This window comes from Embiotoca jacksoni, unplaced genomic scaffold (genome assembly GCF_022577435.1).
Source record: "Embiotoca jacksoni isolate LCO1_2020_lvr unplaced genomic scaffold, fEmbJac1.0.p SCAF_33, whole genome shotgun sequence".
Classification (NCBI taxonomy): domain Eukaryota; kingdom Metazoa; phylum Chordata; class Actinopteri; family Embiotocidae; genus Embiotoca; species Embiotoca jacksoni.
Window position 1 is genome coordinate 1,826,313 of NW_027185385.1, and position 288,358 is coordinate 2,114,670.

The following is a 288,358-nucleotide window of genomic DNA, read 5'->3' on the forward strand; positions in this document are numbered from 1 at the left end:
AAAAATTCCCAAGAATCATGCCTGTGGCTTTACTTTATAACATTAGCTTGTTAAGCCTCACTCAAGGCTCCACACGGGTTCTAATTAAGCTCCTCGACCTCGTGTGAGAACATGCTGTCATGTTGCTCGCTGACTGCGAGTGAAATCCTCTGTGACTTTAAGAAATGTTCAGTCGAGGCCAGATGAGGCGAGGGGAGTGATCCTGATGTGGTGCAGTGAAAAGGTTACAGCACATCTGAACTTCAGATGAGGCATCACTGAAGTAATAATGTAAAGGGTTGATATGAGATAAGAAGATATCACTTACAGGCATTAGAAATCAGAGCAAATCCAGAGTATAGCTGGACTTAACTGGTAAAGATGAATTACTGTCTTATCACAAAGTGCTCTTTCAGTGCTGAATGTTCCAAGTCCTCATTGGTACATCTCATCTTTAATCAGTCTGCAGTCAGTCCTTATTTTAAAATGCTGTTTGATTTCAGATGGTCAAGCGTTCTTCAAATATAGAACATGGTAAGTCAGTCTATGCTTTATCATGAAAGATTAAATTATGCATCCAAAGATTTCATAGGAAATAGGAAGAAACCGAGAAGCAACTCTGGGATACAATGTTCATTATACAAGAAGAAAGCTGATAATGTGATTGTAATCACGAAATGTTTGTTGTCATCTCCTCACTGTCTTTGGATGCAGTAGTTATAAGAGAAGGCCCACTGATTTACCATCGTAGCCTGCAGCAGAGATGTGAAGTATGATGCACTTGTTGTGGCATTAAACGACACAAAAATCATTCACCAGATACATGTTCTCCGGTACGCAACTGCTTTCACAAAGGAAAGTGGTTGTTGCTACCCAACACTAATGAAATCAAAGGACTAAGTGAGTCTCTAATGTACTATAATACAAGATAATACGTCACCGGATGTTAGAAATAAAAGACAGCAATATGGATGTTTGTCTTGTGTATTATGATTTACATTTGGTGTTATTTGATTCCTTAAACTTGGATAGAAGTGACTCATCCTGTTCAGGGAGTATGTATATATATATATATATATATATATATATATATATATATATATATATATATATATATATATATATATATATATATATATATACTTATTATTACTTTTCACTATAGTAGATGACATTTATTGGTGGACATTTTGTTGAGGACAGAACCATGTTTTCTGAACAGTGGACTCATTGAAAAGAGGCCTCTTTTCCACAGCCTGCTCTCTGCCCAGGTTTGAATTTACATCAGATTTTGTAAAGGGGTACTTGAGTTGTGCACACCCATGTGGATGGCGGGGTTGGGGGGTCTTCTTTTTTTGGAGAAAGGCCCTCCCCTTGAGGGCCCCATTGATTGCAGTGACTTTTGTTGCCGTGTGCCACTTTAGCCTGAAGTTTCTCCATCTGCATATTAAGCAGCAATAATGGAGCTATGAGGACCTTGTCGTTGCAACGGGCCTTTGAGTGTTCCATTCATCTTTTCAGGAGCACCGATCCCCCTCCCTGCTGTTATTCTCCAGCAGCTCCTCTAAGATCAACTGCTCAGCTGTCACAGGCCTCCACTGCTGCAGAGCCGAATGTGGGGCTGATGGAGGCCAACCTCTCCCTCTGGCAGCTGTTCAGACTTATAGGCTTTTTTGCTTGAAGGCTGATTCTCAGCTGCCCAAAATGACAACAAATTCTTTTTTGTCCCTGCGGGTGCTGTCTGCACCGCTTTGGATAACATCCTTGAAGCGGGACGCCTCCTCCAGGTTTGACTTTAAGGGTGGCCACTCTTCAGCTTGCACATTTGGAGGACTGAAGGGAACTTCAGCTCAAACTGTGGCTTAAAAAGTTTTCAAAGGTGCCCTTTTTGAAATGAAAATTGTATCTTTCCTGGCTAGAGGACACATTCTCATTTGAAAGCCATGACTAATTATTTATTAATTATTATTGTTAATTGTTGTCTCAGGGGAGGATGAGGAAAATCTTAATTGCCAAGTCAAAATGCATTATTTCTGGTTTACCTCAAGCTCTGTGTTACTAATGAAGAAAACAAAGATGGTGGTTTATCTGGAAGCTATTGTAGGAAGTGCTTAAATCAAGTAAACATGCAGTTTATTAGAAGCTTCTGTCTCTGTCTTTATTACCGTTCACAATACAGAGTCAGTGGATGGGTAGGTGGTGGATCTGATTTGAATGAAGTGCATGTGTGGCATCGCTGGTGTGAAACTCTTCACACACTCCTTACATTCAAATTTTACTTTTTCTGGACTGAAATATTAATCGTCATCTGCTATGAAATTGCAACTTCCTTGTTTGAAGCTCTTAACAAATTGCGCGCCGCCATGTTGTTCCTCTGCACGACTTCATATTCCAGCGGCAGCGTGTCAGAAATGTTTTGTCTGCCTGTTTTATCATACTTCCTCATTGCTAAATGGCTTCTTTTTTGTCCATTTTGTGTTCATTGTCATTTTCTACTTTGTGCTGCAGACAAAGTTAATACAGCTGCTGAGTTTTAGTCATTAAAAACATCAATCCTCCTGTTTATTGAGTAACTGTTTCACAGTGTCTTTACGGGGAGGAGAACACATTTCTTGTCGAAATTGAAAGACAGCGGGGTCGACGGTGATGTAGTGATGCACATAGATGTTTTATTTTGAAAGTTTACCGGATTTTCTCTAACTGACTTCCTGCCTGGCCGATCTGCTCTGTTGAGCCGCAGAATCGCTATAAAGTGCTATCTTTAGCACCGCTGCGCAAAAGGTGGGATATGAACTCCGCCGCCGCTGCTGCACAGAGCACCGGTTGCCTGTTTAAAAAAGGTTTAGAAGTATTCAATATCTTGGGTGCTGTGGTTGCAGGTGGGGGCAGTATGTGTGTGTGTGTGTGTGTGTGGGGGGGGGGGGGGGTGAAGCAGTTATTTGATGAAAAACTCTATTTTTACTGAAGTTTACACTTCAGCAGGCAGCTGGAGGGATGAGTATGATTCAAATGATCCACACTGTGACTATACAGTCTATGGTTACTACTCTATCCTCCTGCCTAATAACAATCATTACAAAGTAATCTAAACTAAACTCTTCAACCAGACTTTTCTCGGTTTTCTTTTTATGTGCTACCTTCACGCTCGCTCACGTTGTCGCTCTGTCTCTCCCTTTCCATGCACTCAGAAAGGTGTTTTGTGTTCATTGTGCTCAGGTGTTGTGAAAAGCACTCACTCGGGCGCTGCGCCTAAGTGATATAGTTGTAGGACGAACATGTTTCTTGAAGTAGGTGGAGACGCTCGACTACGTCTACTGCTCTGTGGAACAGCAGCAACTCAAGTTCATTTAACTTAATTAAGGGGGGGCTTAATCCAGAAGTGGGTAGGAAGTCAGTAAAAGTTGTGTATTTAAGCCTGAGATTGATATGGGTTGATCAAAACTTGCAAAATGTATTATTCATTAGAAAACTATTTACAGAACAGCCCCCGAATTGAGCCTCTGAGCAATGTTTTTATCACAAGAGGAAGAGAACTATTTACAGAACAAGTTTTTTTTTTTATTAAATAAACTGACAGTGTGAAGCCGCATGATTTATGGACAGTCCACATCAAAATATGCATTCAGCCTTACACTATATTCTTATGAAAGCGCTCAGCTGAATGAAGATATTTTAACGAGGTAGGAGCGAGCCGATGGAAACAAAGGTACCGCGGTGTAGCTGTGTGCACACAGCTAGTGTCTGTTAGAAGCCTTCATCAACACGGATATTGACACATTTACTCAGATGATACTGGTACTCGTCAGAAGAACATTTTCCGTACCGAAAACGTGCTTCTGCCGAGTACTCGTCTCGTCGCTAGTTTTCAGTTTGCTCTTTTTTCAGACATTTATCAGAGTGTGTTACTTTGCTGACATGAGTTAATGTGCTATTTTAAGCCAGATGAAGCTTGTGGTGGCTGATAACACAGTAAATTGCCCTTGTCTTAATGAGCCAATTATGCTGTCATGAACAATCTATTATCTACAGAGGTTTCAGCATCTTCATTAGTGTGTTGTGTCTTTGTGTAGCATAACCCAGACTGAACACACAAAGAGGAATCTGTTTGACGGAACCATTTTCTCGCAGGTTGTGATCAAATAATAGCTCAACAATAAAAGCATCCTCTTAGATGTACCAAAGTATAAGATATAAAGCCACTTTAATTTAACTTCAGCTTTTTAAGTTTGTTTTTTACACTTAAAGACTATAATTGAAGGCCCTCACAGGTCAAAAGAGTCCTCCATGTATTCAAGGTTAAATGCATTTTTACAATCAGAAACTGATCTTGACCCTGTTTGTGAATTCGTTCCTTCATTTTGTTTATTTCAGTCAGGATTTAGGGTTTATATGAGGCTAATTGCCCTCTGAATGTTCACTCTCCAATTCTATGGTAATGTTTCAGCTTTATAATGACCTACCCTGCTTAATTGCTAGTGGACGCATCACGTTGAGCTGTTAGTGTGCAGAGGATGATGTCTGTATCCAGTGTTTACATGTTATCTGTAATTCAGCCATTCTTTCACTCAGCAACTCGTGTGAATTGTCTTTCAGGATCGTTGACCAGCGAGCTTGCTCTTTCTACAAGAAAACACTTTGACATTTCAATAAAATCAAGCAAGCAAAACACATTAGTTCTGCAGCATGTTTACTTTCACCGGCAATTACAGGACAACAGAGGCGGACAGAAAAGTAGGAAAGCAGGAAAGCTTTTCCATTTGAATTGTTGAATTTAGCATGATAGGGATTGCTGAAACTTGACTGTGCAGAGACATGAGAACATGTTGCTTTGTTATTCAGTAAAGTTAAGTAACTTCACCTCAGCAGCATGAATTAGTCGGGACCCAAAGGGTGCTCAACTACCTGAGAACAGAGCAACAAAAAAGATGTGAAGCAACGCGGTGTTTTCTTATTGATGCAACAGGGAGCGCACAGGTGCACTGTAGTTAATGACATGAACAATGGCTGTGTTCCATTTAAATGTCCCAGTAAGCCAGCGTGAACAATAACAGGTCCCTGGAACTGGCACACCGGATTGGAACTCAGCCATTAATCATGTTAAATTGCAGCTGTGTTTGACAAGGTGAGACGTCTGCTGTGAGAAAGATCCATAAACAGACCTTCATGGTGCATTAAGGAAATAAACAACATAATCTGGTTGAGAAACAGATAACCAATCATCATTGGGTTCTAATTTAAATACACATGTAGCTACGTGGAAACACCTGCATAAGAAAAGACATTAAAAACAGTAGAAATTCTGACATGTCACAAAGCACAGCGACAGACAGCAAACTTCATGACGGCTGATTATGTGACACACAAAATGTACGTTCACATTTCTTCTTGTTGTGGATAATTTGTTTGATAATGGTTATTTCTTTCACTTTCAAATGTACTGTTTTAAAAGGACAGTCAAAGAACAGAGAAATCTATATCTTTATGCAGAGGTGTCGAATGCTTCTCATTCAGGTGAGCAGTCAGGTGCAGTGACCCTGAATGAAGCTTGAGGTCTGACTCCTCCCTCAGCCGGCCAATCAGAGCCTCAGGGTATAAAAAGCACCTGCTGTCGTTTCCTCTGTCTCCCCTCCTGTCCTCAACCTGCTGTGGCTGGTTAGGGATGCAGGTATGTAGAGAAGTGATCAGTTTAACATGCTTAGTTAAACCACATGGTGATTTGGCCATCTGGATTTGTACTATTTTGTTCTGGTGCGATTCTGCTTTACTAGTTTGTTTTGCTGTGTTTGGTTCTGTGACTGTTTAGTTTAGCTTGCTGGTTCTTTCAGTTGTCTTTAGTAGTTAATTTAGTTCAGTTTAATTTGAAATACTACGTATTTTAATGCTTATTTTAGATCCAAATGGCCAACTTCCATTCAAACATGGAATAACTGTATGAAATTGGCATAAGTCTTGTGCAAAGTTGCATCAGAAAAGCATTATATTGTATATCATATCCTGGTTGCTGTGGAGGAGGAGTTTGTCAAATATTTTCTAACTGGGGATAAAACAAGCAAGAGAGATCATATTTCTCCAGTTTTAGCTTCTCTTCACTGACTTCCTGTGAAATCAAGAATAGAATTTAAAATTCTCTTGATGACTTACAAAGCTCTACATGACCAGGCTCCATCATATCTTAGAGATCTTATAGAACCATATAATCCTAGCAGAGCACTTCTCTCTCAGTACGCTGGTCTACTTGTGGTTCCTAGAGTTTCCAGAAGTAGAATGGGAGGCGGAGCTTCAGTTTTCAGGCTCCTCCCCTGTGGAACCAGCTCCCAGTTTGTGTTGGAGGGGCAGAAACCCTCTCTAGCTTTAAGATTAGACTCAAAACGTTCCTTCTTGATAAAGCCTATAGTTAGGGCTGGCTCAGGTAGACCTGAACCAACCCTTAGTTATGCTGTTATAGGCCGAGGCTGCTGGAGGACCTCGTTACATGCTGAGCTTCTTTTCTTTCCTCCTACTCTTTAACTGACTCATACCTCACCATCTTCTTCTCTCCCATAGTTTCTTCTTATTATCTGTTGTCTCCATTCAGTTCCTTCACTCATATAGTTTCTGTTCTTTCTTTTCCAGATGTCCCGTCATGGAGCTGCATGTCTCTGCTCTGCGATTGTCGTCTCCACCAACAGTTCTTCTCTTCTATCTCTATGCTGTCCTTTTCTCTCTCTGCTCTCCTCTCACTCCAACCGGTTGAGGCAGATGCTCCGCCCACCTCTGAGTCTGGTTCTGTTAACAGATGCTCCGCCCACCTCTGAGTCTGGTTCTGTTAACAGATGCTCCGCCCACCTCTGATCCTGGTTCTGTTGGAGGTTTCTTCCTGTTAAAGAGAGTTTTTCTTCCCTCTGTTGAAGTTTTTTCTCCCTTAAAGAGGAGTTTTTTTTCCCCTCCTAGCTTATGTGGAAATTGTTGAATTGTTGAATTGATGAATTGTTGAATTGTTGAATTGTTGAATTGATGAATTGTTGAATTGTTGAATTGTTGAATTGATGAATTGTTGAATTGTTGAATTGTTGAATTGTTGAATTGATGAATTGTTGAATTGTTGAATTGTTGAATTGTTGAATTGTTGAATTGTTGAATTGATGAATTGTTGAATTGTTGAATTGTTGAATTGATGAATTGTTGAATTGATGAATTGTTGAATTGTTGAATTGTTGAATTGTTGAATTGCTGAATTGTTGAATTGTTGAATTGATGAATTGTTGAATTGTTGAATTGTTGAATTGTTGAATTGTTGGTTTCTCTGTATAATGTTGTAAAGTTCTGCTTTAAGGACTTTAATGTGTTAAGTGCCATGAAATAACCTGTGTTGTGATTTGGTGCTATAGAAATAGAATTGAATTGAATTGAAAACATCTGAACGGATCATAAGGAGGACTGCACAGTCCAAAAAATACTGAACACAAAATGTGCAGAATTAAACCTCGGTGGCAGAGAGGAAGGTAGAGAGGATTGAGGGTTAGTGCTCTTTAATCCTGTACGAGGAGAAATGTTGGAAGTAGCACACAACACTCTCAGCCTTTTCTGACTAGGTCTTTGGTTTTCTAGATGTCTTAAATACATGCACCGAATCACACAAAGGTGAGACAATAACACATAAAATAATGTTTACCTGTGTGTAAAATGGCATATCACATTATTGTGTGTTTCGTATTGTGCAGCATTTCCACATTCATAACTGTATAATAGTTAAGCTGTGGTTTTGTTTTTCCAACAATGCCAAATGAAAGCAGTGGCAGTGCTGTCTGAGGGATAACCCTGTTAAAATGTAGACTGGTGGGAAACTGTAATTTATGCTTAATTTTTTTCACTGACAACAATTGGAGCATAATTCTAATTATGAGCTGAACGGTGCACTACATAAATGGAGAAACCATAGAAACACTGCAGCTCTGTGCAGCTTGATGAGGCTGCGTGAGCTGAACCATACACGAACAATAACAAGTGAACTGAAGAAAGATGACAATTTATTTTCTCTGAAGCAGGTTCAGTTTTTAGCTCTCCGTGTCTAAAACAGTTTGAGTGAACTACAATTCCACAAATCAACATTTCAGGACATGAGGGAAGTGAGCTTTCTCAAATAAATGTCCTTTTTATGAATATGTGCTGTTTATAAAGAATTACTACAAGTAGTAGTAGTAGTAGTAGTACTAGAAGTAGAACTAGTAGGAGTGGTAGGAGTAGGAGTAGTTGTACTAGTAGTAGTAGCAGTAGTAGTACTAGTCGTAGTAGAAGTAGAAGGAGTAGTTGTACTAGTAGTAGTAGTAGTAGTAGTAGTAGTAGTAGTAGTAGTAGTAGTAGTAGTAGTAGAAGTATTTATTTTATTTGTGAAAAAGCTCCATGAACCTAACGTGTGCAGATATGGTGACTTTGTTTTGGTCCCCTGGTTTTGCTTGTTGTTAATAAAAAGACAACGACAAGAATACTGAAAAAGTCAGAACTTTTTTTGACCCCATCAAAGAGGATGAGAAATGAAAAGGTAGGATACGTAGGACCTTCACTTGTCCCAGATTTTCGCCCGAAGGCAACAAGAATGAACAGAGGTGTGTTGCATTTTAAGAATACATGCTCATTTATGGCTCCAGTGGCACTTCACACAAAATGTATTTATTTTTAAGAACCACACTGAAACGCTAGCCTGGTGAGAACCAGAAGCTAATCTCACTCCATGAATATGGTTTGTCCACCCTCCATGGAGAATCGTTTGCAGACCTCAGGTTAATTTGAACCAATCAGCTTGCACCGAAACCGGCCGACACTGCCACAGCTGCAACTACCTCACCAGTGGTTTTTTTTCCTGAGTACAGCATATTTATTAAATTGTTTTAATGAACGCCAGAAGCAGCTTGATGAGGTGTGAGCAACAGTCAGTGCAGGGAAGCTACTAAAATGCTGAAGTTAGCTTGTTATGAATAGATGCAGTAATGTTCGGAAATAATTCTGAAAATCTCAATAATGTAGTCTTCCTGTAAAGGTACACATATCTTGTCTGTTTTTTATGTGTGTGTTTGTGGTAGATTAAATTCCATGAAGTGGAATTCATTAATTATTGATGACTGATGATGACTTGTTCAAGAAACTGGTTCAAAACAGTTTGAAAGCATGTTATTAAGAATGGGTCACTTACTGATGTTTATCATTAAATTAAAATATTGAATGTATTATGAGACTGTTTGTATTGTTGTCTAAGTGACTACTGTCTTTCTCTACTGTGTGTGCATTTGCATTAGTAGATGATTGAGTTGACCGGTGGCCCCACACAGATGAATTCTCTTTAGAGTGCATGTCAGCTGCACCCTGACGTCATGATGTTTGGGTTTCATTTTCCTTAACCACACAGTAAATATAAAGCCTGTTTGACTCACCTAACTGAACAAAACCAATCCATCTTATTTTGACAGTCAGGGTTCAATTCTTTACCCTTATCATATTTTCTCCTTCAGTAATTGCCTTTTCTCTCTATTTCACAGGCTCAGTAAAGGGAATTGATTAAATTGTGAGTCTCAGCGGCACAGAAGGAAAAAAGAAAACCTCAGTCAAAGAAAAATACAGTAAAGCCCCAGAGGCCAAGTAAGCCTGCCACATAGTGTATCTTTATCTATGACTAATGACACAACTTCTGTGGTATTCTCATTACAGCTGAGCCCTCTGCTATCTCTCCCAGAGGACGCTCATTTGAATGAGGTTGTAGAAACGTGTGAGAGTTGCCCTGGATGATATGAGCTCATGTTTCATCCTCATCTGACCTCAGGATGTTGAAGTTCAATCAGTAATGTTAATTTCCTGTCTTTTACTGTGATGAATTGGTTTCAAACAAATGGCTGGAGGTAGCTTATGGAATACAAGACGCTGTAAAATACAAAATGCTGTAATTGCTTGGAGAGGCTGTTAAAGACACAAACACGAGTTTCATCTTATTTACCACCCAGAGCGTCCTCCTTCACGTCTTCACCGACACTTTTCTTCAAATGCTACACTTTTCTGCTCGCTCTCCATTGGTTTGACTCCGTCCTGACACCTCCTACTTTTATCGTGGTTTTATAAACCAATTTCCCGAAGAAAAAGACAAAATCAATCCATTAGAGGAGGACTCCAAGAAGAGGAGAAAATTAAATAATTATGGGTGCAGCAGTGAAAATAGCTGCTGAAAGGAACCTGTCCAATCACTTAACAAGGTGTCGTTTTATATTCCTGAGAGGTGGCCCTGTGTCAGGATACAGATAACCTTTTAAGAGACCAATTTACTTTTCACAATTATTTAGACCCACTCTATTAACTAAATTACCAACTTGAAGTGATCTAGCCTCTCTGCCCTACTTCAGACTAAGGGCTACAGAGCATGCCAATGAATCCACCCTGAAGTGGAAATATTGGGGAAATGTCTTACCTTTTGCCCCCTTTTGCAACTTAAAAATTGGATGAAAAACATAACAACTTATTCACAAAAATATTCTGAATTAATGTCCTCTGGAAGCAAACTCATCACAGACTGATAGAGCCAAGATTTTTTTTTTCAGTTTAAAGAGACTTCAACACATGAATACAAGATGAAACGATTCACAGAGAAGGTTTTGACAAATGAATGCAAAGATTTTGGTGCAGACTCTGGTGATAGCGGTTGCAGATCCTTGCCAAGCACTCCACAGGGTCTGAGTCTGCAAGGAGTCCCCTGTGGTGGGAGGAGCTGAGGTGGTGGTGGGAGGAGCTGAGGTGGTGGTGGGAGGAGCTGAGGTGGTGGTGGGAGGAGCTGTGGTGGTGGTGGGTGCCTGTGAGACAAGCAAGAGGGACAATGGCTTGTCATTTGAATGGTAGAAGACCTGACGTGTGCTGTGATTGGATAAAGGAGAAGAGTGGGAGGCAAGAGGACAGATGAGAGGAACTGTTGAACTGCAGTAAACCTCCAATTAATTGAGTCAAATTAAAGTATTTTATTGGAAATGCGAGCGACTGACAGCATCTCAACATCTATTCAGTGATGGCTTGTATTTATTGACTTTTGAGTGAATGTGGCAGTGAATTATGGGAAAGCGGCACCGACAGATGTACGAGCTGTGTCTTGAAGTTTGCTTCAGTTTGTTTTGTTATTAAATTCCTTGCAGAGTCTAAAACCTGCTGCACACATACAGTATTTGTGTGTTTGAAACAGAAAGGAACATGAAGCTACATAAATTAAACACTCCTCAAAGGTAGCAAGTATTCTTTAAACAGGACAGATGTCTGACAGATTGCTACGGTGCTCCTGCAGCATGACTGAGGGAACGGGTTGCATCACTGACATCACTCATCTACTCTGGATCCTGAACAATGACGGAGAAACGACATCCATCACGACTTTCTTTCAGGAGAGACAGAAGAAACTGGAAATCTTGTTCTGTTGTGTGTCTTTGTGTTTGTGTGTTATGTGTCTGTAAGCCAAGCAATAATTGTGTACCTGCTACTAATTAATCTAACACACAAAAACAACAATAGTGCAACTGGATCTATAATACTAATAATAATAATCAACATTTTTAAGATTAAAGATATAAAGTTCTGTAAAATAAAGTCAGTCCCAACATTATAGGTCCAGTCATGTAGCTCTGATATTAGAACAACCCGTACTAGATATTTACTTTATGACGTCCAGTCAGAGGCTCAACAGCCTCCTTGTACTGAGTGGAAGTGAAGTTAAGTTAACCGAGCTGGAGCCACCAGGGATGTGTACAAACCAGAGACTAATGAACGGAGCACAGGCCGACGCTGACGAACCACAGCATGATACCAACACTGGAGCTTCAAGTTTCATCGCAGACAAACAAGATTTTCTCATGTTTATTTAACACTTTAATGTTTATTCAGCATTTATATTTTTAGTGGCTCTGACCACAGCGTATCCCAATGAGCCCCAGACATTTATGGATTCAACTTTAGGCCTTTAAGCAAATTACAGCTGTAAAACCTGAACTCTCCACAGACGGCAGCGATTGTCTATAAAAGGTTCAAAAAGTGACTCAAGACGTTTTGGTGAGTTTTATGGAGATGAATGAAATCAAATTAAAAGTAAAATCCTGTTAAAATGATTTCGTTTCTGATGGTAACTGCTGCAGTGAATGCTAATTGGTTTTCAAATGTGTGAAGTAAATGTCATCAGAGTGCATTGAGTTACAAAAGCTAGCAGAACAGATGCTAACCGTCATGACTTCACTGTTTTTCAGAGTACTTCTACGTTGTACTCTGGTACTGTAACTTCCTGCTGGGGCAAAGAGATCAATGCAAAATATTGCAAATACGTGCAAATCCTTTTGTTTAATTAATTTGCTAAAACCTCTCTGTGTGCAGCCTGGAGGGTGTCAGTCACATCGGTCTGAGGTTGTTTTAATGGAGTAAAAATAACTCAACCAAACAAAAAGTACAAAATTCATGTTAATTGAAAAATCTACATTTCAGAATTTTTTTTTATTTATTAAAAACACAACTTAAAATCTTTTTTTTTCCCCAAGCTTTCATTTAATGGTGATGGAGTGCAGTACGCAGTACAAACTGCAGTGATTATCATTCTATAACAAAGTACAAGTAGGTGTTTAGTAGTTTTCTGAACATCCTGTTAATAATTATTTTCCACAGTTTCAGTTTAATTGTTTAAAAATGGTGATTATTGTATTTCACAAATTAACTCCTCAAATAGAAACAACAAACCCAAATACAGAAACTCACTGCAAATGAAAAATACACTGGAAAATAGAGAAAACTTTGTTTCTTTCAAGGAAAAGGAACTAAGTTACAGAACAGAAGATACTTCCAAGGAAGCTACAGTTTTTCAACTTGCTTATAGGCTTCATGTAATTTTTTGTTTTAAATGTTATGCATATGTTGTCATATTGTTTGTTTTCTTCACTTGCATGTTTATGATTTTTTTATTTTCGCGTATTTTTCCGTCACCGTGTCAAGCTGTCGCCGTCCTGTGTGTCAGACTACCGAGTTTTTACGCTGCAGTCAGTTTACTGTTCCCGTTACTGCTGACAGTTATGAATAACACATTTCTTCTCTGTAGTCTGAGCAGTTCAAGCTGTTTCTGCTGAGAGGGCTGAACACAGAGATGTGAGCAGCTCCTGTCCGGACATTTGAAAGCTGCCCCAAATGTTTTCACACCGTTTTTCTGTCAGATTCTCTCTCTGTATTTCTGATGCAGCCTTAATTGGAACAGGTCGTCCTCTGAGCTGAATCTGACGAGGAATCACGGCCGGCCTGAGGGGAGCAACGAAAGATAACCGAGGAAAAGTTGTTTACAAACCATATATATAGTCCCAGGACACACACTCTCCTCTGTGTGAGTGTATGACACTGTAGCAGCCAGAATAGTAAAAATAATGAAATTCTCCAGCCCCTGGTTATTTCCTGCTGCATATCAACAGCAGTACCTCTACTCCATCTCAGATAAAGAACTTGTGCTGCAGCAGCAAATGAGGAGCGGCTGGATTTAATGAAAAGGCTAAGATGCGGGTCGTGGGACTGAGACAAAATTAAGAGTCAGAAACTACATCAGGGATGGCCTTCATTTTTTTAATTCATACTCCAAGACCTCCTCACCTCGATGGTGAATCCAGCTCCTGTAATCCCAGGACGACGACTACCTCCCACTCTGCTCAGCTCATCCCCGTCTCTGTAACCTCAGCGTCTGCTGGACGGGGAGACGTGTCATCCTGTCAGACGGTCACCTTTGTGCTCTCCTGCCACAGTCTGCTGGAGCTCAACAGCACAGTTGTGTTTGAGGCATTACAGGTCGCCTGGGTCATCTGTTCCTTTATTTTTTCTTCCACCTTCTTTTGCTTTTCTAGATGCTGAAGATAGACATGACATGATGACCTCTCACCTTTGATTGCCTGAGCCACAATGTTAGTTAGCATTTACACTGGACACATCCTATATATTCTAAAAGTATGTACATGTACGGTTTTCCCCTTTCTGTTTCCGTTTGGATATCCTGACTCAGTGGGTAAAGGCAAATAAGAGAATAGCTACATTATCTTTTCTGTAATGCAGCCTTTAAAACCAGGAAAACAACACTAATACTGTAACTAAGACGATATCTTTAACCACACCAGTCTGGATAAAGTCCTGCCAACTTTGCACCAGTATGTTAACTGCCCCACCCGGAACAATAAAACTCTGGACCTCCTGTATGCTAATGCCATGGATGCATGCAGTGCTACTGCCCTTCCCCCCCTTGGTAGGTCGGATCACAACCTGGTCCTGCTGACTCCCAGGTATGTTCCTCTGGTACAGAGGAAGCCTGTAACCACCAGGACTGTGAGGAGGTCCATCCCGGACTGTACACTGCTTCCCCAACAATAAACCGTGGATCACCAGTGACCTGAAAGTTCTTCTTAATAAGAAGAAAGCAGCCTTCAGGTCTGGGGACAGGGAGGAGCTCAGGAGAGTGCAGCGCCACCTGAAGGTGGTATATTGTTTATCTATCTATCTATCTATCTATCTATCTATCTATCTATCTATCTATCTATCTATCTATCTATCTATCTATCTATCTATCTATCTATCTATCCATCCATCTATCCATCTATCCATCTATCTATCTATCTATCTATCTATCTATCTATCTATCTATCTATTATCTATTATCTATCTATCTATCTATCTATCTATCTATCTATCTATCTATCTATCTATCTATCTATCTATCTATCTATCTATCTATCTATCTATCTATCTATCTATCTATCTATCTATCCATCCATCCATCTATCTATCTATCTATCTATCTATCTATCTATCTATCTATCTATCTATCTATCTATCTATCTATCTATCTATCTATCTATCTATCTATCTATCTATCTATCTATCTATCTATCTATCTATCTATCTATCTATCTATCTATCTATCTATCTATCTAGTTTCATATCACAGATATTAAAGGGATATATTGTTCAGCACTGTGATGATTAAACAGGATGAATGATGTGAAAACGTCCATTTGCATCATAAATATTTTTCCATCATGTCGACATATACTTTTGACTTTCTATTCAACATATTTCATCCAATCGTCATCAAAGGTGGTGCATAGTATCCCTGGACGACCCTGAACACTGATCATGTGTTTCATTTGAGATATCTTGTCTTCATTGTTTTTCCATAATGGGCTAACAAATGTATGTGGATGTGGTCAAATCAAGCGAACCTCTCATAATTGTTAAATATTATAATATTAATGTATATTAGATTCATACAGTTTCAGCAATAGGGGCACGAATCACTTCTTCCACATACGTGGTTGCACTTTGAAAATGTCAAGCATGACGAGGATGTAAACAGCTTCTCTTATAATTAATGAGTTTTTCATCAATGATGTTTTTAATACCTAAAAAACAATAATATCTCAAAATATCTAAAGGCTACAGAAGTGAAACTTGGAGGAACGAATTGTCGCAATAGCGCCACCATGAGGCCAATTATTGATGTTTTGAAATTTTACCTATCACACCAGGAGTTGTACAAGAGAAAAAAAAAGAGAAAGCTTTCATGTGTGGATTCTTTGTGAAGCTAAAAGATTTTCTGTTATTTTGATTTGTTCTTAAAAACATATTTTTCACTTTATGTTTCATCCTGTCTTTGCTCAACTGGTGACATGTCCTATGTGGTGCTCAGGTGGCACAGATACCGCAAGTTTCACTGAAATTCTCCCTCACATGTTTGGTGTCTCGGGAAACATGAGATCTGTGATCTTCTGGATAGAAAGATGTCTTATTAATGGAGTACTAGTTTACCCATCTTTAATCTAACAAACATGAGATTGATGTGTTGACCTTAAACCCAGATGTGAGGTGTGTTCACTGTTATCACAGATCAAACAATCATATTACTTGTTACAGGGAAGTAAGATTCTCCAACCTGACTGACTGACTGTCATTATCATCATCATCATCATCATCATCATCATCATCATCATCATCATCATCATCATCATCATCATCACCGTAGGAAGATCCCATTAAAACTTCAGAGAACGTGCGGTTTACCAAATCTACACACAACGAAGCTGCTGTGACCAAACTGATATTATTAAAGCATCATTTATTGTTTCATGTTTGCAGGCCATCCATATGCGTTGTACATGTTAAAAGTAGGAGGGCTGTGACTGGTCAGTGAAGTCCTCAGTGGTGATGTGGCCACGTGTTTCTGAGCTAACAGGAGTTAACAGGAGATATGGCCTGAAAAGAAGAAGTGGTCCTAAGACAGGGATTATCCTCGTCAAAACTTCACGTGTTGGTCTGAATTATTATTAATACTAATGCATTAGTTTTGCTAGTGTTACAGTATTTATTTTTCTTGGTGAAACACCGTTCATTTAATTTTTAGAGGTAACTTAAAATACAAGTTTTACAGTATTTTACTGTGTCTGCATGATATGTTCTCATAGTCCAGCCCACACAACAACAACAACAATAATAATAATAATAATAATAATAATAATAATAAGCTTATTTGTAACACAGCTTTCACACAAGAAATGCAGCTCAACGTGTTTCACGGCAAGGAAATGACATGCAGTGTTTCACATAAAAACAGATATAAAGGAGCATTTAAAAATATAGAAAAGAAATGAGATGCATAAGAACAGATCAAATTAAACACAAATAGAGTTAAAAAATGAAATAACCAATATGCATTTTAAAGGTGCAGTAGTTCAAGTGCAAGAGAGCTTCAAGAGCAGCTAGTTAAAGTCTAATAATGATAACAATGATAACACAAACCTAAAATAACTGACACCGAACAGAAACTGCATGATGCTGCAGAGTCTTCATCTGCCCACAAACAGCAGCGTAATGTGACTTTCAGCTCTTGTTTTCTTCACTGGCTCGACATACAGCGGAGCTCCATCATCTTGCCTCCATCTAGTGTTCAGTGGTGAAACTGCTCACTGCTCTGTGAATCCAAACAATTCAATAAGACAAGCTGCAACTTGCAAGGGAGAGATAAGACTTCATGGAGGAGGAGGGCAACAGACTTCTCTGTTTAACAACGGTCATCTGAAAAAGGGATGAAACAAAAGTTTAATTTAGTATTAGTAAGAAAACCTGCTAGAAAATGTGAAGAAGTTTGTCTTACTTATCTAACAGTTTGTCAAACAATCAGAGACATTAAAATGTTCCAGCTTGTGAGCCTCATGTCAGTGGAGTTCAGTAAGATCCGAATATCATGGAAAAAAATCCAACTGTAGTCTGTCAGATAAGTCATGTTGTGATGCTGTGATCTCATTTTGTTGTTTATATTTTACAGTTGACCAAAGAAGATGAGAAATGTCTGGAGAGGGAGGAGAACAACAGGCCCCGCCCCCAATCGAACCTGCTTATATGATATGTGCCTTAACCATTATACTCTTCAGAACGATCTCATTGATTTGATTCGATTTAATTGATTTTGCAAGACAAAAAAAATTCTGTGCCGTGCAGGAAGATCCACCTGGATAATGTTAAAAGTTCACAGTTATGGAAAGTACAAAGTTTCATGCAGAAATAATATTGATACATAAAAACAATAGAAACAAATAACAACAAAATGCATAACAACCACAGTAAAAATATTAATGCCAATATAAAAGCAGAAAATATGAGTATGATGATGGATGATGTCACAGTGTGTGCGTATGTTGCAGTTACAAAACAGCAGTTATATGTTTTTTAAGCACCTTCAGAAGCATTTTATAGAGGGACAACTTTTTTGTCAGATCTCATAATGTCTTAATGGTTAAAGTTTCATTCAAAGGACTGTTTTCAAATTTATTTTTTTATTATTATTATTATGGATGTGAAGAAATTGGTCTTAAAAACCGCAGAGGAACTAAGTTCATTGTAAAAGTGGAATTATTGCATAGATTTGCTAAATTGTGTGTTCAGTTGAGCTCAGGACCGGGCGGTAGCATACATAGAGTACATGTTTTAACAATCCATTTTTTCCTCTTGCACAAAATAAAAATTGCAAAATACAAATAGAAATAGTTTCTGTGGAGTGTCAGACGCTGCTGTACAACTCCAGCACATGTAAACAGTAAAACACAGTTAAAGCAGCCAACAATGAGGAAACGTCGTCATGTGACTGCAGTGATGAGGTGAACGTCCGTAAAACTCAGCACAGAGGAGCGACAGACCTGTGCAGCACCAGAGAGCAGAGCTGCGGTGGGATGGCAGTCATGCGTGTCTCTTGAAGACTCAAAGACTTCCTCCTAACACAGTTCAAAACCAAACAAAAGCTGAGAACACTTTCCAGTTTCATCTGAGACAAGACAGCAATTAACTCAGAGTGACTCTGCAGCTGCTGCTATTTCACTGTCGTCCCACTGCAGCTCAGTGTGTGTTTGTACACCGTTTTATGTGTGTATATATATATATATATATCTATATATAGATATATATATATATGGTCTGGAGTTCTGCCTTCTTATAGTTTACTTTAATGAAAGACAAACAGGATTTTGCTGATTTTTTTTTTTTTTTTTTTTTCCCGTTTTATCCATAACCAAATGTTTAGCTCTGTAAAAAATTAAATATGACGACCATATACTATATATATATATCGATATAGATATAGATATAGATATAGATATAGATATAGATATAGATATATAAAAGGATATTCGATTTACTTGTAGTGCTTTTCTTTTAGTTGCTGGTCTAACATGTGTGCTGGTTACTGGGGAGAAGTTTATACTTTCTGAATCTGGTTTTGTCTCTCGAGGGAATAATAACTGATCAAAATCCTAAATCATCTGTTATAATTAAAAATATCTATTTAAAAAATGTAAACAAGCGTCTCTTTGTACATTATCCTCATTGGGTGAAAGAACAGATGTGTATGTAATTCTACATTCTGCTATGTGTTTCAGAGTCAGACAGGAAGTAATAAGTCAGGTGTAACGTGTTTGTTTGTACATGACGTGGTAACAAACAAAATCTCTGTCGCATCTTGTCCTCTGGCACCTTCACTTCCTCACCCTTGAGCTGAAACACGCCCCGTGTCTTGGCATCATTTCTCTCATGTTTGCTTGTTTTCTCCTCCATCAGCTCGGCAGCAGAGGGTGTCGAGGAGGCGGAGCAGTCTGAAGAAAAGATGCATCACTGACAAGCTCGCATGTTGGAGAAGTGAGGTAAATCCTCAGGTGAGTCACAAGTCAACATGAAATGTTGAAACACTTTTCTGTACGATGTTTGACGAAACTGCATTTTTCTCTTTGTTTTGAAAAATCAGTCAGAAAAAAATACTTCTGCACAAACTAATACTTGTACATGTCACAGTGGGCCTCCAGCTAATTTTTTGCTTTCATTATCCGTTAATCTGCCACTTATTTTCTTGATTATTTAGTTAACTGTTTGTCCTACAAACCTGGTCTCCGTCCAAGTTTCATACAGTTTAAATAAACCTGACCGATATTTAGTTTATTTTCAACAACAAAGTTAACAAAAAGCAGTAAATCCTCATGTTTGAAGATTTCTGATACATGTAAATATGTCGATTAAAGTCTTTTGATCGAGTGTTTGATGAATTATCCCGATATTCACTGTAACAGCATCAAATGTAAACTGTGCTAAAATCACTTTTTTTGAGATGCATGTCTGATGAAATAGTTTTATAGTCGTTGATTTTTCATTGTTCATTAAATCAATAATTTAATAATTAGGCAGTCAAATCTTTTCAATGCAGCCATTCTGACTTTCATTCCTCTGTAAAGGAACGAAGGTCCCGTCTTTCTTCACTCTGATCAGCTTGCTGTGCAGAGAGCGAGTTTCTGTGATTTTCCCGGTAAAACAGACTGGCGTTAGAGAACAACCACAGTCTCAGAAGAACTGCGGTACTATCAGCCCACTTTCACTCTGGAGTCTCTTGAGGACGCAGATGAGTAGATAAACTGGCACTGCAGTGAGTGGAGATCTGCGTTTGTGCCAAAAAGGGTGGAGGAAGAGACGTGCCGTCACTGAGGCCTGTCAACCGCTCTGGTCTCTCACTGGTGACTCAAGGTTTTCCAGTGATTCACGTCTGTGTAGAAGCTCTTCTTTTTCTCACCACCTATATCCTCCTCCTCCTCCTATTATTTCACTCCTCCTCTCCATTCATCTCTTTGTCCATATTCCCTTTCCTTCCTGCCTGCTAATTGTTGTTGTTCCACACCACTTATTTCTCCACTCAGCCTGCAGTAGTTCTCCCAGGGCCAAAACTTTTCAGCAGCGTCTCCAGGCTCTCGCTGGGAGACCTCCAGGACGTTCAAAAAAACCCGAACACACCCAGTTCCACCTGCAGGCCAGCGCAGCCCAACAGGGGATTTCACGGCTGATGACGGGGCACACTCTTCCTTCCTGAACCCACATAAATCTGTCGGTGGGCTCCGTCCCATAGTCTGATATTAAAGCTGTTTTCCATGACATGCTCCTCAGCAGGGGAGGGAAAGCTGCTGCTGACTAGCACGAGCTGGTTTGGCCGGGAGGATGGGTTGTGGTTAGGATTCACTCTTCTTGATCACAAAAACACCAGCTGACCTCTGAGGAGTAATAATCTCCCTGTTGGTGGTGCAGAGAATATAGACATATAGAAACATACAGAAAACAAAGTGTGCAGAAGGCACTACATGCACTTTTTATACTCGTGCATTGCTGATCAGTTTTTTGGTTCCTACAGAAAAGACAACACTGTCAGTGTTGTCCTTCATGCTGTCTACTCGTGCTTTTATTTTGCTGCGTGTAAATAACACCTTGACTTCTCCTCTCCCACAAAAATGACAAGAATGGACTTGTAAGGACATTTCTCAACTGAGTGAAGGACCTCTGTCATCTCAGACTCCGAGTGGTGGAGGCTACCAACCTTAGGCTATAATCAAACACACACACACACACACACACACACACACACACACACACACACACACACACACACACACACACACACACACACACACACACACACACACACACACACAGGCAGGCATGCACACGTGCACATGCATGCCAGTGTTGTGTTCAATGGAAGTCCTGAGAAACGCACAGAGAAACATGTTTTGTTATAAAAGGAGGCGTAACCAGAAACATAGAAGCGGAAAATTTTATCCTCAAGTTTAGAAAGTGATGTACAAACTTTTGACAACTTTCAAAACAGCTCGTCATTTTTATACAACATGGAGAATAAATACATTAAATACAAAAGATGCCCTTTGGTACAAGAACTTTGTTACATTTTCTTAAGATGCACTTTCTGCAAACTGTATGAAGCATTACATAACGTCTTTTGTATTCCTGGTCTTACATGTAGTAATGCACCATATTATACAATAATTCTGCACAGTTTGCAAAAGGCCAATAAGATGAATTATTTACAGCAGATAAACAAAATATTCTTTACATTTAATATGTTGAAATACAAGATCAAATACAATATGTACAACATTCTGCAGTCTAGATTGACATTGTGTGTTAAATTTAAATGGCTCTGCTCTACAATACCAGTGTGACTGTAATACTGCATACATAATAAGAGTTTCCTCCCTGAGATGGTTGTGTCAGTGTTCTGGTGCTCTTCAGTCTTCAGGGTTCACAGTGGTGGATGTTACAGGACGTCAGAGCACAGAGGGAGGCTGTGCTCCGGCTCCTGCAGGTAGCTCACCTGCCACGGAAGCCCCAACGTGGTGGATGGCTCTACGAAAGAGTCCATGTATCCCTGAGTGCAGGAGGCCCACACGCCCGACTGGTAGCCCACCCCCTCGCCCACCTGGGAGTAGCGCAGCGGGCTGATCGGGTGATCGTGGGCGCTGCCGCAGTGTCCGTGTGAGGCATAAATTTGTCCGTCAGTGGGGTAACAAGGGTAGTGTGGTGACGGCGGACACGAGGACACGGCGTTATCCATGTAGACGTGAGGCTTCGTGGACAGCCGGTGCACCAGAGGCCCTTGTTGCGGCTGCATCTGGTGAGAGATGGATGCATGCCAGGGGACGTAGCCCTGATGCTCCAGATGAGGAATCGCCACCCGGGTCTGCTCCAGTCGAGATGCTGCCATCGCTGTCGGGCCCGCAGACGACCGGTTGCACTCCCGGTGGGTGCAGGGCTTGCTGGGGGGATTCGAGCTCAGGAACACTGAGAGAGCGGAGATGCGGTTGATGGCCCGCTGTAGCGTGGCGATCTTGGACAGACGTTTGCCGCTGAGGTCATGGTTGAGAGCAACCCGGAGGGCGTTGAAGGCCTGGTTGTAGTCCAAAATGCGTTTCCGCTCACGGACGTTAGCAGCCATTCTTCGGGCTTTTGAGCGGACAGGTCGGTTGCGCTTCTTGGTCTGGCCTTCCTCGGGGTCACCAGGGCTGCTAGTTGAACTCTCACTGTCCTGGAAAGACGTCTTGGGACTTCCCTCGTCTTCTTCTTCTTGGCCCAGCACGCCCAGCTCCAGCTCTTCCTCCGAGAACTCTGAACCTGCAACGCTGCTGCAGCTCATTGTGTCAATGATGTGGACACCGAGCGAGTTGGATTCAGGTCTTCCTTCAAGATGTGAAGAGTGTTGTTTGGTGAGCTGTGCTCCTCAACGCGCTCCCTCAGAGCGCCACGGCTTGTATTGTGGGGCTGTCGGTATTTGTTGCTGCTCCGACAGCCCAGGTATCCTCCTCCTCTGACTCCTCCGCTGCCTTGTGATTACTTGTACCTCAACAAGACAGGTTGGTCTGCTTTTTAAAGAACCTGAAGTCACATGGTACAGTCACCTGTGAGGAATGGTGCACTCTCTCTCCCTTTCCAGGTTTATAGGTGCCCTCCAGGCAAATGGCACTGTCACCTCCTCCTCCTCCTCCTCCTCCTCATCTGACTCTCCCTCACATCCCTCACAGGATCTTACAGAAGAGTTTCAACACTTTACGTCAGTAGGAAACAAAACAAAACATACTAAGTATTAGAAAATAGCAATAAACCTCAAACTTCCTTTAATGTAGAGGATTGTATAGAAGCGTTTTTCACTCTTCTGTAATCGGAACTTGGTCCGTTTCTTCTTTTACAAACAACAACACACTCGGATTGAATTCTTTCTCAACACAGTAATTACTAATGAAGGGATATATTCATTTAATTAGCTGTTTCATAAATATTAGTCTCATGGATGTTCGTGACGAATTGCACATTTATCCAAGCGGCCTAATCAGTTATCCGCATTTCCCCTTTTGTCAGGTCTGGGAACAGAGGAACCTTCTTATCTGTTGTAGCTTCGATTCATCCTTGCAATTAGCTAGTTCTCCCTCTCTCCATCTCTCCGTCTCTCTCTGCTCAGGTTTAAGGGCCATGTAATTTAGAGGAGCTTCCATGAAACCCGTTCCCATAAATCAGGCCCGGGCAGCACCTGAGGACAAGAGCAGAGCGAGCCCTATACTTCAGAGAGACAAAAAAAAAGGGCAAATATTTTACAATTAGAACCTGCAATTGCTACTGGCCCTGGCTATCGATCTTTCACAGTCTTCTGCTTGTGAAGGTGGAGTTTTGATGGAAATGTCACTGTCTGTTGCAAGGCTGAAATACTTTACATTGTTTTTATTAATTACCCAGTAGTGCAATCAGATCGGTCGTTTTTTAAACAAACGCCTGCAAGATACAGAAACACGGTGAAGGATCTCTGGCTCAGATATTGTAGTGGACAGTGAAAGGGCTATGGGCTCCTGGCCAAGTGCAACAGGTCAGGTAAGTAAAGAGTCGGCCCCCAGACACTGAACTGGGGGGTCGTTGAGGAGCATTGCTTCCTTCCTGCTCTCTTCTTTTTATTGTGTGTTGCAGCTCTGAGACACCAAACTTTAAAACAATTAGCCCACCGTTCCAGCTCTGCGAGCAACGACTGATCTGAGATGGAAAGGTTTGGTCGAGACATTGTTGAGACCAGGAGATCAGACTGTGGTTTCGATGTTCTCTGTATGGATGCAAATGTTTCAATAAATCCTGATTTGCAGTTAGTGCAACATGAATGCACCTGAAAATATCTGGAAACGTTAGAGCTTTAATTTAATTTAATTAATTAGTATTTTATTTATATGTTTCATAGGCATAACACGTTAAAGTTCTTACAAAAGAACTTTACAACATCGTTACAACAGAGAAACCCAAAAATTCCTACATAAACTAGGAGGAAAAACTGCCTTTTAACAGGAAGAAACTGCCAACAGAGGGAAAGATAAGCTCTCTTTTAAAAGAAGAAACCTCCAACAGATGGAAGGAAAAACTCCGTTTTAAAAGAAGAAACCTCCAACAGAAGGAAGGAAAAACTCCCTTTTAAATGGAAGAAACTTCCAAAAGAGGAACGGACAAACTGTCTTTTAACGGAAAGAAATCGCCAAAAGAAGGAAGGATAAAAAGTCTTTCAACAAGAAGAAACCTTCAACAGAAGGAAGGAAAAACTCTCTTTTAACAGGAAGAAACCGCCAACAGAGGGAAAGATAAGCTCTCTTTTAAAAGAAGAAACCTCCAACAGATGGAAGGAAAAACTCCCTTTTAACGGGAAGAAACCTCCAAAAGAGGAACGGACAAACTGTCTTTTAAAGGGGAAGAAATCTCCAAAAGAGGGAAGGAAAAGCTCTGTTTTAACTTCAATTCAATTTTCAATTTTATTTATTTATGTAGCGCCAAATCACAACACAGGCTATTTCATGGCACTTAACACATTAAAGTCCTTACAGCAAACTTTGCAATATTATACAGAGAAACCAACAATTCAACAATTTCCACATAAGCTAGGAGGGAAAAAACTCCTCTTTAAGGGAGAAAAACCTCCAACAGAGGGAAGGAAAAACTCCCTTTAACAGGAAGAAACCTCCAACAGAACCAGGATCAGAGGTGGGCGGAGCATCTGTTAACAGAACCAGGCTCAGAGGTGGGCGGAGCATCTGTTAACAGAACCAGGATCAGAGGTGGGCGGAGCATCTGTTAACAGAACCAGGATCAGAGGTGGGCGGAGCATCTGCCTCGACCGGTTGGGGTGAGAGGAGAGCAGAGAGAGAAAAGGACAGCATAGAGATAGAAGAGAAGAACTGTTGGTGGAGACGACAATCACAGAGCAGAGACATGCAGCTCCATGACGGGACATCTGGAAAAGAAAGAACAGAAACTATATGAGTGAAGGAACTGAATGGAGACAACAGATAATAAGAAGAAACTATGGGAGAGAAGAAGATGGTGAGGTATGAGTCAGTTAAAGAGTAGGAGGAAAGAAAAGAAGCTCAGCATGTAACGAGGTCCTCCAGCAGCCTCGGCCTATAACAGCATAACTAAGGGTTGGTTCAGGTCTACCTGAGCCAGCCCTAACTATAGGCTTTATCAAGAAGGAACGTTTTGAGTCTAATCTTAAAGCTAGAGAGGGTTTCTGCCCCTCCAACACAAACTGGGAGCTGGTTCCACAGGGGAGGAGCCTGAAAACTGAAGCTCCGCCTCCCATTCTACTTCTGGAAACTCGAGGAACCACAAGTAGACCAGCGTACTGAGAGAGAAGTGCTCTGCTAGGATTATATGGTTCTATAAGATCTCTAAGATACGATGGAGCCTGGTCATGTAGAGCTTTCATCAAGAGAATTTTAAATTATATTCTTGATTTCACAGGAAGTCAGTGAAGAGAAGCTAAAACTGGAGAAATATGATCTCTCTTGCTAAATCCCGTCAGTACTCTTGCTGCAGCATTTTGGATCAGCTGCAGGGTTTTAATGAGTAATTTGGACATCCTAAAAACAAGGAATTACAATAATCCAGTCTAGAAGTAACAAATGCATGAATGAGTTTTTCTGCATCACGCTGAGGAAGGATTTTCCTGATTTTATTAATATTACGTAGATGAAAGAAGGCAGTTCTGGAGATTTGCTTTATATGGTGTCTAAAGGACAAATCCTCATCAAATATGACTCCAAGGTTCCTCACAGTTTTGCTGGAGGCCAAGACAACGTCATCTAGAGTAACTAAGTGATTACAGAAAGAGTTTCTGAGGTGTTTAGGACCAAGTACAAGAACTTCTGTTTTGTCTGAATTTAGAAACAGGAAGTTTTTGGTCATCCAGGCCTTTATGTCTTTTAGACAGGCTTCAAGTTTTACTAACTGATTAGTTTCATCTGGTTTTATAGAAAGATATAGCTGAGTGTCATCTGCATAACAATGGAAGTTGATGCAGTGCTTCCTGATGACATCTCCTAATGGAAGCATGTACAAAGTAAAAAGCATTGGGCCTAACACTGAGCCTTGTGGAACTCCATAACTAACTCTTGTTTGTCTGGAAGATTCATTGTTGACATGGACAAACTGGAATCTATCTGATAAGTAGGATTTGAACCAGTCTAATGCAGTTCCTTTAATCCTCGTAACGTCTTCTAATCTCTGTAATAAGATCGTATGATCAATCGTATCAAAAGCAGCACTGAGGTCCAGAAGAACAAGTACAGAGACGAGTCCATTATCTGAGGCTAATAAAAGGTCGTTAGTAACTTTCACCAGAGCTGTTTCTGTGCTATGATGAACTCTAAAGCCTGACTGAAAATCTTCAAACAGATCATTCCTTTATAAATGATCAAACAGTTGATTTGCAACAACTTTTTCAAGGATTTTAGAAATAAACGTCAGGTTGTAAATTGGTCTGTAGTTTCCTAAAACAGCTGATCAAGAGTCGGCTTTTTAAGTAAAGGTTTAATTACAGCCACTTTAAAAGCCTGCGGTACATAACCGGTTACAATAGATAGGTTGATCTGATCTAATATGGAAGTATTAATTAAAGGGAAGACTTCCTTAAAAAAGTTTAGTTGGGATGAGATCTAACAGACAGCTAGAGGATCCAGATGAAGAAATAATTCTAGTTAACTCAGAGAGCTCAACAGGAGAGAAATGTTCCAAGTTTACATCTGGTCCTACAGAGCTGCTGTTGCTTAGCAACACATCAGTGATGGTGTCATGAAGGGTCGGCCCGATTCTCTCCCTGATAGTAAGAATTTTATTAGTAAAGAAGTTGATGAAGTCATTACTGCTGAGAGCTGAAGGAATAGAGGGCTCAACAGAACTGGGACTCTTTGTCAGCCTGCTGCAGTGATGAAAAGAAACCTGGGGTTGTTCTTGTTTTCCTCTATTAATGATGAATAATATAAAGTCCTGGCCTTACCAAGAGCTTTCTTATATAATATTAGACTATCCTTCCAGGCAGGTGAAATTCTTCTAAATTAGTGGAACTCCATTTCCTTTCCATCTTTCTAGTCGCTGCCTAGCAGAGCGTAGTTCTGAGTTGTACCACGGAGACAACTTCCTCTGGTTCATGACTCTCTTCTTCAGAGGGGCAACATCATCTAGAGTTGTAGCAGAGATACTGCAGTGTTTTCTACCAGATGATCCACTAGTGTGGGACTAAGATCAACGTAGATGTCTTCCACTGCTTTAACACACGGCATCGAAGAGGATAAGCATGTAACTGCTTCCTTAAACTTGGCCATGACATCATCTGACAGACATCTACTGTTGTGGGATTTATTCCCACATGCTGTGTAGTCCATTATTGTAACTTCAGATGTTAATAAGAAGTGGTCCGACAAAACAGGGTTTGGAGGAAATATAATTACATTTTCAGTTTCCATGCTGTATGACAGAACCAGATGGAGGGTGTGGTTACCACGGTGACGGGGTTTATTTACATCCTGATAAAAGCCTATAGAATCTAATAATGAGCTGAAAGTAGAACTGAGGCTGTCGTTGTCCACGTCAACATGAATGTTAAAGTCTCCCACTATCATCACTTTATCTGAACTCAGCACTAAATCTGATCAAAAGTCAGAATTCAGTTAGAAACTCTGAATAAGGACCAGGTGGGAGATAAACAACAACAAATATAATCCGTTTCTCTGCTTTCCAGTTTAGGTGAGAGACTAAGAGTCAGACTCTCAAATGATTTATAACTAAGTTTAGGCTTTGGATTAATTGATAAACTTGAGTGGAAGATTGCTGCCACCCCTCCTCCTTCTCCTCCTCCTCCTCCTCCTTCTGAATCTCTAGGAATATGATAATTAATATGACTGGGAGGAGTTGCTTCATTAATCCTAACATATTCTTCCTGTTGCAGCCAAGTCTCTGTGAGACAGAGTAAATCAATCTGATGATCAGTTATCAAGTCATTTACTGACAGAGATTTAGACCAGAGAGATCTGATATTTAATAGTTCACTTTTAATTGTCACATTTTTTTGATCCATTAATTTGGTAGGATCCATTTTTATTACATTTTTATTGATAGATCTTTTGTTGAGTTTTTTAAATATATGTGGTCTGGGTACAGACACAACCTCTACAGGATGTTGAAGGTTTTGGGTGAGTGACAGCTCTAAAGAAGCTGCAGAGGAGCTGTAAGACTGTAGCTCTGCGTCCTGGCCTCAACCCTGGATGTCAGGTTTTAGGGCTGTTAAGAGACATGGCCATGTTTCTAGAAAGAAGAGCTGCACCATCCAAAGTAGGATGGATGCCGTCTCTCCCGATCAGACCAGGTTTTCCCCAGAAAGTATTCCAGTTGTTAATGAAGCCCACATTGTTAGCGGGACATCACCTCGACAACCAGCGGTGAAGTGAAGACGTATGGCTAAACATATCATCACTGGTCCGGTTAGGAAGGGGTCCAGAGAAAACTACAGAGTCCCACGTTGTTTTTGAAAAGTTGCACACCGATTCCACGTTAACTTTAGTGACCTCCGATTGGCGTAACCGGGTGTCGTTACTGCCGACGTTAATAACAATCTGACTGGATTTATGATGAGCCTTAGTCAGCAGTTTCAGGTTTGAGTCAATGTCGCCCGCTCTGGCCCCGGAAAGACATCTGACTCTGGCCCCGGGAAGGCATCTGACTCTGGCCCCGGGAAGACATCTGACTCTGGCCCCGGGAAGACATCTGACTCTGGCCCCTGGAACACATCTGACTCTGGCCCCGGGAAGACATCTGACTCTGGCCCTGGGAAGACGTGTTACTATGGCCCCGGGAAGACATCTGACTTTGGCCCCGGGAAGATGTGTTACTATGGCCCCGGGAAGACCTCTGACTCTGGCCCCGGGAAGACCTCTGACTCTGGCCCTGGGAAGACATGTGACTCTGGCCCTGGGAAGACATGTGACTCTGGCCCTGGGAAGACATCTGACTCTGGCCCCGGGAAGACCTCTGACTCTGGCCCTGGGAAGACGTGTTACTATGGCCCCGGGAAGACCTCTGACTCTGGCCCCGGGAAGACCTCTGACTCTGGCCCTGGGAAGACATCTGACTCTGGCCCCGGGAAGACCTCTGACTCTGGCCCTGGGAAGACATGTGACTCTGGCCCTGGGAAGACCTCTGACTATGGCCCTGGGAAGACATCTGACTCTGGCCCCGGGAAGATGTGTTACTATGGCCCCGGGAAGACCTCTGACTCTGGCCCCGGGAAGACCTCTGACTCTGGCCCTGGGAAGACGTGTTACTATGGCCCCGGGAAGACCTCTGACTCTGGCCCCGGGAAGACCTCTGACTCTGGCCCTGGGAAGACATCTGACTCTGGCCCCGGGAAGACCTCTGACTCTGGCCCTGGGAAGACATGTGACTCTGGCCCTGGGAAGACATGTGACTCTGGCCCTGGGAAGACATCTGACTCTGGCCCCGGGAAGATGTGTTACTATGGCCCCGGGAAGACCTCTGACTCTGGCCCCGGGAAGACCTCTGACTCTAGCCCTGGGAAGACATCTGACTCTGGCCCTGGGAAGACATGTGACTCTGGCCCTGGGAAGACATCTGACTCTGGCCCCGGGAAGACCTCTGACTCTGGCCCTGGGAAGACGTGTTACTATGGCCCCGGGAAGACCTCTGACTCTGGCCCCGGGAAGACCTCTGACTCTGGCCCTGGGAAGACATGTGACTCTGGCCCTGGGAAGACCTCTGACTATGGCCCTGGGAAGACATCTGACTCTGGCCCCGGGAAGATGTGTTACTATGGCCCCAGGAAGACCTCTGACTCTGGCCCCGGGAAGACCTCTGACTCTAGCCCTGGGAAGACATGTGACTCTGGCCCTGGGAAGACATGTGACTCTGGCCCTGGGAAGACATCTGACTCTGGCCCCGGGAAGACCTCTGACTCTGGCCCCGGGAAGACATGTGACTCTGGCCCCGGGAAGACATGTGACTCTGTCCCCTGGAAGACCTCTGACTCTGCCCCCTGGAAGACATCTGTCTCTGTCCCCTGGTTTCACTAACTTCATGTTAAATAGAGTCTCCAATAACCAGGGTTGGTTTCTCAGCAGGTGTTTCACTGAGTGGGGAAAATCAGTTGGAGACGTGAAGGTCGGTGGTGAACCGTGGGCTTCTTCTTGGGACTATGCCTCCTTCGTACTGCCACCCAGCCGCCCGGCTGTTCGGGTGCTGCGGGGGACCGGCTAACTAAACCTGTATCCTGGACAGCTGTACACCCACTCCCCCCTCCCCCTCCCTGATTAGCTCCTACGGCTAGCTGGTTGTTTAGCATGGTGCACAGCCGCAATTCTAATTCTATGACCCTGGCCTCCAGAGCCCTAACTACACTACATTTATTACAGGTACCATTATCATTAAGGAAGGCAGGGTCGTAACTAAACATGTCACACCGAGCAGGAAAAACAAGAAGAGGTGGAGGGAGAGAGGGAAACCATTGCTAACTGCTAAGATAGCAGTACCAAAACGTCAAGTTAAGTGAGCGTTTGGTGAAAGACTTAACAGTAGAATTGCTCAAGAAGAGCAGGCGTGAGTTTTAACTTGAGATTAGAAGAAGTGTGGAGAGATTTAAGATGTGTAAAATTCCAGAAAAGAAGCTGAAATAGCAGACAGAAGTAACACTAGTCACGATGTTTGTAGACAGGAAGTGATGCAATACGCTCACCATAACGTCAGACAAGATTCCTCCAATCTGATCTCCAGACTTGACCACAAAGCAGTGGTTGATGTCTTGTTGGGTTGCCGCATAATCTATTTTAACAGGAAAAACATCCAACATAAGGAAGGATAAACTCTGTTCTAACAGGAAGAAAGCTCTATCAGAAGGAAGGATAAACTCTCTTTTGACAGAAGAATCCTCCAACAGAAGGAAGGAAAAACTCTCTTTTGACAGAAGAATCCTCCAACAGAAGGAAGGAAAAGCTCTCTTTTAACGGGAAGAAATCTCCAACAGAAGGAAGGAAAAACTCTCTTTTAACAGGAAAAAAACCTCCAACAGAGTAACGGACAAACTGACTTTTAACGGGAAGAAATCGCCAAAAGAGGGGAGGAAAAACTCTCTATTAAAAGACGAAACCTGCAACAGAGGGAAGGATAAACTCTCTTTTAAAAGAAGAATCCTCCAACAGAAGGAAAGAAAAAGTCTCTTTTAACAAGAAGAAACCACCATCAGAGCAACGGATTAACTCCCTTTTAACAGGAAGAAACCTCCAAAAGAAGAATGGACAAACTGTCTTTTAACAGGAAGAAATCTCCAAAAGAGGGTAGGAAAAACTCTATTAACAGATGAAACCTCCAACAGAAGGAAGGAAAAATTCTCTTTTAACACAAAGAAAGCTCTAACAGAAGGAAAGATAAACTCTCTTTTAACATGAACAAATCTCTAACAGAGGGAAGGATAAGCTCTCTTTTAAAAGAAGAAACCTCCAACAGAAGAAATGATAAACTCTCTTTTAAAACAAAGAAATATCCAACCGAGTTAAGGATTAACTCACTTTTAACAGGAAGAAAACTCCAAAAGAGGAACGGACAAACTGTCTTTTAACGGGAAGAAATCGCCAAAAGACAGTAGGAAAAACTTTCTATTAACAGACGAAACCTCCAACAGAGGGAAGGATAAAAACTCTTTCAACAGGAAGAAACCTTCAACAGAAGGAAGGAAAAGCTCTCTTTTAACGGGAAATAGCATCCAACAGAGGGAAAGATAAACTCCCTTTTAAAATGAAGAAACCTCCAACAGAGGGAAGGAAAAACTCTCTTTTAGCAGCCGAAACCTCCAACAGAGGGAAGGATAATCTCTCTTTTAACACGAAGAAAGATCCAACAGAGGGACGGATGAACTCCCCTTAAACAGGAAGAAACCTCCATCAGAGGGAAGGAAAAACTCTCATTTAACAGAAAAACATCCAACAGAGAGAAGGATTAATCTCTTTTAACAGGAAGAAACCTCCAACAGAAATAAGGAAAAACTTTCATTTAAAAGAAGAATCCTCCAACAGAAGGAAGGAAAAACTCTCTTTTAACGGGAAGAAAGCTACCACAGAGGGAAGGATAAACTCTCTTTTAAAAGAAGAAACCTCCAACAGAAGGAAAGAAAAAGTCTCTTTTAACAAGAAGAAACCACCATCAGAGCAACGGATTAACTCCCTTTTAACAGGAAGAAACCTCCAAAAGAAGAATGGACAAACTGTCTTTTAACAGGAAGAAATCTCCAAAAGAGAGTAGGAAAAACTCTATTAACAGATGAAACCTCCAACAGAAGGAAGGAAAAATTCTCTTTTAACACAAAGAAAGCTCCAACAGAAGGAAAGATAAACTCTCTTTTAACATGAACAAATCTCTAACAGAGGGAAGGATAAGCTCTCTTTTAAAAGAAGAAACCTCCAACAGAAGAAATGATAAACTCTCTTTTAAAACAAAGAAATATCCAACTGAGTTAAGGATTAACTCACTTTTAACAGGAAGAAAACTCCAAAAGAGGAACGGACAAACTGTCTTTTAACGGGAAGAAATCGCCAAAAGACAGTAGGAAAAACTTTCTATTAACAGACGAAACCTCCAACAGAGGGAAGGATAAAAACTCTTTCAACAGGAAGAAACCTTCAACAGAAGGAAGGAAAAGCTCTCTTTTAACGGGAAATAGCATCCAACAGAGGGAAAGATAAACTCCCTTTTAAAATGAAGAAACCTCCAACAGAGGGAAGGAAAAACTCTCTTTTAGCAGCCGAAACCTCCAACAGAGGGAAGGATAATCTCTCTTTTAACACGAAGAAAGATCCAACAGAGGGACGGATGAACTCCCCTTAAACAGGAAGAAACCTCCATCAGAGGGAAGGAAAAACTCTCATTTAACAGAAAAACATCCAACAGAGAGAAGGATTAATCTCTTTTAACAGGAAGAAACCTCCAACAGAAATAAGGAAAAACTTTCATTTAAAAGAAGAATCCTCCAACAGAAGGAAGGAAAAACTCTCTTTTAACGGGAAGAAATCTACCACAGAGGGAAGGATAAACTCTCTTTTAACAGGAAGAAACCTCAAACAGAAGGAAGGATAAACTCTCTTTTAACAGGAAGAAATCTCCAATAGAGGGAAGAATAAAATCTCTTTTAACAGGAACAAACCTCCAACAGAAGGAAGGATAAACTCTCTTAACAGGAAGAAACCGCAAACAGAGGGAAAGATAAGGTCTTTTAAAAGAAGAAACCTCCAAAAGAGGGAAGCATGAACTCCCTTTTAAAAGGAAGAAACCTCCAACAGAGGGAAGGATAAACTCTCTTTTAATGGGAAATAACATCCAACAGAGGGAAAGATCCCTTTTAACAGGAAGAAACCTCCAATAGAGGGAAGGAAAAACTTTCTTTTAGCAGACGAAACCTCCAAAAGAGGACGGATAAACTCTCTTTTAACACGAAGACAGATCCAACAGAGGGAAGAATAATCTCTCTTTTAACGGGAAATAACATCCAACAGAGGGAAAGATAAACTCACTTTTAACAGGAAGAACTCTCCAACAGAGTGAAGGAAAAACTCTCTTTTAACGGGAAGAAATCTACCACAGAGGGAAGGATAAACTTTCTTTTAACAGGAAGAAATCTCCAACAGAGGGAAGGATAAAAACTCTTTTAACAGGAAGAAACCTCCAAGAGAGGGAAGGATAAAAACTCTTAACAGGAAGAAACCTCCAACAGAGGGAAGGATGAACTCTCTTTTAACGGGAAATAACATCCAACAGAGGGAAAGATGAGCTCTCTTTTAAAAGAAGAAACCTCCAACAAATGGAAGGATAAACTCTCTTGTAACATGAAGACAGATCCAATAGAGGGAAGGAAAAACTCTCATTTAACAGAAAAACATCCAACAGAGGGAAGGATGAACTCTATTTTAACAGGAAGAAACCTCCAACAGAAATAAGAAAAAACGTTCATTTAACAGAAGAATCCTCCAACAGAAGGAAGGATGAACTCTCTTTTAACAGGAAGAAACCTCCAACAGAAGGAAGGATAAACTCTCTTTTAACAGGAAGAAATCTCCAATAGAGGGAAGAATAAAATCTCTTTTAACAGGAACAAACCTCCAACAGAAGGAAGGATAAACTCTCTTAACAGGAAGAAACCGCAAACAGAGGGAAAGATAAGGTCTTTTAAAAGAAGAAACCTCCAAAAGAGGGAAGCATGAACTCCCTTTTAAAAGGAAGAAACCTCCAACAGAGGGAAGGATAAACTCTCTTTTAATGGGAAATAACATCCAACAGAGGGAAAGATCCCTTTTAACAGGAAGAAACCTCCAATAGAGGGAAGGAAAAACTTTCTTTTAGCAGACGAAACCTCCAAAAGAGGACGGATAAACTCTCTTTTAACACGAAGACAGATCCAACAGAGGGAAGAATAATCTCTCTTTTAACGGGAAATAACATCCAACAGAGGGAAAGATAAACTCACTTTTAACAGGAAGAACTCTCCAACAGAGTGAAGGAAAAACTCTCTTTTAACGGGAAGAAATCTACCACAGAGGGAAGGATAAACTTTCTTTTAACAGGAAGAAATCTCCAACAGAGGGAAGGATAAAAACTCTTTTAACAGAAAGAAACCTCCAAGAGAGGGAAGGATAAAAACTCTTAACAGGAAGAAACCTCCAACAGAGGGAAGGATGAACTCTCTTTTAACGGGAAATAACATCCAACAGAGGGAAAGATGAGCTCTCTTTTAAAAGAAGAAACCTCCAACAAATGGAAGGATAAACTCTCTTGTAACATGAAGACAGATCCAATAGAGGGAAGGAAAAACTCTCATTTAACAGAAAAACATCCAACAGAGGGAAGGATGAACTCTATTTTAACAGGAAGAAACCTCCAACAGAAATAAGAAAAAACGTTCATTTAACAGAAGAATCCTCCAACAGAAGGAAGGATGAACTCTCTTTTAACAGGAAGAAACCTCCAACAGAGGGAAGTATAAACTGTCTTTTAAAAGAAGAAACCTTCAACAGAAGGAAGGATAAACTCTCTTTTAATCGGAAATAACATCCAACAGAGGGAAAGATAAACTCCCTTTTAAAAGGAAGAAATCTCCAACAGAGGGAAGGAAAAACTCTCTTTTAACGGGAAGACATCTCCAACATAAGGAAGAAAAAACTCTCTTTCAACAGGAAGAAAGCTACCACAGAGGGAAGGAAAAACTCTCTATTAAAAGAAGAAACCTGCAAAAGATGGAAGGATAAACTCCCTTTTAACAGGAAGAAACCTCCAACAAAGGGAAGAATAATCTCTCTTTTAACGGGAAATAACATCCAACAGAGGGAAAGATAAACTCACTTTTAACAGGAAGAACTCTCCAACAAAGTGAAGGAAAAACTCTCTTTTAGCAGAGGAAACATCCAACAGAGGGACGGATAAACTCCCCTTTAACAGGAAGAAACCTCCAACAGATGGAAGGTTGAACTTCCTTTTAACAGGAAGAAACCTCCAAAAGAGGGAAGGAAAAACTCTCTATTAACCGACGAAACCTCCATCAGAGGGAAGGATAAACTCTCATTTAACAGAAAAACCTCCAACAGAGGGAAGGATTAACTCTATTTTAACAGGAAGAAACCTCCAACAGAAATAAGGCAAAACTTTCATTTAACAGAAGAATCCTCCAACAGAAGGAAGGAAAAACTCCCTTTTAACAGGAAGAAATCTATCACAGAGGGAAGGATAAGCTCTCTTTTAAAAGAAAAAACCTCCAACAGTAGGAAGGATAAACTCTCTTTTAACAGGAAGAAATCTCCAACAGAGGGAAGGATAAACTCTTTTTTAACAGGAAGAAACCTCCAACCGATGGAAGGATAAACTCTCGTTTAACAGAAGAAACCTCCAACCGAAGGATGGAAAAATTCTTTTAACAGGAAGAAACTTCCAACACACAGAAGGATAAACTCTCGTGCAACAGAAGAATCCTCCAACAGAAGGAAGGGAAAACTCTTTTAACAGGAAGAAACCTTTAATAGAAGGATGGAAAAACTCTTTTAACAGATAAGAATCCTCCAGCAGTAGAGAGGAAAAACTGTCTTTTCTGACTTCCACATCTGAGTAGGGCAAAATGCAACATTTAGCATCATCTTATGCACATAGTCAAAAATAGCATGTAGATCTCAGACAGGACCTTGAGATGGTTTTGTAGCAGCAAATTCTGCAAAAAGTCAATCAGACTCCAAACCTTCTTGAAGCAGCTTGTAATTTTTTTTTTATGGTTCACATGTGCACAAACACTTGAACCACAATCATGATGCTGTTCAAATATTTCAGCCTTTTTGTGATGAACTTGTAAAGTAGCTACTTAAACTAGAGTACTTACCACACCTTTCAAATAACCCTGCCGATCTCTTGCATACCTTTATGGCTGAAACTGTTTGAAATGTGCAGCCAATGCCGCTCTGCTCCGAGGACTGCGCTGGCTTCAGCACAAGCAGTGATTTATGGCTTCACAAACATGTCAGATTTACTGCTGTGGTGTAAAGAGCATGAAGACTCCAGCCTCGGACTCTCCCCGTCCATTCATTTCTGACAGGTGACAAGACACCAGTAATTATCAGCCGCCGGGAATAAATCACAAGATTTTATCACGCAGCTCACCATGCCCATGATGGAATAACCATTTTCAAGTGAGGGGAACCTGTCCAACACCGCTGAACCTAAGATTTGTAAATCTCCTGCTCAAGCGCCCATAATGACTGGTTGTTAGCTGTTTGTTATTAGAGGTCTGTGTGCCAAATGTTATAGATGTATATTTCCAAAGGGGTAGTTACAGGTAATAAGTGAGTAAGGTCCAGGTTCGCTAACCTTGGCTTTGCAGTGGTATGTTAATGCATGTTTTTGGTGTCTGACACGGAATTGTCTCACGTCAATAAAAAGCCTCCAAGAAAAAAAAAAAAAAGAAAGAAACCTCTGCGGTTTTATCTACCGCTCACACCACAGCTCCTGAGGAACCGTTTATCTCTGTCACGATCAGTGTGAACACCTGAACGCTGCCAATCTGTGGTCAGATGATGGCAGTTATTTCATCTGGGACCCACTAATCTCTTTTATTGGAAAAACACTGCGGTGCTTTCTTGCTTTAAAAGAGAAATCCACAAACTGGAAACTGAGTTTGAAAGTGATGTGTGCAGAAACACTGCAGCGCATCACCTCATCATTTACAGTTCTTGTAAATAACTCGCTAAATTAAGTGGTGGTAAAAGAACTCTTTTTTGTTTAAGTATAAATTATTCTACTGTCATAATAAAAGTCCTTGCTGGGCTGAAGAGCTCTTGCAGAGTTTTTATATGTTCATATATGTATGAATATTATTTGCAGCATGAAGCAATGTGTTAATGTCACAACAAGTTAAGCTGCAGCTAATGAATATTATGTTGCTCCTATATTTTATATTTTAAGTCTTGATTTACAAAGTAACTGGTGAATATTGCTGCTTTCTGGGCCTCTGACAGCTCGCTGCGGTGCTCCGGGCTTCAGCTCGTGTTGCTGCAGGACGGCGAGCTGCTCGGCACATTTCTGTCCATCTGTCACTGTTGATCTTTGCTGCCAGCACCGAATGCTGCCCGTCATGGCCGATTGTGTCGGAGACACTCCGTTGAAGGAGGCGATCGGGTCTCTGAGTCACAAACAAAGTGAGAGCCGAAGACTTTAAGAATCATTTGAACATAAAACAAACAACAGGTTGTGAGATTGATGTGAGAGTTAGTCAGGTGTCATGACATGATGAGAGACTGTCTGCATCACAGAGCTTTTCCAGTGTGTTAAAAACAAAACGTGAAGACAGCCGGCCTTCTGACACAACAATTGTGAATCATTCTGTCTGAAATTACTGGCAATTACGTGGATTTGGCTGCTGTGATTCCTCTCAGCGAACACGCCAGCTATAAAATCTCAGTTGTCGGGTTGAAACAATTCCCTTCGTAGTGGAGCACGCACAGTTCGTCACTGAAAGTGTTATTCCCAGAATGTCTGTCACAATGTTGGCTATTAATCATAGAGGCGTGTTGAAGTTTATTCTGCAACATTAAAAATGTTTCAAGTTGTTAACCACTTGGAGAAGTCAAAAGTGTTTTGATTTATGTGGAAAAAAATGTAAGAATGTCAGTTGTTTACAAAGAAAAGTGACTGTTGTGTGCTGATAAATATGTTGTCATCATTTTTCAGGATGCAATTTAATGAAAAAAGACCCAAATGTCTTACAGATGAATTCATTTATTTATTATTCATAGTTCAAATCTGCTGAATGTTTAACTTGCGTTTACAATAAAAGCAGCCGAATGATTAACGAGAGGTTTTCTGTGAGTCAGGTCATAAAGGCAGACCGGTTGCCATGCAGAGAAAAACAGCACACTTAATGTTTGGGCCACTAAAGATGCTGCACTCTCTAATTTAGCCATAAGCAGAGTATTACTATAACCTTTCCTCTTAGTGATTTACACCGTGTAACAAAACCATGCAAATCTGTCAGTACTGATGTCATGACATGTCTAACAGTTTCCTCCACAGAGGAATGTCAGCACACTTCCTCCCCTGCCCGAAACGCTTGAATCATGGGATGAATCACTCATTTTTACAGGATAGTATTTACTATGGGATCATATCAACAGAAAGCTGAAGGGACTCACTCAGAAGAGGGATATTTACTGCACAGGGCAGGGGGCAGAGGGCAGGCGTTCAAAAGCTCACTCAAACCAGGCTTCATTTTGCATCACACTGAGATTCATGTGAAAACAGTCTTTCTGCAGCTTTCTGGACAAAAATGCAGCAGGTGAAAAAAAGTCCGTGGTGTATGTTCATAGCGCATTCCTTCCCCGGAGAAGTCAGTCATTACGCCAGGTGATCATTACAGGGTCCATTTGGAGCGCTGGAACATGTGGTCAAGGTTAACTGTCTGTAGGCTAGTTCCCACACAACCTACAGCCGTTAAAGGGATGCCTTCTGACCACAGAGCTGATAACAAAGCATCTCAGCTGTCCTGCAGTCCAAAACGTTTACAACACTGTGCTCGGTGGATGTGTGTGAAACGGACAGGCAGTGATTGACATTAGTAGAAGTTACTGGGCTGACATGATGAATAACGGAGGTCTTATAGGGAGAGACCTCATGAATTAGGTCGCTATTTGCCGCTATATAAATAAAATTGACTATAATTATGTGGCAAAATAAAATAAAAAAATAAAAAACACAAATCTAGACAAAAATACACAAGAACTGTGTTTGTTTGAGAACAAAGGAAAGTTACAATCCCATTTAAGAGTTTTGTCATTACGCGGTCACTCATAATTGCAGCTTTGCTCCTCAGGTCAGTTGTGCGGAGGTCACGACCTCGTCTCGCCTCTGGCTGTTCACCTCTGCGTGGAAAAAGATACGCACAACTAGTCTGTCGATGCTTTCGCTCCATTTCTAAAAGACACAAATTTGACTTTGACCCCATTCCAGCAAATGAAGCCCAGAGGGGCGTCTGAAGTGTTTTCTTTTATCCAAGAGAACAGTTCTCCGACCAGGAGCTAAAAAACTGACCAGTTTGTGCTGTTTCTGAACACTCAACGCAGATTTATAATGTGCCGTATGTGTGAGTGACTGAATGAGTTTTTAAGTGTGTGTGTGTGTGTGTGTGTGTGTGTGTGTGTGTGTGTGTGTGTGTGTGTGTGTGTGTGTGTGGTGGGGGGAACATCACAGATACATATATATATATATATATATATATATATATATTTATTTATTTATTTTTTTTAAATCTCAGTCTACCTCACTAAACTATGGTAAAAATGGCACTTCCAGATCAAAATGGTTTCATAAGGTTTAAAAGAGAATCAAAAGTGGTGGTATGTCAAACAGTCGTGGTGTCTGCAGCTATTAACCGTTACCACTGGGGCTGGAAGATATGCACCAAAAGTCAAATCATGATATATATTGGCTGAAACACGAGATATATCTCTGTAGTGGGTTGAATATTGATTTGTAAGCTAAAGCTACATGTGAGACATCACAACAAGCACTTTTATTTAAAAAAAAAAAAAAAAAAAAGATGGTGATCAAAATTAATTCCGAGGGCAGGGTTTCCTTCCTTGTTTAAATAGATTAAACATTATATCAAATAAATACCCCATATTCAATAAAAAATAGAAATATTTCTGAGAATGCGCCGTCAGTTGTTTGGGATCATCAGAAACAGACTGACGTGCTACAACCACAGAAGAAGAAGAAGAAGAAGAAGAAGAAGAAGAAGAAGAAGAAGAAGAAGAAGAAGTAGAAGACCACTCAGCATGAAGATATGAGCATTTCCCATCATGCCTCAGTTCGTCCTTCGTCACAGAGCGGCTGTTCAAACAGTGATTAGAGTTCCCAGACGGTGATCACAGAGGAGAAAATCCTTTAAAATCACATTACAGATGTTTTTATTAAATGTATAAAATAGTTGACATCCGTCCAGATGGATGCAATAATGCATTAAAATTCTTACCTGCAAGTATTCTTACAACAAACTGTACAAACATGATTCCACTATAACATACATCACTGTTAGTTAATATAAGAAAACACTGCATCACACTTTGCCAAAAATAAAAACCTTCCAAATGTTTCCTAATCGGACAAAATGGGAAAAAAAACTGTCTGTTCATGCACTCATGAGACTGAGTGAGAACATTTAGAGAAGACGGCGACTGTATTTATCTGTTTGCAGTATCTGACGTCAGCGTGCTGGTAAGAGAATTTCTACTCTTACCAGACAGTGGAAGACAACACGACTTGTTTTTTTTATACATCACTGACTGAAAGACTGAAAAACATCTCTATGTTTCTCTATGCAAAGTGTGATGCAGTGTTTTCTTATATTAACTAACAGTGATGTATGTTATAGTGGAATCATGTTTGTACAGTACATGTTCTGGATTTTTACATGTAAATATTGAGTATTAATAAAGTCTATATGAAGTCTGGTACACAGGAGAGACCGGACCATCCTTTAAACATTTTACTTTGATTTACAAAATATCATATCGACATCAAGTCAGGAGCCGAGGTCTTCATCACAGCCGACCCTACTCTTCATCACAGCCGACCCTACTCTTCTCTGTATTTGAGTTCTGACAGGTTTTGGCTGCAGGGAAAGAGAACCCTTGGAGAAAGGCTGCCCTCTGGTGGCGAGCTCATCACATGAGCAGCTCCTGGGTCCTACAGAGGATTCAATTTTGGTGCAAACAAACAGGCGATAAACAAAAATCAATATCAGCCTTCTTCTAAATCTGTTAGACACTCGCTGGTTTCATTGGACTGTTAGTGAAACAGATCCACTCGACCGATTTGACTAAATCTAGTAATCCGTATTTAAATTAACTCATGAAGTGTGTTAAATGTTTGGGTTGCGCTGAAGTATGATGAGTTTTGTTTTAAGACATTTGCTTCAATTTGATGTTAACTAGACACAGGAAACTCTTTCATTGACAAAATGACATTTTATTACATCTTTGCTCAGCATTGTCAGGACTGTTATAATCACCATTATGAGTGTATTCATCTGACACTGTGATGTGTGCTGGATTTAGCTGCACTATGTTTCTGCTGCTGCTGCTTCGAATTCATCTGATATTCTAAGAAAAAGAACAATTGATGCAGGTTTTGTTGTGAACTGTCTGGATTAAGCAATGGTTGAAATTGTGTACAGGAAGAGGTTAGAAATATTTGTTGTGGCGTAACAGTTACTGGTTTACAGATCAGTGATGGAGGAGTTTGCAGTCTGTAAGATAAGTCTGTGCACATTAGGTATAAGGTCACTTGTTATGTTAACGAAGCTGCAAAACGTTTGAAAATGTGATAATCTAAGTGCTGACACCTGGAGGAAGGTAAAACGGACACGCTGAGTGAGTTGGTGTTGAGAAAATGCTCCTTCCTCCCTGTAGATGGCGTACGTAAGCTACATTTGCTTTCAGTTGAACAGATGGGACATTTTGGATTGGATTTCATTAAATTCGAATTTTGTCGCAATTCCTTGTGTGCACATTAAAAATATGGAAATTGGAGGAAAAAAACATTGAGGGAAAAAATAGGTGAAGATAAAATGTAGTTTCTGGCTCTACATGATGACACAAACCTCTAGTGATGTTGACCAGTGCCAAACTGTTTGTAGTTTAGGTTCAGAGTATCTCAGTATGTACGCCGATGATGACTCATGCCTGAATAAAGTGTTGCATACTCCTCTGAGTGCCGGTATTCTGCTCTTTATTTGTTTGTATTCCCGTCATAACAGTGCACCCGTCTTGTTTCCTGATTTGTGAGTTGTGTGTGCCATTTTTCGACACATTTCATCCCATTATATCATCACTGGATGTTCAAGCTCTGCTTACTCGCAGGTCCAACCACCACCTTTGATCCACGATACCGAAACCACTGAAACAATTGATTGGCTCTCGTTTTTAACCCCACTCACCTTTCTCTGTGTGCTACCTTTTCTTCTACACATGAGAGTAATTATTACCTGCTGTCATCATATTTGCTGACAGCATTTGTGCTCCATAGGGGCAAACTGTTTTCGCCCGACTTTTCCAGTTGCTCATCAGGACAAATATGCATATTTTAGTTCTGCTGTAAGGACTTTAATGTGTAAAGTGCCATGAAATAACCTATGTTGTGATTTGGCGCTATATAAATAGAATAGAATTGAATTGAATTGAATTGAATTGAATTGAATTGAATTGAATTGAATTGAATTGAATTGAATTGAATTGAATATTTATGTTGTCTCAATCACTTTTCCTGTTGTAGGATGTAATTGACTTTCCGGCCACTAGAGGCCGCTAGAAGGGAAACATGGAGGGTTGTATTTAGAATCACTGACAGGAAGTTAATAAAGATAACAGAAATCAAATTCCTAATTTTAGTATATTGCACAAAGGAAAAGCGATGACAACATGAAACTGCTGTGAAACTAGTGGCGTGGCTGTTTTAAAGTGTTTTCCAGCCCACTCAGAATAAACTGTTTCTTCAGATTCTTCAGATTACAAGTAACATGAGGAAACACCTTCAGCACGGTAATAATAATTTATTGTCAAATTTTCTGATGATGAAGTACTAGAGCAAAAAAAAAAGATCAGACACCTGGATGAGGTGTTTACAGACCATAATATTATACTGTGATAGTGGAGTGGAGTTTCTTTAAAGGCTGGATAAGAGCTTATTGGGAGGATAACCAGAGAGGTAACTTCAGGTTTAACTCCGGGTTTTCAGTATTACAAAGCTGGTTCACCTTTTAATGGGATACATCGCTATGGCAACTTTTGCTGAAGAGCTAACCAGCTACGGAACAGGTTAAGTTTGAGATATCGGATCAAAACTTACAAACGTACCTACTGACCAATCAATTCTCTCAGAAAATGGGAGTGAGACAGTCCTCTGAGGAGTGAGACGGTCCTGTGAGGAGTGAGACGGTCCCGTGAGGAGTGAGACGGTCCCGTGAGGAGTGAGACGATCCTGTGAGGAGTGAGACGGTCCCGTGAGGAGTGAGACGGTCCTCTGAGGAGTGAGACGATCCTGTGAGAAGTGAGACGGTCCCGTGAGGAGTGAGACGATCCCGTGAGGAGTGAGACGGTCCTCTGAGGAGTGAGACGGTCCTCTGAGGAGTGAGAAGGGCTTCCTCCGAGTGAGACAGTCCTGTGAGGAGTGAGAAGGTCCTCCTCCGAGTGAGACGGTCCTGTGAGGAGTGAGAAGGTCCTCCTCCGAGTGAGACGGTCCTGTGAGGAGTGAGAAGGTCCTCCTCCGAGTGAGACGGTCCTGTGAGGAGTGAGAAGGTCCTCCTCCGAGTGAGACGGTCCTGTGAGGAGTGAGAAGGTCCTCCTCCGAGTGAGACGGTCCTGTGAGGAGTGAGAAGGTCCTCCTCCGAGTGAGATGATCCTGTGAGGAGTGAGAAGGTCCTCCTCTGAGTGAGATGATCCTGTGAGGAGTGAGACGGTTCTCCTCTGAGTGAGATGATCCTGTGAGGAGTGAGACGGTTCTCCATGGAGAACAGAGTGTCCAGAGACCAGAGAACCTCGCTGGCTTTCCCGGCAATTTTTGTATCACATATTCCGTTTCACTCTATTTATCATCCTACAACAGAGACTGATTGAAGCACTAAAGCGTCGTACTTGTTGTACTTATAAGATATGACAGTAGGCCAATTTACCAATTAGTTTTTATAGCCTAATTATTTCTTATTTGGTCTCCAGTCCGTGTTCATGTGGCCGCTTAGCTCGATCTCATTTGTTGGGTTTAGTGAAGCCAGATAACAGAAAGATATCCTGGGTATGTTGAAACTGCTTTGTGTTACAGGCCTCAGGATATGTAGTGCGCATCATGCAGCCAGAAGACATGAAAAACATACACATTGTGTGTCTGTTGCTTCGTTGGTTGGTCCACCTGTTGGTTCAGACCGAATTTTCTCAACAACTATGATCGGATGGATCATGAATTGGTGATTCTTTGACTTTTGCTCTCGCAAGAGGAAAAGTAACCTGTCTGGCATTGACCGTATTAACAGCTGATGTAAATTTAACTTGCATGTATGGTTTGCATGCAGATTCTGTATACCACCAACAACTGTAGATGGTTTCAGTTTACTTTGAAGTTACATTACCCATTTAGTAGACTGACTCACCACTGGTCCGTACTACGAAGAAAGGATTTGCAGTTAGCGAGGTAACTTCAGGTTTAACTCTGGCTGACTTTTTAACAGAACGTTGTTTGTTACAAATGTGAGATCTTTTCGGGGGGTTTGTGGAGGACGCATGCTTCCGACTCTTGTACTGTACGCTGGGAGGAATTCGCCTTTACCACCAGCTATGAAGCTGTTTAACTTCTTACCAGGCTATGTTGCCATGGTAACCTATGCTGCAGCGCTAACCTGGTTATGTTCAAAATATTGAATCAAAATGCATAAAAGTACCACAGACTGACCAATCAATTGTCTCGGAAAATATCATTATTAATGGTAGAAGGTGCCTTGGAGACGGTCCTCTGAAGAGTGAGACGGTCCTCTGAGGACTCCTCTGAGTAGTGAGACGGTCCTCTCTGGAGTGAGACGGTCCTGTGAGGAGTGACGTAGTGCTTTTTGTACTTATATGACAGTAAGCTAATTTATCACTTTACATTAGCCATGTTTTTATATTTATTTCTTATTTGCTCCTCAGTTCGTTCTGAAACAACCCGGCTAAAACTGTCATGCAAATACATCTAAGAAGACATTAAATAAATGAAATACACACAGGTAACTACAATCAGATCTTCTGGTCAGAAGCTGCAAACACCTCTTTCATGTGAACGTGCTCATGGCTGGATGGAGAAACCCTGAGTTGACATAGCGAGTTGTTAACCAGTTTCGAGTGACCATTTCAGTTTGTTCAGCCAGTATGTAGCCAGCCATTATGTATAATGTATATATCTATAATTCAGATGTGTATGTTGTATATTTCTGTTCAGTTTTGTTGTCCTTGTTTATAATGTAGCTCTCCTGGACACTGAAAAACACCCGACCTGGGACTTCATTTATTACCGTTGCATACACGCAAATCAGGGCCTGAAAGATGCGTACGCCGCTCCCCATGCAGATGGTTTTCATTCAAATATACTTGACGAGAAAATCTGCGCACCTGTAAACATCTGACCAATGCATAGACACGTCTCGGAGGCAGGGGAAGTTGGCGACACAGATGGTGAGGTGGTGAATTGTAGGCAGCATTATACGTATAACCTCTCACGTTTAATTTCACTTCCTATCACACGTTATATCGGCCGAGAGCCACTGTATCATGAACATTCAAACCAGCAGTGTAATGTGTGCTCATGAGCCATTTCTAGTGCATAAGCAACTTCAAATTGTAAATGATAGATGGAAAATGTTTATTACCAAAACACCAGCAACACTAACCTCCCAGAACCTGCAGAGCCTCTGGTCCTTCCAGTATCGATCACTCTCAGATATGATTGATCGGGTTATGAGACGGTCTGTAATGTGATGACTCAACTAACTCTGCTTGCCTTTACCTGCTCGTCCTCTTGTTGTTTCTGTGTATCATAGTCAGTGCTGCTAATCAGCATTGAAACATTATTATTTGATATGTTGTTCTGAACCTCTGATTTATTTGGATCAAGTTACATTCAAACCCAGTTTAAAGATAGGTTTGTGTTTTGCCTTCTATAGCTGCATTTTGTCAAAACTACTCTTCAAAAATTCACAACTTCAGTTTGAGTTCTTTAGTATCTGATTTTGAAGACTCAGTATTTTTGTTTGTTTGTGTAAAGAGTGACTCAACTGAAGATGAAATGGTTTAAAATTTAAAAAAAAAAATCAAAAAACCTGCAGTCACTGCATCGACAGCCATTCTGGAACAACTCATCTAAATTCTTACAATTTTATAGCACTGCAATTGTAAACATTAATAATGTTTGTAAACACAAAATAGAAGCCCTTATTGTCCATTATGATTACAAGAGTCAAAAGCCACATTCTTCAATTATATATTTGTGAGTATTTGTAATTTATGGGGTCTGATGAAGTCTGATTAATCTCTCCTGCTGAGATTGGATGAAAATGTTGTTGATACATTGTGAGGAATAATGTTGAAGGCAATAATCATAACAGATGATGGATTTGTTGGTTTAAGAAAATTCTGACAATCTATTACATTATGAACTGAACACAAAAATAGAAGGAAAAGACACAGCGAGCCTGAACAACTAAACCTGGGGGTTTTAGGGTAGTGCTCCACTTCAGCCGACACTCATGAAACTTTAATCACCGCTGGATGCAATGGTGATTCAATTTGATAAAATTGGTATTTTTAAAGAGCAGTATATAAATAAAAAATGTTTCCGATGCTGCAGCAAAAAAAAAAACACACTCTTGAAGTCACAACAATTTTTTGGATAACATAAAGATTGTGTTATTTATCTATAATGCAGACCTGTATCAGTGTCGGTGCAGATTAAAACGTGTGCAGCACAGAATCACATGCAGAGAGAGAGGCTGAGTGAACTGATCCAAATCAGTCAGCTGCACTGAGGACCATGTGTGCATGCGTCCTCCTTCCCTCTCATTCAGCTGTTTTAAAACGACACCCCCCCCCCCCTCCCAAATCCTGCTCCCGCTCCGAGTGCAGTCATTTCTAGTGCAGAGAAATGTCCCTGGTGACACTGAGGGATGACGCAGGCTCTCTCTTCCTTTCTCTGTTTCACCATCACCTCCCCCCTCTTCCCCCCACTAACACCATCTTTTCCCTCTTTTGACTTGCTCTCCCTTCATTTTTTGCTCCGGCACTCCCCCTTTCTCCATTTCCTCTCCCTGTCTCCCTCTCCCCCTCCTCTCTCACTGCCCCCCCCCCCTCTCCCTTTCGCTCTCTCTCACTCGCTCTCTCTCTCTTCTCCGGCACTGCAGTGCTGATTGTGATTGCACACACACACTCTCACACACACACACACTCACACACACACACACACACACACGCACTCACACGCACTCACACGGGAGCGTAGCTGAGAGGCAAGGACTGCAGCAGCATGCACCAACCGCGGCTGAGCTGTTCAGGGACTCGATGAAGGGAGCTGAGGAGATCAAATAGTGTACTATCTCACAGCAGGCTGCGTGTGCATCTTTGCAGCGGTGGGAACGATGCATTTCTAGAGCGGATAGCTTATGTTATCCTGCCTCCTCTGCACTGCCTCTGCATCCCATTCACCCTGCTCCTCCCACTCCAACTCTTCCTCCTCCTCCTGTCTACAGCATCATTAGACAGGACTACAGATTGACCGGGACTGGCGAGTGACGGATGGTCAGGTTTTGCCCCGGCTGAAGGATTCTGCTGTGGCTATGCTACATCTACATCTCCATCTTCACTGAGGGCTGGATTGTAACCGACATTCGGCTTCACTGAGGGCTGGATTGTAACCGACATTCGGGGCTGGAAGACGACCCACAACCTGCAAGGAATCTTGGATGTGTGTGTCATTCTTTACCAGTGTTGTCATTGGCGCATTTTCTCTTTTTCGCTGGTTGTTTTTGCCTTCTCTGAGACTGGCTAGCAGGCACTGCAGCATCAGGACCGCAAGACCCATGAAGTTGTAGGGCATGAGGACCCAGGGGCGACCAAAGGAAGGGCTTGAGTGCTTCCATTGCTACCACTGCTGCTGAGGTGCTTATCTTGATTTTTTTTTTTCCCCAGAAAAGGGTGTCTGGTGGGGGTTGGGGTGGGTGGTGACAGGTACCTAGGGCCCTGCAGAGCAGAGCGGGTGGCTCTTGCGTAGAGGAGGCAGGCAGGACGTCCTGTGGGAAAGGGGGGAAGAAGGGTTGGCTCGAGCGTTGGGCTCCTGATGGTGGCTATTTTTGTCTCCCCTAGCTGAGTGATTGGGACAGCGGGTGGAAGAGAAGATGCTTATGGCTCGAGACACGGCGCGGGATGAGGCTCAAAAGCTACACAGGAAGTGGCTGAAGCACCAGGCCTTCATGGCAGAGCTGGCCCGCAACAAGGAATGGCTGGCCAAGATAGAACAGGTGAGTGGAGACGACCAGGGGAGGATGGGGAGGGTTGTATGGGGAGGTCAGATAGGCAGAGCAGGTATGGGGGGAGGGGGGGGGGCATGGCGAAGAGAACACATGACTGAGACACAGTGGTGATGGTGGGTGTGGTGGCAGTAAGATGGAAGAGGTTAAAGTGGGTAAGATGTCATCACTCAGCGTTGGTTTCATCCGTTGGCTCGGGGACATCCTGAATTACATCCTCAAGGTTATGTTGCTGTCGAGGCTGTGATGTGTTCAGGTTCACAGGTGCTCCGATCCCTGTTGTTCTTTGGTCTTTCTGCACTGAGGTTCGGCCGGTCTGAATCTGATTTCTCAGTGAAGGAGGTGACAGTGAGTCTTCCAGAGGACATGGAAGCCCTCGCAGCAGTGAAGGCCACACACACAGAGGGAACGTGCACTCTTTCATTTCCTTGTATTTACACATAATACAGCTGATATAAGGACAGTTAATCATGAAAACAGTCTCAGGTTTGCTTTTTTTTTCTTTGCCCTGCATTCCCATCATGCTTTGCTGCCCTGACAGAGCAGCATCTCCTCCACACAGAATGTTCTCCATGCCCTCTGCCTCACTGAAGCTGCAGGTGGGCTCCCGACATGTGAATCGGTCCATCGGACTCCATTTCTGCTATTAGCACATTTGCATTGCTGCTGTTATTTGGGGTCATGTGACACGTCGATCTGCTGACGACAAACACAGGTGGAGAATACAAAGTTTGCATAAACCATCGTTTCTGCTTATGTGGTGGAAACGTGCAGTTTATCTGTTCTGTTCAGCTCAGTGGATCATCAGTGGACACGTAAGCTTCAAACGTATTTTAAACAGAATTGCTGACTTTACATGTGCACTGTAGGTGTATAATGATGCAGAGGAATAGATTTAGATTAAATAAAAGAGAATCTGGTTGAACCAAGAAGTGATCTTTTGCTTTCAGCACCCCGAGCATCACATGAACGTTCAGAAAATGTCAGACAGAAACCATCGTCTCAGCTGCACTCTCAGAATTCACCAATATTTTGATAAATATTTGAATCATTATTTTCTCATTGGAAAATGAAGGCCGGTTAATGAGGAGATTACTTCTGTCCTTTTTGTGCATGTCAGGGGCCGAAGGCTGCATCAGGCAAACGTCTCACCGTGCATCATCATTCATTGTGGCTCCCATCACTTCTCCTGTTATACCTGCTTCAAAAGGTGTGACTATGTTCACTGCTCAGAGACAAACCTTCTCAAATTGTTGCTGAGTTTATCACACTTTGACCTTGTATTTACATCTCTGATAATATCATGAGATTTTTTTTTTTACATTTTCTTGTGTATTAATCGTTATTTTTGTATTGAATACATTAAGAATTTCATTGGACTCTATAGATTTGTACATACTATTTTCGTAGAATATACTGTATTATTAAATATTCATGAGATGGCAGTGTAACTACTTATAACCACAGCCCTTGAAGGCAAGCCCTGCCACGAGGAAACCCTCATCAGCCATGTTGGTTGTGTGAAATGTGTTTTATGGTTTATCAGGTTATAGTTTGGCCTCTCCCACTGAGCCGCGATGCTAACGAGCTAACATGACTTCTGGTCGGTTTCATGTTTTTAACCGGTCTGTGTGTGCAGATACAGAAGGTTTGTGCTTCTAGTAAATGACACTTTATTTATATTTTCTTTATTTGCATACCTTATTTTAGCTCCCATGCAAGGTCTGTCACTGAATCCAAGCAGCCATATTCATTAGTTTTCTCACCAGTGTTGAATCTTGTGGTCTCAAAGTGAGGGATATTATGCTTCTTTTAATATTGCCCATTGAGCAACAGCACAGTATAATAATTCATTTTTCTCATTTCATCAACACCTGAGATCTTTTTTTCCAGTTAAAAGACAGTTAATAATCACATGTAGTGACTTAACTCAAATAGCACTGAAAACAATTAAATGTTGTCTAAAACATGAAGGATCATAGTACGCCTTATGGTGTTTTATTATTTTAGATGAATTAGATCAGGTTAAAAGACACCGGTACTGAACTTTGATACTTTTATGGCCCTGACTGAATTGCTTCAATATGATCTAGTTTAGAAAAATGCCTTTTCATTTGCGCACTAAATTTCAATACCTAACTTATTCCAGACAAATAAAATGCATAACAGTGAGTGACAGCGTTTAGCATACGTAGCCCACATAAACAAAAAGGTAAATCTTACATTGGAGCCACTTATTTCACTCTTTTCACATTAATCTGTGGCCACAGACTTGTGTGCTGCAGTGACTGCAGACTGGAGGCCTCTCTGTGTGCAGCTGGCTTCCTAGTGGAGAGCCGACATGTGAGGCATTTAGGGAACACCAGTAAATTGGATTATCTACCAAAAACTTGCATGTGAGATGTTTCTGTTCGTTTGTAAGCTGTAGTTCCAGAAATAAGATGGAAATAAGTTGTCGTTCAGGAACCCTATCAAGTCCAGATATGGGTACCAGTATTGTGACTGAATATTTTTTGACGATGCCTTGCCATAGATGTAGATAAACTAAAATCTCCCACCAAATATCCAGTGTTGTATGTTACTGAACTGCATATGTTCACTTCCATTTTCCATTTTGATACCTGTGGTGCTGAAATGATTCTCTAACATGAGGTACCAGATCGAACTATTTTGATAATTGATTTATAACTGAAATACTTTTCCTCATAAACATTTTGTTATTGCAGATTTTGAAATTCAAAGACTCACAGCTTATACGATAGATAGATAGATAGATAGATAGATAGATAGATAGATAGATAGATAGATAGATAGATAGATAGATAGATAGATAGATAGATAGATAGATAGATAGATAGATAGATAGATAGATAGATAGATAATAAAATAGATAGATAGATAGATAATAAAATAGATAGATAGATAGATAATAGATAGATAGATAGATAGATAGATAGATAGATAGATAGATAGATAGATAGATAGATAGATAGATAGATAGATAGATAGATAGATAGATAGATAGATAGATAGATAGATAGATAGATAATAGATAGATAGATAGATAGATAGATAGATAGATAGATAGATAGATAGATAATAGATAGATAAATAGATAGATAGATAGATAGATAGATAGATAGATAGATAGATAGATAGATAGATAAGATAGATAGATAGATAGATAGATAGATAGATAGATAGATAGATAGATAGATAGATAGATAGATAGATAGATAGATAGATAGATAGATAGATAGATAGATAGATAGATAGATAGATAGATAGATAGATAGATAGATAGATAGATAGATAGATAGATAGATAGATAGATAGATAGATAGATAGATAGATAGATAGATAGATAGATAGATAGATAGATAGATAGATAGATAGATAGATAGATAGATAGATAGATAGATAGATAGATAGATAGATAGATAGATAGATAGATAGATAGATAGATAGATAGATAGATAGATAGATAGATAGATAGATAGATAGATAGATAGATAGATAGATAGATAGATAGATAGATAGATAGATAGATAGATAGATAGATAATAAAATAGATAGATAGATAGATAGATAATAGATAGATAGATAGATAGATAGATAGATAGATAGATAGATAGATAGATAGATAGATAGATAGATAGATAGATAGATAGATAGATAGATAGATAGATAGATAGATAGATAGATAGATAGATAGATAGATAGATAGATAATAGATAGATAGATAGATAGATAGATAGATAGATAGATAGATAGATAGATAATAGATAGATAGATAATAGATAGATAATAGATAGATAGATAATAGATAGATAGATAGATAGATAGATAGATAGATAGATAGATAGATAGATAGATAGATAGATAGATAGATAGATAGATAGATAGATAGATAGATAGATAGATAATAAAATAGATAGATAGATAGATAATAGATAGATAGATAGATAGATAGATAGATAGATAGATAGATAGATAGATAGATAGATAGATAGATAGATAGATAGATAGATAGATAGATAGATAGATAGATAGATAGATAGATAGATAGATAGATAGATAGATAGATAGATAATAGATAGATAGATAGATAATAGATAGATAGATAGACAATAGATAGATAGACAATAGATAGATAGATAGATAGATAGATAGATAGATAGATAGATAGATAGATAGATAGATAGATAGATAGATAGATAGATAGATAGATAGATAATAGATAGATAGATAGATAGATAGATAGATAGATAGATAGATAGATAGATAGATAGATAGATAGATAATAGATAGATAGATAGATAATAGATAGATAGATAGACAATAGATAGATAGACAATAGATAGATAGATAGATAGATAGATAGATAGATAGATAGATAGATAGATAGATAGATAGATAGATAGATAGATAGATAGATAGATAGATAGATAATAGATAGATAGATAGATAGATAGATAGATAGATAGATAGATAGATAGATAGATAGATAGATAGATAGATAGATAGATAGATAGATAATAGATAGATAGATACCTTATTAATCCCTCAGAGGGAAATTTTTACGTGAACCTGAATGTCTTTCTCTTTTGTAAAAATGTCTGTATTATTTTCATTTATAGATAATTCAGGTGGGCAGTTGTAGTTGATTTGGTTTCTTAGTTTTCCAATCCAAAACACAACTTACTCCAAAAACACATTTGAGGAATTATAAATGGGAGAGCAGCGATAATAACAGAAAACAATTCTTTGCTTTTAAAGTAAAGTAAAGAGCAAACTTTGAAGGAGTATTATTAACATCTAATTATCTGTCTGCTTTCATGACTATAGTTCTCTGAAATATATACAGTACAGTAAACTGTACACGACTAAAATCTTTTCACCTTCTTGAACATCTCTTTAGGAAATTAATTTAACAATCATTTCCATTGTTACGTCAGTTTCATTCTGCAGCTACAATGAAGCTTCTACAGTAACCTGAAAATGTATTTTTATAAAGACATGAACATGTTCTAACCTGTCCAGGATGTTTGATAGTGAGCTACATGTCCTGGGACCTGCCATGCACTGTAACTCGGCCTTTTCTTTATTGTTGTTTTGCCTTTATGACCTAGTTTACAGTAGAGATACAGACAGGAAGTACGCTAAGTGGGACGGCTGCAACATACAACAAAAGTCGTGGACCAGAATTAAACCAACGACACTGCAGTGAGATCATTCTTCTACCGCTCGGCTGGTGAACAGCAACAACAGTCAACTTTAATATTAGAGGTTTCCAGAATGAAATCAGTGTGTTTAATGTTGTGGCTGTCATGTGACTGCTCTGAGAGCTCTCTACCTCGACTGACATCTCAGCTCCAAATGAAAACAGAAGGAAACAGGATACTGCTCTACTTCTGAATCATCAGCGCATTTCTATAACCTTTCATGCCAAATAAACTGAGCAGATTGACACTGAGTGCACAAGATGGCTGCTCCATAAAGATTGTGTCTTGTGTGCTGACTGGCGTGATTTCCAGTGTGTACGTCGTCTCGTACAGACAGTTAAAGAGGCCATCATGTCTCCGTCCTCCCACTAACATCACTTAATCAAGCCCATCGCCGTCTCTGGCGTTACCTGAGAGACAGAGAAGAGATAACGCTGCGTCCTGCCGCGATCGGAGAACTCTGCGTCCTTTTGGAAGGGTTCCCACCACGGCCCCTTACCTCTGTTCTCTCGCAGTACTTACTCAGCACATGAAGCCAGCCGCTCAGCTCCGGGCCGGCTGGTGTGTGTGTGGACGATCTGTGGGTGCTTCTCTGTTACAGCGAGAGGACTCTCGGCTGACCTTGTGCCAAGCCTCCCCGTGGGCTCAGGGGTCAGCGGCTCGCAAACACACCGACGGAGCCAAGGAGCGTGTGACTGGTGGTCGGAGATCAGCGACAGACTTTAAAAGAGCCTCATGGTACCCAGCACCTTTCTGCAGGGACCTGACATGTACATGCATGTAGTATATCTAGTATTTCATATTTACATGCATTAAATATCCAAAATGTTATGGACTTCTTCATATTTAACTGCAGCCAAATTTAAAAAAAAGATTCCACGACCGACTACTCCAGTAGATGCTCTTGGAGATGCATCAGTCCGTCTCCCATCAGGACTTCTGCTCAGCTGTAAAGGACCCAATAAATGATGGTGCTTTAGTTCCAGGGCTCTTGGACAGCTCATGTTGGCTCTCTGTGGTGGTTTACTCTGACTCAAGGCTACTGTTAATGTTGTTAATAACACCTGTGGTGGTGACTAGTATTACAGGTCCAAATGTCTGCTGTAAAAATTGACTATGTTTTCTGTATGAGGCACTCTGCTTTCAACCCATCTTTAAAATGGAAATGCAATTCATTATCTAAAATAGCTGGTCAATGTTTACTCAAACAAGTGGAAACTTTTTGTGCATTTGTAAGAACATACTGAATTTACAGCAATAGTTGGTGCTCTAGTTAGCGTCTTTAGCAGGGGTTTTTTTTTACACAATAACTTTGGACAAAAATGGAGCTCAAACTAAATCCTGCATCCTGCCCCTGTTTTAAAGTCTTAAAGATCTTGTTGTTTGGCGCTTTTCCACAATAGAGCTCCAAGCAAACTAACTGCAGCACAGAGGAAGGGGCTGCTGTATACCCTGCTTTGACTGCTTGGGATCAAGTTAATGCTTTTGGTCTTTCATGTGTTTCATTTGTTAATGATTTTAAAAAAAAAAGACACTGGTCCTCATTTAATTTGAGACATTGCTTGACATTGTCATAGCTTTGAATTAGTTTCACTGTTTGCAGTTTCCAAATTACTTTCATTTCTTCTTTATGAGAATCGTGTTTAACATCATATTGAACAACAAGAATTATACCTCACAGACCAGGTAAAAAAAAAAAGGTTTTCATTTTTAGTTTTCGATCCATCCATTTTCCCCAGGTGGCCAGTCCATTACAGGGCCAACATAGACAGACAGACAACTATTCACAGTTAGAATCAGCAAATAACTTCACCTGCATGTTTTCAGTTTTATTTTGAAATATAATTTCTGCTATTTTAATTTTGTGCCATTCAGAACGAACATCAAGGTCTTCAAGGGTAAATACATAAACTAAGAATAATCATTTCACAGTAGTTGGATTGTTTTAACCAAAACACATTATCCAGTTTGTATTCAAAATGTTATATTATTTTACTCTGTGATTTATTTGCCACCGACACGTGAAGTAGCGCTGATATGTAACCGGCTGTTAATCGAAATCTGCAATATAACAACACGCCCCACCTGTCCGAGGGGAGCACAGGTGTAACATGCTGTTAAATCTACTGGTACCAAAACTGTACATGCTGTTCAGGGGGATGTAATAATCGAATAGAGCCAACTGAGCACGCTGCATCGTATGGAGAGCTGTAATGCAAAGAGACGCAAAGTGGACCTGTACATACCAATGACTTTACTCTGTAGTGTTTACTCTCCAGCACTGACATCAGGTTATCTCTGTCTTTAATTAGGACACACCTACCAGAGGATTCGGTTTTGACTGCATTGGTATCTTGACATTATGAAGCACTCACATGCTTTACCTTTTAAAGCAGCTCTTCAGGGTCCACGTGGCCGCCGGGTGGCACGCTGGGCTGTCCTGTAATGAAACAGTATTTCTGATTATTTTGTGAGTTGTGCCTGTTTCTGCATCGTAACTGTATGTTGTCTTTATTTCATTTAAACTCCATATTTGCATACTTCTGTCACATGTCAGGTGGCGAAAGTGCTCTTCCTGCAGATCGTGGCAGCTGTCTAATGATATTAATAGTTGTATAAATGATGCATTCCTGGTCAAGTCTCACTTTAAAAATTAAATTTATCTCAATATCCTAGTTGTTGTTTTTTTTAAATTGCTTTGTATTAGTTATCTCAGTAGGTCTTGTCATGATGTTACAAATGTGGACATAACAGACAAAAGGCTCATTCAGCCACAACAGTGAACACGTTTTAAATGTGGTCAAATTTAACTGAGCTTGTTTGTAATGAGGCCACACGTTTGCACATATACATCAATATAATTACCACTTATTATAATATACCTGTGAAATATATGTTATCTTTATTTGTTACAAAATGTGTCATGTCATGCTTCATGCTACCACAGTATTGTGCAAATACTACAGTTTGCATTGTATTTACTATAACTGCAGCTGGTGTGACTTCTCAGAGCTTTTACACACTCCAGGGTTATACTAATTAAATGCATTCATTATTGCAATAAGTATTGCTGTATATGACCGGTCTAAAAAAAAGGTGTTGTAGCATCACAAATTATGTTTTGTGCTGTTTATTTAAAACAGTTTGGTTCCATCACACATTTTAAACACTCTAAAGTGACTTTTAATGGTTTGTAAAAAGTGTTAAAGCAGTAAAATTATGTAAAGCATCTTTAAAACAATATAAACTAATCGACCCACCCCCTGTTGCATTCACCTGCAGTACACACAGTGTTCATTTCTTTATGAAAACACATAAACATGCATCAGCCATCATATGTCAACCATCACGTTCCTATTTATTTACCTAATTTAGAGTTTAGTGTGCTTGTTTGCTTTTTTATTTGTGTTGCATTCATTGTCCTGATTTACCATCATTTTGAATTATAGTTGGGGATTTTTGTCTATCGCACTTTGTTTGACATTTTTCTCCACATAATAATAAAATAATATTTTTATGGCAACAGTTTTCATGATCTTGTAATGTAGAATAAGGACATATGTATCCTGCTGCTAGTTAGAGAAATACAACTGATAGCAGCATTTTACAGTAATAAAACAACTGCTGATACAAGGTACTGGTACATCTCTGCCTGGATGGAAATAGGACTTTTAGACAGAACATGTTATATCATACCATCCATTTATTCATATTGTAATTCAAAGAATATTATTATGAAAATCTCATAAGTGCAATGTTGAGGTATTATAGAGTTTGGCCCGGCTTTGTTTGTTGCATTGTAGCAGGTTGTTTTTTGAGGATTCATCATTGTTTTTTTGTGCTAGAAGTTTAAAACGAGATCTTTGATCCCGCCCACTATTTGATTCTGCTGCATCAGCATTAGGAGAAAGTCTGCAGAATTTGGCAACGCAATGCTGCCGTGATGCTCGAAGATGATTTATTTGCGGTAGCCATTAGAATATCGCACTATGTCAGCCGTGACTGCCTCGAAAATTCACTTCACAGATGCCCTTTGGATCCGACTGTGCCGCGGCTGTAGCTCACCCGCAGCCTCATCCCTGCTCCACAAACCTTTGATTCTTCCCTTCCTCCTTTCGTCTGCCTCTATCCTCTCTTCTCTCCACCCCCTCTCTGATTTCTGCTCCCTCTGCCTCACTCTGTATGTCAGTAAAGCCAAGAGAGAGAGAGAGAGAGAGAGAGAGACCTGCTTTCTGCTGGCTCTGCATTATGAGAGGGCGAGCGAGGCTGAGGGAAGACAGGAGGGAGGGAGGGAGGGAGGGAGGGAGAGGGATGCGAGAGAGTGAGCGCTAGCAGCAGTTAAGCAGAGAGCCTGTGCCAACAGAAGGAATGCAGCACTGCATTATGAAAGCCATAGGATATAGGTCCAACTCTGTGGAAGGGAAAAAGGAGAGAAGCAGGATTTTGTAGATAAGAGCCGTTGTACACATGCTTCTTATTATAATATGAGTAAATAATGAATACAGCAGAAAGGCTTCTTTTTTTTTCTTTTTTTTAAACATGTTCGGGGGCTTTAAATCATGGAGGTCTGCTGCAGATGCAGAACATTTCTAAATCTTAGATGGAAAAGACCTCCCACTCCCCTGAAGTCTGGATTTGGGAGGAGACTGGTAATAATTTGTTCCAGGGGAGAGCTTCCTTCACACAAAGGAAAACGCCACAAGCTTTGATCTCAGCGCATCTCCTCATCCAGATCATGTCATGAACAAAGCCCGAGATCTAAAGGGAGGGAAGAGGAGCAGAGGAGCACAGGCGAAGGACAGAGCAGGGGTTTATTAGAACTCCCCATGTATGATTTTTAGGTCAGCCCGAGGCCAAACTTTGCTCCATCCACCTGCCTCTCTGCAGGCGGGGGGGCTCCAGCCCTGGCACGCAGGGCGGCTGTGCCGAGCTATTTTGGGGACAAAAACGAATTTAGCCACTCACTTCCGAGCACTATGTTTTTCTCCCTGTTCCTTCCTGAAATCCCTACAGTTCCACAAGTTTATGGTCCAGCAGGCTTCATGTGTCTACAGCAGGTACATGTGCATAGGTTGAAAACATGGGTTTTATTTGAACATCACCTCCCCTTTAAAGACAATTGATAAAAAAGATTATCGATGATCTAAAAATCCTGACGATGGAAAAGAAACTTGATTTAGTGTGACTGTGAATTTCGAGGTACATTTTCTTTATGCTTGAATCTAAAATGGAGGACAGTTGAATGCAGTAGTTGTGCAGTTCACAGATTTCTGATACCAAGTAAGGCTACAGTCGTTTCAGCCGATAAGAAGCTTCCCTTCAAGCAGAACCTGACATTAAAGGAGTGAACGAGTGAGACGCAAAGAAACCACTCAGCCAAGAAATGACATTCCACATATAATGTAGTGTTTTAATAGGGTGGGTTCAACACTTGCAGAAACACGTGGAGACTTAACTACAAATTGATGCCATGAATTTGTCTTTTGACATCTGTGTTATGTAGTCTTCAACAACTGGTCCCTAACGCTTTCCTCTTCTGTCTCCAGGAGGGTCAGGAGCTGATCCAGGAGAAGCCGGAGCTGCGTCCGGTCGTGCAGCAGAAGCTGGAGGAGATCCGGGAGTGCTGGTCCGACCTGGAGACCACGACCAAAGCCAAGGCCCGGCAGCTCTTTGAGAACAACAAGCCCGAGCCGGCCATGAAGAGCTACTCGGACCTGGACAGCCAGCTCTCCCACCTGGAGCGTCAGCCCCCCCAGCTGGAGCAGGCACATCATCTGCCCACCTTCAATGAGCAGCTCCAGAAGTTTCAGGCGAGTCTCAGAGCTCTCCGGGGTCACTGAGAGGCTGGTGGTACCGTAAAGGTCCAAATGATGCTTTTACATACGAAAGCTTCATATCCTCTGTTCGCATTAGCAGCTGTTTACTCCCTCACCATCAAACCTTCTTTACTCTCCAACGAGGATGTTTAAGTCTTCTTCTGCTTCTGGTTCACCCTCAGACTGAATATAAAAGAGTTCGTAGCTTCAGGTCTGTAAAATGGTTCTGATCCAGAAGTGTCTTCAGCTGCAATACCAGCGAGTTCCACTAGAGGTCGGCTCCAAAAAGCCTCCGGCTCCATAGACTCCCATTCAACTTCTGTCATCAAATCCAAAGTGAATAAAATGTGTCCATCAGTTATCTCGGTGTTGTTAGCTGAAGTCACTCCTTCTTCTTAGTTTTCTGGAGGTCCATCTGAAAATAATCCCTCATTCATTAGAAAAGAAGATTCAAGAAGACCTGTTTTTGGGGGCGTGTCTGTTTGATTGACAGGCCTGCGGTGCAGTCAGGTTACAGCTATCGGTGGGCGGGACGTAGTATCGTCAGGTTTCCGATCAGATCGGTCAGATCCACCGCTGGCTCCTCCCCCAACTCATCCAAATATGGTCACTTCCTGCTCCAAACCGCTCACTGTACCATCTCGTGGTATAAAGTGGTATTGCAAGACAGGCCTGCCCAGCTGGTTACCAGACTGACTTCAGTGGATATCTCTGCAACATGATTCTTAGATATCTCACAAACATCAGCACTGCTGCTTCTACACATATCTGCCATTTTTAAATGTTTTATATTAAACATCTTACAGATTTCCTCTTTAAGGGCAGAACTACAATAAAAAAGACTCCACCCTTTGATATTAAATTCAACCAACAGGATAATTTCTCCTTCCACAGCACCTTTGTTCATGACAAAGGTTTGTATCACCAGAATGCTCTGATCTGACGTGATATAGCGAATGCTTCTGACAGACAGTATAGTTCAGCTCATTGTCGTTTACATAATTTCCCCCAGCTGTGACGTGTGTCCACATCAGCCTCTGTAGTGCCATGTTCTTATACACAAGGTTCAGTGGCATTAAAAAATGCACCATATGCTTTTTTTCATGAAGTGAGGCAGCCCGTTACATAACCCTGAAATGTTCAGATAGGAAAACAGCTGATGTTCTGTGTTTGTCCATCCTTCATGTGGCTGTAACATGACCTTCGCCTCCCCTCCCCTCCGCTGCAGGCCATGGAGTCTCAGATGGGGGACTTTTACAAGGATGTGGGAGAGCTGGGCAGCTTGCAGGGTCTCTGCCTGCCCCAGCGAGGGCTGACGGCAGCTGACAGGGAAGCCGGTGAACAGTCAGGCGTGGTGGAGACCCGGATCGTTCGCCTCATTGAGCCCCTGAAGGAAAGACGCCGCATCCTGCTGGCGTCCAAAGAGATGCACCAAGTCGCCCAGGACCTGGAGGATGAGATAGTGAGCCCCCCATTCTTTCATCTCAAGTGTTTCCCAAACATATTCCCAGTTTTTAAATCCCCCTCACTGGTATTTTATAATACACGATATATTTTAAAAATTTGAATTTAGAGGAATTAATGCAATTAAGCCACGGCTTCAGTGTTTGATCCAGCACGTAGATCATGTATTGACCCGACTGTTTGTCCGGCAGCTGTGGATTCAGGAGAGGCTTCCCCTGGCCTCCTGTAAGGATTACGGGAATAACCTGCAGAGCGTACAGCAGCATGTAAAGAAGAACCAGGTGAGTGTGAAGGATGATGCTCAGCAGTGGTCGGCTAACATGAGAACTCACCTTGCTCATCCTGGTACTCCACCTCTGATTGGTCCTGTAGACCCTCCAGAGGGAGCTGACGGGGCGGCGGGCTCGTGTCGAGGAGGTTCTGGACCGGGCGGGAATCATCGCATCCCTCAGAACCCCGGAGGTGGAGTTTGTGCGTGAGGGGGCGGGGCATGTGCGCCAGCTGTGGGAGGTCTTGCAGCTGGAGGCGGAGAGGAGGTCTGTGATGTTGGATGCCGCGCTACAGTCTCATCAGTACTACAGCGAAGCCGCCAAGGTGGAGTCCTGGCTGTCGGGGCAGAAGCTCCACCTGGTTAATGAGGAAAAAGGCACCGTATGTACACCTCTGACATCACACAGGTCATCGCGGTCAACATGTGAAATCTGGATCCTCACATTGTCCTGGTGTGTTTCAGGATGAGGTGAGCACCTTGCAGCTGCTGAAGACCCACCTGGCTCTGGAGCAAACGGTGGAAACATATGCAGAGACAGTCGGCATGCTGTCCCAGCAGTGCCAGCGTCTACTGGAACTGGGACACCCAGACAGGTGAGGCACGACACAAGTCCTCAAGAGGAGTAAACTCTTATGTTTGCACGCTGTAACTACTGTACAGGATTATTTTGGGGCAGCATTAACAATAACTGTTTTGTCTGCAGCTCTGTCACTCAGTTTTATCTCTCGGTTTCCAACAGTGAGCAGATCACGAAGCAACAGTCCCACATAGATCGGCTGTACGTGTCCCTGAAGGACATGGTGGAGCACAGGAAGACCAAGCTGGAGCAGCAGTACTGGCTCTATCAGCTCAACAAGGAGGTGGAGGAGCTGGAGAAGTGGATCACCGAGCGCGAGGCAGTGGCCAGTTCCACCGAGCTGGGCCACGACCTCGAGGACGTCACGGTCAGTAGGCGGCTCTACTGGAACCGCTGGAAATGATCAACTTTTCCAGTCTTAATCACGTGTGAGCTAACATCAGGACCCATGATCCAAATCACAGCAGAAATGTAAAATACAGTTGCATTTTTGATTTGATAATTACAATAATTTTGACATGAGACTGCAAAGATTATTCATTCTGAAAACTAGATAGACAAATATACATATCTTCTGTACATACACTGAAACGTGACTACAGAGTTTAATTTAGACACGTGTGGGTGCTCTCCATTCAGCTGGTGTGGTTCCTGTCCTCCCTCACTCGCATCTCCTCCTCCCCTTTCGGCTCCCTCATTTTTTTTGTACAAAATAGCGAAGTATGTTTTTATGTTTAGAATTTTTATGTTTTGAGTAAATTAATAATTGTTTTCCTTATCGATTAATCTGCTGATTATTTTATTTGATCAGTTAATCCTTTAGGCTGTAAAAATGCCCGTCGTGTTTTCATAATCAAATTCCAACCTTCCCTCGTATCAGCTCTCAAACACGTCTCATGAAGAATCGTGTTATTGGTGCTTCCTGTTTCCACCTGTAATTTTCCACATCTACCCTACTATGTTTATTCAAGACTATGAATATCATGAGCGCCTCAGCTGCCTGGCTGCTCCACCTTCTGTCCCGTTAGATCAGCTGACCAATCACAGAACAGATTCATTAAACAGAAGGACACACCTGAGACTCCTCGCTCCTCACTTCCTGTGAGACACATTTAATGGAGTGGAACTTCCTCCTCAGGTGATTTCTGGGTCACCAAGAAGGATGAAAAACTCCCTCTGTGTCAACAAATAGTTAATAATAAGCAGTGATTACGGTGCTTTATTATAAGCCTCTGTAAGGTTGTATGCTTCATGTGTGTTCCAGGTGCTTCAGGAGAGGTTCACCAAGTTTGCTTCAGAAACCAACAGCATCGGCCAGCAGCGCATGGAGCAGGTGAACAAGATGGTGAACGAGATGATCGACTGCGGCCACTCGGACGCGGCCACCATCGCAGAGTGGAAAGACGGGCTGAACGAGTCGTGGGCCGACCTCCTGGAGCTGATGGAGACCCGGAGACAGATGCTGGCGGCATCGCACCAGCTGCACAAGTTCTTCACCGACTGCAAAGAGGTACAGTCACAGCAGAATATCAGCGTGTGGCTCAGGTGTACCACGCTCTTCATCACCATTTCAGGTAGACAGTCTGGCCGTGATGCGCGGCTTCTATTTTTAAAGCGCTCGTGATGACAACGCTTTCCTGTGTTGTAGGTCTTGGCTCAGATCGCAGGGAAGATGAAGCAGCTGCCAGAGGTGAGGGCGTGCCAAGCCAACATCACCAATCCAGCCACCCTGCAGAGACTCATGCATTCCTTTGAACATGCCCTTCAACTGCTCGTTGCACAGGCAAGTGACGTGACTTCTCTCTCTGAGTCAGTCACACACTGTACTTTCTGTTCAGGAGGACCAGGATGAGTTGCATAAATTTCACCAAACGTATTTTAGAGGAAATACTGTATCATTGGCCCAACACATAAGACGGCCCTTAGAATAACAAGGTGTTTAAACAAAGGCCTCTTTTTTGTGTCAGAGTCCCACATAAATCTGTTAATTTTGTACAAACAGCCATTCATTCACACTGACTGTACTGACACTCATTGCAGCGTGTTGAAGCCAATAACCCGCTCTGTCTCGGTGCAGGTGAGGCAGCTGCAGGAGAATGCCGCCCAGCTGAGGACCATCTACGCCGGTGAGAAGGCCGAGGCCATCATGGTCAAAGAACAGCAAGTGATGGAGGCGTGGAAGGAGCTGCTGAGCTCCTGTGAGGCCAGTCGTGTCCAGGTGACTTCAGTAACCGACAAGGTGCAGTTCTTCTCGGTGGTGCGTGAAAACCTCATGTGGATGGAAGGCATCATGGGCCAGATAGGATGGGATGATCCAAGGTGAGACACCATTTTTTTTTTTTTATTCCACTGTTTGGAGATGTGTAAAATGTCTTGTGCAGGTGTGTGCAGGTTTAGAAACTGCATTCTGTGTGTCAGTGTTCAATGAAACTGGACGTCTCTGTGGTCTTGTGCAGTCCTTGTAGACTGAAGGTCATTATGTGTAGTGTGGAATTAGGCTGCTGTGCCGCTTTGACCTAATTTCATATGACATCTATTATTCAATTCATAGAATCAGGCTATTAATTTCACACGGTAATCACAGCCATTATTTGTTATTTTTCCAAACTAGTTCCACTGTGCAGCTTTCAGTTTACAACACTTCCACATGTGGTGTGAAATCTTTTACCAGATGTCGATATGAACATACAGCACGATGTATGTGTAGTGTGTAGGGCTGCAACCATAATTTCTTTCATTTTATAGTTGAAATGTTTAGTCGATTATTCAATTGACAGAAAAAGTATCTAGCTAATATTGTAATGGTTTATGATATTTTATAGTAATTGAGATTTATTACATTTCCTAGTGTAATTGTAAACAAAACAAAACAGCTCACCAAAGTTTAAGGTTTAAAATGTGTTTTTGATCATTGAGAGTCATTATGAAGTTGGTACATTTGTCAGCCATCGATATTTATGCAGTATAAACATCAATGGCCGGTGGTGAGTTTTACACCGTCTATTTGTGTGAGGATGGTGTAATGTGGTTCTGCTGGTGGAGCTCGATAAAAGCAAATCAGGGTCCACCAATCAGGATTCAGCCTCTGAACATCATGGATATTGTGTATAACATGTTTCATGGGAATCTGATCAATATTTGTTGAGATATTTCACTAAAAACAAAAAAAGTCACCAACATCATATGGTTCCATCTCTGCAGAACATAAATCCATCTAAGAGTTCGGACCAAACTGACCAACCAGCCAGCTGACTGACATCTATAGAGGCAGGTCACTGATGTGGCTTAACGTTCCAGACCATTAGTAGACATGACCAAATGTTTTAGCACTAGGACTGTACACAGTTTACACAGAAGTGGTAATATTTTACACCCTGCAGACACAATGATTCCCTAATTGTATTTGTTGCTTTATCTGATCTGAATAACCCGATCCATCCCTCCTCAGGGATCTGACGGCTCTGGAGGGGATGATGAAACAACATCAGGAGCTGAAGGCTAAAGTAGATGGCCGCAGCAAGACCATACAGCAGTGTGCAGATCTCGGCAAGATCCTGATAGCTGCAGGCAACCCTGCATCCGAGGAGGTCCTGCTAACAAACAAACAAAAATCTCACTGTCACATCTGTAACAAGAGATTAAAATACCTCATGCAATTACTTCATAACGATGCAGCAATATGTTGTTGTGGTCATGACGTGCAACCTGTCTGTCACCACAGATACAAGAGAAGCTGGACAGTCTTCTGACCAAACAGAAGGATCTTATTGAGAAATGGGACAAACACCAGGAGAAGTTGCAGCGCAGTGAGTAACCCAACGACTGTTTCAGAGCAGAGCAGCTCTTAACACAACGTTACGTTAAATGTCAAATGGACTCAGACTATAAACGCTTTTTCCACTTCGTCCTGTTATGTGCCGTTAATGTATCATGAATCATGTATGAATCTTCCTCTTGTTGTTGCAGCTAGCATTACACATTCCCTCCGACCATGACTTAAACAGGGATGAACATCCAAGCCAACACATAAAACATGTCACATAATGCACATAATGCACGCAAATAACAGATTTTTACTGGAGTATACGTAGAGCATGTTCTGTGGTGAAAGGGTAACTGTGCTGTCGGTCTGCTGTTACCTCCAGAGCAAGAAAAGTTCCAGTTTGCCCAGGACACGGTGAGGGCGGAGGCCTGGCTGAAGGCCAAGGAGCCGCTGATCACCTCCAAGCAGCAAGAAGGAGGAGAGGCCCAAGCCCAAACTGACGAGGTTGAGCAGCTCATCCTTCGCCACGAGGCCTTCCGCAAGGCGGCTGTAACCTGGAAAGAACGCTTCAGCTCCCTCCGCCAGCTTTCCGCAGTAAGCTTGACTGTAGATAAATGTTTAATCAGTTTGGTGGAGTCACAATTTAATGCTGCTACAGTAAAAAAAAACTTGACCTTGGTATGTTTTTTTCTTTGCTTAGCAGGCATGGGCTTATGCCATGAATTTGCATCATTACGGGCTTATATCTGTTTCATGACATGTACTGCATGCGGTGTACCCTCACTCATTGCACCCATCTGTCTTCCATACCACATTATTGTAGTAAAACATACAGTTGAAATGAACAAATCATTCCTTATTATTTGTTATACCTCTACAACCCTGTTTCCATAAAAGTTGGGACACTGTGAAAAATGTAAATAAAAACAGAATGTAATGATTTGTAAATCATGTAAACCTATGTTTAATTAAAAATAGACCAAAGACAACATATCAAATGTTGAAACTAAGAAATTGTATTTTTTTTAAATGAAAAATATATGCTCATTTTGAATTTGATGGCAACAACACGTTTTTAAAAAGTTGGGTCAGAGGCATGTTTACCACTGTGCTGCATCACCTTACCTTTTAACAACCCTCTGTAAACTTTTGGGAACTGAGGAGACCAGTTGCTGGAGTTTTAAAAGTGAAATGTGGTCCCATTTTTTGCCTGAAATATAATTTCAGCTGCTCAACAGTTCAAGGTCTCCTTTGTTGTATTTTTCATGTCCTGATGCTCCAGATGTTTTCAATGGGTGACAGGTCTGGACTGCAGGAGGCCAGTTTATCAGTGGAGAACCATGCTGTTGGAATACCTGTAGAATGTGGTTTGATGTTGTTTTGCTGAAATAAACAAGACCTTCCCTGAAAGAGACGTTGTCTGGATGGCAGCATATGTTGCTCCAAAACCTGAATATATCATTCAGCATTAATGCTTCCTTCCAGATGTTCAAGCTACCGATGCCATGTGCACTGATGCATCCCTGTACCATCACAGATGGTGGCTTTTGAACTGAGTGCTGATAACAAGCTGGATGGTCCCTCTCCTCTTTAACCTGGAGGATGCAATGTCTATGATTTCCCAAAAGAATTTCAAATCTTGATCCATCAGACCTCAGGACAGTTTTCCACTTCACCTCAGTCCATCTTAAATGATCTCGGTCCAGAGAAGGCGGCGGTGTTTCTGGATCATGTTTCTATCAGGTTTCTTCTTTAGAGAGTTTTAACCTGCATTTGTGGACGCAGCGATGAACTGTGTTCACAGACGATGGTTTTCACAAGTGTTCCTGAGCCCATGCAGTGATTTCCAGTCCAGAATAGTGTGTTTTTAATGCAGTGCTGCCTGAGGGCCCGAAGATCACCACCATCCAATATTGGTTTCCAGCCTTGTCCCTTGTGTTCAGAGATTTCTCCAGATTGTCTGAATCTTTTAATGATATTATGTACTGTAATTCTTGGCAATTTTATGTTAAACATTATTGTTAATTGTTGCACTGTTTGCCCAAACAGTGTTTCGCAGTGTGGTGAACCTCTCCCCGTCTTCACTGCTGAGAGACTCAGCCTCTCTGAAATGATCTTTTATACCCAATCATGTTACTGATCTGTTGCCAGGTAACCTAATTAGTTGGGAGATGTTCTACCGGGTGTTTTTTTACATTTACATAATTTTTCCAGTGTTTTTTGGACCCTGTCCCAACTTGTTGCAACGTGTTGCTGCCATCAAATTCCAAATGAGCATATATTTTTCATAAGAAAATAAAAACTTATCAGTTGTTATACATTTGATATGTTGTCTTTGGTATATATTTTCATAAAAATCTTGGTTTATGCGATTTGCAAATCATTGCATTCAGTTTTTTACATTTTACACAGCATTCGAACTTTTCTGGAAACGGGTTTGCATTTCTTGAGACCATCATTTGGTATCTGGTTTTAATTGGGTTTATGTAGTGCTATTAGTTATTTAGCTAACTCTCTCTTTAGGCTGAGAAGAAAAAAGAGGAAGCGAAAAAGACAACCCCACTCTCCAGTCGAAGGATGTTCCCATTATCTTGTCTGACTCCCAGTGTTCCCTCAACCAGTGCTACCTCTTCTTTCTTGAGGCAGACAATGCAGGCGCATATAGAACCCAAACCATTACAGAGCAGTTTGGATTTGGGTGCCATCCCTGCAACCCAGAGATTGTCTTCAACGCTAGCCAGCTATAACCCAGTTATAAATGGATCGGGCTACCACGGATTGGAACAGCAGTGCAGTGGGAAGTTGGCAAGCACCTCATACCTTGGGATGAACCACCAGGCAGCCGGAGGCGGAAGTGACTCTGGTTTCTCGGCGCTGACCTCCCACAGTGGTGGAGCAGACACCTCTACTTACCTTGGGATAAACCATCAAACTGCTGGCAGTGCCGAGAGCTCTGGGTACTTTGGACTGACGACTGGGTGTGTGGGTGGTGTGCAAAACCATCTAAGCAGTGGCAGGTTGGGAAGTTCAGGTAACCTAGCTCAGCAGCCAAGCAGCGGAGGTTTGGGAAGCTCTGGCTTTATGCCTCAACAAAACATGGGCAGTTCTGGATATTTGGGACAGCAGCCTAATTTGGGGAGTTCAGGATATTTGGCACAACAGGCTAATTTGGGGAGTACTGGGTATTTGGCACAACAGCCGAATATGGGGAGTTCAGGATACTTGGCACAACAGCCTAATATGGGGAGTTCTGGGTATTTGGCACAACAGCCAAATATGGGGAGTTCAGGGTATTTGGCACAACAGCCGAATGTTGGAAGTTCTGGGTATTTGGCACAACAGCCTAATACGGGGAGCTCTGGATACCTGGCGCAGAATTATCAGAGCCCGGGCGGACTGGGTAGCTCAGGCTTCTTGGCACAAAATCATTACAGCAGTGGAAGTCTGGGCAGTTCTGGTTACCTGGTGCAGAGTGGTGGCATCATGGACCCTAAAATGGCGTATGCATGGCAGCACCTGAAGGCTGACTTCATGCAGCCCAGGATAAACCACATCCACAAGGCTGTAAATCCCCTCCTGGAAGCCAGCAGAGTGCAGCGGGAGCAGTTCGGGGACATCCCAATGGCTGACATGGTGGGGCCAGAATCAGGGCTGGAGCTCCTCCACGGCCGTCTCCAGAGGGATCCCCGTGGCAGCCGCTCTGACCCTCAAATGGACCATCTGAGGCGAGAGAGGGAGTACAAGCTCGGTAGACAGACTTCCAGCGAACAGGAGATCCAGGCCAGGCTGAACGAGCTGCCGCTGATTGTTCGACAGGAGCGCTACCGGAGGCGCCTGGAGAGGCAGTCATCTAGTGAGCAGGAGGGGAGCGGCAAGCAGAGGCTGCAGAGACAGGACTCGAGTGACCTGGAGGGCTCCATTAAGGAGGGCTCTGACAAACGCTCAGGGTATGTGAATGAGTGGGGCTCATGACAGTAAAATTTAAATGATCTTTACAAAATGTGGCCTTACAGTTTGCCTAGTCATCACTGTCCTGCATAATCTTAATAATTTTGAAGGTTGCATAATGAAAGGGTTTGCTGTTTGGGTGACTGGTGTCTGCTGTCCCTGCAGGGAGAAGAGATCTACCATGGCAGAGATTGTAGAGCAGGTCCAGGAGAGAGAGGCAGCAACTGTGAGTCAACTTCCATCCAGTGTACCACCGTGGTGTTGTGGGAGTTCATCTTTCATGAGGTCTTGATGTAACATTCTCCTCTTTTTAATTGGCTTTCTTAGGCACGAGGAGAGCCTTATCGACCTTCTAGCAGCCTCTCAGCACCTGTGACCCGTTTTGACGGACGTCCTCGTGCCCGAGACCGTCCAAAACCTCGAAGGAGGCCTCGTCCAAAAGAACCTGAGGAGACTCGACGTTCTCGCTCAGCCCCAGCAACCGGTGCCCCAACAACACCCCAGCCGCCTTCACACACTGCCCAAAATGAAGGCTCCCTGTACCGCAAAAAGGCCACCAGCTCTGACCTCGAAGCTCAGCAGAGGAGCCCGAATAGGTACAGCCATCACTGCCAAATCATACAAAAGATGGATCATTTGCTAAACTTCTCCCCAAAACAACAATTGTCCAATCATAGTTTAGCTACCATAACTAGGCGGTGCCGTGGGCTCTAATAAGAGCAAGACTCCCCATTTAAAGATGCGGTCCGTTTTTTTCTAAAACCAAGAACACAAGAGCAAAATGGATGAAACAGTTCATGTATGAGCTCTAAGGTAAGATACAAATGTTAGCATGTCCAGTGAACTAATTTACAACCAAGGCCATGGAGCACATCGTGAACAATCTTTAGTGATTTGTGGGGTTATATTATGTTAAAAAAATAATCCCCACTCGGAGCCAGCATGTCCACAGTGTCTCTCCACTGTCTGTCCTGCACTTCAAACTAACGGTAGCTAGTTTAAACCCCAAAAGGTTTGATTGAACTACAAAGTATGGTAAGTTAGGCACCTGAACGCAGGACCCCAATCAAATATTGCACGTTTTCCTACCATACCCTCCTTCTATCCTACAAAAGAAGCGCACCACTCTTTTTAATGGATGCTGACTTTTCAGTCAGTAAATGAGGCTTTTGCTTGACATCAAGTAGCCTATGTACCTCTCTATTCAGAACCTTTTTAGAGCTGGAAATATTCAAACTCAGCCAGAGAGAGCAAACTTTGGAAACTAATGCCAGCTAACGCTAATCTGCCAGCAACAGCTGTAAATTCAGCTACCAAACTCGTTGGTTGTTTCAGCTTCTGTCAGTGTCCCTCTGTCAGAAAGGTCCCAGTTTCTAGAATTACTTAGGATTGGTAGACAGACTGTTATCATTGTAAACTACATGTGCTATGGAGGAACAGAAAGCTTGACAGGCATAGCAACAGTAACTAATGGGACTCAGTGTTATAAACTAATCCTATCGAACTAAATACATTTCTAAATCACTCCTTTGTTGTAGTAGCTTTGTAACGATTGTGTTGTTGGGTGTTGTGTCCATATTTGAACGTTATGCAAAGGAAGCTAAATCCAACTTGCCCAAGTTACCACTAGAAATGTATTAAATGTCATTCGGTTAAGATTTATGTAATGTGTCATTCTGATTTTACAGCAAGTCCTGGGTGCAAGTATATTGTGTGCTGAAAGAGGGACTACTGACCTTCTATAAGGATGCAAGGAACCACACTGCAACGTACAATGGAGAGCCTCCCGTTGACCTCAGTAACTGCTCATTTGATCCTTCACTGGGATACAAGAAGAAGAAAAATGTCTTCATTCTAAAGTAAGAACTATTTTATCATGGAAAATTTCAAATGATAATAACTTTACATTGTGAATTTACTGAGTGATCTTTAAATTGAAATATGCCTACTACTGAAATATAGTCATAATCTACGGCCTATTTTTTCAGATTCAAGAGAGAAAATGTAAAACACAGAATGTTAATTAAGTGTAATATTATTATTCATTAGAGAGGTGGTTAGAAGACAGTTAGAGTACATCAAAAACTGACAATCGCTCTTGATTTTTTTTCTGCAACAGAATAAACGATGGAAACAACTTCATATTCCATGCAAAAGATGAGGTAAGAACATTTAATACATGCATATTACAGGTTTTTTTTACACACCATGTTTAAGAGGAGCAGGCAGTCGGACATAGTTAATCTGCTTTATAATACCTATTAAAACCTCTTTTAGAACCTACGTGCTCCACATGTCATGCAGATTAAGCAATTCAATAAGGTACATGTATTAAGAGTTGGAGTGTGATTATAGTCAATACTTTACAGCAACAAATCCCATGAAAAATACCAAAACCATCAATACATATGCTGTTTCCAAAATAGTTGGGATGCTGTGTGAAATGTAAATAAAAACAGAATGTGATGATTTGCAAATAATGTAAACCCATATTTTTAACACCCCAAAGACAACATGTCAAATTTTAAAATTGAGAAATGTTATTGTTTTATGAAAAAGATATGCTCATTTTGAATTTGATGACAGCAACTTGTTTCAAAACAGTTGGGACTGGAAAAGCATTCCAGAGCGGTATAGTCTCTGAGCAGTTAAGATTCAACTCTTGACTGGGAGAGACTGAATGGGTAAATAGTGCAACAATTTAAGAGAAATGTTCCTCGAAATCTCTGTGCATCGTGATCCCTGGGCCTTTTGGCGGCGCTGCATTAAAAACAAACACACACTGTTGTGGAAATCACTGCATGGGCTCAGGAACACTTGTGAAAACCATCGTCTGTGAACACAGTTCATCGCTGCATCGCTTCTTTCACAAAGAAGAAACCAGATAGAAACATGATCCAGAAATGCAACTGCCTTTTCTGGACTGAGATGGACTGAGTTGAAGTCGAAAACTGCCCTGTGGCCTGACAAATCACAATTTGAAATTCTTTTGGAAATCATTAATGCCTTGTCCGCTCAGCTAAAAAGGAGAGGGACCATCCAGCTTGTTATCAGCGCACAGTTCAAAAGCCAGCATCCGTGATGGTATGAGGGTACATGAATGTACATGACATGGGTAGTTTTCACATCTGGGAAAGAAGCATTAACGCTGAATGATATATTCAGGTTTTGGAGCAACATATGCTGCCATCCAGACAACGTCTCTTTCAGGGAAGGTCATGCTAATTTCCTTAAAACAATGTAAAACCCTGTCCCAACTTAAAACCACATTCTGCACATATTCCAACAGCATGGTTCTCTAGTAGAAGAGTCCGGCTGATAAACTGGCCTTCTGCAGTCCAGACCTGTCAATCATTGAAACTGTTGAGAAGCTGAAATCATATTTCAGGCAAGAATGGGACAACATTTCACTTTCAAAACTCCAGCAACTGGTCTCCTCACTTCCCAAACGTTTACAGTGCTGATAAAAGAAGAAGTGATGCAACACAGTGGTGAACATGACCCTGTCCCAACTTTTTTAAAATGTGTTGCTGCCTGAGCATATATTTTTCATAAAACAATAAAATGACTCAGGTTCAACATTTGATATGTTGTTTTTGGTCTATTTGTATTTAAATATGGGTTTACATGATTTGCAAATCATTGCATTCTGTTTGATTTTACATTTTACACAGCCTCCCAAGTTTTTGGGAAACGGGGTTGTATCCTACTAAAAAGTATTGATACTTAACATATTTTATTCCTCTGTACCATCAAGCTCCATTGTTGTCCAGACTCTATTAATACACCAGTGAGGTAGCATGTTTCTTCATTACCATGACCATTTATTTGACTCCATCCTGTAGACACCATTTTGGTACTAGTCCCTTACAAATGCACTACATCCTTCAGTTTCATTGAGATTTGTTAAAAACTAGTGTCCATCTGTTTTAGGAAATTATCTTATTTTAAACAAATCGAATTTTATATTTGCGCGAGATGTTTTTCACAATTTACGCCTTCATGGGGATTCATTCAGATCTTTATCTTATGAAAATAAATATCAACCATGACATCAGTTTGTCTATTTTTAATTTCCTTTTTTTGTAATCCTCAATTAGATTCCAAAAATAACTCATGATAGAAGAAACATATACTGTCTGTCTGGACATGTCTTCAGATATCAGGAGAATCTGGGGGGAATATTTCACTTCATACATGGATCCTATATTCCTTACTATGTTTAGGTGTTCAAGTGACTAAACACTTAGCACATAGAAACTTCACAGCCTCATGTCAGTGGGAGAGTTTTTAAAATACTTCAAACACGAACGAAAGGTCAAGTGACGTCTCAGGGTGTAAAGTAACTAAGTAGATTTACCGAAGAAATGTACTTAGAGATATTTGTATTTTACTTGAGAATATCTATATGTGCTTCTTCTTACATTCAATAGGTGAATATTAATTAACCGGAACCACTACATTCATTTGACTGACATAATCAGTAGATCATGTTATGATGTTAAAGATTAAACCACTGTAGGCCGGTGACGTCTTTTAAAACATCAGTGTGATTGAAACTCGTCATCAATTTCATCAAAGAGACATATCTCTTCTCAACTCAGATGTTTTGATTTAATAAAATAATAATTGTGGGCCCTAAAATGTCAAAAAAAAAAGTCAAAGATCAGAAAAAGTCCAATAAAAAAAATTACAGACATGTAAAAGAACTTTTAGTTTTTCTGTCACATCAGTCATCAGATTTATCTAGTGACCCTTTGGAGCGGGAAACCACTGGACTAACGCTGCTTACACACTGATGCACCGTTATCAATATTTAATCTCATGTATAAGCATAAATCAGTTATAGGGGTCTTTTTTTGCAGAATGAGTACTTGTAGTTTTGACTTCAAGTACATTTATAGGTGATAATACTTTACCTTCTGTGGGTAAAATTACAGCAAAAGGAGTAAAAAGCACTTAATTTACATGTATTAGAGTATTTGACCTTGTTATACTGGTATACTGGTTTCTTTGCTTTTGTGCTTCAGCCTGTAATGGTGATGGTTAAATCCTAAAGCACAATATGAAAAGCATGCAAAAGAGAAAGCTGTTGCATCAGAAGCAGACTCCTTATATAATGTGCGGGTGTCATTCTGGTCCCTGCAGGAGGACCTGAAGGCTTGGACTTCCAACATCACCACCTGTTTAGCTGAGCATGAGGCCCTCGCCATATTGGACAAGCCCGGCACCTCGTCCATGGACCCCGACCACTCGGAGAGGAAGGAGAAGTCGGAGGGGGACGCGGATGCCAGGTCAGAGAGGTCCGAGCTGGCGGAGGGGGAGGAGAGGTCTGAGAAGGAGAGGTCAGAGAAAGGCGACGGCTCGGAGAAGTTAGACACATCCGAAATTGCCGACAAGTATGAGGGCGGAGGGGGGGGCTCCAGCACGTCTGGAAAGAGCAAATGAGGAGCCCCTCTGTGTTTTAACGCTATTGACAAAAGGCATGGGAGGCAGTGGGTGGGAGGGAGGGATGGATGGATGGAGAGCATGTGCAGTTAGGTTTGCAGATCCTCAGTCACAGAGCTGGAACACACTGAGCCAACGCTCCCTGGACTGACTCTTGTAACTGTGACAGACTAATCTCTCAGCCCCTCCCCTTCACCCAGGCAATACATCCGTGCTTGCATTGTGCCACCTGCTGGTAGGAGGTTGGCCGAGACAGACAGACAGACAGACAGACCGACAGACTCTGACAAAAAGTCCCAGGAATTAGTCACTGTCACGTCCCATCGTTGATCGTTTAATCTCTTGGATTCACAGCATCTTTCTGTATGTATCTTTGACTGATAATGTAATGCTCTGTCTACCTAGACAAACCTGAGAAGTGGTGAATGAAATGTTTCACAATATTAAAAAAAAGAAAACCAAGTTTTTTGAAGCAATATACTTTTTTATTTTTTTCTCTTTGTTAGCGAGAGAAACGGGGAAAAAAGGAAACAAGATAATGTAAGAAGCAAATGTAAACTATGATTTGTCACATCCACGTAAGCTTACTCCAGGCAGTTGTGCACCTTAGACACTTGACACATCTGTATACTAATCATGATGACATTTAATCCCATCACACAGCTAGCTTTGAATCATGTTAATATAATGGAATGCTGGTGTTATCACCCGACTTCATTGGTGTCAACAAATACACATTTCTACAGTTTATTTTCAGTTATTATTATTATGAATATTACTACTATGATTTGTCCACAGTGATCCATGTCAAGAAAAGAGCTTCTCATTAAATTCTAATCCATTAACCCGAGGTGTGCTCAAAGTAACACGAAGCCTATGTGACACAATGCCTTTGTATACATGACAAAAATCTGAACATTGCATGAAATAGTCGAATAGTGCACCTGTTAAACTTGCCTTTATTTTTATGTTCTTGACACAAGTTGGGCAGTTTTGGAATTGCAATCATTTAATGTGAATTGGGGGGCATGAGGATGTATGGGAGGAGGTGGGGGGAGGGGGTAAATTGATCATGATCCCCTTCTCAAAATCCAGAGGGAAGTTTGACCGAGCGAGGTCGTCTTCCCTCCACAGTGAGCACGAGGAGAAGGGGAGCGTGAGTGACAGGGAAGTGACTGCCCCTTCATCTGCTGTTTCTACTGTATTACTGCAACTCATTTTCCACAGAATGTACACACTTCAGCTGTGAAATGTTCACTCGCCACCAGATCTGTGGTGCCCTAAATTGTAAAAGCCTGAAGCAGTTCTCTGAGAGTGGAACCTCTCTGCACCCTTTGTCTTTCATTTCAACTACAAACCGATTGGAAACTCTCCATCAAAGGCAAGTTAATGTAAAACTGTCATGATTCAGGTCATGAATTGTATATACCTATCTTTGTATGTATACCAATAAATCCTGTGCTCTAATAAAACAATATCCTGAACTGAAATGGGTAAAACTAAAATATTTGTATTAATCCACAAATAAAAACAGTCATCACTCAGATATATTAATGTTTATTACATTTAAATGACAAATATGCAAATTAGGAGTCACTATTAATGATCATAGTGTATATATAAGTACACCGGTATCTAGTTGTATTAAACACCTTGTACCAGGGAAGAGCAGCAGGACATACTGTAGGTATGTTTGTTGTATTTTTATATGCCTATAATTAGTCATATCAGATTGAGGATTTGCCCCGACAACAACTTGTAACGAGTAGTCAGCGTGTCTGTGAGAGGTGTGCTAAAATTATGTCAGACATGACGAAATCAACGAGTTCTGAGATTATCTGTGACTCCACCAAAGTACAGTACGTTGTAATCACTGAGATGAACAGGCTTTGGTCCACTTACTGTTTGTTTGTCATGTATGTCCATGTTTTTTTTTCACATATGTATGTCCAAATAAACTTGTCAGTAAAGTGTGGCCAATTGGACATCAGTGAAACATCCAGCGAGCAGCCAATCACAGGCAGCCGCTGAGACTTCCTGCAAATTTGGCCGTCACCGTGTTTTTTCTTTTATTTCTATTCCTGTCAAATCCACCTTTTAACGTGTAAACTTCTTCCTCGTCCACTCCTCCTCTGAAAACACCAGATCTCAGTTGCAGCACTAAGAGACATCACTGATGGAGGATTGCGGTGATAGTGTGCTGTATGTGTCTGCAGCCGTCAGACTAGTGGAGTGAAACCAGATCAGCTGTGTTCCAATGTGAATGTTCTTTTTACTTGTCAGTCATTGTTTGTTTTTACATAAGTGCCATGTCATGCAGTTTGCTGGAACGGCGGTTCAGAAGAGAAAACAGTCGGTGATTTAAACATGAATAACTTTTCTTTTGACAGAGAGCCTGTTGTTGCAATACAAAATTTTATCATTGAATTAGGAGTTCTAGTATTTTCATGTGGCTGTAATTGTTCTGAATCATGGCAGATATTTAGCTGACATCACCATGTGCATTTTAAGTGTTTGCTTAACATCACTTTTATGAAACACACAGGGATTTTTTTCCACTGTTATAACAGTAACAGTCGAACTTTAAATAGGCAGCATAAACCGTGACTGAAGACAAAAATATTGTGCAAACTTTGTTCCCTTCATTGATGGTCTTACAAGTGTGTATGTCTTTGTTAACTTTACATAACAACTTGCTGCTATGACATGAAATAAACCTCCAAACTTGCTGATGCAAACGTGAAGTGGAATTGATATGGAAAGATGTGCTGATCACTCACGCACACACACACACATGCCTAACTCCTTACCCAAACCTTCACAATCACGACTACATACCTGACTTTAAGCCCGAAGACCAATGCTGCGTTCCAGATCACAGACTTCCCTCCGTTACACTAACTAATGATACTCTTACATGTTAGGACTCTGACTGTGTTGTACTTGAATTTTAACAGAGTCGTGTTGTTTCAAATCTACACTGCTGTTCTGCACTGACAGGAAATGACCTCATCATGTGAACACATCACCCTCCAGAACATCTGCAGCTTTAATCATTTTACCCAGAAATCAGTATGTTTGTGTGTCTTCTGTTTAACACTCAATAAACACACTGATTCTTCTGTCCAGCAGCAGCAGTGGAAAACAAACACTTTCAATTCAATTCAACTTTATTTATATAACGCCAAATCACAACACAGGTTATTTCATGGCACTTAATACATTAAAGACCTTACAGCAGAACTTTACAACATTATACAGAGAAACCAACAATTCAACAATTCCCACATAAACTAGGAGGGAAAAACTCCTCTTTAAGGGAGAAAAACCTCCAACAGAGGGAAGAAAAACTCCCTTTAACAGGAAGAAACCTCCGACAGAACCAGGATCAGAGGTGGAGAACATCTGTTAACAGAACCAGGATCAGAGGTGGAGAACATCTGTTAACAGAACCGGGATCAGAGGTGGGCGGAGCATCTGTTAACAGAACCAGGATCAGAGGTGGGCGGAGCATCTGTTAACAGAACCAGGCTCAGAGGTGGGCGGAGCATCTGTTAACAGAACCAGGATCAGAGGTGGGCGGAGCATCTGTTAACAGAACCAGGATCAGAGGTGGGCGGCCATCTGCCTCGACCGGTTGGGGTGAGAGGAGAGCAGAGAGAGAAAAGGACAGCATAGAGATACAAGAGAAGAACTGTTGGTGGAGACGACAAGTACAGAGCAGAGACATGCAGCTCCATGACGGGACATCTGGAAAAGAAAGAAGAGAAACTACGTGAGTGAAGGAACTGAATGGAGACAACAGATAATAAGAAGAAACTATGGGAGAGAAAAAGATGGTGAGGTATGAGTCAGTTAAAGAGTAAATGGTCTGTACTTGTATAGTGCTTTATCACCTTTTGGTCTCAAAGCGCTTTACCATGGTTTTCCCATTCACATACTAATGAGACAGATCACCATGCAAGGTGCTGCCATCAGGAGCACATTTACACACCGATGGTTCACCATCAGGAGCAACTTAGTGTCTTGCTCAAGGACACTTGGGCATGTGGACAGGAGGAGCTGGGGATTGAATCACTAACCTTCTGATTAGTGTTCAACCCACTCTACCATCTGAGCCACAGCCTCCCAATAGTAGGAGGAAACCGGACCAGTGATGATATGTTTAGCCGTACATCTTCACTTCACCGCTGGTTGTCGAGGTGATGTCCTGCTAACAACGTGGGCTTCATTAACAACTGGAATACTTTCTGGGGGAAACCTGGTCTGATCCGGAGAGACGGCATCCATCCTACTTTGGATGGTGCAGCTCTTCTTTCTAGAAACATGGCCATGTCTCTTAACAGCCCTAAAACCTGACATCCAGGGTTGAGGCCAGGACGCAGAGCTACAGTCTTACAGCTCCTCTGCAGCTTCTTTAGAGCTGTCACTCACCCAAAACCTTCAACATCCTGTAGAGGTTGTGTCTGTACCCAGACCACCTATATTTAAAAAACTCAACAAAAGATCTGTCAATAAAAATGTAATAAAAATGGATCCTACCAAATTAATGGATCAAAAAAATATGACAATTAAAAGCGGACTATTAAATATCAGATCTCTCTGGTCTAAATCTCTGTCAGTAAATGAGTTGATAACTGATCATCAGATTGATTTACTCTGTCTCACAGAGACTTGGCTGCAACAGGAAGAATATGTTAGGATTAATGAAGCAACTCCTCCCGGTCATATTCATTATCATATTCCTAGAGATTCAGGAGGAGGAGGAGGAGTGGCAGCAATCTTCCACTCAAGTTTATCAATTAATCCAAAGCCTAAACTTAGTTATAAATCATTTGAGAGTCTGACTCTTAGTCTCTCTCAACCAAACTGCATTAACCTCAGCATGTAACGAGGTCCCCCAGCAGCCTCGGCCTATAACAGCATAACTAAGGGTTGGTTCAGGTCTACCTGAGCCAGCCCTAACTATAGGCTTTATCAAGAAGGAAGGTTTTGAGTCTAATCTTAAAGCTAGAGAGGGTTTCTGCCCCTCCAACACAAACTGGGAGCTGGTTCCACAGGGGAGGAGCCTGAAAACTGAAGCTCCGCCTCCCATTCTACTTCTGGAAACTCGAGGAACCACAAGTAGACCAGCGTACTGAGAGAGAAGTGCTCTGCTAGGATTATATGGTTCTATAAGATCTCTAAGATACGATGGAGCCTGGTCATGTAGAGCTTTGTAAGTCATCAAGAGAATTTTAAATTATATTCTTGATTTCACAGGAAGTCAGTGAAGAGAAGCTAAAACTGGAGAAATATGATCTCTCTTGTTAAATCCCATCAGTACTCTTGCTGCAGCATTTTGGATCAGCTGCAGGGTTTTAATGAGTAATTTGGACATCCTAACAACAAGGAATTACAATAATCCAGTCTAGAAGTAACAAACGCATGAATGAGTTTTTCTGCATCACGCTGAGGAAGGATTTTCCTGATTTTATTAATATTACGTAGATGAAAGAAGGCAGTTCTGGAGATTTGCTTTATATGGTGTCTAAAGGACAAATCCTCATCAAATATGACTCCAAGGTTCCTCACAGTTTTGCTGGAGGCCAAGACAACGTCATCTAGAGTAACTAAGTGATTACAGAAAGAGTTTCTGAGGTGTTTAGGACCAAGTACAAGAACTTCTGTTTTGTCTGAATTTAGAAACAGGAAGTTTTTGGTCATCCAGGCCTTTATGTCTTTTAGACAGGCTTCAAGTTTTACTAACTGATTAGTTTCATCTGGTTTTATAGAAAGATATAGCTGAGTGTCATCTGCATAACAATGGAAGTTGATACAGTGCTTCCTGATGACATCTCCTAATGGAAGCATGTACAAAGTAAAAAGTATTGGGCCTAACACTGAGCCTTGTGGAACTCCATAACTAACTCTTGTTTGTCTGGAAGACTCATTGTTGACATGGACAAACTGGAATCTATCTGATAAGTAGGATTTGAACCAGTCTAATGCAGTTCCTTTAATCCTCGTAACGTCTTCTAATCTCTGTAATAAGATCGTATGATCAATCGTATCAAAAGCAGCACTGAGGTCCAGAAGAACAAGTACAGAGACGAGTCCATTATCTCAGGCTAATAAAAGGTCATTAGTAACTTTCACCAGAGCTGTTTCTGTGCTATGATGAACTCTAAAGACTGAACATCTTCAAACAGATCATTCCTTTGTAAATGATCACAAAGTTGATTTGAAACAACTTATAAATAAACGTCAGGTTGTAAATTGGTCTGTAGTTTCCTAAAACAGCTGATCAAGACTCGGCTTTTTAAGTAAAGGTTTAATTACAGCCACTTTAAAAGCCTGCGGTACATAGCCGGTTACAATAGATAGGTTGATCTGATCTAATATGGAAGTATTAATTAAAGGGAAGACTTCCTTAAAAAGTTTAGTTGGGATGAGATCTAACAGACAGCTAGAGGATCCAGATGAAGAAATAATTCTAGTTACTAGTCTACTTTGTGTTCAGGAACAGCTGCAGCTTCCTCAGACGCTTTTAATTTGAAAATCCTTTACATTGGTGTGTATGTGTGTGTGTACGTGAAAGCTCTCTCATCCAGGCTTCGTGCAGTTTTAAAATAAAATGTGAACGGACATGTGAATAATTTATGTGAGTAAAAATATCGGTTCATGCAACTTTTGTTTTGCACTGAAGTCGTAGTGTGAACGTCAGCGTCGGTTCTGTCAGCAGCACACACGTCCACAAACACAACTTCATGGATGTTTGAAGAATGTCTGTTTGATTTATGGTCTGTTTTTGAATCAATGGTGTTGTCTCAGGAAATCTGTTCGTCCCTCAGAGTTGCCATCGTCGTTCTTCCCCTCTGTAGGCTTTTACTTCACACTTTACAATTTATTGATTTAAAGTCAAATGTCCTGCGAGGAATCTGAGGACATTTTGGATCAATAGATTTTATGAGTTTATTTGAATTTGAATATAAGAAAGTTAAAAATAAAACCAAATTATTTTAGTAATTTCAGGCCACTAAGAACAATGACTGTGCAAAGAGATTTGATAAATATTGGCTTTTTTTTTTTTTTAGCAGAATTCACCCTGAAACACTGCTTTTCTGTTAATGTATTAAATATCATGATCTTTTCTGACTTTGGTGAGAACCCGTCTGTTGTTAAAGAAACCGTGGCATGTTACTGAAGCTCCAGGGGTCGTCTGAAGTGGTGTAGTTTAGCTGCTGCACATGACGTTCTTGACTGAGAAAGAGTGACTGAATGAATTTGGGCCTCGACCTCTGCTGCTCTCCATCCAGGCCGTCCGGGCCGTCCGGGCCGTCCCGGCCCGTCTGCAGGTCCTGGGTGACATTCAGTCTGCATGAGAGCCGAGTCCACAGAGATCAGCCTTCAGCTGGCAGCGCTCAGTCCTCGGACACGATGTACTGGAGGAGAAGTTGTTGTGACACGTGACACAGTGAGATGACGCAGAAAATACAAAAATAAAAAAGATGGTGGTTGTTGGCTGAAGAAGAGCAGCAGGCTGGTGTGATACAAACTAAGCTTCTTCCAGGTTTCATTCAACATCCTAACTAACTGGACCTGTGCTGGGCAGAACTGCTGAGAGCAGCACTGGATGCAAAGCTGTTTTATTTCCACATGATGCAGCTCCACTGTGCAGAACGATGTTTCTGCAAAGCTGTTTTCACATTCATCAGTTGAACGAGGAAAAGTTCACTGTTTAACACCAGGATGCAGCAGCAGCGCCCACCTGGAGGCCGGTCCCGGTCCAGGATGCAGCAGCAGCGCCCACCTGGAGGCCGGTCCCGGTCCAGGATGCAGCGGCGGCGCCCACCTGGAGGCCGGTCCCGGTCCCGGTCCAGGATGCAGCAGCAGCGCCCACCTGGAGGCCGGTCCCGGTCCCGGTCCAGGATGCAGGTCACACAGGTGGAGTATGGAAATATGAACTGACACCTTTCAGTGCATATTAACTAGAATATTGACTTTTCAGTGCAGTTGGAAACTTCCGCAGATTTAAAATTAAAATATGGATTCAAGGAGTGCATTTTGTTTTTTAATCACAGCAGGAACAAACAAATATTTAAAGCAGCCATTTTATGTCTTAAAACATCTTTGCAAAGTAAAGCATCGCTCCTCTGAGGCCTCAGTCCGTCAGAGGTCTGCTCCTCTGCTCTTGGGTCATTTCCTCCAAACTGAAATGGCTCTTCTCGTGTTTCAAAGATGGAGGACCGGCGGACTGAAGCGGACTGCGGCATCACGTGACGTATTTCTCGTTTAGTTCCGGGGGGCGTGTCTTTGTTGTCAGCTATAACGACGGAAGCCGTGGAGTTTACCCAACAAGCGAGCTCACTTCCTGAAAATGGCCCGCTGGGGAAAGGCCGCCGCGGTCCTCAGGAGTGTTTTTAGGAGCTCTCGGTCTCTGGACAGTTTGATATTGCGCCGCACGGTCGGTCCTGCTGCTGTTGGGTCTGTAATCGGAACCGGGGTCATCTTTTATTCCCGGTATTGTGCTAACAACAGGACTCTGCCCTTCGCCGTCCACGCTGAGGAGCAGAAAGTGAGTACACACCTCCGGAAGTCTTCACTTGTCCTCTGAACCGTCCAGGAGTCTCTCAGGAGTTATTGAAAGTAACATGTGGTCATGTTCATGTGATATTTACTTACAGGAACAAATGACGCCCACGAGCTGCCGTCTACTGTCACAAAGAGCTCCATTAGCCTTTCTGTGTGTGCGCGCGCATCCTTAAATACCAGCTGAAGTTATAAAATATGACGTGCTTCAGCCCAGATTATTGTGACGTCACTGCACACAGAGGGAAATGCAGGTGTTGTCGTGGTTGTGTTGGTTCACGGTCCTGTTTGTGTGTCCGGTTCTGCAGCAGGAAGCTGCAGCTCCTCAGCTGTCCGCCAGGAAGGTCCGGTTCGTCCAGTTCGCCTCGGTGGTCTACGACCAGGAGCCCTACATGACCCCCAGAGACTTCCTGTTCTCCGTCATGCTGGAGAACGTGGACCGTAAGCTGCACCAGCACACATGTGTTTAACAGTGTTCGCTTCCCAGGCGGTTCTACGGGTCACAGAGGACCGAGAGCCCGGTCACCAGACCCGAACCCAGCTGGATGTCTGTAGTTCCACCGGTCAGAGCCCTGAAGCTGCTTCATGGAGATATGTAATCAAAGGAAACCATTTATTCAAGGACTTGAATATAGATTAGATGTAAATGTACTTGACATCTTCTCTAACACAGTTTACACATCGTACTTTTTATTATATTTATTACTAATACAAAATGATTATATATATATATATATATATATATATATATATATATATAATGTAATATTATAAGTAAACAGGTCATGGTGATGCTTCCTTAATGTTTTTCTGTTCTGATGCCTCCTGCAGGAAAACTGCACAAGAGAACTTTAACCACTCAGGTATGTATGTATGTTCACTGCTCCACAAAATAAAGGGAACACTTAAACAACACCTCCTCGATCTCAATGAATGAAATATTCCAGTTCAAATCTTTATTCATCACATAGTGGAATGTGTTGAGAACAAAATAACATCAGAATGATCAATGGAAATCAGAATCATTATCCATGGAGGTCTGGATTCAGAATCATACTCCAAATAAAAGTGGAAAAATCAGATCACAGGCTGATCCAACTTCTGTGGAGATTCCTGAAGACAAGTCCAAATGAGTCTCAGTAGTGTGTGTGTCCTCCACGTGCCTGTATCACTCCCTACAACGCCTGGGCATGCTCCTGATGAGACCACGGATGTTCTCCTGAGGGATCTCCTCCCAGACCTGGATCAAAGCATCGGTCCACTCCCGGACAGTCTGTGGTGCGATGGAACGAGACACGATGTCCCAGATGTGCTGGACTGGATTCGGGTCTGGGGGACGGGCGGGCCGGTCCGGAGCGTCGACGCCTTCATCGTGCAGGAACTGCTGACACACTCCAGCCACATGAGGCCGAGCATTGTCCTGCATCAGAAGAACCCAGGACCCACTGCACCAGCAGATGGTCTTCAACGGGTCTGAGGATCTCATCCCGGGATCTAATGGCAGTCAGGGTACCTCTGGCTAGCCCACGGGGGGCTGCGCTGCCCTCCGAAGAAACGCCTCCCCAGACCGTCGCTGACCCGCCGCCGACCCGGTCCCGCTGGAGGATGTTGCAGGCAGCAGAACGTTCTCCATGGCGTCTCCAGACTCCGTCACGTCTGTCACATGTGCTCAGTGTGAACCTGCTCTCATCCGTGAAGATCGCAGGGCGCCGACGGAGAAGCTGCCGATCTCGGTGTTCTCCGGTAAAGTCCGGTCGCCCCGCACGGTGTTGGGCTGTGAGCACAGACCCCACTTGTGGACGTCGGGTCCTCGTACCGCCCTCATGGAGTCTGTTTCTGACAGTTTGAGCAGAAACATGCACATTAGTGGCCTGCTGGAGGTCATTTTGTAGGGCTCTGGCAGCGCTCCTCCTGCTCCTCCTTGCACAAAGGAGCAGATAGCGGTCCCGCTGCTGGGTTGTTGTCCTCCTACGTCCCCCTCCACGTCTCCTGGTGGACCGGCCCGTCTCCCGGTATGTCCTCCGTCCTCTTGACACTGTGCTGACAGACACAGCAAACCTTCTTGCCACAGTGTACATTGATGTGCCATCCTGGATGAGCTGCACTACCTGAACAACTTCTGTGGGTTGGAGACACCTCATGCTCCCTCTAGTGGTGAGGACACTGGCAAAATGCAAAAGGGACCAACGATCATCCAGAAAGGACGAGGACAGAGAAACGGTCTGTGGTCACCACCTGCAGAACCGTTCCTTTATAGGGTTGTCTTGATAATTGCCTCATTTCCACCTGTTTGTTCCATTTGTACAACAGCAGGTGAAACTGATCCTCAATCAGTGTTGATCCAAACTGGACACGTTGATTTCACAGAAGTGGGATTGATTGGAGTTACGTTGAGGTGTTTAAGTGGTCCCTTTATTTTTTGGAGCAGTGTATATTGTATGTATTTATGTATGTTGTGTGTGTGATGTGTGTATGTTGTATATCTGTATGCATGTTGTGTGTATTTATGTATGTTGTGTGTGTGTGTGTGTGTATTTATGTATGTTTGTGTGTGTGTGTGTGTATTTATGTATGTTTGTGTGTGTGTGTGTGTATTTATGTATGTTTGTGTGTGTGTGTGTGTGTGTGTGTATTTATGTATGATGCATGTATGTTGTGTGTGTGTGTGTGTGTGTGTGTGTGTATGTTGTGTAAAGTACACGTATAGAAGAGCTGTATTATCAGTCTGTGACTCGTCTCTGCAGGAAGTGAACGGCATGCTGTCTGCTGCCTCTAAAGCTCGGCCTGGTAACGATCTGTTCAGGACGTTAGGAGACAACGGTGAGTCTTCATCTGTCTTCAGAGCGGACGTCTAGACATCCAGACGTTTGTCCTGACGTTCGTCCTGACGATTGGACATTCTGACCCCTCTGTGACTCTCTGCAGGTCACACTGGACATCAGATTATCTGCTTCATTTCTTTGTCTTTGCTGATTTGTCTTCCTGGTTGTCTTGTCTCTGTGCTTCCTGCAGGGTTGATCTCCTACACAGAGTATCTGTTCCTGCTCACCATCCTGACTAGTGAGTTCCTCCCTCCTTCACCTGCATGTTGCACCTCCTGAGCTCTGATCCTCAGCGATATTGATCTGGATGAATGCTTGTGATCATGTGATCATGTGGTCCTGTGATCATGTGGTCCTGTGGTCCTGTGATCATGTGGTCCTGTGATCCTGTGATCATGTGGTCCTGTGATCTTTTAGTGGAGCTGGACGCTCCGTCTGAATCTTTTTCTCTTGCTCTCCGATAACTCTCCGTGCCTTGCTGTTGCAGAGCCGGGCTCGGGGTTTCACATAGCTTTCAAAATGCTTGATGTTGACGGCAATGAGCAGGTGGACCAGAAGGAGTTTCTGAAGGTAAGACCTCTGGATAGCAGACCGAACGTCACGGAGAGAAGTTTAAATGTTCAAAGTTAACATCATGATGTCACCACCTTTTAATGCTGCCTCCAGCACCGCTGCTGCAGCTGTAAGTATGCAGCCGGCACCATGTGGAGGTGAAGAGGGCTCGCTTCATCATCGTCTGCTCTTCATCATCGTCTGCTCTTCATCATCGTCTGCTCTTCTTCATTGTCTGCTCTTCTTCATTGTCTGCTCTTCATCGTCTGTTCTTCTTCATCGTCTGCTCTTCTTCATCGTCTGTTGACTGAGTCGGACCTGCATGTTGGCACGTTCTGCACCATGAACAGTAGCAGTGCATGATGGACTCGTGTGTGTGTGTGTGTGTGTGTGTGTGCGTGTGTGTGTGTGTGTGTGTGAGAGAGAGAGAGAGAGGAGGGAGACAGTTGAATAAAATCTGGAAGATTTCATATTTATTTGATTCAGAAGTAAAAAGATGTGAACGTGACTCCTTTTTCTTGTTTTTTTAAAATTAATGATATTACAAATAATAAGTATGATAAAGGGTTTTTGTTTCCACTTTGATTTCTCTGGTTGAAGATGTCATGTTTTCTGTTTTCCTGCTGCAGCTGAAGAAGATCATTGGGAAAAGTAAGAGGAGAGTTCCTCTGGACAGCAGCGCGGTGGGTGTTCACGTCTCCTTAAACACACCTACTTTCATGATTTTTATGACGGTGTGATGTTGTTCTACATTCCTGTGATGTCACACAGAAAGCAGCGGAGGAAGGAGACGGCGTGAACACCACATTACAGGCTTACTTCTTCGGGAAGAAAGGAGAGAACAAGTTGCAGTATCAGGAGTTCAGGAGGTACGGAGACGTGGATCACGATATCTAACGTCAGCTCCACGTGTCCTCCAACATGATGCACTTCTACCGAACATGGATGTAGTTCTCGGTGTATCTTCACAGCTGCTGCTCTCAAACTCATCAACATTAAAACTGTCATGATGCCGTTTTAAGAAATCTAAAAACATCTTTTCTTTGTTTCCTCCAAACTTCCAGTGAGTAAACAGTAAAAATGTGTGAGTGGTGCTGTTGTTACTGTTTAACAACTGTGTGCACAAGCAACTCAACAAAACATGATATAAAAAAAGTTGATCAACTTAATTTCTCTCCAGTTTAAATATTAATACTGGGACAAGAGCAAAGATACAATTTAAAGAACGATTACAAACAGGAATCCAAATATACAATAACAACAACAACAACAAAGGGAAGCAAAGCATCAGGGATGTGTAACGACGTTTAATGATGATGAGCTTCATTTGATGGAGATGTTTTCATTTTAAAGCCAGATTTCACTGAAGAAACAACGTCTTTTGTTGTCTTTTCCTCCCGTCTGGATGTATTGCTCACGTTCTCTCTGATTTGACTCAAACATCCTTCAAACCTCAGCAGGATGTTTGTCTCAGAGACTCGGCGCTGCAGTGAACTCTGTCTGTTGTTCAGGTTCATGGAGGACCTGCAGGCCGAGGTGCAGGAGATGGAGTTCCTGCAGTTCTCCAGGGGGATGGACACCATGCGGAGGGAGGACTTCGCCGAGTGGCTGCTGCACTACACCAACGAAGAAGACAACGAGGTCTACTGGGAGAATGTGAGGAAGAAGATCCCTGCTGGCCAGGTAGGACACCCGTCTTCCTCTTCTGCTTCCGTCAGCGAGGCTGAAACTGACGAGACACCTTCTCCCTCAGAGCATCACGTTCAACGAGTTCAAAGTCTTCTGCCTCTTCACCAACAACCTGGAGGATTTCGCCTTTTCCATGAAGATGGTCACTGAAGCCAACCGTCCTGTGGGAATGGGTAACGGCCGCCGGTCGAACCGCGTCCGCTCCTAAACACAGTGTTCAGTAGGTGAGTCCATTTTCCTTCTTCTACTTGCAGCCCAGTTCAAGCGAGCCGTGCGGATCGCCACGGGCCACGACCTGTCGGACAACGTGCTCGACACCGTCTTCAAGCTCTTCGACATGGACGGAGACAACCGCCTCAGCCACAAGGAGTTCATCGGCGTGATGAAGGACCGAGTGCTGCGCGGCCTGAAGGTCAGGGCGGCCATCTTTTTTCCTCTCACCGCGTTTCTGTCGCTGCACGCGTGTCCGCAAAACCAGGAACAAGTTCGCTCGCTCTGATCGGAAGACGTTGGATGTAGCTGGAGGCTCGTTGGAGATGAGTCGGCACACAATGCACGCTGGGTAGATTTCTGTCCGACTCTGACGTGATTTAAAGTGGACACAGAAACCCTCACGAGGTGAAGGCGACTGCGTGCTGGGAAACACCTGATGCAGCAGCTGATTGGTTTAGATGTTGACGACTTTTCATTGATGTTGAATTGGAGAGATTTTGATTGAATTTGTCTGATTTTGAAGGTTGATTGTGTGAACAGAATACATGTTTATCAAGCATCAATACATTCAGATTATAGATCATAAACAATATATCTCATTTCTGATCTGCTGTAATATTATTCACATAATAATATTGTTCTGGTGATGTCATTATAGTCGGTGCTGTAGTGGCCTCGTTACCAAAACGAGTCGTTGCGTAGCTACCATGACAACGAAGAGTTACTCATCATTTTTCTGTTGAAAATGATCAACGTGCTGCAGAACTTATGGAAGCTGAACTAAGTTCAAGAGGTGACTGCTCACATTTCAGTTGGACAACACTGGTATTTTTTGGCTTCGGGTACCCAGATGTTTGTAACCTGTGGACAGATGCAGGCCAGCTGTTTCCCCCTGCTTCCTGTATCCGTGCTAAGCTAAGCTAACCAGCTCCTGGCTGAAGTTTTCTATTTGATTGACATGAGAGTGGTGTTGATCTTCTCATCTTTATCCCGTCATCCAATCAGTGATCAGATCTGATGAAGTCTGACGCCTGTGTTGTTTGTATCTATTATTCTTCACGTTTTATGTCTGATCGTGTCCCTCAGAAGGACTTTTTCTTCTTTAATCTGCACCAAAGCAGCTGTCGACATTCATGAGACTCCGATCGACAGAAATAGAAAATACAGCTTCTTCTAAAAGCAGGTTTCTTCCAGGTTTCTTCTCTCAGGTTGTACTTCGTCTGTCTCGCCTTCAGGTGCAGCCTCAGAGCGGGTTCTCTGGCTACTGGAAGTGTGTGAAGCGTGAGACCCTGAAGGGAGCTCAGGAGGCCCTGGGAGACTCCGGATGCCCCATCTGAACCACCGATGGACGCCCACTGCTCACTACGGGACCTTTAGGTCCAATAGGTGGTGTGAGCCACATGATACATGGAACCACAGGATCTAAACCACTACCTTGTGTCCAAATGTTTACAGATCAACAAATCTATTGTTTGACATCAGCTGATGATCTGTGGGTTTGTTTGTGGTGTTTACAACATTATTATTATTTTTTGTTCAGTTAAGCATTTTATATTCTGAATGGTTCATTACTTTCATTTCACTCTGCACACGCTCACAGGAGGCGAGTCGACCTTCATCTGTCAGCTGATCCTGAAACCTGGTTACAGTCAGTAATAATCAGAGACCCAGATGTCTGACATATTTACATACACGCAGGCTTCTGATTGGCTCTTGAACAGCTGACTCATAAGTCTCCTCATCCAGATATCACCAGGCAACAGCATTAAAATCCAGGTCCAACAATCTGAAATAGAACCTTATAATGCTTTTAACACTGAATTTAAATGTTTTTAGGATTTTCAGCCTATAAATGAGTTCTTCATATAAAAAAAAAAAAAAGGCTGTTGTCACACCTAAACCTGTAAAAAATGTTGAAGTGGGTAAAGTGTAAAGTTTGAGTATACTGGAACAAAAACACGGTGGGTGACAGAGATCCTGAAAACAGATTTGGATTCAGTGTGTAAAACTTTACAAGAAGCAGGATTTTTATTTTACAAGATGTTTGTCGGCGAGTGATTTCCTCCTGGAGAGCAGCCGGGGTTTTCTGTTCCCTCTGATGTCGCTCTGCAGGAAGCAGGTTTCTCCCAGTGATCGGGTCACGTGATGCTAATCAGCGTGGAGACTGAAATGTGAAGATTTAGACATTTGATAAAATACCTGGTGTTGGGTTTCTATTTTCTTTTCCAACTATTTATCCAATAAAGTTGTATAAAAAGGCACTCGAGGCCTCTGAGACGTGAATCAGCAGCAACAGAGTGAAGCAGGACAACTATTCAGTACTTTTATTGTAGAATTGACCTGTTCAGATCACATGAGTATGTGGGTTAAACCATTGAAGATTGTGGTGCTAATTATCTTACCATACATATAATTCAAAAAGTAAATAGACAAAACAAGCTTACTTGTGTGATAGATGAACTAATAAGTGACTGATGCCAAGGTTATCAGTGAATACAGCATACACAGCTACAATACAATAAAATTACATTGAGCATGAAGCCATCTTTGGTCTTCTTATCACTATAAACAAATACATAGAAATTTGTATTGTATCAAAAATAGAAATTACATAGCCATATTGAAAGTAAATTCACATTTTTGACATACAACATAAGTAGAATACCTAAGAGACATATGGTGGGATTACATTTTTGCACTCCTTGGCTTTAAGGACCCAATGGTTTTTCCACATTTTTTGAACATTCGTTTTTCGAAGAATTGCATGATTCTGTCAAAAACCACCTCGTTGGCGTCGCTGTCGCATCTGTTGCACGACAGGACGTGACGTTTAGGACGAAAAGGACAAATCAGATTGTCATTCTTACAGACAAGCGTGTGCTTTCAATCCTGGGCTGTTTGGAACGAGGCCTCGCTGCTGGACAGGAGAGGCAGCGGGTCGGTCGGGCTGAGCCCCGACTCACACTCTTGTAGTGTCTCTTGGTTACCGGTCTTTGTGTTGCGGTGCTCCTGGAGTTCAGAGGGTTTCTGCTCTCGGAGGCACACATGATGAAGTGCAGCTGAAGTGGACCTCAGCTCGAGATAATAGGGAAGTGCTTTCAAAGTGTTTGATCCACTGTGGAGGAAGAAGAACATGTCAGAGGTCTTTAAACAGAAAACACCAACAGGCTGCTCTCAAACAGCTGATGTAGTTCTACTGGAATCTGTCACTCAACACCATCCGGGTCACATCTGATCGGTGATAACGAACCCAAACAGCCGTGCGAAGTCATCAAACACTCGTCAGTCACAAGAAGATCAATGAGTCCCTCCACGGGGTCCTGATCTCATGATACTCACGAAGATTCAGAACAACTCTGGCAAGTTTTCCAAAATGATGCAACCACCTCCCTGGTAGGAACCAGGAATGACTGAATTGAAGAGTCCCGAGGAGAACTGCTGCCGTTTTAATCTTTTCCTCTGATGACTGAAAATGATTCATCGCATTAATTCCTGTTAGTTTAGAAGAACACTTCACTTTAGCGTCATTGCACTTAGGCCACTCCCACTGGTCACTGATTGGTCAGACCTTAAGAGTGGTTGGGCAAACCTCAAATGGTTTCTAGACTTGAAGGCAAAATGTTGTTGTTGTTTGGGAGGCCGAAGCCAGAAATGTTCTCAAACGGTTTATTTAGTGGTAAAACAATTGTTTTCATCTAATTTCTGATAATCAACTAAATATTTCAGCTCTGCAGGAGTTTCACTGAAAACAGTAATGGTGAGCTCCCAAGTTATAGGGGACAAAAAAATGACTTCAATATAAATAAAGAAGAATACATATTTTAGGTCATGAGTTAGGAGCTCATTAGAAAAATGTCTTGAATTTATTTCCACTGTTATTCTTCCTGTTTTTATATTTATACATTTACGTCTTCACGTATTTCTTCATGTACGTGTTTGTGTATTTCTGCGTGTATGTTAGTGAGACAGAACTTCCTGAACGGACTCAGACAGTGAACTGTGTTTGTGTCTGGTTCACCCAGCTGACCAATCAGCTTTGGACTTTGTTTAGGACCGCCCACCTAATTAAAATATATAAACACAGAAATACAGAACTAATTAAATCAATAAATTAATAAACAAAAGACATTATAATTAAGTTGATGTTTGGAATAAAATTTAAGAAAGAAGTCTTGAACTATCTTTTCATTACAAGTATGTTCATTTTTTTTTTTACTTCTTTATGTATTGAATTAGTCATGTTTCATCGTTCATACAAAGTTAAAACGAAACACTAGTGGTCTGAATTTTTCTGATCCTTTTATTTAATTTCATAACTGTTTATGTCCGACTTTACATTATAAATCTGAGCGCCAAAGCAGCCGCCATCAAACTGCTGAGGTGTCGTGACGCCGTGACAGACGACACACCTGCAAATACCAAGCAGCAAGCCGCAGTGACGTCACCCGTTTGTAACGGCCGTTATGAAGCCTCCAGTTCGGATTCTGTCCGTCACCATCTTACTATTTTGGAGCAGGAAGTGATCATATTTGGATGAGCTGGGGGAGGAGCTAGCGGTAGATCAGACTGTTCTGATTGGAAACACCAGGGCACTATGCCCCGCCCACCTGCAGCTGAAACCTGACTGCATTACTGGCCTGTCAATCAAACAGACACGCCCACAAATATGCTGCTTTTTGAGGCCTAATATCTCATTAATGACAGATTATTTTCAGATGGACCCCCAGAAAACTAAGGAGTGACTTTAGCTAACAACACAAAATGTATCTGTGGAAAACATTTATTGAGTTTGTATTTGGTGAGAAGTTGAATGGGAGTCTATGAAGACACATTCGTTTTAGAGCCAACCCTTAGTGGCCATCGGTGGTATTGCAGTTTAAGTAATTCTGCATCGGCCTCAGAAGCTACGTCCACTTTAATATACAGTCTGTGGCAAAAAGCCTGGCAGCAACTAACGGTTATATTAGTTTTTTTTATTAAGTTTTCTATGAAGTAATTTTTTTCAATTAACTGTCTATAATCTCCAAAATGTACAAAATTTGTGAAACTTTACACCATTACAAAGTCTTGAAGCTGACATCCTGAAAAAACCCCAAATCATCACACTTAACTGTTAGCTAGTGTTGCTTAAAAAAAAAATAAGAAAAAATAAACGCCTTCTCAGATTATCAACTGATCACTTTAGCTTTAATCCCCACGATGGAAGATGAATCTACTTCCTTCGCTGCAGAGGAGAAAGGACAGTTTTCTGTGAATGAAATGTGTTTTTGGTGCACCGTGATGAGCTGAAGGTCACAGAAACAAAGGTCCATGAACATCGACCTTAAAACGGCTGAGTGACACCGAGAGGCGGACTGATTGTTGGGTTTCATACACTGTTTGGGAGATAACGCCAATAATTATTAACACCCATTGTCGGGAATAAAGTGGGACCCGATGAGCCGTCCTCTGTTCTACTAATATTTAAAATCAGGTCACAGCTGAAATAAGAAAGCTGATTTTCTGAAACCAAAGCTCATGTAACATGTTGGCTAATTTTGGGGGGTTTGGTTTGAGGTCCGACTGTCTCCCCATCTTACCATTCACCACAACAGGATGGAGATGTCAAGGGTCGTTCTCCTTCTTCACCGTCACGTCTCCGTCTCCGGCCAGGATGGTGGAGATCTCTCCCTGCATGAAGGCCCAAGGCACGGTGGATCCAGCCAGGGGGCAGCGCTCTCCGCTGGGGCAGTACACCTCCCCTCCTTGGCCTTGGCTGCGGATGAACCCTCTGGTGCAGGGGAAGCAGAACTTGTGGTGTGGGACAGAGGGACACTGGACGAAGTGAGTGTCCTCCAGGCGCTCTCTGCAGAGGGTGCAGCACAGCAGGGTGCCCTGAGCGCCGCTCGTCGACTCGCCGGCGCCGCTGCTCGGCCCCACCGCGCTCAGACCCTGCCCCATGGCTGCCTGGGAGACCGAGGTGGAGGCGGTGGAGGGGCTGCTGCTGGTGGGGCGCCCGGCTGAGGAGGAGTGGGCCGTGGACATGCCGGGGCTTTCTCTGGCCATCTGACTGGAGCTCAGGCTGTCCGCGACTCCCATGAGCGCCGAGATGGGCGAAGGCTGGCTGTGTAGACGGGGCGGGCCTTCCGGAGGGGCGGCCATGCCGGGGAGAGGCTCCATGCCGGCGTACGCGCCTCGGGGCCAGGGCTCCCTCGCCGGGTGATCGGGCCTCCCGTCGCTCTCTCCGTTCTCAGAGCCCGGTGAAGGCTTGCGGCGCCTGGTCGTCCCCTTCGCCGGTCCGGGGCGACCGGCCGCCGCCAGAGGCAACACCGGATCGGGCTGCGGCAGAACCTCCGGGATCGGGGGCTCCTTAAACATACGCACGCCGTCATTCAGCAGCTCAGACAGCCCGCGCCAGTCTCCCGTGCCCGGACGCTTCTCGTACTCCACGTAGCGAAGTCCAGAGTTCACCGCTTTACCTGCATCTTTGGCCGAGTCGCGGAACATCTGCCGGACCAGGTCCGGGACTCCCGAGAAGATCATCCCGGAGCCGGCGGGATACTCCACAAACACCCGCAGCTCAAAATCTGGAGTCGTGTTGGCGTCGAAGGCCAAGACGCGACCCACCAGGTTGTGGTCTTTCCTGAAGCGCACGTTGAAGGGGACGCAGCTGCTGAGAGCCACCAGCACGTCCCGGACGGCTTTGGGACGGTTGGGCCAGCCCTCCACCCGGCTGCGGGCCACCTCGTTCAGTTCGGCCATCACCTCATTGTTCCTCCACACCATCGGATCGATACCCACCAGAGCCGAGGTGCTGGCTGCCACGCCGAGGGACACGGCCTGCCTTCGGCCAGCGTCACCCATTATGGGGCCAGCGGAGACCGCGACAGGTGTGGCTCCGCCTCTGGAGCCCGACAGAGGGGCGAGGAGCCCGTGGGGGGCGGCGACGAGCCCCTGAGCCGCTAGCAAGGCGTGGGAGATGGTGCCGTGGAGACCGGGGACCGCGCCGACTATCGCCCGGCGGGTGTTCGGGCTCTGCCGGCTGCCCTCTGACAAGGCCACATCTTCGGCTCTGTGCAGCCCGTTGGGGAGGCGAGAAGAGACCCCATACTCACCCCTCCCCCTGTCTGCACGCTCCCCGTGCTGCCGCCCCGCTTCCACGGGCCCGGCCGGCCCGGGTTTGCTCTGCTGTGGACCGGGAGACCTGCCGTCCAAAACCCCGTGCGTGCTCTTCAGCTGCCGGGCGGTTTCGATGAGCAGCTCTATCCGGTCCGCCCCGTCGTAGTTGACGCATCCCCGGCACACGGCTTCGCTGAACTCCCACAGCATGGCCCAGGGCATCTTGGGCAGGTCGCAGAGGTAGCACCATTGCCGTCTGGAGGAAGACTGCGAGGCGGAGGACATGTTGTTTACAGGCCCTCGACCAAACTTTCTTCGGAGGCCTTCACGTTACGGTCTACGGTTCTCCGCGGTTCTTCAGTCCTCGGACGCCACGCGCCACATGCCGCGGACTTCACCACAGAAATAAGGGACAAAAAATGAGCTCAAAACGCGACTGTTGGCGGCACCATTTAAAACTTAGCGACGTCTTCTTTCTCGGTTTGTTCGTGTCGGTCTGTGTGGAAGGAAGTAAAATGTTATAAGACACCGGAAACACCTACGCGACACGAGCGCAAGGCATTGTGGGATTTGCAGTTTTCTTGATCGTACGCCATAGTTTTGTACAGTGACTGGTGAGACCTTTTACTGTGGCAGGGGAAGTAATGAAGATATATTATATTATATTATATTATAATGGAGCAGCAAATAGTGGCTTTTTCAGCTTCTGCTGCATAAACACTGAAAAAAAAAAACTGTTGTCTCATACAGATCATCTGTGGGACGGGCAGGGCTCTGGAAATATGGATGAAAGATTTACTTTATTTATGTTCGAAGAATGTATTGTTTGGTCTCCTGATGAATCTTATCATTATAATGGCCAAATCGCACATCCATAAATGTAAATTTACAGGTTCCGGCAATATATTCACTCAATTCAACACTCTCTACAGCAATTAAAACTGTACCAGCTTGCACTAGTTTGAAGATTTTTATGTAAATATACTTTATATATATATAATTTATATATATATACAGTTGAAACCAGAAGTTTACATACACTGTGCAAAAAGACACATAACACTTTTTTTTCTCACTGTCTGAAGTTAAATCAGACTAAACCTCTCCTGTTTCAGGTCCGTTAGGATTACCAACATTATTTAACTTTTGCTAAATGTCACAATAATGAGAAAGAGAATATTTTAGAGAATTTTTCATTACTTTCTTCAAGGTCAAAAGTTTACATCCAGTTCCTTAGTATTTAGTAGCATTGCCTTTGAACTGCATGACTTGGGTCAAACGTTTTGGGTATCCTTCCACCAGCTTCTTACAGTACTCTGATGGAATTCTGGCCCATTCCTCCGGACAGAACTGGTGGAACTGAGTCAGGTTTGTTGGCCGCCTCGCTCGCACACGCCTTTTCAGATCTGCCCACAAATTTCCGATGGGATTCAGGTCAGGGCTTTGTGATGGCCACTCCAAGACATTGACTTTGTTGTCCTCAAGCCACTTTTTAACTATTTTGGCAGTATGCTTCGGGTCATTGTCCATTTGGAAGACCCATTTGCGCCCAAGTTTTAGCTTCCTGGCTGATGTCCTGAGATGTTGCCTTAATATTTCCAGGTAATGTTTTCTTCATGATGACGTCTATTTTATGAAGAGCTCCAGTTCCTGCTGCAGCAAAACAGCCCCACAACATGATGCTGCCACCTCCATGCTTCACAGTTGGGATGATGTTTTCAGGTCTACAAGCTTCCCCCTTTTTCCTCCAAATGTAACGGTGGTCATTATGGCCAAACAGCTCCACTTTAGTTTCATCAGACCACAGGACATGTCTCCAGAAGTTAAGGTCTTTGTCTTGGTGTCTTTTTGCAAACTGTAATCTGGCTTTTTTGTTTCTTTAGGAGTAATGGCTTCCTTCTTGCTGAGTAGCCTTTCAGCCCATGTCGGTGCAGGACTCGTTTTACTGTGGATAATGACACTTTCTTACCAGCTTCAGCCATCATCTTCACAAGGTCTTTAGCTTTTGTTCTGGGGTTGATTTGCACATGTCGGACCAAAACACGTTCATCTCTGGGACACAGAGCCCGTCTCCTTCCTGAGCGGTGTGATGGCTGGACATTCCCATGTTTATACTTGCGTATAATTGTTTGCACAGATGAACGTGGCACCTTCAAGCATCTGGAAATTGCACCCAAGGATGAACCAGACTTGTGGAGCTCCACGATTCTCTCCCTGATTTCTTGTCTGATTTCTTTTGACTTTCCCATGATTTCAAACAAGGAAGCAGAGTGTTTGAGGTGTGGCCTTAAAATACATCCCCAGGTGTGCCTTCAATTAACTCACATGTTGTCAGTTAACCTATCAGGAGCTTCAAAAGCCATGACATCATCATCTAGGCTTGCCCACGTTGTTTAAAGACATAGTACTTTTAGTGTATGTAAACGTTTGACCTCAAAGAAAGTAATATAAAATTCTCTAAGAAATTCTCTTTCTCATTATTGTGACATTTAGCAAAAGTTAAATAATGTTGGTAATCCTAACGGACCTGAAACAGGAGAGGTTTAGTCTGATTTTGTTATATTACAGCTTTATTCCAAAATGGATTAAATTCATTTTTTTCCTCAAAATTCTACACACAATACCCCATAATGACGTGAAATACATTTTTTTGAAATTTTTGCAAATCTATTAAAAATCAAAAACGAAAAAAATCACATGTACATAAGTATTCACAGACTTTGCCATGACACTCAACATTGAGCTCAGGTGCATCCTGTTTCCACTAATCATCCTTCAGATGCTTCTACAACTTGATTGGAGTCCACCTGGTAAATTTAGTTGATTGGACATGATTTGGAAAGACACACACCGTCTGTATAAGGTCCCACAGTTGACATGTCAGAGCACAAACCGAGACATGAAGTCCAAAGAATTGTCTGTAGACCTCCGAGACAGGATTGTATGGAGGCACAGATCTGGGAAAGGGTACAGAAACATTTCTGCAGCATTGAAGGTCCCAATGAGCACAGTGGCCTCCATCATCCGTAAATGGAAGAAGTTTGGAACCACCAGGACTCTTCCTAGAGTCGGCCGCCCGGCCAAACTGAGCGATCGGGGGAGAAGGGCCTTAGTCAGGGAGGTGACCAAGAACCCGATGGTCACTCTGACAGAGCTCCAACGTTGCTCTGTGAAGAGAGGAGAACCTTCCAGAAGGACAACCATCTCTGCAGCACTCCACCAAGCAGGCCTGTATGGTAGAGTGGCCAGACGGAAGACACTCCTCAGTAAAAGGCTCATGACAGCCCACCTGGAGTTTACCAAAAGGAACCTGAAGGACTGTCAGACCAGGAGAAACTAAATTCTCTGGTCTGATGAAACAAAGATTGAACTCTTTGGCCTGAATGCCAAGCGTCATGTTTGGAGGAAACCAGGCACCGCTCATCACCTGACCAATACCATCTCTACGGTGAAGCATGGTGGTGGCAGCATCATGCTGTGGGGATGTTTTTCAGCAGCAGGAACTGGGAGACTAGTCAGGATGGAGGGAAAGATGAATGCAGTGATGTACAGAGACATCCTTGATGAAAACCTTCTCCAGAGCGCTCTGGACCTCAGACTGGGGTGAAGGTTCATCTTCCAACAGGACAACGACCCGAAGCACACAGCCAAGATAACAAAGGAATGTCTTCGGGACAACTCTGTGAATGTCTTTGAGAGGCCCAGGCAGAGCTCAGACTTGAACCCGATTGAACATCTCTGGAGAGATCTGAAAATGTCTGTGCACCGACGCTCCCCATCCAACCTGATGGAGCTTGAGAGGTCCTGCAAAGAAGAACGGGAGAAACTGCCCAAGAATAAGAGCCAAGCTTATATCATCATACTCAAAAAGACTTGAGGCTGTAATTTCTGCCAAAGGTGCTTCAACAAAGTATTGAGCAAAGGCTGTGAATACTTATGTACGTTATATTTTCCTTCTTTATTTTTAATAGATTTGCAAAAAATTAAAAAAAATATATTTTCATTTTGTCATTATGGGATATTGCATGTAGAATTTTGAGGGGAAAAAAAAAAGAATTTAATCCATTTTGGAATAAGGCTGTAACATAACAAAATGTGTAAAAAGTGAAGCGCTGTGAATACTTTCCGGATGCACTATATATATATATTTTTTTTTAAAGTGTATTGTTTGTTTTATGTTCCTTTCTGTTGTATTTGTTGTTACTGCAATTGTATTATAACAAATTCAATAAAGCATCTTTAAAAAAGGAACACCCATGCCTGCTTTATAAGTTACCTTCCTACCTTAATATATACTTTATCTTCCATTTGAAATCATCTCAGCAACTACAATAAGGTGTTCATCAAACCGCCAACAACAATATGAACATCAATTTATTTCAATGCAGGTTTATTTAAATAATGCAAATCGGTTTCTGATCAGGGAGATTGGTGACTCAAAGGCGGCAGGATAAATCGGGCCGGGCTGTTATCCTGGTCTGGAGCACAGAATTAATCAGCATGGTAATTTATGTTCCTGAAACAGAACCAAGTCTTAATTCATCCAGTATAAATGGAGAATCCCACTTTAATCCTTAATCCTCAGGTGATGAACGGCCATGTGACACCTGGGAGCTCTGCTCCAAATCAAGAACCTTCAACTCACTTTCTTTTCAAACTACTCGTATTGAGGTTAAAACTGATCGTTCAAGCTCTGATATTTTTTGTTTTGTTATGTGTGCAACCAAATCTTTAGAAATAACTTCTCTGATTTGGCAGTGAAACTGTATCTGAAGGAAAAACGTCACAGGGACAGAAGAGATGTATGCAGTCATCACATAAACCAAACCACACTAATTACAGTCAAGAAGTACATACTTACTGAATATCCATCAATTTATTTGGAAGTGCCCCCTATTATCAGACTTCATACTAAAAACAAATATGTAAATATTGAGGTGAATATGCAAAAACGTCTATTAGTGGTAGTTTATGAATGTAAAATCTGGTTTAATTAATCTAGTGCTTGTGATTACAGTCCATAACAGTTCAAAAATAACCTGTAAGTCTGAGTACATGTAATTACTGCTTCACTTTACTGTTTACTGAGGACGTTGACTACTTGATGCTGATAATGACTGAAAACTGCTCATGCATTAGTTTTCCCCAGCACAGAGGTGTCAGTATGACCATGTTCATATAATAAACCACACCACCTTCTCTTGGTAAGAACTGATGAACCAATGTGTTTTTATTTCCATGAATGAACTTGAAGAAAAGATAATACAACAAACCATCTAAGATGATGTTACGCTGGTTAAATTAGTAATCTCAATGTCTACTGTTCATATTATTCAAAAAAACAAAAAACTGGGTGGTGTGGGGGGTGGAGGGGTGGGGGCGTGTTCAAATCTAGTTTTGTGAACATACAAAATAAAAAATATGGTAAAAGTCAAATAAATCATTACAAAAGGTTTAATTTAAGTATCATCTCTAAAGCACATTAATCCTAGTTTTTGTCAACACTGTTTTAATGGTACGTAGGTGACAGCCGAGCTGCAGTGTACTCTATGCAAAGACACAAAACGTTACAAATAGTTCGGGGGAAGATTTCAGTTCGCATGGTGTGTGGTTGAGAAACACAGCTTCAGTGTGTAAGGATAAGGCCCACCTGGAAGACAGACGAAACATGGACATTTAAAAAGGTTATGAAGTATTTAACATGTACACTAAAGAGCTTTTTAAAACTATGCTGGGATGTTAACGTAACAGGACAAAGACTTACTGGGGTTTTTCATTTGGAAATGGTTCATCAGAGCTAAAGCCTCCATGGCGTCGTTGATGGATTCCCACTCCAGCAGGCCGGATGAACTTCGCTCACCTGTGGAGTCACACGTCACCACAATTAATCATATTTAGGTGTCCTAATGCACTGAAAGCAGCTCGTAAACTAGAGCTTTCCTTTATGTGGAGCTGACTTTCTCCGGCTGGTAAACAAACCGCTGAGCCTCTGTACCGTCATTGTATTCCTCACAGAAATCTACGTCGCCACTCGTTACAGATCTAGAAGCTACAATCTTTATTTAAAGTCTTCCTGGCTGAATGACATGTTGATAGATGATAGTGGGAGCCAGGCTGTAACGTCTTACTCACTCTTTCCGGTGAAAAGCTTCACGTTCGAGGGGCTTTTAATCTCCATCTCCTCGCAGACCTGGAAGGAGAGACCAGTTTCAGGACTTAAAGGTTGTGATTTGAGGAAACTGTCAGTCTCGTCGGCGGGACCCGGCTGGCTCTTCTTACCTGGTTGAAGATCTCTGCGGAGATGTCCGGCTGGGCGTTAAAGAAGTGCAGGACGTTGCTGGGGTGCTGGATTCGGTTCTTAGCCGCCTGCTCCGGAGAGGTGAAGCGGTTGTTGCGGGATCCGTGGAAATCTTTGAAGCTGCTGGTGTTGTCCTCCAGCTGGTAGCACTGTCCTGGAACGATGGCCTGCTGCTTGGACACGCTGAACGGGAGGAGGCCATATGTCTGGTATCTGTACATGTAGCTCTGTACTTTTTCTTGAATAGTCTATGCTGATGTTTTTGAATTGTTTGGAGAAGTGCTCTTACCAAACGTTGAGTTTCTGTCCAAACAGGAAGTTGTTGTTGAGGTGAGTGATGGCCCGGTCCACCGAGTAACAGTCTCCCATCTCCACCATCGCTGCTCCAGGCTTACTCTTCATGAACTTGATCTAAAGGGGAAAAAAACACAAACAAATCATGTCAAAGTATTTATGGGAAACAAAACATTCATAAATCAAATGAATCCATTAACTTTGACTTCATGGAGATCAACGAGTTGTCTCACTCACCCGCTCCACGTTGCCGTACAAGCAGAAGATGTTGAAGACCTTGTCGGCGTTGACCTTGGAGGGCTCCAGGCCGTACACCATCAGAACCGGGGAGTCGGCGTGAGGTCCGTACTCGGGAGGCGGCGGTCCGTATCCAGGACCGTACCGCTGGCTACCCCGACCACGCCCTCCCATTCCCGGCCCCATGCGATGGGGGGGAGGAGGGCCGTAGCTGTCGTCGTTGTAGCCATGGTAACCTCCTTGCGGGCCACCTGAATGAGAGGGAAGGAACATCCTAGTTCCAGATGGAGTACTGGGGAGAGATCCATTCCTCTCCACATCACAACAATGTCGTTGACTGTTTTTTTTTTTTACCATAATCCGGCGGGTGGTCTCCCAAAAGAGCCGGCTGCCTCTGCCGTTTGTTGGAATTGGCGTTGGGATCTAAAAGGGTCAAATAAAAGTTGCCCAATCAAACAGCTTCCTCACCACAGTTGTCACATAGGTAGCTTACATGGGCTGCTACATGCTAAGGGACAACTTAGTGATTCACATGCATCAGAGGGGCCTGAAATGTAAATAAAAAAGTGTCTAAAAAGTCTGCAGGCTTTTATTTTGTTAAACTAAAAGGTGACATAATGGAGATTTTCTTAAACAGGGATTTTAAAGGATAGCTTTCAAACATGTTTTAAGACCTCCTACATCTGCCATCCTAATACGAACACACACCTTGTGAATTGTTCCAATTGCCTTCACCATCAGCATCTGTGCAGGTACACATACACATGTCAAATCCAAAATTAACAAGGAATACTGAATAAACACATTTCTTCACATGTGAGGAAAATATAGAGACATTCAAGTGGAAACATATCATCAGTGCTGTGAGCAGCACCTGCCTTTTTATTGAAGAATATGAGAACTATACAGTTATTACAGACCAGGATCAGACACAGGTGTAACAGCAGGAGTGGAACGACATCAAGCAGGTATAGTGCGAGTAATTACTGCTTGAAGAGACATCGAGCACTGATTACGTTGCAGGAGGGAGAAATTAAACTAGAATTGTAGACTGGATTTTCTTGGACGACAAAAAGTAAATATTAAATGTCCACATGATCCTTTTTTTTTTTTTGTCGTGAAGCTTTCCATTGAGCTCCATTCAACAAAACACACTAAAGTCTCTGCACCCACCACTACCTATTAGTGGTGTAGCAGATCTACCCATAACAAGTATTTATGAAAACTGCATTGAATGTTCCAATTACGGACAACGTTGCAGTTAAAGTAAAGCTATAGATTTCTATGTGAAGCGCCGGCACTGAGGCCTTTCTGCCCGTCCATCTACACTCTTCAGGAGCAGCAGAAAGGAGTCAGCGTGGTGGCACGGAACCTCCTCCTCCTCCTCCATCCTCCTAACCACTAACTTCAACCCTCCCACAGGTTTATTTTGGTATGCATACAATCTAAAAATGACAGAGTGAGCAGATGTGTCATCACCAGGAGAAGCAGAACAGAACCAAAATAAGAGCCAGCTCTAAAGACCAAAATCCGAATGTGCAAAATAAAACCCTGCCTGGTCATTTCACATCCCATACTACGCAGTAAAGTATTGCATTCCCTTGGATACGAAGGTGCTTGGTAACCCGACACTAGGAGGTCAAATCAGATGACCGTTAATGTGGCAAATTTTACAAAAAGAAAGTTGTGGAGAGAATTAGGCGACAAATTGTCAAACTATCACATAACTTTAGTCTCACGGATTTAAGATCTTTTAGTTTCACAATAACTTTGAAGTTTTAACCATCAAGTCAGATTATTCATTCATTTCAGTACTTACAGCACCACACATGGAGCATGGGACACAGTGGGCAGGTAGGGGGCAGTCTTCAGCAAGGATGCTACCCGCCAACCTCAGACTCCAGCCTCAACTCACTCTCCCTCTTCAGTTTTTCCTTTCTTCGTTCCTTCTTTGCATCCCCACCACCAGAGAGAAAAGTACATCCACACGTCCGTGCTTGGTTTTGACTTGCTGCCGGTCTGTTTTGAAAGTTGCTATTAGAGGCTCATTTCCATCTTACCGTGCTCTGACCACAAAGCAGGACATTTGCACCGTTTGAGAGCGGGCTGTCAATCCACAGACACACTGAGCCAAACCTGCATCACACGGGAGGCGTTAGAGGCATCACTATGGGCCAGTGCAAAAAGGGAAAAATGAAACAACGCAGACACAACACAAGAACAGCACAGAGAGGAGGGAGATGGGGAGGAAGGTACAGGGAGAAACAAAACACCAGAGTCCATAAATGTAGAGAGGATTGTAACTGTTTGCCTCTGTGCTTGTAATGCTTGATAGGTGTCTGATGCTTGTGTCTTCATGGGCCCCCCTGTGGATGTTTCTTCTTGTGTAAAAATGGGCGCTCACATGATGCTTGTTTGTTTGCTTTAATAGCTGTCAGCCACTTGCAAAGTGAAAAGGCGTCTAGTGCTCGACATATCTGCGTGACGATGTTCAGCTCGTTGTGCTGTCGTGTTGTGTTCGGCACAGGAGGGTGGAGACGAGGAGTATTAGCATCTGAGAGAGAGAGAGAGAGTGGCGTCTTTTTTTTTGTTTACTGTGGTGTCGTCTGTTCCCTGGTCAGGCTGAGTGTGTCTGAAACTTCCTCTGTTGCTCCCTGTGGTTGTGTTAAGGCAGGCTCATCCCAACGCCCTCATCACCAATGTGTTGTGTCAGAGAGGTGACTCCTCGGGGCTCTGCAGATGAGATGTGCTTGTACTGGTAAAGAGGTGGTGGTAGATGCTTATCAGTCTGTGGTGGATATGCGGGGTGTCTGTTCGCGTGGCCTTCGAGTATTTCTGTCCCTCAAAACTGAAATGGTGGTTACTGTCCACCACCAAAAATACAATGGATCCCCATGTCAGGTGGTGGAGATAGGGGTGATGATGGACTTGGAATAAGGAAGTTCTGAGTTGAGGTTGTGTTCCGGTATTTGATGCCCCACTGTGTCCGATGTATGCCACGGAGCAGATTTACATGAGTGGTGGCTGTGGTTGCTGTGATACTGTAGCTGTAGAAGCCGCTGTGTCTGCTTAGAGGTTGAGGTGAGGCTGTATGGATTGGCACAGTGAGGACACAAGGAGTACCTCTGAGTCGGAAGGCAGCGCAAACTATGGAGAAATCTGAAGGAGGACATGATGTCAAACACCTGTATGAAACTTACATGTTGAGGCCCTGGTGGTGCACAAGAAGAATAACTACACCTTTTTACAGTCTTGACAAAAAAAAAGAAAAAAGAAAAAAAGAAATTGCTACAGACAGCAATCAGTCAGACAGAGATTGTGTCTGTGATCAGGTTCAAAATACCAGAAAAAGTAGGCTTATTGTTTTCTCCATCAAGCTCCCAGCCTGATGAAGCTGGATGGAGAAGTGGATGTTCTTCCTCCAGCTACCCTGAACACCAGCTACCTCTTCACTTTAACAGTATCGTGTTTAGACCTACATTTTGAACATCTCTGTCACCACAATGTGTCAAATGGCAGAAGTCTTTTTCTGGAAGTTTCATGCATGCAATAATATTGATGTCTAAACATAAAAAAAAAAAAGAACACACAATATCTAATGATGTGATTCCACCTTTTAAAAACCAGTTTTCACTTTATCTGGTCTTGCAAAAGTGAGTCTCAAAAGAATACAAATTCATTAACAGTACAAATACTTCTTTGAAAATGTAATAATACAGATGATTCTATCAATTGGGTTTGTATTTTATATTTTGCATTAAAGGTCCCATGAAATGCAGAATATTCTTGGGTCCCAGATCTGAGGTTCCACCATCAGTAGAACAAACCAAAGTTGTATTTAACCCATGATTTATATTTAGTGACGCCCTTTACTTGACGTTAACAGTCCTGTTTTAAAATAACTCATCACAAACCATCCGTCCAATAAAACTGTCATCACAGACTTGGATATCATTCAACAACCAGCATACAGAGATACATGTACTGCACATACACAGGAGTCATTTCATGGGACCCTTAAACAGAGGTGTCTCTAGTGGTCTCATAAGGTAACGCAGCCGAGGAGCACGATACCCAATTTTAAGCTACGATAAAATCTCCACTATGTTTGACAGACAGCTTCCAGTTCTGATAAACTCTGCTGTGTTCACTGGATTGGAGTCGGCAGGGATGTGACACTGTGCAGCTGTGACATGCTCTACGGGGAGTGTGACCCTGTGTGAAGAACTGTGAGCCTGCGTATGCTACCGTGATGGGTGCATTGGGCTTTTCACATGCATGAGCCTGGAATTGAGGTTGGCTGCCCTCGAGGTTGCTCCTCATGCCCTTACTTTGTGCCTGCTGTGTGGCGAGAAAAATGCATGAAGACTGTGAAGGCATCGCAGGAGTACTGCCTCTGAACGCTGAGCTGCGTGGTGACAGAAACCATTGATCGGCAATCAAAGGCAATACCCCCGGAGGCAGAGAACCCTGAACATCCCATACAGTGGCATGAGAGGAGAAGAGGAAGAAAAAAGGGAAGGAAGGGTCGGGGACTGCGTGTTACCTTGGCCACTCAGGTTGGGGTTGGTGTAGTCCCACGTGTCCTGGTCGTTCTTGAACACGTTAAGGCGTGCTGGCTGTGGAGAGGATTGAATTACGAGGATGAAACTTCCTCTCACTACCACGTGGTGATATTTCTCCAGGTACGGAGGTTGATCAGACACTAAATCAGACTCACCTTGGCATATTCAATCTTAAGAGTGCAGCAGCCGGAATAGATGTCTGCCCCATTCAGAGAGGCTTTGGCCCTCTGGGCACTTTGGACCGAATCAAACGTGGCAGCAACGAGTTAAGGTGAGGCCTGATTATATTCTTATAATTCAAAACCAACATGTTATACAGTCACCGTGTGTCCACAAGGAAAGGAACATGAACAACAACAAAGGCAACAAATTAAAAAAAGGATATTCGACCATGGCCTGGACTCCGTTCTTTCTGAAGATGACGATCCTCTGTACCGGACCACAGTTGTTACAAATGGTGTAGAGCACATCCTGCAGAGGCACACAGGCAGATGTATATAGTACTCTAGACATACTGAGAAAACACTATGTCTATCACCTTTAAAATAATCACACATGACCAAACACAAAACTATACTGCTCAGTATTTCAGTCGCTGTTCAAATTATACTAAATATTATAAGGACATGCATCTAAATGAAATGCATTGGAATGGATAGTGTTTGATAAGGAGTAGTATCTGTAAACAAGCAGTAGTGTTACACCTCTTTGTTAAAATAGAAGTAAATTATTCCCTTTACTGTTCATGAAGCAGTGATTAATGTGCAGAAATGTCATGAATAATTCTGTTTCATTTTGTGATCAGTACAGTAGTGCATCCAGCTCCAGTGAGGTATGTTACCGTGGTGATAGGATATATGGGATTTATGATGGTGAGCAGCAGCACATTGTTGACGCTTCGGGTGTCGTCCGAGTCTCCTGGCCGGGAGATCTTCTGACTCGTGGAGTAGTTGATGAAGGCGGGGTGGCCTGCGATGTAAACCTGGTTCTCTCCTGCGTACGTTACGGCATTGCAGGAGCCGTTCAGGTCCTCGTACTCCACCAGGGCCTGGCGCTTCTTAGGCATCATAACCACAAAACTGAAAATAAGTATTTCAAGAAGAAAATTATTGGCTTGGAATAGGCTGGATTACTGAAAGATGCACGAGTCACATTAATACTTCAAATCATTGACGACTTGGTTGAACATACAAGCTCACTGACTTTACATCCAACTCATTGAATGTAAACCTGCATTACAGGATGGTTTTCATGTTAACGCCGACACTCCCTGTAATTAATAACGATCTTTATTTGCAGAGCACCTTTCACACAAGAAATGCACCTCAATGTGCTTTACAGCAAGAGAATGACATGCAGTGTTTCACATAAAAACAGATGTAAAGGAGCATTTAAAATATAGAAAAGAAATGAGATGCATAAGAACAGATCAAATTAAATACAAAGAGTGAAAATATAAAATAAGTAATATGTATTTTAAAGGTGCGGTAGTTCAAGTGCAAGAGAGCTTCAAGAGTAACTAGTTAAAGACTAATGTAAAGAAATGTTTTGACCTTTCTTTAAAAAAAAAAAAAAAAAAAGCACAATTATATAATTATAAGAGAAATTAAAATAAATAACATTCACACGTGCATCCCGATGCAGCTTTAAGCAAATTGTTTAGATGTCCTGGCACACAAACATGTGTGTGGTTGAACTTCATCATGTTCATCAACAACCTATAAAAATCAACCACAACAGGCTGATTAGACAGCAGGTCGGTTTGAGTTTGATCGACAGCACAACACCAGTCATCTTAACATCTGATGGAGAAACACAACAACTGTTCCCACAGGAAGAAACCACTCAGAGGTGGGCGGCCATCTGCCTCCACCGGATCCCAGGAAACCCAAAGCAGGAGAACCACACCATGAAGAACCCGGTGGACCCGGTGGACCCGTCCGAGGTGCTCTGGGATTACCTGATGGCTCCGAACTCCTGCAGGGCCTCCACCAGGTCGGCCTCCATGATGCCGTCCACCAAGCCCCTGATGTGCACCACCGGGGACGGTAGTGGTTTGTGAGGGTCATCGTAGTTCTCCTGAAAAAAAGGTGCACATAACGTGATGCTCGGAGGGTCCTGGGACGGGGAACTGGGGAACCGGGGACGAGTCGCTGCAGCCCGGCCGCTTTACACCAGCAAACAACCACCCACCTGAACAAAGAGCTCATGTCTTTGCTCCGTCCCGGGACCGGGACGTGTCTTTGCTCCGTCTAGGGACCTGGACGTGTCTTTGCTCCGTCTAGGGACCTGGACGTGTCTTTGCTCCGTCCAGGTCCCGGGACGTGTCTTTGCTCCGTCTAGGGACCTGGACGTGTCTTTGCTCCGTCTAGGGACCTGGACGTGTCTTTGCTCCGTCCAGGTCCCGGGACGTGTCTTTGCTCCGTCTAGGGACCTGGACGTGTCTTTGCTCCGTCCAGGTCCCGGGACGTGTCTTTGCTCCGTCCAGGTCCCTGGACGTGTCTTTGCTCCGTCCAGGTCCCGGGACGTGTCTTTGCTCCGTCCAGGTCCCTGGACGTGTCTTTACTCCGTCTAGGGACCTGGACGTGTCTTTGCTCCGTCCAGGTCCCTGGACGTGTCTTTGCTCCGTCTAGGGACCTGGACGTGTCTTTGCTCCGTCTAGGGACCTGGACGTGTCTTTGCTCCGTCCAGGTCCCTGGACGTGTCTTTGCTCCGTCTAGGGACCTGGACGTGTCTTTGCTCCGTCCAGGTCCCTGGACGTGTCTTTGCTCCGTCCAGGTCCCGGGACGTGTCTTTGCTCCGTCCAGGTCCCGGGACGTGTCTTTGCTCCGTCCAGGTCCCGGGACGTGTCTTTGCTCCGTCTAGGGACCTGGACGTGTCTTTGCTCCGTCTAGGGACCTGGACGTGTCTTTGCTCCGTCCAGGTCCCTGGATGTGTCTTTGCTCCGTCTAGGGACCTGGACGTGTCTTTGCTCCGTCCAGGTCCCGGGACGTGTCTTTGCTCCGTCCAGGTCCCTGGACGTGTCTTTGCTCTGTCCAGGTCCCGGGACGTGTCTTTGCTCCGTCCAGGTCCCGGGACGTGTCTTTGCTCCGTCTAGGGACCTGGACGTGTCTTTGCTCCGTCCAGGTCCCTGGACGTGTCTTTGCTCCGTCTAGGGACCTGGACGTGTCTTTGCTCCGTCTAGGGACCTGGACGTGTCTTTGCTCCGTCCAGGTCCCTGGACGTGTCTTTGCTCCGTCTAGGGACCTGGACGTGTCTTTGCTCCGTCTAGGGACCTGGACGTGTCTTTGCTCCGTCCAGGTCCCTGGACGTGTCTTTGCTCCGTCCAGGTCCCGGGACGTGTCTTTGCTCCGTCTAGGGACCTGGACGTGTCTTTGCTCCGTCTAGGGACCTGGACGTGTCTTTGCTCCGTCCAGGTCCCTGGACGTGTCTTTGCTCCGTCTAGGGACCTGGACGTGTCTTTGCTCCGTCCAGGTCCCTGGACGTGTCTTTGCTCCGTCCAGGTCCCTGGACGTGTCTTTGCTCCGTCCAGGTCCCGGGACGTGTCTTTGCTCCGTCTAGGGACCTGGACGTGTCTTTGCTCCGTCTAGGGACCTGGACGTGTCTTTGCTCCGTCCAGGTCCCGGGACGTGTCTTTGCTCCGTCCAGGTCCCTGGACGTGTCTTTGCTCCGTCCAGGTCCCGGGACGTGTCTTTGCTCCGTCTAGGGACCTGGACGTGTCTTTGCTCCGTCCAGGTCCCGGGACGTGTCTTTGCTCCGTCCAGGTCCCGGGACGTGTCTTTGCTCCGTCTAGGGACCTGGACGTGTCTTTGCTCCGTCTAGGGACCTGGACGTGTCTTTGCTCCGTCCAGGTCCCGGGACGTGTCCACGGGGACCCGTTTTTGTGATTAAACTGATATTGAACACTGAACTCTCGGCTAGCTGGCGCTAGCTTCATTGTGGCTAGCTGCTAGATAAGCACTGCTGATTTAATCTAACCTCCGTGTCAGAAAACACCGGACCGGACCGGACCGGACCGAACCGGACCGGACCGGACCCGGCTACAGCAGCGACAGACGAGCAGCCACGGAAAGAAGAAAACACGTACTGTTGTCATTCCTCCTTCTTCGGTTTTCTGCCTTTTCGTTGCTCTGCCGCCTTCTCCGTAGTAGCGGCCCGCAGCAGCAGCCATGTTGTCCTGTCCTGTACCGGCCTCCTGCTGCGTTTACGACGCGTGGGAAAAACGGACGCTGTCGCTACAGCTGACGGCAAACAGCCGCTATTCCGCTAATAAAGAGAGCGGTGTTTGAAGTGAGAGACACCCCTTTTCCTTAACATCACATTTTATTCTTTCAGGTGGCCCTGACCCTTTTGTATACAGTCTATGGATGATTCACAGGGTCATTTATTTCCTACATTTGAATGAATATGACCGTCTCCTCCAATGTCAATCAAACGTCGTGCTTTCAGTGTGCGACTCTTTATAAATACACATCAATTTTATTTTTATGTTTCTTCTTAAATTGCGACTTGACACGTCATTTATTTGGACGAAGCTGCTCAAATATTTCATTTTCCACGATTGACTGTGAACGCAGCAGCAGAGCGTTACGTCATCGCGTCCTCCGGGAGGAGGTTAAACCATGACTGTGAAAAGGGTTAAACTTGGGAAAATAGTTTGTTTGAATCTGTACCATAAAAATACAAATGCAGTCTGAGGACAGAAAGTTATACCTGCGTCACTTATAGAAACTATGGAAACACGAACCTAAGCGGTCTCACTTTAAAATAACCCGTTACCTGTAAACAGGTAGTTTATTTTATGGAAAGGGCCTTTGTGAAGTCCAGTTAAAGTGCAAGTCAGGCCAGAAGTTATTCTGTTGGTTGTTGTAGCATTCTGTAAGGAGATATGGTTTAATATAGATTATTTTAAGCATTAAAAAAATAAAATAAAATAAAATAAATAATAATAATTTTTTTTTTTAAATAAAAATTGGAAATTTCATACTGACACGTCTCAATCCACTTGTGTAACTGACTGGTGAATTACACACAAATATAAATGCAAATAATCACGTAGATAATGATTTTAAATACTTTACCCGTTACCTGTATGACAAAAATGATTTGGATTGTATCTTAGAGGTTTGCTTTGGTTTCCTGTTTTTCATGTGTCATGTTTCAAGTCTCTTAATAAAGAGTCATGTTTTTCTCCTTTTTAGAGGCCTAAGGCCAGCATCTACATACTGTATATGTTTTGGATGCACAAACCTTTGCAACATGAAACACAGAAATTAAGAGCATAATTTGACCCCAAAAAACAAAGTTAAATCATCTTTTCTGCTGCACTAATGAGGAAGTAATATCGTACATAACCAGTGACGGAGCCAATGGAGACACAATCAGTTAAAATTTCAATATAATTATAACAACTTACAATAAATTACAATATGCTTTTATCCATATCATCTCAAATTAGAAAGACATTAAATTACACCATTAATGAATAAACAGAGAAGACTCGGGGGTGAATGAATCATCACTTTCAAACAGACACACCAAATGGCAGATACCAGGTGCTTATTACTAATTCATTGTGTAGTTCTTCATTGGGTCCATGGAGTACATTTATATTCATGATCATCATTATTATCAATAAGTCTTGCAAGATGAGATTCTGGAGTGCAGTGCATTACATCAGACAAAGCCGTGTGTCACGTAACTCAACAGAGAAACACAATTTAGTGGTGAGAGACATTTCACAACAGCAGCTCATCTCTCAAACTGTGCCGAGTTTTTGTTTACCGTGGCTGCAGAAAACACTGGCTTCTTATTGGCCGGCAGGGTTCCTCGATAATCGCTTAGGTTCGTGCTTACTGACGAAATGGATGCTAGTTTGAACGTAGTGTGATGGGTGGCCATGGTGTGAGCGCAATGATACACGGAGAGGTTTCCTAATATACGTACAAAAAAAGAAAAAAAAGACGGGACTTCTAGGACGCAAATCAGTAATAATTAAGGCAGCTCACAAAATCTGACGGGTCACTAAATACAGTGCAGCATCATCAATAATGTGTAAATAATAGCAGGTTTCCAGCACATGAAGGCTGTGGCAGCATTATAAGATGCAGAATTTAACTGCACATCAGCTGCTAGCATCGACAGCAAGGTCAGCAATGCTTGTTATTTATCATCCATGTAGCCCAACTAGTAGTCAAAGCTGACTACTAGTTGAAAAGGGTCACGTGACGGATAAGACCTAATCAGGAAGCAGCCTGGGTGTCTGTCTCCATTTCCACCCATTTAGACTACAATACTTTCTGCGTTCCAGTATCCATACTATCAGACTATTTAGTATGTCAAAAAAACATTAGTATGTCCCAGTACTCAGTATGTTAAACGTAGGATGCCAAAAGTACCATCCGGTCGTATTTTGCAGTCTGCAGGTCAACATGATACTCTGGATGTTCTGACCCACAATCCTCTGCAGCGGAAGATACATCACATCGACTGAGACGCAGATCGCGACGGATACAACAAAGTGGGTCAAATTTCAAGATGCATTTTTATGATGTAGTAGTATGTCCCAGTTGTACACATACGACATACAACAGTACATACGTTTTAAGGGAAGCTGCAGTACGTACTGAGGGGTTTAGAAATGGCTTTTAAAACCAAAGGATATTAGTGTGGATGTAGCCTATAACTGTGAGGACAAACAAGACCAAACCTGAAATCCATGTTATGAGCCATCAAGTCAGTATCACGCAATATCCAGTGACTTCACAGAGTACACGTGACCACGTCTTCTCCTTTTAAAAAACAGCCACTGCATCATTTCAGTTCACTGAAGTCAAAACGAATCAGTATTGTCAGGATGAATTCCTCCGACTGGAACCGGCCTGCAGCGGATGTGAGCGTCTGTGGTGTGTTTCTGAACCATGGCAGCAGGTGACAGTAGTTACGGTAACAGTCCAGGTGAGTGTCCCGGTGATGTGTGTGTTTGTTTGTGTGCAGTCACGGCTCTCCCCAGCTGGTCCCTCTCAGAAGCCTTGTATATGGCAATAGGCCTCCAAGCTGGAGAAGAGGACGTAGAGGAACCACAGTCCGAAGAGCACAAGCGAGGTGACGATTTTGGGAATCTGCGGGCCTCCCAGTTCTCCACCTATGGACGGCCTTCGGCGCAGCATCAACACTCCCATACTGAAGAAAGCAAAAATGGTGAAGAGTGTGACGGAGAAAGCCAGCGAGCCGGGGTCCACGCGGAACACGGTCCCTTTGACCTCCCAGTACACGGCGGCCACAGACCACGCCAGCCCGATGCCCAGGAACACGTTGACGGCGTTGCTTCCTGTCACATTTCCCACACATGCATCGGCATACTGATCCTGCGTGGCAGCTACTTTACTGGCAAAGGTGTCTGCGAGAAAAAAAAGAGGTTTGAAAATTTGGTTATTTAGTAGTTCGGCTCATTCTGGCTTTTATTCGGCTCGCTAAGACTTCACAAGAACTGATGTAAATTTAGAGGCACAAAAGGAAGTCACTAACCAGGAAGTGAAGTCCCCAGTGCTACGAAGACCACTGCAGTCACCGTGTCTCTCAAGCCCACAGTACAGCCGAAATGGGAAGCCAGGTCTCCGATAACGGCCGTCAGAAGACCGATGACGGAGATTGACACGATGAAGCACGCCCAGCCGTTCCAGTACTGGGTGGGTGGGATGAAAGCGAACAGGACCTTCCAGAAGACGCAGAATATATGCAGGAAATAGTCGCAGCAGTTGGGCGATCGCTGCATCTGTCCCTCCTCCTCATCTCCATCACCTGTTTAAAGAAGACAGAAGACATGTCCTCATCCACAAATGATGCCATCACTGCGGGACAACCACAGACAAGTTTATAGTATCAAATGAAAAAACTAAAAGTTTAATCATCTATATTTTTAATTCTCACTCAGTCTTGTGCTCAAAGGATATGCTGTAAAAAACTGACAGATTAAAGTCAAAGAGAAAAATAAACCCTGATTTTACACTCCACGAGTGTAAGTCTGATTCAATGGGATCAAATTTCCTTTTGGTTTTGGGATCGTTCTGTTTTTCTCATAGCTGGAATCACTACAAACACCTCATTTAAACAGAACGATTTGCATCTGATATTAATGACGCAATTACTCTCAGTAAACCACCTGTGAAACGGGTGCAAAAGAAATGTGCAAACATTTGGAATAAACATGCAATTTAGTACCCTTTATTAGAGATCTTAGTAAATCAGGCCCAAAGTCTTCTTTGTAAGTATTAAGGTAAACCTGAGTTGCAGAAAATCCAGTTTAAGGCTTTCTGAATATACAGATATGTAAAACCAAGCAGGAGCCACTGACCTGCACTGACGGTGACCGCTTCGATGAACTGCTCTCTCCACGAGTGCGTGCCGATCACTACAGCCAGGTTCGTGTCCTTGATGAATTTGTCCACAGTGCTCTGTTACGACAGATTAAACAGGCAGAAGTCATCATCTCTCACACAACAGATGCCTTCACATTTCATCTTCTTTTTCTTAACTTCTTTCATAGACAAAACAACAAGATATTCACATCATACCCACAAACACACTGGATTCATTTCTCTTTAGAACGAACTGACTCAAACGTAACTCACACAGCACACACGCAGACTGAAATGAGATCCCACACAGAGCATGCTGTCAGTGACTGTACCTGGTCCAGCACTCCGTTGGGAGTCTGATGCATGAGAGGGCAGCAGGTGGTGAATAAGGGAAAACATACACTTTTCCACACTTCAGCATTTTTTTTATTTTTTTTTTTAAAAGGTAATATCACTCAAAGTCAACATTTACAAAGTGCATGTTAACTCCTCTTCTAAATGTGAAGCTTTGAGCTGCATTGATGTTCAAATATGTCAATGAGTCATAGCTTAAAACATCCGTCAGTGACTCGTGTCGTGCTTCCTATCAGCCACTCACACACCTTGAACTCACAGGCCTCCTCGATGACCACCTCCAGCCGGCTGTGCTCTCCTAGAATGGGTTTTCCCATCTCAGAGATCTTCCGGGCCTCCTCCTCCTCGGGACTGGGGTTCCCTGTCCAGATGCACAAACATTTCATTTTCATTTTCATGTTTATGATTTATAATGTCATATTAATAAATACACACACAACCTCAGACAAGGCTAGAAGCCCAAACTTAAAGCAAAAAAAAACAACCACAACACGGTCAGAATGAAGCATATTCTAAAAGTGCTGTGTGCAGCATTCAGAGGGAATCTTGCTTCCATAATTTGATGTTTGGGTAAATCCAAAAGGATTTTTTTTTTGCCTTGAACATCGGAGAAAGCACTGCCTGCACGTTTCTGTTTAGGAAAGAGACAATAATTCCAAAAGATCCAGAGATGAGGGGAGGTGCCATCAACAGTGTAAAGCAGGATTATGAAGACAGAAAGTTTTATGTGACAGGAGAAATATTAAGAGACATGTATTCAGACTATTAATTGTTTTTATTTATGCTTCATGGCGAATGGCATGAAGCCCACAGCCCAGTGACACCGCTGGCCCCGCCCACACATACAACTCACCCCCCCCAACCAAAAGTCTCATTAACCTTCCAGAAGGTAAAGTAGTAACAACCTCTTTTACAGTACAGATGCTGAAGAGTCATTGGAGGAAAAGCTTTCAGAGTTTCTGATGATGCACAGTAGAGGAAGAGATGAAAGACTGAAATGACGATGAAACTCTTCTGTTAAACACACACAAAACATGCAGAGTGCAAAAAGAAAGGAGCAAAATCCTTTTTGCAACAGGAAGCAGTGACTGAGATCCATTGATCTCAGGAAAGCAATGCTTTTTTTGGTTTTAATTACATTTTCAGAAACTCACTAACATTGTTGCTGATGGTTTGAAACTCAGGGCTCTATTTTCGTGAATCGAGGCGCAGCACAAACGCAGGTAATACTTCTGTGCACTGGGAACACGTAAAGGTGTGGCCAGTTTTTCAGAGCGCAGTGGTAAAGTAGGACAAAAAGATAATTAGAAGGTAACATGTCATGGCTGACTTCAATTATGGCCAATTCAATTTGCTCCTCTCATCCCCTTTGAAACGGCTGTGGAGCAGCCTGTTGTCAATTTCATAATAACTGAAGAAGGAGCTGTCTGACACCACCATCCAAACTTTACACAGGACTAAACTTCACATACTTGTCTCAAGCTTCAGACTTATGATCACTGATTTATGGTGCTACATGTCCATCGCCACAGGCTGATGATGTTAAAAGGAAAAAGGAGACTACTATAACTCTTCCCCTGGTATTATGAGAACCACTGTCTAGTGTAGGAAGAGCTTCAGTGATGTAAGACGAAGGGTCAAACAAAAACCTGCATCTAAACGCCAAACACATTATTACTTTATCATTAATTAAATGTGAAAACGCACAAAGAACACTCATCTAATATTGAAATCAGGTGCTGGACGGATGTTGAGGAGTGAGCAGAAGTAAACTACGATGCGATTCATTTACTAACACACTGAATGTGGACAAAACGTCGCTGATGTTGTGGCGTTAATAAATAAAGTGATGTTGTGTTGTTAATAAATAAAGTGATGTTGTGTTGTTAATAAATGAGCTGATGTTGTTGTGTTAATAAATAAAGTGATGTTGTGTTGTTAATAAATAAAGTGATGTTGTGGTGTTAATAAATGAGCTGATGTTGTTGTGTTAATAAATAAAGTGATGTTGTGGTATTAATAAATGAACTGATGTTGTGGTGTTAATAAATGAGCTGATGTTGTGTTGTTAATAAATAAAGTGATGTTGTGGTGTTAACAAATAAAGTGATGTGTTGTTAATAAATAAAGTGATGTTGTGTTGTTAATAAATAAAGTGATGTTGTGGTGTTAATAAATGAACTGATGTTGTGGTGTTAATAAATGAGCTGATGTTGTGGTGTTAATAAATAAAGTGATGTTGTGGTGTTAATAAATAAAGTGATGTTGTGGTGTTAATAAATAAAGTGATGTGTTGTTAATAAAAAAGTGATGTTGTGGTGTTAATAAATGAGCTGATGTTGTGGTGTTAAAAAAATAAACTGCATCGGGAGCACGAGTGTGAATAATTTACTTTCCAATCATTAATTAAATGACCTAAACTGACGTGTAATTTCCATAGGTTGCCCCCTTTGTGTGTAAATGCAGTGTCACACTGTCCGTGCACAGCTGGGTAGTGAAAATGCTTTTTAATTGTTGCCTCTTTATGTGTAATTTTATTGCAGTTCATTTGTCGTTAACCTGAATGTCTTTTTATATTTCAAGGGTGAGATCGGCTGCTGCGTCATGACGCGATCCAACTGACTGATTCACATCCAAATCAATAGACAAAAGTCAGCTTTGTTTTTTATAAGATTAACTGAATCTGAAAGTTGTTAAACATCTTGTTTTAATTATTTATGTAAGCAGGATTTGATACGTAGAACATCCACCAAACCTCACTGTTTTTTTTTTAGTTCTGTTCATGTGCGCTTTGCCAACTGAAGCAACGAAAAAAACCATCTTTTGGCTACGCTGCACTGAGACCTGGTTTGAGTGTGCCAGCGTATCTTTACTGACACATGCGTGATAAAAAGCACTGTATCAAAATGCAAATGCGCCTGGATCTGCGTTTAGACCAGCTGGTCTAAACGTCTCAACCGGTACGAAAATAAGGCCCAAAGACTTCACTCTGTCTCATTTGTAGCCGAAGATTTAAAATTTCACAATAAAATGCTGCACAGTGCACCTTTAACACCCAAACCATCTTACCCTGGTTTAGTAGCAGGGCTGTGAAGAGAGACAGATAATGATTGAAGACAATATATCAACACCGTTTCCAGTCAAACACATTAGACATTAAATCCACCCACTGTTCAGCAGCTTGACATGCACGGTGTGTCGTCAGTCTTTATTTCTATTCTGACCTACTGAAATAAATTACTGCACATTATAAACTCATCCAGACTAACATGCACATATCGTGTTCCAGCGCCGTCCTTCTGACACATTGAGGTTAGAGGAACAGGTAAATAAAGGATGCTAACTTCATAATAGACTGCAGTGCCTGCGTTGTGTTGAAACAGAGACAGCAGTGAAGCAGTGAGTGAACTCTTCGGTTACTGGCTCTGACGCATGTCTACAGCACTCAGCTGCCACCGCTGCTGCTGCTGCTGCTGTTTTGATACTTGATCTTAGATATTGGTGCAGTCTACTTGGAGAATATCGTTTTCTATTATGGTAAAAGAGAAACTACTTTTACTATCATCTCATACTATGACTTTATTACCACGAAAACACATGTCACTTAGATCCTAGTGAGGACATTCAAAATGACTTTTTCACTCTTAAAATATAATATTATTAATGCTGACATTTAAAATGCTCACACACTCACCAGAGAGTCCTCGCTTCAGCCATTTGGGGTCCTCGAGCACAATGAAGAAGTTTTCCTGCTTCTCGTACTCCTCCACATTTATAATGCGCACCTGTAATGTCTGACTGGAGACACACACACACACACACACACACACACACACACACACACACACACACACACACACACACACACACATTTATTTTTGTAACAGATTCTGTCAAATAGGATAAACAATAATATTCATTAATACACTTAAACATTTTACCATCTAAATCACATCACAAAATTAAAACGACTTGCATAATCAAGCATAATGGGCTTTTTAATAATTGAGTGTGCCGAAAAGATGGCGCTAAACCAAACGATACATTACCCTGTTAATCAATGTGTGTACAGTAAATCAGTCGAATCCTCTGATGAGTTACTGATATACAATCTACAGATGAACAGTGCATAATAAAATAAATAACAGGACGAACCACTACACCTTCCAGTGAGCTAACATCTACCACTTGTCTTTCCCTTTAATGTGAAGCATGTGATGATGGTGCATGTTACATAACTGTCTTTCACTAAGTGTACAATTAGTCCATGTGCAAACACAGCTTATATAACCTAAACATTTAATGGGAAAAGGATCTGTTAGTTTACACGGGGCGACAGGAGGTTCCCGCACCTGACCGGGGACAGGATTATCTTTGGGTGTCAAGTCGTCAGGTAATTCTGTCTGAAAGGACCTCCTCCGCCCGCAGCGACTCACTGATGACCCATCGTAATCTTTCAGGGACGTTCAGGTGCTGCTTTACTAAAAGCACCAGTGAGCCATAGTATTATAAAACCATCCAGGGTGCTGTGGTTCCATAAAGAGAACGGCTGCCGTCTCACGAGTTGATGGTAATTATGCTTCAAATTCACAAACCATGATACAATATTCAGTTTGTATATTATTTGGTTTCCAAGCTGAATGAAGAAATGTAGATAGATGTTCTGTTCTGAAGAACTACGACACAGTACACATTAAAAAATGTCATCTGCAGCATGTTGTTGTCCAAAAACTATTAAAAATACATAAATAAGCTACGCTGCATGTCCCTTCATTACCAGGAAAAACACATGCACTGTAGTTTCTGTATTTTACAGCCCACGGCCCTGCTGCTGCAGATACTCACGTCTGCTGGAGGTCCTGGACAAACACACTGTCGACTTCTATTTCAGGAACATTAGTTACGGCCAACTGGTTTGGGAAATCTGAAATATTTTGTGGTGGAGTTTTAAAGATTTACGTGGTCAGTAGCCACAGAGCTTTAGGCTGAGAGCCACATCTGAAACACATCCATCAGACTGGATCTCTCCCTGTATTTCCCCGTCGCTGACTCAGCTTTATGCCAGTTTACAGCAGATTTACAGCAGATCCCACAATAAAGGAAACTCCTTTTTACACAGAACCAAACAAAGTGGACTTATGTAGCCTCAGTGTGGGACTTTGGACACCATGCTGGTATTCCACAATCAAAGACATGACATGTAACAAACAGCGCTGGCCTGTAGTCCCACCGGTGAGACTGTCTCTGCTGCTGGCTCACCGGAGGAAACAACAACAACGCCCCCCATTACGTGTTCGTACGTTTTATAGAGAACACGGAGGTGGAATAAAGGTGCAACACTCCCAGCAGGCTGTGTGGAACTGGGGCTTGTGCCTCACCAGGTTTGTTCGTTGGGGAACTCCAGCTCCCCTCTGGTCTCCTCGTAGTCCACTCCAGCCTTGGCACTGCCGTCCTCCGTGTGGTACGGCACCGCCACGGTGCCCCGGGAGCCCGAGTTCCTCACCACCGTCACCGTGAGCGTGCCCGTGCTCTCACTCACCCGCAGCACCCGCTGCCCGAAGGTGAAGATGCCGGCGTGATCGTCGTCCAGGATGGTGACGGTGGCGAGCAGCGGCTCCACCAGCCGGCCCTTGGGAGGAGTCCCAGTGCCTTCGCCCCCCCCCTCCTCCAACCTCAGCTTCTGGAGACGCACAAAGAAATGCTCGTCCTCCTCAAAGATGTCATCGTCCAGGATGCCCACCTGCAGAGTGCACAGCGACGCACAGTCACACAGCTTGTTGATGCATGAGGCCATAACAGTGTAAAGTAGACAATATTATATATAATATTTTATCAGACCACAAAACATCAGGAGAGAAACCAGATTTCTCATGCTCACCACACCAAGAGAACTTTGCATTAAAGTATCTTTGTAATCTCCTTTTTGGGGATAAACAGTTACTGACATGAAGAAATCTCTGTGTTAACGAAGAGATCTTCTTCTCACCTTGATCTCTTTGCGTGTCTCCCCTGGTTTGAACACCAGGGTTCCCTCGGTGAATTCATAGTCGGCTCCAGCATTGGCAGAACCATTCTCTGTGCAGTAGTCCACATAGAAGGTGTTCTGGCCCGTACCCCCGTCGAGCATCACCCCGAGGGTCAGAGCGCCGCAGTTCTCCGTGCACTGGTACTGAGCACTCTCGAAACAAATGTGTGAGCATGTGGCTTTGTCGGCGTCGTGGCCCGCTCGGCGCCGGGTCTGCTCAGCGGCGTGTTTCCTTAAAATGTTCCCGGCTCCGATCAGCATGCGTGTCGCCTGCACGCGGTAAAAGGCGCGGCTTTTCTTCTTCTGAACCAGGGCGGAGTAGTTGGCCATCTCAATCAGCTGGTCCAGGTCTTTGTCCGGGTGCTTCTCCTTCAGGTCCTTCAACTTGCGAACCATCTGTCCAAGAGAGGAAACTGGTCACTGAGTATCATACGTGCAGAGATGCATGTGTTTTTTAAATGTTCTGTAAAACACAAAGTTAGGACCCAGGCTGGGTGTGCAGAAGAGCCTGCACAGGGTTGGATGGCTGCTCACACAACAAATGACAAAAAAATATCTTATGACAAAAGTTTTACTGTTTCTTCAGTGAAAACTTTAGGAGCTCCAGCTGCTTGGTTTCCTGCTGTCTGCACTTCTGCAACGTAGACTCCAGCTGGGATTGAATCCTGTGAGCTTCAGAAAACCTGATATTCCCCTTAAAATCCCATGAAGAGGCTTTAAAGTTTACAACATTAGAACCAACAGTGGGGGTAGACTGGGTGGGTGCAGGTGGGGGGGGGGGGGGGGCGTTCAGCCTGTCCTTCTTTTAAAAATATACTGGAGAAGTATTCTCTTTAAGATAAAACGGACCTGAATTTGAGGGGGAAAAAAAAAAAAAATCTTATTTTTAATACAAGATCTAATTATTTAATACATAATAAATGCTGAACCTGAGATTGAGGAGAAAAAAGCTCTGATTTCACACTGTTTTATCTTCAGTCTCGCGTGTCCACAGATGTGTTTCTTACCTCATCTTCGTTCTGGTCCAGTTCGTTGCCCGTCTGCACAGAGACGGTCACACTGGAGCCGCACGCGGCGTCTGCCAGCTTTCCGTCCATGATCACGTCGATGGCTTTCGGAGCCAAGTCCCCCTCCATCTCCACCACGATGCCGTGCCTCTTGTCGGCACGGTAACGCTTGTGCATGTATTTGTAGAAGAACATGCGACGGTCAGCGATCCACGCCAAGAGCACGCACACCGGAAAGTAAAGCAGCGTCATGATGGCCTCCCACACCTGGTCATCCAGGCAACACGAGCGTTACATCATTTACACTTCATTTAGTAGAAATACTTTAAAAACATCAATTTGTGTGTAAAAGTTTGGCCGCCCCTGAGCAGATTACACGTTGTATTGATTTCCAATCCAAATACAGATGCTGCCTTCTGAAGACTCCCTTTTTACTACCTCCTGCTTTGTAGGCATCACTTTGGTTCATTTTCAGATCCCATGAGCCCATTTACTGCTGACCGTTGCACTGCTATTTCATTTTATTTGTATATACTGATCATTTTTACATTCTATATTTTATTGCCTCTATTTTTATTGTCAATTTTATTGCTTTTACTCTGTATGATTCTAACCCATGCCGCTGTAGCTTACGGGATCAATCACTTCCTACATCCCAAACAAGTCTTAGCAGTTGTAAGTTAAAACCTATGAAGTTAAAGACTTCACAAGTGGAAAGGTTCATAAAAGTAAAGTAAAGTTCATAAAAAGAAAAGAAAACTTTTATTAACATTTCATTGCAATACCCCGCAGTAGTGTTCATTGCAGGGTTTGTAATTTGCAATTTGCAGAGGGGTGCCCAAACTTCTGCACTGAGCCTCGTACAGTCCTCAGAAACACACCTCCACTATCCCGGGTGAGATGACAGCCAGTATGAGGTAGAGCCAAATGTAGGCAAAGATACTCCAGAAAGCCGTGATGAAAAACACTCGCAGGTGTTTGATCTTGCGAGACTCTCCGGCGGGGATCACCCACACACACAGACCGATTATCACAAACATGTTGAAGGCAGCGCTGCCCACTATGGTGCTCGGGCCCAGCTCCCCCGCGTTAAAGTTGTGCCCACACACCTGTCAAAGGGAGACACGCAGCGACAAAGAGGTCGAGCAGAGAATCAAATTTTAAAGCTGAAATCAGGACGTCTTTAACGAACATCTGTTAGCAGCAAAAAAAAAAATCTATTAAAGTATGCTGAATATATAAATATCAAATGCCCTGATTAGCCTCTATAAACCACTATATGACATTATGTATGATGTACAGGAGGTATTCTTAATTCATGTGTATAAATAAATGTATGAACTTTGTTCAACATCAGTGGTTTTGATGCCTCACAGTGAAGTGGTGCACAGAGTGTAACCAAGTTCTCATTCTCATTTATGGCATTAATTCATTAACATACACAACTGCATGTCATCGATTTTGGTGAAAAGCACATGTAAACTTTTTTTAAATGTGTGAACAACTGCTTCTGCATCTCAGTACATGTTAAAATCAAACTGTACCTCGATGACAGAGAGCAGGATCTCGGGGGCCGAGGAGCCGAGGGCCATGAGGGTCAGGTTGGACACGGTCTCGTTCCAGAGCCGCACCGTCGTCACCGTGGTCTCGCCGTTGGGTTTGGTGATGGTCACCTCCTTCTCCTGCGAGGACACACGTTTATGAAACCAGGTTTACACTATTTACAATCAATATAAATGTTAAGGTATAAGTACCGTCACAATTGTTGTAAAGAAGATTGTACGTAGTTAAAGTTGCATGATTACATCAAAACTACTGACTGTATGTATGTACATGGGCGTAACCAGGGGCTCTATGGGTGGGTCGTGTCCCCCCCCAATACTGAGAATATACCAATCTGCCCCCCCTAAACATACCGTTGAAAATAAATTCAATATAATCTCCTTTTGTGACCAGTGTCAACGGTTCTGTCTTTTGTTGTTTCCTGTTTATTTCCCGTTGTTAATGAAAACCTAATTGTGTGACTCCCCCTCCTTGTTGTACACTCGGTTGCGCCCGTGTGAATGTATGCTGCAGGGCGAGTCAACTTTTTTTGGATCTAATTTTCTCACAGACTTGAATAAACCAAATAATACCTGCGAAGTAATGACTTCTATCGATGCCATGAAGCGGTCTGCGATGATGGACACACCCATGAAGATGTACATGAGACACAGGAAGTAGACGGTGGCCCTCCCTGCCTGCTCCCCCAGTGGGGGGTTGAGTGGGAGCCACACCGGCAGCAGGATGCCGGGTCGGCACACCACCGCGCCCGCACACTTTCCAGACTCTGTGGCATTACCAGAGGACTGAGGCTGCTCGGAGCCGGACGCTCGCTCCACGAGCTGGGGCCTGAAGCAGGAGCAGGGGGGGCTCAGGAGGAAGAGGAGGAGGAAGAGGAGGAGGGAGGGAAGGTGAACGGAGATTTGTCCCATGGTATCCCTGAGTCAGGAGAGTGGGGGGTGGGGGGTGGGGGGCGGGAGGGGGTTCACCGGGGGAGCTGCTGGGTCAAAAGACTCTCCTGGAAGAAGCAGAGGAGGAAACAAACATCAGCTGACAGACTGAAATATCTCAATGCCTCCAGGAAAGATGTCATGAAATACGGTTCAGATAAGATGTTCATGGCGGACAGCCACTTTAAATGTCTGCAATGAGGTCGTAGTAACAGAGCCGCGTTTATTACTAGTAATTTAATACAGCACCTAAAAAATTAACACTATGAAATTCAGAGTTCTCTCAGGAAACTGTGATAAGTTGTAATTGTGATTTGTATTCATTGTGACTGTGAATGTGAAGCTCAGATCCGAACAAACATTCACAAAGTCATGAAAGTGTTTTAGACTTTCTCGACTCGGACCAGCTGACGGTGACGGCTTCTCAAGTCTTCAGTTTCAGAAAATAAGGCATAAAGTTTTGTGAGTTTTTCTGCTTTTTAGAGGAGACATGAACTTTTCTAAACAATGATTCTGCCTCAGAAAAGGAGAAACTGACAGACCAGGTGAGATCTCTTCTCAATCTCAAATTCACGGCATTAATCTACATTATTATTTTGCATCCAAATTCTCAACCCTCACTGTTACTATCCTCATTCATGTTTTAAGACACTGCAAATTATCCATCTATAAAACAGCCTGAGAAACCGGAACAGAGTGCAGAGATTTCTGAACTTTGTTATTTTGTTAGCTTGAATGCAGGAACGTTTTTCTTATTGCATTGCAGACTCATTCATATGTCAAGTACACTGGATGGTTTTGATTAATTTTAATGAACTTGAAGTGTGCACTGTGCAGCTGTATTATCCACAATATAACACAAGTAACAGATTGGTTCTCGGTATCAGAAGATCTTCAATATTAAATGACTCCGTTCATCTCCTGTTCAGACATTCAGGACTGGAGACACTTTGGTGACGTTTCATCTGATCAGTCCAAGAGTTCAATGTGTCCAATATTTTGGTTTACAACCAAATATCTGAAAAATTATTGACATCTCCATCAGTCTTGAATTTTATTTAGTGTTTAGTGTTAAGTACAATCATCATCCATCAGTGATGTCATCAACCATCAGTGATGTCATCGTTGGTTTGTGAACGTTATGAATCCTCCAGTTCAGATTCTGTCCGTCACCATCTTGAGAGTTCGGAGCGGTTTGGAGCAGGAAGTGACCATATTTGGACGAGCTGGGGGAGGAGCCAGAGGTGGATCTGACCGATCTGATTGGAAACCTGACGATACTATGCCCCGCCCACCGATAGCTGTAACCTGACTGCACCACAGGCCTGTCAATCAAACAGACACGCCCCCAAAAACAGGTCTTCTTGAATCTTCTTTTCTAATGAATGAGGGATTATTTTCAGATGGACCTCCAGAAAACTAATAAGAAGGAGTGACTTTAGCTAACAACACCGAGATAACTGATGGACACATTTTATTCACTTTGGATTTGATGAGAGAAGTTGAATGGGAGTCTATGGAGCCGGAGGCTTTTTGGAGCCGACCTCTAGTGGCACTCGCTGGTATTGCAGCTGAAGACACTTCTGCATTGGCCTCATTTTTCATAGCTGGAAGCTACAAACTCTTTTATATCCAGTCTGTGGGCACAACCAACCACCATATCAGGCTCGCAGTTTATTTAGTGTTTAGTGTTCGGTAGCAGCTGTTAGCATGCTAACACTTTAAACCAATGATCAGCAGTTACTTTTCAATTGTGTTTTGAAGCATAGTTCATTAAAGGTCCACTAATTTCAAGGTGCAGTGGAGCTCCAGGCATTTTTCACTTCCTTTATTTTAAGAATAAAAGAATACAACTGATTCATGGTGTTTGTATCTGTGGACAGATGTCACTCATTCCAGTAGTAAATTAAGGGTTACAGCACTGCTTGTCGATATCATAAAATCATAACATGACTTATCACTTCGTTGCACTCTGAGACGGTATAACATGTTACAAGGTTTATTATGATTTACATTATCCTTGTATTCATATCATCTACAGTAGATCAGTGAAAAGATAAATACACCAGTGTGATGTAAATATGATAAGAAAAGTGACTTGTAGTATGTGCAAAAAGGTTTTCATGTTAAACTAGAGCCACTGCAGAAGAGACAGAACTACAAAATCACTGTAAGTACAGATTTTCCAAGAACAAATACGAGATCTAAAACGGACCTAAAAGGAACTTGTTTTTATTTTTGAACCACCTCAGCTTTTAGTGTAAAAAGTTTCTTTGCTGGTTTTAATTGTTTTGTGAGTAAGTTGAATATTACCATCACCTCCAAAACCTGTTTTCTCTCCCCACATGGTCATCCTACGTAACACTCTGCAGGTGGTGATGACTTACACAAACACACATCCACTCACACTGCTGCAGAGACGTCTGGGCGACAGGATCCAGGCTGCTTTTTTACTATAGCCGCCAACACAAAGGCCTGTTATAGGAGTTTAAACGTAAACTGACCTGAGTCATCGTAACAGCATATCAAACGGACCTCTGAGAAACTAAAGCCAGCTTGTGAAGCCATGCACATCATTCTGTGGCACTGATCACTGACGCTGGCACTAATTTACAGCTCAGTGTTTCTGGGCAGGGCGTCTTCATCTCTGTGTGAACGCTGCTTAAAGGAAAACTTAATGCTAAATGTCCTGAGAATTATCAGTTACTGCTGATGATGAACACTTTAATTCATGATATCTGAAGATAAAAAGACAGAAAGGCTTCCAGTAAATATTCTAATGTGTCAAGTAATTTCCACATAATCACTCCAATCTCAATTTAAATCATACATTTTTTATATTCATTTGATTTCTTTGTTGACTCCCATTACAGGAAGCTGCATGTGTTTTAAAACTGATCACTGAATCATGATTTTTCTGTTTCTACACTTCCTGCTCACATAGTTTCTCATCATTTTTTTTTTAACATTTTTGACACATACAGCATCAACTAAACAAAACATGTAGAAGTTTAAATTTATAAACAACTCATGTTATTTTTTCAAATAAAGAAACTTGTTGGAGCATTTCTAACGCCGTGTTTCGGACTGAAAATCTTTTCAACATGAAAGTCGTGGCATCAGACCGACACCTGATCACATGCAGCCGGCGGAGTGAGTGTGAGCTGGTCGGAGGATGTACAGGTGTGAGCACAGCAGGGTACGAGAAAGCGTCTCTTCATGGGCCGGCGGCCTCTGCTCCGCCCGCCCAGGTGACACGGCACCATTATGCGCTGCGAGTTGAACCAGACACCGGGGTGCTGCATCTTTGATGCAGTCTGAGCTCTGCCAGCTCATTATGGAGTTGTGATTCAGAAACACAGCCCAGAGGGCCGCCGCATCGCATTTCACTTTCCAAGGCCTGCTATGGTTACCACGACCTCAGACAGAGGGCCACCTTACAACAGCGGGTGCTGGGGGTGGTGGTGGTGGTGGGGAGGGAGGGGTGTCAGGCTCACCAAAAATAACTTCGTCAACATTCATATTCAGACAACAACAGTGCAGAGAACCGAAGTTATTTGTCACGAGACGAGGTGAGAATAATTATCAACATGTTCCTCTGTGATGGATCCATTAAAGAAGCACCAGCTCTGTTTTCATCATATCAGCCAACAGGTTCACATAAAACCAGCTGACTGCTCTCCATACAAACGGATGTAAACACTCACAACACGCCACCGAAACAGAAGCAAACACGTCAACCAAAGGCTTCAACGTTTTATCGTAACGGGAGCTAAATGAACGAGACTTGTATGATCCCACTTTGTTTAAAGGAACATGTTTAAGGTCCAAACACAGATCTGTAAATGGTGTATTCTCCTCTCAGATGATCAGAAGCGTGCAGCAGAACCTCCGTGGGTTATGAGCGCTGGCTGACGAATCAAGAAGTTGGTGCTGGAAGAGCTGGATGCATTATTGATCAATGCATTCACCTAAATATAGCAGGAGATCTCTTCCTTTCATGTCACCTACGAGCAGCTCTGCAGACGTGGTTCAGATGAAGAGCCCACTGGACTTATCAGGCGCAGTTAAGGGCTTTTTCCACTTGAGAGATTGAGTAAACAGAGCGATGCTGCTGTCGCTCACCTCAACAGATCAGAGCTGTCTGCTGCAGCGACACTGATTCACATCCACTCCAAAAAAATTGATGTTCACTGGGACCTTTAATTGTTCAAGTTTAACTGTCACAACTTTACAAACCACCACTCTCCTCTCAGAAGTCTTTATGGTGCCGGAGTCTCAGGGTGCTGACAGCTCTGAGGCCTCCTTGTCCTCTTCACTCTCTCTCACACACACACACACACACACACACACACACACACACACACACACACACACACACACACACACACACACACACACACACACAGTGAGCTGGCTGACAGCTCATCTCCTCTTACTGCCTCTGACACAACCACGATCTGTCAACACCACCGATAAGTGATTGTCTGGGGTTATCTTACACCTGCAGGAGTGCCAGCAGAAAAGGGTGTTAGCACCTTTAAGAGTTTAATATTTCCTGCCGCCTGAGGGATGCTCACTCTAACACGCGGCGCACTCAGGCGTGAGGGTGAGGCACAAACCAACGATTCAAGCATCATTAATCAGTCTCTTCAGGAATTCGCAATAATTAACGCAAATTCAAGCAAACCCTTTTGCAATTTTTTAAAATTCACTATATTAACAAAAATAACTCCTAATTTCCTATCAGAAAGTCTCTGTTCCTGTTTTCATCTCCAAATAAAACTCTGTTCACGGAGGAAACCGGAACACGAGGAGAAACAGGAAGTGACGGGGTTTGTGGGAAATGTGTTCTTCACATTAAAATGATGATTAAATGTTTGTGATCAAAGGAAGTGATTCCATATTACTGGATGTTAAATGAGTTTTCTCCACACGTCCAGTTGTCAGAGACGTCTCTTTGTTGGTTTCATCCAGCAGGTCTATGTGTTGAATGAACATGAATTAAACAGCATCTAAAGCTCTTATTTTGACAGCTGATGTAGTCCTTGTTTCTATATTCCAGTCACAGACGCTCTGTTCTGGAAACATACGCAGCTTTTAGGACCTTTTAGTAGCTTTTTAGCAGCTTTTAGGAGCTTTTAGGAGATTTTAGGAGATTTTAGGAACTTTTCGCAGCTTTTAGGAGCTTTTAGGAGATTTTAGGAATTTTTAGCAGCTTTTAGGAGTTTTTATCTCCACGGTTCTCTAAGTTCATTAAATAAATATAAAAAGATGAGAACTAAAATATTTCTGATGTGCAGCAGGATTATTATCACAGGAAGTGATTACATATATATTCCTTCATCAGGTAGTCCTTTAAAAAAAAAAAATCGAATCTTTCTCTTTCTTTCGCTTAAAACTTTTGAAAATTTCAACACAAATTTTGAGAAAATCTGCCACAAAATCAAACATTTTTCATCACAACAATCACAACAAAATTTACAGGAATTAAAAGCTGTCTGACTTACAATGAGTACAGAACGTTTTGCCGTCTCCAATGTCTTCTTCACTGGTAATCCAAAAAAATCAGTGGATGACATCCCTTCCTGATGAAGCTGAGGCTGACTATCAGACTCAGAAGCACTTCGGTAACAGAAAGATGGACCTGTTTCCTCGAGGAGCTGTTTTACTTGTTCACCAATGGATGATTCATTACTGTCAGGCAACCAACAGGCGTTGTGTAGTGAATTCCTGCATCAAATATTTAGCCATCACCAAGGAAACTAGTGTAATCTGGGCATTATCATTCAGGGATTTAATTCGTTATCTTTGTAGAAACACATCAGCTATCCAGCCAAAAAATATTTCAGAACACATGACATCCTCTCAGAAGTAGGAGCCTTAATCACTGATCCATCCCTGACAGGAAGGGACTGCGTTGAATATTAACCTGTATATAGATTGACAAAGATCCCCTTTCCAGGGTGTAAGGTCTACGCACAGGTAACCAATAACATCCCGTTTATAAATTTCACGGCCGGCCAATCAAAACTTGCATCTGCCCACGGAGAACGAGGTGACACTCATCCACGGAGCATCACTGCAGCTTTCTAACAGCAAATACATCAAAATCACAAGACTGTCATTCACAGAAAGATCACACAAGATCCAAAGGCATACTCCAATAACCAATAACTACTAATAAACACCCGTGATCAGTCCATCACATCAAAAGTGCGACCTGATGCTTGATTTAGGGTTTTTATGAGGTTTATCATACAGCAAATAATAATTAAATGTTATTACTACAGGATTTTACAACTCGGGAAAGTCATTATAGCAGAAAAGATTTTATCTTTTGTTTTAAAACAACTGTGAAATCTGCAAAATGTTGTTCATGTTACAAAGTGATCCAGCAGGAACGTGTGCTTGTCGTGAACATCCTGACCGACAACTGCAGCGCCTCGCTGGATGATGTCACACTGGTCCAGAGAACCTTTTTGCTGATGACTCTATGTTATTTAGCTGGAGCCCCCTGCTGTGATGATGGATTGGCTTCTTTCAAACAGTCTGAACAGGTTTCCTTTCAGCTCCTGTACAGTGAACTCCAACCTCCCCTAACATTTGTTCTATTTCTATTAAAGAAAAAAACATTACATGTTCAAGTAGAGCTCAGTCTGTCAGTCTTTGCAGATGGAGAGCTGGTTTTTATAAAGTATTGGAGCTGATGTTCCTTTTTGTCCCGTCTGGGTACATAAAAAGATTTACAAAGGAGACATTTAATGTATTGTTACACGTCTCTTTTGATTTTGCAGTGAAGGAGTCTGATCTCATCAGCACTGGTTTCATTAGAAGAGGGGAGGCTAGTATGGTGATCAGTTTTACATCTCTGGCAGTATGTTTGGTGCAAAGCTGATACTGCAATTTACAACTGGTTTTGCACCGCATCTGTTAGAAGAACAGTAAGCTGTTTTTTGGGGATTTTATTTAGATAGATTTGAAATTTGTATCTGTGTCTATTTAACGTCCTGATAACTGTTATTGTGCAGGTGCAGGTGCAGGTGCGTGGGAGGCACATGTAGGTGTGGCCAACTTCTCTGGTACACAATCACAGGGACAACTCTGGTGCAGTGAAATAGGAGGAAATACAGGATGTCACAGCTGACTTCAATCATTGCCAAACAAATCAACTCCTTTCGTTCCCTTTAAAACCTCCCTGATGCAGCGTGTTGACCGACAGTAACTGCCAACATTTACACAGGAAGAAACTGACATAGTTGTCTGGTAGTTTCAGGCTTATACACAAAGTTTTGGTACTATGAGTCAGCCTCCACGAGCTGATGATGTTAAATTAGCTTGTGAAGAGTTAACTATTAAAAAAAATATATATTAAAAATAACTCTTCACCTGGTATAATGAGCATAACTACCCTTTGTAGGAAGCGCTGATAGAAGACAAAGGTTCAAACAAAAACCTGCGTCTAGGTGCCAAACATTGACATTCAGTGACCAAAGCACACTCATCCAATACAGTGAAATGAGGAGCTGGAACCATGTTGAGCAGTGAGCAGAAGCACACTTACAATTCATTTTTTAGCAACAATAATAAATAGTAACGTCACTGATGTTGTGGTGTTAATAAATAAATGACATCGGGAGCTTTGAGTGTGAATAATTTACTTTCCAATCATTAGTTAAATGAGCTAAGCTGCTTGCACTGCTGGTAGATCACTAAATCAAATGAGTATGTTAAAAGGCTTTTGAATTGTTTCCTCTTTATGTGTAATTAAATCAAAATTAATTTGTAGTAAACCTGAGTCTTTTATATTTTATGTCCGAGATCGGCTGCTGTGTCATGACGAGCTCCAACTGACTGATTCACATCCAAATCAATACACAAGAGTCAGCTTCATTTTCATATGATTAACTGAATCAGAAGGTTTCATTCAAAAAAATTCTTGCTCATGTTGGTAGGATTTAATATGTCGAACATCCACCAAATCTGTCCGTGTGATTTTGGATCTGTTCTTGTGGCTCTACCCACTGAAGCCGTCCGTCGACTGCACTCAGACCATGATGCTGCCGCCGCTGTGCTTCATCAGGGATGGTACCATCCAGCAGATGAGCGCCACCTGGTGGCCATCACATATAGCGCTTTAAATTCTGCCCCAAGAGTTCAGGTTCTGACTTCAACTCAACTCGCCACAGGTCTCAAGGATAACTGAAGCAAAGAGGATGCAATCTGGAAAGCAACAGCAATGAGACTGAATACTTTTGTAAATGAGCAATTTTAGTTTTGGACTTTAATACATTTGAATAAAGTCTGAATAAAGACTTTTAGTGTGCAAAAAGTGAAGTGTGACGGTGTCTCAATACTTTACTGCTGGATATCTAAGATGCTGCATCATTATATTATTATACAATATATAATCATCACCATCTGCAACAACACCGTGTCTGCTGTAGAAACCTTCAGGTTTCTGCGATCCACAATCTTCCAGAACCTGAAGAGTCCAACATCAACTCCATAATCAAGAAGGCCAAGCAGAGAATAAGGAAGCTAAACCTGCCTCAAGAGCTGCTGATCCGGTTCTACAGCGCCTTCATCCAGTCTGTTCTCTGTACCTCCATCACCGTCTGGTTTGGTTCGGTTACCAAACAGGACGGGAACTGACTACAACGGATAGTCAGGACTGCAGAGAACATCATTGGTGCCGACCTGCCCTCCATTCAGGACTTCTACACATCCAGAGTCAGGAAACGGGCCGGCAGCATCTCTGCTGATCATCCCCTACTGGACAGCCTCTGTTCCAGCTCCTCCCTCTGGGAGGCGCTACAGAGCACTGAGCACCAGAACAACCAGAAACAAGAACAGTTTCGGCCCGCAGGCTGTCACTCTGCTCAACACTTAACATCTTCAACATTACTGAATCAATGTTTATTTATGTTTTATATGTCTATTTATGTTTGTCTGTTTTTGTTTTTGCACACTGAGAGAGAAGCTACAACCGTAGTTAAACATGTTAACATATCTGGCCAATAAATCTGATTCTGATTATTTCTATTTGTTTTTAAGCGTTCAGGAGACTAGAGTAAAGGCTGGTGTAGAAAATGATAGAAAAATCAAGCTGAATTTTGAAACGAGTTTGTGCATCTTCTCATATGATTCAGTCTTGGATTTGCGCAGTAGAACTAAAACACGTCCATTACCGCACAATACCGCGTGTTCAAGTTACACCAAACGAGGGCTGTTAGGACAGTCTCAGTGTTTGATTGGCTCTCTGTTTGCAGTTGAAGTGAGGAGAGGAAAGAGATCCGTCCCTTTAATAAGTAACACCGGGCTTTGGCCTGCTGCTGTGGGCCTGTCAATGAACCAGATGAATCAGAGTGTAAGATAATCCATCGGGCCACACAGACGGACACACAGACGGACACAGACGGACACACAGACAGACACACAGACAGACACACAGACAGACACACAGATAAAGACCGAGCCAAACCGCTAATGTGGCATTAAAGGGATCTTGTGGAGGTTTCATGGTAAACAAACATCACTTTGTGTGAATATTGCAACAGAGCTGAAGTCCAAATGTTGAACTAAATCTAAATATCTGCCTCTTATTGAATCATGTCATTGATTTTAAGATGTCTTTACAATTTTCAAAACTAACACAAATTTGGAGCTTTACATGTCTTAGATCTGAAGAGAAAAGCAATGAGACCCTGAGCAGGTTTGTTAAAGAATCATCTAGTTGTTTCCATTGCAGGAAACTTTCCACAACAGCCTCTGCAAATGTTTAAACAAGTTTAAAAGTGGACTGCAGGAATCTGAAGAAGCCTTTCAGGATGGTGTGCACATCAGAGAAACCACTGGATCACACGCAGCCGCCAACACCTTCTTATGATTGTGTTAAAAACACCAAAATGATCAGAGTCACTAAAGAAACGAGGAAGCTCATCTGTCTAAACAAAGATGGCTGAGGTGCTTCCTTCCTGTTTCCTTCACACCTTCCTAACATCTGCAGGCTGCTTCTGATGGACAGTAGAGCAACGTGGAGGATGAAGATACATATCCATATTATATTGTATCATAATATGAGAGCAGATGTTTTGATATCATAAGTGTTTTCCCTTCCTGATTTTAAAGGCTACAATACAGTAAAGTGATGTAATTTTCTGACTGTTTTATTTCATATCCAGATTACTGAAGATTATTTATCAAAAATATCATTAAATATTCTGTGACAGTAACAACAGTCATCCCTGCAGCATCGTCTCTAAATCCATAGGGAAGTATTTTGTAAAGAAATGCAGTGATATTTGATTTGCTCCATATTGACCAGCCTTAATAAACTCACAGGAGCCGGAGTTGAACTTGTTCTTGAGTGATTCTGCGTATCTCTGCGGTGTGTGTCATCACTGAGCGTCTAAATTAACCAATCAGTACCACAGAGGAATGAATTGGTCTTTGAGAAGTCGGTGTGTGCGTGGCGGGGGAAAGATAACCCGGGCGGCGCCACGCCTCTGTTCCCTCCGCGTCCACCGGGTCAGAATTACCATCAATCTGGGCAGCAGCAGTTCAGGCTCGGCTGAGCGTGAGGTTTAGTTTCCAGCCCGGCGGGCACCGAGCCACGCCGGCCAGGTCCTCGTACGCTGATCTACTTTCAACAGCTCTGTCCGTCCGATCTGTTCACCTACAGCCCCGAGTCACAGGTTTGATGTTCGCTACCATCATTTCTAAATAAATATATTTCTATTTCATCCCGCTCAATGTTGTGTGACGTCAAACACTGAAAGCACTTCCTGTTTATGAACCTGCACCACCATAACAGTTTTAGTTTTAGTTCTAGTTGTAGAACCGGGACGGATTTCCTGCAGATCAGCTGATGGACGTGGCAGTCTGACGGACCACCTGATCCAGCCGGGATTCGGCTGTTGGACACCGTGATTTGGGTTTGATCAGTTTCACGCTGTGATTTTCTGCACGACTGCAGTCAACAGACGTTTTATACACTAAAGAGAAGTTGTTTTGAAATGACTGGAGTGACATGCTGCAGGTGAAACTCAGTCGACAGGACAAGCAGATGTACCGTGTACGAGACTTTTAAAATGTCTCTTCTCAATTTAAGAGGTAAAGTTAATGAAGAGTATGAAACACTCTACAGTTTAACATGTGGTGGATAAAACCTTCTGTGCTCCAGCTGATATTACTTCATCCATCCTGATCCTTGTGAACTTTCCCAGGGAACATTTAAGAGTATCTCGTCACTCTCCATTTGAACGATGTAACCGCTGCCTCTGTGATTGATTGGTTCAGCTCTGTAAGGGCGGCACGGTGGTGCAGTGGTTAGCGTTGTCACCTCACAGCAAAAAGGTTCTGGGTTTGAATCCGGTCCTGGGCCTTTCTGTGCGGAGTTTGCATGTTCTCCCTGTGCTTGCGTGGGTTCTCTCCGGGTTCTCCGGCTTCCTCCCATCATCCAAAAACATGCACCTCAGGTCAGGTTACCTGGCGCCGTGCTAGTGGCAGCCTGTTGCAGCAGGTCCCCCCTGAGAGCCCCCCTGCTGTGGTGAAGACATTTCCCCTCGGGGATTAATAAAGTGAAATAAATAAAAAAAATCAAATCAAACAGATCTTTTAATTTGTCCAACATACATGTGTTGCTGCTGGTGTTGTGTGTCTGGTCTGGGTTGTTCACTGTGTTCTGATGTTTTAATGGTGAGACTCTTGATGCAGTCCATCAGAACATTTCTGTTTAATATTTCATATTGGTCATTAAAAAAAAAAAAAATCTTTATTTTTAGAAAACCAAATGAGGAAATTAACTGTTGAAGTATTTATGGATTAATAACCAGACAGGAAGAGCTGGTTTTGCCTCATTTAGCATACTATATGTGGCCACCCCAAACTACTTCCTCCCATTAATGATGTCCATCCTGCTGTGCAGCAGCTCTGCTCACTGATGTGACACATTTCCTGTAACATCCTGATTCATGCACAGCATCACAGGGATTCATGGTCTCAAACCTGCATATTGTCATCACGGGTGTCCACACTTCATACATCCAAAGGTAATTGCAGCATTAGTTGTGTCCTGTGATGTTGCAGCAGAGGTGATCAGGAAGTTTAATGTCTCTCCATCTCTAATCAGTCTGACTGTGAGGTAAACAATCCATTTGACATCTTTAAGCTGTTCCTGTCTCTTGTTTCTGTCATCCTGCCTCTGCTAAAAACACCGTCTTTTCCCCAAGACTTCCCCACGTGCAGCTCGCTGTGAAAGGAAGAGGCAGGTGGACAAAGAGAGTCGGCGTGGGGCCGGAGGTGAGGCGGCCGGAGGGCCGGCAGACGAGCGGCTGACAGCCAGCAGACAGCAGCTCCTGAGGTTTCTATTACCTGAGACTCTCTGCCCAGCCACTGGCGGCCTGTCACCTTAGAAGGAACAGCAGTCTCAACTTCAGCATGAACCCAGACAGGGACACGTGTGATGCAATATTCAGGATACCGTCAGAAACAGCAGCAACAGCCCCAATAAACAAACACATACTGCAGAGGGATGTGACGACTCGTCTTGACCCCACCGACAAATCTCTAATCTTTGAAATGTATTTTTCTCCCCTGATGTGACACGTTAAGGAGAAAACCGCTACTTATTACCTGGCTGGAAAGAAAATACTGCTTCTGATGTTCATTAACTGGGCGCCATCACACAGTGGAGCAACCTGAAGAACAACACAACGATGGAAAGTCACCGGATCACTGATGGAAAACTAGTGTTTGAAACGTGCCTGCTGTCTGAATTCAGGGCGACAATCTGGTTCAGACCGACAACATGTCAACAAAATGTGCAGCGGCAGCTGGACGAGAGTCCGTGAAAACAAAACCGAGCCGACCGTCCTCTCAGTCGCTCACATGCACACACATGCACACACATGCACACACATGCACACACATGCACACACATGCACACACATGCACACTGCTAAATACTAAACGGCCCGGCTCTCAGCCTGCAGTGACCTGCAGCCTGGAGGTGGATCGTTACACAAGCTCAAGAAAGCAGAAACATCTCTGACTGACACACTGACATCGTGGCTCTGATCTGAATTCATGTGACTCGTTGGTATTGTAGCATCATTCATCAGTGACTAAATGAGGAGGACCAATCGGACTCGGTCAGTGGACGGGGGTCCAGTGGATGGGGTCCAGTGGATGGGGGTCCAGTGGACGGGGGACCAGTGTACGGGGGTCCAGTGGACGGGGTCCAGTGGACAGGGGACCAGTGTACGGGGGTCCAGTGGACGGGGTCCAGTGGACAGGGGTCCAGTGTACGGGGGTCCAGTGGACCTCCTGAATCAGAGAGGATGAAAAGGTTTCAGGGAGACTTCCATCTTCTCTTGGGTTTTACTGATTGATCGTCGGGGAAATGTGAGAGAAACCTGAGGTGTTGTGTGGCTCTTTGTCCCGTGGCGCCTGTGTGTGTGTGTGTGTGTGTGTGTGTGTGTGTGTGTGTGTGTGTGTGTGTGTGTGTGTGTGTGTGTGTGTGTGTGTGGAGGGGGGGGGGCATGTATTGCTATAGTTGCATTGACCAATTCTGAAAAAACATATTTATGAGGAGAAATACACTTTGTGAGGACATTTATATTTATTCTGGTCCTCACAACTTTAAAGTGCAGTTTGAGGGTAAAAACTTGGTTTTAGGATTCAGGTTAGAATTAGGTTAAGGTTAAGGTTTAGATTAAGGTTAAGATTTAGGTTAAGATTTAGGTTAAGGTTTAGGTTAAGATTTAGATTAAGATTTAGGTTAAGGTTAACATTTAGGTTAAGGTTTAGATTAAGGTTAAGGTTTAGATTAAGATTTATTTTAAAATTAAGGTTAAGGTTTAGATTAAGGCTAAGGTTTAGGTTAAGGTTAAAGTTAAGGTTTAGGTTAAGGTTTAGGTTAAGGTTAATGTTTAGGTTAAGGTTAAGATTAATGTTAACATTTAGGTTAAGGTTTAGGTTGAGGTTAAGCTTAAGGTTTAGGCTAAGGTTAAGGTTGAGGTTTAGGTTAAGGTTTAGGTTAAGGTAAAGGTTTAGGTTAAGGTTTAGATTAATGTTAATGTTTAGTTTTAGGTTAAGCTTATGGTTTAGGTTAAGCTTAAGGTTTAGGTAAATGTTTAGGTTAAGGTTTAGGTTAAGGTTTAGATTAAGGTCAAGGTTTAGGTTTAGGTTAAGGTTTAGGTTTAGGTTAAGGTCAAGGTCAAGGTCAAGGTTTAGGTTAAGGTTTAGGTTAGGCACTTAGTTGTGATGGTTAAGGTTAGGGTAAGGGGCTAGGAATGTATTATGCCATTGAGTGTCCTCAAATGTGTGTGTGTGTGTGTGTGTGTGTGTGTGTGTGTGTGTGTGTGTGTGTGTGTGTGTGTGTGTGTATTCGGGTTGGGGGGGGGGGGGGGTTGCATTTCAGGACAAGTGTCAGTGAGATTTAGTGGTGGACTTCTTGGATTTAGCTCCTGAAGCTTACGTCACAAAAACAAGACGAGACAACAACCATCTTAAAATAAAATAAAATAAATAGCACTTAAATCAGGCTGCAACTATATAATGACATTAATATGCATTATTCCACCACTTATTTAAAAAATAAAAAGTATGAAATTCCTATCACAATTTCCAAAACACAGACTGACTGATTATTATGTTTAATTGTGTAATTGTATTCTTGCAGATATTATGACTCAGTGTAAATAATACTGTGTATGGGAGGAGGAGAGAAGTGCATGCCACAAAGACATGCATAAGTAGAAAAACAAAGAATGATCGTGGAGCGATACCATCTGCGTAATCAAATATAATGGAGCAGCACTGGGGGTGTATCTGCAGTCAACGCCTCCTGTCTCACACATCAGCAACTCTTTAACATGCCCGTGGGCAGCCGGCACCGCCGTGGACACAGGAGACGGCTGATGGGGATACTGGATGTGGCCCTGCCAATCTGCTAAATGAGGGACGGTTTTCTGCCAGTTAAATGTCAGCTCGAAAGTTCAGCCGTGATCAGAAAATGTCAGGGAGAGAGCGGGGTGATCTTTCACAATAAAACGAATAGTTCCAGCAGGGACACACAAACATGGACATCCTCTCCTTTAGACATCTGGACAAAGAAAACTTTCAAAACAACCAAGCACAGCACTGATATCAACTTATATCTCATCTTGTGTTATCTTATATCTTATAGCGTACAAGTTTGATACAGTGACTGCAGGATAGATATGTTTATCAGTTTTGTTTTTAATTTAATTTTAAAGGTAGCCTATGGTGAAAAAACAAAGTATATGGTGACAATTTAGAGTTAAATACTGTATTTTCTCTCCAAGAGAGTACTTATCTTTGACATTGTCCTTTAGTCACTTGATGTACTGACCTCATACTTCTTTGCCAAATGATGACCAAGTGGTGTCTGTGACTGCCTCCACTTCTCGATAGAAAAACTTCAACCCGCTGCTTTAAAATCCAAAGAGGTCATCGTGCATCTATCTCATGTTTGGGGGGTCTGGAGGGCGTAGCCGCCCACAGACCCCCCAAACGCCGCACCTGCCTGCCGCCCCGTCACCCCGTCACCCCGTCTCTTACCTTCCGCTTCACGGCTCCGCTCCACCGCAGGCTGACATTCTTCTGGAAGTCTGGAAACACTCGCCCGGTACAACTTTCCCCGTCCCGACACACAGCTCAACTCACGGACGGAACTTTCCCGTTCACTCACATTGTCGTTAACTAACGGTGGCGGTGATGCTGCGAGCCCACGCGGCGGGTGACGTGCTGCCTTCACGGTCGCCTGCGGGGTTGCTGTTTTGGACTTGGTGGTGGTGAATAGTGAAGTGTTGAACACGAACTGGGTGGTTATGCTGAAGATGTGACCTCAGAGCTCATGTTTGTTCCCGCAACAAGTACTAGTTAACGTTGTAGTTTATATAGAGGAAGGTTTTGGGAGCGCGTGAAGGCAGCACGAGTAGATGGAACTGCGCAGGCGCAAAGCTGTTTTTGTTTTTTTAGTGGTGGGTGGACAAGACTGTCTGGTCCAAACAGATTGTGACTGGACCATACACTGTATATAAAACTGGACGAGCTGCAGTGAGAACACTTATTCCCCTTCATAAAAAAAGAATTAATAAATAGTATTAATATATTAATTAAATATAAATAAATACAGGTTTTCCACCTCTCTTTAATATGAGTAGGTTGATTCCTTTTGATGCACTTTCTATGGTGGACTCTAATATTAACTTTTACTGATACTTTCCATTTAGAGACATCTCAGAATATAAAACTGAATAAAACAACAGTTTAACTGAGCCGTCAGGATTACAGGGACATGTGTCCTGAGTTTGGCCTCGCAGGCTACCCACAGACTGCGTTTTCTTATTAGAGATGGAGGTTGAAGCTCGGAGAAACCTGACAACAATGCCTGCAGACAATACTCGGGGCTGAAATGAGCAACTATTATTTCCACTTGCCGTTAAGATCCTCCTGAAAAGGCGCTGGACATTAAAGCAGAGCTCTTTGTAAACATGCAAATACACCTGTCATCCTCTTCTATCAGAAACACCATAAATAAAGGCTGTTAACAGCACACAGGTTCACACTGCAACTTTGGTGTTTGTTTTTGTTCCATTATAATTATGCAAATTAAATTTGAACCATTTAGATAGATAGATAGATAGATAGATAGATAGATAGATAGATAATAGATAGATAGATAGATAGATAATAGATAGATAGATAGATAGATAGATAGATAGATAGATAGATAGATAGATAGATAGATAGATAGATAGATAGATAGATAGATAATAGATAGATAGATAGATAGATAGATAGATAGATAGATAGATAATAGATAGATAGATAGATAGATAGATAGATAGATAGATAGATAGATAATAGATAGATAGATAGATAGATAGATACTTTATTAATTCTACAAGGGGAATTTTTTTTATACTCAAGTTACATAATTCCTGCAGTAAATTCCTCCTTCATGAAAGTTATTACGTTCAGTTTGTGAGGTGCTGATCATGTCCAACACGTGTATTTATTATGCCTAAGTCTTTGGAAATGTAGTAGTTTACAAATTTGAACTCTACTTGCTTTATTCATGATAATTATTTATTTTAAGCCATTACTTCAAGCATTGAGTCACCAGGTTGAGAAAAATCCACAAGGTTGTGTTTATCTCCATTTATATAGTTGTAAATGTAGTTCATCCTTCTCATGGGTGTAGCTTGTAAAGTTAACAAATCAGGCAGGGATGCAGACGTTTTCCAAACATAAGTGACAGATGGTCTCACAAGTCTAAGTTTTTGCCTCTTGGAAATCCTAAAGGTATTCTCATGGCTGAACCGATCCATAAAGCATTAATTAATGATCTTTTAAGCCTTAAAAAAAAAAACATTAATTACAACTCAGAGCACCTTTGCAAGGGTACCATAAAGGCAGAGTTTCTTTAAAAATGTCGTTCTCAAAACTGTACATTTAGATTTAGATTTTGAATTAGAGAGAAACAATCCATGGAAGAAACTGCTAAACTGAACACACAATCCAGTTATAGATGGATATGTAATATACTATACAAAAAGGAGAATTTCACCAGAACTAGCTCCCCATAAAGTTATTATATTTAAAAAAAAAAATGTTTGTGTAGTTCCTTCAGAGGGTCGTGATTTCTGTTGATTTGTATCCTGTGAATCTGAAATAGCAGCGAGGGCCTGGTTGGTCTGTGTACTGAATAAGCTGTTTGATGCATGTATGTTCGCACTATTTTACCGTCACACACATGTCAACTGCTTTCAAGAAAAAATGACATCTGTCATGTAAGAGAACTTATTTTTATGTTTTATTATGTCTCCACAGCAGTGTGTGTACTCTCAACAACACGCTGCCTCCCCCCATTTGAACATATATTTTCTGTATAGCAATACAAAAATCTACCCCAGCAAGAGAAGTAATGGACTCTTTGTTATTTTCAATATGCAGTGTAAAAGCAGATGTGTGTTGATCCAGCTGTTCGGCTCACTGGCTGCTCTTCACCGCTCTCACAGTCACGGAGCTGCCGGTGAACAGCGTGGGGTAGAAGCCGTTCAGGAAGCTGTTCTTCAGACGGTGCACGAAGTGGACGTATCTCACGCCGGGTCCGTAGCTGGAGAACACATGTGACACCTGCAGGCCGGGACAGACGCACACAGTGAGAGGTTTAGATCACAGACGGTCTACATACAGTCTACATGACTGGAAGCCGTCGGAGGAGTCGGCCACTCACCTCCTTCCAGATGTGTGAGTACTCGCTCAGGTCCTCGGTGGGGCTGACCGTGTGCTCTGAGATCACCGTGCTTTTGTCTGCAGCCAGTAACTTCACATGCAGCTGGTAGATGGACTTATGCAGCTGACTCTCCTCATACCTGCAACATGACAAAATGCATTATGTCCTAATAACTTCCAACATGTGTCCTGTGTGTCATTTTTTTTAATGATAACTAATTCATTCCAGTTGATTGTTAAGAGTAACGTTAGAAATTTTCTGAAAACATCTGAACATGTTAAAACATCTTAACAAAAATAAGATAATCTATAATTTGGTTCTCATACCCACCTAAAAAACCTTTTTTTTTAATCCTAACTACAGACAAATAAGGCTGCAAAACACAGCATTTTAAAGCTCAACCTATGTTTTAAATGTCTTATGTTCATAGTTTCCATTTTGTCTTACATTTTAATTGTACAGTTTACATTTAATTAGTTTAATAAGTGAATTATTACTTGAATTAATACTCGATTTGTGTGACAAATCAAACTCATCCATGTCACAGCATCAGTATATTTGTAGTGTGTTATACTGCCCTACGCAGGCAGAGAGCTGTAACTACACCAGTGAAGAAAAAAAGGTTTAAAGTTTAGAGACTGGTTTCTTTTATGTGTGCCTGTCAGTACTAATATTATTTATACACATATCATTTTAATAAATTAATTTTCCTTGTATTATATCTAAATATTTTATTTTGGCATCTTAACCTCATCATGTAAACTAGAATCAAAACTTGAGAAAATCACTGCCAGTCTGCTGTATGAGTTTCCATCAGCAGGAAGTCAGGTAGTTTTGTTTTCCCTTTCATGAATAAATGCAGTCACTGTCTCAGTCAATCATCTGGAATAAGATAATAAAATAAATGCTATGGATGCTGGTTTATTAACATGAATGGATTTGAATTACAGGTAACAGTGAGAGTTGACCTCACCAGTCTTTGATGACGATTTCTGGCTGAAATTCATCCAGCAGCTCGTCCCACAGTCCCTCCGCCTTCAGCTCCACGATCTGCTCCATGGAGAACCAGCTGAGGACGACAGACTGGTTAGACTCGGGACGCCCACACAGCCTGGTGATCCCTGTGATCATGTTACCACCTGTGGGGTAACGTCTGGTCCATCTACCTGTACTGGGGCAACGCACACACCATAGCTCCGGCTGGGATGCCGCTGCTATCATACGGCAGCACCTCTATGTCCGTAGTCCAGCCAGTGAAGTCACCTTTGAACCAGGAGATTCGTTATAAGCTTTTTAAAACTTCCTTTAATTTCTTCGATCTTATTGGCTGCCACACATGCGGATCACTGCGGTGTCTCACCATCGGGCTGAAACCGGGGAGGGCCATGGTCGGGCTCCTCGGGCAGGTCCGGTTCAGGTGGAGGAGTTTCAGCACTCAACCCTGTGGAGGGAATCGGAGAAACTATTGTTGAGGATCCCAGACAGTGTAAATACATATCAAAGCCACAGAATAAATCTCACTGACAGTCACAGGGTGTGTCTCTTTGTAAAATAAAAATACACATACTTTAAGTATTAGTCAGTATCACATCTGACTTTTGAGTCACAAATTATACAGAAGCATTTTGACTTAAAAGCAAATAGAGAGGCCATTTTATTTTACATAAATAACCTGTGTTACATTGCAAACATTGCTTTAACAGCAATGCATTTTTAATTTAAGTATTACAGCCACAACGTCTATGAAACCCATCAGGTACCCCAAAAAAACTAAATTATATTACAGAGCTTTAGTAAAAGATTTGATAGAAAAATGTAAAAATTCCTTAGTCACTCCAATTTAATCATGTCGGTATCCAGTAACTATGAGAGTTAGAAGAGGAGGACAGGACAGAGAGTCTGTGGAGTGGACGATTGTTTTGCCTGTAGATGCGTTTATGTTTTTTAAAACAGATTCTTAGATGCAAACCTCCCTTTAGATACAGATACATGGTACCTTTATGATTGCCTGCTGTGTGTCTGTATGTATGTATGTATGTGTGTGTGTATGTATGTATGTATGTGTGTGTGTGTGTGTGTGTGTGTGTGTGTGTGTGTGTGTGGGCCACTTCAATAAGGCTGCCTTACACAAAACTAAACTTTAAATCAAACCGAGGGCCGTGAGGAGACGTGAGCTTCCTGAGGATCAGGATTTACCAACAGCAGGGTGTTTCCTTCACTTCTCCATTAGTCAGATGGCACAAAGCTGCTGATTCATATGAATGTGGATGAAGTTCTAACCAGAAACAACATGCAGGATGAGTCATAGCAACATCTGAAAACTCTCACAAACTAATTTACAATACTATCAATTTCATTTTTTTTAATTATTTATATAGCGCCAAATCACAACACAGGTTATTTCCTGGAACAAACTTTGTGATGACTGAAACTAAATAAAACAACTGCAGTGACTTTGAAGTGCATCAGCTGTGGATCAGTGTCCCTGAATTTTGACCTCTCCGGTCACTCCTCTCAAGTCAAACTGGAAAACTACCAAACTGTCTGCGTGTGTGTGTATGTGTATGTGTGTGTGTGTGTGTGTGTGTATGTGTGTGTGTGTGTGTTGTCTGTACCGTGAGGCGCAGGGTTCTTCAGGAAATTTCTTCCCAGCGGCCGCGCTTCGTACACGGACTTCCAGTCCAGGCTGTCGGGCATCGGCGCGCCCTGCAGACTCCACTCGGCCTCGCATCTCTCCTTCCACTCCGCAGCAGACATGGTGTGTAGGCAGAGGCTGGATCTCACTCTGACTGGACCAGGAAGTCTTCATAGTTATTTCATTGCCGTTAGTCGACGCCACACCCCGGTGTTGCAACGATAGCGACGAAATACACGTCGCTCCCTGGATTCTTAAAGTCACAGCGGTTTAAACCTGTTTCTGATGCAGGCAGTCAGACACGAGGAGGAGGATGAATTATAACCAGAACTTCATAGCCTATTATCATTATTACTAGTAGTATTATTATTATTTAAAGTTGACTAATAATATAACTAAAATACATAAATAAATAATAAGTTAAATCATTAAAATGGAGTTTAAAAGAAAGATGAAGTTTTACACCTGAACCTCCACTGAGTTGATTTCATAAACAAAAGTTTCCCAGTCCAAACAATCATTTCATGAAATAATTCATAAATTTCATAGAATTATTCAAATGTTTTTGTTCTTATGTTGTTTCATTGGCTCATCTATTATTATTTTTTTTAAATTATTTTTATCTGAAGGAAAAAAACAAATCTGTCCTCTGTTTATCAATTGATTGTAGTTTTAAGTATGAAGTTTTACAGACAGCAGTCTGTCATTTTAGATGAAAGTGATCATGGAGACAGAAAGTGTTTTAAAGAGAGATGATCAGTGGAATATAATTAAAGATTACATTGTAAAACAGAATAACTAAATATTATTTTAAAACTCTTTTTCAAAACAAGTAGTTTGAAAACACAGTTTCACCTCTTGCATTATTCTGTTTGTGTATTTGTTTGTACTTGATTACCATGTGAATTTTAATTACATTCATTAATTATGATTAATCACTGAAAAAGCCTCCAGACTCCCCAGAACAGTCTGTTCAATAAGTCACTTTCTGCAGTTTTATGTCGTCACAGTGGCAGCAGCTGGCATTGTTTCTTCACCCTTTGCTCCTATAGGATCCCTCCACTCTTATAGCACTGTATTATAGAGGCACTGACCTTTGCACTGCTTAAGTGTCAGAACGCTGACAAGGCAGAAATTAATTTAAGCTCGTGGTGCACTGATGTAGATCAGAAAGAAAGTTTTACATCTCAAATTCAACATGAAAAAAAAAGAAACAGACATTTAACCACCCAGACTGCTTTTCATGTTTAATCATGTAAATGAGATGAACTCAGTCAAAGCTGCTGAAGATTCAGCGTTTTAATTAAAAACAAGTTCAGCATGGAGGATATTCATGTGTGTGAAGTGTTATTGTATGTTTGATACAGTGTGTAGACAGTATGTAGACAGACGTTTACTGCTGATTGCACTGTAAACTTACAGTCAGTGTCCACCAGGTGGAGACATCTGTGCAGGTTCTGGTGAGTGTGGTGAGCCTGCATGCAGCTCACTGACTGTCAGTCACACACTTTCTGTTTACAGTCAGGTGATCACAAGCATCTCCTGACTGTAATAACAGCTAACTATGACTGATACTGAGCTGCATCTGTCTGTGCGGAAAATACGAGTCTGCTGCGGCTGGGATTTTCAAAGCTGCAACAAAAGACAGATATAATAATCTAGAGACAGATGAGAGACAGAGAAATATGAAAAGAAACATTTGATATAAGAAAATATTACCAGCTCAATGCTGAGATCTTTTTTTTTTAGTTTTGTTTTTAGTTGCAAACACATTTTACACACTTTAATAGTATCATTCCTTTTTGAACAATATTGATATTTTTAAGACAAATTGTTACATATGTTTCTTCCTTCGAGTCTATTTTTCTTTCTTGGTAGCCATGTGGTGAATTTGCATTTGTTTTTTTTTAAGGATTTAAAAATTAGGTGTAGGCAAACATTTAAGACATTTTCAATGAGTTCTGCAGTATTCAGCAGCTTTCAGAAATGTGATGTTGAGAAACAACTGATGATCACACCATCAGATTTATACTTGATTTATCGATCTAATCAAGTTTTGTTCATCGATCCATTATCTATACCCGCTTTAATCCTGAACAGGGTCCCGGTGGGGGCGGAGCCTATCCCAGCTCACTTTGGGCGAAGGCGGGGTTCACCTGGACAGATCGCCAGTCCATCACAGGGTCAACACAGAGAGACAGACGGAAACAAAGACCATTCACGCTCTCATTCACACCTCAGGGACATTTGTAGAACCACCAGTTAACCTGAGGTTCATGTTTCTGGACGGTGGGAGGAAGCTGGAGAACCGAGAGAACCCACGCAGGCACACGGAGAACATGCAGACTCACCACAGTAAGGCCTGGATTTGAACCCAGAACCTTTTCGCTGTGAGTCAACAATGCTAACCACTGCACCACTGTGATGTCAAGTTTTGTTCACTGAGAGATAAGTAAAGAACACAAGACTTTAACCAGCACAAGTCCAGCAAAAAGAAGGCGGAAGAGTTGCAGTCTCAGAGGATGAGAAGCATCTTTGAACAACAAGCATTTCACAGTGGATGATGGAGAGCAGTCAGATTTACTGATAGAGCCAAGAGATTTGTGTCGGTCACAAAAGGTGAAACATGGAGGTGGGAAGTCTGCGGGTAAGAAGCACTCCATCTTTAACAGACATACTCCACTCTCTGGTTTAAACTTTGTGGAGAAAGATTCATACAGCAGCAGGATTATGAGCACAAGCACCTTTGAAGAACTACTGGAGGACCGATGAGTGCTGACTGTCGTGTCGTCTCCTCCACAGTCTCCTGAACTCAACTCCATGCTCATTGTCATTGGGTCATTGTACTTTGTGCCTGTTCTCACTGTGGAAGAGATTGTTGTTGAAGTAAAACTAGTAAGAAATATCTTCAGGTGATTATAGACGTAGTGGGAACAAGTCTGATACTGTGATTTCCTCAGTACACCAATAAATACTGCTCTTCCATGTTGGGACTCTTTTAGTGCAGGAGTTTTAACAGTCCTGTTGTTTCCAATCACTCGCTGCTATTCTGCACTGACAGGAAATGACCTCATCATGTGAACACATCACCCTCCAAAATATCTGCAGCTTTAATTATTTTACCCAGAATTCAGTGTGTTTTTGTGTCCTCTGTTTAACACTCAACAAACACACTGATTCTTCAATTTAGTATGCCGGAAAAATATGAAATATGTCCCAGTACATTGTATGTTAAACCTATTAGGCCAAAAGTATCAGGATGTCCTGTTACATTTGACTCTGGCTCTTCTGACCCACAATCCTCTACAGTGGAAGATACATCACATCGCCTGAGCCTCCGAGACAGCTGGGGGCGCGAAAGCTCGCCCCACAAATGGAAGAAGGAGAACAAGAAGAGGCATTCAAAGTAATGTACTCGTTCCAGATCGCATCCTTTTTTCTTTTGACTACAAACGTTGCGCTATTGATCGCAACGGATCCAAGAGGGTCAAAGTTCAAGGTGTATTTTGATGTTTAAGTACTATGTTCCAGTTGTATGCATACTACATCCAATATAACATCATTTTTAATGCTAACTGCAGTACGTACTAAAATTAAAAAGAAATAGTTTGTGAATCGGAACGCAAGGAAAGTGTCCAGAGTTTCACACTTCTTCTTCTTTGAAGCGTTCTGAGTGATTCATCCTGGAACTTGTAGTGTTCTGATGTTTCTGTACTGACACTGATGCACTCAGAGTATAGAGAGTTAGTACACAGGTATACACAGCATAAATGTCTGCTGATGCCTTCACCATGACATCATCGTCTCTCTACTATCACTGTTGAATGAAGAAAAAAAAGATGCATACTGTAAATACTGCACGTAAAGGACACTCATAATATGAATATTTTAGTGATGCAAAGAGAATGAAAAGAAGTGGGTGCAGACGCCTGTTCGTTCTGAATGATGCCAAGAAGGCAGATGGATGCAGGACATCGGTTTAAAGCAGCACATACAGCATAGCAACATATAGGGCCGAAACTTCAGCTGTCTTGTGTGATGGAGGTGAATTTGTACTTCAGCTGCTGATTACATAAGAAGGACCGAGAGCCTGCAGCCTTTACGGCTGGCAGAGAGCCAGAGAAGCAACAGAGGGCAGCAGCTGCTGGTCGGCAGACTGAAACACTATGTTCTGCAACACCGTCCCAAAACTGCTCTGAGAACACAGAACACAGAACGTAACAGATCTGAATGAAAAGCCAAAACTGTGTAGTAAAAGTGGGAGTTCACTGACTGTTTGAAAAGCAACGACACACTAGGATTATGTAACACACATTCAGTGGTGTGACGGCAGCTGCCAGTTGTTATACGTGTGATCCTGTGAGGACAGGTGTTCAATGACGAAGAGCTCAAAGTCTTCATCAAAGCTCACAGTCATCAAAGTATAGTTCAGAAGTAAATAACACATATTAACACCATTATGAATGAACTGCTGGAGATCTTAATGTAGCGACAGACATGCAGGGGTTAACTTCTCCACATGGTCATGACTGTCATCTACCCTCGTGCCCCAGTGCATTGTGGGTTTACTGATCACTGTGTTAGAGGTGAACTCTGGCTGCCTGATAATTCATGAGTTAATCCACTGAAGCAGTTGAACAAACAGTTTTGGGATGATACAAACATTAGCTGTGCTCCCTGAAGGTGAGGAAGAATCTCCTCTAATATCATCCCTTTAACCCTGATTAAAGGTCCATGCCACTGATTTTACACATCAGCGTCAGTTTAAGTGTCATCAGCAAGAGAAAACAGCTTTTCTTCAACTCAGCTCGGAGAAAATACCTCTGATGACGTCATTCCAGTCAGATTTAAAGCCAAAATATTGAATTCTAGAAGCTTGGTGACACATCTTTCATTGCACAGTTGACTCCGTCCTGGTGTTTTATTCTCCTCTGTACAAAATTTAATTTAATGAAAAAATTGATGAAGAGGGAAAATGTGATTCTCTCAGCAAACAGGCTCGGTAATGATCCGTTAACTCGTCAGCTCGTTAGATTAGCTTGGTCGCTAGTAACTCTGAGGTCACACAATGTATTCTAAAATCTATTTGTAAGACACTGATATCACAGAAGTAAGAAACTCTCCCGGTGGACTTGGGCTCCCAAAATCTGGGAGATAAAACAAAGCTTCCCCTCCTTGTGGAATATCTTTCAATCCGTATAGAAAAAGGTGTTTGTAGGAGACATGTTGACAGGGCTCTCTGCAGGGATCCTTCATGTCTGGAGTTATTTACAGCTGAGGAGAAATATAGGATGTCTTTGGACTGAAAAGGGAAGAAAAAGAAGAGTTGATGTATCATCACATCATATATTAAACTCTGTATCATTATTTTACAGAATAAACAGTAATTACTCAAATTGGAACATGTGGAAGCTGGAGATTAATACAGCGAAGGGATGGTTCAATCAAAGACAATTAATCTAACGAAAATGTAACAGAAGTGGGCACACTTTTACCTTCTCTGGGATTTTCCCTTGTTTCTGCCTTTTTGGAAAGAGGAACTGAAAAACCTCGAGTCTCTCGTGGCTTGCCGTGGCATGGAACGGGTTCTGCTGATTATATGGAAGTGGAAGAACCAGACCAGAGTGAACAGAGCAGCTATAACTCGTAACTTGAAAATCTAATCGTCCAGCTAAACAGTGTCCAAATCATAACAAGCCAAATCTGACTAAGTAGGTAAAACCTCTAAGTATGAGTTAACACAATGTGAAGGATTACAGGTTCCTTCTGACTGACGTTTCTTTTTTTGTTTCTTTGTCTTATTGTTGCTGTTTTTTTGTATAAAGTTAACATGTTAATGAGTAAAAACAGAAACCATTAGACTGCCCAGCGCTCCGTCCCATAATAGGTCAGACCTGTCAGGACCACTGATGATTGGTCAATGCAATGATGAGATTCTGCAAAATCTAACCTGATACCAAAATGATCTGTGTAAGCTGCAACTAACTGTGGTGATTATATCTGAATGAAATCAAAGCTATGCAGAATTACACCTCTTAAATGGTGTCAGCAGGCTTTAAAATATTTTACAGAAAACCTATGAACTGGGGCATGTGTACAAGCAGGGCATTTCATTCCTAACACAGAGTGCTGTGGAGTTGCTTTATGCGAGTCAATGTTTTGAAGTTTTATTCACACAGAGGACTAAAAACCGGAATATCCCAACCTCATACCTCCCCTGATGAAAATAACCACAATCACTGTAGACAATAGAATATTTATGTATGAAAACAAACCTTGGAACCTCTTCTATACTATATATATATGTATACACATAATCCCCTGAGGTCGTGAAACTGAGCCAGGTGTAGATGCATGTTACATTGCACAGCACAGTGTGTCATTTGCAGTCACATCACATGTGCAGTGATCCGCGGTCATATACTGTACTCGAAGCCTCGCCGGCCCTTTACTCATTCACTGATGCACTGATTTAATGTGCCTAAATAGACATTTTCCTCTTAGAGCACATTGTGTTCATGTGTTTTGGTCCAGATAATCCAGAGAGGGTTGTACCTATTTGCTTAGCAACAGCACCTGCATGACTCCCTTGTTAATGCTGTGGTGAAGGGACAAATGTCACATCTCTAATCTCACTTTGCCTTCTGGTTCCTACATAGACGTGAGCTTGGAAGGATTTTTAGGCTAATGCATGAAGTTGCTGCACAACAACACAGCAGCTGAACTTTGTAATATTTCTGCAGGTTCGACTAAATGGAGTCCCTTTTTGTGGAATATTTAGCTGAAGCTGGGAAACCTATGGTCCAGTCTGAGATGGATAGACGACTGACTCAATGAAATTGGATCCGGGTCCTGGATGGGCGGGGGTTGCTGTTTGACACGGTGCAGATGGAACCAGCTAGCCAGGTATAATTATAGCCTCCCCCTGACCACGCTACGCACACGTGATCCCTGTGACTTGAGATTCAATGACTAACTACCAACACTCGGACAAACAGTGTAACAAGTACACTGCCCCAGGCCTGCTGCAAAAGGAAATTCAGCTTGCATGATATCCAGTTTATAATCTAAATAATCAGCATTAAAAACGCTTAGAAAACAGTGCAGTATCTTTATTGTTTAGCCTTCCGGTTTTAAGAGTTTAGGCCATCAGAAGATAAAACACAGACTTTTATTTATACTTTAACAAAGATATCTGGAAAATTCCTCTTGTGGGAATGATTTGCATCGAGTTTTCTACAAACAGGTGCTGAATCAATGTGGGAGAGAAGCTTTAAATATAGTCTGCCATAAAGGTGATATATATATAGACGCTTACTACATGATTGTATTTGGTTACTGAGCACATAATGTTACTTTTCCAATCATGTTTCATTAAGAAGGTTTCATAATGAAGGACCAGCTGACGAGTGTCACTACTGTTGGAGGAAGTATTAAAATGAGACATTTTTCCCGTTCCTGACTGGTGTGACATAACTTGCTCTCACTTTATGGCGGGGGTGCAGTGGACGCCGTGACACTGTGCTATTCTGACAGGGGTCAGTGCAGTTGGCATGTATTCCTTTCGAAGGGTCAAGCTGTATATGTTTCAAGACAAGAATCCTGTGAGGCTACAAGCTAATGCTCACTTCCTTGACCACGCTCGGTGGCTGAGAAGGACACAGCACTAAGATACCAGAAAAATGACGTGACCAAACAACTCCACTCATCTTAAAGCTCTCACACCTATTATTAAATAAACTACGGTGTACCTGCCCTCAGTGTCCAAGCTGTGACTGTTTCTGTGGCCTGAAATGGGCTACAGCATCTTTTGAAGCAGGAGGAAGAGCGAGGCCATCAGCAGAAGACACGTACATCATATCACCATCTTGTTGCATAACTGTTCTCATGCAGCATTGTTCAGTTGCTGCAGGTAAAATGTCAGCAGCTCGCCTCTGTATCTGGTGTCTCATTTCGAGGTGATACTACTTCCTCCTTGAGATTAAACGTTAAAACCTATCCTAAGTCTTACTTTCATATTTCACAAAAAATATGATATCTGGTTCTGCACTTCAGTAACGTACACAAAATACAGAACAGGTGCTGCACAAGGGAAAGGCGACAGACTGGTGCACGGAGTGATAGTAGAAACCTGCACTAATTTAGTAACCTCTGACTTGGTGGAGGACATGCAGCAGATAGCTGGGTAACATGAGAAGTGGTTTCAACTCAGGGCAGAAGACGCTCTTCTGCGTCTCTGAACAGAAGTAGCAGAAAAGGAGGGAGACTGGAACAATACAACACGAGTGAAGTTAGAGAACATTGATAGCACAGAAACACTGGTGAAAGTTACTAACGACCTTTTATTAGCCTCAGATAATGGACTCGTCTCTGTACTTGTTCTTCTGGACCTCAGTGCTGCTTTTGATACGATTGATCATACGATCTTATTACAGAGATTAGAAGACGTTACGAGGATTAAAGGAACTGCATTGGACTATATCCTAATGTATATATCAATGAGTCTTCCAGACAAACAAGAGTTAGTTACGGAGTTCCACAAGGCTCAGTGTTAGGCCCAATACTTTTTACTTTGTACATGCTCCCATTAGGAGATGTCATCAGGAAGCACTGCATCAACTTTCATTGTTATGCAGATGACACTCAGCTATATCTTTCTATAAAACCAGATGAAACTAATCAGTTAGTACAACTTGAAGCCTGTCTAAAAGACATAAAGGCCTGGATGACCAAAAACTTCCTGCTTCTAAATTCAGACAAAACAGAAGTTCTTGTACTTGGTCCTAAACACCTCAGAAACTCTTTCTCTAATGATTTAGTTCCTCTGGATGACGTTGTCTTGGCCTCCAGCACCACTGTGAGGAATCTTGGCCTCAAGCACCACTGAGAGGAACCTTGGCCTCTAGCACCACTGAGAGGAACCTTGGCCTCCAGCACCACTGAGAGGAACCGTGGCCTCCAGCACCACTGTGAGGAACCTTGGCCTCCAGCACCACTGAGAGGAACCGTGGCGGAGCTTCAGTTTTCAGGCTCCCAGTTTGTGTTTAGGAGCAGACCATTCGAGCTTTAAGGTTAGACTCAAAACTTTCCATTTTGATAAAGTTTATAGTTAGAGCTGCTCAGGTGGACCTGAACCATCCTGCAGTGATGTTGTTGTAGACCGAGGCTGCTGGGGGATACACTGAGCTTCTTTCCTCTCACTCTTTCACTCTCTATAACTCATATCTCAACATTACATCTCATTAACTTTATGCTTTTTCTCTCCCATAGTTTCTTCTTATTATCTGTTGTCTCCATTCAGTTCTTTCGCTCGTATAGTTTCTGTTCTTTCTTTTCCAGATGTCCCGTCATGGAGCTGCATGTCTCTGCTCTGCGCTTGTCGTCTCCACCAACAGTTCTTCTCTTCTATCTCTATTCTGTCCTTTTCTCTCTCTGCTCTCCTCTCACCCCAACCGGTTGAGGCAGATGCTCCACCCACCTCTGATCCTGGTTCTGTTAACAGATGCTCCACCCACCTCTGATCCTGGTTCTGTTAACAGATGCTCCACCCACCTCTGAGCCTGGTTCTGTTAACAGATGTTCCACCCACCTCTGAGCCTGGTTCTGTTAACAGATGCTCCACCCACCTCTGATCCTGGTTCTGTTAACAGATGCTCCACCCACCTCTGAGCCTGGTTCTGTTAACAGATGCTCCACCCACTTCTGATCCTGGTTCTGTTAACAGATGCTCCGCCCACCTCTGAGTCTGGTTCTGTTGACAGATGCTCCGCCCACCTCCGATCCTGGTTCTGTTAACAGATGCTCCGCCCACCTCTGAACCCGGTTCTGTTAACAGATACTCCGCCCACCTCTGATCCTGGTTCTGTTAACAGATGCTCCGCCCACCTCTGAACCCGGTTCTGTTAACAGATGCTCCGCCCACCTCTGATCCTGGTTCTGTTAACAGATGCTCCGCCCACCTCTGATCCCGGTTCTGTTGGAGGTTTCTTCCTGTTAAAGGGAGTTTTTCTTCCCTCTGTTGGAGGTTTTTCTCCCTTAAAGAGGAGTTTTTCCCTCCTAGCTTATGTGGGAATTGTTGAATTGTTGGTTTCTCTGTATAATGTTGTAAAGTTCTGCTGTAAGGACTTTAATGTGTTAAGTGCCATGAAATAACCTGTGTTGTGATTTGACGCGATATAAATAAAATGTAATGTAATTGATCTGTAGGGTTGTCCTGAGGTTGTCGGCCTGAAACGTATCGCAGGGCTGAAGTGGACAGTTTGGTGGGACGAGTTGTGATCCACTGGCTGTACAGACAGGAGTGATAATAATACGGGGGAGTGGAGGGAGCAGGTGTGAGCCGGTCAGCTGCCAGTCAGAGACGGCGGGGGCATCCCACCAGCCTGGCAGCTGGGATGCCCCCCTCTTGGAACAGTGCCCGTGTTAACACTCCTATGGCCGCCGGTTGAAATGTTGATGCACCTCAACATGATTCAGTGTCTTTACCAAATACCTCTCTGGTGTAGATTCATGTTGGATGTTTAATGTTTAACTTTGTGTGTAGGCTAACAAGCATAGTGTGCACAAAATGTGTCAGGCATGGAAAAAACCTCCCTACTTTCTCTAAATGAGATAGCGTGCGTTTTGTTTTCTCCTTTTTTTTTTTTACACAACAAATTTGAGATTAATTCACCAACATATTTGTAAAATTTGTCTGAATGATAAAAATCAACGGTTTTGCGCTTTTTCTTATCAAAATTAAAAATGGAGGCCTATTTTTCTGTACTAATAACACTGATAAATATTACTGATGTACAATACGATACAATACATTGCGAAATGATAGGATACATTAGGATACGATTGTTATGAGGTGGAGTATAACAGGACCCAAATGCAGGCTCACAGACTCAGGTATCAGTTCCAAAATACAGTCTTTATTCCAACAAATGAACGAACAAACAAAAGGTGGCACCTACAGCGTCCATTTGCTTCCAAGTCGGGAGGGCAACTCAACCGACTGATCCAGGGAGACGCAGCCGGCAGGACAGCGGGCAGACAAGCAGACAGGACCACTGGAAAAAACAGAGTCTCTATTCTCCGAGTCGGGAGGGCAACTCAACTGATGGATCACTCCGACAGGTAGCTCTGCAGCAGGAACAGGAGCTGCAGCCGGAACCGGAACAGGAGCAGGTGGAACGGGAATGGGAACGGGAACGGGAACAGGACGGACAGGTGACGGACGGGTGACGGACGGGTGACTGGTGGTCCTTGCGGTGATCCCCAGGCACTCGCAGTAACTCGCAGGGTCTAGCTATTGCTAGTAATAGTAGTAATGCACCAACAACCAGAGGAGTGCAGGGGCAGGGTACATATAGTCCGGGGAGGTGATCAGGGAGATGCAGCACACCTGCAGGAGGTGATCTGGGGTGAGTGGCTGCATCTGCTGGGACCGGTGAGGGGCGTGGTCACGGGAGGTGAGGAGAGGAGGACACAGAACAAGCAGACAGGGGACTGAGGGGACACAGGAGGAGAGGAGAGGAGGACACAGAACAAGCAGACAGGGGACTGAGGGGACACAGGAGGAGAGGAGAGGAGAGGAGAGGAGGACACAGAACAAGCAGACAGGGGACTGAGGGGACACAGGAGGAGAGGAGAGTAGAGGAGGACACAGAACAAGCAGACAGGGGACTGAGGGGACACAGGAGTAGAGGTGATTGGAGGCAAAATGGAGGAAAACAGGAATCCTGACAACGATATGATGCGATGCGATACGATACATTAGGATACAATACAATACATTAGGATATGATACAATACATTAGGATATGATACAATACATTAGGATACAGTACGATACATTAGGATACGATACGATACATTAGGATACGATACAATACATTAGGATATGATACAATACATTAGGATATGATACAATACATTAGGATACAGTACGATACATTAGGATACGATACGATACATTAGGATACGATACATTAGGATACACTATGATACATTAGGATACAATACAATACATTAGGATACGATACATTAGGATACGATACGATACATTAGGATACGATACGATACACTAGGATACATTAGGATACAATACAATACATTAGGATACGATACATTAGGATACGATACGATACATTAGGATACGATACGATACACTAGGATACATTAGGATACGATACGATACATTAGGATACTCTATGATACATTAGGATACACTATGATACATTAGGATACAAAACAATACATTAGGATACGATACGATACACTAGGATACATTAGGATACGATACTATACATTAGGATAATCTATGATACATTAGGATACACTATGATACATTAGGATACAATACAATACATTAGGATACGATACGATACATTAGGATACGATACGATACATTAGGATACTCTATGATACATTAGGATACACTATGATACATTAGGATACAATACATTAGGATACGATACGATACATTAGGATACGATACGATACATTAGGATACACTATGATACATTAGGATACAATACATTAGGATACGATACGATACATTAGGATACACTATGATACATTAGGATACGATATGATACATTAGGATACAATACAATACATTAGGATACGATACGATACATTAGGATACACTATGATACATTAGGATACACTATGATACATTAGGATACAATACAATACATTAGGATACGATACGATACATTAAGATACACTATGATACATTAGGATACACTATGATACATTAGGATACGATATGATACATTAGGATACAATACAATACATTAGGATACGATACGATACATTAGGATACACTATGATACATTAGGATACACTATGATACATTAGGATACGATATGATACATTAGGATACAATACAATACATTAGGATACGATACGATACATTAGGATACACTATGATACATTAGGGTACGATACGATACGATACATTAGGATACGATACATTAGGATACGATACGATACATTAGGATACAATACAATACATTAGGATACGATATGATACATTAGGATACAATACGATACATTAGGGTACGATACGATACGATACATTAGGATAGCATACGATATGAAACAATACGATACATTAGGATACGATACGATACGATACGATATAATACAGTACAATACAATACGGCACGATACGATATGATACGATACGATACATTAGGATACGATACGATATAATACAGTACAATACAATACGACGCGATACGATGCAATGAGATGCGATGCGGTATGTACGATACGTTACGATATGATACAATACGATACATTAGGATATGATACGATATAATACAGTACAATACAATACGACGCGATACGATGCGATGCGATGCGATGCGATGCGATGAAATGCGATGCGATGCGATACGGTATGTACGATACGTTACGATACGATGTGATACGATACGATACGATACGATACGATACGATACGATACGATACGATACGATACGATAGGATAGGATAGGATAGGATAGGATGCGGTGCGGTGCGGTGCGATGCGATGCGATGCGATGCGATGCGATAGGATAGGATAGGATAGGATAGGATAGGATAGGATAGGATAGGATAGGATAGGATAGGATAGGATACGATACGATACGATACGATACGATGCATTAGGATACGATATGATACGATGCATTAGGATACGATACGATACATTAGGATACGATATGATACGATGCATTAGGATACGGTACGATACGATACATTAGGACACGATACGATACGATACATTAGGATATGATACAATGCATTAGGATACGATACGATACATTAGGATACGATATGATAGGATAGGATAGGATAGGATAGGATAGGATAGGATAGGATAGGATACGATACGATACGATACGATGCATTAGGATACGATATGATACGATGCATTAGGATACGATACATTAGGATACGATACGATACATTAGGATACGATATGATACGATGCATTAGGATACGGTACGATACGATACATTAGGACACGATACGATACGATACATTAGGATATGATACAATGCATTAGGATACGATACGATACATTAGGATATGATACAATGCATTAGGATACGATACGATACATTAGGATAGGATAGGATAGGATAGGATAGGATACGATACGATACGATACGATACGATACGATACGATGCATTAGGATACGATATGATACGATGCATTAGGATACGATACATTAGGATACGATATGATACATTAGGATACGATATATTAGAAAACGATACGATACATTATGATACGATACAATACATTAGGATACGATACGATACATTATGATACGATACGATACATTAGGATACGATATGATACGACACATTAGGATACGATACGATACATTAGGATACGATACATTAGGATACGATATGATACGACACATTAGGATATGATACGATGCATTAGGATACGATACATTAGGATACGATACGATACATTAGGATACGATATATTAGAAAACGATACGATACATTATGATACGATACAATACATTAGGATACGATACGATACATTATGATACGATACGATACATTAGGATACGATACGATACGATACGGTACATTAGGATAAGATACAATACATTGGGATATGATACGATACATTAGGATACAATATATTAGGATACGATATGATACGATGCATTATGATACGACATGATACGATACATTAAGATACGATATGATACGATACATTAGGATAGGATAGGATAGGATAGGATAGGATAGGATAGGATAGGATAGGATAGGATAGGATACGATATGATACGATACGATACATTAGGATAGGATAGGATAGGATAGGATAGGATAGGATAGGATAGGATAGGATATGATACGATACGATACATTAGGATAGGATAGGATAGGATAGGATAGGATAGGATAGGATAGGATACGATACGATACGATACATTGCATTAGGATACGATACGATACATTAGGATACGATACAATACATTAGGATACGATACGATACATTAGGATACGATATATTAGGATACGATATGATACGATGCATTATGATACGATATGATACATTAGGATATGATACAATACATTAGGATACGATACGATACATTATGATACGATATGATACATTAGGATATGATACAATACATTAGGATACGATACATTAGGATACGATACGATACATTAGGATACGATACATTAGGATACGATACGATACATTAGGATACGATATATTAGGATACGATATGATACGATGCATTATGATACGATATGATACGATACATTAAGATACGATATGATACGATACATTAGGATACGATATGATACGATACATTAGGATGCGATAGGATAGGATAGGATAGGATAGGATAGGATAGGATAGGATAGGATAGGATACGATACGATACGATACGATATGATACGATACATTAGGATATGATACGATACATTAGGATATGATAGGATAGGATACGATACGATACATTAGGATACGATGCATTAGGATACGATACGATACATTAGGATACGATACAATGCATTAGGATGCGATACGATACATTAGGATACGATATGATACGATACATTAGGATACGATATGATACGATGCATTAGGATAGGATAGGATACGATACGATGCATTAGGATATGATATGATACGATGCATTAGGAAACGATACATTAGGATACGATATGATACGATACATTAGGATACGATATGATATGATGCATTAGGATAGGATAGGATAGGATAGGATAGGATACGATACGATACATTAGGATACGATATATTAGGATACGATACAATATGATATGATACGATACGATACGATATATTAGGATACGATACGATGCAATACATTAGGATACGATACGATACATTAGGATACAATACATTAGGATACGATACAATATGATACGATACGATACATTAGGATACGATACGATGCAATACGATGCAATAAATTAGGATACGATACGATACATTAGGATACGATACAATACCATACGATATGATACATTAGGATACGATATGATACGATACATTAGGATATGATACGATACGATGCAATACGATGCAATGCATTAGGACACGATACGATACGATACATTAGGATACGATACAATACAATACAAAACGATACGATACGATACATTAGGACACGATACGATACGATACATTAGGATACGATACAATACAATACAAAACGATACGATACGATACATTAGGATACGATACGATACGATGCAATACGATGCAATACATTAGGATACGATACGATATATTAGGATACGATACAATACCATACGATATGATACATTAGGATACGATATGATAGGATACATTAGGATACTTTTTGTCCCCATGGAGAAATTTCCTTGGGCAAGTATTGCTGCATTTGATAGAGTCAATCTACGTTTTTTTAAATGAGACAAAATTAATAACTGTGGCTGTAGTTGCTGTGTTGTCTCCTGTCAATCAGTTTGAAAGGGATCCAAATCTGTCTTCTGAATTCTGGTTCTGGAAGATGCTTTTATCTACACTTGAATCACAGATTAATAATAATCCAGCTCTGCTTGTCTGGAAACTAGACAGAATAAAAATTCTGTATTGCAGTGACGCATGAAGCAGCTGCAGTAGATAAGCATTAGTAAAATAGTGTGAGACATTTGAGAGAATGAAGTATCAAAGAAGGGAACTAATGAAGCTAATGTCAAAGATGGAATCATCTATCATCTTCAATATTCCCTTTGACAGTCAGCGTTCCCATCAAACATTCAATGTTCATTAACGCTGTGCAGCATAAATAGCTGCGTAGTACTTTTCACAGGCATGTGTGTGTGTATTACTTATTCCTAAATATGGCTGTTGTTCCACTAATAATATGTACTTCTAAAATGTACGTGCATGATGATTTTTGCCTGTATTTATCCTCAGGAACATCCTCTCCAGCTTTTCCATGTCCAAACGAGTACACTGGAACAAAAAAAGTATGGATGAGAGAAACAGTCTGAAAAATTATGCAAAAGTAGACAAGAAACTGGCATGGTTTTTTTTCAATGGGATAAAATGTTTTCCCACCAGTGCAATTGTCATATTATTTGGAGCCCGCCTGGTTTGAGGTACGGTAGTTTCTGTAGGTCGGTGTGGGTCCGCAATGATGAGTGAACACAGCAACGAGAACTGCTTCTGTTGAGTTTATGTCAGAAGAATGTGGATTTAACTGTGGTATTAGTTGATCACAAGAATATCTGCCATGTGGGAAACTTCCTGTTGGGAAATAGATTGGATCATTTTCAAATTTTCAGTATTGCTGTTGGTGTTGTTGGTTCTGTCAGAACCTGTAGTAGAACCAGTAAGAATGGGACACATTCATTTTTTTACCAGAAGCTGTCCCTTCATGAAATGTGTGAGTCACTGAGGTGACATGTACCACATTTATGGAAAAATTATCCAATAGTTGTTGAGACTTTTCCCCTCAGGGGATCACCACAGTCATGAGGCTTCATCTTCAGGGCAACATGCATGTTATATATATAAATTCCCTCCCAATAAATATTGATAAAGTTTAGTCTGGACCAAAGTGGTCTGACCAACAGACAGACATTACCAGTGAGCTCCTGAGAAGCAACTGACATGCTGCCGCTGTGGAAGACAGTGTTCATACTTTCAATAGTGCAAAACTGACCAATCCAGCCTCAGGAGAGAAGTAAACATCACTGAGGATCATACTTGTCAACTGCTAAACATTTTAAATCAGGATACTCAGAGTTCCCCACGTGCAGAGAAACTCTGACCTTCATCTGATGGAGAAAACACTCCTTAAATAAGTTAAAAGAACTCCAACTCTCTCCAACACAAGGACACTCGGACCCTGATCTCCACGGCATGCCTGGCAAAAGTGAAGCTCAGCTTTTTTCAGTTGCTTTGCCCCCCACCGTCACTCCCACCGCCAACACCACCACACCCCCATTCTTGTGACCCCTCTCAGATACCCCCACCGTGCAACTGGAGCTATGTATGGGCCCAGGGTGGAAGAGGGGTGGTGAGGAGGGTGAGAGGGTACAGCTGCAGTACCCGTCTTGGATGACTGAGATGTAAATGCGTCCCTTTCACAAACTGTTCAGAGTATCAGTGCAGCGGCCCTGGCCAATGAGGGCGCAGCAGGCACTAAAATGGCCAAGCCAATGAGTGAGTGTCTGCCGGGTATATAAACAGGGAGCAGAGACCTCCGGAGTTGGGTGACCCCTATTTTGGCTGTGGTGAACAGGATTTGATCCCCAGGACTGTTACTTCTTTTCTTGTCTGGTGTACAGGTAAAGACATAGCACAGAAATGATTAGTTTTGTGGCGTTAAAGAAGGAGCAGAATTGGATGAATCTGGAGAACTTTACATATTTTATTTTTAAAATGGTTCAAATAACTTTTTTTTGGCTGCTTTTTTCTACAGTGAGGGTTTTGGACTTAAAAGTCAACCATGAACTTAAAGTATCAATGCATAACAGTTTTGATATATTTACATCCACATGATGCACTTTCTGAAAAAAAAAAAGCCCTACAGATGTCTCCATTTGGTCAGATTATTCTCAGTTTTGTGAAAATCTGCATGAAGATAGTGTTGTAGCATTGCAGAAGATGCAGTGAAGTTGTGTTTTTAACTTGTATCACTGCATCTGTTCTTACTGCCTGCAAAGTGGGGAAGTGATTTATGTGGACAGGTGCTTTACAGTTTGATACACGCAGAGGAGGCAGCCTGATGTCCCAGAACTGATTTTAATCATTTAAGAGTCACACCTTTGGCTTTTTGAGCTGCAGACCAGTCAGAAAATTCCTCTAAACTGCATCAAAAATGTTAATTTTGTAAACCAGTGTGGTTTATTACCAAAATGTTACGCTGCAGTTAGAGTATGGATCAGATTTCATGTGACTTAACAAGTGCGTCAATGTTTTATTACTCATGTGATCAGCCTATCAAGGGAAGATGAGACAAATTACAAAAAGGAAACATGAATAAGTCCAGAAATAATTTAAAGTAAAAGGATCTCGTCGGACTGTGGTTGGTAAAGTGGAAGGAAACACGTCTGCAGCTCATCAGACTTCTATCAGGAGTTCAGCATAGTGACAACTTTAAGTGTCTGATCCTGTAGTGTGATTCAAAGAAGGTGCATAATGTTTTTCAAATGGGATAAATATCTGTAGATATGTGAGGAGCCAAAGCTTAATTTATGTGTCCACATGTAATGTGGACAACTGGGATTGTATTTCTGCCAAGAGAATTAAAGGGTCGCTTGTATATGCTGAGGACATAAAGGTTACGGTCAGATGTGCTGCTGCTAAATATATCCAGCAGCAGGCACTCCTCCCCCGACTCTATTTCAACCGGACATCTGAGCTGCTGGAAATTGAGTGACACTTGTTACCAGGATTCCTCGGCTGACACGACTTAAACTCTGCAGCTGTCCTGCACAATATTTCCAAATGTTGTCGAATTTTTCGTGGCAGTTCAAATCACCTTCAGTGACAGATGTCAGATCAGGACGGATTGGTTTGTGATCATATCGAGCATCGGCTCAAACGTTTCCCTCTCTCTGCAGTGTTAGAAAGCAATCATGCCTTTCGGAAACACCCACAACAACTTCAAGCTCAACTACAAAGTTGAGGAGGAGTTCCCTGACCTGTCCAAGCACAACAACCACATGGCCAAGATCCTGACCAAGGAGATATACGGCAAGTTGAGGGACAAGCAGACACCTAGTGGCTACACTCTGGATGATGTCATCCAGACTGGAATCGACAACCCCGGTGAGACCCAGAGACACAATAAGACAAACACGTACGAACACCAAACTATTCTTATATTCCTGATACTTCAGTCTTCTAATTCGCTCCCTCTTCTCCCACTCACTCCTGTTCCTCAGGTCACCCCTTCATCATGACTGTTGGCTGCGTTGCTGGTGATGAGGAGTCCTACGAGGTCTTCAAGGATCTGCTCGACCCCGTCATCTGCGACCGTCATGGTGGATACAAGGCCACCGACAAGCACAAGACCGACATGAACTTCGAGAACCTGAAGGTACGGCAGCACTCTGCTTCATCACGAGCTCACCGCCAACCAGATAACCATCAAATGACCTCTGGACTCTTTTTCACCCGATACTACGTGTTATAACTTTGTCTTCAGGGTGGAGACCTGGACCCCAACTATGTCCTGTCCAGCCGTGTTCGCACCGGTCGCAGCATCAAGGGATTCACCCTGCCCCCCCACAACAGCCGTGGAGAGCGCAGACTGATCGAGAAGCTGTCTGTTGAGGGTGAGCTATTATTAGTTTGAGTACATCCTGCAAGAATGCGAAGGGTTGGGCAGTAACAATGGGCCATTCACGAGAAATAGATGGTGTCACTTAAGTACAAGAGGTGAACCCAACAAGGAAAGCCATTGTTGTTCCTGATAAACCAGCCATCAGAGTAATCTCACCTGAAGCTCTCACTGCTCACCTGCATTCGATCTCCTGACTGTGACTTTGTCTCTGCAGCTCTGACCAGCCTGGATGGCGAGTTCAAGGGAAAGTACTATCCCCTGAAGTCCATGACTGATGCCGAGCAGGAGCAGCTGATCGCTGATCACTTCCTGTTTGACAAGCCCGTGTCTCCCCTTCTGACCTGTGCCGGTATGGCCCGTGACTGGCCCGACGGCAGAGGCATCTGGTAAGAATGACGGTTAACAACCTTCCAAAGCTCTCCCTTTGGCTTTGCACCTTCGTTATGTCCCTGCAGTACCTGTGTGTTTTACTGCATGTGGATTCATTGTCACTCAGGCACAATGACAACAAGACCTTCCTGGTCTGGGTGAACGAGGAGGATCACCTGCGTGTCATCTCCATGGAGAAGGGCGGCAACATGAGGGAGGTCTTCAAGCGTTTCTGCACCGGCCTGCTGAAGGTACACAGTGATTACACGTATATGTAATGATGGGACCAAGTGAAGCAGTGTGGACTGATGGAAGATGTTCCTCTGACTTTCCTTCTTCCTTACCTGCCAGATTGAGGAGATCTTTAAGAAGCACAACCATGGCTTCATGTGGAACGAGCATCTCGGCTACGTCCTGACCTGCCCCTCCAACCTGGGTACCGGCCTGCGTGGCGGTGTCCACGTCAAGCTGCCCAAGTTGAGCACACACGCCAAGTTTGAGGAGATCCTCACCAGGCTGCGTCTGCAGAAGCGCGGCACAGGTAAGCTCATACCGTCGTCAATATTCCCACAGAGAGAAATGTGACCTGGACGCTGTGATGTGCATCTCATCCCTTGTCCTTCCTCTCCAGGTGGCGTGGACACTGCCTCTGTCGGTGGTGTGTTCGACATCTCCAACGCCGATCGTCTGGGCTCCTCCGAGGTGGAGCAGGTCCAGATGGTGGTTGATGGAGTCAAGCTCATGGTTGAGATGGAGAAGAAGCTGGAGAAGGGAGAGGCCATCGACAGCATGATCCCTGCCCAGAAGTAGAGAGGGACAATCTCATGCTTTTCTCGTGACTATTCATATGCAATCAAGCCAGCTGACAGGCGTGCAGAGGAAACAGCCGCTCACCTAGAGACTCTTGACTCTGCTAACCTCATTTTCTCCTTCCAGCTTTTTTTTTTCCTTTTCTCTGTCCTTTGTTTCATCTTTTTCAAGTTCTCCTGTGTTGGTTGGTAACATCCTGGGATCAGCCTCCACTAAGCCGGGCTCGCCTGGCAGACGTGGCATCACCTACTTTTTGTTATAAAAAGTACGAATTATTGAAGCTGTTCATACTGCTCAATAAAAACCGCCCCATGAAACAACTAATTTTGGTCTTTCTTTTGTCGGAACAGTCACATTAGGTTGTAAGGTGAAGCTGTGAAAACAAGACACTAAAATGAAGGAAAAAGTGCCAACATCAGTGAATTTTATTCATCTTCAGCTCCATGTTCTCCTTCTATACCACAACCACTCGATCTCAGTTTACAGTTTGCTTGAGAGGAGGAATTAAACAGTAGAAGAGAGTCAAATTACTCATACAGGTCAAACGTGTGTGTTTTCAGTTCTTCTTTTGCATATAACATCAACTGTTTCCAATGACAGTGCATGTTAAATACTGAGCATCCTAATACTGTCACCATCCACTGTTTAACCCACATCAGCGACACGCCGTCTGAGCAGGTACACAAGCATTTACGCAACACTCAGGTCAACAAAAACTCTTTTCAAGAATTTTTCACAGTAGATTCCACCTTAAGACAACGTTCATCCATCTTATACTAAGAGTGAGTTGTTTTACACTAAGTTATTTGCTTTTTTTGCCCATTTTTCTTCAAAAATTCCCACTGAAATGCTCAGCAGACGACTTGATTCATATTTGCGATCAGGAGACAGTGACGTAATGTTTTTTTTATGGCTTGAATGCAACCCAGAGCTTTCAACATGTCATGTAGTTATCAGGACCGGTGGAAATTCAAGTTAAAATGGAACCAAACTGCACGATTTATTTCCAAATGTCCTTGTGATGGATTTAAAACGGAACATTTTCCCCACATACGGTATGCTGTGGTACATTTTATGGCATCTCCGAAGACTTCTACAAACTCAGACACCCTCACAACAAGGTGGAGTGAAGTCACTGTGTCTCACCTGAGCCCTTCTGGTTGTTTTTTGTGAAAGGGGGAAGAATCTGGCCCTTCATCCAGCAATTCATGTCCTAACACCGACTGTGTCTGCATTTCACAAAGCCTCCAATCCTGGGTGTGTATCATTTTTCATTTTTTTCCCTAAAACCCAAACTCTGAAGTCATGCAGGATTGCAGGTTGGTTTTGTTCCCCATTGTCACTGACAGAAACTGCTTTAATCTAGAAGTACTTCCCTTGCTCTAGCTATAAATAAACCTTGAGCTCTAAGATATATACTATATTCATATATTTTATATACAGCCATTAACTGACTGATATAAATCCTGTTTTTTAATGATATTATTCTAAAAAATAAATAAAGTACCTGTGCAAATATCCACAAATTGAAGTGTTTCACATTTAAGACATTGGCGCCCTCCAGTGGCAAGTTCTGGGTATTACCTATACAGGTACACTGGAAGGAGCTGATTCAAGTCAAAGCAAAGTGCATTGAGGTCTATATTACCTAATGCTAATATACACCACAATGAGAAACGTCCAGGGAGAGGGCAAGGACAGACTCCCGGTGTCCGTTTTGGTGTCTGCTTCTCGCCCCGAGGCGGACGGCGGGTCAGAACCGGCCTCCCCTGTCGAGCTGCGCGGACACAGCACACACCAAGCAGGACTGAGAAGATGTCACACAGCGTGAGAGAGTGGATGATGGCTGAGTGTTTCCCTGCGAGAAACACAGCGACCCGCTCGGTGTGACGACGTGTGAGGGTGGCGGACAGATAAATGTTGGCTTCCCCGTTAAACGCAGGGAGTTGATGAGTTTAGGATGAGCAGGGGACGGGATGGAGGCAAGTGGGGGAGGTTGGGGGGGGGGTGAGGATGGGGGTTGTGGGGGTTGGTTTGGGTCAGCATGAGCAAAGCCACAACTGAGAGATTATTAACAGTAAATCAGCAGCCAAACAATATGATCTCCGTAGCCTATGTAAATATCACAGTACGTTATTCACTAAAAACAGGGAGGGAGAATAGAAAGCTTTCTCAGGGGGTTTCTGACTCTCTTTTTTTTCTTTTCTTTACATTAAATATGAACTGTATGAAGGTGCTGGGGGTAGTTCACTTTAAAGGCAACTGGACTAACAAGAAGAAAACACTGTCCACACTGCCTTCATCGTGCCTTTCTGGATACAGAATGCTCCCCCTGATCCGCACAGTCATCAATAATGGACAGAGCAGTTTATATAGGAGGGTGCATGTTACCTCTGTGTGTGTGTGTGTGTGTGTGTGTGTGTGTGTGTGTGTGTGTGTGTGTACAGGTGAGTGCGTAATCGGAGAGGTTTCTGCTGTTTGGCGGATCCACTTTTGGTGTATCTCACTGACATACTGAGATGATGACTGAGGTGAGATCACATGGCACCGAATAGAAAACCAATAGAAGAGCTGCATTGCACTGAGAGTACAGCGGACTCAGACTGCAGCTCACCCGCGCTTTAATCACCCTGAATGACTTCCACTGATGATCAGAGGGATGTTCGGGTGACACTGCTGCTGTCGCCTCTTCAGTACAACGCTTTTGAAGGAAGGTAAAATGGATGAAATGGGGTGAAAGGTCAGAAATTCCAAATTATTGGTTTTTACTGCCAATGATGTGCCCAGACCCAAATTCATAGCGTGAATATATGGGTGTGGACACGCTCCACTGAGGATTGTTTCCAGTCATTGCATCCTACTGGGCCAAACTACTGCAGCAGCCTTTAACCAATCAGCATTGAGCACTGTATGTGCTGAAACCTTACCGCCGCTGCAACTACAATTACGCAAGAAAATTGCTCGAGTTCAACGTCATCGCACACTGGTCTCTGATTGGTCCGCCACTCAAAGTGGCGTGCAAATGTTAATGCGAACAGAGTTTCCAGACTGTAATCACATCAAGGACTGAAGCTGTGAGCGACAGGCTGAAGGAGAATGAATCCAGCCAATCAGAGAGCAGGGAGGGCCATCTTTTGAGAGCCATCAACTTAATCAATTAAAACTATGGTATGTAAATTATTGAGCCTATCTTAATATAATTAAGAAAATCCGCTGTGTTCATTTAATTTTAAGTTCTGGTGCAGCAAAGACGTAAGTAAGTAAGTAAGTAAGTAAAACGAAGCTCTGAAACACTTTCTGCCACTGACCGCTGGGTTGGTTTCTGAAGAACAATGTCTACATTTGAAATTTCTGCTTTTTCAATGCAGAGAAACTAATGTGATCGAGAGGCCATGAGGCTCCCAGGTCATGAAGTTCAAGATCTCACTCATTAGTGTCAGATTCTGCCACTGATTTGATTAGATGTTGGTGTTCAACACCAGCCTCTGATTGGCTGCTTCACAGGCCCGTCAAACCTGCTCCCGCTGACCTTAATCCAGAGCAGTCGTCACTGCTGTATGTACACGAATGAAAGCAATGCTACGACTCTGGTCCGACTCTGATCACCGAGTCGGACCAACGCCACGCTTGTGCCTGTTTTTGTCAGTCAGCAGATAATCATCAGTGAGGGAACAAAACGGAGAGTGTGCGCAAAGGTGACATAAAAAAAAGAAGAGTTTTAAAAAAAGGACTGGGTGGTGAAAGATGTCAGATGGACACGAGATGTTTTTCTGTGGTGGTGAAAATGGTGGGTGAAAACAATGATCGGAGCAATAAATAACAAAATAAAGAATTATTATGGCTAAGAGTAGCAATAAAAAATATTCAACTAGAATCTGTCTGATCAGGTCCAGTGGGTGCAGCAGCTCAGTGCAGAAGTAGACTGAGCTGGGTGGGGTGATTGGGTGGAGGGTGGAGGAGGAGGGGCGGGGGGTGCTTCAGTCTCTGTGACTTCACGGATTAGGTGTGTGTGTGTATCAGTGTGTGTGTGAGAGAGAGTGTGTGTGTATGTGTGTGTGTGTGTGCAGGCGGGTAGTCTTGAAAGAGACAGAAGGAGAAGTCTTTTCTCTCGGGTCCAGCCCCTCGCCCCTTCTCTGCCTTTTTTTTTTTTTTTCTCTTCTTCAATTCCCTTTGCGCACACACATTGACAGTCACACAAAAACACACACTCGTGCGCAAACACACCCTCCGTTCAAAGTTCAAGGTCCTTAGAGATTTGGGTAGCGATGTCCCGAAAAGCTAGCGGTGCCCCCCAGAGTCGCGTGTAGCGCACCCCGTTAGAAGTCTCGGAGGTGCCCGTGGAAAGATGGCACACCTCGGCCTCGAAAGCCACGCGGCCCCCTGCCACGCCGTGGGTGCAGGAGAGCAGAAAGGGGCCGGCATGGTGGACCTGGCAGCCACATCCGAGCGCCGCCTCCCGCAGAGCCAGTACCACCTCCGCAGGGTCCCGCCTCCCACCGCCTCTCAGATCCCAGCCACGTCCGACGGCCCGGGGCTCGGACGCTTTTTGATACCCAGGTAGATGGCAACTGGGGGGAGGAGAACAGAGACACGTTCAGGCACCGGACCCTCCGACTGGTCTCATAACGTGTGTTTTCTAGGTTGTGCCGATGCAGGTGGAACACGCGTACTGACCTTGTGACCGCAAATCTCCTGATTCCCTCAGATTCATTTGTGACCCTGCAGGACAAACATAGTCAGAGGTCTATGCACATCGGAGGAGACGGCATCCAGCAGTGGATATCATACAGAGAGACCAAACAAGCATCAGCAACAACAAGCACGTGATGTGCAGAACGGCGAGTCGTCTCCTATGGGAGTGCACTTCTATCTCCTCACTCACAGCTCTGAAAGCATGCATATGTGATGCTGTCCTTCAACATGGGATCGTCTCTGTGCTACACATCCACATTCACTGTTCCCAACAACACATGGGATGAACATTTAATGGGTTTCACCCTATCAGACTTCATAAAATAAAAACATAAAACACTATTTCTAAGGTATGTTTGTTCACAGAATGATGGAGGGATATCAGAGTCTCTGGAGACAATCACACCCCTGAAGTTAAACGTAAAAACTCAAATGAAACTTCCTTGATTGCAAACATGCTTGAAACCAAGTGTGTGAGACCTCGACAGGATGAAGATGATTCACGAGGCATGCAGACGAACTTTGTGAAGAAGTCAGGCAGATTCCAGAGAGCAGGCAGACGGATGGGGCAGCACAGGCAGACGAGAAAGAAGCGAGAGACATGGGAACTTACTAACTGTTTTTGATCCTTGTGGAAGAGTACAACCCGAGACTGATTTGTTTGAGCCCTGGCGCTTGGACGAGTCAAGGTTGACCCTGATGCCATGACAGGGGGGAAGCAGAACGAGATAAAGATTGATAAAAAAGGGGAGTCGGGGGTAAGAGCAGGGGGTGGGGGGGCAAGAGAGAATATAATTGAATCACAGGAAAGCAAGTGCTGGAAAAGAGCGCAGCGTGGGAGCTGATTGGCAAGGATAAAGCTGAGGTTTGATAAGATTAGACATGTGTGATTATGACGAGCAGGAGGGAGAGGGGAGCAGGGGATAATCCGGGGCCGCAGAAGGGCTCGCCAAAAGGCCCGGGTGAATACGATGTTTTGATAAGCATGGATCCATTCCCGCGCTGTGCTCAGGCTGAACGGTGGAGCTTCACTGTGATTTCATATCAGATATATTTGATGTGCCTGGTTTGATTTAAAGAGAATATTACACTCACTGCAACAGCAAAGCAAGCAGTCAGTCCTAGACTGTAAAAAATAGAAGTTAGCCAAAATAAGAAGTGCAAACATCAGGGCCGAGTGCCCTTTTCCTGATGACCATATAAGGACATGTGGGTTAGAATAAAAGTTATGTAGAGTTTAGAGCAGTAGGAAGGATTGTAGAACCTGACAATGCAAGAATAAATCAAGGATATGTACTGAATAGGACATCTCCAGCAAAAATAGTGCAAAAAATAAATTGAGTGTATGAATATCGCATATGTAGTTAAATAAATAGCAACAGTATTGACTAAAAACTTTACAATTCAGCCAACTGAATATTACGCAAACTTATGACATTTTGGAAATGCATGTTCCTTTAGAGTTCGAAAAGAGGATTGATACCACTCGCATGTCTCTGTTAAATATTAAATTAATGCTGCATTGTATCATGTCAACACCGACTGGGAAAGTCTGGTTTCCCTGAACGCTCCAATATGCAGTACAAAAGTACAGAACTCCTGTAAAAAAGCAAAGAAACATGGACATCTCTCATTTAAACTGTACAACCTCAGTAATTTGAGCTCAGTTCGGCTGTCACTCAACTTCGTTCAGATTAACTCTTGTAAAGACGCCATGAACTGCTGGGGAGTTGATGCTTTTTAAAGAAATGTAGCTAACTGCGTCTTTCTTTATTTAATACTTTGGTGTTTATTTATTTTTGTAATTACTTCCGTCCCATGTGAAAGACTGTTAGCTTAACTTAGCACGAAGACTGGAGGCAGGGGGAAACAGCTAGCCTTGCTCTGCCTGAAGTTCAAAAAGGTCACTTTAACAGAGCACAATTTAAAAATAAGTATTTCATTTATTTACACAGTAAAACCACAGCTTGTCGATTCTACACACTGTCTTCTTTATAGATTAAATAGGACATATCACGTGTTTATGACTTGTAACGTGTAGTGATGGTGTAACGTGTAACTTGTAGTGTAATGTGTAGTGATGGTGTGATGTGTAACGTGTAGTGACGGTGTAACGTAGTGATGGTGTGACGTGTAACGTGTAGTGATGGTGTAACGTGTAACTTGTAGTGTAATGTGTAGTGATGGTGTGACGTGTAACATGTGGTGATGGTGTGCCGCCCCAAGTGATGTAGTGATGGTGTAATGTATAATGATCGCATAACGTGTAACGTATAGTGATGGTGTAACGTGTAGTGATGGTGTAATGTGTAACGTGTAGTGATGGTGTAATGTTTAGTGACAGTGTAATGTAGTGATGGTGTGACGTGTAATGTGTAGTGATGGTGTAACGTGTAGTGATGGCGTAACGTGTAGTGATGGTGTAACATGTAGTGATGGTGTAATGTGTAGTGATGGCCTAACGTGTAGTGATGGTGTGACGTGTAGTGATGGTGTGACGTGTAGTGATGGTGTGACGTGTAGTGATGGTGTAACATGTAGTGGTGGTGTAACGTGTAGTGATGGTGTAACATGTAGTGGTGGTGTGACGTGTAGTGATGGTGTGACGTGTAGTGATGGTGTAACATGTAGTGGTGGTGTGACGTGTAGTGATGGTGTGAAGTGTAGTGATGGTGTAATGTGTAGTGATGGTGTAACATGTAGTGGTGGTGTGACGTGTAGTGATGGTGTGACGTGTAGTGATGGTGTAACATGTAGTGGTGGTGTAACGTGTAGTGATGGTGTGACGTGTAGTGATGGTGTAACATGTAGTGGTGGTGTAACGTGTAGTGATGGTGTGACGTGTAGTGATGGTGTAACATGTAGTGGTGGTGTAACGTGTAGTGATGGTGTAACGTGTAGTGATGGTGTGACGTGTAGTGATGGTGTGACATGTAGTGATGGTGTAACATGTAGTGATGGTGTGACGTGTAGTGATGGTGTGACATGTAGTGATGGTGTAACATGTAGTGGTGGTGTGACGTGTAGTGATGGTGTAATGTGTAGTGGTGGTGTGATGTGTAGTGATGGTGTAACGTGTAGTGATGGTGTAACATGTAGTGGTGGTGTAACTTGTAACAAAGTGATGGTGTAAGATGTAGTGATGGTGTAACGGGTAGTGATGGTGTGACGTGTAGCGTATAGTGTGTAGTGTGTGTGTAGCGTGTAATGTGTATTGTGTAGCGTGTAGTGTGTAGTGTGTATTGTGTAGCGTGTAGTGTGTATTGTGTAGCGTGTAGTGTGTAGTGTGTATTGTGTAGCGTGTAGTGTGTAGTGTGTAGCGTGTAGTGTGTAGCGTGTAGTGTGTAGCGTGTAGTGTGTAGTGTGTAGCGTGTAGTGAGTGTGTAGCGTGTAGCGTGTGTGTAGCGTGTATTGTGTAGCGTGTAGTGTGTAGTGTGTAGCGTGTAGTGTGTAGTGTGTGTGTAGCGTGTATTGTGTAGTGTGTAGTGTGTAGCGTGTAGTGTGTAGTGTGTAGCGTGTAGTGTGTAGTGTGTAGTGTGTAGCGTGTAGTGAGTGTGTAGCGTGTGTGTAGCGTGTATTGTGTAGCGTGTAGTGTGTAGCGTGTAGTGTGTAGTGTGTAGTGTGTAGTGTGTAGCGTGTAGTGTGTAGTGTGTAGCGTGTAGCGTGTAGTGAGTGTGTAGCGTGTAGCGTGTGTGTAGCGTGTATTGTGTAGCGTGTAGTGTGTAGCGTGTAGTGTGTAGTGTGTGTGTAGCGTGTATTGTGTAGTGTGTAGTGTGTAGCGTGTAGTGTGTGTGTAGCGTGTATTGTGTAGCATGTAGTATGTAGCGTGTAGTGTGTAGCGTGTATTGTGTAGCGTCTATTGTGTAGCATGTAGTGTGTAGCGTGTATTGTGTAGCATGTAGTGTGTAGCATGTAGTGTGTAGTATGTAGCGTGTATTGTGTAGCATGTAGTGTGTAGCGTGTAGTGTGTAGCGTGTAGTGTGTAGCGTGTATCATGTGTTGTGTAGCGTGTAGTGTGTAGCGTGTAGTGTGTATTGTGTAGCGTGTAGTGTGTAGCGTGTATTGTGTAGCATGTAGTGTGTAGCGTGTATTGTGTAGCGTGTAGTGTGTAGCGTGTAGTGTGTAGCGTGTATTGTGTAGCATGTAGTGTGTAGCGTGTATTGTGTAGCGTGTAGTGTGTAGCGTGTAGTGTGTAGCATGTAGTGTGTAGCGTGTAGTGTGTAGCGTGTAGTGTGTAGTGTGTAGTGTGTAGCGTGTAGTGAGTGTGTAGCGTGTGTGTAGCGTGTATTGTGTAGCGTGTAGTGTGTAGCGTGTAGTGTGTAGTGTGTAGTGTGTAGTGTGTAGCGTGTAGTGTGTAGTGTGTAGCGTGTAGCGTGTAGTGAGTGTGTAGCGTGTAGCGTGTGTGTAGCGTGTATTGTGTAGCGTGTAGTGTGTAGCGTGTAGTGTGTAGTGTGTGTGTAGCGTGTATTGTGTAGTGTGTAGTGTGTAGCGTGTAGTGTGTGTGTAGCGTGTATTGTGTAGCATGTAGTATGTAGCGTGTAGTGTGTAGCGTGTATTGTGTAGCGTGTATTGTGTAGCATGTAGTGTGTAGTGTGTAGCGTGTAGTGAGTGTGTAGCGTGTGTGTAGCGTGTATTGTGTAGCGTGTATTGTGTAGCATGTAGTGTGTAGCGTGTAGTGTGTAGCGTGTAGTGTGTAGCGTGTAGTGTGTAGCGTGTATCGTGTGTTGTGTAGCGTGTAGTGTGTAGCGTGTAGTGTGTATTGTGTAGCGTGTAGTGTGTAGCGTGTATTGTGTAGCATGTAGTGTGTAGCGTGTATTGTGTAGTGTGTAGTGTGTAGCGTGTAGTGTGTAGCGTGTATTGTGTAGCATGTAGTGTGTAGCGTGTATTGTGTAGCGTGTAGTGTGTAGCGTGTAGTGTGTAGCGTGTATTGTGTAGCATGTATTGTGTAGCATGTAGTGTGTAGCGTGTAGTGTGTAGCGTGTAGTGTGTAGCGTGTAGTGTGTAGCGTGTATCGTGTGTTGTGTAGCGTGTAGTGTGTAGCGTGTAGTGTGTATTGTGTAGCGTGTAGTGTGTAGCGTGTATTGTGTAGCATGTAGTGTGTAGCGTGTATTGTGTAGCGTGTAGTGTGTAGCGTGTAGTGTGTAGCGTGTATTGTGTAGCATGTAGTGTGTAGCGTGTATTGTGTAGCGTGTAGTGTGTAGCGTGTAGTGTGTAGCATGTAGTGTGTAGCGTGTAGTGTGTAGCGTGTAGTGTGTAGTGTGTAGCGTGTAGTGAGTGTGTAGCGTGTGTGTAGCGTGTATTGTGTAGCGTGTAGTGTGTAGCGTGTAGTGTGTAGTGTGTAGCGTGTAGTGTGTAGCGTGTAGTGTGTAGTGTGTAGCGTGTAGCGTGTAGTGAGTGTGTAGCGTGTAGCGTGTGTGTAGCGTGTATTGTGTAGCGTGTAGTGTGTAGCGTGTAGTGTGTAGTGTGTGTGTAGCGTGTATTGTGTAGTGTGTAGTGTGTAGCGTGTAGTGTGTGTGTAGCGTGTATTGTGTAGCATGTAGTATGTAGCGTGTAGTGTGTAGCGTGTATTGTGTAGCGTGTATTGTGTAGCATGTAGTGTGTAGCGTGTATTGTGTAGCATGTAGTGTGTAGCGTGTAGTGTGTAGCATGTAGCGTGTATTGTGTAGCATGTAGTGTGTAGCGTGTAGTGTGTAGCGTGTAGTGTGTAGCGTGTAGTGTGTAGCGTGTATCGTGTGTTGTGTAGCGTGTAGTGTGTAGCGTGTAGTGTGTATTGTGTAGCGTGTAGTGTGTAGCGTGTATTGTGTAGCATGTAGTGTGTAGCGTGTATTGTGTAGCGTGTAGTGTGTAGCGTGTAGTGTGTAGCGTGTATTGTGTAGCATGTAGTGTGTAGCGTGTATTGTGTAGCGTGTAGTGTGTAGCGTGTAGTGTGTAGCGTGTATTGTGTAGCATGTATTGTGTAGCGTGTAGTGTGTAGCGTGTAGTGTGTAGCGTGTAGTGTGTAGTGTGTAGTGTGTAGCGTGTAGCGTGTAATGCTCGGTCACCTGCGAGTGAGTTTGGAGGTCAGCTTGGTGAAGAGGTTGGAGGTCGCCCTGGTGCGAGCGTGGGGCAGCGGGCTGGCTTCGTGGTGGGACAGGGTGGGCGATGTGGGCGGGGCCGAGTAGACCGGGGGGCCGCGATCCCTCAGCTGTCCCCCGTGAAAGGTGCTGCGGATCGTGGAGCCCCGGGTCAGGCGGCATCGGTCCGAAGAGGAGGAGGAAGAAGCGGCTCCGGCCCCGGAGATGCTGAGGGTGGAGGGAGACCCTGCAGGCAGGCGATGGCCCAGAGAGCTGCAGCGAGGAAACAGGAGAGTTTATCTTCTCAGCCGTCACCTCTGGATTTACCACCTCAGGTCAGAGGATGTATGAACACTAATATTTCAGCAGGACTGTTGTTCCTGTACTTTTCACCATAGTCAACATTGTTTTCAAATGTTCCTACAATCCATCAGGCATTGAATTATCACAGTAAAAACAGCTCCACCCCCAACGCAGCACACCACCAGGCCCGTAGCTCTCAGTTTATTTTGGTTCATCTTTGGAGACACACCAAAGGAGTCCAGTTTATCACTCCGCTGTTGTCTTTCAACTGTGTTACAGGAGCTTTTGTTGCTTCCTGCCAACCAGAACGGTGTTTCTGTGGGTTTTCAGTCTGATTTGGAGGACGAAGGCGTGCTGTTAAAAGAGGTCGGCGAGCTTCCAAGACACAAAACGTACTGAGAAGTTCTATTTCAGATTTTCACACATCCTCCAAACAAAAGAGCAGCTGAAAGTTTCTACCCTTTAAAGTAAATATTTTCAGACAGAATGACTGAAACAACAATCTCTCACCTGCCTTTCAAAGTTTGTATGCTTTTTAACCACCTGCTTAATCTATGGAAGATATGTACCGGCAATTATGAATATTAAAAACACCCCAACATAAAGTGGTACCTGTTGTCTTTGCCGTTTTGCAGAAGAGAGTGTCTGTCAGCGCCGGAGCGGTCTGTGCACACGTATGTGTTCCTGCGAGCCATGGCGCTTCCAGGGATGTTATTCTGTCCAGAGAGGGAGAGTTTAGATAAAAGTCTTCAACTACTTACGTTAAGAAGAAGATTCTAGCAGTGCAACTACTAGAGGTGTAAAACCTGTGATGTGGAGATCTGTCAATGGATTCCCACTGGAGGTGGACAAGACTTTATCATATTGCATCTATATACATATATCTTAAAATGCTCACAAAATATACAAACCAACATTTATCAAACAATAAAGATTTGTTTCTGAAACCACCTTCAAACTAATAAAAAGAGAGTTGAAGTTGAGGATAAATAAAAGTTACAGTTTAAGAATAGAAACAGAACTGAGGGATTTTATCACCGTGATTGTCTGTAAAAACTGGTGCTGGTGAATATAATGGGAAAAGGAACAGAAGAATGTTAAGGTGGTCGGATGTGTAAAAAGCTCATTGAGCCTTATTACATAAGTAAAAAAAGAGGCTTTGCATGCACGAGTGTGGTTTGGAAAAAAACGAGAACGCTAATGACGAAAGTGAGAAAAGCTCTGATCTCACATGGACTTATGAGACAGTTTGTAACTTCCTGACTTCTCTCAAGTACGAGGCTCCAATAGTGACACATCAGGTAAAGAAAACACAACATCACTCAGACCTCATCCTGAACTGAACAACAGATCTGACCAGTTTTTTTAAGAGAAATCTTAATAAATAAATATTATTAAATTTTTGATACTCTGGAAACTCCTGCTGCTTCGTCAGCTGCACACACTCAGCTGAATTATTGTAATCCTGAATGAAAAGTCTAAACCTGACGACTGTAAACTGGAAGTTATAAGGATGAACTTTTGATCTCCTGATGACATGATGTCTGTGTTTCAGTGGTGTTTTGTTTGGACGACAATGTCAGCAGGAGAACTACAGGAGTCTTTATACTTCTTCATGATTATGTTGGCCAGTTCCCCTCCACTCAGGGGCCCTGATGGCCAAACCCGTGGCCCTTTGCCTCCAGAGCCACCTCCTTCTTACCGTGGTGGCAGTCATGTCTTTGCGGCGGTCTGGGATCTCGGACTTGTTGGGGTTGTTGGCACTGCTGACCATCGGGCTGGAGGGAGGCAGGCTGTGGCTCCCCATCACGCTGCAGCTGGCCTTACGCGAAGGCATCCGTCCCTCCCGCAGCTCCCGCTCGCCCGTGCTGGTCGGGCTCCGTTTGGGGTGCATGACGGGCATGGAGGGCCCGCCTTTGTTGTGGAGGACAGCAGAGCACACACACACAGACTCATATAAGGAATATTCTGTAGCTACAGTGGCTTCTGCAAAAGCAGGGCTCATCCACACAGCTGGTTTAATCATAGAGGAACCATAAGGCTGCAACCAACATTGTTTTCATCAATATTAGGTCTGGGAATTATTTCTTTGGTGTATCAAATCTTAGAAAAATACCTTTTATTAATCCCTGATGCCCAACGTGACATATTGAAATTGCTTCAGTTGTCCGAACAACAGTTGAAAACCCCAAAATGTTGAGTTTACTTTCGTAGAAAACCAGGAAAAAATGACTTCAGATTAATTTGTTATTAAAGTTTTTAAGTACTACTTCCTTTTTGGGTTCCTGAGGAAGCAACAAAACTAACATGTAGGGGAACAATGCAGATGTTGGTCCTGGGGGCCGTGAGGAAGTTAACAGCTCCAGGTTTGATAAATGTTGGGCTCAGAGAAGATACTCACAGAAGTCGCTGTGTCGTCGTTGCCGGTGGTAGGTGGAGGCACTGCGCTGGGTCTTGCTGTGTGAGGAGGAGGTGGAGGAAGAGGAGGAGCCCGTGGCTGAGGAGTGCTTGTTGGTCCCGTTGGTGATGGGGCTCGGTCGGACCCTCGCCAGGGACAGGCTACTAGCGGAGCGGGCCTCACCGCTCTCCTGAAATGTCCCGGTGGTATTAGATAGCAAAGGGTTAAAAAGTGTGTGACACTGTGGGGTGTTTGAAAAGTTGAGCGTCATACATATAAAGATATAAGATATTCTCAGCACTGACAGAGATACAAACGTAGCCCAAGTAAATGAACCAAAAGTTGATGCTAAACACTTCCGACTGTTAGTTTTGCTTCTTTGTTCTTTGATCAGATATTTAATTTGTTTCCTTCCAACTCAACCATCATAGAGAACGTATCACCAGATACATGTAAAGGTTTGATGGAAGTGAAGTGGTCTCTCCAAGGCCCGACTGAACCCATTCATTCTAGCTAGATCCAGTAACTCCCCTGTTAATATATTGTACTTACTGTATGTACATGAATATGCACCGTAATATTGACAGAGCTGAAGAGAACGTGTGAGATTTCCCTCAAGCTGCAGGCAACCACAGGACAGGTTCAGGCTTAATTAAAAATCATTTTTATTAAACTCTTAGATCATACCTCTTTGGCCTCTTGTATTTTTTGCAATTTGTTAAACAAACTTGTTAAATATATAGAGAAAAACTGTGCAGATATTCAGCACCAACATTTTCTGATTGAAAACACAAATAGTCTGGATAGATTTTTGCAAACTTCTTGTATTGATGTTTGTTTTAGGAAAAAAATAAACACTGATGTATGTAAAGAAATTAGGTTTATTGTGTTGTATTCAAAAAGAGTTTTGGAGAAAAATACAGGATATTTTTTTTCATGAAATAAGGTATCAGAAAGGTGAAACTGCACCTTCTGATAGGTGATTTTTTTTTTACTGACAGTTGTTAACCCAGGAAAAGGCCCTCCTGGTGTTTTACTTACTGCCGGTTGCTCTGGTAATATTGTCAGCTAATATGCATGAATAAATAATAATACAAATAAGGTGGATCTGCAGAACTCACATCTCCTTTGCGACCCAGCAGTAAGTAGGTGGCAGTGACCTCGTTGTATTTCTGATTGAGCAGAGAGTCTTTGATTTCCTCCGGCGTGAAGCCCATCCCGACCATCACCTCTGAGCAACACAACACAAACAAGAGGTGAGAAAAGAAACGGAGAGGCAGAAGGTCTCGCATCCTGCCTACATGGACTTTAGGTTTGGTGGAGCAGCTGACGTAGCAGTGGCTCCGGCCGACTCACCGATGCGAGCTGGATCACTGTAGTCCTCGACGGGTTCTATGTGGGGCTTCAGGTCTTCCCCGTCATACCCTGCATTTATCCACTTGTCCTTCATGACTTGCTGAAAGTAAAAAACATCAACACAAAAAACGCTGATTATGAATTTCACAGCAGGTTCGCTCCAGCCGTGCTGCGTGTTGCGCCGCTCACCTCCAGCGTGCAGCGTTTGGAGGGATTGAGCACCAGGAACCGGCGAAGGATCCCCTCACAGTCTGTGGACATGTAGAAGGGCACACGGTACTTTCCCCTGAGCACACGCTCCCTCAGCTCCTGTTGGTCACATGTTGCACATGTTGTTTACCACGAGATCGAGCCGACGCACAAACAAGAAGGAAGCTACAAAGACACACTGTAATACAGCTACAAGAAGAACTGTAGCATCGGTCAACTTCCTGTTTTTACTGACATCTTTAAGTTTTTTACCTCAGTATCTTTATACTAATGGAGAAGACCTACTAACAACCTCCCCTCCCCCCATCCATCACTGCTGGGGAGCAGTCAGATATGAGAGGGGTTAAATACACATTTGTCTCCCCCGTCTGGGAGAACTTTGGGGGGCCATTCATTGCCATCTGCTGGATTTTGGATAAAACCACTATTTAAAAAAAAAAAAAAAAAAAATTAGCAGCAGGTCTCTCTACATGGTGCATTAAGATCACAGAACACAAAGACAAGAAGCATTTCAGGGGTCTCCATTGACGATTTCCAGAGTTTGACACAAAATTCTGATGCCATTTGCTCGTGGTTACGGAGAAATCGCTTTTCTGACGGACCAACGATTACAAAAATGTGCGTAACTTGGTTGATGATTTAGATCAAGCAACCAAACTTGGGACACTTACTCACTAAAGTTACAGCCTCCTCCTGATCCATGCATGTAACATTTGTGTTTCAAGCGGAAGATGTCAAACTGTAAACTGCGGATCGAGTCATGAGCACCACCGGCTGGCTTTTCTTCGACATTTGCAGGGTTGTGCACCATAAATCGGTCCTCCAGGGTCAGACTGTCAACACCAAGTTGTACTGGGACCTTCTGAGACGTCTGAGGGAAAACATTCGCTCCAAACAACCTGAACTGTGGCGCCATGGCAACAGGCTTCTCCAACATCACAACATGCCGGTTAAAATTTGGGAGAATCGTCACTCCCCATCACTCAGACTTACTGGATTTCACTTCCTGCCAATTCTGTCTGCTCAACAAAAACTTGACACAAACTTTGATGTGAGCTCTCTGCTCAAGTTTCAGATGCATGGAGAAATCCCTCACATTTCCCAGCATGCCCTCTTCCCTGGTAACTTCTGAGAATAAAGCAACCGAGTAAAACAGATGTTTTTAACTACAAATTCAGATAGCCCGCATGAAATAGGCTGTGGCTCAAAACCATACATGTACAAGATAGGAAGAAGAAATATATAGGCCAACTGGAACACTGTATTACGGTGACCATACGCAAATGTGACGCTACAGGATTTAGCATGCACGTACTCGAGCTGCAATTACACGTCTGTACAAGTGATAGTAAAACAACACGAGTCGAAAAAAATAGATCTACCTAGCTGGCAGACAAATCGTGTTCATACATTTTGATGCACCATTGTCTGCCGTCTATGCCCACTGTTACTGTAACCTGAACTCATCATCGAAGGTACTTCATGCATTGAAGGTTTATCGCATGCAGTTACAAACTTTGTGTCTTTGGTACACTTACAGTATGGAAGGCAGATTAAGCCAAATATCTGATTCATATCGCTTGTAACTGTTTCTGAACATATTATTAACAATCACACAACATTTGATTTGAAGGTTTTGTGATTAAGTTTTATATTTTATGTTTCTACTGTCTTCTCTTGCACGGAGCTGCTGTAACTTCTCACTGAGTGACACCTCTGAAACCCAAATCAGCCAGCCCACTAATCACTAATCACTAATCACTAATCACATGCTCGTGGTTACTGCACAAAACACACACCGCTCTACTGATTTGGGGTCAAGCATGGACGGACATACGAGGTGTCACCGTACCTCTTTCATTTTCTCCAGCTGTGACCACAACAGCTGAACTTGAACGTTTTGCAGGAGTGTGAGGATCCTTAACTTTTCTTGGGATGAAAATTGGATGTATTTTTACTGCCGTGTCATTCATACAGTCCGATATGTTCTTGAGCATACAGCCGTTCTCAAAATGTCTGCTTTCTGTTCCCAGAGTCAGAACTAAACATGGAGAAGCAGCGTTCAGTTTCTATGCTCCACATATCTGGAACAAAGTCCCAGAAAGCTGCAGGTCTGCTGCAACTTTCAGCTCCTTTAAATCAAGACTGAATACTTCTGTTTGCTGCCTTTCATTCAACCACATCTGAGGATCTTGATTAATTTTTTGCATGACAGCAATTTATTTCTGTATTTGATGTCTTTCACTGTAACTTTTATCCATTTTTAGCTTGTTTTTGTTTCTTTTATTTTAAAGTTGTAATCACTGCAATCATATTAAAATGTATCTTTCTCATGCTTGATGTCTTGATGCCTTTAATGTTTTTATGTAAAGCATTTTGAATTGCCTTGTTGTTGAAATGTGTTCAACAACAACACTTGCCTTCAGGTTCTGCCCATCAAAGGGCAGCGAGCCGCTGACCAGCGTGTAGAGGATGACACCCAGACTCCAGACGTCCACCTCAGGCCCGTCGTACTTCTTTCCCTGGAAGAGCTCAGGCGCCGCGTACGGCGGCGAGCCGCAGAACGTGTCCAGCTTGTTGCCCAGCGTGAACTCATTGCTGAATCCGAAGTCGGCGATCTTGATGTTGGCGTCAGCATCCAGCAGAAGGTTCTCCGCCTGAGTCATACATACAGTGATGCCGATGAGGAGGCGGGGATGGACGGAGGCAAGAACGCAAGAACACACATGAACATGAGTTGTGATGATAAAAAAGAGTGCAAACCATAGACAGATGGGGGAGTGGGGGTGGTAGTGGGGGTGGTGGTCGGGGTGGTAATGTGTGTGTGTGTGTGTGTGGAGGGGGGATTATGCTTGCATGTTGTCCAACGACAGATACTGGAACTGACTCATACTGTAGATATGTCATTGTGTTCAGGATTCAGCTCCCTCCCACCTGCCCAGATTGTTAAAAAAAAAACCTGCCTCTTCACTAAAATGCTAAAAGAGTCTTTTCATGGACACAGATTGAGACTAGTCCCAGATTATATCTTTCAGTTCAGTGTAATCTGGCAGTGGAAGAAATTTGCTAGTCTTGGACTAGCCTTAATCCTCCATTTCTGAAAGCTGCGCAAAACATCTTCCGAGCTTTCTCACCTTCAGATCTCTGTGGACGATGTTCTTCGTGTGGCAGTAGTGGACGGCGGAAACAATCTGTGAACACGAGGAGACACACAAACCTGAAGTATCAACAGAGGAAGAGGAGGGTTGGTGCAACGTGGGCATCAGGAGGGTCAACAAAATCATACCTGCCGAAATTTGGCTCTGGCTTCAACCTCCTTCATTCTCCCATGAGACACGAGGTAGTCAAACACTTCCCCTGTGAGAGAGCACATGAAGTCAGGTAATAAAGTCAGATGCATTACAGTTAGACAACAAGTTGATTAAATGTTGCTGATGGACACATCAATTCACTTATTAATATTTAATAAGGTCCAAGTGCTTTCAAGGTGTCACCATCAACTTTACCGTCCTCAAGGGGGCATTTGTGTTGTAATCACACAACATGTAATTAAAGGAATAGTTTGATGTTTTGGGAGATGCACATATTTGCTGAGTTAGATGAGAAGATTAATACACTCTCATATCTGTCCATTCAATATGAAGCTGCATCAATTATCTTATCAGTATAACGGGAAGCAGTTAGCCTCGCTCTGTCCGATGAAAACAAAATGCATCTTACAAGAACCTCTAAAGCTCATAATGAATACTTTTACTCTTATTAATTAATATAAATGAATTAGTACTATTATTACGTAAGACTATGTAACTTTGGATGGACAAAATAATATCCTCTTTTGGGGTGTGCTAAAGGGTTTTGCTTTCATAGAGGCTAATATTAGCTAATGTTAGCAAAGCGTAGGTAGATATTGTGGTGAATTACATTACACATTACACAACTTTTACACTCTTTTGTTGAGGTTTTTTTTTGAGACGTGTTTCTGGCATCAAATTGAAAATAAGCATACATTTTGTATAAAACAATACAATTTCTCAGTTTTAACATTTGATATGTTGTCTTTGTTCTATTTTAAATCAAATATGGGTTTGTGAGATTTGCAAATCATTGCGTTTTGTGTTTATTTACCTTTTACACAGCATACCGACTTTTTTGAAACAGGGTTGTAAATCTCAACTAGGAAGCCATATAACAATAATTAACTGTATGAAAATGCTAAAAAAGGAAAAATACGCAGCGCCCCGTCTTTTCAGATTGGTATAATCACTTAGATGTTGTTTTATCATTATGTTTGAGCATCTGCTTTAGTATGTACACTTCAACACACTGTATAAAAAAAAGGTAGAACATTTTGTTCTTCACGGATGTTTGAGCACCACTGCAACTCCCTGATACTTCCTTATGGTTCTTTTTTACCAGACTAAAAGTAACATGTGCCTGGAAGAAATCACATTTAAAACGGTTCCTTTGACATTCTCCAAGGTCACAGTAAGCAAACGATAAGGTCTGAGCCAGAGCATTGGTGACAAGAAACTGACACAAATAAAGCCATAAAAGAGTTGAACAGATGCAAGAAGAAAAAGATGTTAGAGACATCAGATGTGGTGGCATTACTCCTAAAATTGTATTCAATGTCATTTTAAATGGCAGTATCATTACTGCACAGAGGCTGCTCAGTTATTCATGTTGTGGTTCATATTGATATGAAGTTTGAATGCAGAACAGCAATTAGGGGAAACTCAAGAGTCATCTTTAATGTAGAAAGTCCATACGGATTAAGAGGAAGAAAATGTTGCGCGTACTCTGCGTCTGTCTCAATAACTCATCGTGTCCGAACATCACGTTTGGATAGGTCAAATAGAAAATTAAAAAAAAAAATTAATTAAATTTAATTTTGGGGTTAAAATTGATGGAAAAGAAATTGTAACGTGTGATGCTGTTATTCTTGTGCCCATTTGATTTGGACTAATTTGTATATATTTCTAGAATGAATGACATCAGAAAACTGAAATTTTCCAAGGTAATGAAATATTTTTTCTGATAAAGATTCATATTCACTATGAAGCAGTGACAACATCACTGATTGTTGCTGCTCTTTTAACACTGTGGCCAATACTAGATTAGATAATGCAAATGTAAAATTGTTATGAATTTCCGTAACTGCTGAGGGAATAAAGATGTAGATCTTTAAGAAACACTTCAACATGCTAACTTGAAGTTAGACCATTTTGATATCTGTACTACTAAACTAACTTTATATTGTGCATACAGTCGTCAGAGCTGTGAGCTCCTGGTTATGACATGGGAAGTCATGTGAACGGTGTGCTTGGTGTTCAACAAATAGACCAAGATAGATGGCGTCTAGAAGCCAGAGAGACATACAATTTAGTGAGTTAGCAGACAGGTTCCTTATGCAGGAAAAATGCACAATGACTGTTAGAACATCATAACAATATATGAGCCTAACATCTGATTAAATATGAACAGAAGTGTCAGCAAATCTGTCACAACCCAACAATCAAACCCTTTGTAAATGTACATAGTTACAATGGGAAATACAAAACCCTTCGGACAGAGCCAGGCTAACTGCTCCCCTTGTGTCCAGTTTGTTCTGCTAAGCTAATTATGCTAACCAAGTGCTGGCATAAGCTATATATTTGGCTGACGGAGATGACAGTCTTCTCCTATAACTCTTGGCAAAATGTTTAACTATTTCTTTAAGCTGTTTTGCAGACATGAAATAGTTGGTTTTGGACACTTTACCCTTTAATACTGTGTAAGGTTAAGTTCCACCAAATCTCTGCATCATAGCATCTCCTGAACATGACGGCCGATGTACCCACCTCCGCTGGCGTACTCCATGATTAGGTAAAGGGTCTTATCCGTCTCAATCACCTCGAACAGCTGCACTGTAGCCCGAAACAGAATCAGATTAAAATCAAATACATATAAACAAATCCTGCTCACATCATAAATGATAGCACAGCCATCTGCCTGTCTATCTTAATACAGAGGAACCCGCCACTAATGCTGTGGGGGGTTTTGATTCATGAGACAGTTCAGCTTTAGAAAATCCAACCTCGTGACCTCTATACGAGACCTGAGACATCGCCGCTGCAGTCCGGTCAACGAATGCTCTCAAGCTTATTCAAAGCATTATACTAATCACACACAGAGCTACACATGCATGGATGCACATACACAACGACAAAGCAAAATAATGTGCCTTACCTATGTTGGGGTGATTTAAACCTTTCATTATTCGTACCTCCCGAAAAAGCTGAAAGAAGAAACAGAATTTCAAAGTCATGATATATAAAGTTTGGTTTGCAGTCTCTTTATATTAGTGATGAAGGCGTTTTTGCAGATTGTTCATGGAATAAGTTGGGCAGGGTTTCTCAGCATCTTCTGTCTTTAGCCCAAAGAATTCCCATGATCCCAGGCTGTTATGTTTTCTGATGCCTCTTCATTTCAACAGCTGAAATCAACCGTCAAAGAGTGATATGAGGTCATTTGTAGCTCTGAACTGGTTCCAAACTGGGAACATGGAGTATGACAGACTTTTGTATTTACACACTACGGACGGCATTAATAAAGACTTGAGATTGAGTTGCAATTGCAGCAGGTACAGGAGGTGGTGTTTTTGGAGGTTGCTGCATTGATTTTGAAAACTGCAAGTCCCACTTTATGGAAGTGTAATTTTAAAACACTGGTAAAACCTTTAAAATGGAAGTGAAATGACTTAGCTTCTATTCTCTTTACTGTAAATAAAAACATCAAGCAGATAAATTTGTGAGAAATTTAAGTTTGATCTCAAAAGTTGATGTTAAATCAAAGTGAATAATTTTCTAATTGAACAATTTAGCAATTTTGAAAATTTCAATTGCAGTTCACAATCTGATATCTGTGCATCAAACATGAGGGGGACTTTATGTTTGACTCTTTTGCTGTGATCCAGATGTTGTACTTGTGTTCCAGATGTTGTACTAGTGTTCTAGATATTGTACTAGTGTTCCAAATGTTGTACTTGTGTTCCAGATGTTGTACGAGTGTTCCAAATGTTGTACTTGTGTTCCACATGTTGTACTTGTGTTCCAGATGCTGTACTTGTGTTCCAGATGTTGTACTAGTGTTCCAGATGTTGTACTGGTGTTCCAGATGTTGTACTAGTGTTCCAGATGTTGTACTTGTGTTCCAGATGTTGTACTTGTGTTTCAGATGTTGTACTAGTGTTCCAGATGTTGTACCTGTGTTCCAGATGTTGTACTAGTGTTCCAGATGTTGCACTAGTGTTTCAGATGTTGTACTAGTGTTCCAGATGTTGTACTAGTGTTCCAGATGTTGTACTAGTGTTCCAGATGTTGTATTAGTGTTCCAGATGTTGTACTTGTGTTTCAGATGTTGTATTAGTGTTCCAGATGTTGTACTTGTATTCCAGATGTTGTACCTGTGTTCCAGATGTTGTACTTGTGTACTAACGCTCTACTCTGAGTACATCAGTGTGTTCTCTCTGTCAGTACAGAAACATCAGAACACTACAAGTTCCAGGATGAATCACTCAGAACGCTCCAAACAAGAAGAAGTGTGAAACTCTGAACACTTTCCACCCTAAACAGTCGCCATCTTGGCTCCGTAGAGGAAGGGGCGGGGCCACCAATGTAAAGGATTTTCAAATTAAAAGCGTGTGAGGAAGCTGCAGCTGTTCCTGAACACAACGTGTTTGTTCTCCACTGCTGCTGGACAGAAGAATCAGTGTGTTCATTGAATGTTAAACAGAGAACACAAAAACACACTGATTTCTGGGTAAAATAATTAAAGCTGCAGATGTTCTGGAGGGTGATGTGTTCACATGATGAGGTAATTTCCTGTCAGTGCAGAACAGCAGTGTAGATTTGAAACAACACGACTCTGTTAAAATTCAAGTACAACACAGTCAGAGTCCTAACATGTAAGAGTATCATTAGTTAGTGTAACGGAGGGAAGTCTGTGATCTGGAACGCAGCATTGGTCTGTTTTACAGCATCCATCATGAGTCAGATAACGTTATAGCGTGATAAAAGTATTATTTTAATACACCGATTCACAGATTAGTGAAGGAAAACTTCATTAAAAGCACTTGGTTGCACATTTAGGATATAATCGTGTCTTTATAGCAAACGGAAATCGAACTAAGACCAGTAAAAACAGACCAATGTATACTTGTGTCCTAAAAATAAGAATATCCTTCTGAGACTTTGTGAAAACCTCCTCATCATTAAAAAAAACAACAACACATGGCCCACACACAAACGTGATTAATCTGCAGCCAAAATCAGACCAACTTCTCCTCTGCTTGTAATCTGTCCACTCTAGGGGAAATGTTTGTACACTTCTGCCAGAGCAGTGCCGTGGATTAAAAGTGAGCCAGCTCCCCTGTTTTCATGTACATAACAGTACAGTGCGTCGACAAAAGGCCCTCGCTGAAGACCAGCGGCTCTCCTGCATGTCGTCACGTCAAACAAAGAAAAGGAAACAGAGAAAATGATGGTGCGAAATGCTTTTCTATCCTCTTTCCTCACCCCGACCCCTCCTCCTTTCCGATATGTCTCCCTCCATTCCCTCCTCCTTCATTCAGCTCCTCTAGCAGTGCCCCAACGTCACTGTTGCCATAGCAACCCAGGTATTAAGCCCGGGCTCTTTCCCAGCTTTCTCCAGCTGTGCTAGAGGGGAATCTTGGGATACATAGTGCTGAAGCGTCTCTTCCTCATCATCCGGGCTGTCCCGTTAATTCCTGGCTCATCACGGTAAGGCTGAGCGGGTCAGATCCTTCAAAACAATAAACAATCCCGCGGCAACATGTTCGACTCCGGTCACCGCTAACGACTGAAAATAAACAGCAAACCCACGATAAAGCTGACGGGGACGGATGTGCGTGTTCTGCGGCAATAAGGCTCCTGTTACAACTACTGGCTGTAATTAAAATCTATCACATAGAAAGAAACGGCTGGAAAATGTAAATTTTAGGATGTGTTCGGTCTTGAAAATGCACAATTAAAGTGATTTAATCTAATTATATTTTATTTTCAGGTGTCAGGGGCCAGTGTAAAAATCTACTTCTGTAATTATTTGAGAGTAATCCATCTTCATGGATGTTGAGTTTTGATTTTCTCATCTGTGATTTCACCTCCCTCCTCTTTCCGTCTCCACTTTACATACATTATTGTCCAGATTATGTTAATATCGTCTCTTTCATGTCTTCAGTCCTGAGGATTTTCTCTTGCCCATGGGTGTGTAAAGAAGTCCACTATCATCATCGACCAACTGAGGAGTATCCTCTTCAATCAGCGGCCGATCCTTTGCCTTTTTCCTCCGTCCTGTCCTAAATGTTGCACCATTGTTTGTCACAGCAGCCGGTCCAGTCCAAGAAAAGCACCGGAAAATGGGATCAACGGGTGAATCCGGATTATACCTCCTGCAGAGCGGGTTAGACTAGGTAAAGGTAAAGAAGATCTATTTTCTGTTTTGATATAAGCATCCGAGATGTGATGAGTCCAAGGATGGGGATTACAGGAAGCCAGCGATCAAAAGGGCAACAGAAAACAAGGAGAATGTGCATTTAGGTACTGAAGCCTTAATAATAGTGTAACGATTCAAGGTCACTGCTACTGCCCCACCGGAAATGCAGAGGAAAAGCTTAGTGACAAATAAAGAGGTCAAAATATATATAGAATCATTAATTGCTGTTAATTCATCTTGTTTTTTTTCAAGGCTCTGACCGATGAAGTGGGGCCACAACACTTCCAGCAGATGTTACTGAGACCTGAGCAGAAACTCTGATCCTTTCATTCTGCATTTCGTCTCATACGAACAAAAACTGCCGTGTTTTTTTGGAACATAACAGGACGTACAGACGGACACAGGCACACACACACTACATGCATATAAAGCTTCATTAATTCATCCCTGATTTGATCTTTCTGGTCAGTTCACTTCTTGCCCACAGGCGGAGGAGCTCGTCCAGGCTGAGGGAGGAATGGAGCGCGGGAGGAAGAGACTTCTGGCTGAATGCTGTTGACACATTGGCCCATGTGTGGAGCATATAAGCAGCATCGCAGGATGTTTCTTTACCGGACTGTGTGCAACCCTGCTGCAGGAGGAAACCTTCATATGACCGGGATACAAGATGGAGACTGTGATCCACCCATGATCAGATGGTCCAAATGTCAGCCATGTTGTGTCTGGATGTCCAGTCCAGGTCTCCTTCTCCTGAATCTGAGTCAAGTGTCCAGCGTCTGTCCTTGGCCGTCATGTCCAACAATACCTCAAGTGTCCACAATTCAGGCTCAACACTCAACATGCTGCCCAGCTGGAAAACCAGACCAGGCCACACACACTTGGGAGACACCAAACCGAACACAGTCCACCTACAAACCTGTCCTGGTTTCCTTTTTTCCTCCACAGAAACATGTGTTCAGGGATGACAAATTAAGAACACACATATAACAGAGAAGACAAGCCTGGGTTGGGTGACCCTGGTTTCCGAGATGAGTCACTGGCCTCTCGGGGCAGCGATTAGCCCAGAGAGAGACGAGAGATGATCTCCGGAGCAGAGGTCTCCTCTCGCTCTCATCCAGTCCCGAGCACCTGCCAAACAGCATCACGTTGTACGAGCCCTCTCTGCATCAGCTGCTCCCTCCTTCCTGCCCCGTCTGAGGATAAACCTCAACCTCTCTACAAGCCCCCGACTGCATATCAGTATTCTGATGAGTTCAATTTAAAAAAATAAATCTTCCACATTTGACATGTTTTGCTGCTGCTTATACAGACACAGTGTTAGACAGAGTAGCTTGTGTTTTATTTTTGATGTACACATTCTCAAATAAAGAACTATGATTATAAAGAGGAAAAACTCACCTTTTGTAGGCTGGTTGGATTCAGCTGAGTTTTGTCAATGATTTTTATTGCAACCTGGAGGAGACATCGAGGAAGTTTTGATCAGGAAAAGTGAACAAGAAGCTTTTCCTAGCGATGTTATAGATTCATATCTAAGAATCCTTTCTGAAAATAGTATTAAGAGTATTAAGATTGTGTACTAAAGCCACTGGACTGAGACCACTCTGAGCATTTACTGTAGTCACGTACATTTCTGTGGTTTTAATCCCCACTGACTACACTTGGCGCAGCTAACCCGGCCTATAATGACACTTCTCTGCCAACCTCTGCAGGAAAAAGATTGGTTTCAAAGTGTTTTAGGTATCATAAGGACACGGCCTCAAAATCCATCCTCAAACTAAATAATATCCCCATTCACCCGATTTTACAGAATACAATCAAACCCCCTTTAATGAATGAATTATTATGTAATAACTAATGACTTTATGGCTAGTAATTCATTATAAACCATTATAATAGCAAAAGTTAGGTTGCCATTTGAAAGGTTTTGCTGTCAAATGTTTATTCTCTACATTTGGTGATAATGCAGTTTTAATTTAATAATTAGGTCATACGATAAGGTCATATGATTGGACTATCGGTCAGACTTTTTTTATTTTACAAACTACCATCACAGATGTTCTTAATGTCTTATAATTAATCTACAAAGTTGTTTTGTTTTTTTAAATGACTCATTCATTACAAATATAGTAATTAGATCCATTGTGTTGTGTGCATCTTTTTTTAATGATGCGTTATTATGCATATTGCATTTATTTAGTATTCAGTGTTTAAATGTTATCGGCTTTTTTTTATGAAAGTTCTGAGATTACTGAGATCCACTGTCAATACTTTTCAATCCACTACATTACATCACTGGACTCTAAAATTTAACGCAGCCGATAAATTTAAAGGGAGATTAAATCAGCAGGTAAGGTCAAATCTGTTTCTTTGAAAATATGTTGATGTTATGACGATGACTTAAAACTGGACCCAATCACATGTTAAAGACACCAGAAACATCAGCTGCAGAACTTTTCTTCACCCTGCAAACATCAGTTTCTCTCAATCATCTGTCGGCTCCTCGTTCCCTCCCTCCCACCCTGAACCTCTGCCGCCTCCACGTCTCACCTCCTTGCCCGTCAGGATGTGGCGGGCCAGCTTGACCTTGGCAAAGTTTCCCTTGCCGATGGTCTTGAGCAGACGGTAGTTGCCGATGTGCGGCTGCTCGTCGGAGCAGGAGGCGATGGAGTTCCTGCAGCGGGCGCCCAGCGAGCGGCTGGACTGGCTGGTGGCCTTGTCTGAGCGGCTCGCCCCCAGTGACACATGCTGAAAGAAAATGAAGGGGAGTGGGTTAGAGAGAGGGAGGGGGGGTGAACCGTGGTCAGCTGGTCATGAACCGTGTTCACCAAACAATATGAAGATAAGATCCAACTAAACTCTTTCTCTCACTGAGTATCTGCTGCATTTGTGGAAATCCCTGAGCAGATGATGGTTTCCCAGATTCCTGTATTACTGACATCAACTGATGCTTACAATCAGCAGCCCGGCTTCATGATCTACTGGTAGACTGAGGAAGCTGCATCCTGGTGCTACATCACCACGGTCACTCCAGATGTTCACTTCATACAGTCAACAAAGAAGCATCGCCGAGCTGAGCCGAGCTGCAGGAGAATACACAACCCTCATGTCTGCTGTCCAGCACATGGACACTCAGAACATCATGTTTCCATGTTGGGTTCAGCATCTTCTCCTTCAGAGGTCTATTCAAGACAACTGAAAGAAGTCTTCAAGCAGTATGACAGCAGATAGAGGTAATACTGCTGCTGCCTTGTGTGTTAGCCACCTTGATTCTGGACCCCGATGCTTCAGAGCATCGCTGTGCAGCGCTGATGGAGTTTCCAAGCTTGAGTCACAGATCATTTTTAGCAAGGAAGCAGAGCAGAAGAGAAAAGGGAGAACAACAATGTGCATTTACACAAACAAAGCTTGATGTATTACAGTATGAAGGAGCGTCATGTCATGTGACAAACCGGGGAGCGTCACAGAGGCGGAAAGACAGAGAATAGATTGTGTGTTAGTGTGTGTGTTTGTGTGTGTGTGTGTGTGTGTGTGTGTGTGTGTGTGTGTGTGACGGGGTAAACGAAGCACAGTACCAGGAGGAAGAGAAAACAGGATATGTGGGGCTAAAAAGCAGGTGTCAACCAGAGAAAGACGTTAGTGGAGAGGCACGTATGAAGGAAGCGTAAAAAAGGGAGCAGATGCCGGCACAGTGGTCCCTGGCCGGTCCGAGGCCCCGAGGCATCACACTTCCATCTCCCCAGCATGTCGTCTTGCTCTCAGCTTCACACACACACATACAAACACAGCCACGCAGCCTTAAGCCCCACCTTCAGACACTCCCTCCTCTTCCTGCCTCCATCCCTGTTCCCACGCCCCACCTAGAGCCAATTTGGAGCCTCTCTACACAACCTCCCCACACGGCCTCACCGCTCAGCAGTACGGGAGGCACGCGCAGCCAGCACAGCGTGTTAATCCGCCGACTGTACGGCGCACCTGTGCCAACATGGCAGGACAACATTTCATCCCCTCCGCTCACTCATCTGTCATCATCGTTTAATTGTGGGGCGATGACAGCAGATCGAGATCCATTCTAATGGAGGGAAGGGATCTGCATTCACAATCAATCATGCATCTCACATAAACTCACACACACACACTTGATCTGGTGGCTTAACCATCCTTCTGTGCTGAAAGCGCTGCGAACAAACAGATGGGGTGTGTGTGTGTGTGTGTGTGTGTGTGTGTGTGTGTGTGTGTGTCTGTGGGGGGAAGGAGGGTGGAGGGGGGCTTGCCAGAAGTGTTTAGGGGCAGTCAAATGACATAATGCAACGTCAATTAGTCATGTCAGCATTTTGATAAATCAGATAGATGGATAGAAAAACAGACAGACAGACAGACAGATAGATAGATGACAGACAGACAGATAATAGATAGATAGATAGATAGATAGATAGATAGATAGATAGATAGATAGATAGATAGACAGACAGACAGATGATAGATAGACAGACAGACAGACAGACAGACAGATAGGTGATAGATAGATGATAGACAGACAGACAGACAGACAGACAGATGACAGACAGACAGACAGACAGACAGATAAATGATAGATAGATGACAGACAGACAGACAGACAGACAGACAGACAGATAAATGATAGATAGATGACAGACAGACAGACAGACAGACAGACAGATAGATAGATAGATAGATAGATAGATAGATAGATAGATAGACAGACAGATAGACTATAATCTCCACATTTGCTGAACCTTGGCTCCTCTCCTTCCTGCAGGCCGCCACTGTTTTCCACTGTACTGAATGTATGGCGCTGTCTGACACCCACTGGCTCTGGGGTTGGGCGCTTTGTCGGCTGCGCAGCAACGGACTGCACATCATTTTACGCAGTAATCCGCTCGCTTCATACGAACAAACCACATATTCTCTATACGTGTATTCTGGCCTGCTGTGCTTTCGTCCCACCCATCCGATTTCTGGAGAATACACACACACACACACACACACACACACACACACACACACACAGAAGCAGCAGCCGAGGAGTATAATGTGACATCACTATCTCTCCACCGCCTTATAACAAGAGGTGACGGCTGGTTTTCAGGCTTTCTGCGCATATCCGCTGAGCGTTATCGTATGCGGATGGACCATTCCGGGCTGTTTGCCTGCCATCAGCTCTTTCCCTGCGCAGACACTCAAGGTTAGCCCATTTCCAAAGACCCTGTTCTGCTTAAATATCTCCCCAGTATCACCTCCAGATGCCTTTCGCCCAGCGAGGAAAAAATAGCACCATTCATGGCCCCCATCTGCACTGTGATTAAAAGCAGAGGATGCCAAAGGCCAAACATATGAGGAGATATTTGTTTAGGGATGCACGATTTATCTTTTGCATGCTCACAGATGCAGGTTAGAGGCTGTAATTGCACTTACATGGTCTCCAGTACTCCTGTCGTTTCCAGACGGTAATGCAGATCGAGAAGACATGTTGTTTTCTTTCTCCTTTTTTCCCTGAGTAAGAATCACGGTGTGTTTGCGCGGATGATTTTCACAGGCTCCACAGACAGAATAACATCCGCAGATGCGACCCACCGTCCCAAATCAATCTGCCTCTTCTCCAAGCGGCCCGGCCGTGGTCGACAGGAGACCTCTGCCTATCATGGCAGCAATGGATATGTGGAAGGAGGTGTCCTCAAACAAGCTGCATTTTCCACCGTGCAGTTTGCAAAAAATACGTCCGATCAACGATGCAGCAAATGCAATGCAATGCAAATCCCGAGCATCGAATAAGTGCTAAAATGCGGTGATGTTTGGCCGCAGCCCAGCGTCTCTGTGGCGACTCTCCACCCCCTGCCTCATTTCGCCATACAAAACAAACACGGCTCCTTCTGGATGTGTGTCATCTCCGTTTGTCATAATACTGACCGATATAATCTTTCACTTGAAAGCCGCGGCGCCAATACAAGCCGCCCCGCTGTGCAGCAGCTCGCAGGAAAACACAGCTTACGGTGCAGCGAGGAAAAAGGCCGAAATGTTCAGAAATCGGTATTCCCGGTCGGTGAGATGCGCACCACCATCAAGTCGGGAAGAAGACACGGAGACGACACTTCCGGTCGTTGTTTTGGAAGTAAAAGCCTTCATGGTCATTATAGCAAATATCCGAAATTCATGAAATAATAATGGATGACATTTGTTTCCCTTCTAATATGTACTATCTGTTCTTTTTATTGATATAACCTGTTTATCTTGTTTTTCCAGTTGAATTCTCTGCCTATTCTTTGTGGTCTTTGTAAACCTTTTTAGTAAAAATATCAACAATAACAATAAAAACAATAAACAAATATTGGGCTATTAAACTAAATGGATGATCATTACTATTATTGAAACCCCAGAAATCAAGATAGAGTTATAATCCAAATAAAATAATCGCCTGTTAATTTTGAAATACTCAGTAAAAAACAGAAACATGTTCCAGCTGGCTGATGAGTCTATAATTGGTCCAAACACTGTCAAATTTGACGTAAAAATGAAATCAATACTAAATATGAAAAAAGTAAACAATCTTTCTGTTTGGTAAAGTAGCCCAATATTGACTCTTTTATTAGTGTCTGCTTATTTCTAGCGTTTTGTTTCCTTACTTATTTTCACATTATGTTCTTATTCATCATTATTTGTATTTGACGACAGTTTGAATCCGTTTGTTGTCCACTTACTTTGATTCAGTTTAATTTTGTACGTGTGTATTAGTCTACCTCCTGAAGGTGTCACAGTTTCCTTTAAAAAAAAAAAAAGAAGTAACAACGCACTAATAATGAGTGGAGATGAGTGAGGAAGAAACAGGAGGAGAAGATGATGGATGATGCATCGATCAACGCCCCACTTCTCCATAGCGACAAACGTTCCCATTTTATTTTGAAAACCAAATCTCTTAACATCCTGTCTCAGCTGTCTAACAACCTTCGACTTGACGCAGCTGAGATGCGCCACATCAGAGATGCTGACAGGTCCAACACAACACAACCCACCGGTGGTACCGGCGTAGAGTTTTGCGTAAATTAGCATAAAGTCTCCAAAGATGGCCAATGTACAGGCTTCACCATCCAAACCTGTGATTCATGAGGCAGTCCTCTGCTTTATAAGGCCTACTGCTCATGACAGGTGGTGTGCTTGGCTGGTCTGTGCTGTGTGTTGCAAGGCTCTTCCAGAGCAAATCATTTAAAAAGACAGAGGCATGCTGTCGTTAAACACTCAAACCCTTCCTGTGTATATAATACTATAAATTGTGGAATGACCAGAAAAAAAATGTTTTGAAATGAGTTTTGTGTGTAAGAAAGAGTAAATAGGCCTCCTGTTCATCCAACCTAGAGGTCGCTTCATGGTTTCCACGTGCATGGACCAATGTAGACTTTGAACATGGACAGCGTACATGCACACATTTCCATTCATGCTATATCTACAGGCATCCACGTGTCCACAAAGGTCCATGAGGAACCTTCTGCAGGCAAAATGTTTGACCCTGATGACTCTACATACTGCAAAGCACACCAACTGTGCATGCACCAAGGAACTCAAACCATGCTTTACTCAACCACCCCGCTGTTAATCAAATTCTACTTTAGTGGTCTCTGTCCTTGGTTTTAGTATTTTGAGAACATCCTTGTGGTTTTCGATCAGTAACCTTTGTATTTGACGTTCTTCTCTGTGCCAATTAAACTCATCATTCGTATCAGGAACTATAGTTTCCAGCTTCACCTGGACCTGTGAGGCTGAAAAGGGTTTTGTGGATTGGGAGGCCATCTCCTTTTGGCTTCCTCCACCTCTGATCCTTGGTTACCCTTTACTGATAATTCACCCATGACAGCTTCTATGTCCAAACTTGGTCCTCTGGTCTCCACATACCTGCCTGGGGATGGAGACATCTATTGAAGGGGACACCCAGACTTGAAATGCTGCTTGACCTACTTTTACTTGACATAAAATGTCTCATCACACATTCCTAAGACACCCAGGTCTCTCATTTCTGCTGACCTTCTAATGACGATACTGTGATCTCTGTCATCATCGGGTGGTTCAACAAGACGACTCGCCTCTCTTCCTTTCGGGTTGGGATTAGTGGAGGTCAGCAGAGACAGCCGTCCAGCGGGATTTGATGGTGTTGTCCTACTGTCTGCTCTCTTCTTGAGGCATCTTCTTACCTGTCCTCCGACCACCACCATCTACCCACAGTGAGAGAATGAAACTATGTGGATTGATGCATTTGGGTTACTTGTCTGAACATGAATTTTGACCTTAATCTTGAAAAATTTTAAGTTGTAGCCTTATTATCCAAACTTTCATTCAAATTTCTTTTAATATGTTTTTTTTTTCACTTAAAACGATATCCCTAATCTGGAAATACATTTTTAAAACTAAAAGGAAATGAAATGTCAGTTGATGGCTAACTCCACTGAATTAAGTCATTGATGAATAGCCATGCTGTGGGGTGGGGGGCATTGGTTCGTCCCACCATCCTAAAACATACTTCAGGTTAATTGGTGATTCTAAATTGCCCTGTAGGTGTGACTGCGAGCGCACATGTCTGTTTCTGTCTGGCTGCGATGGACTGGCGACCTGTCCAGGGTGGACCCGGCATGTGACCCTGTTCAGGATAAAGTGGGTAGAGATGATGGATGGATTTACAGCCATGCCAGCACCTCTGTTAGGATGTACCCGGACACAGCCCTTAGAGTTTCTATGTCTGGAGCTGGTGTGCTGGGAAACTGCATGCTAACATGCTCATAGTGATAATGTTAAGGCTGTTAATATTTACTAATCAACACTAAATGTAAAATAAAACTGAGTCTGATTAACCTGCAGGATTCAGGTTACATCAGGTCATGGAACTTTTTTTTTTTTGTTGGATGGAAAGTTGATATAACTATTGTAATTTTAATTGTGTAGAGTTTTTCCTCTTAATTTAAAAATGCACCTGAGGAAAATGTTGATGTTCCCAACGGCCCCATCTTCTCCCTCTATCGTTAAGCCTTTGCATTTTCTGTATTTCTCCCCCCCCCCCCGCTCACGAGGCTTCCAGTCAACATTTCTTGGAAAGAAGCTAAGAATGTTCAGAGAACAATGAGCCGTCTTTTGCTGTCCATGTTGTTGCTCTCCGGATTTGAACTCCAAGCATACCGTGCACATGCCTTCCCGTGTCGTAACCACAACTGGTTCCATTTGAAGGCAGCAGTTGCCAGTAGATGGTCACAGGATGCTGATTGGTCCAGACCACCGTGGCTTTGGACACAAATGGGAGAGATAATGCTGTGTCTCAATTTGCGTACTTTCATACTTACGTTTGCTGTTTTAACGCTCACACTGATAACATGCAGGGCACTGTGGGAACCTGGATGGGGAACTCATACCTATCAAAAAATGCTGAGGGACACTTTTCACCCTCAGCAGTCACCACCATGGCTACATAGTGAGAACGAAGAGACCACCACCTTATTTTCAAACTGCAGCTGTTACACTGTACGAATCTCCGGTGTCCAATCTAAAGTGTTTATTCATTAACTACCACTATACTGTTAACAAAGATGGCAGATACGACACTTCTGGATTTCCGGTAAGTGCACGACAACCATGTTCAATTCGAGACGACACTACCCTGTCAAAATTCAGACACTACACAAGTACGTGTAATAACATGTAAGTTTACTGCCTGTAAGTGTACTTACAGAAGTGTAGAAAGTGAAACAGTTTATCCGGTTTGTGTCTGGATACCAGGGACAAGCACCTCTGATTGGTTGTTACAATGTGGGATGGTTTGGATTTTAGAGTTCGGTTTAAGATTAGCAACAGGAACCAGTTGCTAATAGTGCTCCAGCCTATAGTGAACCTGTACGTTGTGGGAAGGTCAAGGTGAGGAACATGTTCGGGGCTCGGTGGCTGACAGTGACACAACCAATGCTGTGTTCCAAATAACTTCCCTCACTACACTAACCAACAGTGCTCTTCCATGTCAGGACTCTTACTTCTGTAGACAGATTCGTGTTGTTTCAAATCTACACTGCTGTTCTGCACTGACAGGAAATGACCTCATCATGTGAACACATCACCCTCCAGAACATCTGCAGCTTTAATTATTTTACCCAGAATTCAGTGTGTTTTTGTGTCTTCTGTTTAACATTCAATGAACACACTGATTCTTCTGTCCAGCAGCAGTGGAGAACAAACATGTTGTGTTCAGGAACAGCTGCAGCTTCCTCACACGCTTTTAATTTGAAAATCCTTTACATTGGTGGCCCCGCCCCTTCCTCTACGGAGCCAAGATGGCGACTGTTTAGGGTGGAAAGTGTCCAGAGTTTCACACTTCTTCTTGTTTGGAGCGTTCTGAGTGATTCATCCTGGAACTTGTAGTGTTCTGATGTTTCTGTACTGACAGAGAGAACACACTGATATACTCAGAGTAGAGAGAGTCAATATACAAGTACAACATCTGGAACACAAGTACAACATCTGGAACACAAGTACAACATCTAAAACACCAGTAGAACATCTGGAACACAAGTACAACATCTGGAACACTAGTACAACATCTGGAACACAAGTAGAACATCTGGAACACAAGTACAACATCTGCAACACTAGTACAACATCTGGAACACTAGTACAACATCTGGAACACTAGCACAACATCTGGAACACCAGTACATCATCTAAAACACTAGTACAACACCTGAAACACTGGTACAACATCTGGAACACAAGTACAACATCTGCAACACTAGTACAACATCTGCAACACTAGTACAACATCTGGAACACTAGTACAACATCTGGAACACTAGTACAACATCTAGATCACAAGTAGAACATCTGGAACACTAGTACAACATCTGGATCACAAGTACAACATCTGAAACACAAGTACAACATTTGGAACAAAAGTACAACATCTGAAACACAAATACAACATCTGGAACACAAGTGCAACATCTGGAACACAAGTACAACATCTAAAACACAAGTACAACATGTGGATCACAAGTACAACATCTGGAACACAAGTGCAACATCTGGAACACCAGTACAACATCGGAAACACAAGTACAACATCTAAAACACAAGTACAACATGTGGATCACAAGTAGAACATCTGGAACACAAGTACAACGTCTGGAACGCAAGTACAACATCTGGAACAAAAATACAACATCTGGAACACAAGTACAACATCTGGAACACTAGTACAACATCTGGAACACAAGTAGAACATCTGGAACACAAGTACAACATCTGGAACACAAGTACAACATCTAAAACACCAGTAGAACATCTGGAACACAAGTACAACATCTGGAACACTAGTACAACATCTGGAACACCAGTAGAACATCTGGAACACAAGTACAACATCTGGAACACTAGTACAACATCTGAAACACTAGTACAACATCTGAAACACAAGTACAACATCTGGAACACTAGTACAACATCTGGAACACTAGTACAACATCTGGAACACTAGCACAACATCTGGAACACCAGTACATCATCTAAAACACTAGTACAACATCTGAAACACTGGTACAACATCTGGAACACAAGTACAACATCTGCAACACTAGTACAACATCTGCAACTCTAGTACAACATCTGGAACACTAGTACAACATCTGGAACACTAGTACAACATCTAGATCACAAGTAGAACATCTGGAACACTAGTACAACATCTGGATCACAAGTACAACATCTGAAACACAAGTACAACATTTGGAACAAAAGTACAACATCTGAAACACAAATACAACATCTGGAACACAAGTGCAACATCTGGAACACAAGTACAACATCTAAAACACAAGTACAACATGTGGATCACAAGTACAACATCTGGAACACAAGTGCAACATCTGGAACACCAGTACAACATCGGAAACACAAGTACAACATCTAAAACACAAGTACAACATGTGGATCACAAGTAGAACATCTGGAACACAAGTACAACGTCTGGAACGCAAGTACAACATCTGGAACAAAAATACAACATCTGGAACACAAGTACAACATCTGGAACACTAGTACAACATCTGGAACACAAGTACAACATCTGGAACACAAGTACAACATCTAAAACACCAGTAGAACATCTGGAACACAAGTACAACATCTGGAACACTAGTACAACATCTGGAACACCAGTAGAACATCTGGAACACAAGTACAACATCTGGAACACTAGTACAACATCTGAAACACTAGTACAACATCTGAAACACAAGTACAACATCTGGAACACTAGTACAACATCTGGAACACTAGTACAACATCTGGAACACTAGCACAACATCTGGAACACCAGTACATCATCTAAAACACTAGTACAACATCTGAAACACTGGTACAACATCTGGAACACAAGTACAACATCTGCAACACTAGTACAACATCTGCAACACTAGTACAACATCTGGAACACTAGTACAACATCTGGAACACTAGCACAACATCTAGATCACAAGTAGAACATCTGGAACACTAGTACAACATCTGGATCACAAGTACAACATCTGAAACACAAGTGCAACATTTGGAACAAAAGTACAACATCTGAAACACAAATACAACATCTGGAACACAAGTGCAACATCTGGAACACAAGTACAACATCTAAAACACAAGTACAACATGTGGATCACAAGTACAACATCTGGAACACAAGTGCAACATCTGGAACACCAGTACAACATCGGAAACACAAGTACAACATCTAAAACACAAGTACAACATGTGGATCACAAGTAGAACATCTGGAACACAAGTACAACGTCTGGAACGCAAGTACAACATCTGGAACAAAAATACAACATTTGGAACACAAGTACAACATCTGGAACACTAGTACAACGTCTGGAACGCAAGTACAACATCTGGAACAAAAGTACAACATCTGAAACATAATTACAACATCTGGAACACCAGTACAACATCGGAAACACAAGTACAACATCTAAAACACAAGTACAACATGTGGATCACAAGTAGAACATCTGGAACACAAGTACAACGTCTGGAACGCAAGTACAACATCTGGAACACAAGTACAACATCTGCAACACTAGTACAACATCTGGAACACTAGTACAACATCTGGAACACTAGCACAACATCTGAAACACAAGTACAACATCTGAAACACTAGTACAACATCTGGAACACAAGTACAACATCTGCAAAACTAGTACAACATCTGGAACACAAGTACAACATCTGCAACACTAGTACAACATCTGCAACACTAGTGCAACATCTGAAACACTAGTACAACATCTGGAACACAAGTACAACATCTGCAACACTAGTACAACATCTGAAACACTAGTACAACATCTGGAACACAAGCACAACATCTGCAACACTAGTACAACATCTGCAACACTAGTACAACATCTGGAACACTAGTACAACATCTGGAACACTAGTACAACATCTGGATCACAAGTAGAACATCTGGAACACTAGTACAACATCTGGATCACAAGTACAACAACTGAAACACAAGTACAACATTTGGAACAAAAGTACAACATCTGAAACACAAATACAACATCTGGAACACAAGTGCAACATCTGGAACACAAGTACAACATCTGGAACACAAGTACAACATCTAAAACACAAGTACAACATGTGGATCACAAGTACAACATCTGGAACACAAGTGCAACATCTGGAACACCAGTACAACATCGGAAACACAAGTACAACATCTAAAACACAAGTACAACATGTGGATCACAAGTAGAACATCTGGAACACAAGTACAACGTCTGGAACGCAAGTACAACATCCGGAACAAAAATACAACATCTGGAACACAAGTACAACATCTGGAACACTAGTACAACGTCTGGAACGCTAGTACAACATCTGGAACAAAAGTACAACATCTGAAACATAATTACAACATCTGGAACACCAGTACAACATCGGAAACACAAGTACAACATCTAAAACACAAGTACAACATGTGGATCACAAGTAGAACATCTGGAACACAAGTACAACGTCTGGAACGCAAGTACAACATCTGGAACAAAAATACAACATCTGGAACACAAGTACAACATCTGGAACACTAGTACAACATCTGAAACACTAGTACAACATCTGGAACACCAGTACAACATCTGGAACACAAGTACAACATCTGCAACACTAGTACAACATCTGAAACACTAGTACAACATCTGGAACACAAGTACAACATCTGCAACACTAGTACAACATCTGGAACACTAGCACAACATCTGGAACACTAGTACAACATCTGGATCACAAGTAGAACATCTGGAACACTAGTACAACATCTGGATCACAAGTACAACATCTGAAACACAAGTACAACGTCTGGAACGCAAGTACAACATCTGGAACAAAAGTACAACATCTGAAACATAATTACAACATCTGGAACACAAGTACAACATCTGGAACACAAGTACAACATCTGAAACACAAGTACAACATCTGGGACACGAGTACAACATCTGGAACACAAGTACAACATCTGGAACACCAGTACAACATCTGAAACATGAGTACAACATCTGAAACACAAGTACAACATCTGGAACACAAGTACAACATCTGGAACACTAGTACAACATCTGGAACACTGGTACAACATCTGAAACACAGGTACAACATCTGGAACACTAGTACAACATCTGGAACACACGTACAACATCTAAAACACAAGTACAACATCTGAAACACAAGTACAACATTTGGAACAAAAGTACAACATCTGAAACACAAATACAACATCTGGAACACTAGTACAACATCTGGAACACAAATACAACATCTGGAACACTAGTACAACATCTGGAACACAAATACAACATCTGGAACACAAGTACAACATCCGAAACACATGTAGAACATCTGAAACACAAGTGCAACATCTGGAACACAAGTACAACATCTAGAATACAAGTACAAAATCTGGAACACAAGTACCACATCTGGTACACAAGTACAACATCTTGAAGATAGCAATGGTTTGGTGACTGAAGAAATTTTATTTGAAACCACAAATGGCTACTTCATGCGACAATAGAGGAAAAGTCAAGGGATCATGGAAGTTACTATGATACATCCTCTGGGGACAATGATTGTTTGTACAAAATTACAAGGCAGTTTATCCAATGGATGTTGAGATACCGACTGACTGATGAACCAACGTTACTCTACCTTACTCACGGTATTTGACAAGCTCGTGCTGATTCTCCTTATTCTTCAGTTATGTACAATCCGAACCATAATGTCAATGAACTGAACATGCAGCTAAAAATGACTTTATTTGAGTTTCATGGCGATGTACATCATGGGGCAGTTAAAATCCCCCGTTAGATTACACTGGCCTACGTTTTAGCTAAGAAGAGTGATGGCACTCTGTTTGTGTGTTTTACATCGCCGACTCTGGGCTTCGAGTCAAGATGAGAAATCGAGGCAGCGGCTCACTGAGAAGAGGAAATTTAGAAAAGATTGGAAAGATGAATGTTTTGGACAATAATTTCTGCAAAATAAAAAAAAACACTATTACACAAATTAAATAGTGTTTTAATTAGTCTGACAGTTTAATTTAGATTTAGAATGTTAATTATCTGTAAAATATATTACATTTTAATGAAATGTAATTTCACAGCCATCCATCCAGATTAATGTTTGGTCCTTTATAGGAAAGAGTTCGGGCACCTCTCCCCTATGGGCTTTATAAGTAGCTTATCTCATAGACAAGAAAAGGGAATACAGAGTCTAATAAAGACGAATTATTGTCTGCATGGGTGCTTTATCTTCTTAAATTTGGAACTCATCCCTTGCTGGATCTAAAATATGATGCCATTTTAAAAAATGGATTGCTATTAAAAAAAATCCATGTTGACTGGAATGATATTTTTTAAACTTGCCAGTAGCAAGGAATTATTATTTTTTTTTTTTACATTTAAGAAAATTGCTAATCAAACTCTGCACACTGGAAATGTGAGAGGGCTTTGTGGCCTTCTTGTTTGGCAGTTTGGTTGAAATTTACACCAAAATATTCCGCATGGAAATTTTGAGGGACAAACTAACTACTGTTGCTTTGCAAAAACACTGCAACAACTGTAGATCTCAACGGGTTCAGGAACACTTTTAAAAAAACATTTTCTGTAAAGACAGTCCATTGCTGCATCAATAAATGCTGATTAAAACTCTAGCATGCAAAGAATAAACCATACATACAGTGGTGTGAAAAAGTGTTTGCCTCCTTCCTGATTTCTTATTTTTTTGCATGTTTGTCACTTAAATGTTTCAGATCATCAAACAAATTTAAATATTAGTCAAAGATAACACAAGTAAACACAAAATGCAGTTTTTAAATGAAGGTTTTTATTATGAAGGGAGAAAAACAATCCAAACCCACATGGCCCTGTGTGAAAAAGTGTTTCCCCCTAAACCTAATAACTGGTTGGACCACCCTCAGCAGCAACAACTGCAATCAAGCGTTTGTGATAACTTCCAATGAGTCTTTTCCAGCTGTGGAGGAATGTTGGCCCACTCATCTTTACAGAGTTGTTGTAATTCAGACACATTGGAGGGTTTTCCAGCACGAACCTCCTTTTTAAGTTCATGCCACAGCATCTCAAGAGGATTCAGGTCAGGACTTTGACGAGGCCACTCCAAAGTCTTCATTTTGTTTTTCTTCATCCATTCAGAGGTGGACTTGCTGGTGTGTTTTGGATCATTGTCCTGCTGCAGAACCCAAGTTGGCTTCAGCTTGAGGTCACGAACAGATGGCCGGACGTTCTCCTTCAGGATGTTTTGGTAGACGGTAGAATTCATGGTTCCATTTATCACAGCAAGTCTTCCAGGTCCTGAAGCAGTAAAACAGCCCCAGACCATCACACTACCACCACCATGTTTTACTGTTGGTATGAGGTTCTTCTTCTGAAATGCGGTGTTACTTTTACTCCAGATGTAACGGGACACACACCTTCCAAAAAGTTCAACTTTGGTCTCGTCAGTCCACAGAGTATTTTCCCAAAAGTCTTGGGGATCATCAAGATGTTTTCTGGCAAAAATGAGACGAACCTTAATGTTCTTTTTGCTCAGCGGTGGTTTTCGTCTTGGAACTCTGCCATGCAGCCATTTCTGCCGAGTCTCTTTCTTCTGGTGGAGTCATGAACACTGACCTTAACTGAGGCAAGTGAGGCCTGCAGTTCTTTGGATGTTGTCGTGGGGTCTTTTGTGACCTCTCGGATGAGTCGTCGCTGCTCTCTCGGGGTAATTTTGGTCGGCCGGCTGCTCCTGGGAAGGTTCACCACTGTTCCATGTTTTCTCCATTTGTGGATAATGGTTCTCACTGTGGTTCTCTGGAGTCCCAAAGCTTTAGAAATGGCTTTAGAACATTTTCCAGACTGATAGATCTCAATTACTTTCTTTCTCATTTGTTCCTGAATTTCTTTGGATCTCAGCATGATGTCTATCTTTTGAGGATCTTCTGGTCTACTTCACTTTGTCAGGCAGGTCCTATTGAAGTGATTTCTGGATTGAGAACAGGTGTGTCAGTAATCAGGCCTGGGTGTGGCTAGAGAAATTGAACTCAGGTGTGATAAACCACAGTTAAGTTATGTTTTAACAGGAGGGGGCAAACACTTTTTCACACAGGGCCATGTGGGTTTGGATTGTTTTTCTCCCTTAATAATAAAAACCTTCATTTAAAAACTGCATTTTGTGTTTACTTGTTATCTTTGACTAATATTGAAATTTGTTTGATGATCTGAGACATTTAAGTGTGACAGACATGCAAAAAAATTGGAAATCAGGAAGGAGGCAAACACTTTTTCACACCACTGTAGACATGATCTAAACCCCACCTCCCTCTCTGGGCCGGAGGCGAAGTATAAAACTGTCCTATGGTCTGACAGATCTAAATTCTTAAATCCTCTTTTGGAAATGATGAAGTTTGCTATTAACGCACGGTTCAAAAGCCAGCATCCGTGATGGTGTGAGGGGTCATTGGTGCACATGGCAAGGGACGTCTGCACATCAAAGAGAGCACCTGTGATGCTGAACAATAAAAACTGGTTTTGGAGAAGCATATGCTGCAGTCTAGATAACGGCTTTGCTTATTTTAGCAAAACAATGTCAAACCGCAGTCTGCACATATTTCAACAGCATGACTCCGTAGTAGAAGAGTCTGGACGCTAAACTCGCCTCCTGCAGTCCAGACCTTTGTGGCATCGTTAAAAATAAAAAATAAAAAATACGACAAATACGACACTGTTGAGCAGCTGAAAATCTATATCAGACAAGAATGGGACAACATTTCACTTTCAAAACTCCAGAAACATCTTTGAAACGTGCTGCTGCCATCAAATTCAAAATGAGACTATATTTTTCATAAAACAATACAATTTCTCAGTTTCAACATTTGATATGGTAGGTAGGTCGGTATATACTTTATTAATCCCGAGGGAAAAAAAATTTTTTTTTTTTTTTCTTGTCATATGTTGTCTTTGGTCTATTTTTTTTTTTTTTTATTTTATTTTTTTTTTTTATAAACATGGGATTAAAGTTGCAATTTGCAAATAATCACAGTCTGTTTTTTATTTACATTTTACACAATGTTTCAACTGTGTTTGCATGTGTGTTTGCATTTATAGGCCTTCGATACGCAATACAAGTTCATGAGTTTGGTCATGTAACACCTCATAAAAGGCACCAGAGGGAGACACTGTGTAACTAATGTTGTTGCCAACAACTGCCAAAAGGCTAAAAATAAAAGCAACAATACTCTTTAAATATAAAAATATAAATAACAATGTATCATATATACAATGAAGAGGATTTTTAATATATGTCTTCAAATTATCATCAATTATACCTTGTGCGATTATTTGGAATCACTTCAGTAAAAGATTTGGAGGCAACGTTTTGTTCTATTTCTGCTGCTTCTCTTTGTTATACACAATATACTCACTATGCATATAAGCAGAAAGTAAACAGTATAGTAATGTTGATACACTGATGTGTTATCCCTCTGCTGGCCTCTAGATTTCCCTCCTGTTCCTCCTTTTAACTCTAAATACTTCCTGGGTTGATCCAGACAGTCAGCATTTGTATAACACAGACAGTAGAAAACATAATTTGCTCAAACAAATTCACTGATGAGCGTATAAAAAGAGGACTAGGTTCACATGCCAAACAGACCAATTGTCAAGTGTGAAAGGGCAAGTTTGCAGCAGCGTAACGTCAGCAGGAGGGCAAGGAGGATGTGGAGTCATTCGACTCAAACCAACCTCCTGTTGATGAAAGGTGATGGTTGAATGTCATGAAGAGGTGAGAGAGGCTGCTGTGACCTCGTGTTGCACCCACAACACATTCTAGTTTGTGGGTTTAGTGCTTACATGTTGTTTGAACTGAGTTGAACTGAGCGAGGCGTTCATCACTCTGAAACACTGCGTGGGCAACAAGTGCAACAATTATGTTCCTCAAAATAAAATTGAAAAAACTTCAAGAATTTCATCATCTACGGTTTATAAAATCATTAAAAGATTCAGAGAACCCAAAGAAATCTGTTCACAAGGGTCAAGGCTGAAAACCAATATTGGTTGGCTGTAATCTTACTATTCTGTGTTGGAAATCATTGCATGGGCTAAAGAACACTTCTGCACATTTGGGAAGGAACCATCAATGCTGAACGACATATTTACAGATTTTGGAGCAACATATGCTGCCATCCAGACAACGTCTCTTTTAGGGAAGGTCTTTATTATTTCAGCAGAACAACGTCCAACCACATTCTGCACGTATTCCAACAGCATGGCTCCGCAGTAGAAGAGCGGTAAACATGACCCTGTCCCAACTTTTTTGAAGAGTGTTACTGTCAAATTCAAAAAGAGCCTATATTTTTCATAAAACAATACAATTTCTCAGTTACAACATTTGATATATTGTCTTTGGTCTATTTTCAACTAAATATGGGTTTTCATGATTTGAAAATCACTGCATTGTAATTTATTTACATTTTAAATAGCATCCCAACTTTTATTGCAATTAGTACGTAAAATGAACAAATGTACGTAAAATGTTAAATGTACTGTTTTTATATTGATATAAGAATAAGATGTAGAAGAATAACGTATTGTCTATGTACTGGGGAAAAGTAACTAAGTGTATTTATTCAAGTGTTTTCCTTTGGTACAACTCTGAGAGTATCTCTACTCTACATATTGTTGTTGTCACTATACTACTAGTTACATAGCAGAATGACAATTTCTCAGTAGAAACCTGTTAAGATTAAAACAAGAATTCCTTTCCTTTTTTTCATGCACTGAGATTGCTGAATGATGATGATCTGCTTCACTTCAAAATCAGTAGGTTGGGGTTGTTTGAGGCGTGACATGGTCGGTTTTAATATGGTTTTCTTGGGTTCCTTTCACAAATGTTCCCAAACCTGCTACTGGGTTGGAAACTTCCTGATTTTAAAAGGGGTGGATGAGAAAACCCAACAGTTTAACCAGCTGCAACATTAACATACTGCTCACACGTTAATGCATTAACAATAATAATTAAATCCATTCAACAGTCCATAGCATTCTGAGCAGATGAGTTATTCAACATAATACTTCTACTTTTCAGACTTTTTTGATGATGATACATCTTTTATTTTCAGTGTACTTAAATTACTTTTTCATAAATGAAGTGTTTTTACATTATTACAACTTTGACCCCAGTGAAGGACCCGAGTTCTTCTTCCACGACTAAAAATAAACTGAAAAGAATTACTGGATAATATCACTTTTGATCCTCAAGATTGTGGGATTAAAAGGGAGGGATTTTTTTACTTTTATCTTTTAATCATCCGTTTGAAAAAAATAATTGAGGGTTAAAAGGGAAGCATGATTAACACCTGTAATGTAGTCTAGAGTACTAAAGTATACAAAATTGCTAATGTGATTAATTTCTTCTTGTGCAATTACTGAACCTTTTGTTGTTTTTATTCTGCTTTGGTTTCTCATGTCTGATGCTGTTGCTGTTGAAAGTTCAATGTGCACCAAAAATCAACCTAATGATAAATGGTATTGTTGGAATTAAACACAATAAACAGATCAGCAGAATGTGCCAGCAATGTGGAAACAACACGGCCTGCAATCAAATTCAGTTGAGTGAATCTTTGGCTCCATGTGGATTCTGGTGCACAGGTCACACTTGTGTTTACCCTTTCTTTCACCTCCCTGTAAGATCAGATAAGCCCCCTTTTGGGGTCTAATGTTGTGAGTTTACTCTAAATCCTACCTCAGATTTGGGTTTCCTGCAACACCTCTTCCTGATGGGGTAGAGGACACAACCTGCTTACGTAAACAAGCCGGGGGAGAAGGCACAAGGAGCCAAAGGTGAGACCCTGTTGCCATATTTCACAAGAAGAACCATTGTTTAGCTCCAGACTTATTCCTTGCCATGCAAAGTAGTTTCCGTTCTTGCAAATGGCCTGAGCCAATAAATTTGTTGTATCATTAGGAACAGACAACTTACTGGGAGGTACAGGGCTTCGGGACAAAATGAAGCGGGGGAGGCTCGTCACAAATACAGGAGCTGCCTCTCGTTGGACAAACAGTGCATCACCTTTGACCTTCAACGAATGTTAAACTGATTCTAATCAAACATCTATGGAAAGGGATGAAACATGTTGGGCCCAATGTTTGTCTGGCGTGGAGCAGTTGTGAAGTAGGAGGAATAGAGTATTTAGGTGTCACCTTCAATCATGGCCAATCAAATCAGCTCCTTTCATCCCCTTTAAAACTACTGTGGCACATTCTAGTGTCAGTTTCTAATGGCTGAAGGAGGAGCATGAGGAAACTGACATACTTCTGCAGGGGCAAGAGTGGGAATAATAGCAGCACAAAAAAATATCTGATTGGATGGACAAATGAAAGAAGGGCAGAAAACCAAACCGTGACAGTAACTGACTGATTCATAATGTTTTTCATTTCTTTTAAAATGTTTCCTCAATGGAGCTTTAATGCACAACACAAAAACAAACATCACAACCCAAACCTTATAATTTCTAACCTTTAAAAAGTCTTCATCTGAGCACATCAAACATCAGCTGCTGCCTCTTTTTCTTTCGGAGCTGCTATGCCCATGTTTGTGTTGTAAAGGTGAGGCTATGGACTTCCCTCAAAAATACACAACCTTTAAGGATGTCCGTTTGCCCACCCTGTTTTCCATGAAAGGATCTGATAGCGCGGTCACTCACTGTCATCCCCACTCTCTCTTCTCTCGTGTGCCTCTCATCTATTTTTAACCTCTTGTTTGTGTCAAGTTTTTGTAGGAGCTGCAGAGACTCTGTCACCAACAACAAAAACAGACAAAGCTATTCTGTCACTGCAAAGGAAATAGATCAAGGAAAATGTTTTAATACTGTTGCACTGAGTGTTTTGCTCAGAGAAACACTGACAAGCAACTGTTGCATGGTAGCCTTTGGATTTATGGGAATGTTTGGCATAATAACCTGCTCATTTTAATGTAAAAATAATTTACTTAGACGGGAAAACCTGGGGACCTACGGTGAGGAACATATAGTAAGTATAGTAAGTAAAGTTATTTGTCGTGATAAAATGCTTCACAAAAGTAAAAAAAATGTTTCTAGTTTTGCCGGTGAAACAACAGATCTTAGTTTGCCAATATTTCTCAAATGGAAAAAGGACATTTTCATGAGCTGCTTAAAATCAGAGTCAAACGACAAGGCCTGAACAAAATTTTGCCCGAACTTTCTCCAGCTGGTTTGGGGAGCAGAAGGAAGTGGCACAGTAGTTGGCATGATAGTGAGAATAACGTTTCCTGGAGCTACGATCAGAGTTTCGGTCTAATCTATATTGAGGTAGAAAGTTTTCTGCTGTCCAGAATGTGGAAAAGCAGAGATAATCTGAACACCTCACTCAGATTGAAAGAGAAGTAGATCTGTATATCATCTGCAAACAGGCGTAATGGAATTTAATAAATCATGTATGATCGTCCCAAGGGCAGCAAATATAGGGAGATAGTGGAAGAATCGAGCCCTGCATGACACCATAAGTCAGTGAAGAGGAGTCAGACACAGAGTAAAGTGCACATTTGAGCAATTACATATACAGTGGTGTGAAAAAGTGTTTGCCTCCTTCCTGATTTCTTATTTTTTTGCATGTTTGTCACACTTAAATGTTTCAGATCATCAAACAAATTTAAATATTAGTCAAAGATAACACAAGTAAGGTAGGTAGGTAGGTTTTTTACTTTATTAATCCCCGAGGGGAAATTTTTTCGCTACAGCAGCATACAGAAGCAATAAGATAATAATAGAAATAATAGAATAAAATAATAGAATAGAATATAATAATAGAAAAGCAATAAAATAGCAGTAAATAGCAGTAAAAAAATATAAATATAAAATGCACAGTATATACAGTACATTATATATATATTATACACAAACAAACCAAGAACACAGTCAACATATATATATGTATATATATATATATATAGATATATACAGTACAGTATATATCTATATATATTATATACAAACAAACCAAGAAACACAGTCAACAGTGTTATTGTTGTGTGATGGATTTTGCCAGAGGTGAGTTATTGTACAGTCTTATGGCAGTGGGCAGGAATGATCTCCTGTATCTGGAATGATCTCCTGTATCAGGAATGATCTCCTGTATCTGTCCTTGTGACAGCGGAGCTGGAGGAATCTTTTAGAGAAAGTGCTCCGCTGTCCCTGCAGCAGGTGGTGGAGAGGATGGACAGGATTATCCAATATGGACAATAGTTTGTTCAGCGTCCTCCTCTCCACCACCTTTTCCAGACTGTCCAGTTTGTAGCCGATGATGGAGCCGGCCTTCTTAACCAGTTTGTTAAGTCTGTTGGTGTCACCGGCTCCAATGCTGCTCCTCCAGCAGACCCCAGCGAAGTACAATGCACTGGCCACAACAGACTGGTGGAACATCTCCAACATCTCGCTGCACACATTGAAGGATCGAAGTTTCCTCAAGAAAAAGAGTCGACTCATCACCTTCTTGTAGACAGCGTTGATGGTGGTCTTCCAGTTCAGTCTGTTGTCGATGGAGACACCAGGTACTTGTACTCCTCAACCATGTCCACCTCCTCTCCCAGAACTCTCAGCGGTTGTGGAGCCGTCGTCTTCCTCCTGAAGTCGACCACCATCTCTCTGGTCTTGGCCACGTTCAGGAGCAGGTGATTTCTTCCCGCCCACTCCACAAAGTCCTCCACTACTGCCCTGTACTCCTCCTCCCGTCCATCCCTTATACATCCTACCACTGCAGAGTCATCAGAGAACTTCTGCAGATGTCTTGACTCTGAGTTGTACTGGAAGTCAGTGGTGTAGAAGGTGAACAGGAAGGAGACAGAACAGTTCCCTGTGGAGCTCCAGTACCACTGACCACCGTATCAGACAGCACACTGCCCAGACGGACAAACTGTGTTCTGCCTGTCAGGTAGTCAGTGATCCAGGAGACGGTGGACGTGTCCACCCCCCCTCCACCCCCTCCACCACCCGCAGCTTCTCACTCAGCAGCAGTGGTTGGATGGTGTTGAATGCACTGGAGAAATCAAAGAAAGTGATTCTCACAGATTCACCGGTTCCATCCAGGTGAGACTGAGCTCATTGCAGCAGGTAGATGATGGCGTCGTCCACTCCCACATGAGACTGGTACGCAAATTGCAGAGGGTCCAGAGAAGATTTCACCAGCGGCCTGAGGTGGGCCAAGACCAGCCTCTCCAGCACCTTCATCACATGAGATGTGAGGGCAACCGGTCGGTAGTCGTTGAGGCCAGATGGAGTCGTCTTCTTGGGGACAGGAACCAGGCAGGACGTCTTCCACAGCACCGGGACCTCCTCCTGCTTCAGGCTCAGGTTGAAGAGGTGTTGTAGGACCTCAGCCAGCTGGACGGCGCAGGTCTTCAGGACCCCGGGGCTGATGCCGTCAGGTCTTCAGGACCACGGGGCTGATGCCGTCCGGCCCTGCAGCCTTGCGCTGGTGGATTCTCTCCAGCTGTCTCCTAACCTGGCCAGTCGTCACAGAGAGTGGGGTGGGGGGGGGGGTCAAGGTGTCGATGGAGGAAGAGCCCTTTGAGATTGAGGGCTCTATGCAGTTCACCAGGGGGCGCAGAGGGGGGAGGGGGGAGGCAGCAGAGGTGTTTGGGAGGTGTGGAGGAGACAGATGAGGGTGGTGAACTAAACCTGTTGAAGAAACAGTTTAGTTCATTTGACCTCTCCAGGTTCCCCCTGGTTGTTCCTCTCCAGGTTCCCCCTGGTTGTTCCTCTCCAGGTTCCCCCTGGTTGTCTCTCTCTCCCCTTGAACCCAGTAATCTCCTTCATACCGGTCCACACCTCCCTCATGTTGTTCTGCTGGAGTTTGGCCTCCAGCTTCCTCCTGTAGGAGTCCTTGCACTCTCTCATCTTCTCCTTCAGGTGGCGCTGCACTCTCCTGAGCTCCTCCCTGTCCCCAGACCTGAAGGCTGCTTTCTTCTGATTAAGAAGAACTTTCAGGTCACTGGTGATCCACGGCTTGTTGTTGGGGAAGCAGTGTACAGTCCGGGATGGTACGGTGGAGTGTTCACAGAATTTGATGTATTCTGTGATACAGTCCGCCCTGCTGTTGATGTCCTCCCCATGTGGTCCAAACAGCACGTCCCAGTCCGTGGACTCAAAGCAGTCCTGCAGGGCGTCTTTAGCCTCCTGTGTCCACCTCCTCACAGTCCTGGTGGTCACAGGCTGCCTCCGCACCAGGGGAACATACTTTGGTGTCAGCAGGACCAGGTTGTGGTCTGATCTACCAAGGGGGGGAAGGGCAGTAGTACTGTATGCGTCCATGGCATTAGCATATAGTAAGTCCAGAGTTTTATTGTTCCGTGTGGGGCAGTTCACATACTGGTGCAAAGTTGGCAGTACTTTATCCAGACTGGTTAAAGTCTCCAGTAACTGCCAAAAACGCACCGGGATGCTTAGTCTGCAGTTTAGCCACAGTGGAGTGGATGGTGTCCACTGCTGCCTCTACGTCAGCTGATGGAGGAATGTACACAGCGATAACAATGGCGGACGTGAACTCCCTCGGCAAATGATAAGGGCAAAATGTAGACACAAAATGTGTCTACATTTACAAAAGTAAACACAAAATGCAGTTTTTAAATGAAGGTTTTTATTATGAAGGGAGAAAAACAATCTAAACCCACATGGCCCTGTGTGAAAAAGTGTTTGCCTCCTAAACCTAATAACTGGTTGGACCACCCTCAGCAGCAACAACTGCAATCAAGCGTTTGTGATAACTTGCAATGAGTCTTTTCCAGCTGTGGAGGAATGTTGGCCCACTCATCTTTACAGAGTTGTTGTAATTCAGCCACATTGGAGGGTTTTCCAGCACGAACCTCCTTTTTAAGGTCATGTCACAGCATCTCAAGAGGATTCAGGTCAGGACTTTGACGAGGCCACTCCAAAGTCTTCATTTTGTTTTTCTTCAGCCATTCAGAGGTGGACTTGCTGGTGTGTTTTGGATCATTGTCCTGCTGCAGAACCCGAGTTCGCTTCAGCTTGAGGTCACGAACAGATGGCCGGACGTTCTCCTTCAGGATGTTTTGGTAGACGGTAGAATTCATGGTTCCATTTATCACAGCAAGTCTTCCAGGTCCTGAAGCAGCAGAACAGCCCCAGACCATCACACTACCACCACCATATTTTACTGTTGGTATGATGTTCTTGTTCTGAAATGCGGTGTTACTTTTACGCCAGATGTAACGGGACACACACCTTCCAAAAAGTTCAACTTTGGTCTCGTCAGTCCACAGAGTATTTTCCCAAAAGTCTTGGGGATCATCAAGATATTTTCTGGCAAAAATGAGACGAGCCTTGATGTTGTTTTTGCTCAGCGGTGGTTTTGGTCTGGGAACTCTGCCATGCAGCCATTTCTGCCGAGTCTCTTTCTTCTGGTGGAGTCATGAACACTGACCTTAACTGAGGCAAGTGAGGCCTGCAGTTCTTTGGATGTTGTCGTGGGGTCTTTTGTGACCTCTCGGATGAGTCGTCTCTGCTCTCTCGGGGTAATTTTGGTCGGCCGGCCGCTCCTGGGAAGGTTCACCACTGTTCCATGTTTTCTCCATTTGTGGATAATGGCTCTCACTGTGGTTCTCTGGAGTCCCAAAGCTTTAGAAATGGCTTTAGAACCTTTTCCAGACTGATAGATCTCAATTACTTTCTTTCTCATTTGTTCCTGAATTTCTTTGGATCTCAGCATGATGTCTATCTTTTGAGGATCTTTTGGTCTCCTTCACTTTGTCAGGCAGGTCCTATTGAAGTGATTTCTGGATTGAGAACAGGTGTGTCAGTAATCAGGCCTGGGTGTGGCTCGAGAAATTGAGCTCAGGTGTGATAAACCACAGTTAAGTTATGTTTTAACAGGAGGGGCAAACACTTTTTCACACAGGGCAATGTGGGTTTGGATTGTTTTTCTCCCTTAATAATAAAAACCTTCATTTAAAAACTGCATTTTGTGTTTACTTGTGTTATCTTTGACTAATATTTAAATTTGTCTGATGATCTGAAACATTTAAGTGTGACAAACATGCAAAAAAATAAGAAATCAGGAAGGAGGCAAACACTTTTTCACACCACTGTATATAGACAGCAGATGATTATTAATTGAAGTGGGATGACGATGATTTTGGGTGACTTATTGACAATCCGCTGGAGAGTTTTATTGGTCTGACTCTCAGAGCTGCTGGACCAGACTGTTGGCTGAGGGGGGGGGGGTATTTTGCATTGTAGCTCTGTAGAAGCAGAGAGAGTTTTTTCTCTGAATTTGAAGGTTTGGCCATTAACCACAATGAATGCCTGTACAAATTCCTCTGCAAAATATTATACCAATCCATGACTGACAGACTGATGATAAGCTCCCGAGAACCAGGCTGCTAGTATAACAACAAATCTCTCAGTTGGTTTTTACTCCACTTACTCCTCTGTCACGATCATCACCACCTGGAGGTGAGAAGTTTTCTATCTTTCCATTTACTGCTGTATCACTGCTTGATTGGCACTGATGCTGAGCGTCCTGCAGTAATGAGGCCAGGTCTGTGAGGCCAGGGGATGTGCTCACATAAATACAGACAATCAGGAACCTCTCCCTGTTTTTTTCTCACTATTATATAGACGTCAAAATAGTTTAAACAAAGGAAAACAAATAACTCCACAGGTTGGGATGTTTACAGTGTAAGTGGCATCGAGCCAGCGCAGACCTGAGCAAAATATTTATATCATGCATCCACCCAGTGTGACTCTTGGCACAGATCAAATATATCAACAATTAAAGGAATACATTTTGATGCATTTTAAGACAAATGCTTTAAGAAATTGTAAAAGTTTATTTTAGACAAACACCCTGCTTTGAACAAAGGTGAACTTCCTCCTCTGTGGGCCGGAGAGCAATGATTTAATGTGACCGTTGATAACGAAACAAACCGGTGGACGTGTCTGCGTTGAGCGGGCACACGGAGGCATGGCCCTGCACCTTCTCGCTGCTAAATAAAGATCCACTTGATGGATACGCTGGGATAATATAAATCAGGATATCCCATCAGGAGTGACGAAGTGCACCATTGTTTTGGTTCAAGTGGGCAGCCATCCTGACAGACAGTGCATGCTGGACGCGGGACAGGACAGGAGGTTCTCTATTGAATCTCGCCCTGATGGGTCATGTCAGAACTGGCTGTTCATGTGATTACGCAATGTGTTTTATTAAACATGATTCATATTCATCACGAGGATACGTTCGACGCTCCGCACTGTTCTCTGTCCAATGATGGCAACCAAATATTGTTTCTCAGCCACGTGAGATGATTTTAGCTAAACCTGCTTTTGTTGTAATGAGTCCTGATCATGATGATGGGACGCTTTTGGGAAATTTTAAAATGCATTGTATATAAAAGAATATATGGAAGAATTCAAAATTTACTTGTTTGAGGACAACTGTCACATTTTGAAATGGATTTCAGTTGTGAAGTTATTCACTTTTAAGAAGTTACATTGATCAAAAATGTTTAGCAATGAGAACTATCTCCACCAAACCACTGACAAGAACACTTTATTCTGTAAATAGTGCCATCGGAGACCACTGAAAGAGGGCCTTCCTCGAAGCCCCTCTACAAACTGCGAAGAATTTGCACCACTAAGATTAATAGGTCTTAAAAAGAAGTTTCATGCAACCTGTGACGCTTCTCAACTGATTGATTACAACAAAGAATCTTTAATGAAGGCAGGTAACAGATGCCATTCATGTGTGTTAGTTAACACTATTTTACCTTTGTCTGATAGACATGAATCTATAGTTTTAAATCACTGGCATATTTTCAGTTCTGATGATTAAGTGACAATGGCGTGTTCACAATTTCACCATGGACCTGAAACTTCAGCAGAGCGCACCGTTTTTTAGTTTGGTTTTATTTGAGGTGTGTTTTGGTTCAGTTGGTTTCTCACATACTCACCATTTCATTAAAGCCCATGTGCTGTAGTTTCCTTGTGTTACAGCCACAAACTGGCTATAAAAGTGTTCACAGCTTCTGGGTCTGAAAAATTAGGCAGATGCAGAAGTGTCTTCAGCTGCAATACCAGCGAGTGCCACTAGAGGTCGGCTCCAAAAAGCCTCTGGCTCCATAGACTCCCATTCAACTTCTCTCATCAAATTCTCAGTCAATAAAATTTCTCCACATATTTTCTGTATGTCATTTGCTAAATTCACTCGCTGTTTGACATTCAAATCTGATGTTGGTGTGTTCTGGCACACACCACAGTGCCATCAAAATGGTCTGCAACAGCAAGTTAGTAGAACAAGTGAAGCACTGAAGGGATATCTACAGAAAATTCTTCAAGTTTCTGATGATTTATTCAAGGTTTTCTAGAAGTTTAGAAATCAGTCTCAAATCTTTGGTGTGGAGTGGAATGGTCCTTTCAAACAATGTAAACCAGAACTCATTGGTTTTTATATACCAACAGCTCACGTTCATGCTGAGATTAATATCAGAACAGTGTTTCTGTAGAAGAGGATATCAGACCAGACTGAGTTATCAGCTTGGATTTGGGAAGGAAAAAAACCTGTCTAGACTAAACAAGCTCAGAACTGACCTGAGACCAATTCCTCTCTCAGCCACAACAATCTCCTGAGTACTTTTACATGCAGGAGAAACAAACGTGGAAAAAAAGAGTGGAACCATGAAAAGTGCATGACAGTGTGAACAAAGACAGGGCACGGCTGGCTTCCGAAAACAAACAGTAAATACAGCCAGATGGATTTTCCATCGCAGAGCTGTGTTAATGAGAGGAAGCAGCGGAGTGCTTCCCAGGGACTGCATTGTGATACCGTTCACCGTTCCACCTTCAGGAGCTTGATCGAGGGAAACCTCCAGGAGTTTGGCCCTCACTCCTACCTGGCCTCCTCAGTCAGAGATGGTAATCCCCGACTGGGATACTTAGAAAACAGACGTCCGCCTTCTGCCTGCTATATGAGAGGATGTCTGATAATACTCTGATATACATATGACTCAGACGCTATGCTGCCAAACTTAACATTCAGCCGATGCCAACTTCCCTTAAGGTTCTTCCTGTCCTGTCCCACAAATTCGTGGAACATATTAAAAATAATAACAAGTGCATGGTGCAGCGGAGGGTCACAGATATTTGAGATCTAGAGTTGGTAAACATTTCAAGAAATATTAACGGATGTTTCCAACTTTTTTTTTACACATAAATGATGGTGCATTCATAGGTTTGATGATAAGAAGTCTTTAGGTCAGAAGGTGCTGCAGCTCTCACCAGCTGGATGATAATAAATCTGGGACAAAGTCAAAAGACAGTTCACTATCTTCCCTCTGTAATACGATCTCTTAACAGGAACAGCTTTGAATCTTATTATGACATCTCATTACTTTGATTGAATGTTTTCTTTCAAATAGCCTCAGAAAAGTACATTCAGTCTTTCATTATTTGTGCAGGACCCCCATGAAATATTCTATCTCCTGAACTATATTTTGTTCTTATTTTCTAGCATCTCTGATGTGTTTGAAATGCACCACTTCAAACCCAATCTGAAGAAGTGATGCAAACTTGCAAGGCACTTCAATAGCATACACACTTTGCTGTTTAATCTGTGACAGATATTTCATATGACATTCTAGTCACTAGTTAAGGTTCAGAATTTTTCAAGTCTATCTTAAAACAATAGGCAGGTGCCCATGTCAGTACTGAAACAGCATTTGTTGCTGTTATCGTTCCTCCTAATCATCCTGGCCATTGAGGGAGCTCTTCAATTCAATTCAATTCAATTTAATTCAATTGTATTTATATAGCGCCAGTTCACAACACAGGCTATTTCATGGCACCTAACACATCAAAGTCCTTACAACAAGACTTTTCTCTTACTGAGACAATGTCAATGTAAATTATGGTGATGAAATCCACGGCTCTCATTCTGTGCCAAAATATATATTTATGTATCTCAAGTGAATACGAGGATTCAGCAGCTGAGTCGACAAAAAGCAAGGAGACAATTTCATGCAAAGACTTCGGAAGTCCGATTGTTGCACTGTCAGATTGTCTTCAGATAAACTTCAGATGACATGTTTTTCACAGGATGAAGCACTTTGCATTTTGTTCCCCATCACTTACCATGGAAGCACATTAGGAAAAGGTTCAATGACCAGGGACAGAAGTAAAGATGATAGCACGAAAAACCCGTTTCTCTAGTCATTACAACACCTGAACATCATTTTAAGACAGACTTTAAAATAATTCCTCAGTGGTTGGAAACCCCAAAACATACAGGTAAGAGATGACGGACAAGTGTAAGAAAAATATGAAGCTATTCATCATTCATGTCCATCTACAATCAAAAATGGTTTTGCTTGTTGCACCTTCACATGGATGATTGAGCTTCACTGTGCAGAAGGTTGAGCAAGCAGGGTTTGTTTTCATATTCATCTGCTGTCTGGGCTCAATCTGACTTCATGGTGTGGCTCTAGAAGCAGGAATTTGTGACACCACAGCTGGTCTGGAAGACAGTTAAGAAACCTTTATAATGCACAATATTTCCATATTCATAGATTCTAGATTATTTATTCAGGCAGAATAATTAGATAAACTGTAAAGCCTTACAAATACAGAGAACAGTGACAACACAAACAATGAAGAGATTATAGTCTGAAGGCTCTTTGTGCAGCTGTAACACTTCAAAGTTGAAAAAAAAAATAAGAATTTGGATGAAAAAACTTTACTATAAAACTTGATAAAAAAAAAAAGTGTGCCTTATTCTTCTCCAGCTTTCTTATCAGAGTTTGAACTAGCGTGCAGCTTAATAAATTAATCTTTAGATGAATACATTGAGGTATCTGATTTAAATGTGTTTAATAAATCACATGAATTCTAAAGTGTGCATTTGGACTTCTGGGGGTTTCATACAACTGGATTACTTGGATTTAGGCAAAGTATATTCTTTAAAGAAGATTCTCTGCTAGATTACTATTGTATCTTCTGTCTTAGGTTAACTAGATTGCTAAACTTGTACTGTTTTTTCTTACCTTGAATTGTATGAGCTAGGATTTAGTTTCACTCAAGTGATTGAGAGTTAAAGTTAAAGAGAACCAGTTAGAGTTAAAGTGCTGGACTTTTATTCCAATTCTATTAAGGACTGAGTTCTATTTTACTTTCTACCTTTGAGGTAAATAGACTTTGTCCATAATCAGTTTTTGGCAAATTATTGCAGTGGTGGTACAGGTTTACTCATCTCTTTACCCACTTCCACTTCCTACCTCACTGTCTCTTGAGTTTCATGCTGTGACAGTTACTCATCCAGTACAATTAAACATTGTTGTCCTCTACCATCCTCCAGGTTCTCTGGGAGATATCTTGGAAGAATTAGACATCCTCCCATAAAACTTCTCATCAACTCTCCTGAAGAAACCCCCCCTCAACCCGTCTGAAGTAAACAACTACAGACCGTCTCTCTTCTTCCCTTTCTTTCTAAAACTCTGGAGCGAGCTATCTTTAACCAACTCTCCTCCTATCTCCACCATAATAACCTTCTTGACCACCAGTCTGGTTTCAACAGACCACTCAACAGAGACGGTCCTCCTTCTGTCTCTGAGCAGCTTCACACTGCTAGAGCAGCCTCTCTGTCCTCTGTCCTGATCCTTCTAGACCTTCTGCTGCATTGGACAGTGAACCACCAGATCCTTCTTTCCTCCTTCAGGACCTCGGTGTCTCTCTGCTCTCTCCCTGTTCTCATCCGACCTCAACGACCTCACCTACCGGGTAACTTGGAGAGGATCTGTGTCTGAACCTTGTCCTCTCACTACTGGTGTCCCTCAAGGCTCCGTCCTGGGTCCCCTCCTCTTCTCTCTGTACACCAACTCTCTCGGCTCTGTCGTTCACTCGCATGTCTTTTCCTACCACAGCTATGCTGATGACACCCAACTGATCCTCTCTTTTCCAGATCTGAAACACAGGTAGCAGCATGAATCTCTGCCTGTCTGACTGACATCTCTCAGTGGATGTCCTCACACCACCTGGAAATCAACCTCCACAAGACCGACCTGCTCTTCCTTCCAGGGAAAGACTGTCCCACCCTCGACCTGACTACTACCTTCAACAACTCTGTTATCCCGACCCTGACTGATAAGAACCTCGGAGACACTCCACAGTCAACTCTCTCTTACTGCCAACATCACTGCAACAACACGTTCCTGTAGATACATGCTGCACAACATCAGGAGAATACGTCCTCTTCTCACTCAGAAGGAGGTGCAGGTTCTGGTCCAGGTTCTGGTCCTGGTTCTGGTCCAGGTTCTGGTCAAGGCTCTGGTCAAGGCTCTGGTCCAGGTTCTGGTCCAGGTTCTGGTCCTGGTTCCGGTCTAGGTTCCGGTCCAGGCTCTGATAAAATTCACTCCCACTACTCCTCTCCTCTGCTCCCTTCACTGGTTACCAGTAGCCGCCTGTATCCGTTTCAAAACATTGGTACTTGCGTACCGTGCTGCGAACCGATTGGGTCCAGTCTACATCCAGGACATGGTCCAGCTTTACATCCCAGCCTGCTCCCTCCACTCTGCTTCTACCAATCGGCTTGTTGCTCCTCACTGAGCTAAACACTCTACAAAATCACAACTGTTTGCTGTCCTGGCTCCTAAATAGTAGAATGAGCTCTCTAATGACATAAGGACAGCAGAAACTCTGAACATCTTCTGCCGTAAACTAAAAACACACCTCTACAGACCTTACCTTAAATAGGAAAAAAAAAATTGCAATTTAGTAGCACTTAAAGGGCACTTACTATAGGACTTTATAGTTTATCTTGCTTGAAGAAATATTGTACTTTTTTGATTCTTGTTGTTCTAGTTTGTACCCTCATGGTTGAATGCACTTATTGTAAGTCGCTTTGGATAAAAGCGTCAGCTAAATGAAATGTAATGTAATGAAATGTAAAGTCTGCAGAGGCAGCAGTTCCTGCTACAAGGATAGTTAGCTTTTAGAGGGACTATTTTATCTGGTGTTACTTTTTTCTGTATTAGGATTGAAGATGTTGCCGTTGTCTTATTTGTGTGGCAGAACAAATTCAAACCTTTAAGGGTTGAATAATCAAAATTGGCTAAAATCAGCGAGCTTTAACGAGCCTGAGCTCAGTCAGTTCAGTTTAGTTTTTACGTTGATTTCTAGTGCTTTTGGAATTTCCGTGCAGTTTCCCTCCAAAATGAAATATTTTCTGGTATCACATTGTATTTCAATGTAATGATAAGGTGAAAAACTTCTCATCATTGGTTTGACCAAATATATACAGTAGTTACTGCATTTTAGCTTTGTAAAACAGAAATTAAACCTTTTCTGTGGAAAAACTAGAATCATTGAATGTTTGTATTTTCTGTCTCATCCATGTCTGGAGGGAAACTTTTACTGTGTCTGTGTGTTTTCTGTGATTATTAGAATATATAAAACTAATCAGGGACAGGAGAAATCACTTTTATTTCAAGGTGTGAAATCAGATAAATAATACAGCTAGATTATGTTTGAATGTAAATTTACCTGCAGCACATGAATAAAAAAAATGTGAATTAAATCTAAACTGTAATTTGCTGGATTGTCAAGATTAGCATCAAGATGTATCTGTGTCCAACCTCACTGCTGTGTGGTGACACTGATGTCTAAACATCTCAGTGATGCTGTCTGTCAGCATATCTAACATTTGCTGTGAAATCACAACTTATCTCAACAGTTCGAAGCAACCAGCCAGTCACTGAATTTCAGATGCAGACCCCCTGGCTTAGAGGTCAGCGTGCAGAGTGACCCCCTGCTGAGGCCGGCCCACTTTGTTTTGAGAAGCCCACGAGCAGCTCAGACATGAAACAGCTCGACGGCTGCAGCAGAGGGGAAGTTCCCTCCTAGTGCAGAACGTAAACTTGGCTCCAATAAAAGCATCCGTTGGCACCTCAGCGGATAACAGGAAATCTTTGTTTATCAAAAAACATCCCGTTGTTGGCCTCAAGGTGTACGACCCGTCTTGTTGTAGGACGGCAGAGCGTCATATAAATGTGATGGAGCCCCATATTTCAAGATGTGTTCACCAAACGAAGCTGACATATCCTTAAGAATAACAAGAAAGGCTGTATGTCTGTATATGGACTGGCTGCACAGATCGTGCGTCACGTCGTCTGGCCGTTTCTGTTTGTCAGACTGCCTCTTGGTATGTATTGTTTAACATAGCTGTAGACCGAGTGTCTGACACTCCCATGTTCGGGGGTCACAGCATCTAAAGTTAGACATTGGCAGAGTAATTGTACAACAGCACGACCACTCTGACATTGAGAAAAACACCTTTTTTCACCTGAAATACAATAAACACAGAATTGAAACCCGCAATGAAGAGCAGCTCAGTCTGTTTAGTCTTCCCAGTCAATGGGCTTTTATTATGTGTCCAGCAATAGATCCAGTTCATACACACAGTTCATTCACAGTGAGAGTTCAACACACTCCAGTTCCATACACTTTATCCTCACATGCAGTGCTGTGCAAAGGTTTGAGGCACTTGAAGCAAAGTGAGGATTCTTTGAAAAATAAGGAAATCAGTTTTTTTAATTATCAGTTAACTGCATTCAAAGTGCAGTAAATATAAAAATACACTCGGTGTTCTTGGAGAACTTGCACCAGTTCTTCTGTGGATTCAGTCGGTTTCAGTGTCTCTTCGTGTGATCCAGACCGACTGCATGATGTTGAGATCAGGACTCTGTGAGGTCAGAGCATCTGTGGCAGGACTCCTGGTTCCTCTTGGGCCTGAAGATGGTCCTTAATGACTCTGATGCCTCCATGATGTGATGATGTGTCAGAGACAAGAATCTAAAGATCTTAAAGTGCCTGTAACTTCTGCACAATACTGTATATATGCACTGTATACCAGAGAACGGGTATATATGATTAGGTAAATATATGTTGAACATTGTAGATCATATTTTGCTTTGCTTGCCGTTGTTCCTGGAGGGATGTGGATGAATACAAGGCTGAAACAGCCTGAACAAGTTATAGGATATTTTATACCACTTCTGTATGTAGATCAACAAAAATAACGTCTTGGTGAGCTAATAAAATAAAGTCTGTTTCACATTTGCATTAAAAATGCACAGAGAGATGCAGAAATGTCAGTGAGTCAGTGAGCATGTACAGTACGAGCAGTACCTGAGGTCAAGTTTCTTTAAGTGGCTGGTAACAATATTTGGTATCAGTTTTAAGTCAAGGTGCATGTACATCTCATTAGTAGCTTCACAGTAGGTCTGTGACTGCTCTCCTGACCCAAACACCAGCTACTCCTGTCTGTGAAGTTTGTTCATGTCCTCCATGTTCTCAGCAGGTGGAGGAGCTGCGTTTCTGGCACTGGTCCTGTGGCGCCGCCTCGGCCGGTGCTCTGAGAACCAGTTGGAGACGGTCATGGCGAGGCGGAGGAGGCCCAGGCTGATGCAGTGCACCTCCGAGGTGATGGGAATGTCAGAGAAGAGGGCGTGGTCCCGGCACATGAGGGCACTGCTGCATTCAAAGTCTTTGACGATGTTGAGGATCTCCTGCCGCTCCGCCTGCCGCATCATCCCTCGGATGTTGAGCAGGGTGGAGACGTGCTTCTTCCTGTGGGGAGGAAGGATAGAGGGAGGAAGAGGGGCAGACGGGTTTTTAATGGGAATCCAGTCTGTTTGGTGTCATGATTCTGACTCATGGCATCTGTTTCTGGGAAGGAACAGAAAATCTAGTATAACTGTGTAATATGGCATATTTGCCAAGGTTTTATAAGTTATATAGTCATGCTTATACTAATTTACTGGCTCAAATTATTAGATTGAAAGTAAATTGATAATAAAAACAACTTGGGTTTGTGCATGTACATAAAATATATATTTTTTAATATATTTATTATTTAGCATCTTGAATTTTTATCATTTGCATCAGTTTTATCTAATCGTTCATCTTTATTGTCTTTCTACAATCCATTATTAGAATATTTAGTCAACAGTTGTCACTTGGATGCATGACTGAACGAGGAGGAAAGACCCCGTTTGGAAAGCTGATAAGTACACCCATGTGTTGGCATCGTAACGCGTGCATGAATGGACTTAAATGAAGCACCCAGTGAAGCCGAGGAAGGCCTTTGATCTCCTAAAATACCAGTAGAGGATGCCATACAGTAAACAGACAGGGTGGCTGAGCAGTGAGTTAGCATGTCTCCAGGTCTGAACTACGATGATGCCCCCCCCTCCCCCCGATTCAGAGTGTGGCACCAGTCTGTCTCCTGCAGGGTGGCAGGAACAGGAAGTACTTGGCGGCAGCTTCCTGTCTGCTCCTCGGAGGGTAATGCGTCACACGTGCTCGTCGGTTGCCAACCGTCACCTGAGTCTCAATCTGTGCACAAACAGGCAGGGACCCCCCCCCCCCTACCTCATCCATTCTCAAAACAGAGCAGCGCTGCTTTCCAAAAATAGCAAAGTTAATGTAGATATGTTTCCGTGCTCCTTTTCCTTGTTTTGATCCATTGTGGCAAAAGAAACAGAAAAAACCCCACATAGTTTGACATTTTCTCACTTTGGCTGAGCGCCAACATCAACACAAAGTGAATGTATAGCCAAAAGTATAAAAGAATATAGGGCCCTGGGGGGAGCAGTCAGAGAATATGTTTTTATAGATGCTTCCTTGTTGCAACAGTAACATTTAATGTTAATTTGTGCACCCTCACCGTATATCTGGAAACTCTTTGACCAGGACGGCCACCTCCATCTGGATGGAGGGCGTGTCCTCCAGGAGGATGATGTCAGCGAGGTGGCTGATGATGCTGTCCAACCAAGACGCGTTCGAATCCTGAAGCAAAGATTCATCATCATGCAAGAACAATTATTTATTACTGAACATAACATTTGTTTTACTAACTAGTTATTTGTTATCACTGTTCATCCAAATCTACTTCAGATTGAATTCTTGTTTTTTTTGACAAGGTGCTAAGCAGTCCAGTGAAGCATCAAACCTTCAGAGGAAACACAGATTAATGCCTCCGAAGGCCAGAGGCCGAACATTTAGATGATTCACTGAGTGAATAACAAAACTCCACCTCTGTTTTCCCAGTTCTTGTTTTCCTTTCAAACACTCAGGAAAAAGAAAGCAGAATTCTTTGGCTTGGTATTCACTAAAAATAACGGCGTCTTTTTTAGACAGCCATTAAAAAGTCATCCTCTCCTGCCCCCGGGTTCCCAGTTTCCACAGACACTTCATCCTAACTCATCGGCAAAAAAGGCTATCAAGGCCATCCCAGAGCCACATCAAAGCCGGCCAGCTGACAGGAACAGGAAGTTCCTTCTGAACACAGCAGCTTCCTGTTGTCAGCCGAGGTGACGGACACTTGTTTGAACTCGCGCACAGAGACGGGGCAAATGCCACGCTGTCAGGCCCAGTTGTTTTACACCCTCTTCCACCCTCTGGCAAGTGCTAACGTAAGCCTGGCCCATCCATCTCCATCTCACTGACGGCAGCCATTTTTCAGAGCTCTCTCCTGTATCAACACTGTCTGAGTTATTGTTGACCTGGGAAGTTCCCGGGTCAGGCTCCATTCACAGCCACAGACTCTGACTCCCCTCAGCAGAAAGTCTTTTTTAACAATCAGCAGTTTGGAATTATTTAATGTCCGTGGTCCCCAGAAAGGTAAGCAGTGGTGTCCTGGATGCTTTTGATTGTATTCTCCTTCTTTAAGCCCTTTCTCACACCGTGTTTGTCCTCTGCAGGCTGAGGAAATGAAAAACAGAATCAGACTCACCAGATCTTTGAAGAGTCCTTTCAGCTGCTTGGCCTCATCTTGCAGGCGGAAAGCCATCCTCTTCCTCATCTTGGAGGACGTGCAGATGACCCGTCCCCGCATGATGGCTCGGACGTACTCCACCAGGACCCGCCGGTGCACCTCGCCCACCAGCGTCTGCCAGTCACAATAGAAAGCACTGATGAGCTGCAAATAGGTTTCAACCAGCTCCTGGAGAGGATAGTTAAACACCAGTCCTGCTGTTGGGTCACCCAGGTCGTTACCTGATACGGTGGAGGGTCCATCCTTCTGAACTTCTTGAAGTGTTGTTTAATGAGAGCTTCGATTGCCTCAAAGGCTTCCGTGTTGTTCAGCCATTTTCTCTTTATCAGTTTGTCAAAGAACGGCTGGAACGACAACAGACAAGAGATCAGAATAATAGAGAACACAAAGCAAGCTTAAGGGCAATATGTAAGTGAGGATTTTATTTCTGTTTGGTACATAATACTCCTACATTTCACAGGTAAACTTTGTATTTTTCCTGTATTATAGGTCCAAGTAAAAATTTGAATGCAGGATTTTTTTTTTGCTTCTGTTTTCATTTTAGATCGAACCTAAATATTTTACAAAATTCACTTGTAATCGAGTATGTTTACATTGCAGAAGCACTACCGTTAGTTAACTTAAAGTTCTGAAAACGACCATCACTGGTACAAAGTGACAAAAAACATGCACTTAAAAAAAGAGATAAAATGAACATTATTAACACAAACAAGTATAGAAATACACAACTATCACTGCAACACTGAGCAGCAGCTGAGTGCAAAACTGTTTCAAGTCATTAAAGTCAAGAGATTTGACCTTGTAAAAGTTCATGTACGGTTTTCTGCAACCAGTTTTAGTAAATCAGTCTACATTATATTTGGGAACATTTGTCATCACAGTGAGTCTGTTTGATGATTTTTATTTTTTTTTATTTTGAATTGGAAGAAATGGTATTACTTGATGGAGATTCAGTCACAGAAAAGTCACAGAATCTTGTTTCCAAGTTTCCACAACTGAGATGAAACTTGTCCGTGCTTTTACTCACCCTGATGTGCTCAAACAGCCGCTCAGTCAGCACCCTCACTGACTGGTTGATGATCCTGTCCAACGAGGAGTTGGCTCTCTGTGCCGACTCATCGCTGCCTTGTGGGTCACACTGCCTGCAGCGCTCCACGAAGGATCTACAGGTCACACAAGAAAAGAATGAAAAGCACTTTAATTACTAAAAATCTTTCCCTGACACGTTGCCGATGAATAACGTCACCGTTACTGTTCGTCTACCTGAGAGGAGGGCAGCAGTTGACCAGAGCGATGGTCCTGGAAACATATCCGTCCCCTCGGTCTCCAAACTCCGCCTGAGTCTCATGAAACATCTCCACCTTCCTCTGGAAACTGGACACATGGAGATTTTATGAGGATCCTCAGAGTGCTAGTACAATTTATAAAGTTATAAAATAATGTCCAATAATCCTGTCTGTACTGCTCTGCTTGTTGCACAACTGAAATCAGATTGTGACCAATTGTTCATATCATCTTATCCAAGACTATGTCTGTGAAAGATATGATGAGTGCACTCACCTGTACAGAAAGTCAGCCAATCCCATGAGACTACAGCGAGCCACTCTGGCTCCTAGAAACTGGTTCACAGATGTGGATCTGTCCAAGTCCACCTTCAGCCTCTGGGATTGAGAGAGACATGGACGATAGGACAGCTGTGTCACTTAACAGGGAATTCAATGCAATCATGAGATAGTTAGAAAAGGTAGCAAGGTCGTACCTGGATGACTGAGCGCGCCAGGTGTGACTGAAACTCCTCTATGTGCAGAGTCTGGGCCCATCGCCTCTCCTCTTCATCCAGAACCTGGATGAGCTCGGTTGTCACATTATCCTGACAATTACAGCTAGAAATTAAAACCCATCCGCTATCCAAAGGAACAAAATCAAAAAATCGTATTGTCTCACCCTCACTATAGTGATGCAGTCGTGTTCCAGCCTGTCCACCGTGTCCTGAGGCAGAATGGGATCTAGGGTGGCATAGTTGATGGGTGTCGTGGTGCTGATGGTTCCCAGGACGTCCCTGGTGGAAAATGATCACCTGAAAGCTTGATATGTTGTTATTACATCAGAGCATCCAGTGACTATTCTGTAATCGCTAACCTGTTGTAGATATTGTAGAACCAGTCCAGTAGTGAGTAGACGTCCGTGATCTGCAGCGGGCCGCTGGTGATGGTCCGAAGACGTTTGGCCACGGCTCGATGGTAACTTTCCAAATACACCTGGAAGGCAGAAAACTCCTCCGGGTAGATGGATACGGCATTTCTCCTCGCTGCATCCAGGTCGTCCACCATCCGACTCCTCAGGCGCTCCAGGTAATACGCCAACTGGCCTGCCTGGGTGTCCACCTGGTGGGGCAGGCTCCAGTCTGCAGCCTCCGCCACCGCCTGCCTCCACTTCATCTTCAATCGACGGGGACGCTGGCTGGGCTGGATGTGCGGGACCTCTCGCTGAGGCTTGGTGTCCTCTCTCAGAGCCCAGGCAGCATCAGCATGCTCCTCCTGTTGGATCACCAGCACCACCAGACCAAGGTTGGGACCAGCGCTGGGCTGGCGGAGGGACTCTCGTACTACGTCCCACATCTCCTTCTGCAAGGCTTCGTACAGGAGCTCCACGTCCTTGGCCTTCCTCCGGCCCGAGTCCAGCGTCGCATTGGAGCTGAGAGCCTCATCCAAGGATGAGGATGATAAAGGGATCATGCCGAGTGGGGTGCTGGGACGCAGGGTGGGAGTAACTGTGGGACCAGGTGGGGTCGGCAGGAGAGACAGCAGCTCACACTCTCGCTCCAGCTCCTGAATGTGTGTGTCAGCCAGGAGAAGGTCCCGGTGGTTGACCAGCTGTAGGATCTCCAGAACTGAAGGGAGATCGATGGGAAATAAAACTCAATATTTATTTACAGGTACAAGAAGAAAGGTTCAGCAACAAATGAAGCAAATGGCATCTCTGATTTTCGGGTTAAAGAGAGGCTGTGGGTTTGCCTGACTCGTGAACTGGGCGATTTGTTACTCGTTCTGCTCATTCTTTTATTTCTAGCGAGGTTCCCTGTGGAGTCTGTGAACAGTAGCTTGGTTGAACTTCTATCTAGAGGGACCTGGGGTAGGAAGTGCGGCCATTTCCTGATTGCACGGTCTGCTAGTGGGTGAACCCAGTGACTCAGGGATCTGGGGACCTCTCAGTCTCATCAGAGTTGTCTAGGATTGAGAGGAAGAACCGCTGGAGCTTAATCAGGGAGAGTAAAGTAAGGAAACTCCTGGAGAAAGGTCATTTGATAAGATTATTTTACACCTGATGTTTCCTTGGCTGTTACCTGAGAGAGGCTCTCTGGTTTTGACTACTGGGTCTTCCTCCTCTGTTTCCTCCTCAGTCTCTTGGGACGCCTTATCCGACATGGATTCCCTCTTCAGCTTGCCCAGATTGACCATCCTGAGGAAGGAGGGTCGCCTGGAAGCCTCCGCCTCGCTGTTAGTGCTCAGGTCCCCGCAGGGCAGGCTCTCTCTGCGTTCCTCCTTACGTCGACCTGTGAAGCTGCAAAGCATCCACAGCAGCAACAAAGAACATCAATGTCAATAAACACCATCAGACTGCACCAGGTTTTCTTGTGCTGTACAGTGTAACATGTGGCATGTTTGGAATGCCACATATTCACACATCTGCTAAACTGTGCTGCTGCTGCAGCAGTTAAAAATAGTCCCATTCAGAGAGCACAGCAAGTACAATTATGTCAGTGACAAACAAAAGAGGTTCCGTAGATCAACAAGTCGCTATAGCATATTACATAACCCCTCAGGAAGTAATCACACCATATGCTGGATGGAAGAATGGATGAAAGAATGGATGGATGGATGGATGGATGGATGGATGGATGGATGGATGGATGGATGGATGGATGGATGGATGGATGGATGGATGGATGGATGGATGGATGGATGGATGGATGATGGATGGATGATGAATGGATGGATGATGGATGGATGGATGGATGGATGGATGGATGGATGGATGGATGGATGGATGGATGATGAATGGATGGATGGATGGATGGATGGATGGATGGATGGATGGATGGATGGATGGATGGATGATGGATGGATGGATGGATGGATGGATGGATGGATGGATGGATGATGGATGATGGATGGATGGATGGATGGATGGATGGATGATGGATGGATGGATGGATGGATGGATGGATGGATGGATGGATGGATGGATGGATGGATGGATGGATAGATGGATAGATGGATGGATGATGGATGGATGGATGGATGGATGGATGGATGGATGGATGATGGATGGATGGATGGATGGATGGATGGATGGATGATGGATGGATGATGGATGGATGGATGGATGGATGGATGGATGGATGGATGATGGATGGATGATGGATGGATGGATGGATGGATGGATGGATGAATGATGGATGGATAGATGGATGGATGATGAATGGATGATGAATGGATGGATGATGGATGGATGGATGATGGATGGATGGATGGATGGATGGAGTAGAGCTCTTAAGAAAGGCTTTCTGTGGCGTTATTGTTCCATTAAAAATGTAAAAAGACATTTCATGCTCTTGTGTTGTTTTGTGAAAAAAGCATGTGGTTCTCCTGTTTTATATAACATATACTGTACAGTAACACTTTATCAAAGGTATATTTTTTTCGGACTCAGATATCAAAATGCTTCAACTGCAGCTAAACTCATGTAAGATCAGCCTCTTCCTCCTCCCATCCCTCCTCACCGGAGCAGTGTCATAATTCCCTCTGAGCTCCTGCGCAGTCCTTTCCTTTTCTCCCTCTCTGGTGGGAGGGAATTTGAGTTTCCAGGGTTGTAGTGGTGGGAGTTGTTCCCCCACACGTTGCGTCCCGATATGCGGAGCCCCTTCCCCAGTTTACCGAGGGTTTTGAGGGGCGACACTCCACAGATCCGCTCCAGGGTCCCCCTGAGCGGCCTCCCTTTAGGGTTCCCCGCCCCGTGCCTCTCCGCGTTCACCTCATTCTCCTCCTCTTCTCCATCACGCGAGGACCTGAGCTGGAGGTGACCGTTGACCTCCCCCATGATGAGGCCCACATCACCTCCATTGTCCTCGTCCAGGTCCACATCCTCAAAAGGGTTCAGGTTCCTGTTCAGATCCTTCAGGTCGTTGAGATGGTTCAGGTCCCTGAGGTCCAGGTCCAGCCGGGGCAGAATCAGTTCTCCGTTCACCCGGGGAAACTCGTGGCAGCTCTTGGATCGTCCCGGGAGCTTCTTGAGAATGGGCATGATTGCAACTGATGCTTTACCAAACTGCAAAACAAGGACAACGTGTAAGGACAACATGTTGGCCCAGATGTTCAACCAAACAGCAGCTGGAAAAGTTCAACTCTGAGCAACTTCTTTTTTTGACTACAACAACCAGAAACAAGAAGAACAGTTTTTACCGACAGGCCGTCACTCTGTTAAATAATTAACATTAGACACACAATGTCAAACCTTTTGTAATAACACTGGACCATTTGCACTATACTCCATTGGACCATCAACATTTGCACCGGATGCAATTGCACCATTGTTTCAGTGTACATATGTTTTTTTTTGCTGTGTACTTGTCTATTTATTCTTTATATATGTCTATTTATGTCTGTTTCTGGGTTTGTACACAGAGAGAGCAAGTTACAACAAATTACAACATTACAACAAATTCCTTGTGCGTAAACATGCCTTTGCCAATAAAGCTGATTCTGATTCTATTACTAAGACACTTTAAAAAAAAAATGCGGTAAAACACAGAAATCTGATGTAGTGATGCCGGATGAACCAAATCTACGAGACTGAAAACTGAACCTATGAAATGTTGAAAAACTGTTTTTTCTGGTGGTCCATCAGCCATCAGACAGTTTATGTAACTGAAATGAAAAACATCGTTTCACATGCTGGTTATGTAATGCCCTTCACCAAGCAAACAGGAAATATGCATTCAAAATGTTGCAGTATTAACACTTAAACTACAAACTTAAAATAATTGTGTTGATAGGCTGATCTGTTGATAAAAACGTGTCACAGGAAGCATTATATGCACTGTGAATGGACATTTACTGTTTTCTCTTTGAACAAGACATTTGTTACTAAAATGGAGGCAAATCAGCTTCTATAAAATAAAATGTATTGATTCTGTAATAGTCCTGGATCAGTTTTATCTTTCTCAAAACTACTTCTCTCTTCTTTAGGCAAATACTAAAGGCAGCGAAAACAAACTTTTAAATGAAGCAATATATCCATAAGAGACTTCCTGGCCAATAAATGTCAAACAATAATACTAAAAAAATATGGATATATTAATCTTTTGTTGAGGATGCCAAATTATTTCTAAACCGGACATTTGTTTTCTGTATAATGTTTTTATTTTGAATTAAATTTTAAGAACATGAGCAGCTCATGTCCTCTGATCGACCTGTGATCACACTGATATCAGGAGAGAGCGGATTCATGCTTTCTGATAGGAGCTGGTTCTCTGTTCTTAAACTGAATCTATCACAAACATTAAAGGGTAGTTTCAACCAAACCAATAGTCTCATGACCACATGGACACTGAAACCGTTTTTATTTAATATTACTGTTTCCCCTTCGTATCTGCCTCCAGTGTTACAGTTGGTCAACCTGTGACACGAGAAGTAAATCAAATGGTCTTTTTATTGTGAAATTCTGCTTTTACTCTTCCATAGCTCAGCAATAAAACACAGAGAGGGAAGTGTGTACTAAAACGACTGCAAACCTCACATCAGCTTCAAACATGTCATACAGTATATCCTGCACATGTCAATGACTGTAGATTTTATACCCCATCATTTAGACTGGAGCCCCACCAGGAGGGTGTGTGTGTGGGGGGGGGGGGGGGGGGGGGGGCACTTCACCACCAGTATGAACAGGAACAAAAACACAGTTTCAGTGTTTGGGGTTCACATGGATGTGTGTTTCTGTTAGACTTTTCTTTTTGTATAAACTGAATAATCTGAACTTTTAAGACTTCAGATGTACGAACATGGATGTAGAAAAGGTAACTTTAGTGCTTCAGGAAATCGCACGTCTGGGGACAACTTCAACATTTTTAAAAAGTTACATTTTATAAAGACTACAGATCCATTAACATCCAGCTTTCCCCATCTGCATCTATATTCTTTATGTATAACAGGGTCTTCGCTCAACACTGTTTGCATACCTGGAAGCTTCCTTAAATAAAAACAGTCCTCTGCTGCTGCCAGCTGAGCAGATGAGCTTTACATAGAGATAATAACTGTCTGATACAAGGACATTATTTTTTTTATTCAAAGTAATGACTCTGATTGAGCTGACCTCATCGTCATGAAGACGGTTAATGAATCCACATTTGATGCATTTGAAATAAGTCGGACATGATGAATAAAGAAAACAAATGTGAGAACAGAAGTCAACAATGCACAGTGGGACATTATCATAAAAAAGTAAAGCAGACCTGTAAGTTTATGGAGTTAATGTCAGTGATATTTTGGATATCAACTGTTGGTCTGGCACCAGTTTAAAGAAGAGAAAACTCTCCAAAACTAAAACTAGACAGCAGTGTTGCTTTAGATTTTTTTAAAAAAAGATCAAATATGAAGCACGTATGAAACTTATTTTATCAGATTTTTACATTATTTTACATTCTTTTATCTCATGAATGTGTAATTTTCTTTTTTTCCTGTGTATTAACAGTTTTCAGACTTAAGTTTTTACTGGTTATCAGATGTCTCACATGAGCGGAGGACAGGAAAAGACTTGCAAACTGCTTTAAAGTAGCATTTTCTGTCAAGAACGATATGTGATGTGAAGATAGCAGGTCAGATATCAAACAAAGAGAAAACAAAGTCAAACAGGATTCTGACAATCTCCCTCAAATATGAGTTTTCCTTTTGGAACATTAAGAAAAACAACAACAAAGTGTGATTTCTTCGATTACAAGACAAATCACTGAACAGCAAGTGTTTCCTAATTAACTATTTCAGGTCGAGTTGATGGCAAAAAACTAAGTTTGAGCACCAAATTTTTGAAATAAGATTTAAAACACAAAAGTGGAAAAAGTCCAAACACAACAACTTCTGTGGAAAAAACAATCATTTGAGCAGAAATATTTACCATCAGCATAACAGCCAGCTGGAATGAATAAAACTATTCTTTCAGTCCAGTCAAATTAAAAATGAAAGCATCGATGAGACGTACCTGATGACACTGCCGTGCTGCGTTTCAGTCCAATGTCATCCTGGAGTGTGCTGGCTGTGTGAGCTGCCAGGCTGTGGAGTGCATGTGTGTGTGTATGTGTGTGTGTGTGTGTGTGTGTGTGTGTGTGTGTGTGTGTGTGTGTGTGTGTGTGTGTGTGTGTGTGTGTGAGAGAGTGACTGTTGAGTGTGAGAGCGTGTCCGAAAGTACTCTGTGACTCCAGAGAGCAATGTGGCTGCCTGCAGTTTCCTGGTGGGCTCTATTGTGGTGGAAGGTGATAGGTTTTCCTGAGGAAAGGCCCGTCCCGTCCTCTCTCCCCCTCCTACACCTCCACAGCCCCCCCCGCCCCCCCCCCCCCACACACACACACACACAAACCCCTCCCCAACCCCAGCATCCTGGGGACACGTCTAATTACTCTCATTAACTGTACAGTGAAGAGGGACAGGACATCCCCCTGTAAGACTGAAAGTCTGCATCATCTCTGAGTTTACGGGACGGATTTCTGTAGAAAATAGAACAGAACTACGAGGATCAGTCACTGTCAATAACTTTGAGTAGAAATGCTCTTCTTGCACCATCAGCAGTGAACTTTTCCTCAGCGGAAGACTTGAAGAGGACTGATCTGAGCTGTCACGACAATCAGCACCGCTGCTGCAATGTTGTCTCTGCTTTACTGCAGAGATTCAAGGTCACTGGAGCCCCGACAGGACTTCAGAGTCACACAAAGAGCCAAGCAACAGGACAAAACAATGAAACATGTACTGCATGGTAGGAGCGTGTGCGTGTGCGTGTGCGTGTGCGTGTGCGTGTGCGTGTGCGTGTGCGGCTCACAGTTGTATGGTACCATTTTAAAAAATAGCCGAGCAAAGCAACAGGTCAAGAAGGTGATGTAAAACTCCACATGCTGGAATATTTCCCAGACATCCCTGCAGCCACCACGGCTCCGTCCTGCCACCCAGTGATCAGAGAAGTGTAGGACAAGAGGTGCTGAAACCACCACCATGACATGCAGTTAACTCATTCATGCTATCATTCAATTCAATTCAATTCAATTCAATTTTATTTATTTATAAAGCGCCAAATCACAACAAAGGTTATTTCATGGCACTTGACACATTAAAGTCCTTACAGCAGAACTTTACAACATTATACAGAGAAACCAACAATTCAACAATTCATCAATTCATCAATTCAACAATTCAACAATTCATCAATTCATCAATTCAACAATTCAACAATTTCCACATAAGCTAGGAGGGAAAAAAAAACTCCTCTTTAAGGGAGAAAAACCTTCAACAGAGGGAAGAAAAACTCCCTTTAACAGGAAGAAACCTCTGACAGAACCAGGATCAGAGGTGGAGAACATCTGTTAACAGAACCAGGATCAGAGGTGGGCGGAGCATCTGTTAACAGAACCAGGATCAGAGGTGGAGAACATCTGCCTCGACCGGTTGGGATGAGAGGAGAGCAGAGAGAGAAAAGGACAGCATAGAGATAGAAGAGAAGAACTGTTGGTGGAGACGACAAGCGCAGAGCAGATACATGCAGCTCCATGACGGGACATCTGGAAAAGAAAGAACAGAAACTATATGAGTGAAGGAACTGAATGGAGACAACAGATAATAAGAAGAAACTATAGGAGAGAAAAAGATGGTGAGGTATGAGTCAGTTAAAGAGTAGGAGGAAAGAAAAGAAGCTCAGCATGTAACGAGGTCCTCCAGCAGCCTCGGCCTATAACAGCATAACTAAGGGTTGGTTCAGGTCTACCTGAGCCAGCCCTAACTATAGGCTTTATCAAGAAGGAACGTTTTGAGTCTAATCTTAAAGCTAGAGAGGGTTTCTGCCCCTCCAACACAAACTGGGAGCTGGTTCCACAGGGGAGGAGCCTGAAAACTGAAGCTCCGCCTCCCATTCTACTTCTGGAAACTCTAGGAACCACAAGTAGACCAGCGTACTGAGAGAGAAGTGCTCTGCTAGGATTATATGGTTCTATAAGATCTCTAAGATATGATGGAGCCTGGTCATGTAGAACTTTGTAAGTCATCAAGAGAATTTTAAATTCTATTCTTGATTTCACAGGAAGTCAGTGAAGAGAAGCTAAAACTGGAGAAATATGATCTCTCTTGTTAAATCCCATCAGTACTCTTGCTGCAGCATTTTGGATCAGCTGCAGGGTTTTAATGAATAATTTGGACATCCTAACAACAAGGAATTACAATAATCTAGTTTAGAAGTAACAAAGGCATGAATGAGTTTTTCTGCGTCAGGCTGATGAAGGATTTTCCTGATTTTATTAATATTACGTAGATGAAAGAAGGCAGTTCTGGAGATTTGCTTTATGTGGTGTCTAAAGGACAAGTCCTCATCAAATATGACTCCAAGGTTCCTCACAGTTTTGCTGGAGGCCAAGACAACGTCATCTAGAGTAACTAAGTGATTACAGAAAGAGTTTCTGAGGTGTTTAGGACCAAGTACAAGAGCTTCTGTTTTGTCTGAATTTAGAAGCAGGAAATTTTTGGTCATTCAGGCCTTTATGTCTTTTAGACAGGCTTCAAGTTTTACTAACTGATTAGTTTCATCTGGTTTTATAGAAAGATATAGCTGAGTGTCATCTGCATAACAATGGAAGTTGATGCAGTGCTTCCTGATGACATCTCCTAATGGAAGCATGTACAAAGTAAAAAGCATTGGGCCGAACACTGAGCCTTGTGGAAGTCCATAACTAACTCTTGTTTGTCTGGAAGACTCATTGTTGACATGGACAAACTGGAATCTATCTGATAAGTAGGATTTGAACCAGTCTAATGCAGTTCCTTTAATCCTCGTAACGTCTTCTAATCTCTGTAATAAGATCGTATGATCAATCGTATCAAAAGCAGCACTGAGGTCCAGAAGAACAAGTACAGAGACGAGTCCATTATCTCAGGCTAATAAAAGGTCATTAGTAACTTTCACCAGAGCTGTTTCTGTGCTATGATGAACTCTAAAGACTGAACATCTTCAAACAGATCATTCCTTTATAAATGATCACAAAGTTGATTTGCAACAACTTTTTCAAGGATTTTAGAAATAAACGTCAGGTTGTAAATTAGTCTGTAGTTTCCTAAAACAGCTTTTGAAGTAAAGGTTTAATTACAGCCACTTTAAAAGCCTGCGGTACATAGCTGGTTACAATAGATAGGTTGATCTTATCTAATATGGAAGTATTAATTAAAGGGAAGACTTCCTTTAAAAAGTTTAGTTGGGATGAGATCTAACAGACAGCTAGAGGATCCAGATGAAGAAATAATTCTAGTTAACTCAGAGAGCTCAACAGGAGAGACATTTTCCAAGTTTACATCTGGTCCTACAGTTGCTTCCAGGGCTGCTGTGCTTAACATCACATCAGTGATGGTGGCAGGAAGGGTCGGCCCGATTCTCTCCCTGATAGTAAGAATTTTATTAGTAAAGAAGTTGATGAAGTCATTACTGCTGAGAGCTGAAGGAATAGAGGGCTCAACAGAACTGGGACTCTTTGTCAGCCTGCTACAGTGATGAAAAGAAACCTGGGGTTGTTCTTGTTGTCCTCTATTAATGATGAATAATATAAAGTCCTGGCCTTACCAAGAGCTTTCTTATATAATATTAGACTCTCCTTCCAGGCAGGTGAAATTCTTCTAAATTAGTGGAACTCCATTTCCTTTCCATCTTTCTAGTCGCTGCCTAGCAGAGCGTAGTTCTGAGTTGTACCACGGAGACAACTTCCTCTGGTTCATGACTCTCTTCTTCAGAGGGGCGACATCATCTAGAGTTGTAGCAGAGATACTGCAGTGTTTTCTACCAGATGATCCACTTGTGTGGGACTAAGATCAACGTAGATGTCTTCCACTGCTTTAACACACGGCATCGAAGAGGATAAGCATGTAACTGCTTCCTTAAACTTGGCCACGACATCATCTGACAGACATCTACTGTTGTGGGATTTATTCCCACATGCTGTGTAGTCCATTATTGTAACTTCAGATGTTAATAAGAAGTGGTCCGACAAAACAGGGTTTGGAGGAAATATAATTACATTTTCAGTTTCCATGCCGTATGACAGAACCAGATGGAGGGTGTGGTTACCACGGTGACGGGGTTTATTTACATCCTGATAAAAGCCTATAGAATCTAATAATGAGCTGAAAGTAGAACTGAGGCTGTCGTTGTCCACGTCAACATGAATGTTAAAGTCTCCCACTATCATCACTTTATCTGAACTCAGCACTAAATCTGATCAAAAGTCAGAATTCAGTTAGAAACTCTGAATAAGGACCAGGTGGGAGATAAACAACAACAATACAATCCGTTTCTCTGCTTTCCAGTTTAGGTGTGAGACTAAGAGTCAGACTCTCAAATGATTTATAACTAAGTTTAGGCTTTGGATTAATTGATAAACTTGAGTGGAAGATTGCTGCCACTCCTCCTCCTCCTCTTCCTCTTCCTCTTCCTCCTCCTCTTCCTCTTCCTCTTCCTCCTCCTCTTCCTCTTCCTCTTCCTCTTCCTCTTCTTCTTCCTCCTCCTCCTCCTCCTCCTCCTCTTCCTCCTCCTCCTCCTCCTCCTCCTGAATCTCTAGGAATATGATAATGAATATGACTGGGAGGAGTTGCTTCATTAATCCTAACATATTCTTCCTGTTGCAGCCAGGTCTCTGTGAGACAGTAAATCAATCTGATGATCAGTTATCAAGTCATTTACTAACAGAGATTTAGACCAGAGAGATCTGATATTTAATAGTTCACTTTTAATTGTCACATTTTTTTGATCCATTAATTTGGTAGGATCCATTTTTATTACATTTTTATTGACAGATCTTTTGTTGAGTTTTTTAAATATAGGTGGTCTGGGTACAGACACAACCTCTACAGGATGTTGAAGGTTTTGGGTGAGTGACAGCTCTAAAGAAGCTGCAGAGGAGCTGTAAGACTGTAGCTCTGCGTCCTGGCCTCAACCCTGGATGTCAGGTTTTAGGGCTGTTAAGAGACATGGCCATGTTTCTAGAAAGAAGAGCTGCACCATCCAAAGTAGGATGGATGCCGTCTCTCCGGATCAGACCAGGTTTTCCCCAGAAAGTATTCCAGTTGTCAATGAACTTTGTTAGCGTCATGTGTTGGGCTTCTGCACATTCCTCCGTCACCTGCTCTGCCCACGAATGTCATCCAACTGAACCTGTTGTACAACATGATGTACACGCTGCTTCTTAACCTAATTTTTACTGGATGCAGAACTGCAAACGATTCTACACATACTGCAAACACACACGTTCCACTGTGTCCGGTCGCCCTGCGTCCACGCATGTATCTGGCTCAGTGTGTTGCTCTTAATCGATGTTCCCATGACTTTGACCCAGCTCTTAAACAGAGGCACCACCAGCACACTTTATATTTGGCAATGCAAAAAGAGACTGTGAATACCCATATCAACTATAAAACTATACTTTATGTTCATATTCTGCTGAGACTAAGAAAAATTACAGTTTGAGTGAAAAACACATTATACTAAAAGGACATAAGAGGACTGTTTATCTTTCCTCTCTCTCCAATTTTGGATCAGGACAGAATTTTGGAACAACATTAAATACAACACCATTACGAAGGGAACTTTTAAAATTAAAGGCTCTGCTAGCTAAACTTTTGACAATTCAATTTTGCAAACCCATTTCCAAAAGATTTGGGACATTGTGTGAAATGTAAATTAAAACAGAATGCAATGATTTGAAAATCTCATTACCCCATATTTAATTGAAAATCCACCAAAGACAACATATCAAATGTTGAAACTGAGACATTTTATTGTTTACTGAAAAATATTGGCTCATTTTAAATTTGATGCCAACAACACGTCTGTGACGACGCACCGCCGTGATGAAGGTGCCAAGGAGAACACACGGTTTTCTTTGTACGCAAGGCATAAAGAAAGAAAAAACAACATTGGATGGCCGTGATCTTCGGGCCCTCAGACAGCACTGCATTAAAAACATATGATTCTGCAGTGGAAATCACTGCATGGGCTCAGAAACACTTCTGAAAACCATCTTCTGTGAACATCACTGCATCCACAAATTCAGGTTAAAACTCAACTGAGTGCAGAGGTGTTGAATGCTTCTCATTCAGGTGAGCAGTCAGGTGCAGTGACCCTGAATGAAGCTTGAGGTCTGACTCCTCCCTCAGCCGGCCAATCAGAGCCTCAGGGTATAAAAAGCACCTGCTGTCGTTTCCTCTGTCTCCCCTCCTGTCCTCGACCTGCTGTGGCTGGTTAGGGATGCAGGTATGTAGAGAAGTGATCCTTCTTCATGTTAAACTACCAGTCTAACATGTTTAGTGTGTACCTGTGTGACAGCTTTACCTCATGGGAAACCACATGGTGTGGTCACACTCCTCAACACAGACTGCCTCTCAGTTTTTTTTAATTAGGTTTTCTTTCTTTTTTTTACTGTTTTAGCAATTTTAAACTTCACTTTAGATATTGGTTTGTGTTAAGACCTTATTTTAGAGCTAAATGTAAAAAAGATACTTTTAATTCCCATTGTATTTTTTTTTCATCCGTTGTTAACATGCTTCCCTCCCCAGCAGCTGAGGTCCCTGCCAACTTAATTACTCTCTCATTTCAATCAAATATTTGGTTTAATTTGGAGATTTTGTTTTTGTTTTTTTGGTGACTCTGAATACGTCATGAATTAGTCAGACTGGCGTCTCCGTGCGTGTGTGTACATGTCCCCGTGCGTGTGTGTACATGTCCCCGTACGTGTGTGTACATGTCCCCGTGCGTGTGTGTGCGCACCCCCGTGTGTAGGTGTGTGTGTGCGTGCGTCCCCGTGTGTAGATGCACGTCCCCGTGCATTCCCGTGTGTGTGTGTGTGCGCACACGCGCGTACCCGTGTGTGTGTGTGTGTGTGTGTGTGTGTGTGTGTGTGTGTGTGTGTGTGTGTGTGTGTGTGTGTGTGTGTGTCTCTGTGCGTCCCCGTGTGTGTGTGTGTGTGTGTCCAATGAGATGACACAAACTAATTCATAGCATTTCAGTGTCCTACACAATCTATATAATATCAGTTCCTCCTGGGCTAGAAAACAGAACATAAAACATTGGCCCAACATCGAAAGAAAGAAATTTTATTAGTAATTTCTGCAAAGAAATAAATCAGACTTTAGTGAACATCCTGACATGGAAAACTGAAAAAGTAGTAACAACTCAAACTAGAAGGGATGAATGGCAGTGAAATATTAAAAAGTTAGTGTGTAAGCAGTGATTATCTCCAGTGTTACATCATGTATTGGATTTATGTATATTTCCTGTAATCATGACAATAAATAACCATCAGGATTTATCAGAGGTATGTGCCTCTGATTTAGCAGTGTTATCTAAAACAGTTCATTTGCTCAGCCTTGCTTTAAATGAAGAGATGTGTAGTGATCTTTCACACATTTATCTGTTCCTATAAATGTTTGCAGTCCAGTAAAAGGAGGTCACATGTTTTGGTGATGCAATGTGAATGCATCGTGGTGTATGTGATACTGTGAGTGGAAAAACAGATATTCATATAATGCATTTCTTTGTGATTACAGTGAAGCTGTTGCTCTTTGATTCATTTTCAATGTAAGAATTTAGTTCATTATCATGTCTGAAGCTCGGTCGGTTATTCACCCACAGGAAATATCTTAAATAGCTCTTTTTAAATGTGTAAATGTGTCTGACATTTTTGGAAAATATGCTTATTTGCTGTTAGATGTGGAAACAGTGGAAAACAGCAAGCCTTGCTCTGTGCAGAGATATCTGCCTACCAGCACCTTTAAAACTCTGTTAACACATCACAGTATATCTCCTTGTAAATCCATATAAAAATTAAAGCAAACAAATTTCATATTTTATGGTGGGCAATGTGCCGGACTAATTCTTGACCAGACGCAGTGACTTCTTGGTAATGTCACCACGATGAGGTTGCCTCCACAAGCTTATTAATCAGTGTGGAGGTGCTGGCAGGTGGATTTTCGGGCCTTAAGTGAGAGCCAGACTCGTTGTTTCCTGTATTTCTGTAAAGCCAGCTGTAGCTTCTTACTGGACAGATGTGCGAGTGGTAACAAGAGGCAAGAAAGCAGTTATATTTTTCCCTTCATCAATTTTTGCACTCCATGGTCCAACATAACTGAACATTCCTGTTTTCATGTCAAACAGTTTGTGTGTGTTTCATCAGAGGGTCTGGTTCTGGTCGCGGGTGTGCTGGATGCGCTGGTGCTGGTGCTGTGGGGGGTTGTTGAAGTGGTAGGGCTCGTGGCGGTATTGGTTGTGGCAGATGGCCGGATGCTCTATACCTTCACCATGCAGCTCGTCCTGCTTCTGAACTCCTTCCAGCTTCGCTACCAGCTCTTTGATGAAGGTCTGACAGTGAACACGAGCAGAGCAGGAACAACAGATCACTTCATTTTCTTTGAACTAAAAGGCCTGTACAACAATCATTTACAAGTTTTTTTCCTATAAACTGTATAACTTCAGTGTGACTGATGATTCCCAACATTCAGTATCCATGTTGAATTCAACATGCATCATATACTGTACATATATATACAGTGGTGTGAAAAAGTGTTTGCCTCCTTCCTGATTTCTTATTTTTTTGCATGTCTGTCACACTTAAATGTTTCAGATCATCAAACAAATTTAAATATTAGTCAAAGATAACACAAGTAAACACAAAATGCAGTTTTTAAATGAAGGTTTTTATTATTAAGGGAGAAAAACAATCCAAACCCACATGGCCCTGTGTGAAAAAGTGTTTCCCCCTCCTGTTAAAACATAACTTAACTGTGGTTTATCACACCTGAGTTCAATTTCTGGAGCCACACCCAGACCTGATTACTGCCACACCTGTTCTCAATCCAGAAATCACTTCAATAGGACCTGCCTGACAAAGTGAAGTAGACCAGAAGATCCTCAAAAGATAGACATCATGCTGAGATCCAAAGAAATTCAGGAACAAATGAGAAAGAAAGTAATTGAGATCTATCAGTCTGGAAAATGTTATAAAGCCATTTCTAAAGCTTTGGGACTCCAGAGAACCACAGTGAGAACCATTATCCACAAATGGAGAAAACATGGACCAGTGGTGAACCTTCCCAGGAGCGGCCGGCCGACCAAAATTACCCCGAGAGCGCAGCGACGACTCATCCGAGAGGTCACAAAAGACCCCACGACAACATCCAAAGAACTGCAGGCCTCACTTGCCTCAGTTAAGGTCAGTGTTCATGACTCCACCAGAAGAAAGAGACTCGGCAGAAATGGCTGCATGGCAGAGTTCCCAGACCAAAACCACCGCTGAGCAAAAACAACATTAAGACTCGTCTTGTTTTTGCCAGAAAACATCTTGATGATCCCCAAGACTTTTGGGAAAATACTCTGTGGACTGACGAGACAAAAGTTGAACTTTTTGGAAGGTGTGTGTCCCGTTACATCTGGAGTAAAAGTAACACCGCATTTCAGAACAAGAACATCATACCAACAGTAAAACATGGTGGTGGTAGTGTGATGGTCTGGGGCTGTTTTACTGCTTCAGGACCTGGAAGACTTGCTGTGATCAATGGAACCATGAATTCTACCGTCTACCAAAACATCCTGAAGGAGAACGTCCGGCCGTCTGTTCGTGACCTCAAGCTGAAGCCAACTTGGGTTCTGCAGCAGGACAATGATCCAAAACACACCAGCAAGTCCACCTCTGAATGGATGAAGAAAAACAAAATGAAGACTTTGGAGTGGCCTCGTCAAAGTCCTGACCTGAATCCTATTGAGATGCTGTGGCATGACCTTAAAAAGGAGGTTCGTGCTGGAAAACCCTCCAATGTGTCTGAATTACAACAACTCTGTAAAGATGAGTGGGCCAACATTCCTCCACAGCTGGAAAAGACTCATTGGAAGTTATCACAAACGCTTGATTGCAGTTGTTGCTGCTGAGGGTGGTCCAACCAGTTATTAGGTTTAGGGGGAAACACTTTTTCACACAGGGCCATGTGGGTTTGGATTGTTTTTCTCCCTTCATAATAAAAACCTTCATTTAAAAACTGCATTTTGTGTTTACTTGTGTTATCTTTGACTAATATTTAAATTTGTTTGATGATCTGAAACATTTAAGTGACAAACATGCAAAACAAATAAGAAATCAGGAAGAGGGCAAACACTTTTTCACACCACTGTGTGTATATATACATATATATATTTATTTATTTATGTAAAAGACGAGTCATTAGTCAGATAGTAGAGTGCAGACAGACCAGAGATGCAGGGGATGACATGGTATGTGCACAAACCACTCTGCTATCAGGTCATCTAATACTTTATATTTTGTTATTTAATTACCTACAATTCTGTCAATCCAATAGGCAGGAACAGGAAAGAGAAGGTAACAAGGAAGAATATGTTGTTGGTTTTGGTCTTTCAATGGATTCATTGACAAAAATTAAAAAAAATATTGATTATTGCCTTCTCCTATCACTTTTTTCTGCTGCTTCAGGCTGGACGACCAACTATACAAGGTGGGCAACTGCCCTGAGGCCAAAAAATGTCCAAAACTTGCTCTAAATAGAATTACTGATACAATCATAACCATATTTAAATAATTGCAAGTATAGTAGAGGAAACTGAGATAAATTATATAGAAGCAGTTTGGAGCCACTATTACACTACCAATTATCCTAATTTTAGTTCTGAGCATTAAGTAGAGCCTAATAAATGTGATGTTTAGTGATTTTATTATTTATTTTTCCACATTTCCTGGTTTGAGTATTTTCAGTGTTCATGTGTCCATAGATGGAAGAAGGTTTGATGAAGAGGAGGGTCCCAGGAGGAAGACCTCAAGGTCCCCGCAGAGGAAGTTGTTCTGCTGCTTTGTGGTGGAAATGTCACAAAGTCAATTCGAGTCCGTTAAGATGCTAAAAATAAGTCGGACAATAACACATTTCTGAATATCTCATATGTTTAACGTCTTCAACTGTTTATTGTCCATCATGGTGCAACCTGAGCTTTTATAGCCGGCTGACGGATACAGCTCTCAGCTGTGTTGTGGCAACAGTAAGAACACAGGCGGAGAAAACAAGCCGCTCAAGTCTCTAATAAATCCTGACTGCATCTGTTTGACTTATTTTAGACATTAACCAGCAGGAGAAAAGTTATTATGGACGGAGATCTAAAACATTCTCCTGGAAACCACATCTGATCGCTGACCTGTTACGTTTGAGTCTGTTTGTCTTCAGGTACAAACCCCAGCAGCATAATGGAGTATATTTCTTACTAATGTATTTAGTTGCAGGTTAATATGCATAGGTTCAAAATGCATTAACATAACATAATATAACATAACAAAAACATGTTTCAGTGCACATCTGGCCATGTAGTCTTTAAGACAGGCTTGAGAAAAAGTGAATCTCTCCTTTAAAGATGCTTCACACTGAGTTCAAATTCAAATGAAAAAGCAGCCGCTCCTCTGACCCTCCCTGATCTTTTGCCTGTGTTTGCATCTCTGACCAGGCCACTGCGAGGCCAACCATTGAGCCCAGAAAGACTCTTTGTTTCAGCAAGGAAAAGGCAACAGAGCACAGAGAGCGATTGTTGAGGCATGTGGTGGGACGAGGGGTCGGATGCTGCAGCTTCAGCTCAGCTCAGGTATATATTTGCATAATGGAGGTGCATTATCATAATTTATCCATGGTTAGAAATGTAGCTTGGAAGTGAAGACATACCTCTGTGCTTTTACTGCACTTCTGAAGAAGCTCCTGTTTGAAAAAAGGGGATAAAGTTGTCAGAAACGAGCCACATCATCACACATTTCTACGATATAAAGAGGAACTCTGTCTGTGTAAAAACTCCCAGAATAATATCGGTGTTTGTTGTGCAGAAAGGATTATTTCAGGTCATGTTACCTGTAACTTTTGGACTCGCTGCTCGTCGTTAGGCAGGTCGATCAAATCGTCGATGTTCACCTCCTCTGGCATGTCACCCTCCTGAAGCCAACACATTGACACACACGTGATGAAAACTAACACACACACAAAACTTCAACAAGTCACCGGACAAGACGAACACAATCTGTAATCTGCTTCAACCACTTAAATCTTCCTTTTAAAGCTCTGATAAAGTCTTAAAAGAGTTTCAACACTGTTTTCTTAAAAGGTCCCATTTATTACAATATATAACACTTGAAGTAAAATATATAAACCCAGAGATTTATTTTGCCACCAAATATATTCTGTGCCTGTGTCCATCCATGTTTTTATGTAGTTCATGCTAACATATCTGGTAACAGTCCATCCTCAGGGAACCCTGATTCACACAAGAATCCATCTGATAATTGTCCGTAGTAAAAACTGAAAATGTAAAGCACAGAGCGGCGCAGGAGAAAAAGAGATCATCTGACCATAAAAAGTATAATTCATCCTCTGGGAGACATGAAGGACAACAACATACGACAGCCCCTATAATAGTGGTTTGGACCAACAGATAGATGGGCAGAGGCTCGTATGAGATATATTAGTATGGAAGAAATCCATATGTCAAGTGCTCAATAGGTTACACACTCCATACAGTTACCTCCACAAATGAAGACCAGATGTTGTTCAGGTCTGTTTCTCTAATGTTGCACAATCAGCAATTCTCTGTGTGTAATCAGTGGAACAAATTAAGAGAAGTCCTTCCACATTATCCTAATATCTCCAAAATCATTTTTAGCTCTGAGGGCAGCTGAAAGCTTTTTAATTCATGCTGCACTGAGTGCCAACTGTTGCCTGTTTAAGCTCTGTGGGTTCAACAGCAACAGCATTCACGTAATACTGTAACAGTGGCCTGTTCTGTTTGAACAAACAGCCATTGTACGAGCCGAGTGGGGGACAGTCCAAGCATCCACGCTGCCATCAGTGCCTCGACACACAGGGCCTGAACTCCACTACAGACAGACAGACACCTCTCAACAGACATTAAACACTTTGTGACATGACAAACGTCCTGCACCTTGTGTCCCAAACTACTCCCCTCTCGCCTCTCTCCTCCTGATAGATCCTCACCTCTTGCCAGATGCAGCCAGATGTTTACCTCCTCTGGGGACCCTCAGCAGCATCCTCCCTCCCTGCTCTCATCACTCTCTGCTCTCCGCTCCATGTAAGGCAGAAAGCCCCGGGGCAGATACAGATGTGTGAAGGGGGCAGCGTGGACCTCACAGTTACAGGATGCTTGTCCTTGTAAGGAGAACCAGGCCGCCCCACCTCTCCTCTAAACACCTCATACATCACTGGAGGCTCCATGGGGAGGCTCAGGACAGTGACGTCATCTGAGAGGGTTTTAAAACCAAATTTTTGTTCAAATATAGCTTTTTTTAATTTCATATTTCCAGCTTTCTGTTTCACTTCTCATACTTAAGTTAATGGATGATATCTCTTTAAAGAATGAACTTATTTCTGAAACTCTTTTAATGAGCTGCTTTCTGACTATAACGTGCAGTATTAAACGCAGATCAGCTAAAAGCAGTTTGTTGACACTGCTGTGGGACATGTGGACCCACCTGACCCGAGTAGAGCCGGTCCAGACTCTCGTCGATCCACTTTTCCAAGTCCAGCCGCCTCTGCAGCTCCTTCCGGTTGTACTTCACGGTGACTCGGGCATGTCTCTTCGGGATGTTAATCCCGGGATCCAGAAAGGACTCCAGATCTGATGAATGGACCTCGTCTCTCCCCCCGAGTGTCGTCCCGGTCCGGTCGGCTGCCATCTCTGCTGTGGACTGGTCGGACCGGTCTCCCGTCGTTTTGAAACGCGAGGAGGAGGGAGGAGCGGGGAGGCGACACCACGCAGCCCGCCGGGTAGGAGGTTGTTGGTTTTTTTTTAACTCGTGGGAAGTTTATTTACAGGGTGGATATACAAATACTGCAAAAATCTGTCTATCTATCTATCTATCTATCTATCTATCTATCTATCTATCTATCTATCTATCTATCTATCTATCTATCTATTATCTATCTATCTATCTATTTATCTATCTACCTATCTATCTATCTATCTATCTATCTATCTATCTATCTATCTATCTATCTATCTATCTATCTATCTATCTATCTATCTATCTATCTATCTATCTATCTATCTATCTATCTATCTATCTATCTATCTATCTATCTATCTATCTATCTATCTATCTATCTATCTATCTATTATCTATTATCTATCTATTATCTATCTATCTATCTATCTATCTATCTATCTATCTATCTATCTATCTATCTATCTATCTATTATCTATCTATCTATTAATCTATCTATCTATCTATCTATCTATCTATCTATCTATCTATCTATCTATCTATCTATCTATCTATCTATCTATCTATCTATCTATTATCTATCTATCTATTAATCTATCTATCTATCTATCTATCTATCTATCTATCTATCTATCTATCTATCTATCTATCTATCTATCTATCTATCTATTATCTATCTATCTATCTATTTATCTATCTACCTATCTATCTATCTATCTATCTATCTATCTATCTATCTATCTATCTATCTATCTATCTATTATCTATCTATCTATTAATCTATCTATCTATCTATCTATCTATCTATCTATCTATCTATCTATCTATTATCTATCTATCTATTATCTATCTATCTATCTATCTATCTATCTATCTATCTATCTATCTATCTATCTATCTATCTATCTATCTATCTATCTATCTATCTATCTATCTATCTATCTATTATCTATCTATTATCTATCTATCTATCTATATATCTATCTATCTATCTATCTATCTATCTATCTATCTATCTATCTATCTATCTATCTATCTATCTATCTATCTATCTATCTATCTATCTATTATCTATCTATCTATCTATCTATCTATCTATCTATCTATCTATCTATCTATCTATCTATCTATCTATCTATCTATTATCTATCTATCTATCTATCTATCTATCTATCTATCTATCTATCTATCTATCTATCTATCTATCTATCTATCTATTAATCTATCTATCTATCTATCTATCTATCTATCTATCTATCTATCTATCTATCTATCTATCTATCTATCTATCTATCTATCTATCTATCTATCTATCTATCTATCTATCTATCTATCTATCTATCTATTATCTATCTATCTATCTAATCTATCTATCTATCTAATCTATCTATCTATCTATCTATCTATCTATCTATCTATCTATCTATCTATCTATCTATCTATCTATCTATCTATCTATCTATCTATCTATCTATCTATCTATCTATCTATCTATCTATCTATCTATCTATCTATCTATCTATCTATCTATCTATCTATCTATCTATCTATCTATCTATCTATCTATCTATCTATCTATCTATCTATCTATCTATCTATCTATCTATCTATCTATCTATCTATCTATCTATCTATCTATCTATTATCTATCTATCTATTAATCTATCTATCTATCTATCTATCTATCTATCTATCTATCTATCTATCTATCTATCTATCTATCTATCTATTATCTATCTATCTATCTATCTATCTATCTATCTATCTATCTATCTATCTATCTATCTATCTATCTATCTATCTATCTATCTATCTATCTATCTATCTATCTATCTATCTATCTATCTATCTATCTATCTATCTATCTATCTATCTATCTATCTATCTATCTATCTATCTATCTATCTATCTATCTATCTATCTATCTATCTATCTATCTATCTATCTATCTATCTATCTATCTATCTATCTATCTATCTATCTATCTATCTATCTATCTATCTATCTATCTATCTATCTATCTATCTATCTATCTATCTATCTATCTATCTATCTATCTATCTATCTATCTATCTATCTATCTATCTATCTATCTATCTATCTATCTATCTATCTATCTATCTATCTATCTATCTATCTATCTATCTATCTATCTATCTATCTATCTATCTATCTATCTATCTATCTATCTATCTATCTATCTATCTATCTATCTATCTATCTATCTATCTATCTATCTATCTATCTATCTATCTATCTATCTATCTATCTATCTATCTATCTATCTATCTATCTATCTATCTATCTATCTATCTATCTATCTATCTATCTATCTATCTATCTATCTATCTATCTATCTATCTATCTATCTATCTATCTATCTATCTATCTATCTATCTATCTATCTATCTATCTATCTATCTATCTATCTATCTATCTATCTATCTATCTATCTATCTATCTATCTATCTATCTATCTATCTATCTATCTATCTATCTATCTATCTATCTATCTATCTATCTATCTATCTATCTATCTATCTATCTATCTATCTATCTATCTATCTATCTATCTATCTATCTATCTATCTATCTATCTATCTATCTATCTATCTATCTATCTATCTATCTATCTATCTATCTATCTATCTATCTATCTATCTATCTATCTATCTATCTATCTATCTATCTATCTATCTATCTATCTATCTATCTATCTATCTATCTATCTATCTATCTATCTATCTATCTATCTATCTATCTATCTATTATCTATCTATTATCTATCTATCTATCTATATATCTATCTATCTATCTATCTATCTATCTATCTATCTATCTATCTATCTATCTATCTATCTATCTATCTATCTATCTATCTATCTATCTATCTATCTATCTATCTATCTATCTATCTATCTATCTATCTATCTATCTATCTATCTATCTATCTATCTATCTATCTATCTATCTATCTATCTATCTATCTATCTATCTATCTATCTATCTATCTATCTATCTATCTATCTATCTATCTATCTATCTATCTATCTATCTATCTATCTATCTATCTATCTATCTATCTATCTATCTATCTATCTATCTATCTATCTATCTATCTATCTATCTATCTATCTATCTATCTATCTATCTATCTATCTATCTATCTATCTATCTATTATCTATCTATCTATTAATCTATCTATCTATCTATCTATCTATCTATCTATCTATCTATCTATCTATCTATCTATCTATCTATCTATCTATCTATCTATCTATCTATCTATCTATCTATCTATCTATCTATCTATCTATCTATCTATCTATCTATCTATCTATCTATCTATTATCTATCTATCTATTATCTATCTATCTATCTATCTATCTATCTATCTATCTATCTATCTATCTATCTATCTATCTATCTATCTATCTATCTATTATCTATTATCTATCTATTATCTATCTATCTATCTATCTATCTATCTATCTATCTATCTATCTATCTATCTATCTATCTATCTATCTATCTATCTATCTATCTATCTATCTATTATCTATCTATCTATTAATCTATTATCTATTATCTATCTATTATCTATCTATCTATCTATCTATCTATCTATCTATCTATCTATCTATCTATCTATCTATCTATCTATCTATCTATCTATTATCTATCTATCTATTAATCTATCTATCTATCTATTATCTATTATCTATCTATCTATCTATCTATCTATCTATCTATCTATCTATCTATCTATCTATCTATCTATCTATCTATCTATCTATCTATCTATTATCTATCTACAGTATATCACCTCTTAACAATCTATAAATGAGGTGTTTTTTATTACCAAACTAAAATCTTCTACTCTTGATTTCTGTCTTTTTATTAGAACTTTTAATGTGATCTTTTATTTGTAGGTATCAGGACAGATCATCTGGGGGGAATGTAAACTAATTTATTATACTCAGATCTTTCACTGCCAGCTGCCATGAATCCACCATCTTACAGCGATGGAAGGAAATCTACGTTGAAAACAGCTGACATGGCTCTTTCAAAAGTGAGTGGTGCTCCAGTCTCTCTCTAACATGTCCATACCGGCTAAGTTAAATATACATTTGGATATTAGTTTATGTAGCTGGGTGAAAGTAGATGTGGGGATTTAAAGACTGAAATAAATAGAAAATCTATTCAGTTAATTCATTTTCACTGTTTCTAATCTACCAAACGGAGATTTGTTTCGTAGCTTATTATAAATGAATTTAAATAGCTGTGTAGTTTGGTGTAAGTGTGATTCCCAGATCTAAAACATCATTTAGAAGCTTTTAACTCATTGTTCAAGGAGATTTTAATACCTTACTTTATACTTTAATACTGTGATCTTGTATATTTTCCTGAAATTAATGGGTTTTTTTCCTCCTTTATTGCTGATCTTGTTTATCAGGGATTTTTCTAAAATCCCATAGTTCTTTTTCCTCATGAATGTGTATAATTTTAAATGTTTTTAGTTCACCTCTTCCTAACCATCCTTCCACTGGTCTCGTGTTGGTTCTTTGAGTTTCTGGTCGGCTCGGGTACCTCAGGTACATCTACATATGGGTTTGCAGATGTAGCACCGGCAGGTACCGGGAAGGTTTCTGTTTTTTTATCAGGACAAAAAGGGTCAAATAAATCTTCTGAAACGTTATGCTTGCCTGCGTAAGATTCGTTCCTTGGCGCCTCATTGACCGTTTTAACTTGATCTTTGATTTATTTTGTTGTTGTTAAGTCTGAGGACAAATCGCTACCACAGTTGATTTTCTGGACTGATTGACCTTCATGTCTTAAAGCATACAAAGACGACCACAGCACAACACAGCTGATGATCAATTTTAGTTTAGAACTCAGATGTATGATGTTGACGAGAAACTCACCTGTGAACTGAAAACCAGGTGACGACCTCATGAAGCTGGTTTATATCTGCTGTATAGAAATGTGTGCAAAGCTGTCATCAAGGCAAACAGAAGCCACTTTAAGGAATCTAAAGTAAGAAACATATTTTGTTTTTTTCACACTTCTTTTCTCACTACACAGTAGATGCCACAAAACCAACACATTAGATGTTATAAAGTCTTCTTTTGATTGTACCTGTTTGAGCATTTAAAGTCTCACCTACGCTGACATTGTTGATTGATCGAGTCTTTTTAAAAGCCAAAATACAGAACATAATATGGCTCTAGCTTCCTGTATGTGAGCATTTGATGCTTTTCTCTGTTTTATGTCATCAATTGAACATCTTTGGATTTTGAATGGTTCCGTTTTTGCTATTTTCGGACTTTTTTTTGGACGAAACAGTTAAATCATTAAATGAGAAAACAATTGGCAGATCAATAAGTTCAGAAATTTATTTTTTTTTCTTCTAAACCCTAACTCATCATTAACATTGAGAACAAAATACAAAATATGACCTGGACCACCTGTGCTGTGCAAAATGTGAACTCCAGAGACTTCAATCCAGAATCAAATCTTTTATTCCACTTCACAAACACAACATGATGAACTTAAATAATATGAATGGAAGCATGAAACAAAACACAAACTTTGGCATGAACACAAAATGGCACATGAAAGAGAAATGTGATCAGTAGTACATCATATATAAATATAAATTACGGTACCGGCTGATTTGTGTGATAAAGCACATGATCCTTGTATCCCTGCTCATCATTTCTTTGGGATATTTCACACAGCCCATAAAACATCCAGATACAACATCAAGCCATTCAGCATCATATAAATATATCTCTACATCTGTGACAATCAAAGTGAAGCCATAAACACAAGTTTTCAAATAAATAAATAATATAAAGAATAAAAATGATGGTGCGCACAATAAAGAAATAATGATTGAAAAGCAAAACAAAAACTGTGTTTAAATAAAAAGAAACAAAGTTAAATTATTAATGAGAATAAACCAATGAAACATGTTTTTAGGTGGGTTCTCCAGAGTGTTGTCTTCCTGTATTTGGTTTGTGTTGTAGGTCCGATGAACAGTGGAGGGAGATATTTGTCTCTTTGGGTCTTAAACATGGAAGAGCTTCGCCACGTGTCCTTTTTCAATAATATTTGAAAATCATCTTCGTCACAATAGTTCATTTGTCACTGTTTTGCTTTTTACATGGACATTTTTAACAATTATTTATCTTCAGCATGAGCATGAACAGTTTTCATCTCATGGATTCGCTCCTGTCTTCACTGTGCATGAAGACAGAGGAGCAACAAGTGCTCAAATATTTCTTACATCCGTGTTTTCTTCGTCGTTCATCGCAGCCCTGCTCCAGAACCGAGACCCGCCTCGTCCCTCCACATGAAGTCTTGCCGTTCCCCCCGGGCCTGGCTGCCCTCCACCGGTTGGTGTCTGTATCCGGACCGGCTGTCGGGGCAGAGCGAGAGGCTGAGGCGAGCCGTGCTGTTGCTGATCTTGAACATGCCGTTGGGACCGAGGAAGGCTTCTCTCTCGCTCCCTCCCATGTTGTTGACCGTCTCCAAGTCGTTATAAACTGCAATGTCGCTCAGCTGCTTCCTTCCCTGCGTTCTCCTCCTCCTCCTCAGGAAGACGATGCCGGCCACCAGAACCAGCACCAGGATGGCCAGGATGCAGGAGATGGTGAGGGTGGTGGAGGAGGGCTGGGCGGTTTGGCGTAAAGCGGGCTTGAAACTGGGCTGAAGCGTGAACTCACAACTGGGACCCATGAAGCCCTTCGGACACTGGCACACCGGCCCGGTGAAGTGGGTGAAGCAGGTGCCGCCGTTCTGGCAAGGCCGGGCACCACAGGCATCGGAGCGCACGCTGCAGTTCTTGCCAGTGTAGCCCAGCGTGCAGGAGCAGGTGTAGTCATTCACACCGTCTTGGCAGGTTCCAGCGTTCTCGCAGGGAGTCGAGGTGCAATCGTCAATGTTGACCTGGCAGTTGGCACCGGTGAAGCCGGCCTGACAGCGGCACAAGATGCTCTGGCTGAGGTCCAGACACTCTCCACCTGCAGAGGGGAGAAAGACTCTGTTCAGCATCCAGTAAATCAGGATTGGACGGTCGTTTAAAGAAGGGTGATAATTGGATTATATTTGCTGACACGAAGAGCTGAGGAGCTGCTGGTTTGCACTTCAGCCACAAGATGTCGCCAGAGGAGAAGCCTTTCCTGCCCACTCACCGTTCATGCAGGGTCTGTTGCTGCAGCGGTCCAGCTTCTTTTCACAGTTGGAGCCGGTGTAGCTGGGAGGGCAGCGGCAGGTGTAGCCTCCGGTCATCGCCTCCACACAGGTGCCACCGTTGAAGCAGGGGCCGTCCGCGCACGTCATGGCGATGATCTCGCAGTTCTTACCGTAGAAGCCCTGTGGGCAGGTGCATGAGTAGTCGTTCTCCAGGTCCTGTGGAGGGAAAAACATTCATGTTAAAGGAGGACAGATCTAGAACAGTGTGCAGTTTTCCTTTCTGCAGTCAATCAGGTTGATCTTATTTTGTCTTAACCATGAGCGCCATGTTTCTTCATTTCAGAAGAAATTTCCCCTCGGGGATTAATAAAGTGTATAAAATTTAAAAAAAAAAGTCAAATTTCAGCTCTTAGTGCCCTTTCAAACTGAACAGACTTAATCTCATTGTATACTCACATTGCAGCTGCCTCCGTTCTTGCAGGGGTTGCTGTCGCACTCGTTGGTTTCCAGCTCACAGTTGGTCCCTCCGAAACCGGGCCGGCAGGTGCAGGTGTAGCTGCCCTGACCCGTGTTGGTGCAGGTAGCGCCGTTGGCACAGGGCTTGTGGTTGGTGCAGTAGTTGAGGTCCTGGTCGCAGAAGAGGCCCCCCCAGCCCTCCTGACAGTTGCACTGCCACGGCTGGCTGCACGTCCCGTGGAGGCAGCCTGGGTAGCGGACGCATTGATTGCAGGAGGGGCCCTGCCAGCCCATGCGACACGTACAGCCCCCTGGGGCCTCGCAGTAGCCGTGCTTCTCGCTGCAGTCCGCCGAGCAGATGGCTGGAGGAGGGAGGAGAAGGGGGGGGGGGGGGGGTTGATTACAATGGGCACGCCTTCTCATAGGCCTACATCTCTCACACACACATGTACCGGGCCCCCTGTCTGACCCTAACGCTGCTCCAGACTTCACTGTTGGTTAAGTATTAAGCCAAGCAGCTGGTAGGCACACTGCAGGAGAAAAATGCTTTCTTTTATTTCCTCCCCATTACCCCCCCCTTCCTCACACCCAAGACACACACACACACACACACACACACACACACACACACACACACACACACACACACACACACACACACACACACCTTGAAAAATGAGTGTCTCACAGGGGCCGCAGCTCTTTCTCTCATTGTAACACAACAAAAGGCAGATGGAACACCACACAACGCTACAGGACACCTCTCGGATAGAAGATCAAATACTCTGAAAAGATTCCTGCCTCTCAGTGTCTCAGATCAAACATTAATCACGAGCTGAGCTGTAAAATAAAAACACTTTTTATCCATGCCTTTACAAAACTTCATTACTTTTTCCAAGCATGGCAGGAGAAAAGGTTTTCTTGTTTTACTTGAAGTCTAAATGTCTTTAGGTACTTTCACTCTCAACTTTTTCTTAATTTCTAATCAGATTTGTGTTTACACAAAAAAGCTGACTTTACACAGTTTGGAAAATAGCATTAATTTGATGTGTTGTGGGATTCTTTTCTTTATATTGGATCCTGTCTCTGTAATATTCTTTTAATCTTTTAATTAATGAAAAGTTGTATTTAGATTTTCCCATGATGAGCAGTTTGTAACTGTATTTTGTAAGGTGCTGCATTTTATTTTGAAGGCGGCTTCACAATCTTTAAACACCTTAAAAAAATCTTAACACATCTTTTTAACTTGGCATTCTCATAATCTATTTTATATATATTTTAGATTTTTTTTTTTCTAAATTGTCGTCTTTGCAATGACACTTATTTCATATTATCTAAATATTGTATTCCCATGAAGAGCAGTTTATAACTTTATTTTACATTTGGCTTAATCTCGTTAGGTTCCATTTTCTTTAGCTCCCCTACAGGTGATTCACTAAACTGCATCCATGGAACAAGTACTGGATTTCAGTGCCTTGCTAAAGGGCATCTCAGGAATTCGTATGCATGTCCACTCACGCTCAGAGCAGTAGTTTCCTTTCCATCCCTCCAGGCAGATGCGGTTGCCCTCCTCGTCGCAGGTGTAGTGGCCCAGCGTGTCGTCCCTCGGCCTGCAGTAGTCGGCGCAGCCGTCTCCGAAGTAGTATTCGTCGCAGAAGACGTGGTAGGAGTAGCGCAACTCGCTCTGCTCGCCAAAGTGTACGTCCTGGGACCAGTCCTCTCCGATGGCGAGTCTCCTCCTGGTCGCCAGACGGCTCACCAGGTTGTTTTGGTTGTCTGCAGAGGAAATGGGAGTTTTTTAACAAACAGTATCTTGTAAGGAATATGCGTGTGTCAGATGGAAAAGGCGCAGATCATTTATTTTGGTTTATCAGTGGGTCCACAACAAGCAACCTACCTGTGTACTCAGTTGGAGATTCTGCGTTCCAGGCTTCAATGATCAACGAAAATGTTCCCTAAAACAAAACAAAAACGCGTTCACTGCTTGTCAAGTGCTGAAAGGTGATGCGTGATGATGGTGGTGGGTAATTTTATGCATTTATTTGTGATCGATAAATCAAACTTGGATAAACACCAGATACATCTGAGTGGTCATACGATGCGTGTTGTGTGGTATTTACCGGCCACTTGAAGTGGAAAGGTACTCTGATGGGAACACTGCTAGAGATCGAGGTGTGATCAGCTCTGATGACGTTGGTTTGTCCGGTGCCGAAGGTGCACGGCGGCTCCGCGGAGATCACATCCTCTGGGTGTTTTAGGCAAATCCTGAAAAATATGTGGCAGTCTCTGTGTCTTCTGCAGATGCGTTGCGCCGTGTGAAATGAATGAATCTTCAGCTCAAAGACACCAGAGGAAAAAACCTGCAATGACAGAATGATGATAAATCAAGTGCGTAAAGATATCCTGAAAATCCTATTCAAGCACAAACAGAAGACAACTTACTGCGTGTGCTAAGGCCAGAGCCATGAGATATCGCAGGTGTAGATGTGCCATTTCTTCTTGACGTTTTCTCTCTAACTCTAGATGGATGTCCTCATTCACAGTGTGCAGTAATATTCCCCAAAAAAAGAAACTGCAGGAAACTCTTAAAGTGTAGACGAAACGCTCTCAAAAAAGTTTCATCACTCTGAAATCTGTGATCCTTTCGGTGTCTGTTAAATCTCCCGATGATCTTCTCCGTCCTACAACTGGCATTCCTCTTGTTTGGTTTCTGGTGCGTAAAGGCGCAGAGTGGCTTTATACCCTCTGATGCTGGGGCAAAGAGGTGGAGCCACAGCAGACCTCAGGGGAGCAGCCTGACACGCGGTGCCTGCTCTGGGATTTAGTCAACCCTCAGTACATCTGGACAAGGTTTAAGGAATATGCATAAGAAGCCAGCTTGATGCAGATATGTTTTGTAATGCTGCGTGATTCTCAAACAGCCACAAATATGCAAACTGATCAGATGGGACTGAATTACCAAGACCATCTGCCAGTTTAATAAAGTTCTTTTAAAACTTTTAGTGATGTAAGAAAATAAGATTTAAAGCTATTTGATTTGAGTGTGGTTTCCTTCCAAGTGGACTATTATAGGCTAGTTGGAATACATTTGATAAGCATTCAGAGTTTGTGAGATTTGTGAAACGATGAACAACAGCATTCCTGCATTTCATCAAACGCCGTTTTCTGGGCTGTAGATCATTATTTGGAAAGTGTATTTCACTTTGGAGTGTATACATACTAAACAAAGATCAGAAGGAAGCATGAAAGAATAGCATAACCTTTCTTTCTTTACATCCAACATTATAATTGCTCTGACGCGTGTGAGGTGACAAAGAGAGGGCAGGTCCCGGATAAGACGGCATTGTGAGTCTCGCGGTTATTCAGGCCTCCTGGAGAATGGTGTGTGTGTGTGTGTGTGTGTGTGTGTGTGTGTGTGTGTGTGTGTGTGTGTGTGTGTGTGTGTGTGTGTGTGTGTGTGTGAGTGTGTGTGAAGGGGGGTCTTGGAGGAGTTTTGACTATCATGTTGCCTTTGTCTGGACCTCATGTGAACAGCTGTATGGTAATCAACGGCACATGGTCGACCGTGCGGGGCTCCAAACCCGGCTATTGTCTCCCCGAAGCGTCTACTCCCGGCACACACACACACACACACACACACACACACACACACACACACACACACACACACACACACACACACACACACACACACACAAACCGCTAAGCCCTCATTGATTTAGGAGACCCTGGTCGGCTGTCGGGTTCAACACCTGTCGCTGGCGGTGATGGAGGGTAAACACACTTAACACAGGAGAGCTGATCTCACCGTCAGCACTGACCTTTATCAGACTATTTTAATAGAACAAGAAGGCGATAATTTAACGTTAGATTTTAATGAGCCTTAAAAATAAAAAGAATAATTAACAGATTATATTTGTTTGATTGTTTATCTGGAGGTGAATTAACAACCTGTGAATCCCAGTTCTGACTGTCACTGATAAATTCCCTTTAAAGATCCCATACACTACATTAAATGCTGTTGCTCTGAGTAAAGACACAACAACTCCAGCAGACAAAAAGATTTGAAAGTACCAGTAAAATAGGTGCAATAGTTCATCATGCACCTGCATGAAATGTCAGGGTTTATTCATTTTATGCTGTAAACATGTGTGTTGGGTTGTGTGTGTGTAGCCCATATACATGGGAGGTTGGTGTGTGGGGGGTGGGGGTGGGGTGGCGACCTCTGGCCTATTGATATTAAAATGAGAAAAGGGGACGCGTGCCTGAAGTGGCCTCTGTATATCCTGGCACGCTTCCCTGCAGACTAACTAGGACAATACAAGGAGGAAACATACACAATGTGTGCAGCAATAAGATGGTGAAATGTTGTCAGATAGTATTTTAGTTCTTATAGTCGACAGCCTGTCAGAGTGGTTCTAACAGTGGGACCACAGACCTTTGAGGAGGGAGACAGAAAAACCTCTATGTTTATTTTTTTGGTTTAGGAAGGCAGAGAACAGAAGTTGAGAAAAATAATTTAAAGGCAGTCAAACTGTGTAACAGATATTATCAGTTGTGAATACAGGCCTATACCTTTGAGGCTAAATAAAACACAAAAAAGAAGAAGGAAAAAAAAAACTTAAGATCCACTGTGTGGAGAAACTTATGGGAAGTAAGGGAGGAAGGGAATTAAAGAATCAATTAAAATGTTCTTGATCATTCTTCTGCTTTCTCCATTTGAACTAAAGAGCAAAGTAATTAAATCTTAGGCTACATTTAGATGTTTATTTAGATTTAATCTCAACAAATGATTTGAACTATATCATAGTCAGAGGCTGCAGATTCAGTATACTGCTGGTCTGCTGAGATCAGTGGTGGAAGAAGTATTCAAATCCTTAAAATATCAACACAGCAGTGGAAAAATACTCCACACAGTTTTATTTAAATAAAATAGCAGCACAATGTACTTGAAGTAAAAGTAGTAGGAGTAATTCATAGTGAAGCATCATTGTCTAAGCAGCATGTTACTGTTGGAGCTGCTGCAGGTGGAGATGCTTCAACAGCTTACTTCTATCCAGTTTTCTATCAGAGACAGCAGATAAAAGTTGGACTCTTTTCTCTCATTTTAAACCACGAGTTTAATCTTTAACAATATGTGTATTTTGATTGCTTTGAAAAAGGACTTCTCATGTCTTTTGCACAATTGAAGAGAAAGTATGACTTGTCCAGTAGAACTTTCTTTTGTTACCTCCAGTTCAGATCTTTTTTGAGAACCAACCTGGACCCTGGAATGACTCAACCTGTCTTAACTAACCTGGAAAAATTGCTTCATGAGGGAAATGTGTACAAATGTATTTCTAAAATGTTCTCCATGTGGCTGAATGAAGGCCCAAAGCCAGGACTACACAGATCCAGGATGAGATGGGAGTCAGACTTGAATATAACAATTGATAAGCAACTCTGGTCAGATTTATGTCAGAACAGTTTGTCAGCAACGGTTAATGCTCGGTACAGACTTGGTCATTATAATTTTCTTCATCAACTGTACCTCACCCCTCAGAAGCTACATAAATCCAAACCTGAACTGTCAGAAATGGGTTTCAGATGTGGTTTAGAGGTCGGCTCCTTCCTACACTGTACCTGGCTTTGCACAAAGGTGAGAACCTTCTGGCATGACTTTTGGAATACCTTGACTGTCGATCGCAGGGGTCACCTTCCCGTTAGACCCTGAGCTGTGTTTACTGGGAAATTTCACAACTCTCAACAGATCTTTAACAAAGCCCCAAATTAAACTTGCAGAAATTGCTTTGTGTGGCCAGGAAATGTAAAGCAATGACATGGAAGTCTGATTCCCCTCTTCTCATCGACAAACGGTCTGTGGAAATGAACAATTGTATCCCTCTTGAAAAGATTACATACGGTCTCAAAAAAAGATATAATTTACTTTTGAAAATCTGGCAGCCTTATTTGGAGAACATGGGTACAACACTAGCAGTGCCATAGGACTGTAACTATTTGGAGCTTTGAGCGAGGATGGAAAGCACTGTGTCACTGCAGTATCTCTTAGTGTTGTGCTACTCTATACACTGACCTTTTTTGTTTTGTTTTGTTTGGGTGGAGGGAATTATTATCATTAATATTATTATTATTATTATTATTATTATTATTATTTGTTGTTGTTTTTATTTACTTAATTTTATTTAATTTATTTGCACATTTTTCTTTCTTAATTTGTTTTGTAATTTTCCGTAATGTTTAATGTACTGTATTCAATATGTTCTGCACATTATCTTGCATTGTCAAAGCATTTTGAAAAATATAAAATAAAATATTCCAAAAAAACAATATGTGTATTTTAAAAGGTTGTGGGCTTCATTGTGTCAAATCTTCAACTCAGTCAATTTTTTTTACTAAAGTACAATATTTCTCTCTGTTGGAGTTGTAGTAGCATCAAATGGAAAAACTCGAGTGAAGTAGAAAGCACAGCATCAGTTTCCACTAGTTGGCTTTTAGCAGGGGTACTGTGTTGTTACTGTTACTGTCTCCATTCTGATTTCATGTGTAGCTCTTCTTCCTCTTTTGTACCTGCATGACAAATGAACGCTGTTAGAGAACTAAACTAAACTAAAAAAGTGTCTATCTTAGCAGACACTTTGTCCAAGTACAATTACTGCAGTTTTGTTTTTACCTCATCTTCTCATGAAATATTCACTCAGTTTTCTCCAAAATTAAACCTGAATTGTATTTTTTTTTTTTATATAGCTAGATAAGATCTTATATTAATAAATCAGGTTGGACCAAAATATGCTTTTTATCTTTTGGCTTTAGATAATTCAGGAGAGTTACTAAGCTGTAATTAGATGGATAAATTGCTTTTCATTTAAAAAATAGTATCAGGCAACACAGAGGAGTGTACATGAAGGTCTATGATGAGGAGGAGGAGGAGGAGGGGGCCTTCATCAAGTTATTATCTGAGTGTATTTTTAAGGTCAACATTTTAAGTGTGCTCCATGGGTTACCCGGCATTGTGCATACAATTTTCCATATTAATTTTATAATTAACTCTACTCTAGAGAACCACTATTGTGTTTTCCCCACCTGTGTTTTCCAATAGTAATTAATAATGATTAATATGATTTTTTTCCCCCAATATATTTCACGAGAGGAATTAAATAAAACAGGAAATAAGGATATGTAAAAAAAGTAAAGGCATCACCATTCACTCCTAAAATATTTTGATGATATTTCTTGTAACAAAAAACTTTTCACACGACAGGTGTTGGTAGTAATATATCACTAAATGATAACACATAATGTAAAATGTCATAGCTTCAGTTTTCTTCTTTTTGTTTCGATATCAAATTATTTGTGTGATACAACATTTTGACACTTGTAACTGTAAATTGTAGAGTGTGTATGTAGCACCTGTTCCTATACATCATGTCACATCTCCATCATGTCACACACATGACCCATACATCATGCTCTGCTCCTCTGGGGGAGACAGAAACAATCATTTTTAATGTGTATATTTATACTTCAACCATTTACAGTATCTGCTGCGTCCCTACGTGGATGGAGGATGTCTGTGTCTTTGTGTCAGAGGAGCAGATGGGCAGTGCAACCTCGCTGCTGTTGTCATCTGTATTACTTGCAGGCGCGTGACATGAGAGAGCCACGGGGCATGGGAACCAAAGAGGAGTCATGTCACCCCCCACTCCGGACCTCCCATTCGTTGGAGTGGCTACATCTGCCTCATGCATACAGCCCCGCAGCAGCTTGAAGATCTTCTCCCCCGGGAACCCTGCAGATCTGACCCGTGCAGGCCCTCGGGGGAGAAGTCGGGCTGTTGTGGCCACTGCTGCAACCCCGGCCTGCTGTCTGACTGTGGAACAATGGGAGGTGTGGAAGGGCTGTCTGGTGGGTTGGGATATGCTGTTTGGGTGTGTGTGTGTGTGTGTGTGTGTGTGTGTGTGTGTGTGTGTGTGTGTGTGCGTGTGCACATGCAGCCTCATATTTATGCATGTCATTTGTCTGATTGGTTGATCTCATTAAGATGCTGGATGCTGAGGCACTGTCGGGTACCAGAAGATGCTCACTGCCCCTGCTGAGCAAATATGGGCTGAGTTAGAGGGGTGTGAGATGACTGGAGGGGCATTATGAGGCAAATCAGTGGCCAGCAGTACAACTGGCAGATATACTGTATTTTCTCCTGACTGCCTCTGTAGCCACAGGTTCTGAAATCAGTGATCAGAAAGCTCGTAGGCCGTTTACTTCTCGTTTCCTCGGGCCATCTGTGCCTCTACATTTCCTTTGGTCCTCCACCAGACTCGTTCAGGACAGCAGGTTTACAGTAACACAGAGAGCTGCTGTAGTTTTCTTCAAGGCCCCTCGCCCAAGTATTTCTACTCATTTTAGGACTCTTAGATCTTCTTCTTTCACCCCATCTATTTAAGGGGAAGTCAACGTTCCTCTGGACTCTCTAATCTCCCTTTTCATCGACAAGACAACCTTTACTTCACTCTTTTAGTTTGTCAACGTGTAAATTTGTTCAAAGGGGATGTTTAAAAATTTAACAAATGATTCACAGAGTGCTTGAATATAACGTACATTAAGATAACAAGAAAGAACATGACTAAAATGAGCCTTAGTAGCAGAGACAGCACACTAAACCCATCATATATTTAGTAAGAACGAACTACTTTATAGCTGGTTTATGATAATCTGAGGTCAATTGGATGATGCTGAAATGGCACTTTGACCTTGTGAATCTGAAGATGTAATAACAGGTGACTTTTATTGTGGATGTCACCAAAGAACAGGTTTTTGTTTAACAAACCCAGTACCCAAACCTCATCGTCTCACCTTGCAGTCTATGACTAATACCACTAATCCACACCTGCTGCCTCCTAATACTGCCGAAGGATGTGCTTTGTTGCCTGTGTTGCGGGACCTTGGTCACATGATTCTGTGCCACATGACATTTACATGGGTTTACGTTTCATGCTTATAAAACGTATAACTTTTGCGCCTAGGCAGGCCAAAGCGTGGCTATTTCACGTTTTGCTGGAGTGAACTTGTGCCTCGTAAATATGATTCTAAAGTGAACTTTAGTGTCGTGTATTTTTCCCCTCTTTTTCTCAAACCCTTTCTCTCATCTCTTTTCAGTCAGAATTGATGTAATCTGTTACGTCCATCACTTGAACACCGTCAGTGTTGATATTACTTTTTTTACAATGTGATTATAATGACCCAACAGATCTAAGATGAACAATGACAAACAGTCATTTCTGCTCAAGTTTACAGGCTCTAAATGTTTGAGTTTCCTCATCCTGTAGAGAAATTGGACACTTTGGTATAATTTAAAAAAAATCCACTGGTTGATATGTACTAGCAACAAAATACTGCGGCTGCATCTTCTCAATATGCAACCTGTTACTGTCTTCATGTATATTGGGAGATCCAGTCAAAATGCAACCTAACAGCTGGTAAAAACACTGTAAAGAGGAGCATCGACAGTCAGTTTGCATGTTGGCTCTTTAAGAACAAAATATTTCCTCAACATATGGAACAAACAAATCTGTGTCTGTGAGTCATTGATCAAGTGAAAAGTTCTCCCCAAAACAACAGACACGATGAGGTAAATCAAACTGAACTCTTTGGCTCAGCAGCAGATGCATAATTACTTTTTTTGTCACAGTACAAAAGGATCCATGATAATTATTTAATCCCATCCAAGCCGAGCTGCAGATCTGCCTTCCTTCAGTCGTGTACCTTTCCCGGCTGCGTCCTGCTGCACCCTCGGTGGCAGATGGGAGATGAAAGAGGGAGCTGGGAGGAACAAGGGAAGGAGAACAGGTGGGGATGAAAACTGGAGACAAGGAAAGGCCACGAGGGTCAACTGGGGCAATAGAAGGGGGAGGAAACTTACATATAGACATGCAGAGGGACAGATCGACAGATAGATTTTTTTCCCCCTTTTCATTGTGTGTCTCTAAATCCATGTCCTCCAGCCAGATGTCGACCAAATCTGTAGAAACGTGAAATATTTCTAAAGGGTAAGACCTGGAGAAAGACAAAGCAAAATATAAAACTGTGCCGGTTTTTTGACATTATTATTTTGTTCAGTTATGTTCTTCTCTTATCTGTTACAGTATATAATAATGTTTATCATTTTAAGCATCTTTCCTTTTACCTTTTTCAGAAATTATTTTGTATCTTCATTATTTGTTCTGCTGACATTAGATTCAACCACATCAGTGCAGCGTGTGATGGCAAAGAGTACAGAGAAATGCAGCCTATTGAGGTATTTAATAATGTGATTAAGCCAGGTCCAGATTCAGTGTAAATATTCACTCTCCAAGTTGCACAGACAAAGTCGTATTTTATACTGAAGAGAGCAGTGGGGAGAGGGGGAGGGGGTGGAATCGAGTAGAATATAGTTTTATAGGCACTCCAAGTGAATAATGCCTTTTCAGAGAAGCTTAAGTCTCAGGTTTAAGGGCTCCGTGAAGAACTGGAGGTAAAGACCTGCTCACAATGTGAATACAGCTGCCTATTCAGGACCCCCCCTGGCCAGACACAATAACGTGTCCCCCTGCCTTTCAGCTAACCGAGGAAACCCCGGCAGATTGGTGAAGTCCTGCTGGATCCGTCCCTCCTCCGCTCCTCCCCTCCCTGCTGCGGCACGCCGGCCCAACCCTGGCAGCTGTTTAACTGAGGCAGAAGGGGAATAATGCAATTTGACTTAACTATCCCTCTGCGTGCGTGCGTGTGCGTGTGTCTCAGTATTTTTCACTGCATTTCATTAAGAAAGGAGCTCCATAAATTAGTCTGACTCCCCCCGACATCCGACAATGCTTAAAGCTACATATCTACCGCATCACAAAAGATGGAAACTTTATTACAGTCATCTGGGCCGAACTAAATTTGTCAGTGGAAAGACACTAAATCAGCTGTTTTACTTTACTGTAGAGATTAAACATTTGAGGACTGTAAATATTATTTGTATCAACTTCTTTAATGCCCGAAAGAGAATTTTGAGCAGAGTCACAGATTAATTCTTTTTTTTTTTTTTGGTCAAAAGAGTCTAAAAATGAATGAATACTGTTTTTTTTTACACCCTCCACTGCCAAGCATCAGTTCAAAATTGATTCTTACACCAATACTAAACATAAGATAATTTTTCCTGCAGTAAAGTTGCATCAGTTTGGAATAAATCGCCCTGTTAAATGCATTAAACAGCATAGTAATGGACTGCATCACTCTACCTGAATGAAATCACAGTGTGGAGCCCAGCTCAGAGCCCAGCTCCAGAAACAATGCTGCAGAAACAACCTTCCTCAGACAGACAGTTCGTGTATAGTACTGCTGTGTATGAACTGTTTGGACTAAAATATTACTCCATACGTTGTCATTGTGCAGTTAAAACTGGGATTTGCGAGGTTTTTTGGACAAACAAGCAGTTTGATATTTATAAATACTGTAGAGAATACCTTTAGAAAAAACACTGAGTCGTTACGGTTTCATATCAGCTCAGTTGAGTCTCTCAGACAAACTATGCAGCAGCGCCCCCTATTGGAACGTCTACGATCCTGCAGAAATGTCTGGGTGTTTGTGCCTGATGTATTTGTCTCCATCCCTTGAGATGTGAGTGATGGATTTTAGTGCAACCTCGTATGTCCTCACGTGAAGGATAATTCTGGTATAATTCTTTGTTTTCCTTTCAGCCAACAAATGTCATAAAAAGACCAAAACTAAAATGTGACTTCTGAACTTGCGCACAGCTCATTTTTTCTAACAAAAAATGTCATTCTTAAATTGGGTTTCATGAAAAGTAATTTAATCTAGGCACTGTAGCTTTCAGAAAACTTTCCTTAAAGAAGAAGTTGTGAATTTGCTGGGGGGACTTTTCTCAGCAGCACCCAGTGAATATTTAGAGCAGCGGGACATGTTGATGGGAATCAACTGAAACTTAAACTACAACAGGACATTGCACTGTCTCCTATTGCAACAGCGCGACTCATTCAGGTGGTTTTGATAGTTTACGGTGTAACAGTGGAGCTCTGGGGCACAAACATATCAAGCTTTGGATCAACAGGCGAACTCCTGATCAATGCACTGCTGATTTTGGTCTGTTCATGGCTGTTAAAGTCCAGCTTTATGCTTTGAAGTGTTTGTGCAATTACAATTTGTTTTGTTGGTACAGATCATAAATACACAAAACAGCTGAAGCCTCATTAATAAGTCTTACAGTGTTTTTATTACACTTTAAAACCATGACTGCTGTTTTAAGATCTCTCTCTTAGTAGTGTATTAGGACAATCAGTCAATGAAGCAGGTCATATTGTAAAATTTCAGATCCTTTGTAATGTGCTGTCTTCAGTGGAGTCAGACAGAAAAGTGCAGCTCTTAAACGTGAGCTGGAGCTCTTCGCACTTCACAGACTGACAGCTCGGAGACGACTTCTGTTCCATTTAAATACACGAGGGGCTCTCTCCTTATTCAAAAGAACATATTAAAACTTTTCAAGTGTTCATGTTTGTAACGTAAAAAAGAAAATCCAACAATCACAGATGATTCACTTACAGGTATTTCCAGAGTATCTAACACCTCGTTCAGCTCTCAGACTTGAGGACCATATAATGGTCAGGAGCAGACGTCCACTCACCATTACAGTACACGTGATAATCTGCAGACACTGATGCCAAGAAAAACTACAACAAAAGGACACAGACCAATTCTTCAGGACATCTCAAAATCAAAGAGTCATTCTTTGCATGTCAACATTAAAAGACTGTAAAAGCTTTAAATGTGGTGTTTGATAATAAAAAAAATGCAAGTGGTAAGAGTCTCACTTTCAGTAGCAAAAAAACTCCCCGTGGTCTTTCTTTGTGGTTAATACTGCTCAATCCACATGTATCCACACAGACAGCACGTCCATCAACACAATGTTTCTACCGATACAGTTTTAAAATGTAACCACAGAAAGTCCGCTGAGTACTATCAAAAAGGACAGTAAACAGAGGTGGAGTCCAGAGGAACCGGAGGGTTCCTGCGCCTGAAGGCCATGTATGAAGTCAGTGATGCAACTAATCAAGCTCTCTACCTGACTGCTGTTATAACGCCGGCCGACCGTTCAGTTTGTCATGCATGAGCGCGATGGCTCCGCCCGTGAAGTCTCTGAGAACCTGCACCGTCTCCCGCTGGAGCTGCAGCGACTCGCGCACGAACTCCTGCTGCGTCTCCGCCAGCTGTTGCACCGACTCCGACAGCAGCTCCAGGGAGCGCGAAACCGTCTCCAGCAGGATGTTGGTGGCGTGCTGCTCCTGCAGGCTCAGCGACGCATTGTGCAGCATGCTGTCCCGTGTGTTCAGCGAGGGCGGAGCCGGCAGCGCCGGCGCCGGCGGTCCGGAGGAGGGCGGAGGCGGTTTCTGGATGCCGTTGTTAACTTGGTGATCCTCTGTCGGTTTCGGCAGCGGAGTCGACGGAAGCACGTCGTCCCTTTGGTCTTCGTCCGAGTCTCCAAACGCAGCCTCGGCATCTGGAGACGAACAGGAAGACGCAGCGGCTTTTTCTCATCACTGAAACACGTAACAAGTCTTTCTTAAGTTGAATCCACATCTCGACAACTTACCGTCTGTTGGAGGAACTTCGTACTGCACGTCGAAGGCCGGCTGTGACGAGTCGCCTGCAGCATTCACACTCATTTGTATGCAGCTTTTCATTAACACATTGAATTGAACGCAATGTTTTGAGATGGAGGTTTGGTAACTTCACATATTGTGGACACGCATGATACAGGAAGCTCATTACTACCTGATGGTGGGAGCCCGCTCGTGGTGTAGGAGGTCGGCGGAGGCATCGGCGCCACGTCCGACCCGCCGTTGGGAGAACTCTGCATTCCGATCATATCCTCCTCCTCCATTTCCTCCTCCTCCTCCGGTACGTCGTCGTCGTCCCCCAGCGGGCCGAAGTCGCCGGTGCTCTGGTCTTCTTCGTCCATCTCCAGGATCTGGAGCACGATCTTCTCGGTCTGATTCAGGTCTCGGGACAGGCGCGAGTTGAGACCTCGGTTGGGGACCGTCCCCGACCGCATGGCGGCCACTTTCCGCTTGGTGTCACACTTGAGGTCGGACCACTTCTTGATGACCTCTATGACCTCACGCTGGCACTCCCCGATCTCGTTGACGCGGGCAGTGATCTCCGCCCACGTGCGCTTCTTTATGTCTGTTGGCACACCACGGTTGAATTTGCCTTTGGGAGGAAAAAAGAAATAAAAAATGTTTTTTTTTCAACTTTCCAGTGTTCATCAATAACCTTCATGTTTAGTTCAGCCCTGAAGTCTCAAACCATCACATGTTCTCTGTTCATGAACCAACTACCTTCAAATGGACACAAACAGCTGACTCAGAGGTGAAGAGCCGTCAGGAGACACGTACCCACAACGACCATACGATGCTTCCTCACTTCATCCAGCAGGATGTGGACCTCACTGAAGGAGAACCGAGCCTTCCTCTTCTTGAAGCGGGTGACGCTGTCCTGGCTGTAGAACATCGTGGAGGACATCGTCCACGGGGGGTCCAGGGGTGCAGCTGCTGCTGTGGCCTCGTGCTGTGCTTCAGCAGCTGTCTGAGAGATCAACATCAGTTTACAGAGACAAAGTGTGGATGGTGAATATCTGTCATGGTGAATATTTGTCATGGTGAATATCTGTCATGGTGAATATCTGTCATGGTGAATATCTGTCATGGTGAATATTTGTCATGGTGAATATCTGTCATGGTGAATATCTGTCATGGTGACTAACTGTCATGGTGAATATCTGTCATGGTGAATATCTGTCATGGTGAATATCTGTCATGGTGACTAACTGTCATGGTGAATACCTGTCATGGTGAATATCTGTCATGGTGACTAACTGTCATGGTGAATATCTGTCATGGTGAATATCTGTCATGGTGAATATTTGTCATGGTGACTAACTGTCATGGTGAATATCTGTCATGGTGAATATCTGTCATGGTGACTAACTGTCATGGTGAATATCTGTCATGGTGACTAACTGTCATGGTGAATATCTGTCATGGTGAATACCTGTCATGGTGAATATCTGTCATGGTGAATATCTGTCATGGTGAATATCTGTCATGGTGAATATTTGTCATGGTGAATATCTGTCATGGTGAATATCTGTCATGGTGAATATCTGTCATGGTGAATATCTGTCATGGTGAATACCTGTCATGGTGAATATCTGTCATGGTGACTAACTGTCATGGTGAATATCTGTCATGGTGAATATCTGTCATGGTGAATACCTGTCATGGTGAATATCTGTCATGGTGAATATTTGTCATGGTGACTAACTGTCATGGTGAATATCTGTCATGGTGAATATCTGTCATTGTGAATATTTGTCATGGTGACTAACTGTCATGGTGAATATCTGTCATGGTGAATATCTGTCATGGTGACTAACTGTCATGGTGAATATCTGTCATGGTGAATATCTGTCATGGTGAATATTTGTCATGGTGAATATCTGTCATGGTGAATATCTGTCATGGTGAATATTTGTCATGGTGAATATCTGTCATGGTGACTAACTGTCATGGTGAATATCTGTCATGGTGAATACCTGTCATGGTGAATATCTGTCATGGTGACTAACTGTCATGGTGAATATCTGTCATGGTGAATATCTGTCATGGTGAATATTTGTCATGGTGACTAACTGTCATGGTGAATATCTGTCATGGTGAATATCTGTCATGGTGACTAACTGTCATGGTGAATATCTGTCATGGTGAATATCTGTCATGGTGAATATTTGTCATGGTGAATATCTGTCATGGTGAATATCTGTCATGGTGACTAACTGTCATGGTGAATATCTGTCATGGTGACTAACTGTCATGGTGAATATCTGTCATGGTGACTAACTGTCATGGTGAATATCTGTCATGGTGAATACCTGTCATGGTGAATATCTGTCATGGTGAATATTTGTCATGGTGAATATCTGTCATGGTGAATATCTGTCATGGTGAATATCTGTCATGGTGAATATTTGTCATGGTGAATATCTGTCATGGTGAATATCTGTCATGGTGAATATCTGTCATGGTGAATATCTGTCAAGGTAAATATCTGTCATGGTGACTAACTGTCATGGTGAATATCTGTCATGGTGAATATCTGTCATGTGACTAACTGTCACGGTGAATACCTGTCATGGTGAATATCTGTCATGGTGAATATCTGTCATGTGACTAACTGTCACGGTGAATACCTGTCATGGTGAATATCTGTCATGGTGAATATCTGTCATGGTAAACATATGTCATGGTGAATATCTGTCATGGTGAATATCTGTCATGTGACTAACTGTCATGGTAAATATCTGTCATGGTGAATATCTGTCATGGTGAATATCTGTAATGTGACTAACTGTCATGGTGAATATCTGTCATGGTGACAAACTGTCATGGTGACTAACTGTCATGGTGAATATCTGTCATGGTGACTAACTGTCATGGTGAATATCTGTCATGGTGACTAACTGTCATGGTGAATATCTGTCATGGTGAATATATGTCATGGTAAATATCTGTCATGGTGAATATCTGTTATGTGACAAACTGTCATGGTGAATATCTGTCATGGTGAATACCTGTCATGGTGAATATCTGTCATGGTGAATATCTGTCATGTGACTAACTGTCATGGTGAATATCTGTCATGGTGAATATCTGTCATGGTGACTAACTGTCATGGTGAATATCTGTCATGGTGACTAACTGTCATGGTGAATATCTGTCATGGTGACTAACTGTCATGGTGACAAACTGTCATGGTGAATATCTGTCATGGTGAATATCTGTCATGGTGACTAACTGTCATGGTGAATATCTGTCATGGTGAATATCTGTCATGGTGAATATCTGTCATGGTGAATATTTGTCATGGTAAATATCTGTCATGGTGACTAACTGTCATGGTGAATATCTGTCATGGTGACTAACTGTCATGGTGAATATCTGTCAAGGTAAATATCTGTCATGGTAAATATGTCATGGTGACTAACTGTCATGGTGAATATATGTCATGGTGAATATCTGTCATGGTGAATATCTGTCATGTGACTAACTGTCATGGTGAATATCTGTCATGGTGAATATCTGTCATGGTGACTAACTGTCATGGTGAATATCTGTCATGGTGAATATCTGTCATGGTGAATATCTGTCATGTGACTAACTGTCATGGTGAATATCTGTCATGGTGAATATCTGTTATGGTGAATATCTGTCATGGTGACTAACTGTCATGGTGAATATCTGTTATGGTGAATATCTGTCATGGTGAATATCTGTCATGTGACTAACTGTTGGTTCACAAACTAAACCTGAACCTGAAGAAGAACATCTGACAGCTGAGAGGAGGTCCTCTACACCCACATCAATGATTGGTCAACATATTGATCTGGTAACATATTGATCTGGTAACATGTTGATCTGGTAACATATTGATCTGGTAACATGTTGATCTGGTAACATATTGATCTGGTAACATATTGATCTGGTAACATGTTGATCTGGTAACATATTGATCTGGTAACATGTTGATCTGGTAACATATTGATCTGGTAACATATTGATCTGGTAACATGTTGATCTGGTAACATATTGATCTGGTAACATGTTGATCTGGTAACATATTGATCTGGTCAACATATTGATCTGGTAACATTGATCTGGTAACATATTGATCTGGTAACATACTGATCTGGTAACATTACTGATCTGGTAACATATTGATCTGGTAACATATTGATCTGGTAACATATTGATCTGGTAACATATTGATCTTGTAACATGTTGATCTGGTCAACATATTGATCTGGTAACATATGTATTGGTTAACATATTGATTTGTAACATATTGATCTTGTAACATATTGATCTTGTAACATATTGATCTGGTAACATATTGATCTGTAACATATTGATCTTGTAACATGTTGATCTGGTCAACATATTGATCTGGTAACATATTGATCTGGTAACATGTTGATCTGGTAACATATGTATTGGTTAACATATTGATCTGGTAACATATTGATCTGGTACCATATTGATCTGGTAACATGTGTATTGGTTAACATATTGATCTGGTAACATATGTATTGGTTAACATATTGATCTGGTAACATAATGTATTGGTTAACATATTGATCTGGTAACATATTGATCTGGTACCATATTGATCTGGTAACATGTGTATTGGTTAACATATTGATCTGGTAACATATGTATTGGTTAACATATTGATCTGGTAACATGTGTATTGGTTAACATATTGATCTGGTAACATATGTATTGGTTAACATATTGATCTGGTAACATATTTATCTGGTACCATATTGATCTGGTAACATGTGTATTGGTTAACATATTGATCTGGTAACATATGTATTGGTTAACATATTGATCTGGTAACATAATGTATTGGTTAACATATTGATCTGGTAACATATTGATCTGGTACCATATTGATCTGGTAACATGTGTATTGGTTAACATATTGATCTGGTAACATATGTATTGGTTAACATATTGATCTGGTAACATGTGTATTGGTTAACATATTGATCTGGTAACGTGTATTGGTTAACATATTGATCTGGTAACATATTGATCTTGTAACATATTGATCTGGTAACATATTGATCTGGTAACATATTGATCTGGTAACATATTGATTGGTAACATATTGATCTTGTAACATATTGATCTGGTAACATATGTATTGGTTAACATATTGATCTGGTAACATGTTGATCTGGTAACATATTGATCTGGTCAACATATTGATCTGGTAACATTGATCTGGTAACATATTGATCTGGTAACATGTTGATCTGGTAACATATTGATCTGGTAACATGTTGATCTGGTAACATATTGATCTGGTAACATATTGATCTGGTAACATATTGATCTGGTAACATATGTATTGGTTAACATATTGATCTGGTACCATATTGATCTGGTCAACATGTTGATCTGGTAAAATATTGATCTGGTACCATATTGATCTGGTAACATATTGATCTGGTACCATATTGATCTGGTCAACATATTGATCTGGTAACATTGATCTGGTAACATATTGATCTGGTAACATATTGATCTGGTAACATATTGATCTTTTAACATATTGATCTGGTAACATATTGATCTGGTAACATATTGATCTGGTAACATGTTGGTCTGTGAACATATTGATCTGTAACATATTGATCTTGTAACATATTGATCTGGTAACATATTGATCTGGTAACATATTGATCTGTAACATATTGATCTGGTAACATATTGATCTGGTAACATATTGATCTGTAACATATTGATCTGTAACATATTGATCTTGTAACATATTGATCTTGTAACATGTTGATCTGGTAACATATTGATCTGTAACATATTGATCTGGTAACATATTGATCTGGTAACATATTGATCTGTAACATATTGATCTTGTAACATGTTGATCTGGTCAACATATTGATCTGGTAACATGTTGATCTGGTAACATATTGATCTGGTAACATATTGATCTGGTAACATATGTATTGGTTAACATATTGATTTGTAACATATTGATCTTGTAACATTGATCTTGTAACATGTTGATCTGGTAACATATTGATCTGTAACATATTGATCTTGTAACATATTGATCTGGTAACATATTGATCTGGTAACATATTGATCTGTAACATATTGATCTTGTAACATGTTGATCTGGTCAACATATTGATCTGGTCAACATATTGATCTGGTAACATATTGATCTGGTAACATATTGATCTGGTAACATGTTGATCTGGTAACATATGTATTGGTTAACATATTGATCTGGTAACATATTGATCTGGTACCATATTGATCTGGTAACATATGTATTGGTTAACATATTGATCTGGTAACATATTGATCTGGTACCATATTGATCTGGTAACATGTGTATTGGTTAACATATTGATCTGGTAACATATGTATTGGTTAACATATTGATCTGGTAACATATTGATCTGGTACCATATTGATCTGGTAACATATGTATTGGTTAACATATTGATCTGGTAACATAATGTATTGGTTAACATATTGATCTGGTAACATATTGATCTGGTACCATATTGATCTGGTAACATATGTATTGGTTAACATATTGATCTGGTAACATGTGTATTGGTTAACATATTGATCTGGTAACATATGTATTGGTTAACATATTGATCTGGTAACATATGTATTGGTTAACATATTGATCTGGTAACATATTGATCTGGTACCATATTGATCTGGTAACATGTGTATTGGTTAACATATTGATCTGGTAACATATGTATTGGTTAACATATTGATCTGGTAACATGTGTATTGGTTAACATATTGATCTGGTAACATGTGTATTGGTTAACATATTGATCTGGTAACATATTGATCTGGTACCATATTGATCTGGTAACATATTGATCTGGTACCATATTGATCTGGTAACATGTGTATTGGTTAACATATTGATCTGGTAACATATGTATTGGTTAACATATTGATCTGGTAACATAATGTATTGGTTAACATATTGATCTGGTAACATATTGATCTGGTACCATATTGATCTGGTAACATGTGTATTGGTTAACATATTGATCTGGTAACATATGTATTGGTTAACATATTGATCTGGTAACATGTGTATTGGTTAACATATTGATCTGGTAACATATGTATTGGTTAACATATTGATCTGGTAACATAATGTATTGGTTAACATATTGATCTGGTAACATGTGTATTGGTTAACATATTGATCTGGTAACATATGTATTGGTTAACATATTGATCTGGTAACGTGTATTGGTTAACATGTTGATCTGGTAACATATTGATCTGATAACATATTGATTGGTAACATATGTATTGGTTAACATATTGATCTGGTAACATATTGATCTGGTACCATATTGATCTGGTAACATGTGTATTGGTAAACATATTGATCTGGTAACATGTGTATTGGTTAACATATTGATCTGGTAACATGTGTATTGGTTAACATATTGATCTGGTAACATGTGTATTGGTTAACATATTGATCTGGTAACATGTGTATTGGTTAACATATTGATCTGGTAACATGTGTATTGGTTAACATATTGATCTATTGAAGAACAATGGAGGATGCTGTGATCACTTCACACATCGATAGCAGTTAGCTTGCATTATTCAGAAACCACTCTTCGGTCCAGTCAGATGAACTTTTGCGTTTACTGCTCCTGATAACTTTAACTGGTGCTGACAGCCCGACCCGACCCGACCCGCCCTCCTGCAGGGACCCGGTCCCGGAGCTTAGCTCTGGTCTAACGTTACACAACACCCAGCAGGTTAGCTAGCTGTCTGCACCGCTAGCTAACGCTGAAAGCGGCTAAATGAAGCACTTACTTCACGCAGTGTCACTCTGAGAGGCATCCGTTAGAGACAAGGACAGCTGGGACGGTGGCGAGCATACCCCCGAGTTAATAATGCTGGGATTTGGTCCACAAACGTGAAGATAAACTTCCTCATCGACTAGATAGCACGTGTTAAGCTAGCCGGTGTGACGTCAGCGCCACACATGTGATGTCCGGTTCCCGTCAGCCGGCTCGGTGCCGTTCAACAACGGACACACGTCCGCGTGGCAGCACACCGTTACGGTTTGGGCTTTACGTTAAACTTGTAACAATAACAGCAACCAACCCGGTGACGTAGTGAACCGGACGCTTTCTCTTTGTTCCGGACGGTTGGGTTGGAAAGGGTTTTATTTTGAAGGAGCACGAAGACTTCCGGTGCAGCAGACTGGATGAACCCAAACATCAACACCAATGGTCCTTCAGGCTGAAGCTCTCTGGAGGAAGGGGCGGGGGGCTCCAACTTCCCACGGAGCAGACCTTCATTTGGGGATTTTATAAACAAGACACATCCTTAAAAGATCAGATAAATAAATCCTAAACCTAAGGAAGGAATCCTTTTAATACTTAAAACATAAATTAAAACACAACATGCCAAGTGTTCCTCATTCGTATGTGTGTGTGTGTGTGTGTGTGTGTGTGGGTGGGAGGGGGTGGGGGGTAATAGCTTGAAATATAATGACATACACAAAAAGTGTATTACTGAGTGGTTTCTATTTTAAGTTAAAAGTAGCTTTGTTTAATTTAAAACATTGTTTAACCCAATTATCTGAAAGGTCCAGAGGCTGATCCCAGTTCAAAGTAACCTGCCACGTAGCCAAAGAACAAGACAGACACAGATGTCCTTTTTATTCCAAATATGGCACAGGTATTTATTTTACCAAGCATTTTCAGTAACAGTTTAATGACTGTGGCTGTGGTTTAAAAAACCTGTAATAATGGGATCTTCACTATTGGCTGCATGCATTACTGGCATACACACGTTATATATTGTCAATTCACGCACCGTGCTGGCATTACCTGGTGAAGGCATTCTGAAAAGTACAGTCTGTTAAGTAAAAGTGATCAGAGAAGCTGCACTAGCAGCACTGAAACATGAAGTGGCAGAAGATGAGCCCGCCCAAACAAAACAGGCTCTTAATGTAATTTACTATTGCAGAGGGGATATAGAGATGGATATACTGAATATATACATGGACAAACTGCCATTTATATTTATATTAAGTCACTTCAGAGATATTTATAATTTTTGTGGCTTTAGAAAGCATTCTGACTGACAGCTTTGCATTCACAGTAACAATGCAACTTTGATGAAAAAAACAAGTGTGCATACAAATCAAAAAACATGCTCTGCTTTGTTCCATATTTCAAACTAATTTTTCTATAACAAGTAACAAATGTTGGTGAGCTCTCTCACATCGTAGTTTTAGTGGGCACAAATCTTCAGTTAGTGGACTCGGGGCTGGTTTCACAGACACTAAACGACTGCAATATGTCCCCTTCGTGACCACTGACGGTCTCCATGACGACACGGTCCACCTGCCCGTCTCCTCACCAGCCCTCCTCTCTGAGCTCTGTGCAGCCTGACTCATGGCTGGCTGCACCTGTTTGTTTGGGACAACCTGCACCCTCACACACATATTCAGGATTCTTAGGACTACAAGGTATGTGGTCATTCATTACTCAGATTAGCCCCTCCCATCTTCAGCCTGAACCACGTCACCTGAAAACACCTCCATGGGTGGGCCTCTATGTTGTTCTGGTTAGTCATGGGTAAATCAACACGTGTTCACAGGTGACTGTATTTCCTGGTTAAAGCTGGGTTGTCCTGTGCTCAGGACAAAGCTGGGCGGAGACAGGTTTGAGACAGGTGGAACAAAACTACCAGCAGTCACAGATGTGTCAATCAAGCAGTCTGTACACGCCCACACAGTTCAGAGAGGAATCTGCTTCAGTAAAACAGACGGAGGGGAAGTTAAACTGTGTGGGTGGCTGTTCCTTCTACACACTGTTAACCTCTGTTCACTCCAACAGACAGCGTGCACCTGGTGGAAGATATTTTGGTTGTGAAGTGAGGATTGAAGTAGCTTCTCCTGTCTTTGTCATCAGGAGACTAAGAGTTGTCAGGGGGTGTGAATGGCCTAAAAACACTTTGATTTAATGTGACGAAAAGAGTCATTTTCAATTTAAAGTCTTTCTGCGCTCCACCAAACACTTTAACAGGTGGACTTTGTGAAACCAGCCTCAGAGCAACGCTGCTTTCACATTAGGGTTTTTCACAAATGTTTCTCACACTGTTCAGCATCTTGATGCCTGCCTGCCCTTTCTTATGCCGTCTTCAGGGAATGAGGGCGATCAAAAGTAAATGCTAACAAACCCATCAAATGACATCAATTTAAGATACTATCATCTTCACACGCCTGAATCGTAAATACTCGTCCGCAGCATTTACTTTTGATCCCCACTCAGCATCAATCTGCGTGCAGGTTTGTGCTTTCCTTACCAAGTAACACTGAATCAATTCAGTCTATAGAACCGGAGAGAATCCCACATTTTCATCGCACTAACATCCAAAATAAACCTGCATGCACATGGGACCTGCTGAGTAACGGAGGAAGTTGTGGGGATGAGGGATAAAATATTTTGTACTGTGTAAATAAATGAAGTGGTTCTGGAAAACGAGCAGGAGAAACGTTGTCTGGACTCAAGAGTACATGGTCAGCTGCAGCCACTGGAAAGACACGAGAGCAGAGAGACTCATGACTTCTCAAGTCAATCACATGCTTTTGAAAATTTGATTTCCAGTCAAAACTGACCGATCAGAACAATAACTGAGATCATCATTTTACCTCCTGAACGTTCACTTTGATGGTCCCGTTGCCATCCTTATCCAGGGTTCTGAAGGCACCTGAATCAGAGCAGATATTCAACCTACTACACAATAATTCTTATTTTACTGATAAAGCTTCAAAACCAATTAAGACTCAATGGATTTGAAGACCGGATTTGAAACTTACAGCACATAGCGTCCAGCCTCACAAGGCAGCCAATGTAGTTGTCAAAGTCCATGTTCCCATTTTCATCGCTGTATCTGCGAATGATCATCTGGAACAGGTCGTCATTCAGAGGGAAGCCTGAAGGAGAGACGCACACACTGTCTGTTACACTAAACAGCATTCAACAAACGGTACATCGTGTACATACAAAGTTAAAGTAAACCTCATCGTGTAGGTTCTTGGCTTTCAAAACGACAGTAGAAACCCAATATTTTCTCATGTTAAAACCAAGCACAGAAACTCGAGTCCATTTACTGCATCTACAGACTTTACCTGTTCTCCTCCTGCACATCAGTAAAGCTTTCACCTGCATCTTTTCAACAGCCGTGCAAACATTTAAACAACATAGGAGTTAAAACAAAAAAAATGCTCACCAGCAGCTCTGAAGGCTTTCGGCAGCTCATCTGCACCGATGACACCGGAGCCATCTGCATCGTAGCTCTTGTAAATTCCCTGAACAGGAATAAGAGAAGAATTTGAAGAATTTACGCCATCTGAAGGTTTCTACTTAAAGTTGATTCACGACATAGAAAGAATGAAATAAAAAAAACTTTACTCTTACAACCCAAAGACCCCACCAATCTGGTGGAAACTGCTTTATGTGCATTACAAATCCCTTAAGTTAAAGTGAAGGAGTTTTTTACTTGTCCAAGCACCAAAAACAAGTTGTTACTAAGATTCATTTGTCGAGAAATTGCGTGACCTGTATACAGAGGACATTTATGTGCATGTTAAAACACAGCAGTTTATCAAATGAAGGAGGAGTCTGGCTCACTGTACATATAAATCAGCCTGGATATACAGTCGGCTCTGTAAATCCTTCCAGCTACAGTTTCCTCTGAGTTCGCTGCTGCTGCAGAGTCAACACCGGCCACAGGAATGTAACTGTGCAACACACAAACAGATGTGGACGACAAATGAAATTAAGGCCGCTGTACTTGCCTGCCATTTTTTGACGTTGTTCCAGAGTTGTTTGAATTCATGGAAGCCGAGTTTTCCGGTGCTGTCACTCTGAAACAGCGTTAAGGCCGACAGACAACGAGGCCTCTGGTTTTACTCCAGCTTCACCAAACAGTTGCATTACTGGTGGATATGTTGTGTTTGCTCAAGGCGTCTTCGTCCGTGCTTTCATGTGGAACACAATTTACTGTGGGGAATGACACCATGACGAGGATAACAGCTGCCTTCTCCACGTAAATATTACCACTGATACAGCTGTTTGTATTTGTGTTTTTATCGTGCTGTCACATGAACACGTGAAGCCCACTGACGACAGAAAGGATACATCCATGACTGCCACCATGCTCCTGCAAGACTCAATGCTGAAACCATCTGTTTTCAGGTCTCCATCTAAAACACAAGAGAGAACAGTCAACCACTGTCAGCGTACGTCTTCAGAACAGCTATTCAAATGTGTAAATATAGTGAAGGAAGACCACGAAGAACTAAAAGGAACACACACGAGGATGTATGCATGTATACGAGACGAACACGGCTTACGCTTGGAAATGATTCTGTTGAGGATGTTCATCAGTTCAGGTGGGCTCACCTCCATGTCCTGCAGGACAGATATTCAACATTAAAGGGCCCGAGCAGACACAGCAAAACAGATGGTGCAACCATTAAAGACAGTCTCGATACTCAGGCGTTCTCATATGAATGACATGGAAGAGATGGTGTAGTTAATTGGCATTTCATCAGAGTTAACTTAGAGTTAACAGTACAAAAAAAAGAAGTTCACAGCTTTGTAACCGACAGGAAATACAAACGAGCATCACAAGACGTTCCTCCTCAAAACAAAACTACAGTTTGTACCTTGAAGCTAAAAAGAAAAGTTGGTTACCGACAGACATGACCTACTCTGAAATCTGAAAGTTGGATAGTTGTTTCCTTTTCAA

General features: G+C 42.1%; 14 protein-coding genes across 19 annotated transcripts in view; 3 read left to right on the plus strand and 11 right to left on the minus strand.

Moving 5' to 3' along the window:
* Window positions 1-21,604: 21,604 nt before the first annotated feature.
* bhlha9 (basic helix-loop-helix family, member a9) lies at window positions 21,605-22,486 on the minus strand. Its single transcript, XM_069165155.1, has one exon. The coding sequence runs from the start codon at window positions 22,478-22,480 to the stop codon at window positions 21,605-21,607; it is 876 nt and encodes a 291-aa protein (XP_069021256.1). The 5' UTR covers window positions 22,481-22,486.
* Window positions 22,487-48,128: 25,642 nt separating this feature from the next.
* Window positions 48,129-76,753, plus strand: sptbn4a (spectrin, beta, non-erythrocytic 4a). Its single transcript, XM_069164994.1, has 20 exons — window positions 48,129-48,389; window positions 48,594-48,748; window positions 59,529-59,792; window positions 61,027-61,260; window positions 61,454-61,543; window positions 61,635-61,913; window positions 61,996-62,126; window positions 62,273-62,477; window positions 63,375-63,620; window positions 63,759-63,893; window positions 64,188-64,429; window positions 65,559-65,697; window positions 65,832-65,916; window positions 66,256-66,467; window positions 68,397-69,820; window positions 69,987-70,047; window positions 70,149-70,417; window positions 71,510-71,680; window positions 71,941-71,983; window positions 74,970-76,753. The coding sequence occupies exons 2-20, from the start codon at window positions 48,626-48,628 to the stop codon at window positions 75,267-75,269; spliced, it is 4,653 nt and encodes a 1,550-aa protein (XP_069021095.1). The 5' UTR covers window positions 48,129-48,389; window positions 48,594-48,625; the 3' UTR covers window positions 75,270-76,753.
* A 6,844-nt stretch (window positions 76,754-83,597) lies between these two features.
* Window positions 83,598-91,377, plus strand: micu2 (mitochondrial calcium uptake 2). Its single transcript, XM_069165012.1, has 12 exons — window positions 83,598-83,826; window positions 84,149-84,281; window positions 84,672-84,703; window positions 86,585-86,660; window positions 86,853-86,900; window positions 87,150-87,232; window positions 87,844-87,897; window positions 87,986-88,083; window positions 88,726-88,897; window positions 88,968-89,076; window positions 89,158-89,315; window positions 90,352-91,377. The coding sequence occupies exons 1-12, from the start codon at window positions 83,629-83,631 to the stop codon at window positions 90,451-90,453; spliced, it is 1,263 nt and encodes a 420-aa protein (XP_069021113.1). The 5' UTR covers window positions 83,598-83,628; the 3' UTR covers window positions 90,454-91,377.
* Window positions 91,378-91,426: 49 nt separating this feature from the next.
* On the minus strand, window positions 91,427-96,742 carry LOC138207635 (interferon regulatory factor 2-binding protein 1-like). The gene is made up of 2 exons (XM_069165011.1): window positions 94,696-96,742; window positions 91,427-92,231 (listed from the first exon to the last, which is right to left on the minus strand). The coding sequence occupies exon 1, from the start codon at window positions 96,497-96,499 to the stop codon at window positions 94,721-94,723; it is 1,779 nt and encodes a 592-aa protein (XP_069021112.1). The 5' UTR covers window positions 96,500-96,742; the 3' UTR covers window positions 91,427-92,231; window positions 94,696-94,720.
* A 4,677-nt stretch (window positions 96,743-101,419) lies between these two features.
* hnrnpl (heterogeneous nuclear ribonucleoprotein L) lies at window positions 101,420-111,806 on the minus strand. Its single transcript, XM_069165039.1, has 14 exons — window positions 111,696-111,806; window positions 109,569-109,687; window positions 108,450-108,687; window positions 107,994-108,079; window positions 107,764-107,860; window positions 107,590-107,662; window positions 103,752-103,787; window positions 103,398-103,466; window positions 103,044-103,294; window positions 102,802-102,923; window positions 102,494-102,695; window positions 102,347-102,404; window positions 101,979-102,074; window positions 101,420-101,864 (listed from the first exon to the last, which is right to left on the minus strand). The coding sequence occupies exons 1-14, from the start codon at window positions 111,777-111,779 to the stop codon at window positions 101,806-101,808; spliced, it is 1,590 nt and encodes a 529-aa protein (XP_069021140.1). The 5' UTR covers window positions 111,780-111,806; the 3' UTR covers window positions 101,420-101,805.
* Window positions 111,807-112,989: 1,183 nt separating this feature from the next.
* slc8a2a (solute carrier family 8 member 2a) lies at window positions 112,990-141,675 on the minus strand. 5 transcript variants are annotated; one of them, XM_069165122.1, is made up of 14 exons: window positions 141,432-141,675; window positions 125,487-125,911; window positions 124,896-125,033; window positions 124,233-124,460; window positions 123,352-123,618; window positions 122,306-122,740; window positions 121,698-122,059; window positions 120,014-120,117; window positions 119,389-119,406; window positions 116,568-116,680; window positions 116,298-116,321; window positions 115,962-116,061; window positions 115,136-115,408; window positions 112,990-115,007 (listed from the first exon to the last, which is right to left on the minus strand). In XM_069165122.1, exons 2-14 carry the CDS (start codon window positions 125,823-125,825, stop codon window positions 114,631-114,633), a joined length of 2,778 nt encoding a protein of 925 aa, XP_069021223.1. In that variant the 5' UTR covers window positions 125,826-125,911; window positions 141,432-141,675; the 3' UTR covers window positions 112,990-114,630. The 5 variants fall into 5 exon arrangements, with proteins under 5 accessions (XP_069021223.1, XP_069021224.1, XP_069021225.1 ...); XM_069165123.1 differs by lacking the exon at window positions 141,432-141,675 and adding an exon at window positions 131,354-131,467; XM_069165124.1 differs by lacking the exon at window positions 119,389-119,406.
* Window positions 141,676-143,021: 1,346 nt separating this feature from the next.
* On the minus strand, window positions 143,022-146,965 carry nccrp1 (P1, F-box associated domain containing). Its single transcript, XM_069165136.1, has 6 exons — window positions 146,730-146,965; window positions 145,475-145,555; window positions 145,281-145,377; window positions 145,088-145,183; window positions 144,115-144,253; window positions 143,022-144,014 (listed from the first exon to the last, which is right to left on the minus strand). The coding sequence occupies exons 1-6, from the start codon at window positions 146,869-146,871 to the stop codon at window positions 143,868-143,870; spliced, it is 702 nt and encodes a 233-aa protein (XP_069021237.1). The 5' UTR covers window positions 146,872-146,965; the 3' UTR covers window positions 143,022-143,867.
* A 17,992-nt stretch (window positions 146,966-164,957) lies between these two features.
* ckma (creatine kinase, muscle a) lies at window positions 164,958-168,570 on the plus strand. Its single transcript, XM_069165081.1, has 8 exons — window positions 164,958-165,064; window positions 166,343-166,550; window positions 166,667-166,821; window positions 166,930-167,059; window positions 167,282-167,453; window positions 167,564-167,687; window positions 167,788-167,977; window positions 168,068-168,570. Exons 2-8 carry the CDS (start codon window positions 166,358-166,360, stop codon window positions 168,244-168,246), a joined length of 1,143 nt encoding a protein of 380 aa, XP_069021182.1. The 5' UTR covers window positions 164,958-165,064; window positions 166,343-166,357; the 3' UTR covers window positions 168,247-168,570.
* mark4a (MAP/microtubule affinity-regulating kinase 4a) lies at window positions 168,481-198,827 on the minus strand. Of its 2 annotated transcripts, XM_069165083.1 has the most exons (18): window positions 198,184-198,826; window positions 195,298-195,495; window positions 194,149-194,202; window positions 189,487-189,535; window positions 189,099-189,164; window positions 186,545-186,615; window positions 186,393-186,449; window positions 185,679-185,915; window positions 183,238-183,357; window positions 183,049-183,148; window positions 182,814-182,923; window positions 181,696-181,882; window positions 180,997-181,208; window positions 179,907-180,010; window positions 178,980-179,264; window positions 173,552-173,634; window positions 172,921-172,965; window positions 172,658-172,814 (listed from the first exon to the last, which is right to left on the minus strand). In XM_069165083.1, the coding sequence occupies exons 1-18, from the start codon at window positions 198,235-198,237 to the stop codon at window positions 172,750-172,752; spliced, it is 2,097 nt and encodes a 698-aa protein (XP_069021184.1). In that variant the 5' UTR covers window positions 198,238-198,826; the 3' UTR covers window positions 172,658-172,749. The 2 variants fall into 2 exon arrangements, with proteins under 2 accessions (XP_069021183.1, XP_069021184.1); XM_069165082.1 differs by lacking the exon at window positions 173,552-173,634 and having other exon boundaries at window positions 168,481-172,814; window positions 198,184-198,827.
* Window positions 198,828-228,757: 29,930 nt separating this feature from the next.
* On the minus strand, window positions 228,758-240,628 carry exoc3l2a (exocyst complex component 3-like 2a). Its single transcript, XM_069165060.1, has 13 exons — window positions 240,447-240,628; window positions 236,977-237,521; window positions 235,537-235,754; window positions 234,333-235,083; window positions 234,138-234,252; window positions 233,953-234,063; window positions 233,754-233,854; window positions 233,457-233,567; window positions 233,221-233,356; window positions 232,415-232,537; window positions 232,152-232,307; window positions 231,084-231,205; window positions 228,758-229,984 (listed from the first exon to the last, which is right to left on the minus strand). Exons 2-13 carry the CDS (start codon window positions 237,495-237,497, stop codon window positions 229,669-229,671), a joined length of 2,781 nt encoding a protein of 926 aa, XP_069021161.1. The 5' UTR covers window positions 237,498-237,521; window positions 240,447-240,628; the 3' UTR covers window positions 228,758-229,668.
* A 6,926-nt stretch (window positions 240,629-247,554) lies between these two features.
* ppp1r14aa (protein phosphatase 1, regulatory (inhibitor) subunit 14Aa) lies at window positions 247,555-254,412 on the minus strand. The gene is made up of 4 exons (XM_069165120.1): window positions 253,990-254,412; window positions 252,359-252,439; window positions 252,179-252,211; window positions 247,555-248,834 (listed from the first exon to the last, which is right to left on the minus strand). Exons 1-4 carry the CDS (start codon window positions 254,191-254,193, stop codon window positions 248,646-248,648), a joined length of 507 nt encoding a protein of 168 aa, XP_069021221.1. The 5' UTR covers window positions 254,194-254,412; the 3' UTR covers window positions 247,555-248,645.
* A 5,341-nt stretch (window positions 254,413-259,753) lies between these two features.
* dlb (deltaB) lies at window positions 259,754-264,553 on the minus strand. Its single transcript, XM_069165046.1, has 7 exons — window positions 264,342-264,553; window positions 264,020-264,259; window positions 263,797-263,854; window positions 263,418-263,675; window positions 261,900-262,261; window positions 261,443-261,659; window positions 259,754-261,271 (listed from the first exon to the last, which is right to left on the minus strand). The coding sequence occupies exons 1-7, from the start codon at window positions 264,390-264,392 to the stop codon at window positions 260,556-260,558; spliced, it is 1,902 nt and encodes a 633-aa protein (XP_069021147.1). The 5' UTR covers window positions 264,393-264,553; the 3' UTR covers window positions 259,754-260,555.
* Window positions 264,554-273,721: 9,168 nt separating this feature from the next.
* LOC138207700 (nuclear apoptosis-inducing factor 1) lies at window positions 273,722-283,650 on the minus strand. The gene is made up of 5 exons (XM_069165137.1): window positions 283,400-283,650; window positions 276,323-276,512; window positions 275,700-276,137; window positions 275,518-275,571; window positions 273,722-275,424 (listed from the first exon to the last, which is right to left on the minus strand). The coding sequence occupies exons 1-5, from the start codon at window positions 283,424-283,426 to the stop codon at window positions 275,000-275,002; spliced, it is 1,134 nt and encodes a 377-aa protein (XP_069021238.1). The 5' UTR covers window positions 283,427-283,650; the 3' UTR covers window positions 273,722-274,999.
* A 577-nt stretch (window positions 283,651-284,227) lies between these two features.
* Window positions 284,228-288,358, minus strand: part of capns1a (calpain, small subunit 1 a) — a 5,904-nt gene continuing 1,773 nt past the window's right edge. Inside the window, exons 5-11 of the mRNA XM_069165040.1 lie at window positions 287,961-288,018; window positions 287,746-287,810; window positions 287,403-287,471; window positions 286,835-286,913; window positions 286,422-286,538; window positions 286,254-286,312; window positions 284,228-286,135 (exon numbers count right to left, since the gene is read on the minus strand). Of these exons, the coding sequence (XP_069021141.1) occupies window positions 286,109-286,135; window positions 286,254-286,312; window positions 286,422-286,538; window positions 286,835-286,913; window positions 287,403-287,471; window positions 287,746-287,810; window positions 287,961-288,018 (474 nt within the window). The 3' untranslated portion in view covers window positions 284,228-286,108. The remainder of the gene's footprint in view (window positions 286,136-286,253; window positions 286,313-286,421; window positions 286,539-286,834; window positions 286,914-287,402; window positions 287,472-287,745; window positions 287,811-287,960; window positions 288,019-288,358) is intronic.

Bases quoted from the DNA above. Each gene is read 5' to 3' on its own strand.
- nccrp1 (XM_069165136.1), bottom strand. From the start codon at position 146,871: ATGTCTGCTGCGGAGTGGAAGGAGAGATGCGAGGCCGAGTGGAGTCTG. The intron at 145,556-146,729 runs GTACAGACAACA...TTCCCTCCACAG, and splicing joins GAAGAACCCTGCGCCTCACG to GGTTGAGTGCTGAAACTCCT. The intron at 145,184-145,280 runs GTAGATGGACCA...TGTCGTCCTCAG, and splicing joins TGTGCGTTGCCCCAGTACAG to CTGGTTCTCCATGGAGCAGA.
- slc8a2a (XM_069165122.1), bottom strand. From the start codon at position 125,825: ATGGGACAAATCTCCGTTCACCTTCCCTCCCTCCTCCTCTTCCTCCTC. The intron at 122,060-122,305 runs GTGAGAAGAAGA...TGCACTCTGCAG, and splicing joins AGACACGCAAAGAGATCAAG to GTGGGCATCCTGGACGATGA. The intron at 115,409-115,961 runs GTCAGTGGCTCC...TTCTTTAAACAG, and splicing joins AGCGGTCACCGTCAGTGCAG to GTGATGGAGATGAGGAGGAG.
- mark4a (XM_069165082.1), bottom strand. From the start codon at position 198,237: ATGTCTTCTCGATCTGCATTACCGTCTGGAAACGACAGGAGTACTGGA. The intron at 185,916-186,392 runs GTGAGAAAGCTC...TGTATGACTCAG, and splicing joins TCGTCCACAGAGATCTGAAG to GCGGAGAACCTTCTGCTGGA. The intron at 183,358-185,678 runs GCAAGTGTTGTT...TGTGACCAACAG, and splicing joins TTGATGGGCAGAACCTGAAG to GAGCTGAGGGAGCGTGTGCT.
- bhlha9 (XM_069165155.1), bottom strand. From the start codon at position 22,480: ATGAGCTGCAGCAGCGTTGCAGGTTCAGAGTTCTCGGAGGAAGAGCTG.
- sptbn4a (XM_069164994.1), top strand. From the start codon at position 48,626: ATGCTTATGGCTCGAGACACGGCGCGGGATGAGGCTCAAAAGCTACAC. The intron at 59,793-61,026 runs GCGAGTCTCAGA...CCTCCGCTGCAG, and splicing joins AGCAGCTCCAGAAGTTTCAG to GCCATGGAGTCTCAGATGGG. The intron at 61,914-61,995 runs GTATGTACACCT...GGTGTGTTTCAG, and splicing joins TTAATGAGGAAAAAGGCACC to GATGAGGTGAGCACCTTGCA.
- micu2 (XM_069165012.1), top strand. From the start codon at position 83,629: ATGGCCCGCTGGGGAAAGGCCGCCGCGGTCCTCAGGAGTGTTTTTAGG. The intron at 88,898-88,967 runs GTAGGACACCCG...CTTCTCCCTCAG, and splicing joins AGAAGATCCCTGCTGGCCAG to AGCATCACGTTCAACGAGTT. The intron at 89,316-90,351 runs GTCAGGGCGGCC...TCTCGCCTTCAG, and splicing joins GAGTGCTGCGCGGCCTGAAG to GTGCAGCCTCAGAGCGGGTT.
- ppp1r14aa (XM_069165120.1), bottom strand. From the start codon at position 254,193: ATGGCAGCCGACCGGACCGGGACGACACTCGGGGGGAGAGACGAGGTC. The intron at 252,440-253,989 runs GTGGGTCCACAT...TGTTGGCTTCAG, and splicing joins ACCGGCTCTACTCGGGTCAG to GAGGGTGACATGCCAGAGGA. The intron at 248,835-252,178 runs GTATGTCTTCAC...GTTCACTGTCAG, and splicing joins AGTGCAGTAAAAGCACAGAG to ACCTTCATCAAAGAGCTGGT.
- LOC138207700 (XM_069165137.1), bottom strand. From the start codon at position 283,426: ATGCCTCTCAGAGTGACACTGCGTGAA. The intron at 276,138-276,322 runs GTACGTGTCTCC...TTCCTCCCAAAG, and splicing joins GCATCGTATGGTCGTTGTGG to GCAAATTCAACCGTGGTGTG. The intron at 275,425-275,517 runs GTAAGTTGTCGA...GTTCGTCTCCAG, and splicing joins CGAAGTTCCTCCAACAGACG to ATGCCGAGGCTGCGTTTGGA.
- LOC138207635 (XM_069165011.1), bottom strand. From the start codon at position 96,499: ATGTCCTCCGCCTCGCAGTCTTCCTCCAGACGGCAATGGTGCTACCTC.
- exoc3l2a (XM_069165060.1), bottom strand. From the start codon at position 237,497: ATGCCCATTCTCAAGAAGCTCCCGGGACGATCCAAGAGCTGCCACGAG. The intron at 234,253-234,332 runs GTTAGCGATTAC...ATTTTCCACCAG, and splicing joins TTCTACAATATCTACAACAG to GGACGTCCTGGGAACCATCA. The intron at 229,985-231,083 runs GTGAGGGTGCAC...TCCTCCCCACAG, and splicing joins AAAGAGTTTCCAGATATACG to GAAGAAGCACGTCTCCACCC.
- dlb (XM_069165046.1), bottom strand. From the start codon at position 264,392: ATGGCACATCTACACCTGCGATATCTCATGGCTCTGGCCTTAGCACAC. The intron at 263,855-264,019 runs GTAAATACCACA...GTTTTGTTTTAG, and splicing joins CTTTCCACTTCAAGTGGCCG to GGAACATTTTCGTTGATCAT. The intron at 263,676-263,796 runs GTAGGTTGCTTG...TTTCCTCTGCAG, and splicing joins ATCTCCAACTGAGTACACAG to ACAACCAAAACAACCTGGTG.
- ckma (XM_069165081.1), top strand. From the start codon at position 166,358: ATGCCTTTCGGAAACACCCACAACAACTTCAAGCTCAACTACAAAGTT. The intron at 167,688-167,787 runs GTACACAGTGAT...CTTACCTGCCAG, and splicing joins TCTGCACCGGCCTGCTGAAG to ATTGAGGAGATCTTTAAGAA. The intron at 167,978-168,067 runs GTAAGCTCATAC...CTTCCTCTCCAG, and splicing joins TCTGCAGAAGCGCGGCACAG to GTGGCGTGGACACTGCCTCT.
- hnrnpl (XM_069165039.1), bottom strand. From the start codon at position 111,779: ATGGCTGCTGCTGCGGGCCGCTACTACGGAGAAGGCGGCAGAGCAACG. The intron at 107,861-107,993 runs ATATCCTTTTTT...CGTTGCTGCCAC, and splicing joins GGAGTCCAGGCCATGGTCGA to GTTTGATTCGGTCCAAAGTG. The intron at 103,295-103,397 runs GTAAAAAAAAAA...CCTCTCATTCAG, and splicing joins AGACCACCCGCCGGATTATG to GTGGCCCGCAAGGAGGTTAC.